Source organism: Chiloscyllium plagiosum, unplaced genomic scaffold (genome assembly GCF_037043375.1).
Source record: "Chiloscyllium plagiosum isolate Xiang-an unplaced genomic scaffold, Cpla_swu_hap1 HiC_scaffold_3, whole genome shotgun sequence".
NCBI classification, from domain to species: Eukaryota; Metazoa; Chordata; class Chondrichthyes; order Orectolobiformes; family Hemiscylliidae; genus Chiloscyllium; species Chiloscyllium plagiosum.
In genome coordinates this window covers 11,917,293-12,205,650 of record NW_028270141.1, presented here as the reverse complement: position 1 = coordinate 12,205,650, position 288,358 = coordinate 11,917,293, and the positions used below count along the sequence as shown (strand labels likewise).

General features: G+C 41.9%; 5 protein-coding genes across 12 annotated transcripts in view; 3 read left to right on the top strand and 2 right to left on the bottom strand.

The window, feature by feature from the left end:
* The window catches only part of gen1 (GEN1 structure-specific endonuclease), an 86,214-nt gene extending 26,103 nt beyond the window's left edge, over window positions 1-60,111 (top strand). For 2 of the 7 annotated variants that reach the window (XM_043677278.2, XM_087977547.1), the window contains exons 3-15: window positions 1-107; window positions 4,482-4,658; window positions 7,848-7,958; window positions 11,150-11,223; window positions 11,763-11,854; window positions 13,547-13,697; window positions 15,000-15,036; window positions 16,887-16,967; window positions 17,961-18,056; window positions 18,608-18,738; window positions 19,173-19,234; window positions 24,065-24,214; window positions 31,257-32,742. The exon at window positions 1-107 is cut by the window's left edge and continues 86 nt beyond it. In XM_043677278.2, coding sequence (XP_043533213.2) covers window positions 1-107; window positions 4,482-4,658; window positions 7,848-7,958; window positions 11,150-11,223; window positions 11,763-11,854; window positions 13,547-13,697; window positions 15,000-15,036; window positions 16,887-16,967; window positions 17,961-18,056; window positions 18,608-18,738; window positions 19,173-19,234; window positions 24,065-24,214; window positions 31,257-32,569 — 2,582 coding nt within the window. In that variant the 3' untranslated portion in view covers window positions 32,570-32,742. Of the gene's footprint in view, window positions 108-4,481; window positions 4,659-7,847; window positions 7,959-11,149; window positions 11,224-11,762; window positions 11,855-13,546; window positions 13,698-14,999; window positions 15,037-16,886; window positions 16,968-17,960; window positions 18,057-18,607; window positions 18,739-19,172; window positions 19,235-24,064; window positions 24,215-31,256; window positions 32,743-35,916; window positions 41,300-60,025 lie in introns of those variants that run through there. The other 5 variants (XR_015752397.1, XM_087977561.1, XM_043677287.2 and 2 more) reach the window with 5 other exon arrangements.
* A 32,415-nt stretch (window positions 60,112-92,526) lies between these two features.
* On the top strand, window positions 92,527-125,841 carry LOC122540913 (adhesion G protein-coupled receptor F5-like). The gene is made up of 11 exons (XM_043677206.2): window positions 92,527-92,618; window positions 95,186-95,269; window positions 97,340-97,391; window positions 106,332-106,421; window positions 107,722-107,894; window positions 111,832-112,005; window positions 113,545-114,906; window positions 116,820-116,861; window positions 116,943-116,999; window positions 121,233-121,299; window positions 123,472-125,841. Exons 2-10 carry the CDS (start codon window positions 95,201-95,203, stop codon window positions 121,266-121,268), a joined length of 2,055 nt encoding a protein of 684 aa, XP_043533141.2. The 5' UTR covers window positions 92,527-92,618; window positions 95,186-95,200; the 3' UTR covers window positions 121,269-121,299; window positions 123,472-125,841.
* Window positions 125,842-133,729: 7,888 nt separating this feature from the next.
* LOC122540902 (adhesion G protein-coupled receptor F3-like) lies at window positions 133,730-219,824 on the top strand. 2 transcript variants are annotated; one of them, XM_087977520.1, is made up of 19 exons: window positions 133,748-133,851; window positions 136,164-136,291; window positions 147,263-147,379; window positions 149,668-149,701; window positions 150,887-151,048; window positions 159,864-160,037; window positions 167,621-167,706; window positions 170,104-170,162; window positions 175,352-175,494; window positions 178,526-178,741; window positions 180,261-180,467; window positions 183,038-183,196; window positions 187,130-187,335; window positions 189,070-189,249; window positions 200,310-201,680; window positions 201,762-201,803; window positions 201,901-201,936; window positions 208,562-208,625; window positions 215,181-219,824. In XM_087977520.1, the coding sequence occupies exons 2-18, from the start codon at window positions 136,283-136,285 to the stop codon at window positions 208,622-208,624; spliced, it is 3,264 nt and encodes a 1,087-aa protein (XP_087833646.1). In that variant the 5' UTR covers window positions 133,748-133,851; window positions 136,164-136,282; the 3' UTR covers window position 208,625; window positions 215,181-219,824. The 2 variants fall into 2 exon arrangements, with proteins under 2 accessions (XP_043533128.2, XP_087833646.1); XM_043677193.2 differs by lacking the exon at window positions 136,164-136,291 and having other exon boundaries at window positions 133,730-133,851.
* Window positions 219,825-221,912: 2,088 nt separating this feature from the next.
* On the bottom strand, window positions 221,913-260,159 carry mep1a.2 (meprin A, alpha (PABA peptide hydrolase), tandem duplicate 2). Its single transcript, XM_043677176.2, has 14 exons — window positions 260,026-260,159; window positions 259,921-259,945; window positions 259,755-259,808; window positions 259,530-259,570; window positions 259,356-259,431; window positions 256,231-256,348; window positions 251,499-251,674; window positions 249,696-249,917; window positions 249,440-249,586; window positions 239,772-239,987; window positions 236,306-236,767; window positions 233,113-233,286; window positions 223,755-223,941; window positions 221,913-222,406 (listed from the first exon to the last, which is right to left on the bottom strand). Exons 1-14 carry the CDS (start codon window positions 260,089-260,091, stop codon window positions 222,217-222,219), a joined length of 2,154 nt encoding a protein of 717 aa, XP_043533111.2. The 5' UTR covers window positions 260,092-260,159; the 3' UTR covers window positions 221,913-222,216.
* A 7,402-nt stretch (window positions 260,160-267,561) lies between these two features.
* ankrd66 (ankyrin repeat domain 66) lies at window positions 267,562-272,801 on the bottom strand. Its single transcript, XM_043677162.2, has 3 exons — window positions 272,654-272,801; window positions 269,918-270,146; window positions 267,562-269,453 (listed from the first exon to the last, which is right to left on the bottom strand). Exons 1-3 carry the CDS (start codon window positions 272,790-272,792, stop codon window positions 269,192-269,194), a joined length of 630 nt encoding a protein of 209 aa, XP_043533097.1. The 5' UTR covers window positions 272,793-272,801; the 3' UTR covers window positions 267,562-269,191.
* Between the last annotated feature and the right edge of the window lie 15,557 nt (window positions 272,802-288,358).

Below are 288,358 nucleotides of genomic sequence, written 5' to 3'. Positions count from 1 at the left end.
TTGATACAATGAATAAACGGAATGAGGCAAGGCGTGGTTTGGCCAGAAAGCAAGGAAGCTTTACTGTTCGAACAAAAAGATCCCATTTTAAATCTGTCCTTAAAGAGGTTTGTACTCTTTGAGCATTTATTTTAAAACGTAACATAAGCTCCTAGGCAAATATTTGTTACAACTTATTTATGATTGTAGAAGTTTACAATCAACATGAGACATTCAAATTCAAGGTTGAGCTTTGTTTTCAGAATGCTACAATATTTGATGCATTTCATATTTAAAGAATTTGCTTCACTGATCCTTCAAGTTGACGTGGATAAAACAAGATAATTTCTGAGCTGAAAATGTCTTGCTGGAACAGCGCAGCAGGTCAGGCAGCATCCAGGAAACAGGAGAATCGACGTTTCGGGCATAAGCCCTTCTTCAGGAATGAAGAAGGGCTTATGCCCGAAACGTCGATTCTCCTGTTCCCTGGATGCTGCCTGACCTGCTGCGCTGTTCCAGCAACACATTTTCAGCTCTGATCTACAGCATCTGTAGACCTCACTTTCTCCTCAAAGATAATTTCTGAGCATTAGGAAGACTGTTAGAGTTCTAAAATCATATCTTGCCATTTACATACACCTCTGAAGCAAAGTATGCCACTTTGATGCAGGCATGTGCAGTTAGTGACCACTTAGAGTATACATATATAGTCCCTAATAATTAGTTTGTGAGAAAAATTCTAAATTACCTAGTGATAGCCCTCCTACACTAGAACATACTGCAAATAATTCAAAATTTTGTGTTTTAAATGCAGGGATATGTGCTGTGATCAAGGCTGAATCTCCAATAAGATTGGGAGGGCATTTGAGGCATTGTATAAAGTTAAGTGAGCCAAAATTCAATTCAGGAGCTTTGGTATTCAATGGAATGAAAAAACCCAGATAAAATAATTGGTCATGATGGTAAAATAATACCTCTCAAATGAGACTGTTATGGGACACTAAATGCTGTCATTCTGAGTGTGACAGCATGTTTGTTTTCCTTCGCACTTTTGCCACTTTGTAAGTTCTTTGAACATTGGTATCTATAAACATGATGACAGCATTCAAAGTTTGCATAACAGAAAGTTGAATATGCATGACTTTGGCCTTAGCTTCTGTGTATCGTTAAGACATTTAGTGGTAGCTGCTTGTGCTGCATTTGAAGCTGAAACATTAGCCATCAGGTGCTCTATTATGTTTGGGTTCAAATTGTTTTCCTCCAGTTGGCCACTATTTCCATGTTCAAAAGTATGACCTCCAAATCCTGTACAAAATGCTATGCCATTTTCATGCTGGCTCCTTCATGCTCCAAAATATGGATTACAGGCTTTCTGGCAAACTTCAATGCACAAAGCTTTTTGGTGTGTACCCCCATCAGCCATTTTCTGCAGCTTGACCAATTAAAATCCTCTTCTGAGCCTTCTGCAGCAGGGCTTATGTGTGCCTGTGCCCTTGCCCTCCAACAATCTGGCGCCTTCAACAATTTTGTCCCTTGCCCTGGCATTTTGCCGATCAGGTGATTCGGAGCGTCACTCCGAAAGCTAGTGTGCTTCCAATTAAACCTGTTGGACTATAACCTGGTGTTGTGTGATTTTTAACTTTGTACACCCCAGTCCAACACCGGCATCTCCGAATCATAGAGGCATATAGGTTACGTTGCGTTAGGTGAGATCAGCGTTAGCAAGATTAGTATTATTTGAAGCTAGAAAGTCCATTCAGCAGTCTAATAACGGCCAGGAAAAAGAAGTTCCTGAATCTGCTGGTGCATGTGTTCAAGCTTCTGTATCTGTAAAATTTGTACGGTGTCTTTGTCTGAACTGGTGGCCTGTGAATGTATGATGCTGTTTCTTTCCTCATCATGTTCATTTTGGTGTTCCTCCGTTTTCTGACTGATTTGTTTGAAATAAGATAAAATGTGTCAAAAGTCTTATGTGTGAGGTTCTCCATATAAGTAAATTTGATTCATTTGCCTAGTTAATTCCTCGTAATTACATCTCCCAGTCATAAATCTTGACTCAGCATCAGCCACACCATACTACACCACACCAACATGTTAAATTGGTACCTTTCAAGAAACAACTTAATATGCTAAGTTTAATCATTCTTGAATGTTATTAAGTTTATAAAAGTCTTCATTCAAGGAAATTTTCTGTTTTATTAGCACTGTAAACCAGCTATCCATTGAGGAACATCAACCCTCCTGGCACTTGCACTTCTAAATGTTTAGGGTATAGCTATGAATAGTAGCAAAATTCTTAGACAAGCAACACATAACTTGTTGGATAACCTCTTTAGCATTTTTGTCTGGCTCGGCTGTCTTTTTGATTTTCTTGAGTTTGTTAGGTTAAGTGACGCTGTGATTTTATTTATAGTAATAGAGTCATACAGCACAAAAACAGTCCATGTTGACCAAGTTTCCCAAGCTAAACTAGTCCAATTTGCCCGTGTTTGGCCAATATCCCGCTGAGCCTTTTCTATTCAAGCTGAAAATGTGTTGCTGGAAAAGCGCAGCAGGTCAGGCAGCTTCCAGGGAACAGGAGAATCGACGTTTCGGGCAGAAGCCCTTCTTCAGGAATGGGGAGAATCGACGTTTCGGGCATAAGCCCTTCTTCAGGAATGGATAGCTTTTCCAGCAACACATTTTCAGCTCTGATCTCCAGCATCTGCAGACCTCACTTTCTCCTCAAAGATTTCAACCTACTGCGAATCCTCTTACAAGGATGCCTTCTTTGAAGAAGCTCTCTTCCTCCCTCTACAAAGATTTCAGTGAGTCCCTCTCTCACTGCACTCCCCAGGTCATCTCCTCTGCACAGAAGCTCTTCAGCCACATTCTCAAACAGATTCGCTACCACAGCCATATCTCCTTCCTCAGTTCCCTGGATGCTGCCTGACCTGCTGCGCTTTTCCAGCAACACATTTTCAGCTCTGATCTCCAGCATCTGCAGACCTCACTTTCTCCTTTTCTATTCATGCGCCTATTTGAATATCGTTGCAGAATTCAAATTTGAAAAATAGAGCTTTTTATAAAACATAGTTTTGTTTGTTTTGATAAGCTCATTCAAAATTATTTCTAAATCACCTCATGTTACCACATAAACAAAGAATCATGCTTCAAAACCCTACATAAACTTGAGTCATTCAAACTCTGCTGCTGGTGATCTAATTTGGATCAAATCTCATTCATTCATCATCTTGTTTTCACTGACCTACACTGGTTTCCAGTTAAACGATACCTCAATTTTAAAATTCTCACCCTTGCTTTAAATTCCCTTCATTTCTTCCCTATATCTGCCAACTCCTCCAGCCGCACAATCTTGAACCTCTCTGCGTTTTGAAGATCCATTTTTAATCACGCCTCCATTTGCAGTTGTATGTTCAGCTGCCTGAACTCTAAATTATAATTTCTTCCCAAAATTTCTCTGATTCTATACCGCGATTTAGTTCTTTAACATACTCCTTAATTCCTACCTCTTTGATCAAGCCATGCTGTCAGTGGTAAGTAGGAATATGGATTTGAGGTTACAAACAGATCAGCCATAATCTTATTAAATAGTGGAGCAGGCTAGAAGGGCTGACTGACCTAATTCAGCTCCTTTTTCATACATTATAAGGTTTAGTGATCTTCCCTAATCTCATTTTATGTAATCAGTGTCAAATTTTATAAGGTCCCTCTCAAGAGTATTTAGAGTACTTGGTAACATATTAGCATGGATAGAGGATTGGTTAGCTAATGGGAAGGAGTAAATAGGTCTTTTTGGTTTGCCAGGCTGTAACTAGAGGAGTTTTACAAGGTTCCTTGCTGGGCCTTCAACTATGTGCAATCCATGTCAGTGACTTGGATGAAGGGACTGACTGTATGGTACCTATGTTTGCTAATGACACCAAGATAGGTAGGAAAATAAGTTGTCAATAGGAGTAAGAAGTCTCAAAGAGATACAGGGGCAGGCTAGGTGAGTGGGCATAAATTTGTCAGATGGAATACAATGTGGGAAGATGTGAACTTAGCCACTTTGGCAGGAAGAACAATGGAGTGGGCTTGTATTGCAACGATAGTGAACTTGATTCCAAATCAGATGGTTGCATGCTCAGATCATACCTGGTTCATAGACTTTCACTGGAGTACTCAAGTTCCTGAGTTCTGTTTAAGTATTTGCTTGCTTCGCAGGGCCTCCGAGGATATAAGACATAAACTAGAAAATGAGATTGATGTTGTCAGATCCTTGATGATCAGCGTGGACATTGTGCATCGAATTGCCTCTTTTTTACTGTATTTATGTCTGAGTTTAAGGGAAAAGCAATATGTTAGTTAAATAAAAAGAGATTTCACAACTTGTTGGCACATATCCAAATCAATAAATAACAGAAGTTAGTATATATGTTCCTAATCCTTAGATCTTGACAAATAGAAATGTTGACTAAAAAATCTTCTGTAATTATGAATTGTGTTGTTTTTATTTTCAGTGTTGTGAACTGCTGGATTGTTTAGGCATCCCATGGGTTTGTGCAGCTGGAGAGGCTGAAGCCATGTGTGCCTACCTAAATGAAAATGGATATGTTGATGGTTGTATCACCAATGATGGTGATGCTTTCTTGTATGGAGCTCAAACTGTATACAGAAACTTTACAATGAACACAAAGGTACCTCAATATGTGATAATGTTAGCGATATCATCTATACCTATTACCTAAATTTCAATCAGTTGAGGATTATGTTCCCCTCATTGTTTATTTTCTGTCACTGTCCCATTTTGTTAATTAACTCAAAACAAAATAGCAGCAATTCAGAACTGACTGAAAACAAATTATAAATCAAATGTAAAGAAAACAGCTCAAATGACCAATGTGTGACTGCTAAAGAAAGTTTTGTAAATTATCAATTATGAATAGCTACAAAGACAAGTCTACCACTAAAAGATGCTATGGACAATCTGCTGGGAAATGGAATATCTCTTGATGTACGGTACAATCTTTTATCATTTCCCTTCATTTTCCTTCATTCACCTTAGCTGTATATTATTGAGTCATAACTCATATGCTATCTCTACACTATGAAATTTTATTTTCTGCAATAGCCTTTGATATGGCACCTTTTCAAATACCTTGTGAAATTCTAAGTACAGTACATCCACCAGTTCCCTTTCATTTATTGCAAGTGATACTTCTTGAAGGAATTTCAACAGATCGGTCAAACATGAATTCCCATTCTCAAAACCATGTTGCCTGATTACCACTAACTTATTGAAGTGCCCCATTATAATTTTTTTTAATAATACTTTCAATCATTTCCCTATGACAGATGTTAAGCTAACTTGTCTGTAGTTTCATGTTTGATGAGTCCCTACCCTTTTGGATTTGTTATCTTCAATTTTAATGGGTTTATCTCTGGGTCTGGCAGTTTTGGAAAATTGAAACCGATGCATTGCCAAACTCACTAGCTACTTGTAAAACTGCATACCATCAGGACCTAAGAACTTTCCAATCAAAGGCTCTGACAATTTACTCAGAACTACTTCTCTGGTGATTGTGATTTTCTTGAGTTCCTTCCTCCCTTCATTTCCTGGACAATCCTGAGATGTATGCTTGTATCCTATATAGTGAAGGCAGATGCAAAGGACCTGTTAAATTCATTTGTCATTTCCTTATTTTCCATTGTTAAGTCTCCAGACTAATTTTCGATAGGACACACATTCACTTTACATTTTATTTACTTTAATTATTTTTATGAATGTGTGTTATCTGCTTTTATATTTCTGGTTGGCTTTCTTTCATACCCTATTTTTCCCTTAATGTTTTGTTCATTCTTTGGTGTTTTTTAAAAATTCTGTCCAACCTTCTGACCTGCCTCCCCTCTTTGCACAGTTATATGTTTTCTTTGCTTGAATCTTTAACATTTCTAGGCTATCCTTTGGAATTTTTCTTTTATTCATTGGAAAGTACCTATTCTGTATATTCTGAAATAGACTGTCAGCCTCTGAATCTCCATTGATTGATCCTTTAACTTAATTTACCAAATAGCTTTAGCCAGCTCTGCTTTCATGCCCTCATAGTTGTCCTATTTAAATTTTGGAAAAGCAGTTTCAGAACCATTCCTGTCATTTGCAAGCTGAATGTAAAATTCAGTATATTGTAACCATTGTCACCGAGAGGCACTTTCACTGAGGTCATTAATCCTATATCATTGCACAGTACCAGCTCTGGTAAAGGCTGCTTTCTGATCAGCTTCAGAACATGCTGTTCTAAGAAACTATCCCAAAAACATTTTATGAACTCCTCGTCTAGACTACCTTTTCCCATCTGACTCTTCCAGCCAGTAGGTTAAAACCTTGCTTGGTCAATGCCATTCCTTTCTGATAAGCTACCCTTATTTCTTCCTTTCTACCCTACATTAATATATGGTCATTGCTCTGGGGTTAGTACAGCACACCCACAAGCGACGTTATGATTTCTAATTCCTACCAAATTGTTTCCACATCTTGATTTTCTGAGCTTAGTCATCCTGCTCTATTGTGTTAATACTGTCATTAACTGACAGATCCAGCACTGCACCTTTCCCTAATTTCCTGTCATTTCTGCATGTCCTATATCTTTCAAGCTTCAGGTCCTAGTCCATGCCATCCTGCAGTTATGTCTCTGTAATATCTATCAGATCATAATATTCATTTCTATTTGCAGTCTCAATTTATCTGTTTTGCTTCAAATGCTATATGCATTCAGATGTAGAGCTTTTAGTTTTAACCCTTTACTCTTTTTTGTGAATTTTAACCATATTGATTTGTTGACTTAAATTCATTAATTCCTTTTCTTCGACCTTGACTCTTTTTTTTTATTTACCACATCTTCCAAAACTTGATCCTTTGCCCTCATCATTCAGTTTAAAATCCTTTCTACTTCCCTGATTATGTGGTTCACAAGAACACTAGCCCCAGCGCAGTTCAGGTGGAGACTATGTAGATCCTACCTTCCCCAGTCTTGGTGCCAGTGCTCCACAAACCAGAGCCCAAATATCCCACTCCAGTCTTTGAGCCACACAATGACCTCACTGGTCTGATTTTCCCTTTATAAATTTGCATGTTGCTCAGGCAATAATGCCAAAGCTTTTGACCTATGAGACTCTGCTTAATTTAGCACCTCATCCCTCACACAGGAGTTATGCAGAATCTCCTTCTTTATTCTACCAATGTCATTAGTACCTACATGTATCAGAACTACTGGATCCTCCATATCTCACTCCCAAGACCCACTTCAGCCCTGAGCAGATGTCACAAACCTTGACACTGGACAGGCAACTCAGCCATCTGACCTCTCACTTTCATCTGGTTATCTTAGAAGAAATATAATGTAGACAGTTTATTAAAACTAGGATCCACATTGGACTGGAAAATAGTATGCATTCAAAACGCTTTAGCATTTCTTTTTTTGATGCCCGGCAGTATATCATCTGTAAGTCCAACATATGATCTGTATATTCTTGTTTACTATGATCTGCCTGTATTGCTCGTGAACAAAACGTTTCACTGTATTGAGGTACACACGACTACAATTAATTAAATCAAATCATATTAAACAAATAATTTCTCTCAATGTATTTTATATCCAATAGCTTGGGTAAGTGCTGGATTTTTCTACTGCTAACAATTCTTTATGTGTGAATAGTTTATTGACCTGGGGAATTGTTAGATGCCATAGAGGATCTAAGCTTCCATCTGGTGCATGGAACATGCTAAACATTAATATAATATTGAGTGACCAGATCTTTCATTTTCATAACTGGCTTCTTGACTCATCAGAGTAAAATACTAATTATTTTATGTTCTTTTTCTTTGATAGGATCCCCACGTGGACTGCTATAAAATGACAATAATTTACTCCAAATTAGGTCTTGATCGAGATGCATTGATTGGCTTCGCAATTTTACTTGGCTGTGATTACTTGCCAAAGGTATGAATCAGTTCAAAATTGCAGGTGTTGTACCAGTAAAAATAGAAAGCTATGCTGCAGTTAAATGTTTTAACATAGTTCCTATTAATTGAAATTACATGAAATTTAAAAGAAACCTGCAATTTAGATTGAATGCATTGTCATTAATGAATTTGTTTGACAAATAAGAAACACAGAAATTGGAGAGCAAATGTGTGTTTGGGGCGGGGGAGGAAGCATTGGAGGTGAATTGGTTGTCTGCATTGGTACTGAACTTTTCATAATTTTCAGTAAGTTATTTTGATAACTAAGGGATGCAGTTCATAATTAAGCATATTAAGGAAAGTAAAAAAAAAATATTTTTAATAAAAGAATTATATAGTTCATAGATTTGCAAAATAGATTATCAGTAGAACATATGGTATATAAAGACCATTAAAGGTTTTGCAATAAAACCAAACTAACTCCTTGTCAGTGAGGAGGATATATTCATAATGATTCTTGTGTCGAGGACAGAGGAAAAGGAAATTAGAACTTGAGAACAGGAGTAGACCATTTGGCCCTTCAAACCAGCTCTGCCAAGCCTGATCTGTTTGCGATCTCAATTCTGCTTTCCTTTCTAACCATATATCCTTGACTCCATTATTGATCAAAAAACTATCTAACTCCCCCTCGAATAAATGTAATGGCCCAGCACCCATTGCTTTTCAGGGAATGGAAATCTGCACACTAATGACCCTTTGATAGAAAAAAATTCTCATTTCAGGTTTATAAAGGGAGACCTCTTGCTCTAAAACTGTGCCCCTGCCTCTAACCTGCCCCACAACAGCAGACATACTCCCTGCATCCACCCTGTCAAATCTCTTCGGAATTGTGTGTTTCAGTAATCAGTATTTGAAACTGCTAAAGTCTCAGCTCAGTTGTATGAATAATCAAGGAAGAAGCTATCAAACTCCCAGGGCTGAAGTTAAAAGAAACAGTTAAGTCAACACTATAGATGTGATGGAGAAGGGAATTCTGGTGTTTGAGTATTGTAAAGTTATGATGCTAAGAGAGAAGGGATTGTATTTTTGCTGTATTTTCAAAATCTTACAACATGTATTACATGTAAATGGCATGGTTATTGCTTTTTATTTGCATTTCTTTTGCATAGGAAAATTCTATTTCACAATTGTAACCAAATCTGCAGCATTGTATGCTTGTGATTCTGTGAAAGATCACTTTGTTAAATAAAAACAAGTTATGATCTGTCAAGCCAGATTTCAGTCTGAGATCTGATGTGTCCGATAGTAACATCAATTGGAATCATTACATGTTGAATATGTCCCCGCAATATATTGGCATCTTTTGATTATCACTGCCATTTATGGTAGACTTCTGGAGTGCATCAACCTGCTTTAGGTGAAACACATTTCACAGAATGCTACAGAGAATTATTTTTTAATTAAACCAATTGTGACTTGCATATCTATTCCACTTGAGTTCTAGCAGCTTTGCTAATTAGAAATTATGTTGTTTTGAATTCTAATGCAGCAAGTAAGTATTCTACTTTATTATGAAAGCTTTCACAATGTTTCTAAAGATTTTAAAGTTTCCAGATAAAACCCTAGATTTAAAATCGTTACCCAGTAGCGAAGTAATTAGTCTGTTACACAATCTGACTTTATTGATTCGTGTCATAGAGTTGTACAGCACAGAAACAGAGCCTTTGGTCCAACTTGTCAATGCCAACCACGTATCTTAAATTAATCTAGTCCTATTTGCCAGAATTTGGCCCAAATCCCTCCAAACCCTTCCAATCCAAATGTCTTTTAAATGCTGCAATTGTATCAGCCTCCACTGCTACTTCTAGCAGCTCATTCTGTACACCCAACACTCTCGGCATGAAGAAGTTGCCTGTGAGGCCCCTTTTAAATCTTTTCCCTCTCATCTTAGACCTATTGCCTCTAGTTTTGAACTCCTCTACCTGGGAAAAAGATCTTGTCTGTTCACCCCATCCAGGCCCTTCATGATTTTACAAACCTCTATAAGGTCACCCCTCAGCCTTTGTCGCTCCAGGGAAAATAGTCCCAGCTTATTCAGCCTCTTCATCTCAAAACCTCCAACACAGCAAAAATACAATCCCTTCTGTCTTAACACCGTAACTTTACAATACTCAAGCATCAGAGAGAGTTTCCCTTGTCTGCACCCTTTCAAGTTTAACAACATTTTTCTTATAGCAGGGAGACTAGAATTCAGTGCAGTATTCCAAAAATATCCTAACCAATGCCCTGCATATCTGCAACATGACATCCTATATCATCTCCTATACTCAATGCATTGACCAATAAAGGCAAGCAGGCTAAACACCTTCTTTACTACCCCGTCTACCTGCGACTCCACCTTCAAGGAACTAAGAACCTGCACCCCAAGATCTCTTTGCCTTACCAAAAAAAAATCTCGTACTTACCTAAATTAAGTTCCATCTACCACTCTTTGGCCCATGGACCTATCTGGTCATGGACCTATCTGTATTCTGAGGTAACCTTCTTCACTGTCTACTGCACCACCAATTTTGGTGTCATCTGCAAACTTACCAACTATTCCTCCTATGTCCACATCCAAATCATTTATAATAATGACAAAAATCAGTGGACCAAGCACCAATGCTTGCATAGTACCATTGGTCACAGGCCAACAGTCCGATAAACAAGCCTTTACCATCCCCTTCAAGCTCCTATCTTCAAGCCAATTTTGTATACAACTGGCTAGCTCTCCCGGATTCTATAGGATCCAACCTTGCTAATCAGTTGTATGATAGATTATACAACCTTGTCAAACACCTTGCTAAAGTACATATATACCATATCCGCCACTCTGCCTTCATCACTCTTTTTTGTCACTTCTTCAAAAAAACTCAATCAAGTTAGTGAGACAAGATTTCTCACGCAGAAGGCCATGTTGACTATTCCTTGTTTTCCATATACGTGTAAATCCTGTCCGTCAGAATCCCTTCCAACAGCTTACCCGCCACAGGCGATCAAGCTTACCAGTCTAGATTCCTGGCTTTTCTTTGCATCCTTTCTTAAATAATAACACTACATTAGCCAGCTCCCTTGTTTATATATTTCTCCAGACATCCAATTATATTGTAGTTTCTTCCTAACTACTTCATTGGATTGAGATTTTTGAATACCTATTTTCTTTTTGTTTATATGTTGGTTTTGTTCCAGGGAGTTCCAGGGGTTGGGAAGGAACAGGCATTAAGATTGATTGAAACAATGAATGGACAGAGCCTTCTACAGAGGTAAAAATGAATTCTGAGACTGCCATCAGGTTAAAAAATCTCGTTTCCCAGACTAATCTTTAACTTAGTTTACGCATTCTGCTGGAACAACATTAACATTTCAGTAATAAAGCTATTCAAACATCAACAAGTCTTTATTTACCTAAAATTGCAAACATAAATGGCTGAACTGCAGTTTTATTTCTATGCTCAACCTGCCATCACTTTTCTTTCTTCTGTCTCTTGTCTATGTTGTCCACTTATTCCACTTAAATTAATCTTTCATCTACTTTTTATAATCTATGTTGTTCTTATTATAAAATCATCTTTCACTTTCTTCCTTCTCTGTGATCCCACTACCTATTTTCTGAAAGTACATGGTGTATTTTTTTTCATTCTTTTCCAACCTGACACACAGTTTTCCAGCCAAATTTTAAAAGTTGATATCGGCATATTAGAAAAGACTAAATATTTTGTATTACCAATTTCAATTGATTCAACTAATTTCAGTAAAAAAAAGTCAGAATGTGAAAGAAAATGCCTGTTATTAATCTTTCTAGGTTTAAACTCTGGAAACACGAGTTTGAGGGTTTTACTACTCATGATCCAGCTGTGGAAAAGAAAGCACACTGTTCCGTGTGCCGACACCCAGGTAGCCAACATTTGATTTCATATGCTCTTCAAACCCGCTTGATAGGATTCCTTTGAAGTCCACGTTTGCAATCTCGCAAAACTCATTTATCAACTTTTTTGCAGTGAAGTCCATAAACTTTCCAGGCTCTCTTTATTTACAAATATAAAAACAAATCTTTTAAGGTCTGTGTTTCTAATGATCTGATTAAAGGGGGAAATCTATCATAAGATAAGGGAGAAACATTTAGTAGTGTGAATCTTGCCTAATCCTGAAAAAAAATTAAAGGTTTTTATCTTACACTCATCAGGCTGTTTAGAAGAATACAACTTGAAAGGGGGAGCAACGTTTTTATATTATATTAGAAAGTGCTGGATAGTGGGTACATTGCAATGGAGAATGCATCATTTGGATGATAACTGACTGGTAACTGCCCAGCGTTGTTTAAATTTGAACTAAGCAGGTTGACTCTGGTCAAGTCATTGCCCTGAACAAAAACCCAAGAGAATTGCTGTCACCTGTTTTGTTCAGTTAAAGCAGGTGTACTCTTTCAGTCTGCAAAGAGCAGGAACCTGTATTTTAATATATTTTGCTTCCAGTGCAAGTGCAATGCACTGTGAACTGATTGACAATCTTAAATTGGTTGTCAATGTAATTCTTCTCAACTCAGGATTATTTATCAAATTTCCAAACACACAATCACATCTAATAATGGACACTGATTTTTATCTCTAAACACTGAGAAATAACTGCCTTAAAGCTGGATTTCCTTCCCCTTTTAAGGGAGGAAGTACCATCTTAAAGAGCTGCTCGCCAATCAGATGGCTGAAAGCTCTATTCACCACAGTGCCAACCTGGAATTACAGGTAGTCCCACAAAGCCCAGGTAAGTGTAGAGTCAGGGGTCTCGGCAATGGAGATGAGAGTAGGTACAAGAGGCCATGAGTTGGTTACGTGTAGAAGTGATTACGTGGAGAAGTGACCTTGAAGTTTTGACTTCAATGGGCGCAGGGAATTTCAGAAGAGGTCATTCATCCTTTTTCAACATAAATCTACGTAGCTAAGTCTATTAGAATTCCCATATGAGCCTTCCCTGAGGACACTGGCTACTCCATGCTTCTTGCAAAATACTGACCTGGGCAGGGTGATTCCCTTAAAAGACCTCAAAAGACCCAACAGCAGACAGGTATACTGACACTTCCCCAGACTGTGCCTCCCCAACCCCTATAAAATTTCATTCTGGCCAGGGGCAATGTGAAAGCCACTTGCTGGACTTTACATGGTCTCTATGTTCAATTCCACTGGAGGAGTGTAAAGTCTAGCCATTAGTTATGCTATTATGGACTGTAACCCAGTAGATTTATCATTTGTTTAGTTTTAGCTCTGTACTTTGGAAAAAAGACTCATATTTCTAAAGCATCTTTAATGTCAGGAAACATTCCAACATTCTTTGCTAGGGCTTATCCACATAACTTTGGGCACTGTGATGGAAAGGAAGTGGTGAGGTGACAAAAAGCTTGATGAAAGAGGTGTGAACTGGTGGACCCTTAAAGAAAAGGCCAAGGTAGTGAATGTGAAAGGTCAGTGGGGAGATTCCAGATTGTCGAAGTAACTGCATAGTGAAAAAGTGTAAATGATAGCTTGGTTGTGCTGTGGATTAATCAGTTTTATTACTAAAAACGAGTAACACTTTTTCCTATTATGATTCATATAGGATTAACCAGGGAGCATGTAAACAAGGGCTGTCAGTTGTGTGCAACTGTTCAGTGCTGTTCACCACATGGGGATGGATACCTATGCCCATGTGATTGGCACAAGTCAGAACAGAAGAGAAGATCCAACGTGGTGGAGAACAACATAAAAAAGTAAGCACCTTTATGCTGTATCAAGATGTCACAGCTTGAGACATTTCTGGAAGTTGTGCCAGTGACAATTGTACAAGTAAAAATTGTAAATTGCTATTTCTCATATGTAAGGTATATTTTCATAAATATGCAAAATTAGATACTGCACACGCCATAAAAATTGGAACTTCATACTCAATAGTCTACCAATCTCTTGTCTTGAATGTACTGAACAACTTAGCATCCACATTATCTGGAGTACAGAAAATTCTAAAGAGTCAGAATCTTTTGAGTGAACAGATTTTGCCCCAACTCAGTTCTAAAATGATGACCCCCTCATTTTATATAGAAAAGTGTTTATTGAGAGTTAGTGCAAATATTTACTCCAAAATATTCTTTGAAAGTTTTATTTACGTAGGAATTAGATATTGCTTTTTCTATTCAATTTTTCAATCCATGGGTTCTTCCATGGAGATGTGTATAACTTGAATTTTAATTGGAACTTGCAATGAACTAATCCTTTGTGGAAATGGCTGTTGGTTCATGTTGACATTTATGTGATCAGGCCTGTTGCAGTTTTCAGTCTTTTTTCTTCTGGACCTGTTGCAAATCTCTATTGAAATGTAGCAAACATTTATTGGCAATGAAAATAATACAATCTGTAGATAGTTGATACTAACGTAAAGATGATAGAATTACCTTGGCCAAATATTTCCAATCAGTAAAAATACGTTTTAATGGAAAGACGCAGGGATAAATCTTGTGGTTCAGTGTTTTTTTTAATTTTCACCACCTTAATAGGAAGGGCAAGAAACAAAACTGAGAAAACAATTAGCATGGAATAGGTCTTTGCCATTTTAAAAGTTTCCCTTTTAAATCAAGTTGCTGCTGAGAGTGTATGACTGAGTTTTGTTCTTTATGTTATCTTCTCTCAATTGATAGCAACCTCATGCCCAGATCTAAAGGTTGTAGCCCACTGTATCTAGATGAGCACATCATCTGGGTTAATATTTAAATAAAATTCTCACAGAATTTATATTGATGACAGTGCTTTTTTTTGATTGATAAAACCTGCCCAGGTATAAAAGAGACTGTGGTACAACTTGAAGAAATAGGGATTTCTTCTGGTTGCTATAGCTATCCTTCCTTAATGAATTTCAAAAGCAGATTACATGATCATTTACTTGCTGTTTGTGGGATCATGCTGTTCAGAGATTGGTTGCCATGCTTGTTTATATTTGGTATTTGCTAACAGTGTCAAACTTGTACAAATGCAAGCTTTCTTGCAAAAATTTGAATTCCTTTCTTCTGAATTTCTTTCAGAAAAGCAAGAGCTTGTGAGCATTTCCCATTTGAAGAGGTAAAATTGGAAATATATTTTTTCAAATGTTAACTCCTTATGAAACAGATCTATGTCAACTCTTATTGAACTGTTCAGGAGAGTTTAAATTAACCTGGATGAAGGTAAGTTCTAAAATATAATCTCAGAAAGAAGAAATAAGATATAGAAATAATTGGACGACGGATAACATTAGCGTAAGAAATTACAGTGGTTTGGCAACAATCTAACGTTTGAAAGGAAATGAGGATAGCAGATGCTGGAGATCAGAGTCGAGAGTGTGCCGCTGGAAAAGCACAGCCGGCCAGGCAGCATCCGAGAAGCAGGAGAATCTACGTTTCAGGCATAAGCCCTTCATCAGGTGAATTTGAGGTCAGGGTGAAAGGTGTTAGTGAAGTTGATGAACTATTCAACCCTCATGGGAGCACCTTCTCCCCCTACCTTCATCCACCTACCGCATTCTCAGCTACCTTCCTCCCAGCCCCACACCCCTCCCATTTATCTTTCAGCCCCCCCTCCCCCCCAGCCCACAAGGTTATTCCTGATGAAGGGCTTTTGCCCGATACATTGATTCTCCTGCTCCTCGGATGCTGCCTGGCCTGCTGTGCTTTTCCAGTGCCACACTCTCAATGACAATCATTCTCTGTGGCAAAGCCTCTACCAATCAGAGCCCACTGATCAACACTTCAGCACTCTTCTCTCATACAGTATAAGTATTGTCTTTGCTTTACATTGGTAATTCTTGCAAATTATCAAGATAAGTACAAGACCAAAAGCATTGGCAAAATGTGTCTTCTCTCCGTAATACCCAAGAGTATTAAATGGTTTTCTGTGAAGTTGTAGCAAAGGAAAATAAAGTAAGATCTGAATTAATTTTTCCTATATATGTTTAAATACTTAAGAGAATGGGAAATAATCCTGCCTTGCTGCAGGCGCCAATAGACTCCAGGGAGTATGATGCTGTGTATGCAAATGGAGACCTAGCTCAATGCAAGGTAAAATTCTGTACTAAATAGCTAGAATGCATAGAGTATGAAAGCAAGTACTTTATGCTGAATCTTTAGAAAACACGTATTCAACACTGGGCAAATTCTCCAAATTTTCAGTAGATGAGAGCCTTGTACCTGTATTGGAACAGCTCAGCTAGTGGAGCCAGAGCATTTCTGTCTACCCATCAATGTGGAAAATTGTTCAAATATGTCCTGTATCCAGGATAAATTAACCCAGTTAGTTAGAGAGAATGTAAAAAAAGATTTACAAATAGGCTTTCAGAGATTAAGGAGAAAGTGAGGTCTGCAGACGCTGGAGATCAAAGCTGAAACTTTATTGCTGGAACAGCACAGCAGGTCAGGCAGCATCTAGGGAACAGAAGATTCGACGTTTCGGGCACATGCCCTTCCTGATGCTGCCTGACCTGCTGTGCTGTTCCAGCAATAAAGTTTCAGCTTTCAGAGATTAAGGACTTAGTTAAGTGGATGGATTGGAGAAACAGTGATTTGATAAAGAAGAAATTCGGTAAAAATGCTTCAAATAATAAGGGGACTGCAATAGCAGGTGAAAACCATTCCCAGTTCGGAAGGCTTATGAACTAGAGGAGATGGATTGTAAGGTGATTATTAAGGAACAAAATGTGACATGAAGAAAAACATTTTTACACAATGAGCAGTTGTGATCTGGAATGGATTGCCTGAGGGTATAAGGGAATTTGTTAACTATCTGAACAGAAAACATTGGAGGATTACAGAGAAAATGCGAGGGAATTGAACTGAATGAGTTACACTTTCAAAAGGCTAGTACAGACACAAAGGACAAGATGGCCTCCTCCTGTCAAATAACCATTTTATGATGCCATTCTGTTTTTTGTGCTTCAGGTGATCAGAGAGTTTCTTATCAGTAAGGACCAATTAATTCAACATATTCAATGGAAACGTCCAAAATTGCTTTTACTTCAGGTAGGTAATACTTTGCATTTTTTTAACGTAGAACTCCTTTAATGCCTAAGATACACGATCCAGTTCTGGTCTTACTCTCCCTACACAACAGAACCAGCATGTGATTTGGTCAACTATTTTTCTTGAGTATCATTCACAGAGAAGGAACTGGTCTTCCTACATGCAAGGGTCTGTCCTCAGTAATTTATCTGCAGAACAAAACCTCTTCATAATTTCCCTGGTTGACTACACCACTCTTCCCTAATGATCAATGTCCCTGACCTCACCAAGATCCTAATAGTTTACAGGGTAAACTAAATGACTTATACAGATGCCAGCACCCCACTCAGATGTCAGACAACGACAGCACATATTAACGAATCCCCTCTCATTTGGTATTGTTGCTAGATAATATTCTTTCATTTCAAGACAGTTTTTGCAAAGAAAGTAACTTTTCACTATTCTTACCTTCTCAGACCCAGACTGTGAGTTCCTTTGTCCACAGTCGTAGTTGATAACTTGTTTTTAACCCTTTTCCAGTTAAGTATTTGATTGTTATTTCCTTTCTCTATTCAATCACCCCTTTTGTCAGTCTCTGCAATTAAGTATATGAATTCATAAGTTTACTACAAAATACTAATATATGCCAATTACTGAGACTAAGAAATGCTTGGACTAAATCTAAATCAAAGAAAAGGCGTTTAAGACATATAAGAAATGTTTTAATCTTTGACTAATAATCTGATTGAAGAACATCAGAATCAAATGGTTTATGAATCACACATAATGCTGAGCATTTGAGATTTGAGACAAGGTAGATCTCAAGTTTGAACACGAGGATTTTACTGATTTTAGCTGGGAATTGGTATTGCAGTACAATTGAACAATGCATTCTTGAACTACTCAGCAAAAGTACCAATCAAGTTTCCATCTCTTGATCAATATCCACCAGGCATTCACCAAATGTTTGCTGTTGCAGTAGATTTTCTTTGATTACTCTTCTCTTGTTTCTAGTACAAAGGATCACTTCCAGAAGCAAGCTCTCTTTTCTCAAGATTGAAACATGACTTTATACTAAATGTTATCTATCAAACAATGCTTGACTGGACGGTAACTTTTTATATTACTGAACAATTTGCTGAAAATATGCTAAATCCTTATTATCTGGAGGGATGGAAGCACAGACCTCCTATAGATAACACAAAAATGCAAATAACACGATAGCGGAAAACCCTTAACTACCGCAAAGTTCTGCACAATCCATTAGGACCAGTCAATTAGAAAAATTGTGGAGTCCATATGTAATGCAAGCAAACTTGCGTTCTCTAACAGACAAATAACATTGAGACTATGTAGCTCAGGCTATAATCCATGAATCAGAATGATCAACAGTTAAAAGTAAGCAAGAGGAAACACCAAATGTTCCAATATTACAGTGAAAGTACATTTTAAAAAGTCAAACTGTGACAAGTCAGAAAACATTGGCACAGCAGACAAAATAGAGTGCACTGGCATTAGTTTGGCTGATAGAATTAAATGGTTAATGTGTACGCTTGCAGGACAGAGAAAATATGGGTTTCCTACATGGATCATCTGGCAGTATCTGGGCAAAAATAGCTGATCATGCCACATTAACAGAAGGTTTTGTTTCAAAAATCTAGAATTTTGCCCTGGATAAAATGGAGTGGCCAAGACACTACACATGTGAGAAAGTGCTGATGTTACTCTCACACCATGATATGATGGAAAGAAAATTGGGAAGAAGGGGCCCATGTCATTTGCAACCAATAAGGTACTAAGTTTTCAATTAACCATTATTTTTTCTTCATTTGTGTGTTGAAGAATGTTGAACAATCTACTCTGGTTATGTGCTAGATTTAACTGAAGGTTACTTACGTGCTTTGCATCATACTTAATTACATTAAAGTGTCCTGACAGAGTGAGTTAATGCTTGATTAATAGAAGTGGCTGGACAAACATGCACTTGCATTGTGGTTTTTTGGAGTGTGGGAGGTGAGATCCACTGCATATGTATTCCCATTCTTGCACAAAAGCCATGTAAATCGAGAATGGAATGCGGAAAATATCTAAATTACCTGCCTGTTAAAGTGTTTCTCACTTATAATAATTTACATATGAATACATTATACACATGGTTTTCTTACATTGCAATCTTTAAGAGGTTTTGTGGAATTTCAAACTTTTTTTTTCCTCTTTCTTTTTAAGTATTGTCAAAACAAGAATTCGGAATGGAATTCCCTGTTTGGAAATACTATGGCAAAAGCCAGGTAATTTGTTTTAAAATTATAAGTTTTGAATGAGATGTGAAATAGTATGACCTGCTCTTATAATCACACTTTTAGCTCGTGTCAAAGAAGACCATATGCCATATAAGATAACCACAGAAGAATCCACATGGCCATGAGTATTGATTAGATTTATTGGCAAGATTGTATATTAGCTCTGTGTTTCACAATATCTTATTTGACATCACTAGTCTAGTTCTAAAAAAAAAATTTTAAATCAACGTGTTCAGACACATCTCTGGGACAGGTGGGACTTGACCTTCAAAGCCAGAGGTAGGGCATAACCACTACATGTATATCACAAGAGCCACTTCACGCCCAAATGTATATTCCTATCTGAGGAGCAATCTCTTTAGGTCTTTCCTTTAAGATAGGTCCAGTAAGCATTTTCAAAGACATTCCAAACTTTCCCAAATTAAGATTTTCCTCTGAAATGTGAAGTAACGGAACTTGTATTTCTTACAAGATAGGAAAGTCAGGTCCTCAGTGGCAATGTCACTTAGCTAGTAATAAAGTAGCCCAGGCTAATGCTCTGGGGCATAGTTCAAGTCCTACAGAAATAAATTTGGGGCTAATTTAGTCCGTAATGACACCATTGTTCATGGTCGGAAAGCCCCACTAATACATACCTAAGTGCCCTCTGAATTGGCCTAGTTCTAGACTTAGGTCTACCAAGCACCTACAAAGTCTAAAAAGAAAGACAGTGACCCACGCACCAAAGTCAACTACAACATACTGAGTCTTGTCAATTCTGTAAAAGTCCTCCTTACTAACATTTGAGAACTTGTGCCAAAACTGGGAGACCTGACCTACAGACTAATAAAGCAACAGCCAGGCTGTCATACTTCTACAATCATGCCTTACAATGTTATTAAAAACCACTATTACTGTCCCAGGGTATGTCCTGTACCAGAGGTGGCAGCACAGTGGTATAGAATCGGAGAGTTTCCCTGTGAGTCTTCAACGTTGATTCTGGACTCCATGAATTCTCATGCCATCAGCTTAAATATGGGTGGAGGATTTCAATGACTATCACCAAGGGCAGCACAGTAGCACCCAGACTGAGCTACGCAAGTCCTAAAGGAGAAATGCTCCTAAACTGGGTCCGGATTTAGAGAGAACCAAACCCTAATTGACCTGGTCTTTGCCGGTGTATCTGTCGTAGTGCATCTATCCATGGCAGTATGGATATGAGTGACCACCATGTAGTCCTTCTAGAGACCAAGTTTTATCTTTATCTTTACCCCATTTGTTCAAAATCTACATCAATGATTTGGACATAGGGCCAATTGTAATGTTTCCAAGTTTGCAGATGATAGAAAACTTGGTGCGAGGGTGAGTTGTGAAGAGGATACAAAGAGGCTTGAAGAGGATTTAGGCAGATTGAGTCAGTTGGCAAGAGCATGGCAGATGGAATATATTGGGGTAAGCACAAAATTATCCACTTTGGTAGGAGATGCATTTTATTTCTTAAATGCTGAGAGATTGTAAAGTGTTGATGTCCAAAGAGACCTGGGTGTCCTTATTCTTAAATCACTGAAAGCCAGCATGGAGGTTCAGCAAACTGTTTGGAAAGCAAACTGTACTTTAACCTTTATCATAAATGGATTTGAGCACAAGAGCAAAGAAGACTTGGTTCATTTATATAGAATACTGGTTAAGTGGCACCTGGAGTATAATGTACAGTTTTGGTCATTTTGTCTGAGGAAGCAAATACTTGCTACTGAAGGTGCACCCAGACTAATTCCAGAGAAAATGGGAATATCTTATGAGGAGTGATTGAGGAGAATGGGCCTAGAGTTTAGAAAAATTAGAGGCAATCTCATTGAAACTTCTTAAATTCTTACAGATTTGCAAAGAGTAAATGCAGTAAGGACGTTTCTCCAGGTTGTGGAGTTTGAAACCAGGGACACAGTATTAGAATAAAATATCAACCAACCAGGACTGAGATAGGGAGGAACTTCTTCATAAAGTCAATGGTGAATCTATGGAATCCTCTATCGCAGAGGTTTATGGAAGCTCGCTCAGAAAGTAAATTCAAGATCCAGATTGACAGATTTCTAGTTACTAATGACATAAAGGGATATAGTGACAATGAGACATGATCCAGAATGGCAAAGCAGGCTTAAGAGGATGAAGGGCCAACTCCTCCCACTATGTTCTGGTTTTCATATTGTTGTTTCCCTTTATGGTGTGTGGCTTTACCACTAAATGGGATAGATTTCAAACAGCAACTCATAACTAGGCATCCATGAGATTCTGTTACCTAATAGTAGCAGCTGAATTGCACTGAACAACAATTTTTAACCTCATGACTTGATAGAGCCCCGCTCCGCCATTGTCATCAAGTCAAGAAATCAATTCTGGCTATTGCAGAATGTATGTGGGCTTACCATGAGCAGCATTGGGTACAGCTCAAAATGTAGTGCCAACAAGCCACAAGCAGGACCAGCATGCCAAACAGCAGAAATAACACACAATTAAGATAACTAAGTAATCCCACAACTAAAGGATCAGACTTAGGATCTGCAATTCTGTCAAATCTGGCTGCGAATGGTAGTAGACAATTAAACAACTAATAGGAGGGGGATGATCCACATATATCGTCATTCTTAATTATGATGAAGTCCAACACATTTGACCAAAAAATAAGATTGAAACATTTGCAACAATATTCAGTTAGAAATGCCAAGTGGATGATCCATTCCAACTTCCTGTGAGGCCCTCAGCATCACAGACACCAGTCTTCTGCCAATTCAGTTCACTGTGATATCAAGAAACAGCAGAAGACATTGAATACTGCGTAGACTATGAGCCTGGACAATATTCTGGTAACTGAAGCAGCAGAGAAGAGATTCCACTCGGAGTTCCCTCAGAATTGCAGAACTGCACTTCTGACCATTCTTCTGTGGTGAACTTAGTTGGCTGGACGATTAGTTTGAGATGCAGGGAGTTTGTTTTTATTCATTCATGGGATGAGGGCATCACTGGTTAGGCCAGTACTTATTGTCCATCTCTAAATGCCCAGAGGGCAGTTAAAAGTCCACAACATTGATCTGGGTCTAGAATCATGTAGGACAGACCAGGTAAGGATGGCCGCTTCCTTTCCTAAAGGATATTAGTGAAACAGATGGGTTTTTCCAACAATCAACAATGGATTCATGGTCATGACTGGATTCTCAATTCCAGAATTTTACTGAATTCAAATCCAATATATATGACGGGATTTGATCCCAAGTCCCCAGAATATTACCTGTGTCTCTGGATTAACAGTTCAGCAATAATACCACTGGCCATTGCCTCCCCATGTGGTAACGCCAAGTGTGTGGATTCAGTTCCTGCAGCAGCTGAGGTTACCATGAAGGTCCTTCCTCCTCGATCTCTCCTTCTGTCTAGTCATAGTGATCCTAATATTAAACCACCATCAGCTTTCTCTCTTTATAACGAGAGCAGTCCTATGGTTCTTGAGGACTTTGGTGACTCCTACTTGTTTGGGAAGGAAATCCACACCCTTTCTCACAGCAGTCAGTTGTCGGGTTCTGAAATTATAAAGGTTCTGACAATCTCTTTGACAGCTGCTGTCAACCAGAACAACATAAGGTCAATGTTGGGAGGGGGATATGGAGGAGTAGGATGCCCGATGAGAAGGGAGTAGTTTGCCAGTGTGCCGCATTAGTAGGATTTCACCTGGTCTGGGGGGTAGGATGACAGATGGATAGGTACATAGGGTGTCAGGTGGGAGGAAGTTAGTGTGCAAGCTGGCAAGATAAGTGATGCAGTGTCTAAGGTAGGTTGCAGTGGTGGGAGAATTTGGGTGGGTCAGGTACAGTGGGTTAGGAGGGAGGTTTGGGTCTGCTTCAAGGTCTGTGGTTTGAGAACGTATGAGGTACGTGTGGGTTCTGTTAAACAGTTACTAAGGAGTTAGACTCTCTATTTAAGATTCTCACTTTTCTTGAGTCTACTTAATTATTGGTGCCCTCCAAAATCTTTGATTTAACTAGAGAGCTTCAGTGGTTTCCAGGTGGAGAGGAATTGCCCAGCAAAAGATTTAATTTCTCAGGTATTTCCTGTAAATTGGAATTCAGCAGAGTCCTCATGCACAACTCCCATTAACGCTGGCATAACCACTGTCTGAATAACAGTATACTTTTACTTGAGAAGCAAATTAGAAATGCCCGAATCTCATCAGTTACAAGTATATTTGGTAAGAAATTCTCAGCAAACCTATTGGCTACAAATACCGTTGTAAGTGTGATTCCCTCAAGATGCCATTGCAGCCCCATCCACTAGCATAGATGGCACCTGAACTGCAGGCCAAATAGTCAGACTGAATAAAAGCAACCAGTCAATTGTGAATAGTCCAGTAATGACATTCTTCCACTAATCTCGAACATGCTGGGCAGCTCAGCTTCAGGATATGTTTATAAATTATATATTACTCTTTCTCACCAATCATTTACTAATTTTACTTAGCGATTCACATTTCACAATTTTGCTTCACGAGTGTAGGTTCTTCTCATCGACTTTTACCAATTTCATAGTCAAGTTTTCATCTTGGCAGTAATGTGACAGCAAATCCCTTCCTTGATTCTACTGAAACCAATAGAACAAAATATCAGTCCTTTTAAAGGATGCTCAGATTGTGCAGGCAATAAACGTGAAAATCTGTCTTATAATAAACATCATATTTTCTGCTACAGTCAATTTTCGCATCTGAGTGAATGTTTCGTAGCTATTTTGTATTTGCAATAGATTGTGTGAACTGAGTAACTAATAGTGTAGATTTAAAAAAATAATTTATTTCATTCCTAGAGCATTATGTTATCTCAAGTGATCAATCTGAAGATTCTCACAAAACTGTGACCACCATAGAAGATCAAGTTTCCTTTCAGGCAGCATACCCAGATATGACTGCTTTATTTTACAGGCAGAAAACTGAAAAGAAGAGGCAAATGCAACCAAGTAAGTTCTAAAATTGAAAAGAGGCCTTTGTTTGGTTTGTTGCCGAATGAATATTTGAGTTTCTAATTAAAAATGAACATTCCAATCAACACATGACAGGTTGAACATAACCAGGTTTATTGAGCTTCAGGGGAAAAAATACATGGCTTTCAAGTATGCTAGAACATAGAAGAATACAGCGCAGTACAGGCCCTTCGGCCCTCGATGTTGCGCCGATCCAAGTCCACCTAACCTACACTAGCCCACTATCCTCCATATGCCTATCCAATGCCCGCTTAAATGCCCATAATGAGGGAGAGTCCACCACTGCTACTGGCAGGGCATTCCATGAACTCACGACTCGCTGAGTAAAGAACCTACCCCTAACATCTGTCCTATACCTACCCCCCCTTAATTTAAAGCTATGCCCCCTTGTAATAGCTGACTCCATACGAGGAAAAAGATTCTCACTGTCGACCCTATCTAAACCCCTAATCATCTTATACACCTCTATCAAGTCATCCCTAAACCTTCTTTTCTCCAATGAAAACAACCCCAAGTGCCTCAGCCTTTCCTCATACGATCTTTCTACCATACCAGGCAACATCCTGGTAAACCTCCTCTGCACCCGTTCCAGTGCCTCCACATCCTTCCTATAGTATGGCGACCAAGACTGCACACAATACTCCAGATGCGGCCGCACCAGAGTCTTATACAACTGCAACATGACCTCAGTACTCCGGAACTCAATTCCTCTACCAATAAAAGCCAGTACGCCATATGCCTTCTTCACCACACTATTTACCTGGGTGGCAACTTTCAAAGATTTGTGTACATGGACCCCAAGATCCCTCTGCTCATCCACACTACCAAGTATCCGACCGTTAGCCCAGTACCCCATCTTTTTATTACTCTTACCAAAGTGAATCACCTCACACTTAGCTACATTGAACTCCATTTGCCACCTTTCTGCCCAATTCTGCAGCTTATCTATATCCCGCTGTAACCTGCCACATCCTTCCTCACTGTCTACAACTCCTCCGACTTTCGTATCATCCGCAAACTTGCTCACCCAACTTTCTAACCCCTCCTCCAGGTCATTTATAAAAATGACAAACAGCAATGGTCCCAAAACAGATCCTTGCAGAACACCGCTAGTGACGGCACTCCAAGATGAACCTTTGCCATCTACTACTACCCTCTGTCTTCTTCCAGCCAGCCAACTCCTAATCCAAACCTCCAACTCACCCTCAATGCCATACCTCTGTATTTTTTGCAGTAGTCTACCATGGGGAACCTTATCAAACGCCTTACTAAAATCCATATACACCACATCTACTGCTTTCCCCTCGTCCACCTCCTTAGTCACCTTCTCAAAGAATTCAATAAGGTTTGTGAGGCACGACCTGCCCTTCACAAAACCATGCTGACTATCCTTGATCACATTATTCCTATCCAGATGTTCATAAATCCTATCCCTTACAATTCTCTCTAAGATTTTGCCCACAACAGAAATGAGACTCACCGGCCTATAGTTACTAGGGTTATCCCTACTCCCCTTCTTGAACAAGGGAACCACATTTGCTAGCCTCCAATCTTCTGGCACTACTCCTGTAGACAACGAGGACATAAAAATTAAGGCCAATGGCTCTGCAGTCTCCTCCCTTGCTTCCCAGAGAAATCTCCTCCCTTGCTTCCCAGAGAACTGTTAGGATATATTTTTTGGAGTAAATCTATTAATGTATTACTTGAAAAATTGAGTCGCGTCATTTGTGTCCTTACGTCAGTTGGATGGGGCTAGTGTTGAACTGCTAAAAAGCTATATAACTGTGTACATAGCAGAACAGGGACGTTTAGCCTTATATGTAATTGGTTATGGCTCATACTAATAATGAATTGGGGCATTCTTAATTTGTTCATGTATTCTGCATTCTCTTGAAGCTTCTGTAAAGATGAATAAATTCAAAAGCAGTTTTGATCTCAGGCCATGCCCCAGACCCAAGATTTGGCATAGTTAATGGCTATAATTTGTTTGACAGGTTAATAAATCAGGCTGGGTATAGTGAAACAAAAGCCTGCACGGAATTAAAGTAATACGTGGAGAACCGGGCAAAGTTCTCCTTAGTAGATTAATGAATAAATGGGAGTATTCCTGTAGACTTCTGACAGAATAAATAACTGAGAAACTTTCTAATGACACAAGGGTCAGTAATATAAGAGATGGAAATGTGTTGCTGGAGAAGCGCAGCAGGTCAGGCAGCATCTAGGGAACAGGAGAATCGACGTTTCGGGCATTAGCCCTTCTTCAGGAATGCCCGAAACGTCGATTCTCCTGTTCCCTAGATGCTGCCTGACCTGCTGCGCTTCTCCAGCAACACATTTCCATCTCTGATCTCCAGCATCTGCAGACCTCATTTTCTCTTCAGTAATATAAGAGCACAGTTTAATGTAGTAAAAATAAAATGCTGGAAATACTCAAAAGCTCTGACATTAACTGTCAAAAAGAGAAAATAGAGTTAAGATGTCAGATTAAGATTTACAGCTTTAACAGAAACAAAGTAGAATAACAAACATAAATGTAGGTTTCCATTAATTTTAAGCAAGAAAGGATTTATAGTATTGATGTTTTTCCACCATCACCGTCCTGCTCCATGCTGTAATTGCCCTCTCCAGTCACCATCCTGCTCCATGCTCTAATCCACCCTCCAGTCTCCGTCCTGCTCAATGCTTTAATCCCCTCTCCAGTCACTGTCCTGCTCCATGCTCTAATCCCCTCTCCAGTCACCGTCCTGCTCCATGCTGTAATTCCCCTCTCCAGTCACCGCCCTGCTCCATGTTCTAATCCCCTCGATAGTCACCGTCCTGCTCCATGCTCTAATCCCCTCTCCAGTCTCCGTCCTGCTCCATGCTGTAATACCCCTCTCCAGTCTCCGTCCTGCTCCATTCCCTAATCCCCTCTCCAGTCACCACCCTGCTCCATGCACTAATTCCTGCTTCAGGCTCGAATTCCCTCTCCAGTCACCGTCCTGCTCAATGCTGTAATTCCTGATCCAATCGCAATCTTGCTCCATGCTCTAATCCCCTCTCCAGTCACCGTCCTGCTCGATGCTGTAATTCCACTCACCAGTCATCGTCCTGCTCGATGCTCTAATCCTGTCTCCAGTCACCGTCCTGCTCCATGCTGTAATTCCCCTCTCCAGTCACCATCCTGCTCCATACTCTAATCCCCTCTCTAGTCACTGTCCTGACCATGCTCTAATCCCCTCTCCAGTCACCGTCCTGCTCCATGCTGTAATCCCCCTCTCCAGTCATCGTCCTGCTCCATGCTTTAATCCCCTCTCCAGTCACTGTCCTGGTCCATGCTGTAAATCCTCTCTCCAGTCACTGCCCTGCTCCATGCTCTAATCCCCTCTGCAGTCACCGCCCTTCTCCATGCTCTAATCCCCTCTACAGTCACCGCTCTTCTCCATGCTCTAATCCCCTCTCCAGTCTCCACCTGCTCCATGGTCTAATCCCCTCTCCAGTCTCCGTCCTGCTCCATGCTCTAATCCCCTCTCCAGTCTCCGTCCTGCTCCATGCTCTAATCCCCTCTCCAGTCACTGTCCTGCTCCATACTCTAATCCCCTCTACAGTCACCGCCCTTCTCCATGCTCTAATCCCCTCTCCAGTCTCCGTCCTGCTCCATTCTCTAATCCCCTCTCCAGTCACTGTCCTGCTCCATACTCTAATACCCTCTACAGTCACTGTCCTTCTCCATGCTCTAATCCCCTCTACAGTCTCCATCCTGCTCCATGCTGTATTACCCCTTCTCAGTCACCGCCCTGCTCCATGCTATAATTCCCCTCTCCAGTCAGCGTCCTGCTCCATGCTCTAATTCCCCTCTCTAGTCACCACCCTGCTCCATGCTCTAATTCCTGTTTCAGGCTCGAATTCCCTCTCCAGTCACCGTCCTGCTCCATGCTCTAATTCCTGATCCAGTCACCATCTTGCACCATGCTGTAATTCCCTCTCCAGTCACTGTCCTGCTCCATGCTGTAATTCCCTCTCCAGTCACCGTCCTGCTCCATGCTGTAATTCCCTTCTCCAGTCACAGTCCTGCTCCATGCTGTAGTTCCCTCTCCAGTCACCGTCCTGCTCCATGCTGTAATCCCCTCTCCAGTCACCGTCCTGCTCCATGCTCTAATCCCCTCTCCAGTCACCGTCCTGCTCCATGCTCTAATCCCCTCTCCAGTCACCGTCCTGCTCCATGCTCTAATCCCCTCTCCAGTCTCCATCCTGCTCCATGCTGTATTACCCCTCTCCAGTCTCCGTCCTGCTCCATGCTATAATTCCCCTGTCTAGTCACCACCCTGCTTCATGCTCTAATTCCTGTTTCAGGCTCGAATTCCCTCTCCAGTCACCGTCCTGCTCCATGCTGTAATTCCCTCTCCAGTCACCGTCCTGCTCCATGCTGTAATTCCCTTCTCCAGTCACAGTCCTGCTCCATGCTGTAGTTCCCTCTCCAGTCACCGTCCTGCTCCATGCTGTAATTCTCCTCTCTAGTCACCGTCCTGCTCCATACTCTAATTCCTGTTTCATGCTCGAATCCCCTCTCCAGTCACCGTCCTGCTCAATGCTTTAATTGCTCTCTCCCGTCACCGTCCTGCTCCATGCTGTAATTCCCCTCTCCAGTCACTGTCCTGCTCGATGCTTTAATCCCCTCTCCAGTCACAGTCCTGCTCCATGCTGTAATTCCCTCTCCCGTTACTGTCCTGCTCCATGCTCTAATTCCTGCTTCATGCTCGAATTCCCTCTCCAGTCACCGTCCTGCTCGATGCTGTAATCCCTGATCCAGTCACCATCTTGCTCCATGCTGTAATTCCCCTCGCCAGTCACTGACCTGCTCCATGCTGTAATTCCCTCTCCAGTCACTGTCCTGCTCCATGCTGTAATTCCCTCTCCAGTCACCGTCCTGCTCCATGCTGTAATTCCCTTCTCCAGTCACAGTCCTGCTCCATGCTGTAATTCCCCTCTCCAGTCAGCGTCCTGCTCCATGCTATAATTCCCCTGTCTAGTCACCACCCTGCTCCATGCTCTAATTCCTGTTTCAGGCTCAAATTCCCTCTCCAGTCACCGTCCTGCTCCATGCTCTAATTCCTGATCCAGTCACCATCTTGCACCATGCTGTAATTCCCCTCGCCAGTCACTGACCTGCTCCATGCTGTAATTCCCTTCTCCAGTCACAGCCCTGCTCCATGCTGTAGTTCCCTCTCCAGTCACCGCCCTGCTCCATGCTGTAGTTCCCTCTCCAGTCACCGTCCTGCTCCATGCTGTAATCCCCTCTCCAGTCACCGTCCTGCTCCATGCTCTAATCCCCTCTCCAGTCACCGTCCTGCTCCATGCTCTAATCCCCTCTCCAGTCTCCATCCTGCTCCATGCTGTATTACCCCTCTCCAGTCTCCGTCCTGCTCCATGCTATAATTCCCCTGTCTAGTCATCACCCTGCTCCATGCTCTAATTCCTGTTTCAGGCTCGAATTCCCTCTCCAGTCACCGTCCTGCTCCATGCTCTAATTCCTGATCCAGTCACCATCTTGCACCATGCTGTAATTCCCCTCGCCAGTCACTGACCTGCTCCATGCTGTAATTCCCTCTCCAGTCACTGTCCTGCTCCATGCTGTAATTCCCTCTCCAGTCACCGTCCTGCTCCATGCTGTAATTCCCTTCTCCAGTCACAGTCCTGCTCCATGCTGTAGTTCCCTCTCCAGTCACCGTCCTGCTCCATGCTGTAGTTCCCTCTCCAGTCACCGTCCTGCTCCATGCTGTAATTCTCCTCTCTAGTCACCACCCTGCTCCATACTCTAATTCCTGTTTCATGCTCGAATCCCCTCTCCAGTCACCGTCCTGCTCCATGCTTTAATCCCCTCTCCAGTCACCGTCCTGCTCGATGCTTTAATCCCCTCTCAAGTCACCATCCTGCTCAATGCTGTAATTCCCCTCTCCAGCCACTGTCCTGGTCCATGCTCTAATTTCCCTCTCCAGTCACCGTCCTGCTCCATGCTCTAATTCCCCTCTCCAGTCACCGTCCTGCTCGATGCTTTAATCCCCTCTCCAGTCACAGTCCTGCTCCATGCTCTAATTCCCCTCTGCAGTCACCGTCCTGCTCCATGCTCTAATTCCCCTCTCCAGTCACCGTCCTGCTCCATGCTCTAATCCCCTCTCCAGTCACCGTCCTGCTCGATGCTTTAATCCCCTCTCCAGTCACCATCCTGCTCCATGCTCTAATTCCCCTCTCCAGTCACCGTCCTGCTCCATGCTCTAATCCCCTCTCCAGTCACTGTCCTGCTCGATGCTTTAATCCCCTCTCCAGTCACCATCCTGCTCCATGCTCTAATTCCCCTCTCCAGTCACCATCCTGCTCCATACTGTAATTCCCCTCTCCAGTCACCGCCCTGCTCCATGCTGTAATTCCCCTCTCCAGTCACCATCTTGCTCCCAGCTCTAATCCCTGATCCAGTCACTGTCCTGCTCGATGTTCTAATCCTTGATCCAGTCGTCGTCCTGCTCAATGTTCTAATTCCGTCTCCAGTTACCATCCTGCTCAGTGTTCTGAGCTAAGGAGGAATTTCTTCTCTCAGAATGTTGTGTTTCTTTGGAACCTATTGGCACAGAGAGCTAAGGGGTCAGAGTCCTTGTGTACATGTGAAGCTGAGATAGGTAGATTCTTGATCAGAAGGGGAATCAAGGGTTATGGGGGAAAGGCAGGAATATGGATGGGAGAAATGTCAGATCAGCTGACATTCAGATAATTCTATTGAATGGCAAATCAGACTCAAAGGGCCAAATGGCCTACTCCTGTATCTATTCCTATGGCCTTACATCCTTCTGGATAATTGTGCTAGTTTTTTTCCACCATCCATCGATATATTTGCTATTTAAACTAAATGCTCAATATTTAATGTCGGAAGTGAAACAAAAATTGAGGATAGTGAACTATATCTGTTTGATGTAGTTATGATTGTACGAAACTTATTTAAAATAGCAGCTAAGTAAGTCTTTTAACTGGATTACTTGTGTTTTTTCAGGTAAAAGCAAGGGAAAAGAGAAGGCAGCTCCTTTGCCTGATGAAATCACAGTTTTATTGGCTGAGATGAATTTACAACTTTCCCATAATTGTGGAATTGCAACAGGAAGTGAACCTGCTCAAAGAAGTGCAACTCAAGAGATGAATCCCTCCCACACCCATCAACATAATCCTTCCATTGACTTTTCTACTGAAGGATTTCAGGAATGCCAAGAATTTCATGAAAAATCTAATGAAATTGCACAACCTGCAGTTAAAGATGCTGCAGCAATAGTAAAATCTGACTGTGAGTCTTTACCGCTTACAGAATTAGAAAATGAGCATGGTGCCTGTGCCCTATCCCCCTCAGCATCTATGATAGTTGCAGAGTTGCATTTGAGTGGGATTGATTGGACTCAGTCATTCAGTACACTACAATCAGAGCACACTCCAATTACTCCAGCAGAAACTTCTGAGCAAGTTTACCCAGTCATTAATGAGAAGTTTAATGTTTCTATGGACTCTACCAGTAAACTAACAGAAGACAAGACACTGAAAAAAAATGCTGCGGTGTTAAAGCAGGATCCAGTTCAAAAGAATGTGGCAGAATTATCTAACAAGGATGCATCTATGCTGCCTGATCTTTATCACTTATCTTTAATGGATCGAATTCTATTGAAAAACTCTCATCAGTTTTTATCTCTGCATCAACCAGATCCTAATTCCGGTGGAACCCCGCATTGTTCCTCTAATTACAAAAATGATGCACCTTCTCAAGGAAAACTTAAAAATAAGTCAACATTTTCCAATAAAGAAATGTTCACCAGTTGTGACATATCAGAAACTCAGTGCATTCAGCAAGAGAAAAAAGAAATGTACATTTCTGACCCAACTACAATTCAACATGTGAGGCCATTAATTGAGGGAGAAAATCAAGATTTAACACGTTCAAGGGAGAAGGTTTTTGGAACTCGTGATCCAGCTATGTATTCATACCAAGCTTCAAAAATGGACAATAGCTCATTAAGACTGAAGAAAAACAAAGCTACCAAACCGCACAGAATGAAACATGTGAATGGAGATGTTTCAACATTTCAAAAGAAAAGTGTTTGTCTCAAAGTGTCGTCATCCAGCGAAGACAGTGATATTGAGAATTCAAGAGTAATACAAAAACGTGGCTTCAAATTCAAAGCTATAGATAATATTGTGATGTCAGCATCCATTTCAAATCAGAGTCAAGCTGTGCAAAATCACAATCAGCACAATGATCCTGAAGATTCCATTATAGTAATAAGTGACAGCTCCCTTCCACTGTCAGAAAGGTTGGATCTTTGACTCCACGGTATTTGAATAGTTACTCAAATGTATGCTTCCAAAATCAGATTCTCTAGAATTTTATAGTTGCTTTTGAATTAGGTATTTTAGATGTATCATCAAAAGAAATTCCTTCACCATGTACATTCTTCCCTCAATATTTTTCAATAAAATTGCTAATTAAATGCTGTAAATTGCCCATTGTTTAAAATAAACCCAAATGTAAATTGAAAAGAATTAGCAAGTTTTGAGAAGATTTGTAGCTCAGGTTGAGAGTTTGGATGTAGGTTTGCTCACTGAACTGCAAGGTTCATTTCCAGACATTTCGTTACCTTACTAGGTAACAACTTCAGTGTGCCTCAGGCGAAGCAATGCTGAAAAATCCTGCTTTCTATTTATATGTTTGGATTTCTTTGGGTTGGCGATGTTATTTCCTGTGGTGAAGTCACTTCCTGTTCCTTTTCTCAGGGGTAGTAAATGGGGTTTAACTCGATGTGTTTGTTGATAGAGTTCTGGTTGGAATGCCATGCTTCTAGGAATTCTCATGCATGTCTTTGTTTGGCTTGTCCTTGGATGGATGTGTTCTCCCAGTCGAAGTGGTGTCCTTCCTCATCTGTATGCTCGGATACTAGTGGTGGGGGGGGGTCATGTCTTTTTGTGGCTAGTTGGTGTTCATGTATCCTGGTGGCTAGTTTTCTGCCTGTTTGTCCAATGTAGTGTTTGTTACAGTCTTTGCACGGTAATTTGCAAATGACCTTAGTTTTGCTCATTGTCTATATAGGGTCTTTCAAGTTCATTAGCTGCTGTTTTATTGTGTTGCTGAGTTTGTGGGTTACCATGATGCTAAGGGGTCTGAGTAGTCTGGCAGTCATTTCTGAGATGTCTTTGATGTAGGGGAGAGTGGCTAGGGTTTCTGGATGGGTTTTGCCTGCTTGTTTGGGTTTGTTGCTGAGAACCCGGCGGACTGTATTCATTGGGTACCCATTCTTTTTGAATACACGGTATAGGTGATTTTTCTCTGCACTGTAGTGTGTGTTGGCTCGTTGAAATAATGCATCAGAACCAACTAGCCACAAAAATACATGATCCCCCCCCCCCCCCCCCCCCCCCCCCCCCCTCACTAGTATCCTCACATACAGATGAGGAAGGGCAACACTTTGACTGGGAGAACACATCCACCCTAGGACAAGCCAAACAAAGACACGCTGTTTTAAAAAATTCTCAAGGTCAGGTTCGTAGGAGAGTAGTCTGACACAGAACAAACGACCAAGAGGCGAGTCTGCTAGAATATGAGCATTTTATTCCCCGCAGCGTCGCCACAACCAGGTCTCATACTTACAATGGGTCTGGCTTATACTCACTCTACATGTTACCGGAACTGGGAGCCGTCAGTTCTCGTAGAGCGGTTGCCAACAACCCACGCTCGGCGGTTAAACGTAACCCCGGAGCAGACTCACCGAACTGGAGACTTTTCCAGCTGATATACTCTTTTCCAGATATAAACATTCATGTGAACAGCAGAGCAAGGCTAAAAAACACATTCCATTCTGGTTACATACAGATAAGAAGATTCACACGGGGAGGTGTGTAATAAGATTCACACGGGACTAAGCAACACCTCCATTCCGGTTAGATTCACACATGTATTGGGACATAATTTTTAACCGTTTCACCACATTCCACTGCTTGGCCCAATACATGTGTTACATTATGATTCACACATGTATTGGGACATAATTTTACACCACATTCCACTGCTTGGCCCAATACATGTGTTACATTATGCTTAATTCAGTTCAATTCGTTTCAGTTAATTTCAGTTCAGTCAATTCAGTGTAGTTCAATTCAGCTCAGTTCAGGTCTGTTCAGTTCAATTCAATTGTGTTCAATTCAGTTCCGTCCATTTCAATTCAATTTAGCTCAGTTCCATTTTGTTCCGTTCAATTTGATTCACTCCAGTTCCACTCAGTTCAGTTCAGTTCAATCCCATTCAATTCTGTTAACTCCGCTTCAGCTTTTTGGACATGCCCACATCCTCCGCTGTACCCCAGGCAAGGGGTTCTTCGGCAGGACTGGGATCCTCTCAAGGGTGGACAGCAGCGACCCTGGGGTTCCTCCGGTCGCCCCCCACCATTTCTCAAACAAACTGCCACGTCATGCCACGGTCCATGCCATCCCGGGACGGTCGGGACCTCCACAGTTTGTTCTTCTGGTTTCTTAGTCTTTTTCCAAAACATTGTTCTGTATCAAAATCTCTCCTCAATTGCGATTGACCCTGCTCGCAGCGCCAAAATGTTTTAAAAAATTCTCAAGGTCAGGTTCGTAGGAGAGTAGTCTGACACAGAACAAACGACCAAGAGGCGAGTCTGCTAGAATATGAGCATTTTATTCCCCGCAGCGTCGCCACAACCAGGTCTCATACTTACAACGGGTCTGGCTTATACTCACTCTACATGTTACCGGAACTGGGAGCCGTCAGTTCTCGTAGAGCGGTTGCCAACAACCCACGCTCGGCGGTTAAACGTAACCCCGGAGCAGACTCACCGAACTGGAGACTTTTCCAGCTGATATACTCTTTTCCAGATATAAACATTCATGTGAACAGCAGAGCAAGGCTAAAAAACACATTCCATTCTGGTTACATACAGATAAGAAGATTCACACGGGGAGGTGTGTAATAAGATTCACACGGGACTAAGCAACACCTCCATTCCGGTTAGATTCACACATGTATTGGGACATAATTTTTAACCGTTTCACCACACACGCATGAGAATTCCTAGAAGCATGGCGTTCCAACTGGAACTCTATCAACAAACACATCGAGTTAGATCCCATCTACCACCCCCTGAGAAAAGGCACAGGAAGTGACTTCACCACAGGAAATAACATCGCCAACCGAAAGAAATCCAAACATGTAAATAGAAAGCAGGAATTTTCAGCATTGCTTCGCCTGAGGCCCACTGAAGATGTTTCGCAGTAGGTTGAAATCTTCGAGGAGAAAGTGAGGTCTGCAGATGCTGGAGATCAAAGTTGAAACTTTATTGCTGGAACAGCACAGCAGGCACTGAAGATGTTACCTAGTAAGGTAACGAAATGTCTGGAAATGAATTTGCAGCTCAGTGAGCAAACCTACATCCATTGAAAATAATGATTGCAAGGTTAAAATCATTTCTGTGCCTTGTCTTATTCCACTGTGACATTGTTGACCCATATGTTGATTATTTATTTAAAAATGTGAAAATATGGTTAAACGTATTTCAAAATAGTGGTTTATTTTAGCTACTTCAATCAAATTTTCTACATTTAACAATATTTCTATTCTGTTCTATCCTTTCTTTTCATCACTGATGATGCATCTACCCTAGTAAGGAGAATACATCTCAGTTCTGTACTTAATGCTGCTGCAATGATGAGTGGGTAAGCAACTTGGTATGATTTATCAGCTGATTGTATTTTTTTTGTCCTCCTCAGCACCTCACACTGAGGAAGTGCCTGCCCTCTTATCTGCATTATCTCCATGATCCCACACAAAGCATCAAGTTATCTTTTTCTATCCCTGAAGCATTTTTGTTGTGTTAAGAAATAGGGATGTCCCATCAAGTCCATTCTAAAATTTGGTCATGGCTAATGTTTCTCAACCCCATTCTCCTGCCTTCTCCTGTAACCTTTGATCCCCTTACTAATCAAGAACCTATCTATTTCTGTCTTAAAGACACTCTGGTTTGACCTCCACAGCTTTCTGCAGCAATGAGTTCTACAAATTCACCTCCTTCCCACTGAAGAAATTCCACCTCACCTCAGTTCTGAAAGAGCTGACGCTTCTTTCTGAGTGTGTGCCTTGGGTCTGCGTCCCTTAAGTGTAAGTTTTTAGAAACATCATCTCCATGTTCACTCTGTCTGGGCCTCACAGTATTCTTTAGATTTCATTGAAAGCCCCGCCCCACCTAAACTCCCAAATACAGGATCGATGCTGGGTTTGTTTGTCATTTATATAAATGACTTGGATGAGCATTTAGGAGGCATGGTTCATAAGTTTATAGATAACAGCAAAATTTGTGGTATAGTCAATGGTGAAGAAGGTTACCTAAGATTACATAGAGATCTTGATCAATTGGGCCAGTGGGCTAAGGAATGGCAGGTGGAGTTTAGTTTGGATAAATGCAAGGTATTGCATTTTGATAAAACATTAACTAAGGGCAGGATGTTTACAATTATTGGTAGAGCATTGGGTAATACCATCAAACAAAAAGACCTAAAGGTTCAGATACATAGTTCTTTGAAAGTTGCATCAAAAGTAGACATGGTGGTTAAGGCATTGAGGACGCTTGCCTGTGTTGCTCAGACCATTGAATGCAGACATTGGGATGTCATATTCAGGTTGCACAGGACGTTGAGACCCCTTTGGAGTACTGTGTACAGTTATGGTCACCCTGACATTGGGATAACATTATCAAATTAGACAGGGTTCAGAAAAGATTTACCAGGATGTTGCCAGGACTGGAGGGTTTGAGTTAATAGGAGAGGTTGGGACTTCTTTTACTGGAACATAGGAGTTTGAGGGTTGACCTTATAGAGATTTATAAAATCATGAAGAGCATAGATAAGATGAATAGCAATGGTCTTTTCCTGGTGGAGTTCAAAACCAGGGGGATATATTTAAGGTAAGAGCAGGAAGATTTAAAAGGGACATCAATGCAACCTTTTTCACAGAAAAGGTTGTTCATATGTGGAATGAACTGCCAGAGGAAGTGGTAGATGCAGGTGAAGTTACAATGTTTAAAAGGACATTTGGATAGATATACACACAGGAAAGGTTTAGAGGGATATGAGCCAAACTCAGGCAAATGGGATTAGTTTACTTTGGGAAACTTGGTCGGCATGGACAAGTTGGGCTGAGGGTCTGTTTCCATGCTGTTTGACTATATAGACCCAGAATCCTCAATCATTCCTCATATGACCAGCCTTTCATGCCCAGGATCATTTATGTGAACCTCAACTGCACACCAAACAAGGCCAGCACATCCTTCCTTAGATAATAGGCCCAAACCTCCTCTCAATATGCCAAATGTACTCTGACCAGAGCCTTATACAACTTTAGTAGTACATTTCTACTTTTGTATGCTAGCTGTCTTGAAATGGATGCGAACATTGCATTTGCCTTTCTAACTGTCAACTGAGCCTGCATGTTAACATAATACACTAGCTACAGGTATAATGCCTGTTCCAAGTTTTAACATCTCTCATCAATGTATGTGTCACCTCTATATAGCAATCTCACAACTGGTGGTATAGAGATGGGTGGGGACATAACCAGCCTGAAGCAGCTCACCAAGCTATGACAGATGGAACTATAGAGCTGAGTAGCACTGTTCAATTAGTTTATAGACCATTAATATTGATGCCATCTGGTGTATAGCTGGTGAGATTTAATAATTGACACCTAATATTACCCATTACCTTTGTGCTTATCTAAAATTAAATCTTTATTCGCAAACTGAATCAATTCTAAAATATTAAAATGTACTTAAAAGTATGAAAGTATCTTAACACTAATCTTAAAACATTAAAAACTCTAAAAGGCTAAACAACTAATAAAATATTAAAATTTTAAAATATCCAATTTGAAAGTAATATCCTAAGAACATCATAAATGTTCTGCTGCATAGATGAAATCTTGTTGCTAAAACTCTGTAGCATTTCTAAAGTGAGATTGAGTGTCTTGATATTTCTTGGGCAAAGGGTGAGTTTTTTGAATCCCTAACTGAATCATATTTTTTGTTTGACTCAGTCCATTTTCCTCTAGCACCCATGACAAATGTGAAAAAAGAAAGCCCCTTTCTGTTTGTTAAATTGATCCTTTCTTCGTTAAGATATTTTTCAGTTTTTTCGGTTGAGTCTTTCCCTTTCGAATTGTCTTCTTTTCAAGACGGATCGTTACATCAACAACAACAGTTCTAGAACCTCCTTAAATATTAAATCAAGTTTCCACAATTTTCCTTCTCTATCTCTGAACTGCATTCTATATAAGTAATCCAAACATATTTGCCTATATATAAGTGTAGTTTTGCCATAATCATCATACTTCGCTTGATTCTAGTGTTCTTAACAAAGGGACATAAATCAGAAATATGGGATAGCATGTCAGGTGGGGCTTTACATTGGTGGCAATCTTTATTTAAAAGGCATCAAAGTTGTCTTAGTAAGATTGAAGTTACATCGCAGTAATAGACTGTTAATTAGCTTAGCCTATTTGATGTTATAAGATGCCTTGATCCACAAATTTAGATATTTTATCATTTTTGAAATATCTAATGCCAAGCCCTGACTTTGGAGATTGATCCATTTCAATAGTTCCAATTTCCTCCAGGTCTTTTAACTAATATTCCCTATACCTGTTAGTCCCAGCTCCTTCTCATTGCCAGTTCTGCCACTAAATTGGATCTTTTGATCATCAAAGTCTTAATCTCCAGAATAATCTTCAATCTGGATCAGTGTGCCGATATTCTCAATATTGTTCTTTTTGCAAGAGTGAAAGGAAGCTCAGATGAACTTCATCTGCAGAAGATTCAAGAGTTTTACATTTCTAATTACAGCCACCGGCATCTGTTCCTCTAATTTAGGGATCTCTTTTCTAGCAAATAAAATACCGTCAATTGTATAATGCAACAGATGTAAAATTTCCTTAATAAAACCTTGTTTAATACAGCCCAATTTCTGTAAGATGTTCTGCAACTCTTCAGTTAAAACCAGATGATAATAAAGCCTTGGTTTATAAAAGTTTTAAAAATCTCAACCTTTTGCATCGGGTGTAAAGCAAGTGCATCAAGGTTCTTCGCTCAGATCTTAAGTTTACGTTCCCATTCTGCCCCTGCAACACCTGCCCACACTTGTGGTCATCTATCACAGTAGTAGTATCTGTATATAGATCTGTAATTAACTGGATAAATTCATTTGAGATGGACACCCTTTGTTACACTTTAAAAAACAGATTGTGCCCAATTGAATCAAATACTTTGGCCAAATTGATAAAGACAACTGAGAGATCCTTCTTTTTCCTCTTTGTTTCCTTATTATAATATTATATAGAATAGCAATGTTCTTACATCCAGAAGATGCTGCAAGGAACTCCTTTTGTCTGAAATTCAGCTCAACTGCCTCACTAAGACATTTGACTAAAATCTTTGTAAATAAGTAAAGCTGAATCGGTCCAATAGTAATGATCCTCAAATCTTTTAAGCTCTCCTTATCTTCAGTTTTTGGAATTGAAACCATTCTACTATTTTTTAAAACATCTGAGACAACATCTAACTTTAACCATAACAAAAATGTTTTGAGAAATGTGTAGCATCTAAGATATCATTTAATATCAAACCATCTGGACCCGAAGCAGTCTTCGGGTCAATCCCTTCTATTGCACTATCAATTTCTTCATTCTCTATGGAATCCATGACGTTGTCTACGTCCTTCTGTCCAACATATAGTTTACACTCACTAATATTCACCTTATTAGGCTGTGAAAATTTGTCACAAAATCTTCCTTGGGTAAAGGGCACTGCTGCCCCCATAACTTTGCGAGCTAGCTGCTTGCTATTTTATATGAAAACTGTGCCATTCTAAATCAGGCCTATCTTGCTATATATCTCTTTCTCGCCCTGTTGTTAGCATTGCATTTCTTATCATCTTTACTTCCGGTATGCCTGTTTTGTTATGTTGTCTTTTTATCACCTTTTTTCGTTGTATCATTTCTTTTAACTAATTGATGCGTTATACTGTTGATGAGTCCCCAGTCCCTGCTTCCTTGTCTCAGGATCCCTCTTGCTAGTGATTAACTCCTCAGCTTGCTGAAGAAGCTCATCTGTATCCTGGTGTTTGGGGACATAGGATTTAGAATTACCACTACTAGTAGGGATCTCAACATGATGTTGAACTTGCTCTATTATTTCCTCCTCGCTAACATTTCTGAGAGATATGACAGACACTGTTCACAATATATACCTTCAGGTATATATTTGATTTTCAATGCTCTTAAACACCTCTCAAAATTATTGTTTGATCCATTCAAACTCATTTATGTTTGACCAGGGTCCCTCCTTAGATTTCTGAAACATCTGTAGACTTCTGGCACAAGGTCATTTGCACCTATGATAGCATTTTTCATCTCATTATACTCCCAGGTACCTTCTCTGATTGTGATGCAAGTACCTCACTGGCTCTACTTACCAACTTTGTTTGCATCAATAATACACACATGGTCACCGATCTCTTCATTTGTTTAGCCACTTTCAAATGAAATGAAAAAAGGTGTCTACATCCTTCTCGTATTTAGGCAGTGCTTGGACATACTTAAATAGATCACCACCAGGCCTCTGGCTACAATGGGTTTGCTCATCATCCCTATCACTAAGCCTACCTACTGCCTTCAAGTTTTAAGTCTATGCTCTTATATTGCTACCTGGTCTTGTCAAGATTTGACTTTTATCAGAAACTTGTTTAGATGTTTCACCACTAAGGACACTAGCTATCATTTTATAAATTCAGGAACAATCTTTATACTTTAATTCTAACTCGTATAATAGTCTAGTTTCTTCCTCAGATCATTTCTTGGCCTTCCTTCCTGGCTTTTTATTGTGCAATAAGCAATCTACATGGTATTGATTTCTAATATTGGCATGTCTATGCATCTTGTTTGGCCAAGACCTATTTTTGTTGTAAATGACAATTCACAATAAGAACATCTAAAGGCTCCTACTATCTTAGTGGCAAGGTCTTTATTACACTTGACATAGTGGCAAGCTATTGCATGATATTCGCCACTCTGACCGCATTTCAAGCATCTGGTATGGATCCTTTTTATACCGTGACATTTACTTAAATTGGTGCAAAAAGCACCTATTGTAGGGAGGAGAGACTGACATTTAGTGCAAACCATCTGTCTATTAGATATTGTGTTATAATCTCTTCAACAGCATTCCTATCCTGAATTGGTAAAATAACTAAAATGGGTATATCATCTATTACCCCACTCTTTCTTTGTCCTCTGATATTATCCATTAAAACTGTCTTGCCCAATTTATTAAAACCACTGTTGTAGAAGGTTTGAGATTTAATGTTAATATTATCCAAAAGATGAGGGTGAATTCTTCCGTAGGGTTATAATCCTCCTCTGCCCCAAACACTGATCCACTATTGAGATTAATATATTGGGTATAGTGTGGCTGCTATATTTTACACAAGTCACCACAACTAGTGATCTTGCGGGATGGTTTTTTTTGTCTGGTATGTGGCCCTACCAGACTTGGGGGCATCTATTAAACTTCCATACTCTAGATTTTTGAGTGGTGACGCCACTAATGTGTAGTATCTTGATTGGCGCAGATTGACAGCTGTCTCATATGTTTTCTGTGCTTGATTAGCCAGCAATCGACAGATCTATCGCTGTTACTAGCGAGAACCACCAATCACTACAAAAGATAATAGTATGTGAAAACTCCACTGATTACTGGCTGCCAACCTCAAAAAAGACCTCTTTATCACATGCTCTGTCTTCTGCCAGCCAGCCAATCCTCTATCCATGTCAGTATCTTACTCCCAACATCCCAGATTCTTGTCTTATTTAGAAGTCTCCTGTGCAGCACCTTGTCAAAGGCCTTTGAAAAGTCCAAGTAGATCATGTCCATTGGATCTCCTTTCATTACCTCCTCAAAGAATTCTAACAGATTTTTCAGACATGATTTCCCCTTGATGAAGTGCTGACTCAGCCCTATTTTACCATGCATTCCCAAGTACTCCACAGTCTCATCATAAATGATATATTCTAAAAACCCATTAATCTTCACCACATAGTATGTTCTTTTTGTTTACTTTTCTGCTGATCGTAACCTCTCATTAGCCATTGTTGCCTCATCCTCCCTTTAATATGTTTCTTCTTCTTTGATTTGAATTTCTGCAGTGCCTCCTGAATTGCCCCCAGAAACTCCTGTCATTCCTGTGTCATTATTAGGGGCGGCACGGTGTCTCAGTGGTTAGCACTGCTGCCTCACAGTGCCAGGGATCCAGGTTCGATTCCAGCCATGGGCGACTGTGTGGAGTTTGCACACTCTCCCCGTGTTTGCGTGGGTTTCCTCTGGGTGCTTCGGTTTCCTCCCACACTCCAAAGATGTGCAGGTTAGGTGAATTGGCCATGCTAAATTTCCCATAGTGTTAAGTTTATTAGTCAGAGGATAATGGGTCTGGGTGGTTACTCAAGTACGTGAGGAAAGTGTGAAGTCAGAGTGTCAGTAGGGGATAGAGTGACAAATAAGTAGAGTGCCAGGACTCAATGTTTCAAAGGGCCCAGGTAATTTAGTGGAGAATTCAGGGTAGCTGAAGATGGTGGTGGCAGCAGCGGTAGGGTGTCAACTCCAGTGGTGAAGGAATGTCCTGGAGGGTGGAAAGTATCAGCTGCTGGGCAAAGCGAGGTGGGGATTGTGTCCCAGGCATGGGGAGTGCAGGAATGTTGGATCTTGGGAGGTGTTAGATTCTGGGAAGAGGGAAAATAAGAGACCTTGGAGTTGTTTCGTAAGTATTTGGTCAGTTTAGTAGTTATTCAGAATCACGAAATGAGTACGGAATGGAAGAAGACCTTTCAGCCCATGATGCATGTGCCGATTCTATTCCCCAGTGCCAGTCTCCTGCATTTTTTCCTACAATCCCTGCATACCATTATTACCAGATAGTCATCTGGTGCCCTCTGGAATGCCTTAATTAAACTTTCCTCCACCACATTTCCCAAAATTTCGATTCTCCTGCTCCATGGATGCTGCCTGGCCTGCTGTGTTTTTCCAGCATCACATTTTTCAACCTCTGGTCTCCAGCATCTGCAGTCCTCACTTTCTCCTAGTTGATCTTAACCTACTGCGAATCCTCTTGGCAAGGATGCCTACCTTGAAGAAGCTCTCCTCCCTCTACAAGGATCTTAGTGAGTCCCTCTCTCACTGCACCCCAAGGTCATCTCCTCTACCCTGAAGCTCTTCAGCCACGTCCTGAAACAGACTCGCTACCACAGCCACATCTCCTTCCTCAGCACTTGCCTACGGAACCCGACTGACCCCACATAGACTCCGGACTACATTCAAACCAACACAATTTGGATCCAACCAGGACAAGCGGTACCTGCAACAAATCCGAAACCTCCAGCAACAGACCTCCCTCTGGATCCACCACTCCACACTTGCAGCCATGCGCCACTACCGACACTCCCTGCAGTCAGCCCTGCCCCAGCTCAGGTCAACTCTCCCAGACCTGCAAAGGACCTTTGCTGTCCTTCATCCTCAGAAGAATTCATACACTGAACAAACATTTTTTCCTAGCCATATCGAACATCAAAGAAAGTAAGTACAAAACACTTTCATGTTCTCACCCCCACAGTCCGGATTCCTCGACCGTTCCTGAACCTTCTCACGACCTCCGGAACTACTCGGGCACGATTGCCCACGTGGCCGCTGCAGCCACCATCGCCACAGCGAACGGTGACGTCACTTCCAACGCCACCACCGCACGGACAACAGCCACCATCGACCATGCAGTCTCCGCGATCGCCACCCAGACAACCGCCTCCACGATCGCCAGGAAGGCCATCGCCGACAGATACGCGGCCGCCACGGGATCCACGACTACTGGGACCAGTGCCGTTTCTGCCCGGCGAACCACCCGGAGCTGCCGTCGCCGCAGCCACTTCCGCCCCCCAGTGACGTCACTCACCTGCTCAAGGACCACACCACATGCCACGCCACTCCCACCTCGATCTCCACCCCCACGTTGGTCTCCGCCCCCCATGTTGATCTTCGTCCCACGACAATCTCTGACCCCATGACCAACTCCGCCCCCATGACTAACTCCACCCTCATGCCTAACTCTACTCCCACTCCCAACTCCAGCCCCACACCAGGTCCAGCTCCCAGCCCTGCCATATTTGCACCAGACATCCCCCTCTCTGAGGATGAACAATCAGTCCTCAGCAGAGGCCTCACCTTCATCCCCCTACGCTCCCGGATCAATGAGTCCGACACACAGCTAGACATCATATCCGTCGCAAATTCACCTGCACCTCCACTCGCATCATTTACTGTATCTGTTGCACCTGATGTGGTCTCCTCTACATTGGGGAGACAGGCCGCCTACTTGCGGAACATTTCAGGGAACACCTCTGGGACACCTGCACCAACCGTCCCGTGGCTGCACACTTTAACTCCCCCTCCCACTCCGCCAAGGACATGCAGGTCCTTGGCCTCCTCCATCGCCAGACCCTGACCACACGACGCCTGGAGGAAGAGCGCCTCATCTTCCACCTAGGAACCCTCCAACCACACGAGATGAATGTAGATTTCTCCAGCTTCCTCATTTCCCCTCCCCCCCCACCTTATCTCAGTCCCAACCCCGGATTCAGCACCGCCCTCTTGACCTGCAATCGTCTTCCCAACCTATCCGCCCCCATCCCCTCTCCGGCCTGTCACCCTCACCCTCACCTCCTTCCCCCAAATCCCCTCCCCCCCCACCTTTTATCTCAGCCCACCTGGCACACCAGCCTCATTCCTGAAGAAGGGCTTATGCCCGAAACGTCGATTCTCCTGCTCCTCAGATGCTGCCCAGCCTGCTGTGTTTTTCCAGCATCACATTTTTCAACTCCACCACATTTTCTGGCAGTGTATTCTATAACCTAACTACTTGCTATGTGAAATTTCTTTTATCACATCACTCTTGTTTTGTTTACATCACTTTAAATTTATGCCCTCTCATTCTTTTTTCTTTTATGAGCTGGTACAGCTTCTCCCTATCAAATCTGACCAGACTGCTTATGATTTTGAAAACCTATCTTAAATCTTCTCTCAGCTACCTTCTCCCCAAAGAGAACAGTCCCAATTTCTTCACTCTATCCTTGAAACAAATGTTTCTCATTGGAATCATTCTTAAAGATTGGTCCTCCAATCCCCAATGTATTCTTAACAACTTTTTAGACAAGTTCAACATCGCTTCCTTGTTCTTGTGCTCCTATTAATAAAGCCAAGAGCACTGTGTGTTTTATGAACTGCTTTCTCCACCTGACCTGCCACCTTCAATGATCTTTTATGCACAGGTTTCTCTGCTCCTGCACCCTTTTTGGAATTGCACCCCAAGTTTTATATTTTTGTTAAAAGTTCTTTTTGACCAAAGTGCATCACTTCACACTTCATCTGCCCACTTCAGCAATTTGTCAATGTTCTTTCAGAGCTCCACGCTGTTCTCTTCTCAGTTTACGTTTCTTCCCAATTTAGTATAATCTGCAAATTTTGTAATTGTCTGCACACCATGCTCCAGATCAATAATATATATCAGGAAAATCAAGGATCTCCTTACTGGCCCCAGGGACCACTACTACAAACCTTCTTCCAATCCAAAATATTCCCATTGACAACCATTTTGTTTTGTATCACTCAGCCAACTTTGTATTCATGTTCCTGATGTCCTTTTATACCTTGACCTACAATTTTCCTCACAATTCTGTTATGTGGCATTGTAAAAAATGCCTTTTGGGAATCCGTGTTATACTGCATCAATGGTGTCACCCCACAGCCCTTTCCGTGCCATTTCAAAAAACTCCAGTACGTTACTCAAATATGATTTCAATTTAAGACTAACTCTTCCTAATCAACACACTTTTTTTTCCATGTAACTACTAATTCTAACCCAAATAATTGTTTCCAGAAGTTTCCCCAGCACCAAAGTTCAAGTGACTCGAAGTTCATCCACTTCACCAACACCTTCCACCCCGACCTCAAATTCACCTGGACAGTCTCAGATTCCTCCCTCCCCTTCCTCGACCTTTCTATTTCTATCTCAGGCGACCGAATCAACACGGACATCTACTACAAACCGACCGACTCCCACAGCTACCTGGACTACACCTCCTCCCATCCTGCCCCCTGTAAAAACGCCATCCCATTCTCCCAATTCCTTCGACTCCGCCGCATCTGCTCCCAGGAGGACCAGTTCCAAAAACGCACAACCCAGATGGCCTCCTTCTTCAAGGACCGCAATTTCCCCCCCGACGTGGTCGACGATGCCCTCCACCGCATCTCTTCCACTTCCCGCTCCTCCGCCCTTGAACCCCGCCCCTCCAACCGCCACCAGGACAGAACCCCACTGGTACTCACCTACCACCCCACCAATCTCCATGTACAGCGCATCATCCGCCGTCATTTCCGCTACCTCCAAACGGACCCCACCACCAAGGATATATTTCCCTCCCCTCCCCTATCAGCATTCCGTAAAGACCACTCCCTCCGTGACTCCCTCGTCAGATCCACACCCCCCACCAACCCAACCTCCACTCCCGGCACCTTCCCCTGCAACCGCAGGAGGTGCAAGACTTGCGCCCACACCTCCCCCCTCACCTCCCTCCAAGGCCCCAAAGGAAACTTCCATATCCGCCACAGATTCACCTGCACCTCTACACATATCATCTATTGCATCCTCTGCACCCGATGTGGCCTCCTCTATATTGGGGAGACAGGCCGGCCACTTGCGGAGCGTTTCAGAGAACACCTCTGGGACACCCGGACCAACCAACCCAACCACCCTGTAGCTCAACATTTCAATTCCCCCTCCCACTCCACCAAGGATATGCAGGTCTTTGGACTCCTCCATCGTCAGACCACAACAAAACGACGGTTGGAGGAAGAACACCTCATCTTCCGGCTAGGAACCCTCCAACCACAAGGGATGAACTCGGATTTCACCAGTTTCCTCATTTCCCCTCCCCCCACCCTGTCTCAGTCAAATCCATCAAATTCAGCACCGCCTTCCTAACCTGAGATCTTCTTCCCGACCTCTCCGCCCCCACCCCAGTCTGACCTATCACCCTCACCTTGACCTCTTTCCACCTATCACATTTCCGACGCCCCTCCCCCAAGTCCCTCCTCCCTACCTTTTATCTTAGCCTGCTGGACAAACTTTCCTCATTCCTGAAGAAGGGCTTATGCCCGAAACGTCGATTCTCCTGTTCCCTGGATGCTGCCTGACCTGCTGCGCTTTTCCAGCAACACATTTCCAGCACTGGTTCGTAATAGTTGGGATTATCCTTACAATCTTTCTTGAAGAAGGCCATAATGTTTACAATTCTTCAGAGTTTTTGGCAACTTCTGTGAATCCAGGGAAAACTGAAAGATTATGGTCACTGACCCTGCAACTCCTATACTCACTTCCTTCAAAATTCTTGGATGCATCTCTTCCATTCGCAGCACCTTGTTGACTTTATGTGCCAACAATCTATCCAAGATTTCTTCCTTATAAATTGTGCACCTTTCTAGTGACAGAGTTCCTTCTTGTGTCACCATGACCTTGTCAGCATCCTCCTTTTTATAAAGACAGATGCAAAGTATTCATTTAGCATCTAAGCCATGCCCCCTATCTCCATATATAAATCCCCTTTTTGGTCTCTGATTGGTTCCATTCCTCCTTGAACAGCTTTCTTACTGTTTATATTCCTATACAAGAATTTCTCATTTCCTTTTATGTTAGCTATTAGTCTTTTCTCGGAGGCCCTCTTTGCTTCCAATTTGTTTTTTCACCTCAAGTGTCCCTCCCCCCGCAAAAGAAAATCTTTGGTGTTCCTATTAATTCTCAGTTGTATTTTCTGCCTTACATCTGTCATAAGCACACTTTCCCACTGGAGAGAATATTTCTGACTGTATCTGAACCATCTGCTCTTTGAAAGTGGCCCATTGTTCAGTTAGTACTTTACCAACTTCTTATTCCAATCAATCCTGTGCAGCTCCATTCTTGACCCATTAAAGTCACATGTCTACCAATGGTTTTTCCTGACTCTGGATTGTTGCATGTCATTCTCTTTTACCATCCTGAATCTTATAATACAATAGTCACTGACTCCTAAATATCCCCTCACTCACACTTCATCCACTTAGCCCATGTCATTTCTATCAAGAATGGTCATCATGAAGGCCCTGCCTTCTCAACCTCAACTGAGGTATGGTGACCATCAGGTTAAGCTCTCCACCAGTTGTCTCCAATGAGAGAGTAGCCCTATCTCAGATATAAATGGAGACTTTTGGACAGTTCCAGACATAGACCAAATACCCATCAGAATATTCGATTTCCCCAGGCAATTCCCTCAGAGTCCACATGTGAGACACCCATACACACTGCAGCAAAAATCACTTGGTCATCTGAAAATCCAGACCACTTTTTCCAACACATCCCCATTTGCTAAGTGCTGCAACAGAATGTCAGTCTGGCTGCTTGTGTTCGAGTCTCTGGACTGGGCCTTGACTTTGGCAAGAGTACTATCAACTGAACAACAACCTGACACTAAGCAGATTGCTATGTCAATGTGAAATTCAACATGGCCATGTTTTGTGAATAATTATTTTCACACTTATACTGTGCTGCTAAACATTTGCCTGCTGCCAGTCTCAGAGTTGTGGAAGAATAAATTAAAATAATGAGGGGTTTGAAGCTTGCAGCTTTGCTGCTTTAAAGTCTCAAGTGTGTTGAACCATATGCTTACCTGGTAAACCTTCAAAGTGAATTAAACACTTACATTTACAGTGTGTGGAAGCCTGCATGTCCTTGAGTAACTGAAAAAAATTCAGAAAATGGAGGCAAAATTATGGGATGTTAACTAAAGAAATCATTTTAACTTCTTAAGCCGATTCCACTGCCTAGTTTCTTTTCAGGCAGCCTTTTTGCTCTCACTAATAAGAGCAACATTTAGTTCAATCAGGACCTGTACATTGTTCAGATTTTCATATTTGTCTGCTGTAAATGTTTTCTTTTGGCTGACAGTAGGTGATAGTATGCTTTCTATGAATTGCTCTGATGGTTGCTTGCAGTAAAGTTCAAAGTTAACATAGTTATCATTGATCTTTTTAAAAAATTGTTCACTGGATTAAAATGTTGATCATCTTGATTTCTTGATCATCTCTAATTGCATTTGAGAAAGTGGTAGCGAGCCTTTAACCTGTTAGAGGTAGGTGCATACACAATGTTCGGGTCTAGATTAGAGTGGTGCTGGAAAAGCACAGCAGGTCAGGCAGCATCCAAGGAGCAGGAAAATAGATGTTTCGGGCAAAAGCCCTTCATCAGGAATAGACAATGTTGTTAGAATGGAATTTGACAATTTTGATGCAGTGGTAGTGAAGAAATTGCAATATGTTTCCAGGTCAGAGGGGTATGGGGCTTGGATGGGCATTTACAGATGATGATGTTCAAATGTCAGTGCTGCAGAAGTAGCATATTTGGAAGGTGCTGTCAGAGGGCCCCTGCAGAGTTGCTGCAGTATGTCTTTAAAATGATGCTCTGTCCTGCTGCTGTGCATTAATTGTAGAGGGAGTGAATGTTTCAGGTAGTGACTGTTTCAGGTAGTGGACAAGGTAATTATCAAGCAAGCAATTTTAATGTTGTTAGAATTATATTAATCCAGACAGAGGGAGAAAACTCCATTGCACTCCTGATGTGTCCCTTTCAGATGGTAGACTGATTTTGAGAAGTCAGAAGCCAAAGAATTCCACGCCCCTATCCAACTTCTGTAGCCACGATATTTGTGTGGCTGGTCAATGGTAACCCCCCAGAGGACCTTGAGAGCATGGCGAAGAAGGGTAGACAGGAGTATCTAGCTTCCAAGAGCTAGTGTCTCAAATGAGGTAACATGGATGTTCAGGTTAATAGATCTACTTTGCTGGTGTTGCAAATGGGAAAAATTAGGTCTGGGTAAAATATCATCAGCAATAGATAGGCAGAAGCAAATCTAATTAGGATTGTGTGGTAATTATTGGCCCGTCACAGCAAATTTGGTTGTGATAATTTTTTTAAATGAATGGATAAATTTATTTTCTTTTTTTAAGCTAATTAATGTCTGGGCAGCACAGTGGCTCAGTGGTTTGCACTACTGCCTCACAGTAGTGAGGAAGTGAGGATTGCAGATGCTGGTGCTCAGAGTCAAGAGTGTGTTGCTGGCAAAGCATGACAGGTCAGGCAGCATCCGAGGAGCAAGAGAATTGATGTTTCAGGCATAAGCCCTTCATCTGGAATGAGGCTTGAGGATCAGGGCTAAGAGATAAATGGGAGGGGGTGCGGTTTGGGGGAAGGTAGCTAGGAAAGCGATAGGTGGATGAAGGTGAGAGTGAAGGCAATAGGTCAGAGGGGGGAGTGATGGACAGGTCCAGAGGGCAGTGCCGTGTTGGAGGCTTGGGACTGTGATAATGTCGGGGGAGAGGGGAAATGAGGAAGCTGTTGAAATCCACATTTATCCGTGTGGTTGCATAGTCCCAAGGTGGAATATGAGGCGTTCTTCCTCCAGGTGTCTGGTGGTAATGGTTTGGTGGTGGAGGAGGCCCAGGATCTGCATGTCCATGACGGAGTGGGAGGGGGAGTTGAAGTGTTCAGCCACAGGGCGGTGGGGTTGGTGGGTGCAGGTGTCCCAGAGATGTTCAATCAAATGATCGCAAGAAGGCATCCAGAAAGGGATCAATCATTGCTGAAATTTGTGTAAACAAAAATCACAAAATAAAATTAGCAAGCAATGATAATTATTACCAATAATTTACCCTGACACTTTACATTTTTTATGCAAAAATGCCTATAATCATGAAATTGGGTGAAAATCTCAATAAGGCTCCCATGAAAACTATATAATGAAAGTGAACTGAATTATTTGCTTCCTGCCCTGTTACCATATGGTGCATTTACTATATAGCCATTTCAGTAATGGGTACCTTCTAGTTTTCTTGATGAATGTATTAACCATGCCTCTATCCTGCACATTTCAGGCAAATTCAAATTATCTAGTACTTTAATAGTTGAGGTGTACTTTGTTTATTTATTTACTTATGGTATCTGAGAAATATATTAATAAAATTGTCTTTATTATTGAAAACTATTTGAAAGATTGAACATTTGTGATTTGAAAAAACCTACATTTGAGGAGATGAAGCACGATTGTTGACCCCACATGATCTTATTGCAGGAAAATATAAGTGCAAGACGGTCTCTCTTTGTAGACCTTCACTGAAATTTATTCTTATGAACAACAATAAATTGGTGTTTCAGAATTTAGTTCTGCTGCGTTAATTGATTTAACTGTTTAACTGGATTCTGGACATATGTTTGAGATTTGACAAAGGAGACCGATCACTTCACCATTAATACTTAAAACATTTCACAAATGTCCTATAATTAATGGAGTGTTGTCAGTTAAAGTTGTTTCTGAAGTTCATTTGCTGTTAAGCTGCAGGAGTCTCTTTGAACTCCTCTTCTCAGCTGTAAATTCACAAAGTCTCACCTCCTTGCTCTCACTTCACATTTCTCCATCTAGCAACTTCAAAACAGTATTGGCCCCTTAGCATGTATTGGCATAGGAAATGATCAGGAAATTTATTGCTGATCGTTTCCTGCTCACATGCTCTGGTATTGCCACAGCTTCAGTTATTTGGTCCTTTGCTTATGGTTCAGGGATAAATGACAGCTTTTCATATTGTGTTTGGTAATTTTTAAAAGTACTCGTAGGGTATGTGATTTATTTTGTGAAAGCCAAGAATGTTGTAGTCATAGAGCTGTACAGCATGGAAACAGATCCTTTGGTCCAACTTGTCCATGCTGACTAGATATCCTAAACTGATCTAGTCCCATTTGCCAGCATTTGACCCATATCCCTCTAAATCCTGGGTATATTCATGTACCTATCCAGATGTTTTGGACTCCTCCCACCCCACGGCAAAGACCTTGGCTATTCACACAATTTATAGAACATAGAACAATACAACACAGGACAGGCCCTACAGCCCTCAATGTTGTACCAACCTTTTATCCTACTCTAAGATCAAACTGACCTACATTTTACTATCGTCCATGTGCCTATTCAAGAGTCGTTCCACTACCAGTGCTGACAGTGCATTCCACACACCACCACTCTCTGTGTAAAGGATCTACCTCTGACATCTCCCCTAAACCTTCCTCCAATCACCTTAAATTTATGCCCCCTCATAATAGTCTTTTCTGCCCTGGGGAAAAGTCTCTGGCTATCCACTCTATCTATGTCTCTCATCATCTTATACACCTCTGTCAAATCACCTCTCATCCTTCTTCTCTCCAATGAGAAAATCCCAAGCTCCTTCAAGCTTTCTTCATAAAACATACCTTCCAGTCCAGGCAGCATGATTTTATAAACCTCTATAAAGTCACCCCTCAGCCTCTGATGCTCCAGGGAAAATAACCCCAGCTTCTTCAGCATCTCCCTATAGGTCAACCTTGGCAACATCCTTATAAATCTTTCAGAACCCTTTCAAGTTTCACAACATCCTTCCTATAGCAGCCGTTCTTAAAATTCTGCTGCACAGCCAGTATGTTAATGTACTGGTAAACGTTTGTGCAATAGATTTTCTATCTCTTGTCCAATGCCTTGTGCAATGGGGATATTAATGTTTAATTGGGCACAATAAACAATGTAGCATAAAATTACATCTCACAATAAGCCCTTACAATGGAATAGCCATGGAGCTGAACTTAAGTCTTTTTGGAGATGAAGTTTGACAGAGCTGCCTTCCCCGTTCAAGGGGAATGTAGAGATCTCAAGAAGTCAGGTGTAAAACAGGGTAAAATAATTGCATCAAATGTGAAATAGACTACACGTTTTCTCCAACCAACTTTAGCCAGGGCTATTTACTATGCAGTGAAACATTTATTAGAATCTTTCTCCCCTGTCCAAAAATGCACATACAGCAAATAGTTCAGGAGGATAACTTGACACAAACTTTGTTACTAACTTGGATTCCATTCATACAGGATTGGCAGTGCCTCCTTGGTTTGTCACCCACTGGCTCCTAAAATGGAGTAAATTTCTTCTTATATGATATTTTTGGCGCATCCCATTCAGATGTTCACAATTATATTCATTGTGTGGTCAGTTGAGGCTTTTTATAGAAATTACACTAATTCAGAATGTCATAGAATCCCTTAGACATGATGATGAGAGTTTATTGAACATTGAACGTAATAAGTGCTTGTAGTGTGTCCTTACCACACCATTGTATCTGGAAAATCTATAGCAACAGAAGCAAAGCCTAGCAGTGAGGAATACAGTAACATGATGGTACAGTCACAGCTATCTGTGATCAATCCTCCGGATGGACATGTCTTTTGTCAAAGATTGAGTGCCATTTATCAGTGAGGATGTGTACTTTTTTAATGAAAATGCAAAATGATTTGCAGCAGAAATGTGAGATAAAGCCTGACAGTTTACTTCACATCAATATAAAATTAAAAATATTACCTTGCGCTAAGTATGCTTTACTTGTCTTATGATCAAGTTGTGTTGTTTCAAAAGTATTTGCATATTTGTTTTTATTTACGTTATAATACAAAATGGAAAGTAGAACTAAAAAGAAATGCGGTCATCTGAATTTTATGTTGAATTAGCCATTAATTTCCATTTACTTATGAATTGATATATGTGTCATTCCCAGAATCACAGATTTCTCCACACATTTTGAAAGAAAAGTTAGCAGCTCACCCACCCATAGCTGGAAAGAAACTTCAAAGAGTTTGTTTTTCACAAGGTTCATTCCTCTTAACCTATATATGTTTTCAAAAATGTCAAAGTGAAGATACTCTTTCATGAATGACTGAAATTTTCTTTACTTATTCATAAGAATGTTACTAGCAATTTATTGCCTATCTCTTATTGTTCTTGCAAAGGTGGTGGTGTGCCAACTTCATGAATCACTTAAGTCCATGTAGATGGACTCAGAGTGCACTTAGGAAGGGAATTGCAGGATTTTAATTACATGAGAATGAAAGTCGAGCAGTATATTTCCAAGTCAGGGTGTGGTGTGTTTTGGAGGGAAACTTGGAGATGGTGGTGTTTTCAGGTGGTGGAAATTACGATTTCAAAGATGATGAAGTCTTGGTAAATTGTTGTCATGCAGCCTATAGATGATATACGTTGCAGTCATGATACATCATTGGTGGAGAGATTGAATATTTAAAGTGGTGGATAGGGTGTCAATCAAGTTGGCTGCTCACCTTAAGTGTTTCTGGAGCTGACCTTACTTGACCAAATATTCCATCAGACCTTTCATCTATGCCATGTTGGTGGTAGAAAAACTTTGGATGGTCTAGAAATAAGTCAAAAAGTGTGGCGCTGGAAAAGCACAGCAGGTCAGGCAGCATCCGAGGAGCAGGAGAATCGACAATTTAGGCATAGGCCCTTCATCAGGAGTGTGGAGAGGGGTTGGGGGTGTGCGAAGGGGGCTGAGAGATAAATAGGATTCTCCTGCTCCTCAGATGCTGCCTGACCTGCTGTGCTTTTCCAGCACCACACTTTCCAACTCTGATCTCCAACATCTGCAGTCCTCACTTTCTCCTGGTCTAGAAATGAGTTAATCGTTGCAGAATTCCCAAAATCTGACCTACTTGTTTAGCTACAGTATTTACATGTCTGATCCAGTCAAGTTTCTGATCAGTGTAAGCCCACAAAATGGTCTGGGGGATTCAGCGATGGTAATTCCATCAACTGTCAAAGGGAAGTGGTTAGATTCTGGTTTCACATGGTCATTCATTAGCACTTTTGAGCTGAGAGTGTTACTTGTCACAAATCACTCTGAAAGGATTTGCTGCAAACACTTATGAACTGCTTCAGTTATGAATGGAACTGACAAATGTGCAATCTTCAGTTAACATCTTTACTTCTAAGGTACTGAAGGAGGGAAGATAATTTTTGAAAAATTTGAATATTATTGGGAAAGGACACCGAGAACTCCTCCAGCAATGTCCTGGCACTGAGAGTATTGACCTCCAATGATGAATCCACACTTTGTTTTGTGCTGACTATAGCTCTAACCATGAGAGATGTTTGGCCCTGATTCACATTAACTTCAACTTTGATGCCATACTCGATCTAAAGTTGTTTCTGGATGTAGCTACTCTCATGTCAGCTCTACACTTTTTTTGTCCATGCTTGAAACAACATTATAATGAAGTTGAGAGTTGAGTGAGTCTGGTTAAACTACACCAACCATTAGTGATCTGGTCATTGTTGAGTAATCAGGACTATTGAGTTTTCACTTTGTCCATTCCTATCTGCATTTTTACTGAAAGCTTCAGATCTGAGACCATCACTTTTCTTTATCCTTTTTGAGTTTTTTAAACTCCTCCTAGACCCCATTCTTCTGTTTTGTCACCCCCACCCTACCCCCTCCTTACTGCGCCCCTGTCAGGTACAGTGGCCTCCCAACCAACATTGGCTTGACAGCTGTTCAGTTAAGGCACTAGCTGATTATAAACAGCAGCTTCATTTGCTCCATTCTGCTTTCATGGTGCCTTTCCTAGCCAGTATGCGCCATGGGAACTGATCCTTCTAGATCCTTGCCCATTCAATTTATCCCTCCTGCTGCTGGTCATGTAGGGTCTGGATGGGATGCGCTTCAGATGGTCTCTGCCAAATGGCCTCTTTCTGTACTGTAGAGATTCCCATGATCATTGCATTTGTACATGGACATGTATACCTCTTATCCTTGGAATGAGTAGATGAATTTTAAGCAACCCAGGTGCAAAGACTTTTGTACTTAAAAGGAAAGTCTAGTTTATTTTACACTGTTGGTTTGGAAGTAACTGAGGGATCTAAGCCACACACATGCATGCGTGTGCACACACATGCTCACACACACACACAAACACACACGCGTGCGAGCTTACACATACTCCCGCATATACGCATGCACATATACAAGCATATGTTCTTGCATGAACGCATGTGCAAATACCCAATACACACTCACACATGCACATGCACTCACACACATACTTGTGTGCACCTCCACCCAGATATACATGCATACGCACTCACACATGCCTGCATACCCACTTGCAAAAAGGTCAAAATAAAAACAATACTCATAAAAGTCAATCCAGTTCAGTCTTTATTGTTTGAAGCTGGTGTTTAATGAGTCAAGATGTTGCATTTTGCTGGAGAATTGCAGCATTTCCTCAGTAGCCATGATGTCTACCACAGTCGAATTTCCAGAGGCTCTTTTCATAAACAAACTTAGTATTTGGAACAGGAAAAAGCTGAGAGAGGGTTCTGGATTCTTCAGTTCTGCAGGCTAGACACTTTGAGTTGTTGAAGTGCTTACAGCTGACCAGTGCTTTTCCTCTCTTGTATTAATATGATTGTTGACTAGTATTGGGAAGGTTTATTAGCAGTTGCAAGGTTAACTAATAACTAAGGAAATACACCTGCTTTTCATGTTCTGGAAAATCATTTCGGCTGGATGTGTTTTGGAACTTAGCAGCAGCTAGCGTCACTGTGAGACATCCACATGGACAGCAGATTTAAGGATATGCTCCAAGATGGTAGCAAAGTAGGTTGCTTTAGCCAGAGCTCATCCACTCTGCCTGTTCTTCTTCCCTTTCACTATGTTTCTCCCCCTTTGTGTTTTTGTTTTCTTCTATCCTGGCCTCTGATAACTCTTGGCCTCCGATGACCCCCGACCTCAACTCCAGACCTGGCGTAGCAGCATCCTATAGCAGCCACCTGGTGTGACATGGCATCCACTCAGCCCGGCGTTGGGTCTCACTGCCTGGCATGGCAGTCTCATGGACCAGTGTGGCAGTTCTCGGCCTGGTATGTGGTCTCTTGGCCTGGCGTGGCAGTTTCTCGGTCCATTATATGGTCTCTTGGCCCGGCGTGGTGGTCTCTTGGCACACTATGTGATCTTTTGACCCGGTGTTGGGTGTCTCGGACCGGCGTGGTGGTCTCTCAGCCCAGTATGTAGTCTCTCGGCCCATTGTTGGGTCTCTTGGACCGGCATGGTAGTCTCTCTGCTGGGTATGTGTTCTCTTGACCAGGCGTGGTGGCACTCAGCCCGATCTTGTGGTCTCTCGGCCTGGCATGGTGGTCACTCGGCCTGACATAGCGTCAGCGTGGTCTCCCAGTCTTCAGGCGATACCAGAACAATCTCCCAGCCTCATGATCCTCAAGGTGCAGCCCAGTGGGGATTGGAGTTTAGGTGTCATTGTTGTCTGGGTCGGAAGACCACTGTTCTAAACTTTTAATTCTGCAATACTGAATAATTTATTCTCTAAGATCTTGTAACTGAAGAAGCAGTACCTTTGTATCTAAGATGGGGCAGTATGTGGCAATGTATAAAACTTTGACAGTAATCATTTGAGTATATGTGACAATAAAGCTAATAAAGTTCATTCATTGTCATCTCACAACTTAAGAGTATTCAGGCAAAGAGGGAATGGTTGAGCAGTCAAAAGAGAACAGGTAGATAGTGCTGGAGTCCCTGGAGTGTGTCCTACTCTCCAACAAGTATTCTAATGTGAAAACTGGTGAAAGTGATAGTTCGTTGAAGCAGCCCATGGCACTATAGATGCCTAGACTACACAGAGGGGGCTATAAGGAAGACTGGAAGAGCAACAGTGATTGATGATTTGATGGGAGAATGGATAGGTATTTTTATAATCCTACACTTGAATACAGGCTAGTGTGTTCCCTCCCTCATGCCACGGTCAAGGATGACACTGATGCAGAATGACCACAGAGGGGAGAGTGAACCATTGTAATGATCTACATTGGTATGAATAGGACAGATAGAAAGAGGGATGTGGCTCTGTATTCAGAATTTATGGAGCGAGATAGACTTTTAGCCAGCAAAACCTCAAAAGTAATAATCACTGGTTCATCTCTCAACTCCACATGCACAAGTTTTGAAAAAGGAGTAGAAGACTGATGGGTAAGTGGCTGGAGAGATGGTGCAGGAGGACTATTTTGATTCTTGAGCTCAGCTTTGCGGGAGTTCAGACTGGTAAAAGCCAGAGGGTTTGCACTTCCACAGAGTAGTCTAAGTACTTTGCTTGTTTTGCTAGTACAATTGAGAAGGTTTAAACTAATTTAGCCTGGGTCTAGAAGCCAGGAGACATTATCAGAGAAGAAAAGCATGCAGAGAATACTGAGGGTAATAGGCATAACCAGAATAAGGAATTGTCTTAGGTGGAGTTGGAGTTAGGTGCAATTATATTGCTCTTTGTAGTGATGTAGGTAAAGTAAACCAAAATCAAGAAAACAACATTTTGACATAAATTGGTAGCAAATAATATGGTTGTAGTTCAGTCAGCATTGACAATTTTCTATTCCTTGAGGTAAAATTTTAAAGTGGTTCAGGGAAGGGAGAAGGAGTACAAGAATCACATTGCAATAGAAGAGTATAAGGATTTAAGTAGAAATATGGTATGCACTTCATCACATTTCTGAAAATACGTGACAGAATCTGCAAATAATGGACAGGAAGTTGAGAATTAGATCATAGCCAAAATGGAGTCGGCTATTCCAACACATTTACTGAAGGTGATTTTTAACTGTCCGGATTTGGGAAATTATAATGCAAAAGGAGATTTGTGAAGGAATAAGAAAATATTTAATAGGTAGATGATGAGGAAAGACAGGACAAAAGTAAATATTGCATGAAATTGAGAGAGTAGGAAAACATGTTTGCACAAGATAAATAAAGTATAGACATTAAAGCCACTTAGAAAATAACGAGACAGACACATAGGGAACAGTAATAGAGTGGTAGATGCCGTGTAAATATATTACTATTGTATTCATGGATAATTCTGGCTATGAAATTGTACTTAGGGCTAGCTGGGTAGGCATAAAACCACCTCTCAAGTCCTTAAGTTTTTTTTTTAAAGTTAATTGTGTGAAAAATAAATACATTAAAGTTATGGGATACAAATTTAAAACTAGGCAGATCTCATGGAGAAGCCACTATTAAACTGTTGTATGATTGCCTTTTACACTAAAACTCCAAATCTTTAGGTCAGAACCAAATACTCTGTGTTTTCAGATGTAAGTTGTGGTGGTTTCAGACTGCAGTTGGACAATAAGACACTAAATTGAAAAGCATGTTTACATGTTAATTTTCTTATGTTCTTTCTTAGTTGTCACAAGCAAACAAACTGCTGAAGAATATTTGCATCACAACACAATATTAAAGCACACCTCCCACTCTTTTGTTTGCTCTGAATAAAGTTTTTGGAGAAATATTCCAAAAGAATCCCCTGTTGAAATGTTTTACTTCTACAAAGCAGTTGAAACATAACAACGATGTCTGAATTATTCAGTTGATTGTCTTTTATTACAGATTTGCAAAAAGTTATTCTCTGTATTCCTTGTCTGATAAATGTTATTATTCATATGTATTTTACCACTGCTTTGTGATTCTCTCTTACAAATTATTCCTGGATATTGAGGCACTTTACTGAGAGGTGACAATGGATGAAGTGTGCAAAGCAAAGTGCTTGAAGTTGTTTTGCATTTTAAAACTCAACACTTGCTCTCTTTCTTTGAACTTGCCTCCTCAGCTGTGAATCTGCAAGCTGTCACTTCTCCACTCACTATATATAAAAAAGTCTTTAGGTAATGTTCTGCCCTCTCCACAGGCTCTCACTATCAGCTCAGATCCACTTAGTCCACGATGGACAATCTTCTGAAAACTCTGCTCAAAATGGATGATAATTTTGAACTGATTAATGTGGAAATGGATTCAGACATCAGCTGGAGAGTTGAAGTAGATGAACTGGAGACACGTCGAGTTCCATCACCTCACGGTTTCTCGCCAGCATCGCCTTTTGAATCATTCTATCCCCCTGTCCTCTCGAAGGGGACAAGCAGTCCACTGGGAAACAATCACTTTTTGCAATCCTTTCCACAAGCCTGTACCAATGAAGAGAATTGTACATCAGCCCGGAGGTCTCAGGGACTGTCGAAAAAGATGTCAGGAAAACGCAGGATGAAAGCGAGCGAGAGGGAGAAGCTGCGAATGCGGAGGCTCGCTGGTGCTCTTCATACTCTGAGGAGTTTTCTACCACCTGTCTACAGCCAGCGAGGTCAGACTCTCACCAAAATCCAAACTCTGCATTGTGCTATCCGGTATATTTCTGAACTTTCCACTATATTGGCACAAGGAAGATATAATGACTCTGTGCATAGTATTTAGAATTACTTTGTTTATGAGACATCACTTAAAGGTGACAGGACTAGAATTAATGTTTTCTATAAATTTCAGTGGTTTAGGAATTAGTGTAATACTGGCTCCTTGTTTTTACTATTTAATATTGGTGTAACTCAATTGTTGCTGCAGTATGTATTTCTTTGTGTGTGTGTGTGTATATATATATATATATAATTTTATAATTGTATTACCAAAGATATTGAAGGAAAAGTATCTTCAAAAACTTAAAATTGTTGAATTAAAATTTATCTACTATAGTTATGATTATTTTAGCATTAATTTTGAATTATGTGAAAAATAAAGGCTGGAACAATGAACTCAAAACAGCTGACATGTCTTCTGTATTCATTTCAAGATTTGGTTTTCTTTTCAGATGATGTCCCTTCTTACTATCTATGAACAGCTGTTCTTAGGAATTCCCATTAACCATGTTAAAATCACTTTATAGGTTTCTGTTAGTTAATGCAGAATGTTTTGAGACTCCCATGTGACTGACAAGGTCATGGAATGGAATTATTGAATTAGTGGAAAATAATATTGTTTTTAATGCTGTTTTAAATTCACATTAATATTAATGGGTGAAGTATCATGTGCAATTTTCTGCACTGACTTTCTGATAAGTCTCCGCAGTCTGTGGCACAGTTCATCCAGGGCACTTCCTCTCTTTCTATTCTAAGCATGGTCTCAGCATTAAGATTCACTTCACACAATAACACAAGAATTGTTCATTTATGCCTTTTTTCTGGCAGTCTTTTTTCTCAAAATTCATCTGGAGCAGCAACTTGATGCAGCAGTTATGAAAGACCGTTCATTGCCCGTGTAAAATCACCCAGCAATCAATGTAGTAATGGGGGAACAAAGGGGAAGAGGAGCAAAAAGTTAATGAAAATTTTTTTCAACAACTGTTATTTTGCAGCTGGACAATACAAGAACATAAGAACTAGGAGCAGGAATAGGCAATTCATTCACTCAAGCCTGCCCTGCTATTTAAGGCGATCATGGCTGATCTCATCTCAACCTCAAATCCCTTGATCTGAATGGGTCAACTCCACTTTCCTGCCCACACCCCAGAACTCTTTAATCTGTTATTAGACAAATTTTTAATTATCTCCTCCCTAAATGTTGCCAGGGTCATTTCAGAGAACAGTTAAGAACCATATTATTGTGGTCTAGAGTCACATGTAAGTTAGACCAAGTGAAAATAGCAGATTTACTTCCCTAAAGGGCATGAGTGAACCAGATTTTTTTTTAAATGACAATTAACAATGGTTGCATGGTCACCATTATGCTAGGTTTAGTTCCAGATTATTTTTCTTTCAAAAAAATCTTAATTTCACCATCTGCTGTGGTGGGATTTGAACCACGTCCCTAGGAGGTTGCTATTACCACTATGTCATCACGTCTTCCTCAGCAACTTGATGGGAAAACATAATTTGAAATGTCATTTGTGTTCTTTGGTCATTTGGGGCTATGTTGAATGTGTGGTGTTCTGTGAGGCCACAATTGTTGAATTATCAACCTCATACTGGTCATGAAGAATTCTTTATTTCTTATGTGTCAATTGTTTTTCATGAAAGACACTTTTATTTTATAACTTACATATTTTCCATATATATTACAGTATATCATTTCCCGAATGGAAAATTGTGTCCAAAATTAATACTGTTGAAATTGGGTTAATCAATAAAAATAAGAACTTCTAACAAGAGTGTCTTACCCTTCAACTGTGAATAACCTGTTATCTGAGCCACTGGATGAACGGACTCAAACAGCTACAGCATCTCCAACACCATCACGCTGAGCACGGGGAGCCCCCCCAAGGGCTGTGTGTTCAGTCCACTGCTGTTCATCCTGCTGATGCAAGACTGTGCAGCGATACACAGTTCAAATCAAATCATTAAGTTCGTTGATGACACAACTATAGTGGGTCTCATTATCAGGAACAACAAGTCGGCATACAAAGAGGAGGTGCAGCGGCTAATGAACTGCTGCGGAGCCAACAACCTGTCTCTTGAACGTGGACAAAACGAAAGAGATGGTTGTTGACTTCAGGAGGGCACAGAGCAGCCACTCTCTGCTGGATGTCAATGACTCCCCCATGGAGATGGTGAAGAGCACCAAATTTCTTGACGTCCACCTGGTGGAGAATCTCAGCTGGCCGATCAACACTAGTTCCATAGCCAAGAAAGTTCAACAGCATCGCTACTTTCTGCACAGGTTGAGGAAAGCCCCATCCTCACCACATTCTACAGAGGGTTCATTGAGAGTACCCTGAGCTGCTGCATCACTGTCTGGTTCAGGAATTGCACCATCTTGGATTGTGAGACCCTACAACGGATAGTGAGGACAGCTGAGAGGATCATCAGGGTCTCTCTTCCCTCCATTACAGTCATTTACACCACACGCTGCATTCAAAAGGCTAAGAGCATTGTGGAAGACCCCACACATCCCTCATTCAAACTCTTCTCCCTCCTACCATCTGGCAGTAGATCTCACGGCCAGATGGTTTCTTCCCCCCAGGCCATCAGGTTCCTTAACACTGTATGATCAGATTCTATTCCAACTGAAACTCTTTGTATGACTTTGAATTGATGCTCGAATAATGTTTTATTAATAATCATTCTTTTATTACACTGTAATTTGTACACCACTGTGCCTATTGTCTTTATGCATCAGGAATTCATGTGCGGTCTTGTGGGTTTTGCATTTCTTATGCACTTCGTGTCGCCTTGCGTATGATCGTGTAGTTTGTGCTGTCCATGTAGCACCTTGGTCCTGGAGGAATGCTGTCTCATTTTTACTGTATCAGTTGGATTTGGTAGAAATGACAATTAAAGCTACTCTTGACTCTTGTTGCAGAACTCTATCAATGCTATTTGCACCACGCTTCCTCTGACACGAGTGTCCAGTTCCCTCCATAAACAGGTTGCTATGGACAGCCTGATCAAGCTCACAAAGTCCACTGGATGCACACACATACAGAGCTGCACTCCATCACTGCAGCCATTGGTATTCCGCTTCAACAGCAAGACGACAGGTGACGAGGGACCTTGAGCTAACTCTACCAAATTCTACCAAATCCAACTGATACAGTAAAAATGAGACAATGTTCCTCCAGGACCAAGGTGTTACATGTTCCTACTACTCTCTGAGTAAATAATACTTTTTAGCCCTGTTGATCATTCATCAGCCAGGCTTATTTAGTGGAGCAAAGAACAGTAGGCCTCTGCTGGAATTTCTCCTTCTCAGCCATCCCTCCCAATGCAGTCCCAGGGTAGAGGAAGCCCACCCTACAGTCAACCCAATTGGCCTTGGAGTTTTGGTCGGGCAACTCCATGGATGTTTGTGGTTAGAGGGCCCAGACATGGCGAGTACTTCCTACTCAGGAGTAGGTGTCTCCTCAATGGCTTGGACTCTCCAAAGGGGTGGAGGTGGTTTACCAGGCCACCTCTGGAGTGAAGAGAGAGGAGATTTCTGGGAGAGGGACCCGTAATGGAGGGGAGTACTAGAACCGCCCGATCTCCTTGTGAGGAGCGGCCACCCAGAACACATTGCCTGCAACAGTAGTATTGCCCAAATTTCAGGGCATTTAAATGGTCATCGGATAAATATATGGATGAAAATGGAATAGTGTAGGATAGATGGGCTTCACATTGATTCTACAGCTTGGCACAACATCGAGGGCAGAAGGGTCTGTACTGTGCTTTAATGTTTTATGTTCTATTGCTGAATTGACTAGCTCAGTTATCAGGTTAATCTATTTGCCATATTTGACACTGTTCCAATGTCCCATTGTCAGATATGACCCAAACACACCACTTTCTCTTTTCCTTACAGAGAGACAGGTACATAGCTGTCTGAGGTTACAGCCTACAGACAGATATCAGATATTAAAAATCCTTCATGAGTAGTAGCAGCAGAACTCATCATTAGAGTGCACTTCATGACCACAGAACAGGCCCTTCGGCCCTCGATGTTGCGCTGACCTGTGAACTATTCTCAGCTCATCCCCCTACACTATTCCAAAATCATCCACATGCTTATCTAAGGACTGTTTAAATCTCCCTAATGTGGCTGAGTTGACTACATTAGCAGTTAGGGCACTCCACATCCTTACCACTCTCTGAGTAAAGAACCTGCCTCTGACATCTGTCTTAAATCTATCACCCCTAATTTGTAGTTATGCCCCCTCGTACACGCTGATGTCATCATCCTAGGAAAAAGACTCTCACTGTCTACCCTATCTAATCCTCTGATCATCTTGTATGTCTCTGTCAAATCCCCTCTTAGTCTTCTTCTTGTCAATGAGAACAGATTCAAGTCTCTGAGCCTTTCCTCATAAAACCTTCACTCCAGATCCTGGTAAATCTCCTCTGCACCTTTTCCAATGCTTCCACATCCTTCCCGAAATTTGGGGACCAGAACTGTACACAATATTCTAAGTGTGGCCGCAACAGCGTTTTGTATAATTGCAGCATGATATTGGCTCCAGAACTCGATCCCTCTACGAATGAAACCTAACACACCGTATGCCTTCTTAATAGCACTATTCACCTGGGTGGCAACTTTCAGGGATCTATGTAGATGGACTCCAAGATCCCTCTGCACATCCACACTACCAAGAATCTTTCCATTGACCCAATATTCTGCCTTCCTGTTATTCTTCCCAAAGTGCATCACCTCACATTTAGCTGCATTGAACTCCATTTGCCACTTCTTAGCCCAATTCTGCAGTTTATCCAAGTCCCCCTGCAACCTGTAACATCCTTCCACACTGTCCACTACTCCACCGACTTTATTGTCGTCTGCAAATTTACTAATCCATCCACCTATGCCTGCATCTAAGTCACTTATAAAAATAACAAACAGCAGTGGTCCCAAAACAGATCCCTGTGGCACACCACTAGTAACCAGACTCCAGGCTGAATATTTTCCATCAACCACACTCGCTGCCTTCTTTCAGAAAGCCAGTTTCTAATCCAAACTGCTCAATCACCCTCAATTCCATGCCTCTGTATTTTCTCCAACAGCCTACCATGCGGAACCTTATCAAAGGCTTTACTGAAGTCCAGGTATATCACGTCAACTACCCGACCCTCATCCACATGCTTGGTCACCTTCTCAAAAAACTCAATGAGGTTTGTGAGACACGACCTGCCCTTGACGAAACCATGTTGACTATCTGAAATATATGGATGATAACAAAATAGTGTATGTTAGATGGGCTTCAGATTAGTTTCACAGGACAGTGCAACATCGAGGACTGAAGGGCCTGTACTGCGCTGTAATAGTCTATGTTTTATGGATTATCTTTGGTGCCACAAGCTAGTGAGGTTAGGAACAGGATGATGCAGTAGATGAATAAGTGGCTGAAGAGCTGTTGCAGGGGAAAAGGACATTGGCATTTTTGGATCATTGGAATCTCTTCTGGGGTAGAAATGACATGTACAAGGAGGGCAGATTGCACCTGAATTGGAAGGGGTCTAATATACCGGTGGGGAGATTTGCTAGAGCTGCTTAGGAGGATTTAAACTAGTAAGGTGGGGGGTGGGAATGGGGAGGTGGTGAGACCCAGGGAGAGAGAGCAGTCTAAGACTAATTGAGTCTAAGACTAGTTGAGAAAAGGAGTAAGTCAAACAGTCAAGGGATGCAGCAACAAAGCAGAGAACGAGGTGAGGGTGATAAATTAAACTGCATTTATTGCAATGCAAGAGGCCTAACAGGGATGGCCGATGAACTCAGGTCATGGTTAGGAACATGGGACTGGGATATCATAACAATTACAGAAACATGGCTCAGGGATTGACAGGACTGGAAGCTTAATGTTTCAAGGTGCAATAAAAATGACAGAAAGGGGAGTAGGAGAGGAGGGGGAGTGGTGTTTTTGATTAAGAATGGCATTACAGCTATAATTTGGAGATGCCGGTGTTGGACTGGGGTGTACAAAGTTAAAAATCACGCAACACCAGGTTATAGTCCAACAGCTTTTGGAGCATCGTTCCTTCATCAGGTGGTAGTGGAGGGCTCAATCCTAATACACAGAATTTATAGCAAAAATTTACAGTGCGATGTAACTGAAATTATACATTGAAAAATTGATTGTCTGTTAAGCCTTTCATCTGTTAGAATACCATGACAGTTTCACATCTTTCATGGGTAAATCACAAAACCTTTTTTAAAAAAGTTGCATTCTCAGGTTAGCTGTTAACAATGGTGATAGCTAGACAACATATTGCTGAATGACTAGAGAAATTGAGGTTTTGGTCAAGAAAAAGAAGGAAGCATATGTCAGGTATAGACTGCAGAGATCAAGTGAATTTCTAAAAGAGTATAAAGGCAGTAGGAGTATACTTAGGAGGGAAATCAGGAGGGCAAAAAGGGGACATGAGATAACTTTGGCAAATAGGATTCAGGAGCATCCAAAGGGATTTTATAAATATATTAAGGACAAAGGGTAACTTGGAAGACAATAGGGTCCCTTAAAGATCATCAAGACTGCCTATGTGTAGAGCTGCAGGAGATGGGTGAGATACTAAACAATTATTTTGTATCAATGTTTACTGTGGAGAAAGACATGGAAGAACATGGGGAAATAAATAGGGACATCTTGAAAAATGTCCATGTTACAGAGGAGAAGGTGCTAGATGTCTTAAAATCCATAAAGGTAGATAAATCCCAGGACCTAATCTGAGATATTTGTATTGTCAATAGCCACAGGTGAGGTGCCAGAAGACTGGAGGTTGGCTAATGTGGTGCTTATATTTAAGGAAGGTGGTAAGAACAAGCAAGGGAACTATAGACCAGTGAGCCTGACATTGGTGGTGAGCAAGTTGTTGGAGGGAATCCTGAGGGACAGGATTTACATGTATTTGCAAAGGCATGAATTATTTGGAATAGTCAACATGGCTTTGTACATGGGAATTCATGTCTCACAAACTTGATTGAGTTTTTTGAAGAAGTAAAGTAGAGGACTGATGAGGGCAGAGCTGTTCATGTGATCTATCTGGATTTCAGTAAGGCGTTTGACAAGTTTCCCCATGGTAGACTGGTTAGCAAGGTTAGATCACATGGAATAGTGGGAGAACTAGCAATTTGGATACGGAACTGGCTCAAAGGTAGAGGGTGGTGGTGGAGGGTTGCTTTTCAGACTGAAGCCGTTTGACCAGTGGTGTGCCAAAAATATCTATGCTGGGTCCCCTTATTTTGTCATTTATATAAATGATTTGGATGTGAGATAACCTTAGAAGATATGGTTAATAGGTTTGCAGATGACACCAAAATTGGAGGTGTAGTGGACAGCAAAGAAGATTACTTCAGAGTACAACGGGATCTTGATCAGATGGGTCAATGGGCTGAGGAGTGGCAGATGGAGTTTAATTTAGATAAATGTGAGGTGCTGCATTTTGAAAAGGCAAGTCAGAACAGGACTTATAACTTATTGTTAAGGTCCTGGGGAATGTTGCTGAATAAAGAAACCTTGGAGTACAGGTTCATAGTTCCTTGAAAGTGGAGTCACAGGGAGATCAGATAATGAAAAAGGTATTTTGTATGCTTGCCTTTATTGGTCAGTGCATTGAGTATAGGATTTGGGAAGGTCATGTTGCAGCTATACATGACAATGGTTAGGCCACATTTGGAATATTGTGTGCAATTCTGGTCTCCCTCCTATTGGAATGATGTTGTGAAACTTGAAAGTGCTCAGAAAAGATTTACAAGACTGTTGCCAGGATTGAAGGATTTGAGCTATAGGGAGAGGCTGAATTGGCTGCGGCTGTTTTCTCTGGAGCGTCGGAAGCTGAAGGGTGGCCTATATAGGTTAATAAAATCATGAGGGACATGAATAGAGTAAATAGACAAGGTTTTTTCCCCAGGAAGGGGGTGTCCAAAGCTAGAGGGCGTAGGTTTTAGGTGAGAGGGGAAGGATATAGAAGGGACCTAAGGGGCAACATTTTCATGCAGAGGGTAGTGTGTATATGGAATGAGCTGCCATGCTAACCATAATCCCAAAATAAACTAGTTCCACCTGCCTGCGCTTGGCCTATGTCCCTCCAAACATTTCTTATTCATGGACTTATCCAAATGTCTTTTAAATGTTGGAACTATACCCACATCCTGTTCATTCCAAACATGACCCACTCTGTGTAAAAGGATTTTCCCTCAAGTCTTTTTTAAATCTTTCTCCTCTCATTTGAAAAACATGCCCCTTATTTTGAACTCCCCTACCCAAGGGAAAAGACACCACCATTCACCTTATCTATAATCCTCATTAATCTATAAATCTGGATATTTAACAGTTGTGTAAAGACAATGGAAAAGCATATTGTTTGAGCTATAAAATAGGCTTTCAATATGTTAACAGTTATTCCAAACAATAACAAAGAACCAATTTAATCTATGCTTTTTCACTAATATTTAATTAATTCTCCTTAATTAATTGGGCCCTCTATCTTTTACAGACGATCATGTTAATAACTGATGATTGAAAATTTGGTTGAGCAATACATTGCTTGAAAACCTGCCATGAACCTTAGCAAAGCAAGACACCTTTGTTCCAAAAAGAACTGCTGATGAAATAAGTCAGAATGGATTTCTGAAATTTTATCCTTAGTTTTTTGAATAGCCTTCTTCAAAATCCTTTTGTTTGTTTAACATAATGGAGACATGTTGGTATGAGTTTGGAATAAAACGCTGATCACAATTTGGCATTAAATCTGCATAAATTGAAAGATTGCCTCTGAAATTTCACTAGATTAATTAGTAGGTGAAGTGAAAAAAATCACACTGGTCTGGTAGGATACTTTCTTTAATGTTGGGTTGGATGAATTGCTCAGGCATGAGTGAACTCTGCTGTGAACACATGCAGTGCCTATTGAGGAATAAATTTATCTTCCTTTACACAATGCACAAGTTGGAAAATGACAATATTTTCCAGTAATAAAATCAGTAATAAAATGTTTATATTTTAATTTTTTTTTAAATGAAAAACGTCTAAATACTAACTCCAATGAGTTTATTTTTACAAGAAAATATATAGCTTGAGTGAGCATATTGTTTAGAAATCCAAGGCAGCATTTATCATAGAAATGAAAATTGGTGAAGGAGTAGGCCATTCGGCACCTCTCGCCTGCTTTCCATTCATCACGGTTGATTATCCAACCCACCTTCCCCTTATCCTTCATCCTTTAGCCCCAAGGCTACATCCAGCTCCTTCATGGAATCATACAATATTTGGCATCAACTGCTTTCTGTGGGAGTGAATTCCACTGGCTTAACACTCTCTGGATGCAGAAATTCCTCCTCAGCTTAGTCCTAAATGGTTTACCCCATATCCTTAGGCTATGATCCCTGGTTCTCCACTCCTCCACCATCTGGAATATCCTTTCTGTACCTATCCTATCTCGTGCTATTAGAATTTTATAAGTTTTTATGACATCTCCCCTCATTCTTCTGAACTCCAGCAAATATAATCCGAACTGATTCAACCTCTCCTCATAGTCGGTTCTGCCATCCAAGACTGGCAAACCTTCGCTGCACCCCCTCCATAGCCAGGACATCCTTCCTCAGATAAGGAGACCAAAACTGCCCTCAGCATTCCAGGTGTGACCTTGCCAAGGCCCTCTATAATTGTAGCAAGACATCCCTGCTCCTGTACTCGAATTTTCTTGCTATGTAGACTAACAAACCATTTACCATCTTGACCACCTGCTGCACCTGCCTGCTTGCTTTAAATAATTGGTGGACAAATTGCGCTCTCTGAATTTGTAGACATTCAGATGATTATCGGCCTTCTTGTTTTTGCTACCAATATCCTCACATTTATCTAAGTTATACGGTATCTGCCATGAACTTGCCCATTCACTTGGCTTGTCCAAATCACATGGAAGTATCTTTGCATTCTCCTCACAATCTTAATCAGTTGGATTATGTTTTTAGTCATGGTGTGTGCATGCCATACAATTCTAAGCACCCCCACTGTGCTTCCAGGCTATCCCCCTGGATTGATCTGTGCTTTGTTGATGGAATTAATACATTGAGCTAAAGGATATACCTGTGCCTGCCTTCCCAAACCTGTCAGAACTTTCACCACATGGGGGTGAGAACTAATGATCCTGTGCACTTTGCCTAATGAATTCAAGAGTAAAGTCTAATGCAGCAGGGGAGTGTAAAAATAACTAAAGAGAGAAAAGAGAAAGAGAGAGAAAACAAAATTAATATTTTGTGCATTTAAACCCTGCTAGGTGGTGTTTTGAATATGAACTTGCTTAAAATTCTGATTGAATCTTTGTTTTCCTGAAATGACTGTATGTAGAGAATATCAACTGCTTCCCTAACCTCCAGTTTAAATATACGATTGAAGAATTGAAAATAACACAACAAAGGTAATCCAGGTCTCAGTCCCTTGCTCGCTACAGCATTAATGTTTGGGAAAACGGATGGCACTATTCATTTGCTTCCAATGTCATAGAGATGTACAGCACAGAAACAGACCCTTTGGCCCAACTCGTCCATGCCAACCAGATATCCTAACCTAATCTAGTCTCATTTGCCAGAACTTAGCCCATATCCCTCTCAACCCTTCCTATTCGTATACCCATCCAGATGCCTTTTAAATGTTGCAATTGTACCAGTCTCCATCATAAATACATTATATTTCTGCTGAGACATTTATAAACATTAAAGATTTTTTTTTAAATTGAATAAGGAAAACATATGTAGATCATATTTAGGAAACACAACATCAGTAAAATTACAATATTTTGGAAATACAGTTATAGGAGTTAGTAAAATATGAGCTTACTTACTTGAATCACTATTTTCATGATATAACTAGTTAAACCCTCAGACATATAATCTGTATTGAAACAACTATAGAGTCAGTTTCCCTAGAGAAGGCTTTCCCATTTAATTTCAGATAGTATGATGATATTTGCCAAGCACCATTTAAAATCTTCTTGTGTTACTGGTTTAAAGGTGTACATGAGCTCTTTATCTTCTGACCTTGAACAACTGAAAATTATTTGTCCTGGAGAAGTAGGAGATACATGCTTTCTGAGAGCAGTTGCAGATCCAGTTCTGGGCCGAAAGGAGTCCCCGATCATCGATCGCATCATAGCCAATTTGCGCTGATGCAACGTGTATTATATCAATGCTGAGAACAAGATTGATCAATTGCTTCTCCGTTCCTTGACAGCAACTAAATAAAACCCAGGGATGTTTTCTTCTGTGCAGTTCTGGCTTTCTTCTGTCTGATTGGCAGGACAGACAGATGTCGTACATCTATAAACTTTAGGGACACATCATAGTTGTTAAAATATTTCGGAGTGAGCAGCACAGCAAAATGCTGACTGGGAGTGCCACCGCCCTGTATTCCTGAATTTTGAAATGAAGAATTTCTACATTGATTTGCCCTTCTTATATTGTTGACTTATTGGAACTGATGGCTGGTAAACCTGCAATTAGTTAATGTACCTATTCAGATTCAATTGCAGAGATCAGTCAGAGACCTGCATCTCACCTAGGCCACAGTTGTATGTTGGTGAATATATTCTTATCAGAGAGAAAAATAAAGCCATCTTTAGTATTTTATTTGTGTCGCTCTGGCTCTGAGAGATGCATCATTTGCCTGTTCTGGGCATTCTAGGTAATCAGAGAAGCACAAAGTCATAGTCATAGAGATGTACAACATGGAAACAGACCCTTCGGTCCAACCCGTCCATGCCGACCAGATATCCCAACCCAATCTAGTCCAACCTGCCAGCACCCGGCCCATATCCCTCTAAATCCTTCCTATTCATATACCCATCCAAATGCCTCTTAAATGTTGCAATTGTACCAGCCTCCACCACATCCTCTGGCAGCTCATTCCATACACATACCACCCTCTGCATGAAAAAGTTGCTCCTGAGGTCTCTTTTATATCTTTCCCCTCTCACCCTAAATCTATGCCCTCTAGTTCTGGACTCCCCTACCCCAGAGAAAAGACTTTGTCTATTTATCCTATTCATGCCCCTCATAATTTTGTAAACCTCTATAAGGTCATCCCTCAGCCTCCGACACTCCAGAGAAAACAGCCCCAGCCTGTTCATCCTCTCCCTGTAGCACAGATCCACCAACCCTGGCAATATCCTTGTAAATCTTTTCTGAACCCTTTCAAGTTTCACAACATCTTTCCGATAGGAAGGAGACCACAATTGCATGCAATATTCCAACAGTGGCTTAACCAATGTCCTGTACAGCCACAACATGACCTCCCAGCTCCTATACTCAATACTCTGACCAATAAAGGAAAGCATACCAAACACCGTCTTCACTATCCTATCTACCTGCGACTCCACTTTCAAGGAGCTATGAACCTGCACTCTAAGGTCGCTTTGTTCAGCAACACTCCCTAGGACCCCACCATTAAGTGTATAAGTCCTGCTAAGATTTACTTTCCCAAAATGCAGCACCTCACATTTATCTGAATTAAACACCATCTGCCACTCCTCAGCCCATTGGCCCATCTGGTCCAGATCCTGTTGTAATCTGAGGAAACCCTCTTCGCTGTCCACTACACCTCCAATTTTGGTGTTATCTGCAAACTTACTAACTGTACCTCTTATGCTCGCATCCAAATCATTTATGTAAATGACAAAAAGTAGAGGGCCCAGCACCGATCCTTGTGGCACTCCACTGGTCACAGGCCTCTAGTCTGAAAAACAACCCTCCACCACCACCCTCTGTCTTCTACCTTTGAGCCAGTTCTGTATCCAAATGGCTAGTTCTCCCTGTATTCCATGAGATCTAACCTTGCTAATCAGTCTCCCATGGGGAACCTTGTCGAACGCCTTACTGAAGTCCATATGGATGACATCTACTGCTCTGCCCTCATCAACCTTCTTTGTTACTTCTTCAAAAAACTCAATCAAGTTTGTGAGACATGATTTCCCACGCACAAAGCCATGTTGACTATCTGAAATCAGTCCTTGCCTTTCCAAATACATGTACATCCTGTCCCTCAGGATTCCCTCCAACAACTCGCCCACTACCAACGTCAGGCTCACCTGTCTATAGTTCCCTGGCTTGTCTTTACCGCCCTTCTTAAACAGTGGCACCACGTTTGCCAACCTCCAGTCTTCCAGCACCTCACCTGTGACTATCGATGATACAAATATCTCAGCAAAAGGCCCAGCAATCCTTTCTCTAGCTTCCCACAGAGTTCTCGGGTACACCTGATAAGGTCCTGGGGATTTATCCAACTTTAACTGTTTCAAGACATCCAGCACTTCTTCCTCTGTAACTGGACATTTTGCAAGATGTCACCATCTATTTCCCAATGGTCTATATCTTCCATATCCTTTTCCACAGTAAATACTGACGCAAAATAATCATTTAGTATCTCCCCCATTTTCTGAGGCTCCACACAAAGGCTGCCTTGCTGATCTTTGAGGGGCCCTATTCTCTCCCTAGTTACCCTTTTGTCCTTAATGTATTTGTAAAAACCCTTTGGATTCTCCTTAATTCTATTTGCCAAAGCTATCTCATGTCCCCATTTTGCCCTCCTGATTTCCCTCTTAAGTATACTCCTGACAAAAATCATAATACATATAGTGAAACCTAAAAGGTGTTGTATCAGCAGTTTGTACTAGCTTAATTGGTGTCAGGTAGTAAAGCCACAGCTTCCCAGAATCATAGAGTGAAACCCAGCATCTGTTTCTGCACCAACAATCTTTAATTAAGGGTGTCTGGCAGCTCAGCTTGAGATGGTGTCAAATGAATATCTCAAAAGGCTTTTGTCTCACTAATGACTTTCTTCATCATTTGAAGTAAATGAAGACTGCACAAGTGTTAATCCCAAGTATAATTTGACACAACATTTCAACCTTGCTGACTTTTTAATACTTTGGCCAATATTGTAAAAGAAACCCAAAAGGCTATTTTTTTATGATAATGCAATGCATTGATGAGACCAGAAGTAAATAATTACATCTTGTTGCGTTCGTTATTAGGGACTGTGTGGTCTACTGATAGAAATAACTATTAAGCATCTCTCAATCAGTTTTTGGCTAAGTTCAGGTCAGCAAAGTTTCCAGGACAATGCAAGCTGCAAGAGTAAACCAAGATCCAAAGAAATTTCAGTACTTTGAAAGCAATTCACTTTTGTATTAATATTAGCATTCGAAAATATACAGTCACAGGTTGTTTATAAGATTCTGGAAACCAGCACAATGAACAGGATGTTATTTCAATATGAGTGAATAATCATGTTATTAGGCATACTGATGCAAACATAACAATTCCTTTGTTTCTTGTGTTAGGTAGATTCTGGATCATATGTAAAGTAGCTCCAAGAATTGCATTTACATTTTGCAGTATGATGGTTTCATTTCTGCTAATACTTCTATTAATACCAATATATGGGCATGTAATTGTTTCCTATTCTGGAATTCAGGGTCAGCATTTCATTTCTTTGTTGTCCTCTATTCTCCTCTCTTAATCTCATCCAACCTCAGTCCTCTTTACCTTTCCCAACTGCAGCATCAAGCCTTCCACAAACCCTCTTTTTATTTGTCACTCATTCAGAACTGACTTTCTTTCCCACTGTTTTCTTAGGGTTGAGTCTTTCTTATGAAAGTATGTTGTCACCCTCTGGTTCACCTAAGGTATTTATCACTGTGGGGTGGAAGGCGAGAACCGGGGTGTTCTGTCCTTGTTGCGGTTGGAGGTGTAGGGTTTGGTGGCGGAGGTGCAGGAAGTGGATGAGATGCGCTGGAGGGCATCATCACCCACGTGGGAAGGGAAATTGTGGTCTTTAAAGAAGGAGGCCATCTGGTGTGTTCTGTGTTGGAACTGGTCCTCCTGGGAGCAGGTGCGGTGGAGGCGGAGGAATTGGGAATAAAGGGATAGCCTTTTTACAGGAGGCAGCCCCATCATGCTCCGTCATTTTCGCCACTTACAAACGGACCCCACCACCAGACATATAGTTCCCTCCGCACCTCAATCTGCTTTCCATAAAGACCGTTCCCTCCGTGACTCCCTTGTCAGGTCCACGCCCCCGCCCCCCTCACCACATCAACCCACCCTCCCCTGCCAGCACCTTCCCCAGCCACCGCAGGAATTACAAAACCTGCGCCCACACCTCCCCCCTCACCTCCATCCAAGGCCCCAAAGGAGCCTTCCACATCTGCCAAAGTTTCACCTGCACTTCCACACATGTCATTTACTGTATCCGTTGCTCCCGATGTGGCCTCCTCGACACTGGGGAGACAGGACGCCAACTTACAGAGCATTTCAGAGAACATCTCCAGGACACCTGCACCAACCAACACCACCGCCCCATGGCCGAACACATCAACTCCCCCTCCCACTCCACCAAGGACATGCAGGTTCTGGGCCTCCTCCATCACCACTCCTTTACCACTCGAAGCCTGGAGGAAGAATGCCTCATCTTCTGCCTTGGGACCCTCCAACCCCAGGACATCAACGTGGATTTCACTAGTTTCATCATTTCCTATACCCCTACCTTATCCCAATTACAACCTTACAGCTCAGTACCACCCTCATGACCTGTCCTACCTGTCCATCTTCCTTCCCACCTATTCACTTCACACTCCTCTCTGACCTATCACCTTTATCCCCACCTCCATCCATTTTTTGCACTCTCAGCTACCTTCCACCCAGCCCTTCCCCCTCCCATTTATCTCTCCACCCACAAGGCTCCCTGCCTCATTCCTGATGAAGGGCTTTTGCCGGAAACGTTGATTTTCCTCCTTCTCGGATGCCGCCTGACCTGTTGTGCTTTCCCAGCACCACACCCTTGAGTCTTACAAATACCAATCAGGACAGAAGCCACAAGTGAAGAAATAAGCACTTATGCAAAATATTCAGTTCAATTTTGTAACTTAAAAGATGTCATATTACTTACACACTTGAATGAATATGAATACTTAATGTTGAGTTCAGTAAGGACAGAGAATGAACATCAAGAAAAATAATGAGTGAGCAACAGACAAAAATGAATTAATGAGATGGTGTAAGTCAAAGAGAGCAGCAAGCATTAATGAGAAGGGAGAGTTAGTGAGTGCAACATGAATCAGTGACTGCATTAACAGTTTGTGAGAGCAGACGGTGTGCGTGAGAGGAGAGGAGTTCATGAGTGCGGAGAGAGTTAGTGAGTCCATAGAGATTTACATAGAGTCAGAGAAGCTTAGTGAAAGAAGAGTGTTAGTGACAGCAGAGAGCATTAATGAGTGCAGAGAAAGTGAGGGAGTGCATAGAGAGTTTGTGAGAACAGAGAGCATTATTGAGTATATAGATGGTTAATGAGGGCAGGGAGTTAGAACATAGAAAGCTAAATAGAGTAGGAAGAGTTAGATAGAGTGTAGAGAGTTAGTGAAAGAAGTGCATGTTAGTGAGATCAGAGAGAGTTACAGAGAAGATGGAGGCTCAGTGAGTGTAGAGAAAATTAGTGAGAGCATAGGGAGTTATTGAGAATAGAGAGAGTTAATCAGAGCAGACAATTAGAGAGGGCAGGGAGAATTAGTGAGAACAGTATTAGTGACAGCAGAGTTAATGAGTGCAAACAGAGATAGTGGGAACAGAGAGAAATTGTGAAAGCAGAAGGTATTAGTGAGCATGTGGACAGTTCATGGGTAGAGGGAATTCATGAAATCAGAAGGTCAGTGAAAGTAGAAAGCCACAAGTGTTAGTAAGTGTGCAGGTAATGAATACAGAAATATGTTAATACAAGTGTAGAGAGTTAGTCAGCACATAGAGAGATAATAAGTGCGTAGAGAGTTAGTCAGTGTCATGACATATATGTGTAAATATTATTTATTTTAGCATTTGGATTTTGAACTAGTGGCATGTAGATTTGGTTTTTATGTATGAAGGGGATTAACTTGTTAGTCATTCTGGAACGGTGATTTTTTTTGGTTGACAAAATAGCTCTTGACATGATAACGGGACTTTGTTTGCATTGTGAGATATTTTTTAACAATCAAAGAGAATATGCATTGAAAAACTTTAACTTATTTTCATTTTAGCAGAACCAGGAATTGATATCCTTTTGCTTAGGGGTAAAAAAAACATACCCCACAAACTGGAAACCTTTGGTTTTAGTTCAATTCACGGAAGACCAAGTAGAGATTAAATGCATGAACTGTTTTCTGAAAGAAATTACTTCGTGGGCAGTTAGGAAACAGGTTAGGTCAGTGCAAGGATTTTAGTTTGAAATGTTCAGACCAGAAATGTTTAACGAGAGCACTGAATGAGTTATTTAAAACTAAGACAATTTAAGTTCAGTTGCTGACTAATCAAGGCTATCAAACTCTCAACACCGATAACCAGAAATTGAAAGATAATGAAGTCAAACTTGTAGACGTGAAAGAGAAGAGAACCTTTGTTGATATTTGTGTACCACAAAGTGATGGAGTTAGGATAGAGGGGATTTTATTTTTACCATGCACTTTGGGATGATTTGTTTAATTTTACCTTCATTCCTTTTGGGTAATAGAATTCTGTTTTATTATTAAAACCAAATCTGCAGCATCGTGGCTTGTGTTTCAGTGAAAGACTACCACGCTAAATGGAAAAGAAAGTATATGGTCCATCAAGCCAAATTTCAGTCTGCGATCTAACTTGTCCATTAATAACATCAGCTGGGATCCTAACAGCAGAGTTAATTAGTGCATAGAGACTTACTGAGGGTTAATGGGAGCAGACTGAATGGGTGCAGGTGATGTTAGTAAGGGTTAAGAGAGCAGAAAGCGTTTGTAAGGGAGAATGAGTTAGTGAGTGCGAGAAGGATTAGTAAGTGTAAAAATATTAGATTACATTTAGATTAAATTTAGATGTATAGTCACATGCATATAAAAATGCAGTGAAAACTGTCTTTTCGCATGTTATATACAAAGTGTCAGCCCGCTCTAGCACCATCTTGAACACTGGATATAATGCAAGATTTTACTGCAATAAAGTTCATCTTTCACATTCCTTCTTGTTCCTGCTCTGTTGCTCCTCCAGTCACTGCTTGGCACTGACTGGGGTCTCCGACGGTTCTGGGGTCTTGGTTGCCGGCCTCTGCCACTTCTACAATCACAACCCTCACATCAGATTTGGAGCCACGGGCCTGGGGACGCGCAGGTTCCATCCATCCTGCTCCCCGTCCGACTTTCCTCCTGATGTTGTCACCGGAGGTGTCACCGCTGTCATCAGGGTCCCCACCATCCCTTTTTGCTCACGCTTCTGCCCCTTCAGACACCTGGCCGGGCCCAGCCGCAGACCTGGAGCCTCAGCTCAGCCTGCCAGCCTGGCTGGACTTGCTTACCTGGAGGGCCCAGACTGGGGTGAAGTTGTGTCCGGCTCATCCTGACATTGTTGCTTCCACCACCGCAGGCCTCCTCCTTTACCCACCACTCTCCAGGTGGAATTACTGGGATTTTCGTGTGTGTCCTCACAATGGGGATGTTCAGCCATGACATCCAATGCAAGAGACAAGACAGACCAAAGCACGGAGTCGTGGCTAAGTGGCTAAGGGGATGGATTGGAAATCCTGTGGCGTTACCCCAGCATTGGCTTGAATCCTGTTTATTATGATCCTCACCTTACTGAAGCAAGCGCCCTGCATTTTATCGTGGTCTTTTTGAGGAAATGTGCAACATTCAAATACATAGGGGAACAGGGAAATCTGAACAAGGAGCTGATGAAAGTGAAACAGTAGGGCTAGAGAGAGTTAAGGAGAGCAGAGGGTAACTTAGAGCAGCAAGTGTTAGTGAGTACAAGGCAAGTTAATGTGTGTTGAGAAACTTACTGAGTGCATGGAGATTTACCGAGTACAGAGGGAGGGTTAATGAAAGCAGCAAGTGTTAGCGGGAAGAAAAAAATAGTGAGAGCAGGGAATGTTAATAAGAGTGGAAAACATTAGTGATCCCACAACACCAGGTTATAGTCCAACAGGTTTAAATCTGTTGGACTATAACCTGGTGTTTTGTGATTTTTAACTTTGTCCACCCCATCCAACACTGGGCACCTCCACATCAACATTAGTGATAGCAGAGACTTCGTGAGGGCAGAGTTTTTGTGAGCAGAGAGTTGATGAGAGGGTAGATGGCTATTGAACGCATAGAGGATTAGTGGGGACAGAGAATTACTGAGAGCAGAGAGATTTAGTGAGTTCCGGAGCAGAGAGAAGGTGAGTGAAATAACAAAAAAAGTAATGAGTTCAGAGTGAGTTAATGACAGCATAGAGACAGCACATTCAAAGATTGAGGAAACATTTCTCTTGGCAAATCAAGAGACAGGGTGCACCTATTCAAAATAGTTGCTCCTCAACAGATTTGGAGCCAATGTCCTTGCAAGGAGATTGTTGGTGTGGGTTCAAATGGAATTGGCAGCTAGAGATGTGCAGCAGCATGTACAAGTCGGAGGGGAGAATAAGGAACTTAAAGAAGTTCGGGTCATAGAGTCATAAAGTCATAGAGATGTACAACATGGAAACAGACCCTTCGGTCCAACCCGTCCATGCCGACCAGATATCCCAACCCAATCTAGTCCCACCTGCCAGCACCCGACCCATATCCCTCCAAACCCTTCCTATTCATATACCCATCCAATTGCCTCTTAAATGTTGAAATAGTACCAGCCTCCACCACATCCTCTGGCAGCTCATTCCATACTTGTACCACCCTCTGCGTGAAAACGTTGCCCTGTAGGTCTCTTTTATATCTTTCCCCTCTCACTCTATACCTATGCCCTATAGTTCTGGACTCCCCGACCCCAGAGAAAAGACTTTGTCTATTTATCCTATCTATGCCCCTCATAATTTTGTAAAGCTCTGTGAGGTCACCCCTCAGCCTCCGATGCTTCAGGGAAAACAGCCCCAGCCTGTTCAGCCTCTCCCTGTAGCTCAGATCCTCCAACCCTGGCAACATCCTTCTAAATCTTTTCTGAACACTTTCAAGTTTCACAACATCTTTCCAATAGGAAGGAGACCAGAATTACACGCAATATTCCAACAGTGGCCTAACTAATGTCCGGTACAGCTGCAACATGACCTCCCAACTCCTGTACTCAATACTCTGACCAATAAAGGAAAGCATACCAAACAACTTCTTCACATCCTATCTCCTGTGACTCCACTTTCAAGGCGCTATGAACCTGCACTCCAAGGTCTCTTTGTTCAGCAACACTCCCTAGGATCTTACCATTAAGTGTATAAGTCCTGCTCTGATTTGCTTTCCTAAAATGCAGCACCTCGCATTTATCTGAATTAAACTTCATGTGCCACTTCTCAGCCCATTGGCCCATCTGGTCCAGATCCTGTTGTAATTTGAGGTAACCCTCTTTGCTGTCCACTACACCTCCAATTTTGGTGTTATCTGCAAACTTACTAACTGTACCTCTTATGCTCGCATCCAAATAATTTATGTAAATGACAAAACGTAGAGGGCCCAGCACCGATCCTTGTGGCACTCCACTGGTCACAGGCCTCCAGTCTGAAAAACAACCCTCCACCACCACCCTCTGTCTTCTACCTTTGAGCCAGTTCTGTATCCAAATGGCTAGTTCTCCCGTATTCCATGAGATCTAACCTTGCTAATCAATCTCCCATGGGGAACCTTGTCGAACGCCTTACTGAAGTCCATATGGATGACATCTACTGCTCTGCCCTCATCAATCCTCTTTGTTACTTCTTCAAAAAACTCAATCAAGTTTGTGAGACATGATTTCCCACGCACAAAGCCATGTTGACTATCTGAAATCAGTCCTTGCCTTTCCAAATACATGTACATCGTGTCCCTCAGGATTCCCTCCAACAACTCGCCCACCACCAACGTCAGGCTCACCTGTCTATAGTTCCCTGGCTTGTCTTTACCGCCCTTCTTAAACAGTGGCACCACATTTGCCAACCTCCAGTCTTCCGGCACCTCACCTGTGACTATCGATGATACAAATATCTCAGCAAGAGGCCCAGCAATCACTTCTCTAGCTTCCTACGGAGTTCTCGGGTACACCTGATCAGGTCCTGGGGATTCATCCACCTTTATGCGTTTCAAGACATCTAGCACTTCCTCCTCTGTAATCTGGACATTTTGCAAGATGTCACCATCTATTTCATTATCGTCTATATCTTCCATATCCTTTTCCACAGTAAATACTAATGCAAAACATTCATTTAGTATCTCCCCCATTTTCTGCGGCTCCACACACAGGCCACCTTGCTGATCTTTGAGGGGCCCTATTCTCTCCCTAGTTACCCTTTTGTCCTAAATATATTTGTAAAAACCTTTTGGATTCTCCTTAATTCTCTTTGCCAAAGCTATCCCATGTCCCCGTTTTGCCCTCCTGATTTCCGTCTTAAGTATACTCCTACTTTGTTTATACTCTTCTTAGGATTCACTTGATCTATCATGTCTATACCTGACATATGCTTCCTTCTTTTTCTTAACCAAACCCTCAATTTCTTTAGTCATCCAGTATTCCCTATACCTACCAGCCTTACCTTTCACCATGACAGGAATATACTTTCTCTGGATTCTTGTTATCTCATTTCTGAAGGCTTCCCATTTTCCAGCTGTCCCTTTACCTACGAACATCTGCCTCCAATCAGCTTTCGAAAGTTCTTGCCTAATACCATCAAAATTGGCCTTTCTCCAATTTAGAACTTCAACTTTTAGATCTGGTCTATCCTTTTCCATCACTGTTTTAAAACGAATAGAATTATGGTCGCTGGCCCCAAAGTGCTCCCCCACTGACACCTCAGTCACCTGCCCTGCCTTATTTCTCAAGAGTAGGTCAAGTTTTGCACCTTCTCTAGTAGGTACACATACTGAATCAGAAAATTGTCTTGTGCACACTTAAGAAATTCCTCTCCATCTAAACCTTTAACACTATGGCAGTCCCAGTCGATGTTTGGAAAGTTAAAATCCCCTACCATAACTACCCTATTATTCTTACAGATCGCTGAGATTTCCTTACAAGTTTGTTCCTCAATTTCCCTCTGACTATTGGGGGGTCTCTCATACAATCCCAATAAGGTGATCATCCCTTTCTTATTTCTCAGTTCCACCCAAATAACTTCCCTGGATGTATTTCCGGCAATATCCTCCCTCAGCACAGCTGTAATGCTATTCCTTAGCAAAAATGCCACTCCCCCTCCTCTCTTGCCTCCCTTTCTATCCTTCCTGTAGCATTTGTATCCTGGAACATTAAGCTGCCAGTCCTGCCCATCCCTGAGCCATGTTTCCGTAATTGCTATGATAGTGGGCGGCACGGTGGCACAGTGGTTAGCACTGCTACCTCACAGCGCCAGTGACCTGGGTTCAATTCCAGCTTCAGGCGGCTGACTGTGTGGAGTTTGCACATTCTCCCCGTGTCTGCGTGGGTTTTTTCTGGGTACTCCGGTTTCCTCCCACTGTCCAAAAATGTGCAGGTTAGGTGAATTGGCCTTGCTAAATTGCCCCTAGTGTTAGGTGCAGGGGTAAATGTAAGGGAATGGGTCAGGGTGGGTGTGCTTCGGCAGGTCGGTGTGGAGTTATTGGGCCGAAGGGCCTGTTTCCACACTGTAAGTAATCTAATCTAATCCCAGTTCCATGGTCCTAACCACGCCCTGAGTTCATCTGCCTTCCCTGTTAGGCCCCTTGCATTGAAATAAATGCAGTTTAATTCATTAGTCCTACCTTGTCCCTGCCTGCCCTGATTGTTTGACTCACTTCTCTTCTCAGTCGATAGGGATAGTATCCCTTGTAAAATAGGGTACTGACTTAAGTGATGTACCAAAGATGTAATGGTGACAGGAGAAAAAATCTTTTACACAGCCGGTCATGACCGTATTGAATGCACCATCAAGAATGTGGTGAACAGAAATAATGTACAATGTATGAGATCAGAACAGGAGATTAACACTAGATACTGATACACATTTAAAATGCTGGTGGGTGCAGGCACAATGGGACGTAACAATTCTGCAGTAACTGCCCCAAGGTACTTTAACAGAGCACAATAAAACGGGCACCAAGCCACAAAAACAGCTATTAGGTCAGATGATCAAAAGCATCAATGAGGCAGGTTTTAAAGGGGGGGGGGTCAGCGAAAGAAGTAAATATATTTAGAAATTCAGAGCTTAGGGAGTTGAAGGCTTAGTCACTAATACAGAATTGATTAAAACTGGTCATGCCTCAAAGGCCAGAATTAAATGAGCACATATCTCAAAGTATTGTGAGTTCTTGAGTTTACTGCACATAAAATAGGGGAGATTAGCTATCAGTGCATTGAAATAGTTAACTCGAGGTAACTAATGGATAAAACCAGGGTATCAGCAGATGATCCGAGATGGACTTGGACTATGTGTTTGCAACCTTGGTGTGATATTTGATTTCAAGTTGATCTTTTGAACATTAATATGCACCATCACTAAGACACAGTCTTTTACTGTGCTCTCAAGCAGGGTGACTGGACTTTAAACTTTAACTCTCTTTACGCCCACAGATGTTGCCAAACCGGGCTTTCTGCAACAATATCGGTTTTTATTCAAATTTCCAGCATCTGCAGTTCTTTGTGTTGGATTGTACAAGAGAAGGAAGTTGTACAATATTACATAGGAGCACATTAAGAAGGGCTGCAAGTTACACAAAGACAAGATTAGAATGCATGTTGTAAAGGTGAAGAGTGAATAGGACTGGTGAGCTGTAAGCACAAATTTCAGATGGGAATATGATGTCATTGCAATAATGGAAATGTGGTGTGTAATTGCCTGACTCTTATGATTCCTTATTGCTTCTTGGATTTGTTTTATCACTTGCCTACTTAAACTTCTGTAGTCAATTTGTTTCGTAATTGTACGTACTACCAGATCCTTGTCATAGGATCCTTAAAATGCAGAAAGTAGCCATGAGGGCCATTGAGTCTGCACTGACACTCGGAAGAGCGTTCTACCCAGACCTCCACAGCCCTGCATTTCCCACGGCTAATCCACCAAGTCTATACATCCCAAGACACAATGGGCGATTTAGCCTGGCCAATCTACTTAACTTGCCCATCCTTGGACTGTGGGAGAAAACCAGAGCACCCACAGGAAACCCACACAAGCACAGGGAGAACATGCAAACTCCACACTGAGCGTTATCCGAGGGTGGAATTGAACCCAGGCCCCTGGTCCAGTGAGGCAGCAATGTTAACCACTGAGCCACTATGCCACCCTAAGTACCACTTTTCACTCAAATTTAATTTGTATCTTTTTTGTCATTCAAGAAGCTCTGGATTTGTTATTGTAACTTTTCCTTTTAAGCAAATATACTTTGACTATACTTGAACGATCTCCTCTTTGAAGGTAACCTATTCTTCGATTATTGTTTTCTAGCCAATCTTTGTTTCCAGTCAATTCGACCTATCTGGATGCTAACATTTTGCAAATCATGTAAGAAGACAGCCTGATCGCTCTGCTCTGCCACAAACCTGACTGCCCCGGACGACCCATCGTCTCAGCCTGCTCCTGCCCCACCGAACTCATCTCCTCCTACCTCGACACGGTCCTGTCCCCATTAGTCCAAGAACTCCCCACCTACGTCCGTGACACCACCCACGCCCTCCACCTCCTCCAGGATTTCCGCTTCCCCGGTCCCCAAAGCCTCATCTTCACCATGGACATCCAGTCCCTGTACACCTCCATCCCCCATCACGAAGGACTCAAAGCACTCCGCTTCTTCCTTTCCCGCCGTACCACCCAGTACCCTTCCACCGACACCCTCCTTCGACTGACTGAACTGGTCCTCACCCTGAACAACTTTTCTTTCCAATCCTCCCACTTTCTCCAAACAAAAGGAGTAGCCATGGGCACCCGCATGGGCCCCAGCTATGCCTGCCTCTTCGTAGGGTATGTGGAACAATCCATCTTCCGCAACTACACTGGCCCCACCCCCCATCTTTTCCTCCGCTACATTGATGACTGTATCGGCGCTACCTCGTGCTCCCACGAGGAGGTTGAACAGTTCATCCACTACACTAACACCTTCCACCCCGACCTCAAATTCACCTGGACAGTCTCGGACTCCTCCCTCCCCTTCCTAGACCTTTCTGTTTCTATCTCAGACGACCGAATCAACACGGACATCTACTACAAACCGACCGACTCCCACAGCTACCTGGACTACACCTCCTCCCACCCCGCCCCCTGTAAAAACGCCATCTCATTCTCCCAATTCCTTCGTCTCCGCCGCATCTGCTCCCAGGAGGACCAGTTCAAAATACGCACAACACAGACGGCCTCCTTCTTCAAGGACCGCAATTTCCCCCCCGACGTGATCGACGATGCCCTCCACCGCATCTCCTCCACTTCCCGCTCCTCCGCCCTTGAGCCCCGCCCCTCCAACCGCCACCAGGACAGAACCCCACTGGTCCTCACCTACCACCCCACCAATCTCCATGTACAGCGCATCATCCGCCGTCACTTCCGCCACCTCCAAACGGACCCCACCACCAAGGATATATTTCCCTCCCCTCCTCTATCAGCTTTCCGTAGAGACCACTCCCTCCGCGACTCCCTTGTCAGATCCATACCCCCCACCAACCCAACCTCCACTCCCGGCACCTTCCCTTGCAACCGCAGGAGGTGCAACACTTGGGCCCACACCTCCCCCTCACTTCTCTCCAAGGCCCCAAAGGAAACTTCCATATCCGCCACAGATTCACCTGCACCTCCACCCACATTATCTACTGCATCTGCTGCAGCCGGTGTGGCCTCCTCTATATTGGGGAGACAGGCCGCCTACTTGCGGAGCGATTCAGAGAGCACCTCTGGGCCACCCGGACGAACCAACCCAATCACCCTGTAGCACAGCATTTCAACTCCCCCTCCCACTCCACCGAGGATATGCAGGTCATTGGACTCATCCACCGCCAAACCACAACAACGCGACGGTCGGAGGAGGAGCGTCTTATCTTCCGACTGGGAACCCTCCAACCACAGGGGATGAACTTGGACTTCACCAGTTTCTTCATCCCCCCTCCCCCCATCTTGTCTCAGCCGAATCCCTCCAGCCCGGCACCGCCTTCCTGACCTGCAGTCTTCTTCTTGACCTCTCCGCCTCCACCCTACTCCGACCTATCACCCTCACCTTGACCTCTTTCCACCTATCACATTTCCAACGCCCCTCCTCCAAGTCCCTCCTCCCTACCTTTTATCTTCTCCTGCTGAACACTCTCTGCTCATTCCTGAAGAAGGGCATGTGCCCGAAACGTCGAATCTTCTGTTCCCTAGATGCTGCCTGACCTGCTGTGCTGTTCCAGCAATAAAGTTTCAGCTTTGATCTCCAGCGTCTGCAGACCTCACTTTCTCCTCTGCCAATGTTAATCAATCTCTTTCCATTCCAATGATCATCTATTTTTCTATTTTTCCCACCAAAGTAGACAATCTATATTTTCAAATTTTATACTCTACCACTGAGAGATGCTTAATTTGCCTGTTCACAGCAGTTCTAGGTAATCACAGAATCTGTGCATAATTAAGGAATAATAACAAAAATCACAATACATATGGTGAAACCTCAGCTGTGCTGTATCATCAGTTTGAACTGGTTTAATTGGTGTGAGGCAGTAAAACCACAGAGTCCCAGGATAATAGAATGAAACAGCGATGACTGTCTTTGTATCTACCATCATTAATTAGAGGTGTCTGGCAGCTCAGTTTGAACTGATGTGAAGTGAATATTTCAGAAGGCTTGTTTCTCACTGGAGACTTTCATCTTTCCTTGTACTAAATACTGGAGGACTGGTGAAGTGTTAATCAGGATTGATTGATCAGTACACATTAATAGAGCCAGCTTACAGATGGGCAACTGTGAAAATAACACTATGTTATCTCCTGTAAATTGCTTTTACTTACTCCAATGGTTGGAAGAAATTTGTAAGCTAAATTTTACTGGTCATTACACTGCACGGTAAGAGACACTGCGATGGTGGGAATGAAAGACATAATTAGATGTTGTGCCCTTGGTACATGATGCCCATTAAATTAAATAATTATTCAGCATCTCCTGAACCGATCAGCCTTGATTCAGATTAGACTGGGTTTATTAGCTTTGTTTCAGCTAGGCGTGCTTCAGGAAATTTGCAGGCAGCAAGGATGATAACAGATCCAAATAGACCTGAGTAACAAGGGGCCATTTAATGTTAATAATCAAAATGAAATCGATGCTTAGGTTGCTGATAAAGTTTTGGCACCTATAGATATGTCATGTTGTTTTCTTTATTATTAATGAATATTATAATGGAACTAACAGCTCTACGTTCATTGAACTACATTAGCTGCTCAAATAATTCCTCAATTTTAAAATTCTTATCCATGTTTTTAAATCCCTCTATGGTCTTGCATGTCCCAATCGCCTCCAGCCATGCAACACTCTGAGAGTGTTGTGCTTCATCTAATTCTGGTGTCTTGAACATTTCTGATTTTAATTACTTCACCTTTGGAGTGGAGGTCCCTGTTTTGTACTGAGGTGGGCAAGGTCAGAAGTTGCCTGATGAAGGAGCATCGCTCTGAAAGCTTGTGATTTCAAATAAACCTGTTGGACTATAACATAGTGTCATGTGACTTCTGACCTTGCCTACCTTTGGAGGCCATGCCTGCAGCTACCTATGGCCCAAATTCTGGAAGTCTCCCCTTATAATTGTTGCTGTTATATTACTGCTGCATACAGGATAAATTATTTGCTTTTTGTATTAACTAACTTTGCGAACTGATGCAAAGTGATGCAAATGTGGCACTGTTATGATCATTGCATTTGCATTTCACAGCATAAAAGATTTTATTTCTGATATCTGTTATCTTCCACACCACCTGCCCAGCCATAATTTGCTTCTACTCCTCGTTTGCCACTCATTTTGAACTGACTGCTTTCCTGCTGTTTTCTTAGAAATGTCTCTCTCCAGTAAATCTATCATTTCTCTCTCTGTCTGTCTTTTGGGATTTTCAAATACGTCTGTTTGACACATGCCACTCTTTCCTTCCACGATCCTGAGGCAGTTGTTGTTTGTTTACCTCCAATCACAAAATACCCCTTTGTTGATTCCTCCTTCAAAAGGCTTTTCTCATCCATTTCTCCAGTCTTTGTATTAACTGTTTATTGTGTGACACTCTCCCAGGCCACCTTCCTCACTAAAATGTTCTCCCTCCTCTTCCTCCTTTGTTATAGAGTCATAGCGATGTACAGCACAGAAACAGGCCCTTTGGTCCAACTTGTTCATGCTGACCAGTTATCCCAAATTAATCTAGTCCCATTTGCCAGCACTTGGCTCATATCCCTCTAAAGCCTTCCTAGTCAAATACCCATCCAGATGCCTTTTAAATGTTGCAATTGTACCAGCCTCCACCACTTCCCCTAGCAGCTCATTCCATACATGCACCACCTTCTGTGTGAAAAAGTTGCCCCTTAGGTCCCTTTTAAATCTTTCCCCTCTCATCTTAAATCCATGCCTTCTAGTTCTGGACTCCCCCATCCCAGGGAAAAAGACCTTATTTATTTATCCTATCCATGCCCCGCATGATTTTATAAACCTCTATAAGGTCATCCCTCAGCCTCTGATGCCCCAAGAAAAACAGCTCCAGCCCAGCTTCTTTTGTTCTAAGCTACTCCTAATTCAATGAAGATTTCACCTGAGGTTAAAACCCTCGGGATTCCTCTCCTCAGACCGCTCTGCTCTTCTATCCTTAGCAAATCTTAGACATTGTGACAATTCACCCATCCCTTTAGCTATCTCATTTCTCCTGGCCCTCCACGTCCTGGCCCTCAATCAGTGACCAAACGATCTTTGTGATCGCTTCCTTAACTGCATTATTATCTATAACTTGCTACTTCCCCTAACCCTAACACCAGCATTATTAATTCCACAACTAATCCACACTCCAGAACGAAGAGCCCTGAATGGTATATTCTTGTAAGTCAGGTTGTGAAAGGTAGAAGTGGAATCAATCGTTTTATATTTTTCTAATCAACCAATTCAGAGCTGTTACCTCTGGAGCCGATGGGACTTGAACCTGGGCCTCCCAATTCAGGGGCAAGGACACTACCACTGTGCCACAAGATAGTCCTTTATGTACAAACATGCATTTCCTGGCCCCAACAACCACAATTTTGGTCTGTTCATATTTGTAAGAGCACAAGTGAATCCCAAGTTAATATCCAACATCAGGATACAGTTACATACAATTGATGTTAAGTTAACACCAGTTGCTCACCTAGCTGTGTTGTTAGAGGACGGATCTCTTAATCTCGGGATGATGGATTTGAGCTCCAAATTGGGGCCATCCTTTTAAGAGCTCTTGTGGTGCAGTTTGAATGCCTTTACTTTTGAGTTTAAGTCCCATTTGCCCCAGATTGTGTTATCACATTTCCTAATAGCCTGATCAAAATAACAAGTAACACCAGTTGTCTCTTCATTGCCTGCTATTGAAGTACCTATGAATGTCTGTTGGCAATGGCCATGCCTTCATGACTGTGTGATCGTGCAGGATGCAGCAGACCACAGCAAACTCTGCTGAATAGTGAAGGACTCGTTGCAGGCTGCAGAACCATTACTCCAGGACATTGGGAGTTTGAGCCATGATGTTTCTTATAGCTGCAAGGTTCATATTCTGGGCAAGTTGTCATTACCTAGTTCGGAGAGGGAACAGTACATAAATCAAGTGCATAGAGCGTATCCCTTATCTCCAAACAACAAACTCTCTTGTTGGTTGTAGTAGCCCGAAGAGAGTGTGAATATTTGAGGGCTTCAGGCTGAAGGTATTGTGGCAGTGACTAAGATAACAGTCATTCATTGACATGTTTCTGTGGGCCCGGTTGCACACTAACTATGTGGTTCTGCTAAATCTCATTAAATACTGAGTCCACAGAATCAAGTGCATATAGTCAATGGTTCCATTAACCATTGGGAGTGCTGAACACTGGCAGGGCCATCTGCTCATGGTCCCCTCGGCTAAAGTTGATAACAAGAATTCTTTCCTTGTGCCATACAGAGCTTTTGTCATCACTTTAATGCACTCACGAATAGCACACTGAGAAATATTCGTTGCGTTGACTGACCACTTTCTATCCTGGAGGATTTGCTTGCGTTAAGGGCAATGATGAGATTGGCAACTAGTAGAATTGCCATTCTTGCCCTGATAGCAGCTAAAGGATCTGTTGAAGGAAGTGACATATTTAAATGACTACTTTATTGGTGAACAGTAGACAGCTTACACAGATCAAAGTGGAGATAGGATCTTATCTTCAGAATGTAGGGTCAGACCTTGCCTTTAACTCCCACCCTTGCTGTACAGCATTGTCTCTCTACAAACCTGAGCTTCACATCTCTGTTATGGTGCAGGCCAAGATGCACTATAAGTAAAGCCTCCATGACTTCAGGAATTAGATTCTGGAAGGATTTTCTCTTGGTTGGGATGTCTGGGGTCACAGTCTCAGAATAAGGGATTGAGGGTACTGAGATGAGGAGAAACATCTTCACGCAAATAATTGTGAATCTTTGGTACCTTCTGTTCCAGAGGTTATTAGATTTTTTGGATCTTGTATATAAGACCATAAGATATAGGATAGGAATGAGCTATTTGACTCATCAAATCTGCTTTTCTGTTCGATCTTGGCTGATAAGTGTAACAACACAATTTTCCTGCTTCCTCCCTGTAACCTTTGATTCCCCTACTTATCGCGAACCTATCTATCTCTGTCTTAAAAACAGTCAATGACTTAGCCTTCTGCAGCAATGAGTTCTACAGATTCACCACCCTCTGGTTGAAGAAATTCCTTCTCATCTCAGTTCTAAAAGGACACCTCCTCACTCTGAGGCTGTTCCATCAGAGGTAAAAACAATGACTGCAGATACTGGAAACCAGATTCTGGATTAGTGGTGCTGGAAGAGCACAGCAGTTCAGGCAGCATCCAAGGAGCTTCGAAGCTCCTTGGATGCTGCCTGAACTGCTGTGCTCCTCCAGCACCACTAATCCAGAAGCTGTTCCATCAGATCCTAGTCTCTTCTTCTAGTAGAAACATCTTCTCCACATCCACATTGTCCAGGCCTCTTAGTATTCTGTAAGTTTCAGTCAGATTCCCCTCATCCTTCTAAAGTCCACTGAGTACAGACCCAGAGTCCTCAACTGCTCCCCATATGACAAGCACTTCATCCCTGGGATCATTCTTGTAAACCTCCTCTGGTCTCCCTTCAACACCAGCACATCCTTCCTTAGATGTAGGATGCAAAACTAATCACAACATTCCAAATGTGATCTCACCAGAGTCTTAAACAGCTTCATCATTCCAGAGATACTATACTATCATTGCATTTGCCTTCCTAACTGCCAACTGAACTTGTATGCTAACTTCAAAAGACCCTGAACTCAGATTCCCTTTGTGCTTCAGATTTCTGAAGCTTTACTCCATTTTTTAAAAATAGTCTACATCTCTATTCTTCCAACCAAAGTGCATTTTCTCACATTTTCCCATCTGCTACTTCTTTGCCCCATTTCCTAACCTGTCCAGGTCCTTCTGCAGCCTCTCCACTTTCTCTTCCTCCACCCATCTTTGTGACATTTTCAAACTTAGCAACAATACCCTTGGTTCCTTCATTCATATTATTAATGTATAACAGTTATAGTTCTGCTCCCAAATCAAACCCCTGTAGAACTACTTTATTCACCTGATGCCATCTTCAAAAAGGACCTTTTACCTAATTTCTGCCCACTAATTAATAAGTTAATATAGAAGCATGATGCAATGTTGAAATTCCCCAATAGTGGAACATATATTTGCAAAGGTTGATACAAAATGCAAATGTATTTCATACCTTTGCGTGAGATAACATTTTATTTGTTTGAGGTTATTCTGGTAGTTAAGTACATTGTGCATTGGCTTATATAATTAGATTATTAGTTTGTTGCCATATTTCATCACCTATAGGCATTGCTTATGCCTGGCAATCACACTAGATTGAGAATCACAAAACTACTGGCTTGTTGTCTCTACAGTCTAACAAAAAGATCAGAAGTACCCGAGGAAGCTGTGAGTATAAGTTATTCTATTGGCTTTGTTTTATGGTGTGTTCATTTTTTCTGAGTAGTTAATAAATGCAACACGAATGAGTCTCTTAATCCAAACAACCAGTGTTATTAAAATGTGATTGAATAAAATTGATTGCTATATTATTTTAAAAATTAAAATTCCCTTGAATCAAACTCACAGGTTTTGCAAAGCAACATTTCCAGCATTGCAAATGACATACTTCTTTTTTATGATGCTAACTTCAATAATTGATTTGTTCTCTATGGTCAGTTAAATTATTCAAACATTCATTTCTGATGTATAATCAATATTTGTTAAAAAAAATCAGTTTTTAAATAGGATTTATTCAGTCACAGGGAACTTTACTGGGTCAACTTTGTCTCTTCATATTATAGTTCTAACTAACAGTTATTGCTTAAACAATATAAGAAAAAACAGATGAACCAACATTTGGATTGATACATGAATGAAAAAGGTTTAGAGAGATATGAGCCCAGAATAGGCAAATCAGATTAGTTTAGTTTGGGAAACTTGGGTTGGCATGGACAAGTTAGACCGAAGGGTTTGTGACTCTATAATTTGATGGTCATTTGTCTTATTTAATATTATTGGATCTTGATGCATTCAAATGTTACAGTTGGCCCAGGGTGAAGATCCCTAATTCATTACACTTCCAGCTGGGATGCCCCTAAATAGTTATGCTCCTGTGTGAGTGGGAATGAACTGCCCTCTTTTCTTACATAACGTCTCCATCTTGTTTAGTTGCAACAAGGTCAATTAATAAAAACAATCACTTCCCCTGTGGATACCTTTACCTGCCCAAATATTTGGTGCAGCGGTGGTGTCCCTACCCATTGACCATGGAGGTCTGGTTTAAGTCCCACCGGCTCTCGAGGTGTGTAATAGCATCTCTAAACTGGATGATTAGAGAAAAATAGGTATAACTTTGTTTTAAAAGGTGTCAATGTAACCAGGCTTTCTCAAATTAAAGAAAGACTGAATTTATTAGCTAGTAAAATTCAAGAATAGATAATATAATGTCACTTACACATTAGAAATGAGATGCGAATCTAAAAAGTAAAAATAGAATGAGAACATAGGAATCAGACTTTGGCTTGTCCAAGACAAATGAATTGTGAAACATTGTGGCTAATAAAGTGGATGATTCCAATTGCACTGACTTTGGAAGTTAAGTAGTTGTTTGGAGCTGAAAATGTGTTGCTGGAAAAGCGCAGCAGGTCAGGCAGCATCCAGGGAACAGGAGAATCGACGTTTCGGGCATAAGCCCTTCTTCAAGAAGGCCTGAAGAAGGGCTTATGCCCGAAACGTTGATTCTCCTGTTCCCTGGATGCTGCCTGACCTGCTGCGCTTTTCCAGCAACACATTTTCAGCTCTGATCTCCAGCATCTGCAGACCTCACTTTCTCCTCAGTTGTTTGGAGCTTTTTGGTTTTGCAGTTAGCTGAAAGGAGTTTATTGTAGTTTCCTTCAACAGCAACTTTGCTTATGACTTGTTTTCAGCAACGAGAGAGTGAGTGAGAGAAACATTGGGCAAAATCTTATGAAGGTACAAACAACATGGGTTATGGCAAGATGTGTGACAGAATCGGACAAAACAAGTCCGGCAAGATCCGTCTCAGTGACAGAAGGCCATCGTGCCATCTATACCTTTCACAAGTGGTGTGGTGAGTTTCTCACCAGGCAGTGACGAGTTGTCAATTCAGGGGGATTATTACTTGGTAAACAAATTGTTGATGGGGCAATTGACCTCATTAACGTATCTTACAAGTGTACTGAACAAGCTAGACATTGAGAATTCTCGATATGGAAATCAAAGCAGCTACCTGACGAAGTCAGCTCACTGCTTTTTCTGAATAACCTCATGTAAGACATTGTGCACCAACATCTCAGGGCACACTCCAAGGGCACCGGTTACATGTACCCCATTTTCATGGATATTGCATCCATTATGTACCAGCTTCTAACAATCATTCTGGCAAACCTGCAATCCATGTGTAGGATACATCTACTCTTTAATGCTGGAGCTGTGCCATTGTCATTACAGTTGGATCTCTAGGCTCAACTCTTGCTGTCGTGGTGCTCACTCACTCTGAGCATACCTGGGTGCTCACAAAACCCTGTGATTAATAGGCACTATCTACATCCCCAATCATTGACATCTGACATTTATCAATCCCTCCCACTACACACCTCTCTGATCCACTGCAGAGTCTGTTGGAGATGCTATCTGGCGCTGAGCAAGACAGAGGTTATTTGCAGCTGGTATTGAGCTTTATCACAAGGTACCTGCTCCCACCTCCATGTTGAGAATTTTTGATGTCTATTTGTTCAGCGTGTTTGCTAAGTTCAGAAGCTGAATATTAATGAGGTGGTTAATTAATATTGATAACAAATTTTGATCCTCTTTAATTGGCAGCTCGCTGTTGTGTGGTAAGAAACTTGTCTTGACGAAATCTGCAGTCCTCACTTTCTCCTCCTTGAGGAAATTGCTAACCTACATTTTCATTATTCAGGTTAACATTTGAGTTCATAAAGCATTTCTTCCAGGAAAATCTCAAAACCATGGAGGCGATGCTTCTTGTAATTGTGGCAGTCTCTCTTCTGATACCACCTTTGAAGTCTCAGTCATTCGTGAGTAAATGGTCTTTCTATTTAAAATTAATCGGGTCCAATGCAAGTGTGGCACTCGCGATCCTTGCTGATTTTCCACAGAGCAATGTTACATATTTCTGGTAGGCTACCCAGATCTATGGAAGGAGATATCTATAATACGACAAAGATGTGGTTACAGTGCAATTTAGCTGATAGCTATCAAAGCTGGCTCTCAAAATTATTTTCTCAAAAATTTCCAAAATACCATTTGATTGAATGACATAGAGGATGCGTAGGGCAGCTATCACAACATGTTGAGATTTAGTCAGTGCACGTCTATAAATGAAATTACGAACAAAACCTCATTCTCCTTTATGTCATTACCTGCAAGGGTGAACATTTTATCATAGAATCCCAACTGTGTGGAAACAGGCCATTCTCCAAAGAGCATCCCACCCAGACTCACCACACCCCCTCACCACCCACCCCCCAACCTATCCCTGCTTCTCCCATGGCTAATCCAGCTAACCTACAAATCACTGGACACTATGGGTAACTTAGCATGGCCCATCCACCTAACCTGCACGTCTATGGGCTGTAGGAAGAAACTGGAACACCTGAGAGGAAACCCAAGCGGACACAAGGAGAATGTTGCTTGGGTTTAGTGGTCTGCCAGAAAGAATGGGGAGCAAATCAGCTGAATACAGAAGGGAATAAAGTGCCAAATAATGAAACATCACAGGCAAAGCAAGCAAATGTAATATAGTATTCTCTATGAGGTTGGCAGACAAAAGAATATGTAGAGTTTGATGGAAACATTAAACCAAAATGGTATAAAATCTGACAGATGGTATGAAGGCACTAATTGCATTATGATTGAATCCATGAAAGAATCCCACATAAAGGATACCAGGGAAATAATGGTAACATCGCTGGACTAACCCTCCAGAACTCTAAGCTATTGTTCTAAGCCTATGGGTTTGAATCCCACCAGGCAGATGGTGACATATATATTCAATAAAATCTGGAATAAAGAACTGACTTAATGGTGACCTGTAATTTCTGTTGATTGTCATAAAAACCCAACTGGTTTAGGGAAGGAAACCTGCTATCATTACCTGGTCTGGCATACCTGCAACTCCAGACCCACAGTATTGTGATTGACTCTTTGCTGCCCTCTGGGCAATTAAGGAGGAGCAATAAATGTTGCAATACCCACATCCCAGGATTTTTTAAAAACAGGTTGATTAATTAATATGGTTGTATTGATGTTTCTATTGATGACAGGAAACAATGGAGAGAATTAGTAGAACTGCAGTTTCTGGGGAACCCTACTTCCACTGGTATAATGATGAACTAAATACAGTATAGTGGGCGGCACAGTGGCACAGTGGTTAGCACTGCTGCCTCACAGCACCAGAGACCCGGGTTCAATTCCCGACTCAGGTGACTGACTGTGTAGAGTTTGCACATTCTCCCTGTGTCTGCGTGGGTTTCCTCCGGGTGCTCCGGTTTCCTCCCACAATCCAAAGATGTGCAGGTCAGGTGAATTGGCCATGCTAAATTGCCCGTAGTGTTAGGTAAAGGGCTAAATGTAGGGGTATGGGTGGTTTACGCTTCGGCGGGTCGGTGTAGACTTGTTGGACCGAAGGGCCTGTTTCCACACTGTAAGTAATCTAGTAATCTAGTATACTGCATATACATTTCAATATGAGCTGTGAAAATTTCTGGTATTGAATATGATTCATTATCCAAGTAAATTGCATTTGAACATAATGTGTGCTACATGGTATATGTTGGTACGTATGTTGTACATAACTTTTCATCTGCTTGAGGATCTCTTTCAGATCTTTTAAACGGCCGTTAACTGGTTCGTCAGTAGTTTCACTGACCATCTTAAAATAATTTATTTGATTAGATTGCTTGAAATTGGATGGCTTTTCTGATTGGCCATTCTGAATATTGTTGGATACCTATCCAAATTAATCATGAAGAATTATTGTTGTCTTACCTTCTGTTTTCTGCCACATGAAATCTATAGAAAAATGTCAAGTATTCGAAAACCAAATCCTTCATTCTTATGTTGTTGGTCATTTGTACCGTTTGTAGGGTGACTTTTGCCTAAAGGATAAAAATTCTGTACCGACAGCTGCAAACACTGGTAAGAAGTAAAATTCATCCATTTATATTGTCCAGTGATTAAAGTACTATTGTAAAACCTAAAATAATTTCCTATTATCTTAGCATCAGCATATTCAATACCTTGCAAATAACAGAGGTTAGACACTTAAAATATGGTACCATTGGTACCAAACTCCTGCTCAAGTTTGAATTTTACTCTATTTTGAACAATAGCATGAGGTAGTATAATCAGTTACAACAACAACACTAAATTTATGTAGTAGACATCTGGCTGTTTGGGCAGCTCAGTCAGTTCAGGCTATTCCTGTTTGGTTATGGTCAAGGGTCATAGAAACACAGACACACAGAAACTAGGAGTAAGAGCAGATATATTGCTCTCTGGTTTGCCATTCAATATGGTCATGACTGATCCTCTATACCAACGCGTTCTCCCATGCCCATTGATGCCTTTATTATCTAAACATGTATCAATCTCTTTCTTGAATATGTTCAATGTCTTGGCTTTCTGTTACAGACTATTCCATAGGTTGACAAACCTGTGAGTGAAAAGATGTTCCCTTTTCTCAGTCCTAATTTTCCTATCCTGTACCCTGACAGAGTGACTCCTGGTTCTAGACTCCTTGAGTAGGGGAACACTCTCCCTGCATCTGCTCTCTCCAGTTAAAATTTTATATGTTTCAATCAGATCAACTTTTATTCTTCTCAACTCTAGTGAAGACAGGACCAATTGAACCAATCTCTTTTCATTGTCCAGTCCTGCCAAACTCCGGTAGCAGCTTAGTGAATCTGCGCTGCATTCTCTCAATGACAAATAGACATAGACATAGATATAGACATAGAAAAGTACAGCACAGAACAGGCCCTTTGGCCCACGATGTTGTGCCGAGACTTGATCCTAATGTAAAATATAGTAACAACCTACACGCCACTCAAGTCACTGCTATCCAGGTGCATGTCCAGAAGTCACTTAAATGTCTCCAATGACTCTACTTCCACTACCACCGCTGGTAAAGCATTCCATGCATTTACAAATCTCTGTGTAAAAAAACCTATCTCTGACATCTTCTTTATACCTTCCTCCTAATATCTTCAAATTATGACTTCTCGTACCAGTCAATCCTGCCCTGGGGAAAAGTCTCAGGCTATTGACTCTATTTCTCTCATTATTTTGTGCACCTCTATCAGGTCTCCTCTCTACCTCCTTCCCTCCAGAGAAAAAGTCCGAGCCTATTCAACCTTTCTTTATAAGGCAAGCCCTCCAGTCCAGGCAGAATCCTGGCAAACCTTCTTTGCACTCTCTCCAAAGCCTCTGTATCTTTCCTATAGTAGGGCAACCAGAACTGGACACAATATTCCAAGTGTGGTCTCACACCAGGGACTTATAGAGCTGCAGCAAAACCTCACGGCTCTTAAATTCTATCCCCCTGTTAATGAAAGCCAAAACACCATATGCTTTCTTAACAACCCTATCCACTTGGGTGGCAACTTTGAGGGATCTATGTACTTGCACACCCAGATCCCTCTGTTCCTCCACACTGCCAAGAATCCTGTCTTTAATCCTATATTCAGCATTCGAGTTCGACTTCCAAAATGCATCACTTTGCATTTATCCAGGTTGAATTCCATCTGCCATTTCTCAGCCCAGCTCTGCATCCTGTCTATGTTGCGCTGCAGTCTGCAGTAGCCCTCTAAACTATCAACGACACCTCCAACCTTTGTGTCATCTGCAAATTTACTAACCCACCCCTCAACCTCCTCATCCAAGTCATTTATAAAAACTACAAAGAGCAGAGGCCCAAGTACAGAGCCCTGCGGAACCCCACTCAACACTGACCTCCAGACAGAATACTTTCCATCTACAACCATTCTCTGCCTTCTGTCAGTCAGCCAATTCTGAATCCAGATAGCCAAATCTCCCTGTATCCCATACGTCCTGACTTTATGAATGAGCCTACCATGGGGAACCCTATCAAATGCCTTGCTGAAATCCATACACCACATCCACTGCTCGACCATCGTCGACCTGGCTTGACACCTCCTCAAGGAACTCAATAAGATTTGTGAGGCATGACCTGCCCCTCACAAAGCCATGCTGACTGCCTTTAAACACACTATGCTTTGCCAAATAGTCATAAATCCTATCCCTCAGAATTCTTTCCAAAACTTTGCTGACCACAGGCGTAAGACTGACTGGTCTGTAATTGCCAGCGATTTCCCTATTCCCCTTCTTGAAAAGAGGAACAACATTCGCCTCCTTCCAATCCTCCAGTACGACTCCCGTGGAGAGTGAGGAGGCAAATATCATCGCTCGTGGCTTAGCAACCTCCTTTCTCACTTCCCAGAGCAACCTATTATAAATCTGGTCTGGCCCTGGTGACTTATCAATCTTAATGTTTTCCAAAATTTCTAGCACATCAACCTCATCAATCTTGATCTGGTCAAGACTGTATTCCAGCTCCTCTAAGTTATCATTTATAACAAGTTCCCTTTCCTTGGTGAAAACCAAAACAAAAAACTCATTTAGGGCTTCCCCTATCTGCTCAGACTCCACGCACAAGTTCCCTATGCTATCCCTGATTGGCCCTACCTTCTCCCTGATCATTCTCTTATTCCTCACGTATGAGTAAAATGCCATTGGGTTCTCCCTAATCCTTCTTGCCAAGCCTTTCTCGTGCCCCTTCCTGGCTCTCCTCAGTCCATTTCTGAGCTCCTTTCTAGTAAGCCTGTAATCCTCTCAAGTTGTGCTGGATCCTTGTTTCCTCCACCTTACATAAGCTGCCTTCTTCCTTTTGACAAGAGTTCCTCTGTTCTCATCATCCAAGGTTCCTTAATCTTACCCCTTCTTACCCGCCTCAGAGGAACAAATTTGTGCATCACTCACAACTGCTCCTTAAATGGTCTCCACATGTCTGCTGTGCCCTTTCTGTGGAACAATTGCTTCCAGTCTATACTTCCCAACTCCTGTCTGATAGCGTCATAATTTCCTTTTGCCCAATTGAATATCTTCCTTCGGTAATTGCTCCTTTCACTTTCCAAGGCTATGCTAAATGTGAGGCAGTTGTGATGTCTGTCACCAAAGTGCTGTCCCACCGCGAGATCTGACACCTGTCCTGGCTCATTGCCGAGCACTAAATCCAAGATGGCCTCTCCCCTCGTCAGTCTGTCTACATACTGAGTAAGGAAACCCTCCAGAACACACCTGACAAAAACGGCTCCATCCAAACCATCTACATTTAGGAGGTTCCAGTCGATATTGGGAAAGTTGAAATCACCCATAACAACAACTTTGCTACTTTGGCATTTTTCCAGAATCTGCCCACCTATGAGTTCTTCAATCTCTCTACTGCTATTAGGTGGTCTGTAGAAAACCCCCAATGGGGTGGCTGTTCCCTCGCTGTTCCTAACTTCCGCCCATACTGACTCAGTAGACAAACCTTCCCCAACAACCTTCGTTTCTGTAGCTGTGACACACTCTCTGATTAGCAATGCTACACCCCCACCTCTTTTTCCACCCTCCCTGTTATTTTCAAATGTTCTAAACCCTGGAACATCAAGCAACCATTGCTGCCCCTGTGAAACCCACGTCTCCATTATGGCCACAACATCGTAGTCCCAAGTACTGATCCATTCTCTAAGTTCGTCACTCTTATTTCGGACACTCTTTGCATTAAAGCAGACACACTTTAACCAATCCCTTTGTTCCATCGCTTGAGAAACATTTCTTTTAGATTCAATATATCCTGTCACTGTCACGTCTGCAACTGACCCCCTCTCAGACATGTGGCTCTGATTCCCACCCCACCCTGCCAAATTAGTTTCAACCCTCCTGAATCACACGAGCAAATCTCCCACTCAGGACATTTCTACCCCTCCAGTTCATATATCCTCTCTTAGATCAGGAGACCAATCTGCACACAATATCCCAGGCGTGAATTAGATCAAACAATGCCAGCCCACCTCCTTTCTCTATTTGTCTGTCCTTCCTAAATATTGAATACGTTTGAATGTTCAGTTTCCATCCTTGGTCACCCTCGAGTCATATGTCTGTAATTGCAATTGTGCCATAAGTATGTCTATCTATTTGCACTGTTAATTTATCTGCCTTATTTGAAAGCCCTGCATACTAAGACACAATACCTTTACACTTAACATTTTAACATTCTTAGTTATCTTTATTTTCTACTTTAGCCCTTTATCTCTACATTGCACTGTTGCTTTTTACTTTTCTGAGTTTCATTTCTCTCCTTGTTTCCACCTTCTCTGTCTCCCTGTTAAAGTTCTCATCCCCCTGCCATTCCAGTTTAAACCCTCCTTGATAGCACCAGATTCAAATCTCTAATCCCAAAGAAATTGGCCTTAGTCCTGCCCAGCTGCAGCCTATTTTGTTCAGACTGGTCCCACCATATCCAGAACTGGTCTTAATATCCCCTCAATCAGAATCCCAACCCATAGACCATTCATTCAGCTACATGTATTCATCTGATATATCCTGTTATTCGTAGGCTTGCTGACATGTAGCACTGGTAGTACTGCTGAGATTATTACTTTTAAGATCCAACTTACTAACTTAAGCCCTAACTCACTATACATTCAGCTTTGAGGACCCTATCCTTCTTTATCTGTGTTATTGATACAATATATACAATTAGTAGTCCCATTTCAAATAGCCTCTTCAAGATATCCTTGACCCTGGCACTAGATAGATAAAATGCCATCTGGAAATCTATTTTGTGGCTGCAGACATGTCAGTCTGTTCACTTTATTATTGATTCCCCAATCACTAGCACACTGCCAATCTTCTTCGTTTTTATGCACTGGAGACTTCTGTGGTGCAATGAACCTGACGATCATCCATCCCCTTTCTGTCTGTTCAAGTTTTACCTGCAGAGTGAGCACCTCACTGAACGTGCTGTCCTTGATAATGTTAGCTCTTCAGATACCCTATAGTGAGCCTATGTACAGCTCCAATCCTGCAATGGTGTTAGCCAGTAGTTGCATCTGGATACATTTCTGGCACACATGGTTGCCAGGGACACTGGATATGTCTGTAACTTCCCACATTGTGCAGAAGAAGCATGTCACAGGTCTGAGCTGTGCTGCCATGAATTCCCTTTAGAGTAAACATCTTAGTTATTCCCTTTAAAGAATATTAATTACTCTAGGGATGCTTTTCCACTCCAAACACTCCCATTCCAGTCCAAAGTTCCTACCTTGATTTGTTAAACTACTGGACTGCAGCAATTTAATTCATTGGAAAAGTGGAAGTATTTAACCTGACCCTACTCTGGATGCTGCTGGACCTATTTACCAACATACTCTACCAGCAATGTCATCACTCTCCACTCATGCAAGCATGACAAGCTGACTGTCTGCAGTAAGCAGCAAGGTGAGACAGAAGTATTGTGAGCCTTTAAAGTACTGCTGAGGGGGGGGGAAAGTACAAGTAGACACAGCAGGGATACTGTGAGTGTTCCGGAAGGTGTGAATGAGTGAACACTGAGAGAGTGATTCCTAAGATATGGCCTGTTCCAATCTGTGAGCTGGACACCTGCTCCTCATTACAAAGTGCTCTTGCTAGCTACATTCCAATGATGGGTACCAGTCCACTCCAGAATGCAGCATTGGAGTACAGCACTGTAAGTGGTTTGGAAGTGTACTTTGTGATGCGGAAAGGCTGGTACATGTCAGATGGCACTATCTATGTGGCTGCTACCTATAATGCGTGCCGTGAGACGCTGGTGTCAAGTGTCTAAGACAGAGGTCTGGAGGAGCAAGCAGTGAGGTGGAGACTTTGGGTATCTGTTTGGCCTTTCATGCCAAGAATTCACAGCATCTAGTTTCTAACTGATGTGTGAGAGATGGCACACTGCACATTAATGAGGTAAGATTAAGTAATAATTTATAGGCCACTCGCCACTCACTGGTCAGAGTCCCATCTTAATACCAAGGGCTTAGCAAGAGAATGCAATGTTTTGGCCTTGATGTTAAGAAGGGCCTCACTGGACGTCTCACCTGATTTTTATAAATTTCTCTCCATAGCCCATGTCATTCACAGAATGGGAAGATTCCAAGCACAAAATCTGTGCAGTCATAATTCTAAACTAAATGGACAGTGTACAAATGTTTGTGATTTATGGGAAGAAGGTTGGGCAAAGCTTCTTTTCCTAAAACTTCAAATTTGTATTCCAGATAATGGTACTTCCAGTTATCTGTTTCAATTGACATGTTTTGTCAAACTAGCAATGTACTAACTATTGCAGTTTACACAATGTAATGTTGGATATTAACCAAAGGTAGAGGGATTTTTGTAGTCAAGCTGAAAGAGTTCCAAAAATGGCATTACCCAGAGTTAGAGTCACAGATGTGCAGCGCAGAAACAGACCCTTCAATCCAACTCGTCCATGCTGACCAGATACCCTAACCCAATCTAGTCCCACTTGCCAGCACTTGACCCATTATCCCTCTTAATCCTTCCTATTCATGTATCCATCCAGATGCCTTTTAAATGTTGTAATTATATCATCCTCCACCACTTCCTCTGGCAGCTCATTCCATACATGCTGCACCATCTGCATGAAAAGGTTGCCCTTAGGTCCTTTATATATCTTTCCCCTCTCACCCCAAACCTATGCCCACTAGTTCTGGACCCGCCCACCCCAGGGAAAAGACCTTGTTCATTTATCCTATCCATAATCCTCATAATTTTGTAAACCTCAATAAGGTCACCCCTCAGCCTCCGACGATCCAGGAAAAACAGCCCCACCCTGTTCAACCTCTCCCTACAGCCCAAATCCTCCAATCCTAACAACATCCTTGTAAATCTTTCCTGATCCTTTTCAAGTTTCACAGCATCTTTCAAATAAGAAGGAGACCAGAACGGCACACAATATTCCAAAAGTGGCCTAACCAATGTCCTGTAGAGCTGCAACATGACCTCCCAACTCCTATACTCAGTGCTCTGATCAATAAGGAAAGCATACTAAATGACTTCTTCACTATCCTATCGACCTGTGACTCTACTTCAAGGAACTATAAACCTGCACTCCAAGGTCTCTTTGTTCAGCAACACTCTCCAGGACCTTCCCATGAAGTGTATAAGTCCTGTCCTGATTTGATTTCCACAAATGTAGCACCTCGCATTGATTTAAATTAAACTCCATCTGCCACTCCTTGGCCCATTGGCCCATCTGATCAAGATCCTGTTGTACTCTGAGGTAACCTTCTTCACTGTAAGAAACAAAACTCACATATTAATAAATTTCAGTTCGAGTCAAATTCTGAAGCAGCGGATTTTATTGATACGTACTTGCAAGAACGGGTGCCTAACGAGTAAGCATCTAACGAGGGTTACATTCTGATTTATGCTGTTCAGCTGCGTCTCTCAGTCCTCCCCTTTCACCCCATTGGTTACTTTTATTGTAGCGCGTGGCCTATCACAAGCTCTAGCTTCACTCCACCTTTGTCTAGCTTCTCTCCGCCTCTGTTTACTTCTCCCATTACTCTAAGCCTGTCACCCCTTCCTCTTGTTTATCTCATTCCTTATATATGACTATCCTGGCCTAGTTTGCTGTCTTCGTGCGATCATCGTGCCAAACTAAATTCCATCCATTGGCCACATCCCTCCTGCGACTGGCACACTATTCTCCTGTTACTGGTACATTCCGCTACACGGTCACTCTGCCCTATTAGTCATAGATAATTCTATCTGTTTTCACTTCTTCTGTTTCCCTATGCCTGGTATATCCTGCTGCACGGTCGCTCTGCCCTATTAGTCATAGATAATTCTACCTGTTTTCGCTTCTCACTGTTTAGAATTGGCATGCGCAGTCTAATTTTATAATGTAAGCTTTTGCAGAAGCAACACCTGTTCCATTATTCTGCACAATTTTAACCCTATACCTTACATTCACTGTCCACTACACCTCCAATTTTAGTGTCATCTGCAAACTTACTAACTCTACCTCCTATGTTCACATCCAAATCATTTATTTAAATAACAAAAAGCAGTGGACCCAGTGCCAATGCTTGTGGCACATCTCTGGTCACAGGCCTCCTATCTGAAAAGCATAATAGAGTAATGGAGTAATGGACAGCATGGAAACAGACCCTTCAGTCCAACCCGTCCATGCCGACCAGATATCCCAACCCAATCTAGTCCCACCTGCCAGCACCTGGCCAATATCCCTCCAAACCCTTCCTATTCATATACCCATCCAAATGCCTTTTAAATGTTGGAGGACATTAATGAAGCAGCTGAAGATGGTTCGGTGTAGCTCAGGAGGAGCTCCTGCAGTGCTGTCCTGATGGGCTGAATTAATTAGTCTCCAACATACACAACTGTTTTCCTTTTGCTATGTATGACTGAAAACAGCTAAAATGTCCTGCTGATTCCCATTGATCTAAGTTGCTATGGGTTCTTGATGCCAAATGTTATCTTTATGTGAAGGGCATTAACTTGCAGTAATGGAATTCAGCACTTTTGTCCATATATGATGAAGTCGATAATGATTTCAAGAGCTAAGTGATCCTGGTGAAACCTAAACGGAGCATCAAGGAGCAGTTTATTGATGAGTAATTGTCTCTTGGCAACACTATCAATAATATCTTAATTGGCAGATGATTGAGAGTGCACTCATGGGACTATGATTTGTCAGGTTGGACTTGCTTTCTTTTATGTAGGAAGGAAATAGCTGGGCAAGTTTCCACATTGTCAGGTAGATATCAGTGCATTTACTGAGACTGCTGACATGGCTGTTTTGGGGGCAGGGTCTTCAGCACTGATGATGCCAAGTATCCAGCGTTTTCAGCTCTTTTCAATATTATGTGATGTGAATTGAATTGGCTGAGGACTGCTATTTGTGACGCCAGGATTTGTAAACAAACTAGTGATCAGTTTTCTTTATGAAATAATCTGGAATTCTTAACTTGTTTTCATTCACTGAAATAATTTAACCTGTAGAAATGAAATGCACCTTGAAATTGAAGAAAAATGAGAATTTACCCAAATCGTTGGTACGATGTTATTATCGGAGCAACACTACATCGAATGGTAGGTTATATTTACTACACTGAAGAGCAAGCAAGACTCAGTATAATTTACTCAGAAACCACATTCCTCTTTCCTAATATTAACACCTATCATTAGCACTTAATTTGCAGCTCTAACTCTCTTGTACTACCATGAGCATTCCTTGCATCTTTTGCTCAGAGAACTCCCACCATCTGTTAACCTCACTCCTCCTGTACTTTGTTAAGTCATTATTTCCAGGCCCCTTCTGTTCAAGACTATGAGATATGGGTTTGAAAATGTGAACTCTGTTACTTACTGGACAGATGCTGCCAGATCTGTTGAGTTTATTCAGCACTTCCTGTTTTGTAAAATTCAGATCACCAGCATCTGCAATATTTTGCTTTAATTTAAGTGATTCGCTGCAACTTCTCTTCCAGGTATGCTCACTTTGAATACATTCTGCTGTTCTCTCCAACAGGATATCCATTTGAATCTTTAACCTTGTTTGCCTTCATTGTCTTCTGTTTCCCTCCATTTGTTTGAGAAAGAGGCTTTCTGATGAAGCTTGAAGCTAAAATCATTGCAGCCCAGACAGAAATAGGCCCTTAAGTGGTTATTAATTGATCACTTAAAGGGTGTGATTGGAGGCACGTTGCTGGAGCATGGACCTTTCCACCCAAACTTAATTTGGATAAAGGTGCGAAGGTAGGCAAGTTTCGTCTGCCATCGTTCTGCCGAATTACGTTCACTCCTGCCTCCCATTCCACCACCTCAGGGCCAAGATTCAGCCAAATATCCCATACCCTATTTATAAACACGCAGGAACCAGATCCCTTGAATAAGCGCCAGAGACCCGGGTTCAATTCCCGCCTCAGGCGACTGACTGTGTGGAGTTTGTACATTCTCCCCGTGTCTGCGTGGGTTTCCTCCGGGTGCTCCGGTTTCCTCCCACAGTCCAAAGATGTGCAGGTTAGGTGAATTGGCCATGCTAAATTGTCCGTAGTGTTAGGTAAGGGGTAAATGTAGGCGAATGGGTGGGTTGCGCTTCGGCGGGTCGGTGTGGACTTGTTGGGCCGAAGGGCCTGTTTCCACACTGTAAAGTAATCTAATCTAATCTAAAAAAAAGCTGGCTTGTCTTGAGAGTCAAATTCTATTTGATTAATGTTGCACTTTTGAAAGAAGTTAAATAAATAATATGTACAAATAGAAGAGGAGCAGAATAAATTGGCAAATTGACCTGTATGTAACATAGTTTAATAAAAGCACATTCACATCTCACACATTTGCAAGTTTTTGGTATTCTGATAATTACTGTGTAAATGCTGTTTTCTTTCCTCAGATTGTCACATTCTGTGTTATGACCCTGTTTATGGACTAGCCAAGTCAGGGCAGGCGGCAATAAAAGAATGCCCTAAGAATGAGACTGGATGTATGAGAAAAAAATGTGAGAATGGAAAGTACTTATCAGAAGAAAACTTTTGTGTATTGGCTGAGATAAAAAACATGCTGGAGGTACTGTATATTGTAATCAATTCAGTCACATATATAGAAATTTCTGGGAAAGCTCAACAGATCTGGCAGCATCTGTAGAGAGAAATCCGTTCTGAGGAAGGGACACTGGACCTGACATGTTAACTCTGCTTTCTGTCCACAGATGCTGCCAGACCTGCTGAGCTTTTCCAGTGATTTCTGTTTTTGTTTCTGATTTCCAGCATTCGCAGTCCTTTTGATTTTTATTTTGTAACCAGTTCAGTTCTTTCATAGGCAAGCAATATTTCAGAAAATGCTTTGATTTAACTGCCTGTCTGGATGTTTGAAAATTTTTCCATGGCATAACAAAGCTCAACACTCCTGTTCTGACTTTCTATTTAGGAATTAAAATGGCTTGTAGATTTTCCCAGTCTGCTTGCGTACCTTTGCTATAAAGGTTCTTCAAAGACCTGATTAGATCAAAACTGGGTTATTGTGCTCAGTTCTAGGAATGACAACTTAAGAAGTCAATGAGTCCTGGAGAGGGTGCACTTAACATTCAGAGAACACCGGTGCTCATCCAGATAACTTAACTAGGAGAGGTTATCGAAATAATGGATGGATTATCTGGAATTTAAAATGCTAAAAATTGTTTGAAGTGTTCAAGATATTAAGCAGAGCTTACATGGTAGATGGAAGAAACCAGTTCATTGTCTGGGGACTCTCAGACTAAGGTGCAGAGTTTGGAAAATCCCAGCCAGACTTTTCAGGAGTGAAATCAAGAAACATTTCAACACATATAGGGTAGTAGGTGTTTAATACACCCTTTCACAAACAAACGTTGATGGCAGATCTGTTGTTAATTTGAAAGATCTTTGTTAACCAAATGCACAAGAGTCAATGTGAGTGAATGGAATTAAGTCATTGATCATGATTTCATTGAATAGCAGAACAGGCTTGAAGGGTAAAATAGCCTACGCCTGCTCTATATGGCAAAGACTGCAATTTAACCCTGGTAGGTTTGGGGTGACTGGATGCAGGCTGAGCTGAGCTGTACTATATGATTCTACAATTCTAAGGCAACTGTTCTGACATGGCCCATGTTGAGTTTTCTCCCAACATCTTCTGCTCATTAATTAAGAAGAGAGAAAGAAGGTTTACTGGACTCCTTGAAACATTAACTCTATTTTCTCTCCACAGATGCTGCCAGACTTGCTGAGTTTTCCAGCACAATCTGTTTTTGGTTTAGGTCTACATGTGCATTAGACTGATCAGCAGTTGCTGCCACATAATGATGGCTCAGTGGTTAGCACTGTTGCCTCACAGCGCCAGGAACTCAGGTTCAATTCCAGCCTTGGGCGACTGTGTGGAGCTTGCACATTCTCCCCGCAACTGCGTGGGTTTCCTCCCACAGTCCAAAGATGTGCAGGTCAGGTGAGTTGGCCATGCTAAATTGCCCATAGTGTTAGGTGCATTTGTCAGAGGGAAATGGGTCTGTGTGGGTTACTCTTCAGAGGGTCAGTGTGGATTTGTTGGGCTGAAAGACCTGCTTCCACACTGTAGGGAATCTAATCTATTAACCAATAAAATGTTCCACAGTGAAAAATAGTTCAATCCCAACTCATTCATCCTGGAGGCAGGTTTCAGTTAGGTTCTTTTGTGATCAATGATTCATGGCTCGATCAGAACCTCTAGCAGGTCTTTCCTGGCCACCAATGTCCTGATCCTCATCACCTGTTGTTCCCACTAGGACATTCTCCTTTTACTTCCAGCTGCACAACATGCCAGAATAGTGCAGCATTCTCTCCCTTGGTTATAAGGTGACCAGTGCAGCCCAGGCATCAAAATCTCATCCTGGTGCTTCTGATCTGTTCCACTATGAACCTTGTAGTAGCATAGACAATGTTACAACACTGTAAGTGTTACATATCGGTGTCATGAGCCTGAGAATATGCTGGAAGAAGATTCAAATGTGGGTTTCAAAAGGGAACTGGATGAGCACACGAGGAGTAAAGAATTGCAGAGTTATGAATAAAGAGCAAGGGAGTGGCAGTAACTAGATTACTCCTCTAGTGAGTGAGCAAGGGGAGAGTCAGTAGAACGACCCCATTCAGTGCTGTAATAACTGAATGAGTCGAATCTTACAGGGTCTGAATAGCCTGGGCCATGATGGTTTTTTTTGACCATAATCAGGCAAGAACTGCAGTGAGACCGACCTCAGGGCAGCACGGTGGCTCACAGCACCAGGGTCCCAGGTTCGATTCCAGCCTTGGGTGACTGTCTGTGTGGAGTTTGCACATTCTCCCCGTATGTGCGTGGGTTTTTCTCTGGGTGCTCCGGTTTTCTCCCACAGTCCAAAGATGTGCAGGTGAGGTGAATTGGCCGTGCTAAATTGCCCATAGTGTTAAGTGCAGTTAGTCAGAGGGGAATGGGTCTGGGTGGGTTACTCTTTGGAGGGTCAGTGTGGACTGATTGGGCTGAAGGGTCCGTTTCCACACTGTAGGGAATCTAATCATTAGGATTAACTGGCCACATCATTTATGCATTTGCTGAGAGTTTCTTGCTCGGTAGTGGCAAGCTGCTAATTAATGGGAATTAGAGCTTGTTGAATGCCTTATCAATGCAGTATCCCTGCCTTCCCTTGCTAGTTAACAGAGTCAGACAAGCAGTCTTCCTTGCTATTCAGCAGTCCTCTGTCAAATGGGTGGATACCGGACTGGATGACAGGTTGCAATGTCAATCTCATAAGGACACCAGGTTCCAGCAGTTTACATACCTAGCACACTGTATTTGCAGCAAACAGGCAGCTATGTCTCAAAGTCAAAGGGGAGTAGTCATTACTGAAGACCATGGAGGCACCTCTCAGTGTGAGGGTTGGGCCCAGAACAGTAAGTTAAGGGCAGCCTCCCAAACCCCAGCCTAGCGATTTGGCCAGACTTAGGCTTCCAGATAAGGGGTGATCACTGTCCTGGGCGTGGTTCATGTTCTGTCCTGTAGATCCATATTGGTCAGTCTGGGAGTGCAAGTGTAATGAAGTCAGGGAGGTGTACAGTCGTCGGTTAGGGGATGCTGTTTCCTTGGCAAGACAATGCCTCTACTTTGCACCATTCCTGCAAGCAGCACCTGGTCCCTGTTAGAGAATATTCATGACCATGTTCCACTTCACCAACATGCTCCGAATCCAATCTGCAAAACAGCAACTCGACCCAACTCACACTAAGCCAAAACAAGGGTGCAAGGTTTGGCCTTTAGTTTCTGCTACAGGGACAATGGAGGTACAACAGCCAGGTCAGTCTAATTTATTGCATCAGTTGTATGACACTTTGATCTTTCACTTTTAAATTCTGTGTCCTATGTATCCTGCCCACCAGCTACCCAACAAAGAAGTAACGTTCTGAAAGCTTGTACTTCCAAATAAACCTGTTGGACTATAACCTGGTGGTTAAAAAACCAATGTAGAAGATTACGTGGTACGAGTGTTGTCTATAATGACATTGTGTGAATTACAATCAGGAAGAACTGTGGGAGTTTTCTCTTGTTTCTCATTCTTTTCCCTGATTTTTCCACAGTTCTTCTAATGAAGTTAGAGATAAAAGTAAAGTTGTCAGTCTCAGAGGATTATAAGGGTGCTCTCTCATTAGAGAGAGATGACTGGTGGTGGTTTAACCTGAGGGTCACTACACCTCAGGTGGTGGGGGGGTGAGGTTGAGAAGGCAGGGCCATCGTGTTGACCTCAGCTGGTGGGAAACAAACCTGTTGATCAGCCATCCAGTCAAATGAACTATCCAACCCTCTTGAGTTGTGAAGTGAAGTTATGGTGTGTGTTTGGAAAACCTCTCTCTGGAAATTTGCTCTCCCAACATTTTTAATATTTCTAAGAGATTAAGTCAGCATAACATATAAAAATCTCTCCTTTCTAATGTGTGCCATAGTGTAGAGTTGGCTTTCCATCTAAATCTTTAACATTACCATTTTCTAGTCCACCAAGAACAAAACTGAATTAGCAAAGAACCTTCCTGGCCTGGTGCAGCAATTGGCCAACACCTCAACAAATCAAGTTATCACAGAACCTGGAAACCTCATAGCCACCGTTGACATCCTCACTGCTTTTTCGTCTTTAACAAATGTTTCTGTTAACCAGTCCATAATGCAGGTAAGAATTATGCATAATGTAAAGCAAAAGTCAAAATTAACAAATGGCAATTATTGTCAAAACTCATTGAAAAGAGCAACATTCATCATACTGTGAAGAATTGTTGATTTGGCTATTTCACAAACATGGCCACCAGTTTCTGGTAACCTTTCCTGAAAGTAAGAAACAAAGCAGAGTACTAATTCACTGGGGCCTCTCATTGTCCACCCATCCAAGTTGGGGAAGACCAGGATTGCACTTCAACTTTGAAGCAGCTATATGTTTGGCTAGGTTTCCTGTCAGCAGTGTGTTTCCTATAGCTGCATTTTAAAATTTAGTTTTATTTACTCATGGACGAAGGCCAGCATTTATTGCCCATCCCCATTTACCCAGAGGGCAGTCAAGAGTGAACAATGTTGTGAGACTGAAGGCCAGGCAAAGATGCCCTAAAGGGCATAAGTGAACCAGATGAGCTTTTTTTCTCCTGACACTGGTTTATTGATTATCACTTGACTCCCAATTTCAGATTTTTACGAATTCAACTGCCATGTGCCAGTATTGAACCCATGTCCCAGAACATTACCTGGGTACCTGGATTATTAGTTCAGCAATAATACTACAAGGTCACCACTGAATGACAAACAATATATTGTTCCTGGCTAGAAAGACTTGCAGCAGCTAAAAATTCCAGAATCAACTTCCAATACGTGCCACATGCGTTCAGAAAATGCAAGGTAACAAAGGAAAATGCTGAACAGCCAGCTTTGTACTCGTCATCTGCTTTCCTGGATATACTTGGGTTGTTTTATGTAGAACAGAGAAGGTGGAGAGGTAATTAAATTGAGGTGTATGAGATAATGAGAGGCCTAGATAAAGTGGACAGCGAAGAACTGTTTTTCCTGGCAGACAGGTCAATTATCAGGCAGCACAAATCTAAAGTGATTGGTAGAATCACTTTCATTAAGAAACAGCCTTTTCATCAAAAAGCTAGTGGTTGGCTGGAAATCACTGCCCAGTTTGGTGATTGAGACAGAAACCAGTCAGAAGGAACCTTGATCTTAGTTGAAGTACAGTATCTTGTAAGGCTACAAGCCAAGAACTGGAAGTGGGAATAGAATGGGTGGCTAGTTTATTCAATGGGCACTGAGATGAATGGTCTTATTCTGTGTCATAACTTTTCTATGGTCTTGTGGGAAGATCTGAATAGAAAGACAGGCAAGTATAAGATTGATATTTTCTCTGGGCTAGGCCAAGTTAGGGGGCTTTCAAAATCGGCAGGTGAGAACAGATTCCAGGACACCTGCCCCATTCCTTTTTTCCGAAATTTTGTCCATTGGGAGATCTGATTTACAGCATTCACAGCACTTTCAGTTTTCAACCATGGATTATTGGGAGGAAGTGAGTGGAGTTAAAGAAGAATTTGTTTATCATGCACTGACACAAATGCAGTGCATGGGAGACTGGATAGATCTCCCATTGTAAGATCTGACTTTCTCAAGTACATTTATTTTGTTCCAAACAAAATGAGTTATCTAATAAAGTTCTATCTTGTGCTTCCAGAATTTCCTTGTCACAGTAAATACGATTATTGATCAATCTGCCCTGTCATCTTGGAAAACAGTGGCACAACACAACGTCAGCTCCCAGCTATTGATGTCTATAGAACAATTTACCACCCTATTTTCTTCAACTGAAGAAACTTTCAACATCACAAAACCTAATATTCAGTTGATGGGAGTGAAGATTAACTCAAATTCTCATAAGGATTATAAAATTTATTTCAGTGATTTTAAATATAAAAACAGATCATCAAGCAATAGTGTGAACATTGATGAAAAAGAACTGTCAAAGCTTCCAAACGGTTCCCTTGTCATCGGCGTTGCATATGCAACATTGACTGATATCCTTGACATACCAAACAGCATAGAAATATTGAATAGCCTTGCTGTGACAATAATAGCAGAAAGTTCTTCAATTAATATCGAAATAAATTCCTCATTACTGAACAGTACACTTCAGCGAGACAGTGCTAAATGTGTGTTTTGGGACTTTGCTCAGAATGATGGGGGAGGATGGAGTTCATCGGGATGCAGACCTGAAACAAATGGAGACAACATTATTTGCAAGTGTGACCACCTGACCTCTTTTTCTTCACTGATGTCACCTTTTGCACGTAAAGAAGACAAAATTTTGGAAATTATAAGCCAGATTACAACTGGACTATCTGTGGGGTGTTTGATAATTTGTCTTATTATAGAGACAGTTGTATGGAAGCATGTGACCAAAACTAAGACCTCACAAGCCCGACATATAATGATGCTGAATATTATTCTATCCCTACTTACAGTTTATGTGTTCTTCATGATGGCTCAATACCTGAAAGGAAATACAACAATCTGCATAGTGACTATTTTCTTAATGAAATTTTTTCATCTTTCTTTGTTTTTCTGGATGTTTACTCTGGCACTTCTGCTTCTTTATCACTTGATTTTTCTTTTCAAAGATTTCAGCAAAACAGCAATTCTGATCATGTCATTTGCTCTGGGCTACCTGTGTCCATTAATAATTTCCATCAGCACTTTTGCAGTTGGCTTTTCCCAAAATCATTACATACAAAAAGGGAAATGCTGGCTCAACGCAGAAGAGACCTACCTTCATTTCCTTTATATTGTCCCAATATTGAGCATCATTGCAATGAACATCTTCATTACATTTCTTACCATATTTAAGATTCTGCGACCAACTGTCGGGGAGAAACCAATCAACAGTACAAAGGACTCTAATATAGTCAAGCAAATTTGTAGAAGTGTTGTTATTCTCAGCTCAGTCTTGGGTCTCACTTGGGCACTTGGATTTGGATTCCTGGATAAACATTCCTCTAACATATTAGATTATGCATTTAATATCCTGAGTGGACTCCAGGTATGTACCATATAATGCCCATAACTCTTTGCTAGATAGTTTTATGCAGCTTATATGTGCAACATGTAGGAGTTATTCATATAAAATAAACTGAGCATGTTGAAAGGTACAATATATTATGGGGCAAGAGCTCAACACAGGCTGATCAACAGGTCAATAGAGGAAGCAAAAGTGCCAGAGTTTTTTAGATCACTGACATAGTCTAACTTACATTTCTCCAAGCGGCATGGGAGCACCTACTTTAGGTATTAACGAATAAGACAAAAACTCTCACCTCCATCTTAAATGTAAGACACTTATTGATGGCGCCCATTAATTTGCTTGTCAAGAAATTAGTGGAGGCTGGGTCATTATATTTATTCCAGGCTGAGCTGGATAAACTTTTGACAGTAAAGGAATTAAGGGTAAGGGTAAGGGGACAGGCAGAAAAGTGATCAGATCAGCCATGACCTAATTGAAAGTCGACTGGTCTACCTGTGCTCCTAAGTCCTGTGTAAGGAGAAGTTTCTTTCACCATGTCAATGCTGCATTCAGTGCACTTGCACTGAAAAAAATCAGCATTGATCCTAACTCTGCAGCAAAACACTTCCCTTCAATGATAGGTTGGGGTTCACTTTAAGGCAAAGTACCATGAAGTAAGCGACTTCATCACAGCATTCTGCAAGGAAGTCCTATAGCAGCCAAACACTCAGTTCAGAGCAGCATTCTCAGTGGTATTCCTATTAATGTTACTGTTGGGATTTTTTTAGCTCAGTTGGTTTCAGACTAGAACCCTGTGACCAATGGTGTGCCACAAGAATTGGTGCTGAATCCACTGCTTTTTGTCAATTATATAAATGATTTGGAAGTGAATGTGAGAGGTATAGTTAATAAGTTTGCAGGTGACACCAAAATTGGTGGTGTAGTAGATAGCAAAGAAGGTTACCTCAGAGTACAACAGGATCTTGATCAGATGAGCTGATGAACCAAGGAGTGGCAGATGGAGGTTAACTTAGATAAATGTAAGGTGCTACATTTTGAAAAGGCAAATCTTAGCAGGACTTATACACTTAATGGTAAGGTCCTAGGTAGTTTTGCTGAACAAAGAGACCTTGGAGTGCAGGTTCATAGCTCCTTGAAAGTGGAGTCCCACGTAGACAGGATAGTGAAGAAAGCATTTGGTATGCTGCCTTTATTGGTCAGTGCATTGAGTACAGGGGTTGGGAGGTCATGTTATGGCTGTTATAGTTAGGCCACTTTTGGAATTCATTTCTGGTCTCCATGCTATAGGAAAGATGTTGTGAAACTTGAAAAGATACAGAAAAGATTTATGAAGATGTTGCCAGGGTTGGAGAGTTTGAGCTCTAGGGAGAGGCTGAATAGGCTGGGATTGATTTCCCTGGAGCATTAGAGGCTGAGGGGTGACCTTATACAAGTTTATAATATCATGAGGGACATGAATAGGGTGAATAGTCAAGGTCTTTTCACCAGGGTAGGAGAGTCCAAAAATGGAGGGCATAGATTTAAGGTGAGAGGAGAAAGATTTAAAAGGAGCTAAGGGCCAACCTTTTTCACACAAAGAGTGATGCGTGTATGGAATGAGCTGCCAGAGAAAGTGGTGGAGGTTGGTACAATTATATTATTTAAAAGGCATCTGGAATGGTACATGAATAGGAAGGATTTAGAGGGATATGGGCCAAATGCTGGTAAATGAGACTAGATTAATTTAAGATATCTGGTCAGCTACTATCTATAGGATGAATGGTTAACAAAGTCCCAACCATGCCCTCTTTGGTACAGCTGGTCAGAAAACCTTGTGATATTGTACGATTTATATCAGAATAGAGCAGACAAATAAGCCATTTATCAACGCTAGTGTTTTGTGTCAGAAGTTAAATGTTTGTTTATCAACTTTTCTCTACTTTTGTTTTCAGGGGTTGTGTATTTTGATTTTTGGTATACTCATGGACAGTAAGGTAAGTTGCAATCACCACCTTTTCCAAATTCATCTGTTCTTCACCCCACTTAAATTTTTCTTTCTCTGATTACTACATTAGGTACAAGAAGCCTTAAGGCAGAAGGTTGTACCATCATCAAATTCTTCCCAAAAGACGGTATGTTCATGTTCAGTTTCTGTCACTTTATCATTCTTCCCATTCTACCATCGGTGACATATCTGTTAGGTAGAAGACACCCGCTCCTCCTAAATTCCATGAAACCTTGTACGTACAGAACACACACCCACTGACAAGTTGAACCTGGGGGCAAAGACAGTGCAGATACAGTTTAGTGTAATTAAGTGTGAGGTTATACACTTCGGTGTGAAAAACATAAAGACTGAGTATTATTGTTGTGTTCTGAAGAAACGTTACCGAAGCCAAAATGGTATCTCTGCTTCTTCTCCACAGATGTTACCAGACTTGCTGAGTTTTTTCCAGCAATTTCTGTTTTTGTTTCTGAGTATTACTTCAATGGTCATATGTTAGGAAATGTGGATGTGCGACGGGATGTGGGTATCCTTGTCCACCAGTCAATCAAAGTAGACAGGCAGGTGCAGCATCATTTAATATGTTGGCCTTCATTGCAAAAGGATTTGATATTAGAAGTACGGGTGACATACTGCAGTTAGGTAGGGCCTTGGTGAGGACAAACCTGGAGTATTTTGTGCAGTTTTGGTCATGCTACCTAAAGCGGGATGTATTTCTCATAGAGGGAGTGCAGCAAAGGGTCACTAGGCTGATATCAAGGATGGCAGGACTGTCATATGAGGAGACATTTGTTCAACTATGGCTGTATTTACCCGAGTTTAGAAGAATGAGAGGAGATCTGATCGAAATATATAAAATTTTGACAGGGCTGGACAGACTAGATACAGGGAATCTAGAACCAGAAGTCATGTCTCAGGATATGAATTGGACAGTTAGGACTGAGATAAGGAAACTTTTCTTCACTCAGATGATGGTCAATCTGTGGAATTCGCAACCACAGATAGCTGTGGAAGCCAGGTAGCTGAAAATATTCAAGAAAGAGATTGATACATATTTAGATATCAAATAAAGCAAAGGATGTTGAAACAAAACAGGAATATGGTTTGGGATAAAGGGAAAGCTCGTATCATATTCGAGAGTGTGGTGCTGGAAAAGCACAGCAGGTCAGTCAGCATCCGAGGAGCTGGAGAATCGACATTTTGGACGTAATTTCGGGAATTTCCTGATGAAGGGCCTATGCCCAAAACGTCAATTCTCCTGCTCCTCAGATGCTGCCTAACCTGCTGTGCTTTTCCAGCACTACACTCTTGACTCTGATCTCCAGCATCTGCAGTCCTCACTTTCTGCTAGTATCATACTGAATGTTGTAGCAGGCTGAAAGATCAAATGGCCCACTTCTACTCCCACTTTATATTTCGATGTTCAGATAACCATGGCCATTGGAAAGATTTGATCAATCATCAGAATTTTCAGTTTAGTGTTGTAAATTAGAGTTGGCATACTCACCTCTCTGTCCTTTCTCACTTTGTATTAGCTGTTGATCTGCTTTATGCTGGGGAAATATAATAGTAACTCTCCTTCAAAACCTTGTGTCATGGTCCCGTTAATTAGTCTAAGGGCTTTCTGCGGCTTTAGTTGGAGTCAGGAGGAATAGTCCCCAGTGAAGTATTGCAATGCTAAAGTAGATAGCAACAGCAGTTAGAGGGCCACACAGAAACACTCAGATATTGGGGAGTAGTATCAGAGCAGTTTGTTCCAAACATTGGTCACACTTTGCTGAGAATGGAGATCTAAGATGGGTTTTCATGTGCAAGGAAATGGAAACCCAGGTAAGATAGAGAATCAACATCTGCAGAAGTTAACCGCCCCCCCCCCCCCCAATAGGTACAATGTACTTGCTAACTGTTAGAATAAGGATAGAAATTGTTATCAGGATCTCTGTTTGTTCTGCTTTGTTTATGTCAGCATCACAGACTAACACCCAAATTTAACTAAGTATTTTTTATTAAGAACCCAGCCAGATAGTGACCAGATAGTCAGCTTTTGGTAGCCCGACCAGCTGAGTTTCTCCAGCAATTTCTGCTTTGTTTCAGGTCGTTAACATTCACAATTATTTGCTTTATTTAATCGTTTTTTGTGATGTTGATTCAGAGATAGATGTTGGCTCAGGCGTCAGGAATGAGTCGTCTGCTCTTCTTAGAAATGGTGCCTTAGAATCTTTTACATGCAACTAACAAGGCCGAGAAGGATACAGTATAATGTTTTGTCTAGGAGATAGCATCTCCAACAGTGCAGTGCTCCTAAAGTACTACAGTACAGTCCTATGATAGGACTCAAGCCATGGTATAGAATTTGAACTTGGATCATTTGATTCACTAACAAGAGTGCTAGCTTTCAAATAACCAGAACACAAATTGTGGCACTTTGGAGCTGGAGTTTGTCAAAAACAAGATGGTGGAGATGGGGATATAGAATGAAGAGGGAAACTTCATCCGGTAGACTCAGCGTCATAGAGGTATGCAGCATGGAAACAGGCCTTTTGGCCCAACCCATCCATGCTGACCAGGTTTCCTAAACTGAACTAGTTCCAGTTGCCTGTTTTTAGCCCATATCCCTTTCCTATTTATGTGTCTGTCTAAATGTCTTGTAAATGTTGCAATTATACCTGCCCCTACCATTTCCTCTGGCAGCTCATTCTATATACGCACCACCCTCTGTGTGAAAAAGTTATAGTTGTATGCAATTCAATAACCAGGGTGAGGGAGCTGATAGAGTGTATATATATAGGTAAGATTAAGAGTCCCACATGATACATTGGTGTAGTGAGGCACATCTCAAGCTGGCATGAGAGGCTATTTGAGAGGAAGGAAGAAAAGTCAATTGTTCTGATCCATATTGGTATCAAGAATATTCTGAAGAATAGGAAAGAGCTCTTTTTCAAGAAGAAGCCCAGTTAGGAGCCCATGTTTATCTTGATAAATTGACTGAGGGGGCAGTACTTTTATAAAAAAGTCCTTTTTCATAGTTTGCAAACAAAGGTTTACATGTAATTGAAATGTTTCATTGATTCAGGAGTTCCTTATTTCATAAGAAAAGGTTAAAATCCAGCTGGATATATGTTATAAATATTTACAATCTCAATTTTTTTCGATAGCAAGTCTTGTTGTGATTATCTATTCTGGCCATCTCTTTAATTAATGAGTTCCTGTAACTATTGGTTCATTTTCCATGTGTATTTTGTCTCTATCGCAACTCATTTCCTCATCTTACATACATTCTGAGCCCTCAAATTCTGCAGTAGTTTGTCTGGTTTTGAGAAATGACTAGAGAAAACTGTGAAGAATCAGTGTTTTCCTGAGTTACAGCAGATTCATTCTGGAAAGCCCAGGGACCCAGAAGCAATTCAGAGTCTCCAGATCCTTTAGCTCCAATTGCATACATGGCTTATTCATTGCAACCAGTTCATGGAGTTACTTTAATCAATTGGTGGGATATGCTGTGACACACCTCCAGGATATGTGGGACCTAAATACAGACCTCTGGCTCAGAGGAAGGGACAGTACCACAAGATCTCAATCATCTCATTGGGGCATTTCTGTTAGTATGTACACGTTGTTCCTATGCTTGTGTCAGATAGTTTCATTCACTATATCCTCCCAGCTAATACCCTGATTTGCTTCCCCATTTACCACCTTTAGTTTCCATTACCTCTTATGGAAAAAAAGGCTCTTATTCAAGAAAGCCTCTTATTCAACTGTATCTTTCAAGTTCAGGATCAGAAGCTGAGGGGTGACCTTATAGCAGTTTGTAAAATCATGGGAGCGTGGATAGGGTGAGGGAGTTCAAAACAAAAAGGCATAGGTTTAAGGTGAAAAGGGAAAGATTTAAAAAGGACCTGAGGTGTAACGTTTTCCACGCAGAGTATGTGTGTATGGAATGAGCTGCCAGAGGAAGTGGTGGAGGCTGGTACAATTACAACATTTAAAATACATCTGGACGGGTATGTGAATAAGATGGGTTGAGAGGAATATGGGCCAAATGTTAGCAACTGGGACTAGACCAGATTGGGATGTCTGGTTGGCATGGACGAGTTGGACTGAAGGATCCATTTCTGAGCTATATGACTCTATGACTCAATATCCATCACACTTTGCAGTTAATGCAGTACTTTGAAATGTAATCACTCTTGTATAACTATTATATTAGACAGAGCATGATTCATATTCAGCAAACCCTGTATAATAAGATGCTCTCTTAAAATATTCACTATGACTTATTCTGGTATTTTTGGAGCACAGTGGAAAGAAAGATCAAACAAATGGCTTCATTTGATAAGAGTCAATTTTATTTCTTTTTTAGAAACTAGTTACCAGTACAACTTCAAATACTTATTGAACATCTGGTGATGAGGCGTTTTTCAAAGAAGGTTAGTATAATTAAATAACCATCTCAAGTCCCTAGATGGGGTAATGTTGAGATAAAGATTATTAGTGGAGATCCATTGTGATTTTCAGGTAAAATATAATGCAGATGACAAATGATTTTCCCATAAATAAGTGAAGGGCCTATTTGAAATCTTTAAAAAGCGACCAATTGACATTGTCATGGCTTCTAACACTTTTCTTGTGTCCATCAGCAAGGCCAGGGATATTTCCTCAACTCATCTACAAATCATGGACAATAGAGATAGTCTTTACAGTGTGACTTAAAGAAAATGCAGCATTTAATGTGCTGCAAAGGTCCAGGAGAATCTTATTTTACTCATATTCTAATTATGGGGCTTGGCTACCTAGAAATTTTAAAGTGTTTGTAAGAACTACTCAACCTTCTAACATCTTTAGAAACTCCTGCCAATTTGATATTTTTATGTTTATATACTGCATATTGTGCAAGAGAAAATCTACGAAGCATTAGCATTTTGAATGAAAATGAATTACTATAAATGAAATATGAATATAAGAAACAAAATATGAAATATGATAAGAACTGACTCAATGTGAGCATCCATTGTTCAAAAATCACGTTCATTTGGGAAAGTCTGAGAAATAAATATATTGGGGTATTGCAAATCACCTGAGTTCAGTTTGGACCATCACACAGCATGTTTAAAACTTTATCCAATATTCCTGTATAGTCTTTCCAATGATCCAGCAGTCTCTCAATGTTTTCTCCCAGAGTTTCCATACTTCCTATTGTTGCAGTTTTGTCTTGGTTTTCATGTTGTCTAACATGGCAAAAAGGCAAATACAAACAACTGGGCCATACACTTCAAGTGACATTGAGTGAAATGGCCATCTGCTGTCCCCTACCTCACAGTATTGAGACTCAATAGTTATCTGAACCAAATTCCAAACAGCTCAGTTCATTGGGATACTGGTAGAGGCCTGGAGGTAGCTGGTTCAGCTGGAAGTTGGGAATCAGGGAAGGGGAGGTGAAGAGCTTTTAACAGAGTTAAAAAGGACCAAGTTCGAGGTGGCATCAACCTAGATCACTTTTATAGAATCTGTTTCTTCCATCTACATAAGATATAAAAGCTGTTATTGCGATATGACGAATGAAACATCACTGCTAATAACAGAACAATCTATTGCCATAAAATTGCAATCCAGCCCTTGCTACAGCATTTGAGTAGGACAATGACTTGCTAAAGCTTGTTCCATGCAAGTACTTCAGGCACATTGTGTTCTCTATGGCAGTCACACTGGATCTATTGGCAGTGCATCTTTGTAGCCTTTTGATGCATGAGGTGATTGTTTATGTCACAGCAGTGAACTCTGAGTTAAACATCACCTGAAGTGGTCCAGGATATCCACTTTTGCATGACAATCACTGTCACATTTGTAGCTGGTGAAGTCAATATGCTGACAAAGTGCAAAATCCACTGGCTTCTGTTTCTTGTGACCACCTCCTTGACTCACTGGGCTTTCTGTTTCTCCTAGCCACTTCCAGTACCCCTCCAAAAAGGCAGCCTCTAGACTTCATGGCCATTGGCAACTGTCTCCCAGTTAAGGTCTGCCAACCTCCTATCTCTGGTACAGGTGTCCTTGTGATGGAAATTTGGACTTCCAACAGGTTGTGACCCAGTTCACAGAAGACTTTTGGGTGTATAGCCATTACGGCCTGGTGGCTCAGTGGTTAGCACTGTGGCCTCAGCGCCAGGGACCCAGATTCAATTTCAGCCTCAGACAGACTTTCTCCTCATGTCTGCGTAGGTTTGTTGGCACAGCATCGAGGGCTGAAGGGCCTGTACTGCATTGTAATGTTCTATCCATTTGATGAGCAGAACTAATGAGATGATTCAGGCTCTAGCCTGCAATTTGGGCCCATTCCACTATCCTTTCTAAAGCAAATAAGAAAGAATTCTGATCGGGAAAGAGTAGACCATATAGACCACCTAGCACTCTTAACCTTTCAATAAGACAATGGCTGAACATTTACATCAACTCTACTTTCCAACTGTCACCCCAATTTTCTAGATTAAAAATTTGCCCTGACATTGAGCAATGCAGGGCAATGTCATACATCCGACTATGCACAGTGATACCTGACTCTTAATGGTTTGCTACTTCTTAATTTATATCCTGTTTTGTCCTTTCAGGATCCTGGAATATTATCCGGCAATTATATGAAAGGAAGCCAGGTACTTCATGGGGCATTCGACTTGTACATGAGAGATTGGCATTTTTTCATTTATAATTGTGTATGTGAATCAATTATAATCTTGGTGCACTGAGATTCCAACTTTTGTGCAATCATTAATAATTATGGGAATCATTAATGCAGTGCAAATCATGCAAAAGGCAAAAATATTCACAACATATTGAAGACAGCAGCATAGATTGCAAACACGCAATCAATAGACTTCACTGCCTCCAACATTTTCAAAGTATGTTGGATAATTGTTTTATTTCACTAGTTCAGGAGATAGTGAGGACTGCAGATGCTAGAGAAGTCAAAGTCGCTAAAGCATGTGCTGGAAAAGGCACAGCAGGTCAGATAGCACCTGAGGAGCAAGAGTCGATATTTTAGGCATAACCCTTCATCTGCACCTGAAACGTCAACTCTCTTGCTCCTCAGATGCTGCCTGACCGCTGTGCTTTTTCCAGCACCACGCTTTATTGAATCTTTTTTCAATAGGGATACATTGATACCATTATTTAATTGTTTATGTGAATACTTTGCCTCAAATTGCTCATTAACATCATGCAAATGTCTAATGTTGCACTTTCTTTAAATTAATGTTTGAATGTGGGAGTGCATGGGGGAAAGTTATCTTCCAGAGACACTTGCACAGTCTAATGTACCACTTAGTTGTAGCAAATCAAATATCCATATGAACTGCAAAATTTTGAGAAGGTAGCTCATCATCACCATCTGAAGATCAATTAGAAACCAGAGATAAACGTTGGCCCAGCCACATCCTGTGAAGGAATTAAATCCAAAAATACATTGATCAGCGTCACTCGTGATAGCAGAGACATCAGGTTAGACAGATTAGAACATAGTCTAACATCCAAAGAACAGCACTTTCCACACCTCCCACCCACCCCCCACCTCCCTGCTTCCCCACCCAGCTACCCCCTCCCACAACCCGCCAATCCCGCTCACTAAAACGTCACTCTGCTAAAGCCAGAATTGTTCGGTCAGCATCAGCAGCTGAAATTGTATTTCCGATCGCATCGAAGAATCTGGGTTCATGCCCAAACAATTCTCTGTGCCTCGGTCAACCCCATCCCAACAGCATGCTAATTCCTTACCAGAGGCAAAATAACAAATAACAACTAAGGATCAGTAAAGGAAATAAAAAATCTGTTGAGCCAGTGTCAAATTCAAAAACAATAACACTTGAATAGCTGTTGTATTGAATCACTAAACTAATGTACATCATGGTACACATTATAAAGGTGACTACAATTTAAAAAAAACACTCCAATGGTTGTAAACTGTGCTGACATGATGGTGTGAACAGTAATATCTTGTTTTATCAGTTGATCAGTGCAGTGACTATTTATTGGGTTTCTATTTTTGAGATGTGGAGGTGCCAGTGTTAAATTCGTAAGTCACATAACACCAGTTTATAATCTGACAGGTTTACTTGAAATCACAATCATCTGGAACATTATTCCCTTGTCATGTGAGCACTCCATAAGCTTGTGTTTTCAAGTAAACCAGTCAGACTTTAACCTGGTCTTGTCAGAATTCTGATTTCTATTGTTAAAATGCTAGGATTTTACAAATGAATATTGTTGCTTGTGATTAGCAACACTCTTGTCCCAAGACCATTTTAACCAATGGAATTATTTTAGATATGTAGTTTCTTATGTCTTTTAGCAGGTTAGTACCAATGGTTTTGTTAGATATATTTCATGGAAGTCAGTCTTTTCACAGTAACTTCAACAATTAATAAGTAACGCAATAGTGATATCAGAATGAATATATTAACTCAGACTGTGAGGTGATTTCTTTCTTATTAAGCAATTTTTCACACTATTTGAAAGTAACACTGAGAATTAATTAACTTGATCCATAGCATGAATCTGAAGCAAATTATGCTGATTTGAGTTAAGTATTGTATGTACACTTGCAAGATAGGAGTGAAAAGTTTAGTCATTCCCTCATTATGAATACTGCATTATGTTCGCTGATATATCATTTGATTTAATATTCATTTTTACTTTGAATATTGTGACACATTGGTATGCTGTTGCAAGGAAACAAACATTTAGCCAGATAAACGGGAACTACATTTGGTTAAATGTACTGATGTTGAAAATTTGTGTCTTTTTGCATTAGAGAGTATGCTGTGTATTTTATTACTCTGATCAGTAAGTTTATATTTCTGTATCATTGTATTCAAATGTATTTGTGATTATTGTATCCTATTGGTGGATGGTTGTAATCTTTAAAAAGTTTTAAATTAATCAAGTGTCAATTCTAAAAAAAGTATTAAATGGATGGCAAAACAGTGTATCTAGAATTCTTTTATAGAAATATATTTATGAATAACCCTATTCAACAAACCTAATTCATGAATTGTCTGATCTCGAGTCCATCATCTCTGCGCACAGTGAACATATTTTCATCTCCTGGAGTCAGGTTGAACAGGGTTTGAGTAAAACAAATCTACCTTTTAATGCAACACTTGAAGTTATCAAAACATTCAACTCTTATCTGAAGACTCCTCAACTGGTTTTTCCCAAACATGCAAACGGTCATGCCTCACTGGGACAGCACGCTGGACATCAACCACAGGAAATCAGAGTGTCGTTAGATGAAGGGCTTTTGCCCAAAACATCAATTCTCCTGTTCCTTGGATACTGCCTGATCTGCTATTGCATTTCCAGCACCACACTTTCGACTCTAATCTCCAGCATCTGCAGTCCTCACTTTTGCCATAGGGAAACAGAGTCATCACATTAGTTAAGGGCTTTAACAAAGTATGCAAAATTCCCCAATTGACATATCTTTTAAATTCAGCTTAATATCAAACATGGATCAGGGTTCTGTACTCAGCCAGAACTACTGTTAATTATGTACCACAGATAAATAATTATAAATTGCTGACATTTCTTCCATCAGTTAAAATTTTAACCATCTTATAAACCCCACGACAAACACTTGCAGATAGACACAAAAAGATGGTGTTGTGGGTGAAGGAAAAGAAAACTGAGAAAGCAATTCAATGGCCCCTGCCCACATGGTTCACTGAGATAATCCTTTTGCTTGTTATTCTTGAATCTTTTTCATTTCTTCACAAGAAGCACAGGCAACTGGTATATTAGTTGCAAAGTTACTTAGTTATTGATTATAGCAACTTGTGTAGGAAAATAAACAGTGTTTTTAAGGCTTTAGGTATTTTTCACTACAAAGGGAAAGACAACATTTCTGTTTCAGGAGATCTGATGGCATCAGGCCATATCGTTCACACTCACAAGCTGTTTGACTATCCAGGAACCAATCGCATTGTTGTTGGCAAGCAAATTATCTTTGTCATCCAAAGGTCACAATCCATGAACCAATCACCACCAATTGCTGACTCAATGTCACTTTGTGTGCACCCACAGGTGTTTGCCTTACTGCTTGAACAAAGTAGCAACATAAACACTGTTTACGATGAGTTTGGTATATCCTTTTATAAAATGCAGCAATCCCTTCTACCAATCTTGGTTTTAAAACAGTACGTTTTCAATTTCTGAACACAATCAAAAATACAGAAAACTGAAAAAAAATTGGCTTTACTATATGTTTTCAGAAGCCTTCCAAAATTTAACTGACTTTACCTGCTATATATACAGGGGACAGGGAAACAAATTTCCCCTGAGGTTATCAATGGTGACCCTTATGTGAGAGGATGTACATTTAGCGTCTTAACCTAAAACTAACCCAAATGTTTTCCTGATTATGGTTAGATTGAACGGCATATTTTCCAGTGGGTAATTCAGAATTGTATCCTGTAGAATTGTATATTTGTGCCAAACCTACAACTGCCACAGACTTCTTTAGGAATAAAAACCAGGCCGAGAGATTGTTTTTTCTTTGTTGCTCAAAGCAAATAGCTTGTCAACCAAAAGGGTGAACACAGATAGTTTATGGCACAGAGAGTCACCACTTGGCCCAACATGTGGAACCTGACTTGGTACTGAATGACATGGTCAGACTTCTGACTTAGTCCACCCCAGTCCAAAACCAGTATCTCCACTTCCTCAATGACCTGGGTTTTAGCGAGAAAATAGGGTAAATTGCATGACGTTGTCAGTGAGGTCTTCCTCAAAATTGAGAGAAAAATGCCCCTATTACTAACCAAGTGTTGAATGGTGAGACAGAATTCTTGCTAGTGCTAATTCCTCTACTATTTGCATGTATTAACATCTCTTTATCTGTTAATATCACTTCATTGATATGTAGTTTCTCATTGTCCCACTCAAAGGGTAAATATTGGCCTCTGACATGCACCAGCCTCATCACACCTTCTAGGTCATTGCTGTACATTGGAGCACAGCCTCACCTTCCAATGCAATGTTGCTGCAAGGACACTCTGAGCACAGGGACAGACACCCGCTTTATCGATTCAACCCAGCTGCATCACAGGGATCCTCCTTTACTCATGGGCCACCTAGCATTGACTAACACATTGAAAATAACAATAGCAAACTTGCAAAGTGCTACTTACCAACAGCGAGGAGTAGTGCCAAAATTGGGAGAATTTTCCGACAGACTACTCAAACAGCAGCCTGACATAGTCATAGTGTAGGAAATCACAACTTACAGACAATGTTCCAGATTGCCCCGTCACCATCCCTAGGTATGCCCTGTCCCACCAGCAGGACAGTCCCAGGACAGATGATAAAACAGCTAGGAAGGAGTTACTATGGAAGTACTCAACATTGACTCAAGACACCATGAAGTCTCATTGCTTGGGTTAAATATGGAAAGGAAATATGTAGACTTCAATGTTCTTCACCAAAAGTGGCTCAGCAGCATCTCTTTAACTAAGCTGCTTGGGTCTTAAAATACATAGCTGCTAGACAGATGCAACTGTCCTTGACAGTATCAGTAATAGTGACCATCGCACAGTCTGTGTGGAGGTGAAATCTTGTCTTCACTTGGAGAATACTCTCCATTTGTGGGATAGCTGTATCACCATGTTAATTCAGATGGAATTTGACTGGATCTAGCAATTCAAGGCTAGGCATGCATGAGGTGCAGTGATCCATCCGAAGCAGTTGAATTGTACTCTTAACGCAATTAGAAATGTTATGATAAATAAGGCAAAGAGCTGTGGATTCTGGAGGTCAGAAACAAAAACAGAACTTGCTAGCACTCAGCAGGTCTGGCAGCATATGTAGGAAGTAAGTAGAGTTAATATTTTGAGTCTGATGACTCTTCATCAGAGCTGAAAAATGTGTTGCTGGAAAACACAGCAGGTCAGGTAGCATCCAAGGAGCAGGAGAATCAACGCTTCGGGCATAAGTTCTTCTTATGCCCGAAACGTCAATTCTCCTGCTCCTTGGATGCTGCCTGACCTGCTTTTCCAGCAACACATTTTTCAGCTCTGATCTCCAGCATCTGCAGTCCTCACTTTCTCCTAGTTGACTATTCATCAGAGTTGTTCACTCAAAGTGTGAACTCTGCTTTCTTCTTACAGATGCTCCAGACCTGCTGAGCTTCACCAGCAAGTTCTGTTTTTGTTTCTGATACCTAGCGACCAACCCAACCCTGACTCTACCATTATCACCGTGACAGGAGACCAATCTGCGTCAATGAAAAGGACATGCCAGCAGCACCAGGAAGACCCAAAAAATGAGGTGTCAACCTGATGAAGCTGCATAATCAGCGAAGCGAGTCCACAACCAACAGATCAGCTCTAAGCTCTGCAGTTCTGGATGCAGGTTTGCTCACTGGGCTGGAAGGTTCATTTCCAGACATTTGGTCACCCTACTAGGTAACATCTTCAGTGGGCCTCCAAGTGAAGCACTGCTGATGATTTCTGCTTTCTATTTGTATGTTTTGATTTCTTGGGTCAAACAACATGACCCTCTCTCACCAGTATCCTTACATACAGAAAAGGAAAGACACCACTTCGACTAGGACAACATATCCATCCTAGGACAAGCCAAACAGAGACATGCATGAAAAGTCCTAGAAGCATGGCATTCCAACTGGAACTTTATCAACAAACACATCGAGTTAGACCCCCATCTACCACCCCGTGAGAAAAAGAACAGGAAATGACATCACCACAGGAAATGACATCACCAACCCAAAGAAACCCAAACATATAAATAGAAAGCAGGAATAATCAGCAGTGCTTTGCCCGAAGGCCCACAGAAGCTGTTACCTAGTATGGTAATGAAACATCTGGAAATGGATCTTCCAGCTCACTGAGCAAACATACATCCAGAACCTCAACCTGAGCTACAAATCTTCTCAAAACTCTGCAGTCCTGTCACATCCTGTCAATGGTGATCCACAATTAAAACAAGTCACTGGAGTAAGAGTCTCCACAAATAGCCACATCAATTAATGATAGGGAAAACCAGCACATCAGTCCAAAAATCAATCTGCAGCAATTTGCAACAATCTTCAGACAGAGGTGATGATCCATCTCAGTTTGCTCTGATTGTCATCACCATCACAAGTGCCAGGCTTCTGCAATGATGTGGAGGTGCTGCTGCTGGACTCGGGTGGACAAAGTTAAAACTCACACAACACCATGTTATCGTCCAACAGATTTATTTGGAAGCACTAGCTTTCGGAGTGCTGCTTCTTCATCAGGCAGCTCCTCCATTTGCAGAGAGGTGCGAGGGAGGAGTGAAGGGCTTCTGGGAAGTTTTGAAGTGGGTGAGATCTAAACCCGAGATGCTACACTGTAGGGCCTCCCTCCCACCCACCTCCTCTAACCTTACTAAGAGTCTGTGAACAAGGTAAGTTTTTTCAGGTTTTCTTTCTTCTATTCCTTTGTTTAGTTCTGTGTGGGCTTTCAGAGTAGCAAGATATGGATGTTAGGGCAGTTGAATGTTCCTCCTGCAGAATGTGGCAGGTGAGAGACACTTCACATATCTCTGCCGACTACATCTGTGGGAAGTGCACCCAACTCCAGCTCATTGAAAACCAAGTTAGGGAACTGGAGCTGGAGCTGGATGAACTATGGATCATTCGGGAGGCTGAGGGGGAAATTGAGAGGATGTACAGGGAGGTGGTCAGTCCCCAGACACAGGATAAGGACAGCTGGGTTACAATCAGGGGGAGGAAAGGGAACCGACAGTCAGAGCAGGAGTCCCCTGTGGCCATTCCCCTCAGCAATAAGTATACTGTTTTGGATACTGCTGGTGGGGACGGTCTACCAGGGGAAAGCCATAATTGTCAGGTCTCTGGCACTGAGCCTGGCACCGTGGCTCAGAAGGGAAGGTGGGGGGGTTGGATAGAAAAGCACTAGTGGTAGGGGACTCAATATTTAGACTGATTGACAGGAGATTTTGTGGTGAGGAACAGGACTCCCGGAAGGTATGTTGCCTCCCTGGTGCCAGGGTCCGGGATGTAGCCGATCGGGTTTACAAGATTCTGAAGGGGGAGGGTGAGCAGCCAGAAATTGTGGTACATATTGGCACCAATGATATAGCCAGGAAAGGGATTGAGGATCTGAAAGTGACTACAGAGAGTTAGGATGGAAGCTGAAGAGCAGGATGAGTAAAGCAGTGATCTCAGATTTGCTACCGATGCCACAAGATAGTGAGATGAGGAACAGTCAGCGAATACAGCTTAACACGTGACTGCGAGGCTGGTGCAGGAGGGAGGGCTTCAGATACCTAGACCATTGGGATACCTTCTGGGGAAGGTGCGACCTGTACATGAAGGCTGGGTTGCTCCTGAACTGGAGGGGTACAAATGTCCTGGGTGGGAGATTTGCTTGTGCGATTTGGGAGGGTTTGAACTAATTTGGCAGGGGGGGGGGGAATCAGAGCCATATGTCTGAGAGGGGGGTCAGTTGCAGGCAGGACAGTGGCAGGATATATTGCATCTATCAGGAAGGTTTCTCATGCGATGAAACATAGAGATCAGTTAAAGTGTGTCTGCTGTAATACAAGGAGTGTCCAGAATAAGAATGACAAACTTAGAGAATGGATCAGTACTTGGGACTACGATGTTGTGGCCATAATGGAAACGTGGGTTTCACAGGGGCAGGAATGGTTGCTTGATGTTCCAGGGTTTAGAACATTTGAAAATAACAGGGAGGGTGGAAACAGAGGAGGGGGTGTAGCATTGCTAATCAGAGAGCGCATCACAGCTACAGAAACGAAGGTTGTTGAGGAAGGTTTGTCTACTGAGTCAGTATGGGTGGGAGTTAGGAACAGCGAGGAAACAGCCACCCCATTGGGGGTTTTCTACAGACCACCTAATAGCAGTAGAGAGAATGAAGAACTCATAGGTGGGCAGATTCTGGAAAAATGCAAAAGTAGCAGGGTGGTTGTTATGGGTGATTTCAACTTTCCCAATATCGACTGGAACCTCCGAAGTGCAGGTGGTTTGGATGGAGCCGTTTTTGTCAGGTGTGTTCAGGAGGGTTTCCTTACTCAGTATGTAGACGAGGGGAGAGGCCATTTTGGATTTGGTGCTCGGCAACGAGCCAGGACAGGTGTCAGATCTCGGTGGGAGAGCACTTTGGTGAAAGTGATCACAACTGCTTCACATTTAGCATAGCCTTGGAAAGTGAAAGGAGCAGTTACCGAGGGAAGATATTGAATTGGGGAAATGGAAATTATGACGCTATCAGACAGGAGTTGGGAAGTATAGACTGGGAGCAATTGTTCCACAGAAAGGGCACAGCAGACATGTGGAGACCATTTAAGGAGCAGTTGTTGCGAGTGATGCACAAATTTGTTCCTCTGAGGCAGGTAAGAAGGGGTAAGATTAAGGAACCTTGGATGATGAGAACAGAGGAACTTCTTGTCAAAAGGAAGAAGGCAGTTTATGTAAGGTGGAGGAAGCAAGGATCCAGCACAGCTTTAGAGGATTACAGGCTTACTAGAAAGGAGCTCAGAAATGGACTGAGGAGAGCCAGGAGGGGGCACGAGAAAGGCTTGGCAAGAAGGATTAGGGAGAACCCAAAGGCATTTTACTCATACGTGAGGAATAAGAGAATGATCAGGGAGAAGATGGGGCCAATCAGGGATAGCGTAGGGAACTTGTGCGTGGAGTCTGAGCAGATAGGGGAAGCCCTAAATGAGTTTTTTGCTTCAGTTTTCACCAAGGAAAGGGAGCTTGTTGTAAATGAAAACTTTGAGGAGCTGGGATACAGTCTTGACCAGATCAAGATTGATGAAGTTGATGTGCTAGAAATTTTGGAAAACATTAAGATTGATCAGCTTCCTAAAGGGTCCTGTTGAGATTATTCACCTCAGCGCATTAACTAGCAGAGTCCCTGCAAGGCTTTGAACGAGTGTACAGCATTTCAATTCACCCAAAGACAGTGATATTATAATCTCCTCTATAATGGAAGAGAGGAATTGGAGTCTACAACTTAAACCATGTTCTACAGTGTGAAGACCAACATGAACGTTCACAAAGAATGACTGCAAAAGTACTTCACCTCTTCCTCAGTAAATATATGTCCTTCATTCCCCATTGACCATGAATGTGTGCTAATGATAAGGTGAGTCAACACATTTAATTCTGCAAGTTAGTCTCAACAAATAAAAATGAATACACAGAAGTTAAACCAATATTTACAAATGAAACATACTACATGTGGATCATGGTGTGCCATGATGGTGTGAAGCTGATCTGTGTAGGACGCCAAGGTCTGTGGATGTAGGTGACCAAGTTGGAGCAGGTTGCAAGCTGGAGTTATCATCAGGTACTGACTCAGACTTTCTTGTCAGGAAGTCTCAGTTTCTCGTTTCTATCCAGCAAGGGCCAGAATGAGAACCAGCACACTAATGAGTTGAGATGAAATAAGAATAGGGGTGATAATGAATAAAATGCCCATTATTTGATAGCTTTCTGCTCTGTAGCAAGACATCTGGAACTTAGTTGGAAAATGTGACTGGTTTCTCCTGGCATTGAGAGAAAACCCACTGGAATTCTCATGTGATGCACTCAGATTTTTCACCATAGCCCACATTACTCAGAGCCTGAAGATTCCAAATATCTTTTTGCCTTTTTGAATTTACAGGATAAATTTGCTTGTGGGAATGGTGGTTAGTAATGATGAACTAAAGGCATTTCCTGTGCAATAGACCGCTGAGTTTAGTTTCAATATGCAAATATTGCAATTCTTCCGTATATTGAGTCGATTTATAAGGGAATATGAGGATGAAGAGCTATATAAAGCTATATAGTCAGTCCATCAAATGTAACTGCTGTAGAGAAGTTGATCAAAACTGCATCCATTGAGTAAATCCAGTGAGAATCACAATTTCTTTACCTGTTTTAACTAAGCACCGAACCATCAGAAATATCTGAAGCTTTCGTGACAAATGTGAGTATAAACCATTAGCCTCTTTAAGAATATGATTATACAATTCCATCAGGGTAATATTTGTCAGAAATTAATGCAAAACAGCAAGATGGTTATCTTATTTACAGTTTGTACAGTTTCAGAAAAAAGTTTAATTGTTTCGCTATTGTACATTTATAAATCCTTAGGTATGTTCTTCAGAAGTTTCAGATTGAGTTTCTCTGAGTTCCCTTAAGTAGCTGTCTGTCATTGAGCATACTGTGCCGTGCATTGACACCTTTAAATGGCGGTAACTTCTGTTTTTAAATGGATCTTCTCAGCCAGCATCTGAGTTATTGGAGTTTTTGAGGTTGCTTGGAATGTCCTTGGCATGTAGAATTAATGAGAATCCCAAGGCAGTTTACACATATATTAATGGCAGGAGGGTAGCTCAGGAAAGGGTGGATCCATTTAAGGACAAAGGAGAGTGTGCGTGGAGTCAGTGAGGTCCTGAATAAGAGCTTTGGTGCAGTCTGCATAAATTTTAGCAAAGCATTTGATCAAGTCCTATATGACAAACTGGTCAAATAAATTAAATTGCATGGACTCCAAGGGAAAGCGGCAAATTGGATCCAAATTGGCTCAACATCAGAAAACAAAGGATGGCGATTGTAATGATTGTAACGCTGTTCTTACTGGGGAAATTCAGGCTCAGTGACGTGTTCCTTTGCAGTTCCTGGTTTATATGCATGGTTTAGAGTTAAAGTGAGGAGGCTTATAGGCCAGGAGCAGATAGGTCAGACTAGTTTAGCTTGCGATTATGTTCAGCATTGACTGGTTGGACCGAAGGGTGTGTTTCCATTCTATATGACTCCATGACTTTATAATATTATGAAAAGCATTGCAAATTATATGAAAATTTGCATACAGTTGTTAGTGAGGGAGAATGTGGGAAGGTAAGAAATGTCTGGTGTGGTAGGAAGAGAATGGTAAACATAATACAATCCAGGGAAGTGTGAGGACATTTGTTTAAGAATGACAAACAAGGAAATAAATGGCAGAATTCTGAGAAGTACACGGGGAAGCTGAAGTGCTTTTCCATAGATCACTAAAAGTAGAGGGGTAACTGGACCAATGGTCAAAAAGGCACATGCAATATATTCCTTTTCTGAAAAGAGATATACTTTGTTAAAACCTTTCCTCTTGCATTAGTCAAGACAATTTGCAAAACCAAAATAAATGGAATACAATCTTTATAATGGTGTGAAATGACAACGGCAATTGTTGAAAAGTGAGCTCTGATTATTAGAGATATTGCCATGGTTAATGTATGAATTAATGCCAACTGACAGCTAACTACCAGCTTTGTTTAAGTTTTAAATTAGGCTGATTAACCAGTTTGGGTCAAGGAACTGCTCTGCGAATTGAACCAGAGAATGGCTGTCATCCAATTTGTTGAGTTTTTTAAAAATGTATTCATTTGTGGGATGTGGGCTTTACTGGCTGGGCCAGCATTCATTACCTGTCCCTAGCTGCCCGTGAGAAGGTGGTGGTGAGCTGCCTTCTTGAACTGGTGCAGTCCACCTGCTGTGGGTTGACTTACATTGCCATAAGGGAGGGAATTCCAGGATTTTGATTCAACAACAGTGAATGAATTGTTGTAAATTATATTTCCAAGTAGGCTGGTGAGTGGCTTGGAGGGGAACTTGAAGGTGGTGATGTTCCCATATAGCTGCTGCCCTTGTCCTTCTAGAATGAAATGGTCATGGGTTTTGGAAAGTGCTTCTATGGATCTTTGGTGAATTTCTGCATTGCATCTTCAAGATAATATACACTACTGCTACTGAGTATCGGTGGTTGAAGGAGTGGATGCTTGCGGATTTAGTGCCTATCAAGTGGGCTGCTTTGTCCTGGATGGTGTCAGGCTTCTTGAGTATTGTTAGAGCTGCACTCATCCAGGCACGTGGAGAGTATTCCATCACACTCCTGCCTTGTGCTTTGTAGATGGTAGGCTTTGGGGAATCAGGAGGTGTGTTACCACTGCAGTATTTCTCACCTCTGACCTGCTCTTGTACCCACTGTGTCCATGTGGTGAGTCCAATTGAGTTTTTGGTCAATGATAAGCTCCAGGATGTTGACAGTGGGCAAATTCAGTGATGGTAACACCATTGAATGTTGAGGGTCATTGGTTAGATTGTGTCTTATTGATGATGGTCGTAGCCTGGCATTTGTGTGGCACAAATGTTACTTGCCACTTGAATATGGATACTGCGTCAGAGACTGAGGAGTCACGACCAGTGCTGAACATTGTTCAATCATCAGCGAACTTTCCCATTTCTGACCTTATGATGCAGGGCAGATCATTGGTGAAGCAGCTGAAGATGGTTGGGCCAAGGACACTGCTTTGAGGAATTCCTGCAGAGATGCCCTGGAGCTGAGATGACTGACCTCCAACAATGGCAACCATTTTCCCATGTATCAGGTATAACCAACGGAGAGTTTGTCTTGGATTCCTATAGATTTCAGGTTTGCCAGGGCTTCTAGATATCACACTCAGACAAATGCAGCCTTAATATAAAGGACTGAAACTTTCATGTCAGCTCTGGAATTCAGCTTATTTGTCCATGTTTGAACCAAGGTTGTAATGAGGTCAGGAGCTGAGTGGCCCTGGTGGAACTCAAACTGGGCATCACTGAGCAGGTTATTGCTGAGCAGGTGCAGCTTGATACCACTGTTGATGACACCTTCCATCACTTTACTAATGATTAAGTATAGGCCAATGGAGCAATTATTGGCCAGGTTGGATTTGTCCTGCTTTTTATGTACAGGACACACTTGGCCAATTTTCCACATTGTTGAGTAGATGCCAGTGTTATCGCTGTACTGGAACAGCTTGGTTAGGAGAGTGACTACTTCTTGAGCACAAGCCTTCAGTACTATTGTCGAGATGTCGTCGGGGCCCTTAGCCTTCACAGTATCCAGTGTCTCCAACATTTCTTGACATTACATGGAGTGAATTGAATTGGCTGAAGACTGGTATCTGTGATGATGGGGACCACCAGAGGAGGTCATACACTCCATGGATGGATGGATGGATCATACACTCAGTACTTCCAGTTGACAATTGACATGAAACTTTAGCCTTTTCTTTTGCACTGATCTGCTGGTGTCTTCCATAATTAATGAAAGGGATATTTGTGGAGCCACTTTGTGGAGTTAAAACAGTTATATGCAGTGTCCATGTATACATGCACTAAACAGGATCTGTATATTAACATATGAAGCTTGCATTACACACAGGTGCACTGCCCTGACTGACAATCCTAAATTGGTTGTCGCCACCCTTTTTTGCACCGGATTATTAAGCAAATGTATCCAATCATGATCAGATCTAACGTTGGACATGAAGGAACATGCTGTTTGATATGATCCAGTAGCGTTTGGAATATATAGCATATAGGTAGGAAGAAAGGTGGGGATTCGAGGCAGAAATTCAGGGAGCTAGGGTGGAAGCTTAGAGCTAGAGCAGACAGAGTTGTTACCTCTGGTTTGTTGTCAGTGCTAAGTGCTAGTGACGCAAGGAACAGGGAGAGAGCAGAGCTGAACATGTGGCCACAAGAATGGCGCAGGAGGGCGGATTTTGGATTCTTGGATAATTAGAGTTCTTTCTGGGGAAGGTGGGACCTCTACAAACAGGATTTTCTATAGACCTCCGAATTGTACCAGGCATGTACAGCAAAGATGGAGCAAGTGTAATAGGGTAATTGTTATGGGGGACTTTAACTTCCCTAATACATACTGGGAATATTATAGTTCAAGTAGTTTAGATGGATCAGTTTTTGTTCAATGTTTGCAGGAGGGTTTTCTAGCACAGTATGTAGACAGGCCAACAAGGAGCGAGGCCATATTGGATTTGGTACTGGCTAATGAATCCAGCCAGGTATTAGGTTTGGAGGTTAGTGCGCACTTTGGCCATAGTGACCACAATTCAGTTATGTTTACAATAACAATGGGCAGGGATAGGTCTATACTGCAGGGAAAGAAGTATAACGGGGGAAAGGGAATTATGATGTGATTAGGCAAGATTTAGGATGCATAGGATGGGGAAGGAAGCTGCAGGGGATGGACACATTTGAAATGTGGAGCTTATTTAAGGAACAGCCACTGTGGGCCCTTGATTAGTATATACCTATCAGGCAGGGAGGTAGTTGTCGAGAGAGGGAGCCATGGTTTACTAAAGAAGTTGAAGCTCTTGTCAAGAGAAAGAAGAAGGCTTATGTGAGGATGAGGTATGAAGGCTCAGTTAGGGGGTTTGAGAGTTACAAGTTAGCCAGGAAAGATTTAAAGAGAGGGCTAAGAATAGCCAGGAGAGGACATGAGAACTTGTCGGTAGATAGGATCAAGAAAAACCCTAAGGCCATCTATAGGTATATCAGGAATAAAAGAATGACTAGAGTAAGATTAGAGCCAATCAAAGATAGTAGTGTAAAGTTGTGTGTGGAATCTGAGGGCATAGGGGAAGCGGTTAATGAATACTTTTAATCAAAGTATTCATTGGGCTTTGATCTTTATGTCATCATTGTTGACAGAAATAGTGCCAGAAGACTGGAAGATTGCAAATGTTCCCTTGTTTAAGAATGGGAGTCAGGACAACCCTGGTAATTACAGGCTAATGAGCCTTATTTTGGTTGTAGGCAAAGTGTTGGAAAAGGTTATAAGAGATAGGATTTATAATAATCTGGAAAGGAATAATTTAATTAGGGATAGTCAACACGGTTTTGTGAAGGGTATGTCGTGCCTCACTAACCTTATTGAGTACTTTGAGAAGGTGACAAAACAGGTGGATGAAGGTAAAGCAGTTGATGTGGTGTATATGGACTTCAGTAAAGCATTTGATAAGTTTCCACACAATAGGCTATTGCACAAAATATGGAGTTTTGGGATTGAAGGTGATTTAATGGTTTGGATCATTAATTGGCTAGCTGGAAGAAGACAGGGGGTAGTGGTTGATGGGAAATTTTCATCCTGGAGCTTAGTTACCAGTGGTGTGCTGCAAGGATCTGTTTTGGTGCCACTGCTGTTTGTCATTTTTATAATTGATCTGAATGTGGGTGTAGAAGGATGGGTTAGTAAATTTGTCGATAGTGCCAAAGGATGTTGTGGGTTACAGGGGGACATAGATAAGATGCAGAGTTGGGCTGAGAAGTGGCAAATTGAATTTAATGAAGAAAAATGTGAGATAGTTCACTTTGGAAGTAGTAACAGGAATGCAGAGTATTGGGCTAATTATATAATTCTTGGTAGTGCCGATGAATAGAGAGATCTTGGTGTCCAGGTGCATAAATCCCTGGAAGTTGCCATGCAGGTTGATAAGGTTGTTAAGAAGACATATGGTGTGTTCGCATTTATTGATAGAGGGATTGAGTTTCGGAGCCACAAGGTCATGCTTCAGCTGTACAAGACACTGGTAGGCCGCACCTGGAGTATTGCGTACAGTTCTGGTCACCGCATTATAGGAAGGATGTGGAAGCTTTGGAAAGGGTTTAGAGGAGATTTATTAGGATGTTGCCTGGTATGGAAGGAAGATCTTACGAGGAAAGGCTGAGGGAACTGAGGCTGTTTTCATTGGAGAGAGGTGACTTAATCGAGATGTATAAGATAATCAGTGAGTTAGTTAGGGTGGTCAATGAGAGCCTTTTCCTCGGATGGTGAAACCTACTACGAGGGGTCATAGCTTTAAATTGATGGGTGATAGATTTAGGACAGATATTGGGGCAGTTTCTTCACTCAGAGAATAGTAGGGGCGTGGAACGGCCTGCCTGCAAATGTAATAGGCTCACCAATGTTAAGGGCATTTAAATGGGCATTGCACATATGTTTCTTTGGCTTGACAGAAGCATCCTGTTAGCAGTAAACACCATAGCAGGAACATGAATCAGCTAGCCTTACCCGTTACTCAAACTCTTGAGCGACTTTATCCTTCCAGGATAATCTGAGGCAGATTACTCTGGGCAATTTTCAGGATCAAATATGATAGTTTTAGGTTTGTACAGGAGTGTGTGATACACAAGGAGAAAACGTCTGATAGTCATTACCCTGCAGGATGGCTTTGATGTGCTGTATTTCAGCATCAAGCTTGCACAGTGAAGAAACCATTCATGCCCTCTGTCCAAGGTTGCTGAAAAAATTTTTTTAACATAGAACAGTACAGCACAGGCATGGGTCCTTCAGCCCGTGATGTTGTGGCAAACATGATGCCAAAGAACACTAATCTTTTCTGCCTGCCTTTGGTCCATATCCCTCCTTGCACATTCATGTGCTTATCCAAAACAGCCCTATTGTATCTGCCTCCACTATTACCCCTTGCAGTGTGTTCCAGACTCCTATCATTCTGTGTAAAAATACTTGCCCCTCACATCTCCTTCAAACTTTCCCCCTCTCATGTTAAATGCATACCCCCTAGTTTTAAACATTTCAACTTTGCAAGAAAATTTCTGACCATCAAGCCTGTCTATACATCTTATAAGTTTATGCTCTTCAATCAAGTCTCCCCTCAGCCTTTGCCACGCCAGAGAAAGCAACCTGAGTTTTTCAAGTTTCTCCTTCTAGCTGCTACCCTCTAATCCAGGCAGTATCTGGGTAAATCTCTTCTGCATCCTCTCCAAAACCATCCTTCCTGTAATATGTGACCAGAATTGAATGCAATACTCTAAGTGTAGCCTAACCAAAGTTTTATAAAGCTGCAACATGACATCCTGACTCTTGCACTCAATTCCCAATCAATACAGGCAAATATGCCATATGCCTTCTTTATGTGTGGACATGTTCAGAGAGCTATGGACTTGAACCTCATCAATGTTGTTCAGGGTCCTGCCACTAACTGTATGTTTTTCCTTAACATTTGATCTCCCAAAATGCAACACCTCACACTTACCTAGATCAAACTTCATATGCCATTTCTCCACCCACATCTGCAATTGATCTATAACCTGCTGTATCCTTTGACAACCTTCTACACTACCCACAAATCCACCAATCTTTGTATCATCTGCAAAATTACTAACCTGCCCATCTACATTTTCATTCAAGTCATTTATACATATCGCAAACAGCAGCGGTCCTAGTAAGATCCCTGCGGAACACCACTAGTCACGGATCTCCAGACTGAAAAACAACCTTCCACACCCATCTTCTACCTTCGATGGGCAAGCCAATTCTGAATCCATGCAGCCAAGTGACTGTGGATTGTGCAGGGATCTGTAGGGGAATACCACAACAGATATTAAATTGTGAAGTTAGGTTTGCAGACAGAAAGTTAATGTGCAAACGTTCTTTCAACTTATGAAAACAGCCTTTCTCTGTTTAAATTCTCAGGGCAATGTCTTTACCAATCAGTTAATTTACCTGGTTTATACAAAGCTTGGTACTTAACTGTCACTCATCATTACCTGTTACATTTTCTCTGTTGCAATTCCTCTACCAATCAAGTTTCACTTGCCAACCATTTTGTATTTCCTCTCATTCACTATAAATGTCGTTTTCCATTTACTTTGGTATTTTCCTGGTGTGTATAAGATGGACAATTTCCATAAAATAGTCCTTTTTCAGCAATACTCAAAATCAGTACTATCAAATGTCGATTTATGATGTCTTATATCAATTATGGCTTAACCTGTACAAGCAGGGAAGTTATCCTAGAATTTTATAAAGCACTGGATAGTCTGTAGCTGGAGGTCAGCATATTATTCTGGTTACCACTTAACAAGAAGCATGTGATTGCATTGGAGAGTGATAACATAGGTTTTGAATGTCGCGTCTTCAGATTGAGGACAGCCTATTCTATGACATTATCATTGTGCTAAATGCAATAGGCCAGGAATAGGTGCACAGATAGGCCAACTACTAGACAGGGAGATAGTGAGGACTGCAGATGCTGGAAGCCAGAGTGGAGATATCTGGAAGTCAGATAAAACGTGGAGCTGGAAAGGCACAGCAGGTGAGGCAGCATCGGAGGAGCAGGAAAGTCAACGTTTTGGGTCAGAGCCCTTCATCAGGGGACTGGGGACAGGGAAGGGAACTGAGAAATAAATAGAGGGTGGTGGTGGAGCTGAGGGAAATGTAGGTGGGATGGTGATAGGTGGATTCAGGTGAGGAGTTACTGACTGGGTCTGCAGCAGGTGGTGAGGGAGAGGCAAAAACGTAATTGACCTCAGCTTCAATCTGTAACAGTTATATTTCCCCATAATAGTATCAGGAAGAGTGACCTCTGGCACAGTCGTTGAAGAGATGTAATCCTGTCTTCATATTGAGGGTACCTTCCATTGTGTGGCATGGTATGACAGTATCGCTGTACTAATTGGGATAGATTTCAAACAGATCTGGCCATTCAAGCCTGCGCATCCTTGCCATGCAGTAAATCAAGAGCAGCAGCCAGAGTGTACTTTAGATTAGTAACTTCATGGCTCAGTGAATTTGCCACTCTAACATTATCAAACCAAGCAATCAACTCTGGCTCAATGAAGAATACAGAAGGGCATGCCATGAGCAGCCACATGCACATCAAAAAATGCAGTGTCAACTGGAGACGCTGAAGAGGACCATCAGTCTGCCAAACAGCGCAAGCAGCAAGTGAAACAGATAAGGAATTCCACAACAACAGATCAGATTTAAGCTCTGCAGCCCTGCCACATCTAGTCATGAATGGTGGGGGATAATTAAACAATCCACTGGAGGAAGAGTCTTGACAACTATATCTTGGCCTCCTCCAGAGATTCACAGCATCATAAATGCCAGTCTTCAATCAATTCAATTCACTCTGAGTGATATCAAGAAACAGCTGGATAATGGAAGGACTATGGGCCCAGATGGCATTCTAATAATAGTCCTGAAGACTTGTGCTCCAGAGCTTGCTGCACCCCTAACCAAGCTGTTCTAGTACAGCTAAAACACAGATATCTATCCAACAATGTGGGAAATTGCCCAGGTATGTCCCAACCACCAAAAAACAGGAAAAATCCAACCTGGCCAATTGCCATCCCACCATCCCTTGCTTGATCATAAGTAAAAAGTGATGGAAAATATCATCTACAGTGCTATCAGCATTTGCTGAGCAACAACCTTTGGTGGTACAGTAGTAGTGTCCCTACCTTTGGGTCAAGAGGCCTGGGCTCAATTCCCACCTGCTCCAGTGGTATGAAATAACATCTCTGAATGGGTTGGTTTGAAAATATCCTGAAGAAGGGCTCATGCCCGAAACGTCGATTCTCCTGTTCCCTGGATGCTGCCTGACCTGCTGTGCTTTTCCAGCAACACATTTCCAGCTCTGATCTCCAGCATCTGCAGACCTCACTTTCTCCTTGAAAATATCATAACCTGTTCACTGATGCTGAATGTAGGTTCTGTCAGGGCCAGCCAGTTTCTGACCTCACTATAGACTTAGTCTAAGCATGGACAAAAGAGCTAAACCCCAGAGGTGAGGATAGAATGAATGCCCTTGCCAGCATGGCCACATTTGACTATGTGTTTTATCAAGGAACCATAGCAAAACTAGGATCGATGGTAATTAGGAGGAAAATTTTCTGGTGACTGCAGTAATACTTTGACCAAAGGAAGATGGTTGTGGCTGTTGGAGATCTATCATTTCAGCTCCAGGATATCTCTGTAGGAGTTCCTCAGGGTGGTGTTTTAGGCCCAACCATCTTTAGTTGCTTCATCTTTAGCTCCTTCCATCATAAGATCAAAAATGGGGATGATTAAACAATGTTCAATGCCTCACAACTCACAATTCACAACTCCTCACATGATAACACGTCTAGCATGCATGCCCTATGCAACAAGACCTGGACAAAATCCAGGTTTGGGCTGAGAAGTGACAAGTAATATTTTTGCCACAAAAATTCCAGGCAATACAAAAAGATTTGTAGGGAAATGGGCCAGCAGGAGGCAGGTGGGGCTAGTTTAGTTTGGGATTATGTTCGGCATGGAGGTTGGACAGAAGGGTCAGTGCGATATGACACTATGACTATGAATGTATCTCCATGTTCTATGGCATTACCATCACTGAATCCTGCACTAACATCCTAGAGGTCATTATTAACTAAAGTTAAAGTGGATAAATATTCCGGCTACAATAGAAGATCAGAGGCTAGAATACTTGCATCGAGTAATTATTGTCCATCATCTACAAAGCACAAGTCAGGAGGTGATAGAATACTTATTTGCCTGGATGGGTGCAGCTCCAACACTCAAAAACCTTGACAATATCTAGGAAAGCAGGCCATTTGTTGGAACTCCATTTAACATTTTCAACATCACTCCCTTCACTAATGATGCACAGTAACAGCAGTGCGTACTATCTACTTTGTGCACTGCAGAAATTTACCAAATTTCCTTTGACAGCACTTTGCAACCAAAACCATCTGGAAAGACAAGGGCAAAAGGTACATGGGTACACCCCTCCCTGCACGTGCCCCTCCAAGCCATTCACCATCCTGTCCAGGAAATATATCACTGTTCCTTCGTTGCTATTGGATCAAAATTCTGGAACTCTCTCCCTAGAAGCATTATGGTTGCATCTACATCAGTTGGACTTCAGTAGTTCAGGGAAGGCAACTCACCACCACCATCTCAAAGCCAATTTGGGATGGATAATTCATGCTGACCAACTAGCGATAATACCCACCTCTCCTGAATGAATAAAGGAGGTAATTGTCCTCACACTAACATTTTGCTTTGTTTTCCTGTGTACTATACGTTGAATATTCAAAAACATTCAAATTCTCCCATATCTTTTCCTGTTGCGAACTGGAATTATTATGCAAAATAGTAATTATATTTTGGGGATTATTGTCGATCGGAAGCAAGACTTTATCAGTTACATTAGCATGAAAGCTCTAAAAGCAGTACAGAAGTTGTATAGTGTGTGATGAATAGCTCACTTACTGTCTCGGTTTAAGTGAGAATTAAGTCTAGTGGAAAACCTGTCAGTCATATAGATGGGTGAAGCTGCAAGAGCAATTAAGACCATTGATGTGATCTGGAGGAGCTGATGTTGGACTGGGATGTACAAAGTTAAAAATCACACAACACCAGGTTATTGTCCAACAGATTTATTTGGAAGTACTAGCTTTCGGAGCGCTACTCCTTCATCAGGTGATGAACCACCTGATGAAGGAGCAGTGCTTTGAAAGATAATGCTTCCAAATAAATATGTTGGACTATAACCTGGAGAGCATTGGCAATATTCAGTATGGAGAAGATGGCAGCAATGCTGCATTATAGTGTGGATGGCCCCTGTATGATTCCCTTCAGCATGGGCACAGGTAGCATCTCCTGCCCCATATTCTAAGAAGAAAATGTTTTTTATTTATTCACAGAATTAGGGCATCTCTGGCTAGGCCAGCATTTATTGCCGATCCCTAATTGCCCACAGGGCAGTTAAGTTTCAACTACATTATTGTATCTAGAATAACATGTAGATGGGGAGTTGATGGCCAAGTGGTATTATCACAAGACTGTTAATCCAGAGACATAGATAACATTCTCGGGATCCAGTTTCAAACCCTGCCATGGCAGATGATGGGATTTGAATTCAATAAATATCAAATGGTGACCATGAATCCATTGCTGATTGTTGGGAAAACCCCATCTGGTTCAATAATATCCTTCAGGGAAGGAAACTGCCATCCTTATCTGGTCTGGCCTACATGTGACTCTGGACCCCACAACAATGCGGTCGACTCTTAACTGCCCTCTGGGCAATTAGGGATGGGCAAGAAATGCTGGCCTAGCCAGCGACACACTTGTCCCATGAGTGAATAAAAACAATGTAGATCAAACAAGGTCAGGATGGCCATTTCCTTTCCTAAAGGGCATTAGTGAACCAGATGGGTTTTTCTGACAATGAACAATGGATTAATGGTCATCAGTAGACTCTTAATTCTAGATTTGTAGTGAATTTAAATTCCACTATCTGCCAACATGGGATTGAAACCAGACCAGAATATTACCTGGGTCCCTGGATTAACAGTCCAGTGATAATACCACTTGGCCATTGCCTCCCACTATACCATAGTGTAGATGTATGGTAGAAATGCCATCACCTCCAAGTCAAACAATATTGGGCATAGTTTGTCATCGTCGGGCAATATTCTTGAACCCTCACCCAACACCATCTGGGAGCAGCGCCTGCAGAAGGATTTCAGTTGTTCCATTTCAGGATAACTAAGAAGTTAATGTTGCCAGCATTGAAAAAAAGTACAATCAAAATATAAATAAAAGAAATACAAAGGAAATTAATAAGGACAGGAATCAGATGCTTCACCTGCTTATCATTATTGACTTGCCCACCCATCTATTAGTAAGGGCAATCTAGATTGCCACATCTTTGTCAACTTCTACAAAGACGTGTGTAGTTCATGAGGACAAACAAGGCTTCTACCTTTGCCTCTTTCAGTTTTAACAGAGGAATGACCTGCAATGTGTCGTGTACATGTTAATGTAACCAGTGCCTAAACAATCAGCATTGTCAGAGATTTTATCACTTTCTGCTGAGTAACAACAGGAGCACATATTACAGCCATTGACAGCACCTCACTCTCATCTCTAATTCTCACCTCCTGCACACAGCACGTCCACAGGATGTTCACATCATCCATGAAGGGGTACATTGCCTGTTTTCGGTATGGTTAATGACGCAGGCATGTTCCAGTGCTATCCTCAAGGCTGGCAACCAGAATGATGCACATGGCAATCCTTCCTTATGCTTATTTCATACAGGAGCAAGTCAGCAGCAATGCCATAGAAGGCAGATTTCATTAATCACTCCTGCACTTGCTCACAAATCCCATTTCCTGTCTCTCTGTCGGTTGCCATTCATGTGGTTTTTGTACTGTTTTTGTTTTCTGCCCTAAACAAATGTGGAAAAATTTGAAAAGCTTGACTCGACTTACTGTTATATGATAGCATCATGTTAAAGGGCAGATGGCATTCTTTCCAGTCTCCTTTGATATGCCCTGGAATATTTATTGTTATCCTTTCAGAGCTGATCCAGTCAGAAGCTTATTGTACCTAATAAATAAGAACTGAATCCAGGAGATCTGCTTATGTCAACCCTTCCTCATACGTGCAGCACACTGCTAAACTTCGCAGCACACTGGTCCTGCCTGAACATTACATTTGTCACCAGTAAGATTACTCCTGCTCCAATTGCTTCATTTCAGGTGCTGTGTACCTCCTAGGTATAATCCCACCAACTGACACACTCTCTAGTCCACTTCTGTCCAACTGCCCATTGCTTCCTTCACTCAGATGATGTGGGGTACTTACTAGTGAAAAATAAGATAATAGTCGTCTTGTCACCCAATCTTTACAGCGCCATTCCCCAACACACAGCTAAATCCAATTTATTAATTCAGCTTTAGATTATTGTTTTTAACGTTTCTCTTTATTTCAGGCAAACAACAAAACCATGGCAAGGATGTTCATTGTGATAGCGGCTTACTGCCTTTTGATGCCCCTTTCCCAGTCAAATTTTGAGGAAAACCAGTATTGCCCAGCACAAGGGTCAAGTGTAAGACATCAGTCTTTTTAATATATGTCTTCCGAGTGTTAATATGGTTCTGAATCCCGTGATGTTATGGTCTGTACATTATTACCATAAGTCAAACATGGTGTGATGAGAACTGCGATAACAGGAGAGAAATGGGCTAGAGATCTGGGACCAATCCTCTGCCTTCATTCACTCAAGGTTACCAGGATTGAGGAGATGAATCGAGCCCATATTCTGATGAACGTGAACTGTTTATGTATAAAAATGCATAGATACTTAATTTAATCACATCTCTCCACACCATTAAAGACAGCTTTTCTTTTTTAACATGAAGCTCCCTTTCCCCAAAGACTCATCAATATCAGTGGAAGAAAAATAGTAAAATAATTATCCGAGTTTTCTGATGGCCAGACAGGCTTTTCTACAGCATAGACTGGAGTTGTGCATTGAGACCCTGTGGAATCCCTGATGTAACAGGCTCCAAGGGAATTCTCCAGGAAATTGCAGATTCTGATGGCTGATTGCTCTGCACATTGAACCTTCTGGAAAAATCCTTTCAAATTGGAGACACTGGAGGGTTCCACTACAGTTAAGTAAATAGTTATTTAGGAAAATTAAATTCATGGTCTAACTTCGAGACACCTATTAAAGTGACCCCTCCCCACTCCCAACTTACCACAGAGACTCCTAACAATAGCTTCCCCAAACTTCCTACACCTCCCCCTTACCCTGACCCTTACCCAGAACATCTCATTCCAAAGGACCCATTGCTTCATACAATCTGAAAATTGACCCTCTGCATAGATGAATGCTTCGTGTTTAGTCCATGGCACACCTCCTTAGCTCCTCACCCCAATTTCTGACAAACCCCTCTTACCACAGGGCCGGGTGTGAAAACCTCACACCACCCATTCCCTGTCCCCCACAGGACCGGATATCTACCCTGTTCCCCAACATTTCACTCCCTTCAAAAGCCAGCAATTCCAAATGTTACTGGCACTGGAGGGTTTGAGTTATATGGAGCGGCTGGATAGGCTGAGGCTTTTTTCATTGGAGTCTAGGAGATTGAGAGGTGACCTTATAGAGATTTATAAAATCATGAGGGATATAGATAAGGTGAACAGCAAATGTCTTTTCCCCAGGGGAAGGGAGTTCAGAACTAGTGGGCATATTTTTAAGATGACAGGAGAAATATTTAAAAGGGACGGGTAACTTTTTCACACAGTTCATGTGTGGAATGAACTGCCAGAGGAAGTGGTGGATGCAGGTACAGTTACAGCATTTAAAAGATATTTGGATAGGTACAAGAATAGGAAAGGGATATGGTCCAAAAGCAGGCAAAAGGGACTGGTTTAGTTTGGGAAACTTGTTTGGCATGGATGAGTTGGACCAAAGGATCTGTTTCCATGTTGTATGACTCTAAGAGTCTACAGCTCCCTCCCCTGCCACTGGATCCAACACCCTAACTTCCTCAACTGCAGGACCAACACCATCTTCCTCCCCTGGACCTAACAACCCCTTTTCCCCACTAAGGACATGCCATACCCTCTTCCTCTCTATCTACCCCTGCTCTTAGACTTGACAAACCATGCCCCCCTATAGCCAGTATCATAACATCCCCTCTTACTCCCATTCCAGCCTAGCTTAACTTCTCCATCACTTACCTGGACCCCCTCCTAGCTTGCACCCTTACACCATAACAGCTAGCATCCTACTAACTTGACACCCTACATGCCTGGCACCCTAACACCATACCCACCTAGCAACCTAACCATGTGGCCCTCTTACCCACATGGCAGGCTACTAGTTGGCATCCTGAGTCCATACTTACCTTACATCCTTACTCTTTCACAGAACATTTAAGTCATAGAATATAGCAACTGCTGACAAAAAAAGGGGGTGTAATGTGTCTGCTCTGACCCGCCCACACAATGTTAGATTTAGGGTGCGCTCCTTATTACTGAAGGAGCGAAGATCAGAATTTGCCAGAATTGTGGAGCTCTGTCTTCTCGGAAAAAGTGGGAGCACAGTGCCAATCGGCTGCTGTTCGTTGGAAAATCCATCCGATATTATTTTAATTTATCAGCACAAGTAATTCAGCACAAGTTCCTTTATATCAGTGCCCTCCTTTATCCTTTGCTTTCCTTAAAAACATTTGGTAAATAACTACTTCCTCCAGGTGCCACTGAGTTTCAAGAAACATAAAGATCGGATATCAATTGCTTCAGATGCTTTGTTTTACAGGGTGGAGCCACAGCGCAGATATAATAGAATAACCAATTCTAAGTGAAGATTTGTTTATCTTGCAGCCCTCCATTTATTCGCCCATGAGTGCAACAAATGGTAAGAAATAAAATACAGTACCAATGTAATGATGCCTAGTGACCAAGGACATTTTTTTAGTTGATTTCCATTGCCAGCTAATAATCTGCAAGTAGTATAGTATTGGATGATGCAAAAGGATTTGGTTCAATAATTGTAGTAAAAATTATAAACAAGTATATTTTTCTTCCTGTTTGCATATTTTATGTTTCATTTAAATAAATGATAAAATAAATACATCAAGACATTTTAAAATTAGCAATTGCAATAAGAATGAATTTGAATTTCCAGACAGTTGTGACATGGTCAAAGATGACGAATGGTAATGCCTCACAAACAGCAATGAGGTAAAAGACAAGTTGGATCGATGTTGCCTTATAAAGAGTCTACTACAGAAATTGCTATTGGATCTCTTACTTGTACTACAGATGGACCCTTAATTGACGATCACATCCAACGAGTGAAGCTTGATAGTGTCTACATCAAATTGTAACTGACTTCAAAAGAAAAGAAAATCAGTTGGGGAATGAAATGTGCTAGGAGAAAGTGAGGACTGCAGATGCTGGAGATCAAAGCTGAAAATGTGTTGCTGGAAAAGCGCAGCAAGTCAGGCAGCATCCAAGGAGCAGGAGAATCAACGTTTTGGGCATGAGCCCTTCTTCAGGAATGAGGAGTGTGTGCCAAGCAGGCTAAGATAAAAGGTAGGGAGCAGGGACTTGGGAGAGGGGCATTGCAAATGCGATAGGTGGAAGGAGGTTAAGGTGAGGGTGATAGGCCGGAGTGGGGGTGGGGGTGGAGAGGTCAGGAAGAAGATTGCAGGTTAGGAAGGTGGTGCTGAATTCGAGGGTTGGGACTGAGACAAGGTGGGGGGAGGGGAAATGAGGAAATTGGACCCCTCTACCCCCACCCCCACCCCCACTCCAGCCTATCACCCTCACCTTAACCTCCTTCCACCTATTGCATTTCCAATGCCCCTCCCCCAAGTCCCTCCTCCCTACCTTTTATCTTGGCCTACTTGGCACACTCTCCTCATTCCTGAAGAAGGGCTCGTGCTCGAAACGTCGATTCTCCTGCTCCTTAAATGAAATGTACTGCCAATTCATAATGGGCAGTTTTGTGTTACTTCAAAAGAGGAACTTTGTATCCATTTTCTGTGCATAATGTTCACACTGAGTATCTCATTCCTTGTTTCCTTTCATATTTTAGATAATCAACATGTAGAGGGAACTTTTTATGCAGATTTGAATTTGGAAAAGACTCTCTTTAAGACTGTTACTGCATTTTTGGAAAGAATAGTTCTCCCTACTTTTGTTGTTGTCCCCGGAACAAACACTACGATCACTATAAGTAATCTTAACGTTGTAAAGGGTAAGTTATATTGATTGCTGCTAATACCTTAATGTTGTTAACTGTGTACTTTTGGAGACGAACTTAACTTCAATTAGGCAGACAGTTAAAACTATCCTGATTATTCACCCACTTTGGAGATTACAACCCGTGGTTGTAATTTATAATAATAGCTGCTCATTTGAACATGTGGCAAGGACAACTGGTGAGATCATTTTTCATAACTGCATGTTGCCTAAATGAGATTAGTGGGCGGCATGGTTGCACAGTGGTTAGCACTGCTGCCTCACAGCGCCAGAGACCCAGGTTCAATTCCCACCTCAGATGACTGTCTGTGTGGAGTTAGTACATTCTCCCCGTGTCTGCATGGGTTGCCTCTGGGTGCTCCAGTTTCCTCCCACAGTCCAAAAAAGTGTGCAGGTTAGGTGAATTGGCCATACTAAATTGCCTGTAGTGTTAGGTGAAGGGGTAAATGTAGGGGAATGGGTCTGGATGGGTTGCGCTTCGGTGGGTTGGCGTGCACTTGTTGGGCCGAAGGGCCTGTTTCCACACTGTATGTAATCTTATCTAATCTAATACAGTTGTGACTCCTAATTAAAAACTGATTGTTTACCAGTGTGATGAAAGGTGTAATTTATATATACTTTTTTAAAAATTTGAACTTAAAACTAGTGGCATATGGGAGTTAGTTTTGTGGATAATATTAAAAATGTTAGAGTCCTTACTTGATTAGTGGCCTAATACCATATACATCTGAGACCAGATGATTGCAAACCTCTGAGGTGTTAGTAGAAATGCCAGCCCCCTACCCAACCTCCATAACCCCATACATGCCATGGCTAATCCACCTAGCCTACACATCCCTGGATACTACAGGGCAATTTGGCATGGCCAATCCATCTCACCTGCACATCTTTGGACTGTGGAAGGAAACCAGAACACGTAGAGGAAAATCACACAGCTGGGCCTCACAGAATATGAGTTCCTTGATTGGGGACTATTAATATGGCTGACAGATAACAAAGGGAATGTCAGTGATACTGTCTCTCTGACAATTGACTCTGAAGAGGCACTAAAGTCAAGAACTGTTCATGTAGAAATAAAGGGTGACTTGGTGATAGAATATTGGCTTCTGTGAAGTTATTTCACCTTACTTATCACTGATCATTTCCTTGTATACTTGCAGTTAAGCAAGTACATGTGGCAGCTGTGGAATATGTATCTGATGTCTGAAGTTCAGGACATTCTTTTGTTTACTTTCTAATCAACTTTCAGAGACTTTGTTACAGGAGCAGGAGAGACTGAGCCAGGGAACTTTTAGTCCAATAGCTTGAACATTACCACTGCATCATTACAGTTCCCCAGGGCATGCTTTTAAACATCTTTGTCTTGTCAGCCAAGAACATATAATAAGACAACGAGTCAATTAATACATAATGAAATGCTAATTTTTAATCTCCTAATTAACCTAGTTACTGGCCTAATGGCTGATTAATTGTTTCAGAGAGACTTGTGGCTTACTCACCACTGACATTATTCTGGTTGTTGAACACCATTAGAAGGTTACTGCTCAGGTTAATTGATCATTACCACCTCAAATCAGTAGAGTCCTCAAAAACATGAAGTTGAACAAACCTGAAAATTTTCAAAATATGCAAAGAATATAGATTAGACTTCTTCCCTCCCTGGTGACCTGTGAGCACTGATTTATGGACTGCCAGTCTTTGTGAGGGTCGCATTGCTTTTCAGCGTACAAGGCCTCAAATGTTCAGTTACAGAATGTCAGCCTTTGTGCCCTGAATTTTTGTTTTAAGCATTGAAGGAAAGACAAGCTGTTGGCCATATTCAAGTGTTCTGAACAGTCAAGAGAGTGAATCTGTCGCTGTGTGACACTGGGACAGATTAACATCATGTGCAAATATAACAACACAGTCAGTCAAAGCGTTGATCTGAGTCTAGTGCAGGGGGTTGGCTGTGGTGCAGATAGGCTGGAGTTCTGGGTTCTTGATGTCAGTGGGTTGGCCCATGATCAATCCTGGAGCTTCAGAGCACCGTTCGATTGACTACACATAGGTAGGTGGGGAGGGTGGATAGTTGTGTGGGGTAACAGTTCCAGGGATTGGTTGTGGTACAAGTTCAGTCCTGAAGGTTTGGGCAATTGGTCAAGAACTTTATCAGTGGGCAGTTCATTAGTTATTGGCAGAGTCGGGGATAGCAGGTAGAGGTAAAGAGGCCATGCACTGCTGAAGTGTCCTGACAGGGAACTTCTAGGCGGGGTGGGGGGGGGGTATTCTGTGTGTAGCTCCTCCTCCCACTGGCATTGCTCTGTTGCCCTGAGAGGAAGATGTGCCTGGAGTGAGGCTAAGGTCCCAAGTACCAATCTCACTTTGCCATTGATACTAAGAATCTATGGCTATAGCAATGCAAACGCTGTCTCAATGGGAGACAGGTAGACACATGCATGTCGAAACCAGTGCATTGGTGGAGTTCTCCACCCTTCAAAACAGTTTCTTGACTGTATCTGATGTACCTGCCTGCTATTGGTTTGCTTATCTGTGGATTTTAACAAAGTAATTGAAGGGTGGTTAATAGGATCATCTTCTGTCTAGGCTGTCCAGCTCTTTGGCAGTTCTCTGAGTGTCAGTACACACTTAGTGTGGTGTTGGTGTGCCCGCGGTGGGGGTGTAGGAAGTGCAGAAGGCAGGAATGGTTAGTGGTTTGGGATTGTGAGGTGAATGAGAGCCATTGAGTTGACATGATGCATCCAATACAAAGTCCACGAGCTTTGGTGAGGAGCATCTCCAGGGCAGAGTTCGAGTGTGAGGTAGCCCTTTGATGTGAGGCTGCAGAGAGAGAAGATAATAGCAGTTGTCCTTGCAGAGCTAAAGCATTGAGCTTATTCCAGCACTGACGAGTATCTCAGAGCACAGCACTGACCCAGGCTGCTATCTGGGTCTAGGCTGGCTTGGTCTAGTGGTGTGGAGACCCGTCAATGATCTGCAGGACTGCCTTCTCTTCACCATCTTATCCTCCAGTCCATGAACGCCAGACAATCTGGCAATGGCAAGTACTTCCACCTCTCCTACTGTGCAATTCCATAAGTGATCTCTTGCAGAATTAATGAGATGGAAAGCAGTTCAATGAGATAGGCAAACTGAGAGCCATTAATGACACGCGACAAGACACTTTAGATGTAAATAGAACATGTCACTTCTAATTTAGACATTACTAAGAGAACACCTTATTCTATATAAACACACTGCTGAAAATGATAGTTTCAATGTTTTTAAAAATTAATTATTGCATAAGTTGCTTCTAACTGTACAGTATATTCAATCACTGGTGTGCTCTATTAATACAATAGGAATGACAAGACCTTTCACATGTTATTGCACAAATGTTTGCTTGCTCTAGCTCAGGTCATTTTAGTAACAATTTCAGAACATTCTGTCCTGAGAAAGGTTCACTGGATCCGAAACGTTAATTCTACTTTCTCTCCACAGATGCTGCCAGACCTGCTGAGTATTTTTCCAGCAATTTCTGTTTTTGTTTCTGATTTCCAGCATCTGCAATTCTTTGGGGGTTTTTTTGTTCAGTTTATTTCAGGTTGTACCGAATGAAGGTAAATTCCAATTCCTTCATAATTAAATCAAATTCGTGAGAAAGCAGGAGTATGTGTTGGGGGAGTTAGCATAGAGATTTGCAGTAAGGGAGTGAGTTTAAACTGAACTGGACAACATTTATCATGAGGTGGCGATGTGGCAGATTGGGTAAATATCTTGTTTTTCGGCCTTTTATGAACTTGGCATCAGATTCAGCTCATGGCAAAAAAGAAAACACTCTCAGCTCTTGCAGCTGTAAATGTTTCACATAAAATATAAGGGAACTGTTTCTTTCTTGGAAACTGCATCAAAGCCTCCTGCAATTCAGTGAGACTAAATTGTCATGTTTATGTTACCTCTGTTTTTGCAAGGTTTGTAGCTCAGGTTGAGGTTTAGGGTGTAGGTTTGCTCGCTGAGCTGTAGGTTTGATATCCAGACGTTTCATTACCTGGCTAGGTAACATCATCAGTGGCGACCTCCAAGTGAAGAAAGCAGGAGACAACAGCTTCACTTCACTTGGAGGTCACCACTGATGAGGTTACCTAGCCAGGTAATGAAACGTCTGGATATCAAATCTACAGCTCAGCGAGCAAAGCTACACCCTAAACCTCTATGTGTATATTTAATTCGCAACTAAATATATTTGGTTAAATTCCTATCTGTCCATTTTTAACTATGAACAAATGAGAAAGTGTCATATTTATTTCAAAAAACAGACAGAATAAAACACCATGGCAACACAGTATAGGAGGTAACTTTGACCTGATGTCTGATCTGGGAGTCAACAAATGCAGACATTAGATCTCAAATGTTAATAAAGGTTCCAATCCCAGTTCAAGCATCTTTCACCATGATGGAAACCAGAAATTAAATCCCAAACATACATAAATTTAAAAGGGGCCAAGTTAGTCATGGATATCTTGTACTTTTTCCTATCCACTAATTCACTAGCAGGTTCCCCGCATAATTTGGAAAATCGGACAGCAAGCGATATCTGGCAGAGAGAATTATTTCATTGTAGAAAATTATATATATTTTTAAAATTCATTCATGGCATAAGGGTGTCACTGGCTAGGCCAGCATTTATTGCTTACCCCAGGGGGCTTTCAAGAGTCAATCATGTTGTTTGTTACCCACAGAAGCTGGACGAGTGTCCCTGGTTTGTAATACTTGCAGGGGGGGGGGGGGGGGGGGGGGGGGGGGTGTACCTTGAAAGTAAGCCCCTGGGTGAGAGACGATAAACAGGTTCCCCATCTTTAATCACCCACCTTTTTGGTTGATTTCAACATGATTAACTCAAGAGTGGTTCCCTTCTTTTGTGAAAATGTTTCCCCTAGACTCAAATGAACCTATATTCGAATTTAACCAGGTTTTCTTGAGTTAACAAAGAGTTTATTAATTAGTATACATGAAAAGAATTAGTAGCACATACACATACACAGATTAGAAATAAGAGGTGTTTCAAAAAGATTAAACATTAAAACAAAACAAGTAATCTGAATAGTGTATGAATTATTATTAAGATTAGATTAGATTACTTACAGTGTGGAAACAGGCCCTTCGGCCCAACAAGTCCACACCGCCCCGCCGAAGCGCAACCCCACCCATACCCCTACATTTACCCCTTACCTAACACTACGTGCAATTTAGCATGGCCAATTCACCTGACCTGCACATCTTTGGACTGTGGGAGGAAACCGGAGCAAACCCACGCAGACACGGGGAGAACGTGCAAACTCCACACAGTCAGTCGCCTGAGGCGGGAATTGAACCCAGGTCTCTGGCGCTGTGAGGCAGCAGTGCTAACCACTGTGCCACCTTGCCGGCCAGGAGCAGATAGTTGAATGTTATGGTCATTGCAATGGAATTTTTTGGTAGAATTGACAATGGTGGTTGAATAATTGATTCAGGATGAGACAGGGTCATTTTGTTGTCCCATTTCTCTTAAGTCTGGCAAAGCAAGCTGACTTCTAGCACTCAGAGTGAGAGGTGGTCTTTACCTGCAGCATAGATGACTAGGGGATAGGTCTTTGTCAGTGGCCTACACAGCACATTAATGCTTGAACCCAAGCTAGTATAGACAAAAACATTCAATCCCACTAACATACCCCAGTAGAATTAAAGCTGGCTTTAAAACCTCTGTCGTCATGTATTCTTCAGAAAGGAAAGCACAAAATATGTCTGCTATTTGGGATGTAATTCACGCAGGAGTAGGTAGGAGCTTGCTGTTGAGGAAGGGTTGTCAGCCCCTTATCTTTGTAATCTCAAGAGTTCACACTCCAATGTCTTTAAAGTTCCTTTACACCTTTACGTATTTCATCCCATCAGTCCCAGACAGTATCTCTGACAGCCATTGAATTTACCAAATATCCCAGGGTATCAATGCTTCAGGTAGGATAGAGCTGGAGGTAAAAGGGGTGAAGGAGTTGCATTACTGGTCAGAGGGGATATCACAGCTGTGCTAAAGGAGGGTACTATGGAGGACTCAAGTAGTGAGCAGATATGGGCAGAGCTCAGAAATAGAAAGGGTGTGCTAACAGTGTTGGGGCCTCCCAACAGGGAGCTTGAGATAAAATGTAAACAGATTATGGAAAGATGTAGGAGGAATAGGATGGTTGTGATAGGAGATTTTAATTTCCCCAGCATTAACTGGGATTCACTAAGTGTTAGAAGACTGGACGAAACAGAATTTATAAGGAGCATCCGGGAAGGTTTTCTAGAGCAGTATGTAAATAGTCCAACTCAGGAAGGAGCATACTGGACCTGGTGTTGGGGAATAAGCCCGGCCAGGTGGTTGACGTTTCAGTAGGGGATTACTTTGGGAATAATGATCACAATTCCGTAAGTTTTAGAATACTCTTGGAAAAAGACGAGCGTGGTCCTGAAGTAAGAGTGCTAAATTGGGGGAAGGGCAACAATCCAAACTTCAGCAAGAACAAAGGAATGTGGATTGGGGGCAGCTGTTTGAAGATAAATCCACATTTGATATGTGGTAGGCTCTTAAAAAGAGGTTGATTAGAGTTCAGGAGAGGTATGTTCCTGTGAAAATGAGGGATAGAAATGGTAAGATTAGTGAACCATGGATGACAGGTGAAATTGTGACACTCACTAAGAGGAAAAAGGAAGCTTACATAGGGTCTAGGCAACATAAGACAGACAAAACTTTGGAAGAATATCGGGAATATAGGACCAATCTGAAATGAGAAATTAAGAGGGCTAGAAGCGGTCATAAAATATCCCCAGGGTTAAGGAAAATCCCAAATCCTTTTATTCACATATAAGCGGCAAGAGGGTAACTAGTGAAAGGGTCGGCCCACACAAGGACAAAGGAGGAAAGTTATACATGGAGTCAGAGGAAATGGGTGAGATTCTTAATGTGCATTTTGCATCAGTATTCACTGAGGAGAGGCACATGGTGGATTTTGAGATTAGGGATAGATGTTTGATTAGTCTAGGTCAATTCAGCAGAAGGAGGGAGAAAGTGTTGAGTATTGTAAATAGCAATAAGGTGGACCCAGGTCCGGATGGGATCTATCCCAGGTTACTGAGGGAAGTGAGAGAGGAAATAGCTGGGGGGGGGGGGGGGGGGGGTCCCTGAGGACTGGAAAATTGCTAATGTTGTCCCCTTGATTAAGAAGGGTAGCAGGGATATTCCAGGTAATTATAGAATTGTGATCTGATGTCAGTGGTAGGGAAGCTGCTGGAGAAGATACTGAGGGATAGGATCTATTCCCATTTGGAAAAAAATGGGCCTATCAGTCATAGGCAACATGGTTTTGTGCTGGGAAGGTCGTGTCTTGCCAACTTAATAGAATTCTTTGAGGAAGTGGCAACGTTGATTGATGAGGGAAGGGCTGTAGATATCATATACATGGACTTCAGTAAGGCATTTGATTACGTTCCCCATGGTAGGCTGGTGGACAATGTGAAGTTGCATGGGGTTCGGAGTGTACTAGCTATATAAAAAAAGGACCGGTTGGGCAATAAGAAGCAGAGAGTAATAGTGGAAGGGAGTTTCTCAAAATGGAGAACTGTGACCAGTGGTTTTCCACAGGGGTCTGTGCTGGGACCACTGTTGTTTGTGATATACATAAATCTAGAGGAAGGTATTGATGGTCTAATTAGCAAGTTTGCAGATGACACTAAGGTTGGTGGAGTAGCAGATAGTGAAAGGGACTGCCAGAGAATACAATAGAATATACATCAATTGGAGAGTTGGACAGAGAAATGACAGATGGAGTTCATTCCGGGTAAATGAGAGATGATGCATTTTGTAAGATCCCATTTAAAAGCAAACTATATGGTAAATGGAAAAGCCCTGGGGAAGACTGATATATAGAGTGATCTGGGTGTTCAGGTCCAATGTACCCTGAAGGTGGCAATGCAGGTCTATAAAGTGGGCAAGAAGGCATTACAACATGCTTTTTTTCATCAGACAGGGTATTGAGTACAAGAGTTGGCAGGTTATGTTACAGTTGTATAAGACTTTGGTTCGGCCACATTTGGAATACTGCGTACAGTTCTGGTTACCACCTACCAAAAGGATATGGATGCTTTGGAGAGGGTGCAGAGGAGTTCACCAGGTATGGAGAGTACTAGATAAGAAGAGAGGTTGAGTAGATTAGGATTGTTTTCATTAGAAAGAACAGAGGTTGAGGGGGGGAGGTCTACAAAATCATGAGATATAGACAGGGTGATAGCAAGAAGCTTTTCCCAGAGTGCGGGACTCAATTTACTAGGGGCACAAGTTCAAGGTGAGAGGGGAAAGTTTTAAGGGAGATATGCATGGAAAATTCTTCACACAGAGGGGGTTGGGTGCCTGGAATGCGTTGCCAGCGGAGGTAGTAGAGGCAGGCACGATAGTACTATTGAAGATGTATCTAGAAAGATACATGAAGGGCAGGGAGCAGAGGGATACAGATCCTTAGAAAACAGGTGGCATGTTTAGATAGAGGATCTGGATCGGCGCAGGCTAGGAGGGCCAAAACCCTGTTCCTGTGCTGTAATTTCCTTTGTTCGTTGTTCTTATATCTGCAGTTAGCTCATCTCTGTAGCACTCCTCTCTAATTCCATGTCTGGAATCAAGGGTTAAAAATATCTCTAGAATCATAGGGTTTTGACTAGTCATCTTAACATTTTTGATCGAATTTCATACTGCCATAATAATTTTTTTTTCAAAACGTTTCAAGATGTGCCACAATTTTAGTAACTGGCTGTTTATTGTATTTGTTTAGAATGTAATTATTTTGACAACAATGCAACATGCATCTGCTTTGATGAAGACAGGCAGGAAAAAATGACATACAGTGCACAATCGTCAGAAACATCCTGTGAGTCTAACTGTAGTCATCATTATATGAATGGAATTGGATCCTGTCCAGAAAATATCAAAACTCTAACTAAGAAAGGTAATTCACTCATTTCTTTGAGCAGCAAAGAAAAACATTTGAAATGAAAAATATGTTTATTTTAAATCTAGGTATTCCTTCACTATGAAATTCAGCAAGTCTCAAAATTGGTTTTGTTTTCTCAATAAAAGTTAAATGATGTACTAGTTTATAATTTCCATACACTTGATAAAGATAATTCAACAGTGGAAAAAATAAAGTAGTCGTAGAGTCATAGAGATGTACAGCACAGAAAGAGACCCTTCGGTCCAACTCGTCCATGCTGACCAGATATCCTAACCTAATCTAGTCTCATTTGCCAGCACTTTGCCAATATCCCTCTAAATCCTTCCTATTCATATACCCCTCCAGATGCCTTTTTAATGCTGCAATTGTACCAGCCTCCATCACTTCCTCTGCCTGCTCATTCCATACAGGCATCACCCGCTGAATGAAAAAGTTGCCCCTTAGATTCCTTTTAAATTTTTCCCCTCTCACTCTTAAAACCTAAGCCCTCTAGTTCTGGACTCCCCCCTTCCAGGAAAAATACCTTGTCTACTTATCCTATCCATGCCCCTCATAATTTTGTAAACCTCTACAAGGTCACCCCTCAGCCTCCGACGCTCCAGGGAAAACAGCCCTAGCCTATTCAGCCTCTCCCTGTAACTCAGATCCTCCAACCCTGGCCAACACCCTTGTAAATCTTTTCTGAACCCTTTCAAGTTTCACAACATCCGTCTGATAGACAAATAACTTGACAAAGGTATCTTTGCTAGATTGTTGTATTGTCGTGAGCATTTTTACAAGTAGAAAATGTGGCTATTTGTATTTAAAATTCCTCATTCTGAAGCCCAACTGAGCTGAAAGTCCATGTTATAGTTTTGTAACATCTATTTAACATACTTTTAAAAACTGCGTTGTTTTAATTTATTGGTGGGATGTGGGAATCACTGGTTAAGCCAACATTTATTGCCTGAACTTAATTACCCAGAGGCCAGTTAGCAGACAACCACATTGCTGTGGGCCTGAAGTTACATGTAGGTTTTCTTCCCTAATTGACATTAGTGAACCAGATAGGCTTTTCTGAAAATTTGCAATGGACTCACAGTCATCATTCGACTCTTAATTCCAGGTTTTTATTGAATTCAAATTCCACCATCTGCCAGCACTTTGTCAATATCCCTCTAAACCCTTCCTATTCATATACCCATCCAGATGTCTTTTAAATCCATCACTTCCTCTGGCAGCTCATTTTATACATGTACCACCCACTGCATGAAAAATGTTTCTCCTTAGATCCCTTTTAAATTTTTCCTCTCTCACCCTAAAAACCTAAGCCCACTAGTTCTGGACTCCACCATTCAAACTTGGGTCCCCAGAACATTACCTGGGTCTCTAGATTAACAGTCCAGTGATAATACCAATAGGCTGTCCCCTCGCTGGAAATTGAATATTGCATTTGCTTAAAATGCAAACACAAGCAGTAGATCAATATGCAGTTAATCGCTCATCTGAAAGACAACACTTCTTACAATGTTGCCCTGAAGTATACTGACATGGGAACAACGTGGTCAATGCTGTTTGTGCCAAAGCTCTCAGAGCTGACCTGCCAGCTGCCACTGGCTTTTTACTTCCCCACGTTTGTGTGCTGCCCACATCCTATTTCACATCATCGCCTGCTACTCTTATACTCGCTGATTACATTGGTTTGCTGTCTGTCAACACTTCCAAACTATACATCCTTGCATTCAAAGCCTGACATTGCCTCGCACCTCCCTCACTGTGACCTCCTCCAGCTCAGAGCCCTCAGATTCTGCTCCAAATCTGGCTTCAATTGTGCTTTAAACTCTTCAGATCCCTACTTAAACCTCCATTTCCTCTTCCAATCTTCTGCTCAAAATCTATTCCTTGGTCAAACCCTTGTACTGCAAACCTAATAACTTCTTACTTGGCTTTCTGTCAAATGTTAGCTGATCATGCTTCCGTACCTTGTAGCATTTAAAGCAGCTTTACAAATGCACATAGTTGTTTTTTGTTTTTGGAGTGGGTCTTGAACTCTTGTTAGCTTTAATAACACAGCTTTTATTGAGTAAGCCATTCCAAAAAACAGTGCAAGGAAGTGCCCCTCCTCAATCCTTGGCATTTTTGTGATCTATTTGAGTTTGCTGCCATCCCATCTGCATAGCGGGGGTTTGCCAGTTGTATGGAACCCAAACCCAATTTGTATGGGCCAGTGCATCCTAGGTGTGAAGTCCATATGGGTTGCTGCTATCCCAGCATACCTCTCTCCATAGATTGTCTCTGTCTTCCCCAGGTGCATCAATGTCTATCTAATCACCAGCAGGCTCTTAGTCTGAATACCTCACTTCATAGTCAGCAACCTTGCAGATTACTGACTTCCAGTTCCTAATAAAACCCCTTCCGACTGCATGATTCCTATGTGATGATCAATTACTCAGAGATCGATATCAAGCCCATCTTTTATTAATATATTAATTTTGGGGAGGCAATCGTCTAATGGTATTATTGCTAACTTAGGTAATATTCTAGGAACCTGGATTCGAAACCTGCTGTGACAGATGATGGAGTTTAAATTCAGTTTTAAATATCTGGAATTAAGAGTCTAATGATACAATTGCTGACTGTCAGGGAAGAAACCCATGCGGTTCACTAATGTCCTTCAGGGAAGGAAACTACCATCCTTACCTGGTCTGGCCTACATGTGACTCCTGATGCATAACAATGTGATTGACTCTTAACTGCCCCCTGAGATTGGCAATAAATGCGGGCCTAGCCAGTGACGCCTTCGTCCTGTGAATGAAACCCTGGAGGTGGAAGATGGAGAACATAGAACATTACAGCACAGTACAGGCCCTTCGGCCCTTGATGTTGCACTGACCTGTCATACCAATCTGAAGCCCATCTAGCCTACACTATTCCATGTACGTCCATATGCTTGTCCAATGATGACTTAAATGTACTTTAAGTTGGCAAATCTACTACTATTGCATAAACTGATGAGAGAGGTCCAGCTCCAAGCAGCAGCGAGCTACGTTATTTATGGAACAGTATTCGTACTTTCTGATCCTGACAAAAATAATTTGCAATTTTCAAGTGTTGGGCTGTTTCAGATCTGTCAGCCATTGTGCTAACTGGTGAGTCATGGCACACAGAAAAGCTAAAAGAGCCATGCCATTTATTTCAGACACTGCCTCACCCATCAAACTGTAGGACAGGCTCAAAATAGCATTGACTGACCACTGGCGTTAAGGCTCCAACACCCTGCTGCCTCGTCAATGAGGGTTATACCCAGGGGAAATGGGTCACTCAAATTTTGCCTTCTCAAAACATTAAAATTGAAGCCTTGATGCTGTTTATTCATTTGTCTGTGCTTCGAGCTCACTTTGAACCTGAGTTATATTTTATAAAAAGCTTTGCAGTATCAGCAATCAATAACAATTGTAAGTATCCAGGAAAAAACATTGTTCAATAACATATTTGCAGATATAGTGCAGATTGCTTCACAATATGTCAGTATGCAAAATATGTTATCCAAAACATTGATCGTGTTTGGCCAGAGAGTAGGCGTTTTTGGTAAACAAAGAATAATATCTAAATATATCATGAACAAACAAGATTAGTATTTTTTTTAAAAACAAGATTTGTATTTTATCAAACCTTCACACAATGAGCTGTTTTGCTGACATTTAAATTAATCAAGGCAACTCCCATGTTGATTTTATTTGAGGCTATATTATTCAGACTAGAGTGAAGTTTGTGGTATGTTATATGCTTCCATGCAAATATTTCTGAAGTAGAGAGAATGCAAAATATATTTAAAACAATTTACTTTTGGATCAACCTCCTGAATATTGTGGCTACAAGACCAGGTTAGAGACTGGAAATTCTGCAGTGACTAAGTGACCTCCTAGTCCAAAGGTCTTTTCTACCATCTTTAAGGGATATGTTGGGAGTATTGTGGAATAAATGGTGAACTTTTCAGGGAATACTCATCAGCAAGTAGTGCTTGAGAGAGCCCATACTGCTATTTAATATAATCATGACTCATCCTCTATGTCAATACCATCCTCCCGCTCTCTTCCTATAACTCATGACATCTTTTGCCTCTAGACATCTATCTGTTTCTTTCATAAACTTGTTCAGGGGTTCAGCCATCGCAGCCTTGTGTGGTAAAGAATTTTGCAGGCTCATCGTCCTGTCAGTGAAAGCTTCTCCTTACTTCAACAGCTTTTCGCCTATCCTGAGAACATGACTCCTTATTCTAAATTGCTCCCTGTACCCCCTCCCTCCTCCACCACCACCCGCCCCAGTCATAAGAAATGTCATCCCTGCAGCCATTCTGTCCAACCCTGTCAAAATGTGATATATTTTAATGAGACCCAACTCAATCTTCTAAATACCAGTGAATACAGCCCACTGGACCTAATCTCGCCTCATATTACAAACTTACAGCTTCCTGAAAGTAGTCTGCTGAATCTTCACTGCATTCTCTCTCTCTATGGAAGGTACAGTTCTTCTTGGGTAAGGAGACCAAAACTGTACACAATATTCCAGCTGTGATCTCATCAAGGCCCTGTACAGTTAGCAGTAAAACTCCCCTTCAAACCCTCTTCCAATCACGGCCATTATATTTTTTGCTTGCTTAGTATAGGTAAGGTGAATTCCTAGGGTAGGAGAGTTCAAAAACAAGAGGACATATTTTTAAAGGGAGAGGAGAAAGATTTAAAAGGGACCAAAGGGGCAACTTTTCTCACAATGGGTGGTTCGTATGTGGAATGAACTGCTAGAGGAAGTGGTAGATGCAGGTGCAGTTGCAACATTTAAAAGATGCGAGGACAGATCCATGAATGGGAAAGGTTTAGAGGGACATGGACCAAATGCAGGCAAGTGGGGCAAGTTTAGTTTGAGAAACTCAGCATGGACAAGTTGGACTAAAGGGCTTGCTTCCTTGCTTTATGAGTCTATGGTTCTAAATCCTTCCTACACCTGTATGCTAAATTTCAATGACTAGTGTACAAAGACCACCAGGCCCCTTTACACATTAACTTTTCCCAATCTATCGCCACTCAATCAATACTCTGTCATTCTGATTTTCCAACTCAAGTGGACAACTGTGGTTATGCACATGATCCTGCATCTGCTATGCACTTGCCCGTTCCCCCAATGTATCTAAATCCCACAAACCCCTGAAAAGCTTCAAATGCTTAATGGTAATACTTAGAAAAAAATAGTAATAAGTACTGGGATTATTTGGACCATATTTTCATAGAATTCTCCTTCAGTGCTATCAAACTCTGTGGGAATGAATTTCTGTTGGAATTTTCTGGCTTGAGCCCCGTACCATAAGAACATGGGAACAGAAATAAACCCTTCAGCAATTCAAGCCTAGTTCACCAATAATTAAATGCTAGTGGCTTCACATTTCAACTCCTATAATCTGCCTTGGTTTCATAACCAAGTATTCTGACTGAACATTATCATAAATCTTCCCAACAACATTGCTTTTGGACCTATGTCAAATGAACTGCAACTGTTTAAGAAAGCAGTTTACCACTGCCTTCTCAAGGGAAGATGTGGAGGTGTTGGACTGGGGTGGGCAAGGTCAGAAGTCACACATCACCAGGTTATAGCTCAACAGGTTGATTTGAAATCACAAGCTTTCAGAGCAGCACTCCAAAAGCTTGTGATTTCAAATAAACCTGTTCGACTATAATCTGGTCACTTGTGACTTGACTCTCAAGGGAGTTAGGGATAAGCAACGTGCACTGGACATTTTTAGATTCCATGAAATAGTAAAACAAGGCCTCAATATTGGACATTTCAAAACTGCAGGTTTTCCATAAGATCCCTACAGCGTGGAAGCAGTCCATTCAGTCCATCATGTCCACACCCATCCTCCAAAAAGCATTCCACCCAGACTCACCTCCCTTACCCTATCCCTGTAACCTTGCATTTCCCATGGCCAATTCACCTAACCTGCACATCATTGAACTGTAGAGAGGAATTCTGGATTAGTGGTGCTGGAAAAGCACAGCAGTTCAGGCAGCATCCGAGGAGCAGTAAAATCGATGTTTCGGGCAAAAGCCCTATTCCTGATGAAGGGCTTTTGCCCGAAACGTCGATTTTACTGCTCCTTGGATGCTGCCTGAACTGCTGTGCTTTTCCAGCACCACTAATCCAGAATCTGTTTTCCAGCATCTGCAGTCATTGTTTTTACCTGTAGAGAGGAAGCCAGAGCACCCAGAGGAAACCCATGAAGGACGTGTAACTCCACATAGTTGCCGGAGGGTGTAATCAAATACCAATCCCTTTCATTGTGAGGCAGCAGTGCTCACAACTGGGCCACCATGCTGCTGCATCTTAGCGAGGGAGTTCTAGATTTCCACCATACTTTGTCTGAAAAAGTGCTTCTGGTCATCACTCCTAAATGGCTTTTCTCTAATTTGAAGGTTATGACCCCTTGTCCCAAAATCAACCCCACTTCAAAACCCCAGGAAATATAGTTATTTTCTATCAAATCTATTAATGGCATGAGATACACCAATTAGAGCACACCTTAATTGTCAATACTCAAGGCAATAGTCCTATCATTGAGAATCTAAAGATGATCATGAATCCACTGTCGATTGTCAGAAAAACCCATCTGGTTCACTAATATCCTTTAGAGGGAATGAAACTGCCATCCTTACCTGGTCTGCCCTACATATGACTCCAGACCCATAGTAATGTAGCTGACACTTAACTGCACTCTGGGTAATTAGAGGTGGGCAATAAATGCTGTCTAACCAGCGACTCCCTTGTCCCGTGAATGATTTTTTAAGAAAACACTATGGCAAAAAAGCAAAGGATACCCCATTTAAAATAAAAACATTTGCCAATATCATGGCCAATGAGCAGAACTGTGGTGGAGGTTCACTCCCCACTCCTCCCCCTTCTCTCAATGGTTCTACTCTTCCATTTACAGAAGCATGACTGAAATGTTTTAAAAGAATTTCAATTACTTAGCCTTTCCCTAATTTTGGATTCTCTGATAGGAGAGTCAAAAGCAAACTCTGTTCAAACACATTTCACTACATTTTCTTTTTAGGGATACATAAATTCACGAGTGTGGACATTACAGGGACGGCTAGCACATTTTGACCATCCCTAATTGTTTAAGTGGTGAAGGTGGTAATGAGTTACTTGCTGGGTCATTTCAGACAGCAATTAAGTATCAATCATACTGCTGTAGATCAGGGATCACTCATAGACCAGACTAAGTAAGGGCATTGGATTTCTATCCCTAAAGGATATTTGTGAACCCGATAGGTTTTTACAACAATTCTTTACTTGCATGGTCACCATTACCAATACTTGATTTTTTTCCAGATTGGTCTAATGGTTTGAAACTCCCAGTTGTTCTGGATGGAGTTGGCCCCAGATAAATATTGCAAGCATATAATTATGAACCAAGTAATTTTGTTGTTACTCAGATTGTGGAATGGGGTCAAGAATTTGAGACATGCAAATTCTGCCTAAATTCTGTTTGACAACAAAAATAGTCATTTTAAAAAACTGATATTTCTTTCATTGTTTCTTTGCAGTCAAAGCAACAGGTTCATTTAAACTCAATGCAAGTTCTGATGAAGTAATGAATTCTAATGAACATAAGACAAATCTGACCAGAATGGTATGTATATCACAATATAAGATAATTCTGAGAAAAAAAAAAATCAACAATTCTTATGGATATTGTTGACAAGATACTGTCAACTGCCTAAAAGGTTCATAAGGAAAATATAGCTTTATAAGGTTAAAAATCACACAACACCAAGTTATAGTCCAACAGGTTTAATTGGAAGCACTAGCTTTCGGAGCGCTGCTCTTTCAACAGGTGATGAAAGCTCCAGAAGCTAGTGCTTCCAATTAAACCTGTTGGACTATACCTGGTGTTGTGTGATTTTTAAACTTTGTACACCCCAGTCCAACACCGGCATCTCCAAATCATAGGTTTGTAAGATTAATCTTGATATTTCTACTATTTTAACAGATGGCTCAAATTTCTGACTGAATGAATAGATTAGAGTTGGTTGGTGTGTAAAGCAAAAATATTGATAAATGAAAGATTATATATGCTGAATTGTTATTTAGTTCCACAGTCAGACTGAATCAAGTAAATCAGAAATGTCCTAAATATGCATTATGTCCAGTGTTAGGATATTAATAATGGAAGATTTCTTTATCTTTCAATTGTTATTTCAAATATTTAAGTTGATTAATTCTGATAAATGTTACAATCTTTGTGATACCTATCATTAGTTTAAAGGTTCATCCAAAATTCATAACTTCATAAGTGCTTGATGATGAAGGCCTTCCCTAAATATAGTAAAGAACGGTCATGGGAATAATGTTATATTCTGAGCAAACAGCTTCAAAAATGAGAATGTATATCAAAAATTTGCTTTACTCGGCTCTTATGAAAATTAAAGACCCCATGTTTTCACTACAACTTTTGCTGCATCCAATTTCCAATTCTTTGATTTGTTTTCAGCCTGAAACTAGAACTGCTATTATAGAATCCCTAGAGTGTGGAAACAGGCCCTTCAGCCCAACATGTCCACACCAACCCTCCAAAGAGTAACCCATTAGACCCATTCCCCTACTAATCTACATTTATCCCTGACTAATGCACCTAATCTCACATCCCTGAACATTATGGGCAATTTAGCATGGTGAATTCACCTAATCTGCATATCTTTGGATTGTGGGAGGAAACCCATGTAGACACAGAGAGAATGTGCAAACTCCACACAGACAGCCACCTGAGGCAGGAGTCAAACCCAGGTCCCTGGCACTGTGAGGCAGCAGTGCTAACCACTGAGCCGCTGTGCCATCCCATGCTGTTAGTTGCACTCTCAATGACTGACAACATTATTCTGCCACATGTTGTTTCTATTATTTTTCCTTTATTGAGAATAGGAATCCCCTACCACCTTATCACACCCTCCCCACATTACCCCCCAACCTAAACTGCCTAAACCTCCCTCCTTACCTGCTTGATCCGTCATGACTCCAATGCTGCTACCCCCTACCTTACCAAAAGACCTTGGATGTTCCTGTGTCCTGGTGCTCCATCACTCTGATTCTAGAAAAGTCTTGTCATCCCAGCAGTGACATCACTGTGATTACAGAGTTTCGAGCAATCAGGTCAGCTCAAAGGTGTGAGTCAAGTCATCTGACCAAGTGAAAGTTAGAAGTCCTTCCACCAGCCAATCAAAGGTCACCAATTAGTGGCCTCAATACACCCTGATCAGTGGAGATGTATTTCTCTCAATGATGTAAAACCTATCACATTTCCACCCCCTTCAGTTGTGAAGAAGTCATGTTTGACTCAAAATAATAACTCTGAGCTGGATATTATGTGCCCACCACTAGGTATTTTCCTGTGCAAGGGTGTAATGTAATATAAGAGGTATAAACACACTTTTTTCCCAACCATCAACCCTAAAATACACCCAAACATTGGCAGCCCACCCACCATATGTGAATAAATAAATAATGGGTTGGTTGAGCTTGTTTAAAGCTCAATATGATTGGCGAGGGCACTATGATTGGGATTCACTATTTTGTTTGAGGTGTGGACAATGGTGGGTCCAAGGCATGCAGGTGCTATGATCAGAGGTTACACCTTCCTCAATGGACAATACTTGCAAGAAGATAGTAGTCCCACTTCCCTCCTATTCATGCATTACTTAAAACACACCCCTCTCCCCAAATTGTTCAGCCCCTTTTGTTGATACAGACTGTTCTGCAATAACACATGCTCTCCAGCCCAGATTGGCTTTAATTGGTTGAAGAATTTAGATAGTTATTTGTAGAATATGACCTTGCTTTACCCATATTGGCTATAATGTGATTCAGACCCCATTATTTTACGTAGCGCGGTTATTGCACAGTTTTTTTAAAATGCAAGATTGCACGAGAATGTAACTATTGCGTTATATCCAAACTAACTGTAGTATGAGGGAATAGAAAGATTTGAATTGCACTCCTGTAAGTAACTTTGATGTATTATCATTGTTTGCAGCTTGCCAGTTCTTACAGTAACTTGCCAGGGTTCCGCTGTGTTGATGGACTTCAGATTGGGTAAATTTTTAACCAATTGAATTAAGATTAATGGTTACAACAGATGCATTAGTTCCAATGTGATTTATTTTTGACAGTTGTTTCTCGATTTTTTTTAGCTTTTATTTCTTTGGCAATTGTTTCCTCAGATAAAGCACATTCAGAACATATTCAATTGTTTACAGCTGGCTTACTATTGGTTAATATTTGAATATCTTGTATTAATCTTGCATTCCTAGTTCTCAGATTTTTCTCCATCTGAGCCCCACTCTCTGGCTTATGTTGCCTGTTTATATTTTTATAGTTGTAACCATTGGCCTGATAATAAATGAATAGGAGGGATTTTGAATTCCAGAAATGGGTTTGGATCAGAGGAATTGTAGGAAGATAAAACAAATAAATCTCAACTCTGCACCACCCTGCTTGAATCTGTCCCCTTTTAGTTTTTATGGTAGCAAGATGCAATTAGATGAGCTACTTGCTATTAGGAGGCAAATCAATTTACACATACTTTAGTGAGGAAACCCAGCAGCTGAAGAAGGTAGACAAGGACTGTGAATTGGAAAAGCGAAGTGCATTTTTAACATTTCTGGTTGGGTCAATAGGAGCAGCACTGTGCTCCTCCAATAGACCACAGCTAACTGGTCCCCTGCCCAATGATCACAACTTCCTCACTAACTTCTTCCCAACTTCCACCTGTCAGATTTGCTTCTAAAGATTACAGATTATTTGAGCAAGTTAAGGAGTTGCAAACAGTTTATTGAAAAATGACCAATCATAGATATTCGACGACCACATTCCACAGCATCTTTAAGATCATACCCATGTAGGTCACAGCAACAGGATTATTGTGTAAAGATCAAGAGTCGTCCATTTAAAACAGAAATGAAGCATCAATGTTGAATCATGTGAATGGATTTCAAACAACCCCAGGCTACATTTCAAAGAGTTACAAATCAAATCATAGCCAGTGTGGTTTATTTAGAATGAGGCTGAAGTTTACCCGAAATCAGATGTCGCTTTTGCTGAGAGATTCTTTTCCCAAGGACCAGGTGAATGCAATATCTCACTCGGGACACCCCATCGCCTTTCTCCCTCTTGCAGCTGCACTAGCAGCCACTTCCATCTCAGTCCTCTTCTTTTTCTCCTTCCAGGAGAAAACAGCCCAAAACAGAGCAGAGAGAGCCAAGGTGGGTGGTGAGGCACCTGACCTTTGGCTCAAGACTTCTTATAAAGACAGGATCTTTGCTTGATGGGTTGGTGAGGACCGGGACTGGTCCTGACAAAATGTTGAAACCTCCATCTCCCCCCGTCATCAATTGTTGTCCATTGCTGTGCTACTCTCTCATTTCCTCCCACAGTACATGTATTCTTAACCTGCTCAAACATCTACCCCTTGTTCGTGATGCATTCCTACTTTCCTCTCCTGTAAGCATGGTGTCATCAGCTAAGAGGCTGGTCCTGCCTCCCCCATCACCTCTGAGGAAAAAGCAATAGCTCCCCTGAGAGGAATGCTGTCTCCTATACTCTCTACCAACTGAAGATAATGGCCCCTCGTGGGTACTTTAGCCTGGATTGTGTCAGGAGCACATGCTGTCGAATGAATCTCTGCCACATCTCCACAACTGACCAAGGAAGAAACATTGGCACTCGGAGAACTTCAGGAGACCAGGCACCTGCTCAGCCCCTGCTAGGAGAGAACCCATCGTGTCAGCAATGAAGCACTTTATCCAAATACACAAGCTGACACAAGACCAGCAGGAAGATTTGTCTAAGGCACTGGGCAAGCTGAAATAAAGGCTGCAGAACTGCACCAGCACCAGTGGGATCATGCTGCCTCAGTCATGAAAGTATCTGGTTCTAGCAACTCAGCATCTGCTAGACATGTGCACACAGCAGTCCTCAGGTTGTTCAACACCAATCATAAAATGGGAACAGGATCAGTCACCTTGACCTTACTGTAGTTTCCCCTTCTTCTCAAGGAGGCAGGGCAGTGGCAGTGTAGGCAAATAGATTATTCGATGGGAAAATGCGAATTTATTAACATTGGAAAGGGGAGCAAAAGATCAGAGTATTATTTAAATGGAGAAGAACCGCAGAGAAATGCAACATAAAGGGACTTTGATTTGATTTATTGTCACGTGTACCTAAGTACAGTGAAAAGCTTTGTTTGCGAACAGTATAGGCAGATCATATTAAGCGAGGACGTGCAGGTCATAGGGTGAAAAAAACTTGGACAGAGTGAGGCATACAGGTTACACCTCACAGGATATGCGTGAACAAGATCAACATTAACAAGATTAACATTATTTGAAGTTAGAATTCCATTCATCAGTCTAATAACGGCCGGGAAGAAGCTGTTCTTGAACCTGTTAGTGCGAGTATTCAAGCTTCTGCATCTTCTACCTGATGGTACAGGTTGTAGGAGATCATTACCAGGGTGGGATGGACTTTGATGATGTTAGCAACCTTTCCAAAGCAATGAGGTGTAACTGGAGTCAATGGACGGAAGGGTGGCTTCTGTGATGGTCTGGGTTGTGCACACAACCTTCTGTTGTTTCTTATGGTCCTGGGCAGAGCAGTTCCCTCACCAGGTCATTATGCTCTCGGACAGTATGCTTTCAATGGTGCATCTGTAAAAGTTAGTGAGGGTCCTTATGGACATGCTGAGTTTTCTATGCTGCCTGAGAAAGAAGAGGTGTTGTTGTGCCTTCTTGACCATCGCATTCAAGTGGGGAGATCCAGGACAGTTTGTTGGTGATTGTCACTCCTAGGAATTTTACAGTCTCAATCCCCTCAACGTCAGGTCCATTGATGCAGGTGGGAGCGTGTTTTCCTCCCTTCTATAGTTTTGCCAACATTGAGACAGAGGTTGTTCTCATTGCACTACGACACCAAGCCCTCTATCTCCTTTCTGTATTCTGACTCGCCCTTTTTGCTATTCATTCTACCACAGTGGTGTCATTGGCAAACTTGTCTTTCTTCACAGATTGCGGTCTGTGGGTAGGAAGCTGAGGATTGCAGAGGACAAAGCCAAGACCTAGGAATGGAGTTTTGAGATCAGTCTGGAGGGAATAATGGTGTTGACTACAGCTCCGCATTCAATGAGCAGGAGTCTGACATCGGTGTCCTCGTTGTCTAGATGTTCCAAGGATGAGTGCGGAGCTAGGGAAATGCCATCTGCTGTGGACCTGTTTCATTGATATGCAGATTGTAGGTGGTCGAGGCAGGCTATGAGACTGGGCCATGACCAGCCTCTCGAAGCACTTCATGATTATAGAGGTCAGAGCCACTGGGTGGTAGTCATTAAGGCACAGTGCATATACTTAAGTATTGGGATGATGGTGGTCTTCTAGAAGCAGGTGGGAACTTCAGCTTGTAGGAGGGAGAGTTTGAAGATGTCAGTGAATACCTCCACTAGCTAGTCCCCACAGGATATGAGTGCTCAGCCGGGGACACCATCCAGGCCAGTCGCTTTCCTTGGGTTGACTCTCAGGAAGACCAATCTAGGGGGTAGTTGTGTACAAGACACAGAATGTTAGCAGCAGGTAATCAGGAAAGCTAATGGAATATTGGCCTTTATTTCAAGGGGGCTGGAGTATAAGAGTAGGGGAAAGTCTTACTGCAACTGTACAAGGTGCTGGTGAGACCACATCTGGCATACTGTGAGTGGTTTTGTTCTGCTTATTTAAGGAAAGATACCATTTCATTGAAAGTTCACTAGGAGGATCCTGGTATGGAGGGATGGTCTTATGACCAAAGGTTAAACAGTTTGGGACCCTATTCCTTGGAGTTTAGAAGAATGAGAGGTGATCTCATAGGATTCTTAAGGGATTAGACAGGGTAAATGCTGAGAGGATGTTTCCCCTCATGAGGGAATCTAGGACCAGGGAGAATAGTATCAGAATTAAAGGCCATCAATTTCAGACTGAGATAAGGAGGAATTTATTCGCTCAGAGGGTTGTGAATCCTTGTGCATATTTAAGGCAGGGTGGCATGTGGCTCAGTGGTTAGCACTGCGGCCTCACAGTGCCAGGGACCCAGGTTCGATTCCAACCTTGGGTGACTGTCTGCATGGAGTTTGCATGTTCTCTCCGTGTATGTGTGGGTTTCCTCCGGGTGCTCCGGTTTCCTCCCACAGTCCAAAGATGTGCAGGTCAAGTGAATTGGCCATGCTAAATTGCTCATAGTGTTAGGTGCATTAGTCAGAGGGAAATGGGTCTGGGTGGGTTACTCTTCAGAGGGTCGGTGTAGACTTGTGGGGCTGAAGGGCCTGTTTCCACACTGTAGAGAATGTAAAAAAAAATATAGATTTTTGACTGGCCGCAGAATCAAGGATTACATGGAAAAGGCAGGAAACTGAATGTGAGGAATGTTAGATCGACTACAATCCTATCGAATGGTAGGACAGGTTTGAGAGGCCAAACTGTCTATTCCAGTTTCTATTTTTTATGCTCTATTGTTGTTTGAAATAATTCACTATCACCAAATCCACATTTGCTAATAGGTGTAAAGGGTAGAATAAAGGAGAGATGTGTATGAAAGCAAAACATGAAAACAAGATACAGCTAGACATTTGGCAAATCAAAAATCAAATAGTATGTCAGTATTCATGATGTGAAGTTATTGAACTCAATTCAGATCAATTATACAATTATGTGCTGAGTGCTAACCACTTAATCACCTGAATATTGAATGGAGGAGGTGATTGGGATTGGATGGGGCTGTGGAAACAACAAAGGCATTTATCTATTCTACCTTTAAAAATAAAATCTGGCATCAAAACAGAAGGCAACCACAGTTTTATAACCCTGAATTCTATTGTGAGGTAAGTTAAGTGCTGGGCGAGTATCAGATGCAGGTTCTGGACATCTAAGCTTGAGTGTTGGTGAGGGAGGTTTCATGGTACCCCTAGCAGAAATTATGTCCTTAGCTTTTGGTATTTCTGGTTCTGCTTCACCCACTCTGAATGAATAGAGCATCATTGGCAGATACCTCAGCCAGTAGATAAACTGCCTTAGAGTCTTATCTGAGCAAAACAACTCAATATCCATATACTGACATAATGTCCACCTCAGACACCCAGGCACTACAGCTTGTTAGTGTTAAAGCAGCTCTTCCCAATTTCTCAAGAGCTAAAATGCTCTTCATTGTTCTTTATTCTTATACATGTTCATACAAAAATCTTCTTTAAATTTTATATTGACTAGAAATGGGAGCACAGTTGAATACGATCTTATAATTAATGGAGATATAAAGTCAAACATCCTTTGGCGTCATGTCCAAGATGCAGCTAATCTGATCAATTATAGTTTCAAAGTGGATTTACAATCCTTTAAAATGAAATTATCAGGTAAGAACTCGATGTTGTAAGTATTGAAAAGACTACGACAATGTTAATAATTAATATTTGCAAGTTCTTGGCAGATGCTGTCTTAACTGCTTTTTCCAGACAGTCCATCAATTGATAACTTATCAACAGTTTCACCAACCATTGTTTAAACACAAAATAAAACTTTTACTGCCACTTCGAAGTTGCAGACATTAAATTTAATTCCCTTCCCTATTTTTTTTAAGCACTAAGTGTGTGTCTATAACTCTAAGGTAGCATTGCTGGTGAAGATGCACATTTCTACAGGCCATCTTGGTGAGGGTGTTAGCACATGCACAGGGAGTGTCCCATGGAAATGAAAGGAGTAACAATGATTTTACATCAGCACTGTTTTTTAGAATTCACCATCTTCTCTTAGCCTTACATAACTGAACGCAGCAATGGGTAATAACCCCTCATCCTCACAAAAGAACACTAACAAAATGGACCATCAATTAGACACATTAGGTGTTTATTGATATCTGGTGAATTTAACTGCACATTGTGGAAGTTATTGCTGGTTCTTTAAAGTTGCTTAAGCCCACAGGGAGCCTGGAGGACTTGGTCCTTACTTCAAGTACCTTACTGTCAGCCATGCTTGCAATAACCCTTACACCACAGGCTACAGCATGACAAGGGAGAATGTGCAATAGGACAGGACAGGCTTTTGGAAGAGGAAGAAGAAGGGGAAACCTTTCACTAGAGACTATATCTGTCCTGGAAACAATTCTCGTACCTGAATCCCAGAGTGAAGCAATCAGATGTTTCTACTTCCCTAAAGTTGATCTCACTGAAATCTGTGTAGATACACATGCAGCTACAATGCAGGGAAAAGGCTATATTGACAGTGTCCGTGAATGTTAATACAGCAGGCTCCTTTTAGGATGCAGCAGGGGAAACTGACAACACCTCAAAACTTCCCATTCTCTGCTGCAAAATGAACCTCACTGATTGTCCCTATCACTAAAACTGAACACATTTTCTACACTTTTGCCAGGAAGAAGGAGAAGGAGCGAGCACATAGCTTCATTACAGTTGCAGACTTGCTGTTGTGCAGAATGCCATTCACAGGATATTACCATTTTATGGGCTTCACATTCAACTTTAAGACCTACTATAGAATTCCACTCCCTCTGTGTTTGGCGTGACCATGTCATGCAACTGAATGTCTTAGATTAGATTAGATTACAGTGTGGAAACAGGCCGTTCGGCCCAACAAGCCCACACTGACCCGCCGAAGCGCAACCCACCCATACACCTACATTTACCCCTTACCTAACACTACGGGCAATTTAGCGTGGCCAATTCACCTGACCTGCACATTTTTGGACTGTGGGAGGAAACCGGAGCACCCGGAGGAAACCCACGCAGACACGGGGAGAACGTGCAAACTCCAAACAGTCAGTCGCCTGAGGCGGGAATTGAAACCGGGTCTCAGGCGCTGTGAGGCAGCAGTGCTAACCACTGTGCCACCGTGCCGCCCTTTGCCACCGTGCCGCCCTTAGTCGTAGAGTCATAGAGATGTACCTTTGGTCCAACTCGGCCATGCTGACTGGATATCCTAAATTTATCTTGTCCCATTTGCCAGCATTTGGCCCATATCCTTCTAAGCCCTTCCTATTCATATACCCATACAGATGCTTTTTAAATGTTCCAATTGTACCCACTTCCATCACTTTCTCTGACAGCTCATTCCATACACACACCACCCTCTGCATGAAAAAGTTGCCCCTTAGGTCCCTTTTGCATCTTTCCTCTCTCACCCTAAACCTATGCCCTCTAGTTTTGGTCTCCCCTACCCTGGGAGATAAAACTTGTCTATTCACCCTATCCACGTTCCTCTTTATTTCCAACTTCTATAAGGTCAGCTCTCAGCCTTGCTTCAGTATTTCAAAGGACAGTTTTGTTTCCTTTGTTCATTCAGGGAATGAAGGTGTTGATGGTGAGGCAGCATTTATTTTCCATCCCTATTTTCCCAGAGAGCACTTAAGTGCCAACCACATTGCTGTAGGCCAGACCAGGTAAGGATGGCAGTTTCATTGCCGAAAAGGACACGAATGAAACAGATGGATTTTTCCTGACAATTAATTCACGGTTTTCATTAAATTCCTAATTTCAGACATTTTTTAATTTTCAAATTCTACTATCTGCTGTGGCAGGACTTGAACTTGGGTCCCCCTAACATTAATAGGCTCTGCATTAATAGGCCAGCGATAATACCACTAGACCATTACCTCCCCATTAAGAATCAGTCTTGCTACAATTGGTCTGAAGTACAGGGGAGATTGATTAAAGAGGCCAAATTTCTTTCCTTGAACAATATTAGTGAACTAGATGGTGTTTTTATGACAATATTTACAAGGACATTGCCAGGGTTGGAGGAATTGAGATTTAGGGAGAGGCTGACTAGCCTGGGCTTCTTTTCTATGGAGCATCAGAGGCTGAGGGGTGACCTTAACGGTTTATAAAATCATGAGGGGCATGGATAGAGTAAATAGTCGAGATCTATTTCCCAGGGTAGGGGAGTCCAAAACAAGAGGGCATAGGTTTAAGGTGAGTAGGGAGAGATTTAAAAGAGACCTAAGGGGCACCTTTTTTATGCAGAGGGTGGCGCATTGCAATGAATGAGCTGCCAGAGGGAGTGGTGGAGGTGGTACAATTACAGCATTTAAAAGGCATCTAGATGGGTGTATGAATCTGAAGAGCTTGGAAGGACACAGGTCAAGAGCTGACAAATGGGACTAGATTAATTTAGGATATCTGGTCCGCATGGACGAGTTGGACTGGGGGCTCTGTTCATGCTGTATATCTCTCTGACTCTGAGTCTATGGATCACTGGTCACCATTACTGAGTATCCAGGATTACAAATCCAATAGCATAAGAATTATCCTACAGTTCCTGTTAAATGCCTCCTCAATTACAATTGTGATGCTGAGTAATAATAAGTTTTAAAATTTGTTTTAAGATGTGCTGTTAAAATATTAATTGTATTAACTGGCAATTTTCTTTTAGGACTGGTGATGATTACAGTTTATCCTGAAACCATTTATTATCAGAAACCTCTAAGGATAAATTGTACAATTAATGACAAGGTAGAGTCTGTGAACTGGTTCATCAAAGGACCTAAAGATAAGGAAAAAGCAATTATTTCTTCACGTCATTATAACTTTGTGAATGATCCTATATCTACATCCAATCTTGCAATAAGTGCAACTTCAATGTGGAAAGGTAAGGCCATTTACAGTAAAATTATAGCAAAGCGCAAGTTGTTGATTTATAAATAACTGATGGTTCCAAAATCTAATAGCATACACTTTTGACATTATTCCACATTCTTTGGCTTTTAGGCTTTGGATATGAGTGCTAATTTATTTTTGGATTATTTTCTATTATTTTCACTCATTTCTTTTGAATCTTAGCATAAGAAATCCAGTATGAAATCTTCTATTATTGAATCTAAGTTTGGCAGCAAACATGAAAGGAAATGTCACTTCCAGTTGGGTGGTATCTATGTTCTGCAATTGCAGAGATCTCAGCTAACTACATACGTACACACATCTAGCTTGGCAAACATGTGCTGGAAGTGCAGGAAACTCCTCCCCTCGCCATTACTTTCTGGAGCTAAGTGTCCTGACACCTTATTTAAGGGACACAGTCAGCTATTCACTCAATAAAAGCCAGAAGCATTAGTTCAGCCAAGCTTCACACCCTCTTCCCACACCACAAGAGGCCACAGTCACAGCAGGAAATAGAACTTGTGTATAAGCAGTGTCTTGCTATGGGTTTTTCTTCTAATTATCTGGGAGTGGAGGGAGGACTTATTTCCCAGAGACAGCAATAGGAAAGGCTGTGATCAGGCCAAGGTGATATAGATAGAGGTAGCAGCGGAATCAGCACCAGCTAGGCTCAATACAAGAACGTAGCTCCAGACTGAGAAAGAATGAACAATGAGCTGTGCTGTACAATGACAAAACCCACTGTCTAGTCATTGCAAAGTGACAATCACAGGGCGTTTCAGGCTGAGTAACAGTGTGAGCGCAGTGAGATATCAGGTAGGACAACTGTGTGCAAGACTCAGCAGCAGATGGACAATGTGGATTGAACATGTGAGAACTATTTCATGCTGTCATTATTCTACCAGTTGCAGAGCAGCGTGCTTGCAAATCAATTATTGGAAGGAGCTCAGGAGCTGGTGTGGATATTCCTGCTCCCAAACCTCACATATGCCCAATCAGATGTTCTTCTGTTTTTCTGCAGGGCAGGAACACTCACAATTGGGAGGGGTGGTTCCAAATTGGTGGAGGCCAGGGTGATGCCAATTATTCACACCTTAATCCCTTTCAAAGCAAACTGGCAGGGGAGGAGGTTTAAGATTTTCGGAAGAAGTCAGTGAGAATTCCTCTAGTCTGCCAATGTCATTATTTAGATAAGGGAGTGTGTATAGCCATCGAGTGATTCTTTCTCGGCTCCACCCCAGCTTCTAGCAGACAACCTAATTAGGTGATAAGACAATGTCCAGCCAACTCCACCTCCAGATCCTCCTCAATCATCAACTCCAGCTCTGCCACCATTGCCATCTTTAGGAATGGACCCTCAGGGGATGCAGGGACATTTCCCCTCACCTGAAAAGTGGCAGCTCTCAGGCTAAACTATCACTGGTCATCTCTGTCTAATGAAAGATCAGCCCCTGTTACTCATTCCATCATTTTACTGAATGTGTGTGTCTGTTTCACATTGCATTATGTAGGTAGATACTACTGTTATTTTAATTTTGCAAATGGTTCAATGATCCATGAAGCTACTGGAGATTCAAACATTGTTCTTCTCCCTGAGGAGATTACAACTATTCCATCACAATATTCAATTGCAAGAAATAAGACTATCCCTGTCAAATGTTGCATCAAGGATGATGGAGAAAATTATACTGTCACATTGGAAGCAAGAGGAAGCTCAGGTATAACTACGCAATTTTATATTTTTATTCACGTTTCCTTTAGGTCAAAGTATGAAGAATTATATGAATACTGTGAACTTCTGAAATACACTGATTTCTCATCTTAAATTAAAATGTTAAAATCCTTTTTTTGTGATCATGAAATATTACATCTAAGCTATGAAAATTTTCATCAAGTCATGGTTTATAGTCACTCATTCCAAATAACTGCTGTGTTTGACAAATATATACCTTCAAAATGGGAATTGAATGATTGCCTGTGTGAAGTTTATTGTCACTTGCCTTTATTTATCCCATTTACTTTATTTGAATAAATCCATTGATTCCAAAATCTTCTAGACCCATTTTAAAGTTAGGTCAAAACTTATTTATGTTTGCGATTCCAGAGTGGCTGCCAGTCTGTTTCAAACATGGCCAATGGGTGTTCATATTTCAGCAGACTGGAGATCTTGGAAGTGAGCAGGCCAGGGAAAGCACCCAGAATAAAGGATAATTCACATCAGGTTTTGAATATCTTCAAGATATTAGCAGGAAAAGGCAAGGGAGATAACGATTATGTTTTTCCATGGTTGGGGATTCCAGAACTAGGCAACATAACCTGATAATTAGGAGAGATGTCAGGAAGCACTTCTATATACAAAGGGTAAAAGATGCTTGGAACTCTCTCCTCACACACACAGTACTAGATACTGAATCAGTTCTTAATTTTAAATCTGAGACATAACGTTTTGTTAAGCAAAGGTATTAAGGGATATGGACCAAAGACAGGTACATGGAGTTAGGCTACAGATCAGCCATTGTCTCATTGAATGGTCAAACAGACTTGACAGGCTGAATGACCTACTCCTGTTCTTATGTTCCAGTGCCATGATACTTTAATGGGGCTGTGTCCATCCAGGCATACTGTTATTAGCTGATCTAATGGTAATACTGAACGAGCTACATTCAAGAGTGAAACCTGGCTTGGATAATCATAAGTTTTGTTTTTGCAGTTTGTTTTACCATGGTGATTTGTCAATGAGCATACTCTCATGAGATTGTCAATTATTCTTTCAAGAAAATTACATGACTTTATTAAAAAGAAGAAAAGCAATGCAAAGATATATGAGGAACTTTTGAAAGATTTTTCACATAAACAGCAAAAGTATTAGCTCAACACTTTTTTCTCGATTTACTTGTACATGAGATGTGGGTGCTGTTGACTAGGCCAGCATTTATTGTCCATCTCTCATTGCCAAAAGGACAATTAAGAGTCAAACACACTACTGTGGGTCTGAAGTCACTTGTAAGGCCAGCACTTTCCTTCCCTAAAGGGCTTAGTGAATCAGGTGTACTTTTTTTCCCTCAGTAATGGTATCATGGTCATCATTAGACTCTTAATGGATGATCTTTGTTGAATTAAAATTCCACTACCAGCCACAGTAGGATTCAAATCAGGATCTGGATTAATAGTCTAGTGATAACACCACAAAGCCATCGCCTCCCCTTGCTCTGGATGAAGTTGAAATAATTGTCTAAATAGCCTTCAGTCCTGTTCCTGTGAATAATGTGCATCTGTGTGGGCAGGCAGGAATGTACAACCCTATTCATCTGAATGTAATAGCTGCAGATGAAGGTAGATCTTTGCCTTGAGTTGTAGCTTGTAAGTTAAAACTGGCAATCCAAACATCTTGCTGAATATCCTTACATTTGTGATCATTTCAAGAATGAGAATGACAGCTTGAAACTGACAGGGTCTTAGCACTTTGAATCAATATTGTACAACTATCTTGATTGCTGGTGTATCACTAGTGTGAATAATTCATTTTATCTTCTTACTTTTTAGGTGTTTCAGCAGCAGTTCTACTTATTATCAATTTTGTCATGAATCACAAGGTCAGGGGTTCAATTTCCACTCCCAGAGTTTTAATTGCAAACTTTTCAGTGAATACTTGAGTGCAGTTTTGAAAGGGTGCTACACTGTCTGAGGTCACTTTTCCTCTTGAGATTTCATATTAATAACTATGCCTTCTAAGGTTGATATGAAAGATGCCATGCTATTATTTCAAAGAAGAATAAATTAATTACCCCTGGTTCTAAGTCAATATTTATCCCTCAATTAACATCATAGAAAAACACAGTCTGTGATCGTTACCCAAAAATACTGCATGTGGGATTCATAGAATCCCTACAGTGTGGAAATAGGCCATTTGGCCCATCAAGTCCACACTGACCCTCCAAAGCATAACCCATTCCCCTACCCTATATTTATCCCTGACTAATACACCTAACCTACACATCCACGAACACAATGGGCAATTCAGCATGACCAATTCACCTAACATGCACATTATTTGGACTGTGAGAGGAAACCCACGCAGTCTGGAATTGAACCTGGGTCCCTAGTGCTGTGAGGCAGCAGTCCTGACCACTGAGTCACCATGCCCTCACCTTTTACAGTGAAAATTAAGAATCCAACCTAGGACTGTGACTATAACTTCAAAGATATGTTACTGGCTGTGAAATGTTTTTGGATATCCTTACATTATGAAATGCTTCATATAAATGAGGATCTATTATTTTAATTTCAGATGGAGTTTCATATGAAGTTGTACAAACTGTCAATGACACCAAGTGTTGGAAATATATGATAAATTACAAATTTGCCAACAGTACTGTGTACAGATGTACATTCACAAATATGGTAAATCAAAGTACATCTGCAAATATAACTATTTCTGTCCTAAAAGGTAAGTAAAACATTTGTCTCCAGATTCAATAAAATGTTCCTGAAATAATGAAGAGCAAAGAAATCAGTCTTGTTCATTTATTTGCTGGGCTATACGTTACCATCAGAGATAGTCTGGTGTAGTCCCCTGTCTTTCCTGATACATTAATGCTTTATTTCTGATTGAGCCCTTTGGTTTATTTCCCTCCTGGGAGTTGCCCACTTTGACATCCAAGACAGCAAAGATGCTCAGTCCTTCCCAGAAGGAAAAATAATGGTAAAACACCATAAATACTTGTGATTGAGACACACACTTAGCTAACTGGTCCTTTTCAAGTATATAAGACTATTCAGACCAGAAATGAAAACAGCATTTGCTGTGGAAACTCAGATGGTCAGGCAGTATCTGTTGAGAGAAAGCAGAGTTAATGTTTTGGGTCCGGTGACCTTTTTTGGAACATCAGTCAGACCAGTACATCTCCATTTACCAGTTTAAATGTATTTTGCTTGTCTCCTGAATCTTTTAAATTCATAGCCAAGAGAGCTTAGTGTTGGAAAGCTTGTATTAAGGAAAAAGCAATAAGATGTGGAAATGGCAGGGCTGGTCCAGAGTAATATTGTACACCTTAATATAGAACTCCAGTTCAGACCAGTTTCATATTTCCACATTTTTATGAGTTTTTACTGGGTTCCCTCTCTGGGGTGTGGGATCTCATGCCCCTCTTAAGCTCTATCTTATTACTTTGTGGCAAAGAGCATCTGCTAAGTAATCCCAGATGCTATGAACCTGAAGAAGCTCTACCTTTCCAGTTCAACTAGCAGAATTGAAGAATGTGCTTGCTTCATATTGAAATGACTGCACAGAGACTGGTATCCTATCAGCAAGTCACACTTTATTTACACTTGCACAGTACATGGGCTTTGACCAGCTTGCTCAGAACCAGTCTCTAGAATGAAGAGACTTTCTGAATCTCGTGTTTATGTTTTTTTTAGGTGTGAGACAAAGTGAAAGACAACAGGTGTATAAATCTTTATTCATTTTCCACCACGAGGGAAGAAAGGAAACACCAGGGTGACCAGTGACAAGTGGTGCCCTTCTCAACAATGGGCAATGCTACATGATCAGGAATGTGAAGGGGATTAAATCAAATAGAGTTGGAGGGAGAAATAATACACTCCACTCCCTGCGGTGCCCACCTCTCACTGAACAAGGGTGTTGGTGGACACCGTGTGCTCCTTCTCCAGAGACACCCGGGTTCGAATGTAACTACAGAAGAGGGGCAGACAGTTGGCCCTAACAACCCCCTCACAGCCTGCTGCCTGGACCTGTTTATGCTCAGTTTGGCCAGGTCCCTGTTTATTTATTTTTTTAAATTATTTTTATAAACAGAATCCCTGACACTCCTGTTTATTTTTTTATCCCCACACTACCGCCTAACTGCGGTAGTGCTTATTTTTCCCCAGCACCCATGCTGTGTGTGTGTGCAGGTGTGAGATACAGTGAAAGACACAAGGTGCACAAATTTTATTTGGTTTCCACCACCAGGAAGAAAGGAAACACCCAAGTGGCCAGTGACAAGCAGTGCCCTTCACATCGAAGGGCAGTGCTAGGCCTCTGTTTATATCTGTCAGCCAAGTATCCCTGATTGTCCAAGGTTAACAACCCCAATCAAGGATCTCATAGTCAATGAGATCCACCTGACCATTGTTCCAATCACTACAAAGCTCCTTATTAGCGAAGTGTTATATTCAGGAGGAGGGGAGGAGTAATGGAGAAAAATCACTTTAGGGACTAAGGAAGAGACAGCAGCTCAAATTCTCACGGATCAGTAATCTGCTGGGGACTGCAATGGTTATAACCTGTTGAAATTTCTAATATTGAATCACGGTTTCAACTTAACTGAAGTTAAATGACTTCCCATCTGAACGAAGTCATGCTTGGGCACCTATCTGAGGACACTACCAAAGATGGAAATAGCTAAAATATCAATGCAAGTGGCTCAACTCTCATTTGTTTCAGAAATTAAATCAATATGTAGTCAGTTGGGTTAGGTGGATATAAAAGGTCCCGGAGCACTATGAGAAAAAGAGCATAGTGTTCTGGTCAACATTATTCCCGATATAAAAAAGTTTATGGGTTTTTTGTCACTTGTGACACTTTGCTGTACATAAATTGATCACTGCATTTATCTACATGACAGCAGTAATTCTTTTGTTGGGAACTTGTTAGGATCATATTGCAATGTCTGTTTACATTGCAGCATCAACTATTCTTCGACACTATTCTACTGGAGCAAAATGTGTAGTGATGCCTTTAGGTGTTGAACATTCCTATATAATGCCAAGTTCATTCCTTAATATAAAGTAAATAATCTATTGTTGCTTTACATTTCAGTTAAGAGCGACAAAATTTTGCTCTTCAACTGAATAAAATATGTATAAATGTTAATTTTGGTACACATATTAAATATGCTTGAATTCTTTCTTTACGATGCATAATAAGTAATTAGAATATTAATGGTGCATTATCCAACACACTGCTGCTCAAATGTATGATAACATTTGGTAGGAGGATGTTGAACTGGCCATTCTGATCAAAGTGTTGCCAAAAGGACTACACCTCCTCCCATCCTGCCCCCTGTAAAAACACCATCCCATTCTCCCAATTCCTTCGACTCCACTGCATCTGCTCCCAGGAGGACCAGTTCCAAAAACGCACAACCCAGATGGCCTCCTTCTTCAAGGACCGCAATTTCCCCCCCGACGTGGTCGACGATGCCCTCCACCGCATCTCTTCCACTTCCCGCTCCTCCGCCCTTGAGCCCCGCCCCTCCAACCGCCACCAGGACAGAACCCCCACTGGTCCTCACCTACCACCCCACCAATCTCCATGTACAGCGCATCATCCGCCGTCATTTCCGCCACCTCCAAACGGACCTCACCACCAGGGATATATTTCCCTCCCCTCCCCTATCAGCATTCCGTAAAGACCACTCCCTCCGTGACTCCCTCATCAGATCCACACCCCCCACCAACCCAACCTCCACTCCCGGCACCTTCCCCTGCAACCGCAGGAGGTGCAAGACCTGCACCCACACCTCCCCCCTCACCTCCCTCCAAGGCCCCAAAGGAAACTTCCATATCCGCCACAGATTCACCTGCACCTCCACACACATCATCTATTGCATCCTCTGCACCCGATGTGGCCTCCTCTATATTGGGGAGACAGGCCGGCTACTTGCGGAGCGTTTCAGAGAACACCTCTGGGACACCCGGACCAAGCAACCCAACCACCCTGTAGCTCAACATTTCAATTCCCCCTCCCACTCCACCAAGGATATGCAGGTCTTTGGACTCCTCCATCGTCAGACCACAACAAAACGACGGTTGGAGGAAGAACGCCTCATCTTCCGCCAGGAACCCTCCAACCACAAGGGATGAACTCGGATTTCACCAGTTTCCTCATTTCCCCTCCCCCCACCCTGTCTCAGTCAAATCCATCGAATTCAGCACCGCCTTCCTAACCTGCAATCTTCCCGACCTCTCCGCCCCCACCCCAGTCTGACCTTTCACCCTCACCTTGACCTCTTTCCACCTATCACATTTCCGACGCCCCTCCCCCCCAAGTCCCTCCTCCCTACCTTTTATCTTAGCCTGCTGGACAAACTTTCCTCATTCCTGAAGAAGGGCTTATGCCCGAAATGTCGATTCTCCTGTTTCCCTGGATGCTGCCTGACCTGCTGCGCTTTTCCAGCAACACATTTCCAGCTCTGATCTCCAGCATCTGCAGACCTCACTTTCTTCCCAAAAGGATCACCATGGCCAAAGTTCAGTTACAGAATAACATGGATGAAGTACAATTTGCTTATAGAGAAGAAAAAAAATGATGTAAATGTATTTAGAACAAAATTGATTGCCCCTTGTGATCTGTTTTCTGTTTCAAACTTCTGTTCAGAGAGTGAAGCATCATGCAAGAATGAAAGCAGTGAAGATTACAGGTGGCAAACTACCACAGCTGGCCAATATGCAGAAAGCAATGACACCTGTGCAGAAGGAAGAGTTGGAAAAATAATACGATTTTGCAAAGAGGACGGCCAATGGGACAAAGTGTTTATCAACTGTACAGACAAAGCACTAATCAAATTATTGAATTTGGCCCAGGTAATCTTCAATGTGAAATTTACTTTCCTAACTATGAGGCAATTAGCTGACGCAGCTCTCGGTCTCATTTAAAACTCAGTCTTGTTTGTGGGGCCAAATTCTGTATTTCACATTTATTTTGGGGTATATTTCAACTGAAGTAAGCTAAAATATGTAGAAATTTCAAGTTAGAACAGCTTGAGTTTCTTTTTGCTTTGGTTTAAGAAACATTGCACAGGAAGGCAGCCAGGGCATTGCTTCCTTGTCCCTGAAACTCCAAGACAGCCAGTTGAATTAATTTGGACAGTGAACATGCAAAATTGCACCCAGTTGTGAACCTTCATGAAGGTTCTTAAAATTAAGTCAATCTTTTAGACATATTTCAAAAACTTTTAGATTTTGCTTCATATGCCAAGAAACTGATGCCTTTGCACCAATGTAACTAACAATTGATTCTTTACAGTTTTTCATTTTTCTAAAATAAGGTTACTTGCAAATGGCAGCGTGTGAAAGGTTTCTCTCACATTATCCTTGCTTTGCTTCCACGTCATCTCCAGATCATTTTTCAGGCTGAGGGGTTTCCTCAGAGTTTCACGATCCCTTTCAAGTTTAGCTTGAGGGGGGTTATCCATTTAAGATAGAGATGGGAAGGAAACTCTGCAGAATTCCTTACCGCACAGGGCTCTAAGTAAGTATATCCAAAGCTGACGGTGACAGATTTTTAAGTGTTATGGGTATAAAGCAGGAAGGCGGAGTTGAGAGTTTTCAAATCGGCCATTATCTGAATGGGCAGACTCAATGGACCAAATGGCCTACTTCTGTTCTCTCATCTTCTGATCATATGTTGGGTAGAACCTGGACAGAGCCTCTGCACTGGGTGGCCCTTTGGTTGCACCCATATCAGGCTTGAAGGACCTGTAGCCCACCTGAAGCATTGGCAACAGCCTCCAGAAAGTTGATCTTTTTCATCGCCAACCACCACCCCTCCCTGCCTGCTGTTAGCTCCCAACCAGGAGCTAACTTGGGAATCCCAGTTGACCTTCTAAACTCACCATTAATAAGATCTTTAAAGAGTATCATTGCCTGCTCATCTCAGGGCCAACATCAGGAATGAGTTCAGCAGGCTGGTCTACTAGTCAAGTTTATAAGGTTTGGATTCTACATGGCTCCATTCCTGCTACAGACTGAAAGACAGATCCTGATGTGTATCAAAAAGTGTGTCATTGGAAAAGCACAGCCGGTCAGGCAGCATCTGAGGAGCGGGACAGTCGACGTTTTGAGCATGAGCTCTTCATCAGGAAGCGCTCCTGGTGAAGACTTCATGCTCGTAATGTTGACTCTCCTGCCCCTCAGATGTTGCCTGACCGGCTGTGCTTTTCCAGCGCCACACTTTTCGACTCCGATCTCCAGCATCTGCAATGCTCACTTTCTCCTAGAACCTGATGTGTGTAACACCACAAGATAATAATGGTATCCCAATACGTGTTACTAAAGAACAATTTTCACAAAAATGGATGCAGCTGTGAAAAGGAAAACAGTCATTTAATAAAATTGGAAATTGACTTACTCAGTCGCTGCAAATCCATAATGTAATTGCCAGCAAGGCAGAAACATTCCTATTGTTCTAAAGCTCACCTCAGGAAACACCGTAAGAGACCCTAATAGCAAAAGTCAAAAATTTGGGGCTGAATGTATTTTACCCCAAAGAGTAGTGCAGAATTTATTTTACTTTATTTGGTTTGCGTTGTCTTACAGGAACTGAGCAATGGACGCGATTCAACGTGCCATAAGCTGCCAGAAATATTGCAAAATGTAACTGACTTGATTGACCATCAGAAGAATCTTGCCGATACTTTAGCTGTAATTAAAATTCTGGATACACTTACCTTAGCCACTGAGAGGTCAAATTCTACATTTAATGATAGTGTTATGGCTGTAAGTAACTTTCCTTAGTTTGTAAGAAGATCAAAGCAATTAAAACCATTTTTCATTTTATACATAGGTAAACTGTCTAGAAGGACATGTTCTAAGCTAAAGTGCCTATTTAAGAAAGTAGTTGCATCAATATTTTTGTTCAGTGATGAATTATTGTATTTTATTGTATTTTATCATGTAATGAATTCTAGAGGTGAGGTGCAAGTGTTAAAGTTATCATTATGAAAGCTACAAGTGACTTACTGCTGGCAGTCACCTTGAGGGGAAACTTCAAGTTTTTAGGGAGGCATGGTGGCTCAGTGGTTAGCATTGCTACCTCACAGCACCAGGGACCTGTGTTCAATTCCAGCCTCAGGTGACTGTGCAGAGTTTACACGTTCTCCCTGTGTGTGTATGGGTTTCCTCCCACAGTCCAAAGATGTGCAGGTTAGAGTGGATGGGTCATGCTAAATTGCCCATAGTGTCCAAGGATACGTGGGCTTGGTGGGTTAGCCATGGGAAATGCAAGGTCACAGGGATGGGGTGAGTCAGGGTGGAATGATCTTCGGAAGGGCGGTGTGGACTCAATGGGCCGAATCGCCAGCTTCCACTCTGTATGGAGTCGATGATATCAGACTGACAGTCATAGAGATATACAGCACAGAAACAGAGCCTTCGGTCCATTTGTCCGTGCTGACCAGATATCCCAACCCAATCTAGTCCCACCTGCCAGCACCTGGCCCATATCCCTCCAAACCTGTCCTAATCATATATCCATCCAGATGTCTTTTCAATTTTGCAATTGTACCAGCCTCCACCACTTCCTCTGCCAGCTCATTCTATATACGTACCACCCTCTGTGTGAAAAAGTTGTCTCTTAAGTCTCTTTAATATGTCTCTGATGTCTCTGATCGTGTTTTCCGGGTCCTGGAGGGGGAGGGGGAGCAGCCCGAAGTCATGGTCCATATTGGCACCAACGACATAGGTAGGAGGAGTGCCGAGGATGTTAGACAGGCTTTCAGGGAGCTAGGTTGGAAGCTCAGAGTTAGAACGAACAGAGTTGTTGTCTCTGGTTTGTTACCCGTGCCACGTGATAGAGATTCGAGGAATAGGGAAAGAGAACACTTAAATGCGTGGCTACAGGGATGGTGCAGGAGGGAGGGATTCCGGTTTTTGGATAACTGGGGTTCTTTCTGGGGACGGTGGGACCTCTATAAACAGGATGGTCTACACCTGAACCTGAGGGGCACCAGTATCCTTGGGGGGAGGTTTGCTAGTGCTCTTGGCGGGGATTTAAACTAACTCTGCAGGGGCATGGGAACCCAGATTGTAGCTTCAGGGTGCAGGGCCTGGAGTGTAGGGAGGTTAGGAACATGGCATCAATTTCAAAGGAGGGTGCCTGTAAACAGGAAAGTGGCTTGAAGTGTGTATACTTCAATGCAAGAAGTATACAAAATAAGGTAGGTGAACTTGCAGCGTGGGTTGGTACCTGGGACTTCGATGTTGTGGCTATTACGGAGACATGGCTAGAACAGGGACAGGATTGGCTGTTGCAGGTTCCAGGATTTAAATGTTTTAGTAGGGTCAGAGGTGGGGGTAAAAGAGGGGGAGGTGTGGCATTGCTTGTCAAAGATAGTATTACAGTGGTGGAAAGGATGATGGATGAGGACTTGCCATCTGAGGTAGTTTGGGCTGAGGTTAGGAATAGGAAAGGTGAGGTCACCCTGTTAGGAGTCTTTTACAGGCCTCCTAATAGTCCTAGAATCATTGAAGAAAGGATAGGGAAGCTGATTCAGGAGATGAGTGACAGTAATAGGGTGGTTGTTATGGGGGACTTTAACTTTCCTGATATTGATTGGGAAAGCTATAGCTCAAGTTCGTTAGATGGGTCAGTGTTTGTTCAATGTGTGCAGGAGAGTTTCCTGACACAATATGTAGACAGGCCAACAAGAGGTGAGGCCATACTGGATTTGGTTCTGGGTAACGAACCAGGCCAGGTGTTAGAATTAGAGGTAGGTGAGCACTTTGGGGATAGTGACCATAATTCGGTGATTTTTACTCTCGTGATGGAGAGGGATAAGTGTGTACTACAGGGCAAGAGTTATAGCTGGGGTCAGGGAAATTATGATGCGGTGAGGCATGACTTAGGAAGTGTGGCTTGGAAAAGTAGACTCCAAGGCAAGAGTGTAAATGATATGTGGAGCTTGTTCAAGGAGCAACTATTGAGTGTCCTTGATAATTATGTACCTGTCAGGCAGGGAGGAAAGGGTCGTGCGAGGGAGCCGTGGTTTAATAAGGAATTGGAATCCCTTGTTAAATGGAAGAGGGCGGCCTATCTCAAGATGAGACGTGAAGGTTCAATTGGGGCGATTGAGAGTTATAGGGTAGCCAGGAAGGACCTGAAGAGAGAGCTAAGAGCAGCAAGGAGGGGACATGAAAGGTCCTTAGTCGGTAGGATTAGGGAAAACCCTAAGGCTTTCTATAGGTATGTTAGGAATAAAAGATTGACTAGGGTAGGAATAGGTCCAGTCAAGGATAGTAGTGGGAAGTTGCGTGTGGAGGCGGAAGAGATTGGGGAGACACTGAATGAATACTTTTCTTCAGTATTTACTCAGGAACAGGGCATTGTCGTCGATGTGAATACTGAGTCACAAATAAGTAGAATGGATGGCTTTGAGGTATGTAGAGAAGAGGTGTTGGAAATCCTGGAAAAGGTGAAAATAGATAAGTCCCCTGGGCCTGATGGCATTTATCCTAGGATTCTCTGGGAAGCAAGGGAGGAGATTGCAGAGCCATTGGCCTTGATTTTTATGTCCTCTTTGTCTACAGGAGTAGTGCCAGAAGACTGGAGGATAGCAAATGTGGTTCCCTTGTTCAAAAAGGGGAGTAGGGATAACCCTAGTAACTATAGGCCGGTGAGTCTCACTTCTGTTGTGGGCAAAGTCTTAGAGAGAATTGTAAGGGATAGGATTTATGCACATCTGGATAGGAATAATGTGATCAAGGATAGTCAAGCATGGTTTTGTGAAGGGCAGGTCGTGCCTCACAAACCTTATTGAATTCTTTGAAAAGGTGACGAAGGAGGTTGATGAGGGGAAAGCGGTAGATGTGGTATATATGGATTTTAGTAAGGCATTTGATAAGGTTCCCCATGGTAGGCTACTGCAGAAAATACGGAGATATTGCATTGAGGGTGAGTTGGAGGTTTGGATTAGGAATTGGCTGGATGGAAGAAGACAGAGGGTAGTAGTTGATGGCAAAGTTTCTTCATGGAGTGCCGTCACTAGCGGTGTTCCGCAAGGATCTGTTTTGGGACCATTGCTGTTTGTCATTTTTATAAATGACCTGAAGAGGGGTTAGAAGGTTGGGTGAGCAAGTTTGCGGATGATACGAAAGTCGGAGGAGTTGTTGACAGTGAGGAAGGATGTGGCAGGTTACAGCAGGATATAGAGAAGCTGCAGAGCTGGGCAGAAAGGTGGCAAATGGAATTCAATGTAGCTAAGTGTGAGGTGATTCACTTTGGGAAGAATAACAAAAAGATGGGGTACTGGGCTAATGGTCGGATACTTGGTAGTGTGGATGAGCAGAGGGATCTTGGTGTCCATGTACACAGATCTCTGAAAGTTGCCACCCAGGTAAATAGTGTGGTGAGGAAGGCATATGGCGTACTGGCTTTTATTGGTAGAGGAATTGAGTTCCGGAGTCCTGAGGTCATGATGCAGTTGTATAAGACTCTGGTGCGGCCGCATCTGGAATATTGTGTGCAGTTTTGGTCGCCATACTATAGGAAGGATGTGGAGGCACTGGAACGGGTGCAGAGGAGGTTTACCAGGATGTTGCCTGGTATGGAAGGAAGATCGTATGAGGAAAGACTGAGACACTTGGGGCTGTTTTCATTAGAGAAAAGAAGGTTTAGGGGTGACTTGATTGAGGTGTACAAGATGATTAGGGGGTTAGATAGGGTTGACAGTGTGAACCTTTTCCCATGTATGGAGTCGGGTATTACAAGGGGGCATAGCTTTAAATTAAGGGGGGGTAGATATAGGACTGAAGTTAGGGGTAGGTTCTTCACTCAGCGAGTCGTAAGTTCATGGAATGCCCTGCCAGTAGCAGTGGTGGACTCTCCCTCTTTATGGGCATTTAAGCGGGCATTGGATAGGTATATGGAGGATAGTGGGTTAGTATAGGTTAGGTGGGCTTGGATCGGCGCAACATCGAGGGCCAAAGGGCCTGTACTGCGCTGTATTCTTCTATGTTCTATGTTCTATGTTCTAATATCTTTCCCCTCTCACCCTAAACCTATGTCCTCTAGTTCTGGACTCCCCCACCCCAGGGAAAAAATTTTGTCTATTTATCCTATCCATGCCGATCATGATTTCATAAACCTCTATAAGGTCACCCCTCAGCCTCTGACACTCCAGGGAAAACAGCCCGAGCCTATTCAACCTCTCCCTTTAGCTCAAATCCTCCAACCCTGGCAACATCTTTGTAAATCTTTTCTGAACCCTTTCAAGTTTCACAACAGGCATCAAAACCACATTTGACCAAGTGCGGTAACAAAGAGATGAATCAAAACTGAATTCTTCACACACTTAAGATTATGTCGCAGATGTCATTCACTCTTGGAAATCCATCTGATATAGGTTATCATGTTGTGACCTTCATGAGTATGGGCTGGTTGGGTACAATTAGCACCTTTTTTGTTGCAAACTGCCAAAGGGTTTGTTGTTTGATACGATTCACAAATCATTGAGATGTACAGCCACGTACTTAGGCAACACCCTAATGGTGCTGAACACCAATGGCATTGCGACTAACTAGTTACAGAGTGAAACAGTGATCTTCACCTGCTGCTCAAACCTAGCTTCCAGAGGTAACCTTAGCTATACTAGGTATATTGATCTTTTAAAAACTCATTGATCATCTTAAAAACCTTGTACATTGGAATTGAGCGAAAAACAGTTCAAAATGAACTACAATTTTAAAATGACCACCAAAAATTGAAATAACTCCACAGAGGCTAGTATCCTATCACCAAGTCACCCTGTATTTACGTGTGGAAAGTCTTTGACACTGATCCAGCTTCCTCGGAGCCCGCTCTCAGACTGTAAGAAAGTCTGACGTGCCCCTTTTTAATCTGTCAACTCCCTGATTGGACCAGATTTTGATTTGATTTATTTGACTTATTACTGTCACATGTATCTAGGTACAGTAAAACGTTTTGTTTTGTGTGCAGTACAGGCAGATCATACAACACAAAGTGCATATGGGTAGTAGAACAGAGCGAGAAATAGATGTAGCACCTGTAGAGGAGGTACGCAGACAGCAAAATCAATACTAAATTTAAAATTTGAGAAGTTCATTCAGAATTCTAATACCTGCAAGGAAGAAGCTGTTCTTGAATCTATTCGTTGTGTATATATAAATTTTTAGATCTTCTGACCGATGGAGGAGCGTGGAAGAGAGTGTAACTAGGGTGGGAGGGGCCTTTGATTATGTTGGTTGCTTTCCTGAGGGAAGTATAGATGGAGTCAATGGATGGGAGGCTGGTTTGCGTGATGGACTTGGCTGTGTTCACAACTCTCTGCAGTTTCTTTTCAAATTAACAGCCCCAATCAAGGAACTCATCTTCTATGAAGTCCACCTGGCTGACCTCATTACAATCATTAAATCACTCCCTCTCTGAGTCTGAGGGCACTGACCAGTCCTTTTTCTTGTAGCACCTCCTGGGCTCTTTAGCACTAGGTCAGATTCCTCTGATTCTGCCTCTGATATGGGCGGCATGTAAAGCACAGGCATTCGCTTCTTGCACCTTGGGCAACTCGGGAGAAATTCACTCTCTTCTTCTGGCAGCAGAGGTGTCGATGCGGTGAGATCCACTGTGCCCATCTTAGATTTAGAGAGTTCTTCAACGTTTGACAGAGAGGGAGAACCCATAGACTCCGACTGTTCCAAGGAGCGGGGCATATTTTGTTGCCGCACCATTTGCGACTTTACGGCTTTCTTTTGGTCCAGGTGCTTATTCAGGACCGTCGCTCCTACCCGAACTTTATACATGACTGGTCCTGACCTTGTTCCTGATGAAGGGCTCCTGCCCAAAATGTTGATTTTCCTGCACCTCAGATGCTGCCTTACCTGCTGTGCTTTTCCAGCATGACTCTAATCTCCAGCATTTACAGTGCTCACTTTCACCTGACCTCGCACCAACCAAGCCTTTTACCTATGTGGGGCCATTTCTGTGGATCCTACACCAAACTTCATCCTCTCTGTTTCTCTCACTTGGCGGAGTCTGCCATTGGGCACTGGCGTTCCTGATACTTTTCACACCCCACCACCAGGTCCAGGAAGATCGGATTTAACTCGATGCAGAGTTTGCTCCCCATTAGCAACTCTGCTGGAGCTATCCTTGTCTGTTGCATAATCAAATAGGAACCAGGACAGTTTGGTATCTCGTGAGGCTGTCAGCTGTTCCTTTAAGCCTGCCTTCAAAGTTTGACCTACCCTCTCTCCCAGACCATTGGATGATGGATGGTGTGGAGCTGAATGCCAAGTGACTTTAGGAAATATTAAAACTCCCTGCTGGTAAATGGTAACCTGTTATCTGAGACCAACACTTCCAGGAGCCCATGTATTAGAAAAGATGAAAACAGTATTTCCATCATTGTTTCTATGTTTGATGAATGAACATTATGCATGTCCAGCCACTTTGAGGAGGCATCTAAATGACTGAGAAGATTGAGTCCATGAAATGACCTGCTTAATCAATGTGGAACCAAACCCAGGGCACTCTGTGCACTGCCCCACCAATCCAAATAGGTCTCTATCCAGTCCTGGTCACAGGAGATAACTTCTGGCCAACATCTTCATTTTGGAGACCCCTGGATGATGGTGGTGGAGTTCAGCCAGTGTCTGTCCATGACCTTTGCCCGGGACAATCACTCTTGCTCCCCATAATATGCCCGAAACGTCGATTCTCCTGTTCCCTGGATGCTGCCTGACCTGTTGCGCTTTTCCAGCAACACATTTCCAGCTCCCCATAATAATAAACTGTCCTCTACTGTGACCTGGTCTCTCCAGGTCCAAAAGGCTTCAAAAAGTTGAACAGACCTTTGGTTTCCCCCATCACCACCAGCTATTTCAATTTTCCCAGGACCGGATCTTACTGCGTCCAAAGTCTGATATCGTCAGCTGTGACTGGAAGTGAGTCCAGAAAATTTAAAACCCTTATGGACTCTTCCCTGTGCCCAGGAACATGCCCTTCGGCCCTCCAAGCCTGATCCAATCCAAATCTACTGTTTAAACCTGTTGCCCAATTCCTAAGCATCTGTATCCCTCTGCTCCCCACCAACTTATTCGTCCAGACGCATCTTAAATGAATCTACCGTGCCTGCCTCTACCACCTCTCCTGTCAATGTGTTCCAAACACCCACCACTCTCTGTGTGAAGTATTTGCTGCGTGTTTATATTTATGCTCTCCATTAGCCAAAGTCCTGGTTGCATACTCTATTGGGTGCATTCCTCTCCATTGGGCCACCCATGAGCTAATACTTACCCTGATGCTGTATGGGGAGGCATTGCATGTCAATACCAATTCTCACTTGGGACCAACACCTTCGAGGATGATAGCTGTTTCTTCACTCCCTCGAAAGCTATGGCTTGGCTACATGACCATTCCTGAAGAAGGGCTTATGCCCGAAACGTCGATTCTCCTGTTCCCTGGATGCTGCCTGACCTGCTGCATTGTTCCAGCAACACATTTTCAGTACATGACCATTCCCAAGGCTGACCCTTTTTTTAGGATTTGATGGAAAGATGCCAGGATGGAAGCAAGGTTGTGTACGAACTTTCCATAATAACTCACTAGCCCTTTGAAAGACCTCAGCTCTGGTATAGAAGTGAGAATCGGTGCATCTTCAATCACCCTCAATTTATCTTTCAACGGGTTTAACAGGTTTTATCAACACTCTAACCCAAGTAGGTCACTTGAGGTACCTGGAACACACATCTCTCCCTTCTCAGGTGTACGCCCGCCGGGAAGAAATGTCAAAGGACTGTGTACGAGTTCTCTAAGTTCTCCTTATTGGTCTTCCCTGTTATTACAGGTCATCTAGATAAATGGCAATGTTCTTCACTGTCCGCTGGAAAAATTGCACAGGCTGACGTTATCCCAAATGGCAGTCTCGTATATTGACACAAACCCTTCTGGGTATTAATTGTAGCATATTTCTGCGAATCCTCACCTAACTGCAATTAAAGTACGCATGGCACAAGTCCACCTTTGTGAAAGACAGACGCTCGCCAGTTTTGCGTATAAATGCTCTAAGCAAGGGATTTGGTATTTATCCAGCTGCAAAAAACGGTTTTCCATCTGTTTAAAATCTCCACGAAGGCGAACCAACCTGTTGGGCTTCACAATTGGATGACCAGTACTGCCCATTCCGCAAACTGAACAGGTCTGATGATTCCCTCGCTTTCCAGCCTTCTGATTTCTGCCTCTACCTTTGCCTGTAAAGCAAATGGCACTGGGCGGTTCTAGCAGAATCATGGATTTAAGGTGGCTCTTGTTCCTTTGATAGTCTTTCCTGAAAGACTTCCAGGTATTTCATTAGACTTTACTCAGGCAGCCAGTTTTTAATCGGAGCCAATTCAGGGAAATCTCTCTCAACCAATTTCGCCCCATAAAGCTTGGGTCCTGAGCCTTTTACTACAATCAGCTGGTAACTGAACCAGCTGCTTCTCAGAAGAGACCGGAACCAAAGTTGTACCTTAATCTTAACCTTAAGGTTCCCTAGTATATCTTCTCAGTCTAACTGAGGTCTTACACGGTCTTAAGGTTTGGAATCCAGATTGAATTTTGTTAAAGACTGGTTCTGCAATCATTAAAATGACCACACCAGTATTGAGCTTCTTTCAAACCATGTGCCCGTGTAGCCAGATGTTTATTTTGATTGGAAGTGATTTGGATATTGCTAAGCAATTTAACTGTTCCAAACCAGGTGGAGATGGACTTCCCAGGGTGTGCACTCCCTGGATACCGGACTGTGAGTTCTCTTACTCGATTTAAGTCTAGTAGGACTCCTTTGTTGTCTTGAGTCCGCATAGTGGCAGCAACTACGGTGGCTTGCTGGCCTGGATCCTGAAGAAGCTTTTAATTTTGTGGCCAAGGTTTGGCTTTGATTTGGGGTTTTGCTGTGGGCTAACCTCTGTTCACGATATGACCTGAGAGAGGTCAAGCAATTGCCTTCATTCAAGTGGCATTCCCCAAACACGGTTGGACTGGTGAGGGTGTCCATTTCCACGGGAATACCCTGTAAATCATATCCTCCACTTACCGCATTTCCCACTGGTAAATCCAGTTGTCGTGCCTGTTTGAAGCTTCAGCTATTACACTCATCCCAAATAATTTCTCAGAAATATAGACTGGAACCAGTATTTCAATGGAGGTTTTTGCAGATACTTGGAAAGAAGCTGAAGTATCCATTGTGTGTGTCTCTCTCTCTCTCCCTCTCTAAAATGTGTCATCACCCAGTCCACATAGAAACACGTATAGAAAAAAGTCATGGAGAAATTGAGAATTTTAATAACTACAATGTTCACGCTGACACCGCATTCAAGAAACCAACTAATCGACATCAGCCTCAGGTTGAAATATTACATCTTAAGGAGGATGAAAGGATTCTAAACAAACTGTACATTATCCTACTTTGTATGGGAGACTATTCCTTGTCTGTGACTGCATTAATAACATTGCTCTTTCTTTAGATTAGATTAGATTACATTACATTACATTACAGTGTGGAAACAGGCCCTTTGGCCCAACAAGTCCACACCGACCCGCCGAAGCGCAACCCACCCATACCCCTACATTTACCCCTTACCTAACACTACAGGCAATTTAACATGGCCAATTCACCTTACCTGCACACCTTTGGACTGTGGGAGGAAACCGGAGCACCCGGAGGAAACCCACACAGACACGGGGAGAACGTGCAAACTCCACACAGTCGCCTGAGGCGGGAATTGAACCTGGGTCTCTGGCGCTGTGAGGCAGCAGTGCTAACCACTGTGCCACCGTGCCGCCCACAAATAAATTAATTGAATAAAATCATGTTAGTTGTCTTATTATTACTTACAAGACAATTAACTGGATTTTTTTAAAAGTTGGAGAAAAATATAATTGTTGGAAAAGAATTTACACTTTTGTTGTGAAGGAAGTTGTTTGAACATAGGAGAGAAATTTACTCCTTACCTGGACACAACAAGCTCTAGAGAAAGAGAAAAAAGTGAGTGGAAACAATTGGACCACTTTGCAAAAACATTACAAGTCAGAATAGGCCAAATGCCCCTTTTCAGTTAGTGTTTCAGGTCCAGTGACCCTTCTTCATAACTTCAGTATCTTTTCAAAGTGAACATAGTTCTTCAGTTCTGAAAAAGGGTTGCTGTACCCAAAACATTAACTCTGCTTTCTCTCTACAGATGCTGCTAGACGTGCTGAGTTTCTCCAGCAATTTCTGTGTTTGTTTCTGATTTCTAACATCCGCCGTTATTTTTGACCTTTTCTTTCTGAGCTCTATCATTCTTTGATAGACCATATCATAGAATTATCTGAATATGGAACTAATTGACAATACTATTTGATTCAAAGAGGATGAGTAAAATTGTAATTGGGGTTGCTCCCATGGTGCTTTAGGAGGACTGTCGTGAAGCAAGGGTTGAATCTTGCTCCTGACAATCCATTGGAGGAACTTTACCCTGCATGTGGCCTTAGGTGCCCACTGTGGAAATGTGATGTGTTGACACAAGTTTAAAAAAGCAAAGATTTCAATCTTTGGCACTGAGAGTCCTACTTTTTTTTAAAAACTTAACATATTTAATGAAAATTGGAATAGTCATACCAGTGATAATCAATCTTGAAGTGGTTTAGATGCAGCCAGCATTAACTGGGATTGACTTTTCATTTGAAACATTGCATTTTTGGTGAAGTAGTGAAGATTTTGTTCTCATTCCCAAGATTTGCCATTCTAATTTGTTAGAGAATATTCCTTGCATAATATTGTTGTGTCACATTTATTTCCTTACAGGATTTCCTCTCAATAGCAAGCAATGCAACACAGGATGAGCAGCAGAACAGAGGAAACAACAACATCTATTCAAGCACATTGATGAGATCGGTTGAAAAATTCACTGAAGCATTTCAATCTCATGAGGAAAACTATGTACTGGATGTTCCAAACATTAAGCTTAAGGGGCAAATGTTTAACACTGTTCCCTCAAAAGGTTATCATGAGAGCTTTTCTGAAAATTATACATCTACAGTAGAGATAGAAAGCAAAAGTTTGAAAGAAAGGGTGAATAATAACTCTTTCAAAATATCAAGCATCCTTTATTTGAACATAGATGAAAGTTTATCTTCAAACTCAGATGATCAGTTTATAAATAGCCTAGTCCAATCAACTACATTGAAAGTTAACAATATAACAGACAGAAAGAACTCCAAAATTACTGTCAAGATGTTTTTCTCTCCAAAATTAGAAAAAGGCAATCTGAAAACTGCAAACTGTGTTTTTTGGGATTATGAGCTCTTTCATGGGAAAGGCGGCTGGTCGAATGAAGGTTGCGAAACGCATGTTACTGAGAAAGGAACAAACTGTACCTGCACACACTTAACATCGTTTGCTGTACTCATGGCTGAAAAGGAAAGATTTATTCCATACCTTGACGAAATCACGTATGCAGGATTGTCTTTTTCCATTGCATCCTTGATATGCTTTATCACTGTTGAAGTTGTTGTGTGGAACACAGTTGTCAAAAGCAATGTCACTCGCTTTCGTCACACTACCCTCATCAATACTGCTATTGCTTTGTTATTTGCCCAATCGTTCTTTCTGGTTGGTTCAATTCAATTTGTTAAAGACAATGAAACGTTGTGTACAATTGCTACAATTTTCAGTCATTTTTTTTTCCTTTCTGTTTTCTTTTGGACATTGGCTCAAAGTCTAACACTTCTGTATCGGCTTATCTTTGTTTTCCATCAGATGAGCAAGTTAGCCTTTATGTCGATTTCTTTTATTCTCGGCTATGTTTGCCCCTTGATAATAGTGATTGCCTCAACGACAAACTTCATCAGCAAAGGCAAATATAAGAGTGAGAGTCATTGTTGGCTAAATGTCAGTCCATTTAGAAACATCACTGCCTTTCACACATTCATCATACCAGCTGGATGCATTATTGGAATCAATATGTTTATCCTGACAGCAGTCATTGTGAAAATAATGAGGCCATCTGTATCAGAAGGAAAAAACAGAGAGGATAAAAGGACAATTAAGAAAATCATTAAAGCTGTCCTTATTCTGAGTCCAACTTTTGGATTGACTTGGGTCATTGGATTTCTCCTAACTGAGGATGCTCATGAGTTTTTCTATTATGCATTTGTCATTTTAAATTCACTTCAGGTAAAGTACATTTATGGCACAGTATTGTTGTTTTTAAAAATGATAATGGGATGTAATGATATTTAATCATTTCTTTTCCAGGGTTTATTTATTTTACTAACTTCCAGTTTCACAGAGACAAAGGTGAAAACATTTTGAGTTTTGTTTTGTTAATTTAAGCACTTTTGCTTCTTGTATATACAACTAATCTTAAACATTTATTTCTTTTCATTAATTGTAGGTCCGGGTAGCCTTCACAAAGTACTTTAAGTCAATGGTACGTTTTACATTTAAATCTGAAATCACATTATAAGCAGTAAGATACATTAGTTAAATTATTGCTTTGATTTAAAAGAAGGGTGACATTTCTATCAAAATAATGCCATGGAAAATTCTCACATATAGTTTAGAGAAATTATTTAGATTGAAAGGTCTTTGGAAATTAGGGGTGAGCAAAGACAACTTATAGACCATGAATAGGGAAAGCATTTAGTATTAGCTGTTCTCTCCAAAGGAACTGGAATTGACATTTCCTGGAGAGGTACAGATGGAGATCTCACAATCTATGGCCGTAATCCAAATATATTTAATGAATATATTCAGGCATATTATGACGTACCTCCAGGTCAGGTAGGGGCTGAGCCCTGAACTTCTAGGACAGAGGCAGGACCACTGCCACATGATTCATTTTGACAGCAAACAGTTATGCATAACCCCTTTGTGAAGCAGAAAGAGCACAGAAAAGCATTCCTAGTCGACTGCATGTCTCAAAATATCAAAGAAGCTTGGAGAAAGCAAATGAAGAAGCCTAGTTACTGGTAACTTTTTACAAGTTGGTTTGGTAGGTGAAGATTCGACAAGCGCCATCTTTTGAGGCTTGCCCCAAACCTAAATGTAACCTTTAAGGAAGGAGAAAGGTGTGCATTGCCATAGCACCTAGCAAAAGCTCAGGAGATTCCAAATCATTTTGCAGCCAATTAGCTACTTATGAAGTGTTTCCAGGTTCTAATGCAGGAAACAGTTTGGGCACAACCAGATTTCACAATTAAGTACCAGGTAATGGCCAATTAGCTGGTTTGGAGTGATATTGATTAAGGAATAAATACTGATTAGAAAACCAAGAGACCTCCTTTTATCTCTAAGGGATTTTTGAGCAGATAGGACTTTTGGTGTCAAAGGTCAAATATTGTGTATATGCCCCGTTGCTAGTAGAATGTCAGTGGCAGTGGGCTGTGACCTTTAACGGGCTCTTAACTGGCCTCAATTGGCCTAGGGTGGGTAGACTAACCTTCTCCACCCTGGAGGCAGTTAGGAATATCCATTCCAAATCTTTCTCAACACATTAAATTCCCCTCTGCTCTGACCACTCTCTGGGTAAGGGGTGAAGATGGTGTTAAATCCACCCTATATGCAGTTCAACCAACAAATTTAGACTGTGATTTGGCGCATCAATATTCCAGCTGTATACGGGATGTTGGATATTTAATAGTACAGGATTTCCTTAGTACTGCACAGCAAGAACAAATCTGTCAGGGTACTGACAAGAATAAGCAAATTGTCTCACTACAGAAAGAGAGACGATGTCAGTCTTGTGTATTACTGATGGCAGAGAAAGTTAATAGTTGACTTGGTCCATTGTACTTAACCATGGTGTAACATTTATGGGTTCTGAAGGAGAGCCATATCAGAAACATTAACTCAGTTTCTCTCTCCACATATGTTGCCAGACTTGCTGAGTTCCTCCAGCATTTTCTGTGTTTGTTTCAGATTTTCATCATTCTGCAGTATTTTGCTTTCATTTGAGAGCAACAATCCTGAACACGTTCACTATTAAATATCCAACATTCCAGCTGGAATATTGATGCACCAAATCACCGTCTAAATTTGTTGGTTGAACCGCATATAGGGTGGATTTAACACCATCTTCACCCCTTACTCAGAGTGGTCAGAGCAGAGGGGAATTTAATGTGTTGAGAAAGATTTGGAATGGACATTCCTGACTGCCTCCAATTAAGCCCAGGGTGGAGAAGGTTAGTCTACCCACCCTAGGCCAATTGAGGCCAGTTAAGAGCCAGTTAAAGGTCACAGCCCACTGCCACTGACATTCTACTAGCAACAGGGCATACACACCACAGGGCTTACTTTATTGAGCCCATTACCTGTGTGTTTCTGCAGCTCCTCTCTCCCATTTCCATGCAATACCAGCAGTAACCACCGGTGGGAGTTAAATACTCCAGACCATAATGATTTGGAGATGCCAGTGTTGGACTGGGGTGTACAAAGTTAAAAGTCACACAAAACCAGGTTATAGTCCAACAGGTTTAATTGGAAACACACTAGCTTTCGGAGCGACGGTCCTTCATCAGGTGATAGTGGAGGACACAATTGTAAGGCACAGAATTTATAGCAAGAATTTACAGTGTGATGTAACTGAAATTATACATTGAAAAATACCTTGATTGTCTGTTGATCTTTTCATCTGTTCAAATACCATGATAGTTTCACTTCTTTCATGTGTAAATCAAAAAACTTTTTTCTAAAAGTTGCATTTTCAGGTTAGCTGTAACAATTGGTGTTAGCTAGACAATTTGTTGAAGGTGTTAGTCCCCTGTGTTCTCTGCCATGATGTTAGATTGATTCTAATCTAAAAAGGGAGATAACAGAGTTTTACATGAATTCATGCAGTTTTTGAGCAAAGTACAATGTAGCTCTGCAAGTACAAATTCACCCCACAAAATATATGTGTGCATGTGGGTCATTGTGTCTGTCTGTGTGTCTGTCTGGGTTGGGGGTTGTGAGTGTGAGAAAGAGTGTATATGTGTGTGTAGTGAGTGTATGAGTGTCTTAAGTCTGTGAGGGGGTGCGTGTCAGAGTGTGTGTCCGTGTCTGGGGTGGGGGTTGTGAGTGTCTGTGAGAGAGAGTAAATGTGTGTGTGCATGAATGTAGAGTGGTCTAAGTCTCTGAGAGGATGCCTGTGTGAGTGTGGGTGTATGTGTGTCTGTAAGGGTGTGTGTGAGTGTCTGTGTGCATGTCTGTGTATATGTTGTCTATCTTATACGTTGCAGGCAAGGATGCCCTGAGGCATGGTACATTGGGGAAACCGAGCAAAGGCTACGACAACGGATGAATGGGCACCGCACAACAATTAACAGACAGGAGGGTTCCCTCCCAGTTGGGGATCACTTCGGCGGTCCAGGGCATTTGACCTCGGACTATTGGGTGACCATCCTCCAAGGTGGACTTCGGGACATGCAGCAGCGAAAAGTGGTGGAGCAGAGTCTGATAGCTAAGTTCGGTACCCATAGGGAGGGCCTCAACCGGGACCTTGGGTTCATGTCACCATTGCACTATACACACACACAGACACTCCTACACACACACACACACAGGCACTCCTATAAACACATATACACATGGACACACATATACACAGACATGCACACAGACACTCACACACACCCTTACAGACACACATACTCACACAGGCATCCTCTCAGAGACTTAGACCACTCTTCACTCATGCACACACACATACACTCTCTCTTACAGACACTCACAACCCCCCACCCCAGACACACACACACACTCCCACACTCTCACATGCACCCCCTCACAGACTTAAAACACTCTACACTCACTACACACACATATACATTATCTCTCACACTCACAACCCCCAACCCAGACAGACACAAAGACCCACATGCACACATGTATTTTGTGGGGTGAATTTGTACTTAGAGTTACATTGTACTTTGCTCAAAAACAGCATGAATTCATGAAAAACTCTGATTCTAATCTAAAAAGGGAGATAACAATCTAAACATCATGGCATAGACAGAGAACACAGGGGACTAACACCTTCAACATATTGTCTAGCTAACACCAATTGTTACAGCTAACCTGAGAATGCAACTTTTAGAAAAATGTTTTGTGATTTACACATGAAAGAAGTGAAACATTCATGTATTTGAACAGATGAAAGACTCAACAGACAATCAAGGTATTTTTCAATGTATAATTTCAGTTACATAACACTGTAAATTCTTGCTATAAACTCTGTGCCTTACGATTGTGTCCTCCACTATCACCTGAAGAAGGAGCGGCGCTCCGAAAGCTAGTGTGCTTCCAATTAAACCTGTTGGACTATAACCAGACCATAATGTTTTAGCAAGGAAAGGATTGCAGGGTAGTGATACTGAATGCAAAACTTGGGCCTTGTAGCACTAATGTTTTGGTGCTAGCAGGGGCAAAAGTTTGTATAGTTGTCTCTGCCAGGGCTATCAATTGAGGCATTCAGATAACCCCTGCCAAGGCACTGAGCAGCCAAATCATGGCTTGAAGCTGCAACAGGGAACAGCATAAATAGGATTGGCAGCGCAAAAAGGAGAAGGAAAGAGACATAACATATTGCTTTTCTTTTTCTGCTCTGGATGTAGATAAAGATATTCTATGAATGAGATTACCAACACCACAACTCCAATTCCCATTTACTGACAAAACAGCAGCTACACACGGATTATCAATTGTGCCACTGAGCAGCACCGTGTCAGTCCTGTTCCAATGGTGAAATAAAAGCCAATATAAAACAAGTATTCTAATCCATGTACATGAAAGAAGTCCTGCGATATCACAATCAAATTCTTGTGCATTGTTTTGGGTCCTTTTGTCTTTCCTGGTGACCAACACAGTGCTACTGCAGTGGTTATGGAAAGGTGATGGAAAGCTGTTGAATTTTAGTGAAGGAAACGACTGATGGCTTTGGCGATGACTTTGAGCCACTCTAGGCCGGATACAGACAGCACCACTTTGGAATGTTTGAAAGCAATCTTTCTGACTGATAAACAACAGGAGGGCTACTGAAGTTGTGGTGAGGGGCAGGGGGTGGATGAACACTGTTATCCTGAGAAAGGGGAGCAGTTTTGCATTTGATGGAACCACATTCCACAGGATTGTAATCCTGGAAATCTGTTACAGCATAAGATTAGTAAAAAATATAGCAGACATCTTGGAACACCTCCAGATCCATGACAGCAACAGTGTGAGACTGCATGACAATAAGCTGACCCAGCGTACCTTCAGTTTAAACTTCTGTTGCAACAGTCAGACTTCTGGGAAGGCTATCTGTGTTGCAACAGAGGCTCAGAACATCATTGGATACTGCATCATAGGACATAGAACAGTACGGCATAGGAACAATCCCTTTGGCTCATCATTTCTACACTGACTATGATGCAATTCTAAACTAATCCCATCTGTCTCCAAGCGGTCCATATCCTCCATTCCCTGCCTGTTCACGTGACTGTCTAAATGCCTCTTCTACCTTGCTATCATATCTGCTACTACCACCTCCATTGCCAACGTGCTCCAATCATCTATCCACGCCTCTCATCACTTTGTATACTTCTATCAGGTCACCCCTCAGCCTCCAATATTCCAGTCAAAATATCCTAAGATTGTCCAGTCTCTCCTTATAGCTAATGCACTCAGATCCAGGCAACAGCCTGGTAAACCTCTTTTGCAAAGCCTCCACATGCTTCCTATGATGAGGTGACCAGAACCGCACACAATACTGTAAATGTGGGCCTAACTAAAGTCTATACAGCTGCAGCATACCTCTCCAGCATATATCCCAGAATCAAGTCCTGGTTGCCATTTTCAAAACTCCATGAAGTCTCCCTGAGTACATGAAAATCTACCCCTTGTGTCACAGAAGAAGATATTATAACAGACACTTCATGGAAATCAGTCAAGGACTGGAACTCCCTAAAATTAATGTCAACAACAAAGAGGAATAGAAAATAAAATATTGTTAAATTGGAAAATTCCTTGAACCTGATATTTTCCAACCCAGGGTTTTAACAGGAGTAGGTGAGGAAGTTACAGACGCCTTCATCGTAACTTGCCAAAGCTCTGTCAATTCAGGGATTCAGATTGGGTAATTTCAAATGTAGATCCAATATTTCAAATAAAAATATAAAAAGAGTAGGTCATGCGAAAGATCTAACTGAAAGCATTTGAGGAATTCTAGACCTGGTTAGGAAACTGAGTGGGCAGTGGAAGATAAAGTATGGATAATACGAATTGAAAAAGGTAACTGGTAATTTATTACTTTCATGCAAGGGAAAAATCGGATATATAGTCTGAGTTACTATTTGATGGCCTCCCAAGATGACGCAAGAAGATATAATATGTGCCTTGCAACAGATCTTAGTGGGCTGTTGCTATGTTACATTCCACAGTCTCAGAACAATAAACACAAACACTTTAAGTTATCTCTCACCTTTCTCCAATGGAGAACTTACTTTGTGCGGGTTCAGTGGAGTGCTGTCCATTGGCTTCAAAGGAGCTCAAAACCAGAGAATTCTGCTATTGTGTCAATACTGAGGCGCTGCTTCCATATGCTGCTTGCATTCCCCAATTCCAGCCCTGCAAATATGAATTTTGCACCAGCTGCATAACTATTCCTCTGACACTGCAGTGTTCCCTCAGTTCTGGTCCTCTGTCAGTGGAGTGCACAGTGAGAGAAATGTGCAGACCTTCGAAGCTCTTTTAAGTGCTGTCTTGATGGTATTTTGAGAATTTGTGAATGGGAATCTTGGTGTCATTTGTGATATTTTCCATCAAACCGCATAAGGTAGTATTAATTTAAGGCTGGTCAATTGAGCCAGCAGCAGGATCCATTCAGTCAGAAGGTGTTATGCATCCCTCGCAGTGTTCACATGACAGCATTTAGTGAGATGTCCCTGATCTTTATTTAATGGTTCAAGACAGAGCATTATTCTGCAGCAGAATGGATCAAGTTCGCCAGGTGTTTTTGTCTAAAACAGGACATGTCTATGTTCTTTAAAACAATTAAAGAGATATCGCAAGTAATACTATATGACTTTAATTTTTTTCAGACCTTTCAAAGTACATCTGAGAATGTCTCCTCAAAAACAATATCTCATTCGATTAAAAACTAAGGTTAGTAAAATTCGTGGCAATCTCACAGAAGTTAACAAAACTCAAGAACAGCAAAAGAGGAAACTATTTGGCCTATCAGGTCAGTTCCTCAGGTAGAGGTGGATACTACAAATGCTGGAGATTAGCATCAAGATTAGAGTAGCACTGGAAAAGCACAGCAGGTCAGGCAGCATCCGAGGAGCAGGAAAATCGGTGTTTCGGGCAAAAGCCCTTCATCAGGAATTCCTGCTGAAGGGCTTTTGCCCAAAACATCGATTTTCCTGCTCCTTGGATGCTGCCTGACGTGCTGTGCTTTTCCAGGACCACTCTAATCTTGACTCAGTACCTCAAGACTGGCCCACGTATAATCTATTGTATTATGGATACCACCTCAACCATTTAGAGCAAGTTATGTTTTGATTAGCCCTGTTCATACAATCGCGGTGGTGGATTTTCCAGAATCACCAACATTAAGACTGCATGGACAAGAATGTGCGAGGCAATTGGATGAAAATCTATTTTGTCAGACCCCATTAGAATTGCACAGCAATCATTCTTTCAGAAGGCATAAAGTTCTCTAATGTATCCAATTACTGACAAGCATAGTTATCACGTAAAATATTGTTAAATTACATTTGATTAGACTTGATTTATTACTGTTATATCAACTGAAATGCAGTGAAGAGTATTGTTTTGTGTGCTATCCAGACAAATCCCACCTTATGTAAATACGTTGGTGTAATAGAACAGAATGCAGAGTAGAGTGTTATAGCTACAGATAAGTTACAGAGAAAGATCAACTCTAATACATGAGAAGTCCATTCATAAGTTTGATAACAGCAGGAAAGAAGTCGTTCTTGAAACTGTTGGTATGTGTTTTCAAACGTTTGTATCTTCTACCCAATGGATGAGAGTTGTAGAGAGTGTAATTGGGGTGGGAGGGATCTTTGATGATGTTTGCTGCTTTCCTGAGGCAATGGGGAGGATAGATGGAGCCAGTGAAAGGAAGGCTGGTTTGCGTTCACAACTCTGTGATATTGTTGTGGTCTTGGGCAGAGGAAATGCTATGATTTCCCAATCTCAAATTGTTGTTGGAGTGTGAGCCCAGAAGAATGTAATAGTTTGAAGAATTGTAATAAGATTTTAGTGAAATTTAGTGAGACGTAACCACTGACATTTTCATTTTTTTAAATCTTACAGTTTTTTCAGTTCAATTTAATTTTTTGTTCAATACTAGGAACTACTTAAAGATGTTTACTTGGTACTTTAACCATTGGTACATTTCAATCAGAAATGAGGAATGTATTAGTTAAGAGAGAGGTGTGATTAGTTATTTTCAGATTGGCAGGTTTCAGTTGATAGTGAGACAACTTATGTGATGTGTCAAAGAGAGTTTTGCTGTCTTTGTGAGAGTTTGGAACTGTTGGAAGTTTGGGATCACAGGGCCTGCAATTTATCTTGAGAGTGTGGTGCTGGAAAGGCTTAGCAGATCAGCAGCATCCGAGGAGCAGGAGAATCGACGTTTTGGTCAAAAGCCCTTCATCCGGAATGTGATAATGAAAGGCTGTGAAATCAGTTATGAGGTATTAATCCTGTAATGATAGAGTAAGGTTTTGTCAACTGGTAGGCTTAAGCTTATGCCAACAAGTAGTAAGTACTGATCTTTTAACACAACATTTTTGTTTCCAAATATTTGCCCGAAAAGTCGATTCTCCTCCTCCTCGGATGCTGCCTGACCTGCTGTGCTTTTCCAGCGCCACACTTTTGACTCTAATCTCCAGCATCTGCAGTCCTCATTGTCACCCTGCAATTTATCTGATGAGTGAGGACCTTGGAGAGTCATGGTGAGAAGGAGATTATGAGGCAGGATTTAGGATAAAGGGACCCATTTGACAATTTTATGACAAGAGGACCTCCTAATCAGCTGCATTTGAGCCTGCATTCCAAGTAAAAATGGCACCAAGCCAAGTCAGAAGGCTGGTAGCCACAGCAATGCCACCTGGAGATGAATTGATGCTGATGAATTCCAGAGACATCAGATGTGCTGGTAGCTGAAGAAAAGTATTTTAAAAATTCACAGGGCTCACTTTCAGAGGAGAAAAGTTCTCCAATGAGAGATCACTTTCCTAATAGCTGGTGCCTCTCCAGATACAGGAAGTCTGTGACAGCAATATAAATTGACTCCTAACAGGGTCTTTATCTGTTTAAAACAGCTGCCTACCTCCTTGAGTTAGGCATCCTGTCCATTTCCAGTACCAGCAATGGTAAAATACACCAATGCAAGCAGCACTTTAAGAAGCCAGTCCAAGCTGGTACCTCATTTCTTTTCCAGCCCCTGTGCCTCCCAGCCTGTTTTCTGCAGGTTGAGAAAGTTCAGTCCTCTCCCCCAAGAACTGACCATCGAAATTGAAGTGCCACATGAACATTGTGCAGAGAGAGAAAATGCGACTGACCACCCGCATAGCTAACGGAGGTTCCCAGAGTTGTTGCAATTATTGATTCACAAATTGGCCTGAATCTTGGCTCCCAGGCTGTGAGGGTTTTTCAGGCAAGTTCCCTGCTTTCTAAACCTCTCGTGCAGAGGCTGGCTGGAGCAAGGGCCCTGCCTCAGTTCATCAACATTTTGTCAAAGTGAGGGGGGAGGGGTAAAAAACAACAGAGGAAAATTCAGCCATCCTGCCCTCAGCCCTCATGGTCCCTCATCCCTCCCAAAGTGTCCATGCCCCATCCATACCAATTTGGCATCCCTATATCCCTTATTTCCTTCATGCCACTTCATGACCCCAACTAACCCCATGGCCCTTCAAGCCGTCCATGCTTACCTCTGCTCATGATCCTTCAAACCCTCAATACTAAGTTATTATCTATTATTCATGCCAGCCTATGTCCATGAACCCATCTCCTACGGCTCTTGATTACTCCTAGGCCACTGTGTTTTCCATGCATGGCAACCCATGCTCCTAACTTGTCATCTTTGCCCCATACCTCCCATTTAAACTCCACAGTATCCAACATTGACAGACCTCAGCACCCATGCTGAGATTAAATAAAGTTCTTAAGTGCCTATCAATAATGGAATATTAAATAAACACTCATTGATTTAAAAAATTGACCACATCTAACTGCCTTTAATTCCTTATAAAAAGAAGCAATAAAATCCCTTCTCTCATGTCAGAAAATGAACCTGTCAATCAAATTGTGAAGTAATAACAGGCGTCCAACTGTGATAATGAAAGGCTGTGAAATCAGTTATGAAGTATTAATCCTGTAATAATACACTAAGCTTTTGTCAACTGGTAGGCTTTAAGCTTATGCCAACAAATAGTAAGTACTGATCTTTTAACACAACATTTTTATTTCCAAATATTAAATTACAGGAATTTTAAATGCACTGAGAAACTGACAACTCCTTTGAAAGTTATGCAAACTATTTTTATAATTCCTTTTGACCTGAGTGAGCTTGACAGTTCCAATAATTTTATGCGTTTCTTACACATAATCATGTTTATTTTTAACAAAACCAAAAGGCACAATATACCTCTCTTAAAGGACACTTGGCCTCCCGTTAACATGCCCAAGACCATGACTAAAAGAGTACCCAATCTCTCGAAAGAGCTCAGACAATTTTAGATTTTCTCCTCCCATACACCAGATCTAAAATAGATGCTCAATTCAATTTTTAGACATCCAACTTGTGAAAAATCACATCAGCTTTGCCATTTCATTTTAACATGTGCAGTTATCTCTGTGAACTATTGAAATTGTGTGAATATGAGAACACACCTACACTGTTTCCACTCCTGTGAAAATAGTAGATGCTTTGTTCAGGAGCAGTAAAGAAAATGAAATGGCTACGTTGACCTGAATTACTTAATTGGAAGTAGGTTTAAGATTTTAAAGGAAACATTTTAAAGAGTTAGGGACTAAAAGTAAAACTAAATCTCAAGAATGGTAACTTTTGAACAGTTTATTATGTCACCTGCTGGGGCCGCCCATGAAAGAGAGATTTAGGACAGCCCTTTTCCGTGCAATAGAAAGGTGAGAAGGTCCTCTCAATCACTGTCAGAGGAATATGGAAGGTTGTAGTACAATGAAGGAAAATAAACTGAGGAAACAATGCTGTTGCAGTCCCTGTAAGAACTTATCCTGAGTTTTGGTTGATGACCTATCTCCAGAAATAAAGAGGGGGGAGTTAAGGAAGGAAAAGGAAGAGTGAGAGATAGATCGTGCTAAAGAACTAGGTATCATTAACATTTTAGAGTAAAGTCCATGAAATGTCAAATTCAGAATGTAGGTAGGAAAGAGTCCCCTAATTGATACATTGATTGTCATAAGTCCACCCAGAAAGAAAAGTGAAGAAGGGAAGTTCAATAAAACATAACTTAGTTGATGGGGTTCTTGGCCTTGTCCATGCTATTTCCCATACTTCTGCTCTTGCCCCTTCCCTTCCTTTTTATATTAATTGATGGTCTCCCCTTGTCCCCACCCTCAACGCTATCAGCTTCTGTATTTGCAGATCACCCTCCTTCATTTCTGCCTCCTCCACCATGATGCCTTCGACAATCACATCTTCCTCTCCCTCACCTTTCATAATTCTAAAGGGATTGTTCCCTCTGTGATACTCTGGTTTGATCCCCAGTGATTCAATGATTCCTTCCCTTCTCACATCTCCCTTCCACCCAAGGGCAAGAGATTGCATCTGTCCTCTAATATCCTCCCTCCTCACCGTTCAAGACCTCAACTTTCCATCCGTGGAACAAGAATTCAATTGTAATTCCAGTGTAATATATTATAGGTTGACTTTGATGTTGTGGGGTTGGAGGGTGCCAAGACAAAAGGTGAGACGTTCTTCCTCCAGTCGTCGATGGCAACATCAACTTCACTAGCTTTCAAATCTCCCCTCCCCCCACCTCATCCCAGACCCAATTCTCCAATTCGGCACCACCCTCTTGACTTGTCCAACTTGTCCATCTTCCATCCCCCCCCTATCTGGTCCACCCTCCCCACTGACCTATCACAATTGCCCCCACCTACATCCAGCTACCTTCCCCCAACCCCACGCCCACCCTCCTAATTATCTATTAGCCCCCTTCTCCACCCCCACATTCCTGATGAATGGCTTATGCCCGGAGCATCAACTCTTCTGCTCCTTGGATGCTGCCTAACCTGCTGTGCTTTTCCATCGCCACACTTTTCAACTCTTGATTCCCCAGCATCTGCGGTCCTCACTCTCTCCGCGTCAGATGATTGCATTGTGGCATTCCTCCATTCAGTCCACAAGCTCGACCCTGCAGTTCCAGAACCTGTCATTTTAATTCTCGACCTGATTCCCACTCTGAACTTTCTGTCCATGGCCTCCTGCAGTGTTTTATTGAAACTGAATACAAGTCCAAAAAACACCTCAACTTTAAACTAGGAATTCTGCATTAAATTCAACAAATTTAGATCGTGGTCTCTGTCCAAGTTTTGTTTCAATTTATTTGGTTCGGTTTTCTATCTTATTTCCTTTTCTTTGTTTTAGGCCCATATCTATTCAGGATCCAGTCATTCACACTTCCTCCAAATCCATTTGTTGCTTATTTACTTGGCCATTACTGTTCCCTTTAGCCTTGGAAATAAATTGTCACTTAAACCCTCCTGCCCTCCACAGTATAATAGACATTTTTCTTTGTTCTTTGTTCCATCTCCCATCCCATCCACCGCACCACTGACCCAACTCACTTGCTCAAAACATGCATTTCTCACTTTTCCAAGTTTTGCTGAAATGGCCAAACTCAAAAATTAACTTTACCTCTCCACAAATGGGCAGCATGGTGGCACAGTGGTTAGCACATTTGCCACGAGTCTGCCTGAGTCTCTCCGGGTGCTTCGGTTTCCCCCCACAGTCCAAAGATGTGCAGGTTACTGGATTGGCCATGCTAAATTTATAAGTAATGTCTAGGGATGTGCAGACTAGGTGGATTAGCGATGGGAAATACAGGGTTACAGGGATAGGGTAGGTCTGGGTGGGATTCTCTTCGGATGGTCAGTTAGACTTGATGGGCCAAATAGCCTGTTTCCACGCTGCAAGGATGCTATGAAATATCACCAGAACTGCTGAGAATTTTCAACAACTTGTGTTTTATTTCAGATTTTTAGCATTCTTAGAGTCTTGCTTTAGTGCCATCACTTAGGTATTTATGAATTCAGTGATCTGGGATTTGTAAGCCTCTGTATGTTTTGCTAAATAAATTAATAGACAGGAATTTGTGCTTGAATTTAATATTCCAAATTCTGCTGCAATTTCTAATTAGTGACAATAAATAAAAAGTTTCAATTTGGCAACACTTTTATAAGATTTCCAAATGATCATTTTGTAGTCGTAACCAAATATCAACAACAAATGTTAGACACCCATAAATAATTGTGCAGAAGAGATCATTCTAACTGCATAATACCGTAGGATGTGTGTTTAAAACTTGTGGTCTATGCATTTATTCTGAGGTTATAATCTTTTTTGACAAGAGTTATGAGTTACATTATCAAAAAAATATTGCAAGACCTGCATTGTTAAAATTAAATCGCTTTCTCCCATAGGTTACACAGGATGGAAAATCAGAAGTTCTACTTGGCAATATGCTTGGCAGTTCCTTTGATAATTTGCAAGTTACAGTTCTTGGCAAATAGTATCTATAGATTACTGCTTTCCCAGCATTTTAGAGTATCAGACAGAAAATAAGAAACCAATTGAAATATCTTATCATTACTTAAGTTTTGTTTTATTAAATATTAGCTCTAATCTGAAAATCTCAACTTCATGTACTAGATTTAGAAGTGTATTTTACATAAGGTAAATTTATGTTATTATTTTATATGATACTATTCAAATGTTAGAACTCATTGAGAATGAAGAGTGCACACAAATGTCTCCAGTAGTAGTAAATCGAAGTTCAAATATGAACAGCAGAAAAGGTACAGACATCTGTTTAAGTGAAAGCTTTAATTTTAATTACTGATCTGATTTGTTATTATTCAATAACTGATTCTGATTTACTAGCTGACAAGGGCTATTATGATTTAGATTTCTTACAGTGTGGAAACAGGCCCTTCGGCCCAACAAGTCCACACCGACCCGCCGAAGCGCAACCCACCCAGATCCGCTCCCCTACATTTACCCCTTCACCTAACACTAGGGGCAATTTAGCATGGCCAATTCACCTAACCTGCACATTTTTGGACTTTGGGAGGAAACCCACGCAGACATGGGGAGAACGTGCAAACTCCATACAGTCTGGAATTGAACCCGAGTCTCTGGCGTTGTGAGGCAGTAGTGCTAACCACTGTGCCACCATGCCGCCCATTCCAAAATAAAAAAGTAAAACTTCTACAAAGTAATTGACTTTGACTATTTCAAAATTATGAGGATTACTATGTTCCCAAGCAAACTCAACACAGTTATAACTGTTTACATCAGAAGAATTGTATTATGCAATGCACAAAATAAAGCTTTAATATGTCCAATACTTAACTCAGTTCGTCATGTTTGAAGTAAATGATGAAATGCATTGCATTATAATTTGTGATGTTGGACCAAATAAAGATTTAAAGATTCCATACAAATCCACAAGTAGCTTCCATGAAAACCATCTATTTTGATTTCTATTTAGCATCAAAGCTGAGTTTTAAATGAAGATCATATACACATCTTTTAATATTATTAACCCAATGAAGAGAAACTAAATAAAAATAGGAATTCTTTCACACCTCGGCAAATTCTCAAATTCACCAAACGTTCCATTAAAAATTCCACTTCCACATCTGAGCCCTACAGAACGTCAGTTACAGATCAGCCAACCTGAAATTGTTCATTTTCCAGAGAATAAAGGAAAGCACCTATTTTAGTATAAACTATCTGGCATTAAGACACATTCTAATAAGCAATATTACTTCAATCTGTCTTATTAGTAGCAGAGGGCAAGATAAATGACTTGCAAATCAATAGCACAGAATGAGAAAACATCATTGCTGAAGCAGAATCGTATCAAGATTTGTGGTAATGTTTTAATTATGTGGAATTTACATTGTTTATCAGTGATGTAAAATTATTTTGAAAAAATTATTTTAACAAACTGGATGTGAAAACAATTTTTCTTACTGTTTCATACTCCTTACAAATCAATTAATTGTCATTTACTTTAAAAAAACAAAAACATTTGAATATCATTAATTTACCGTAGATATTTCTTATAGATGCAAATGTGTGTATAATATTCAGATGATGGAACAGAAATAATTGTGCTTGCAGAATTTAACATTCTAAAGAATCAATTAAGTGATGGAGATTTAATAACTTGCTACATTATCTTCTTTTTTTGTTAGACACAGCAGAAAATAGTTTCCAAATATATTAAATAAACAAAATTACAAAAAAAAAGTTTTTGTAATAATTTGTGAAGGCTGTCAATTTCAGTTCCAGTTTTATCTGAAAGAATGAGATTCCAGAAATATGACTTCTGGAGGACTAAGGTTCTGTGCTGACATTACGGCTGATGGTTAATACTGGGCTCAAGAGGCTAGAAAGAGTGTATGCAGCCCATCAAGAGTTTGATGCAACATACCTTTGACATTCTCAGGCAGTAATTCCAATTAACCAACTCAGAGAGCATTGTGCACTTTAGCTAAATCATGGCCTGGAAGAATATAGCTGTTGTCTAGGTCTGCTGCAGTCCTAGCCTGTAAATGCTTCCATTGATGATGCAAGCATTTGGGAAAGGCAGAAGATGACAAGGTTGAGTGTGATGGAGCTAGTAGAATAATATTCAGCTTTCTAACATGATGAACAGATGTTGACAAAGTCACTCTGGAAGTCAGAGTGGTTATCTGGCAACATGCACAGCATTTATGAATCACAGATTGGCGGTATAGGGGCACCAGCAATTAGCCTTGGAAGGCTACGCAAGGACATATTGTCCACAGGGAGAGGCATAGTTCATAGATTTAACCTGGGCCGAATGCCAGCACTTGCTCTCCTAGTGGTTGCTCACTTCACACCAACCTGCATGCTTGTACCATCCATTCCTTACCCGATTTGGGATCATCTGTCAGGGATCCGCAAATATTGCAGTCGTGTCTAGGGACTGCTCATCAAGGTCAGTCAGAGGTCTGGGATGGATATAGATCAGGGGCTGAGTCTGCAGTAAGGGGGACCCTGTGATGGCAGTGGGAGGATCATGCCAAAAAAGGATGAGGGAGTTATGACTGTGTGGGGAAAACAGACATCTGGAGAGTTGAACAGTGATGTCCTCCACAGGGGGAACCAAAGAGGAGCGGGACGGCCATCATTGAGGTGGAAAGCCAGGGCTCGTGGGCAGGGAGGACAGTGGAGGCAATGTTCAATATGGTGCGTCTCCATATGAGTAGGTTTGGTAGAAATGGGCTGTCGAGGTACAGTGAGTGTAAAATGGCACATGGAGATTCTGGGGCAAGGGAATGGCGAAGGATTTATGGGTCGGTACCCAGCAACCAAATGGAGTTACATTCCTTGCTATTACTCACCATTCTCTAAATGTGAAATGCAACTGGAAAATGTCTGGGATAACACCCAGTCAGTATTACATTGAAGAGCAAAAACTGGACGCTAGGACATTGAAGAGGCAAATCCATGACCCAGGTATTTGCAAACACAACTACTTTGAATTTGCGATCATTTCATCATCCATTTGCAGTGCCTGTGGAATGAAGGAGATCAGGATTCAAATGCTGGTCAAAGGTGACTTGCATTATTCCACTGGTTGTCTGAAACTGAACATTGGCATCTCAGTGACATTGTAGTGATTAGCGATTAATTTACAAGTGACCAATGCTGGTCAAAGGAGACCCATTATTCGTGCAAATTGCAAGTGTGATATAAGAGGCACACACTGAATGTAAAGTTGAATGATTGATTGATGTAGGTCTGAGTTGAGGAGAGGGTCAGGGCACAATAAGCGCACCATTTTGATGCAATGTGATTATCACACAGCTGACATGGCACCTTCACCAAGTTGCTGCATATGCTGAAGCTGGATCTAAATGAACGATGGATAGAGACAACTTTTGGTTGCAGTGGTAGTGTTCGAACACCTGAGTCCCAGCTGCTCCAGAGGTGTGTACCGAACTGGTTGATTAACAATATTATTGCCCTTGCTATCAGGGCGCAGCATGTCTCACAATATGGAGACTTGTGTGCATCCCTCATCTCTAGGGTCTGCCACCAGTGACTGTTCACAGAACCAAGAAACTCTTTTACTTCTTAAGCTTCCAACAGAGGCTATTTCCACCAAGAAACCTGTGCCCTTCTGCTGTTGGGACATTGATGGCTGTAGTTGTCTTCCTGAGAAAATGAAGACAGATGGACCAGGATGAATAGAAGGCCAGGAGCAGCAGCAGATCACCGGCCTCTCAGATGAGGGGTACCCAGCTCAGGAAGGCATTACAGTCATAGGTCACCTCCCTGCCAGGATATGTCTTCGGCCCTGATTCCCCCTCCTGGAATTTGTGCCTGTGCATGAAACATTGATAACTCCTCTCTCATTCCCCCGGCTTACGGCTGCTGCCTGGGGCTGCTATGGAGGGAGTATGCCCTGCTGCAGTCTTCATTTTCAGCCTGACTTTGTTTCTAGTAAAGGATCTTGTCTGTATCCACCAAGATGCCAAACATTTTATCATCGAAATGGTTTGGCTGCTTTCAACGTCTGGCTCTCCCCACTTGGAAGTACACTGTTGTCTTGTTGCAGGAAATACACCAGGATAGTCTTCACCAATGTAAAGGTAGAGAGGGAGGGGTGAGGGAAAATAGTGTAACATCCCAGATACATCATTAGCTTACTGAAGACTAAATTTCGAGAACTTGCCTCATTTGTTTTGGTATTCAGCACAGGAAGTCTGGATGCATCCAGACTTACCTTAACAGGGCCCAGAATATCGGCTTTTTTTTTAAAAAAAGCCTTCTTAGCCAATTTTTAACACATTATCCCAGGTGAACCCAACAACAGCCAGAAATAGAGAACTTATAGAAGTTTATAAAATCATGAAGGGCATGGATAGGCTGAATAGCCAAGGTCCTTTCTCCCCAGGGTAGGGGAGTCCAAAACTAGAGGGCATAGGTTTAAGGTGAGCGGGGAAAGATTTAAAAGAGAACTAAGGGGCAACTTTGGGACATTGATGGCTGTAGTTGTCTTCCTGAGAAAATGAAGACAGATGGACCAGGATGAATAGAAGGCCAGGAGCAGCAGGTGGTGCTTGTATGGAATGAGTTGCCAGAGGAAGTGGTGGAGGCTAGTAAAATTGCAACATTTAAAAGGTATATGAATAGGAAGGGTTCAGAGGGATATGGACCAAGTGCTGGCAAATGGGATAAGATTTATTTAGGATACCTGGTCAGCATGGACGAGTTGTACTGGACTGTCTGTTTCCATGCTGTACATCTCTTTGACTATGACTCTATGAGATCTCACTAACGTGGATAACATAATACTATCTGGAACGAAGCACCAACTGACTAATATTGGATTGAAATAAACATGTTTTAATTCTGTTCAAGCAAATTTTTATTGCAGCATCTTTTGAAGTACAGAGTAATTTGGGATCAAGTGTTTAAACATTCAATAATTCTGCAGAGCTCTCTACAATAAAAAGCATTGTGTACTGTACGTACTTGCAGACAGGATGAAGATCTCGGTCGCTGTTTTCATGGCTGTAGATCTGGTCAGTGCAGCTGGTCTCACAATGGATAACTTTGCAATGGCCCAACTCTGTCCATCTGTTACAGAGCCCTCAGCACATCACATGCACCTTTCTTTCTCTAACTCCCATTTTGCTGCTGATCTCTCATCCGATCTCTATTTGTTCATTTGCTCTCACTGGACATTATCAGCAGCATGTGGAATAGTCATTGCATGTTAAAAGTAAATATCCCATCGCAAATGATTTTTCACTTGTCAATTAACATTGCAACAGCTTCAGGGATTAGAATTTGGTATAACTTTCTGCAACCATCTTACATTTTTAATAACCCTGAATCCCTTTGACTGACAAAATTTTATCTTATCCCTTGCTAAAACTCTCTGAAATATGTTGCACCCTTGCCTGCATTCAGTTCTAACTGCATTTCAGGTAAAAGATTGACTCAGCAATGTCTTTTCCCTGTCGTGGTTTTTAAATCATAAACGTGACTCGTAGGGGGAGAAAATTGGAAAATCATTTGGAATGAGAATTCTAAGGGCTGATCCTTACTGATCCACAGCTGGATCCTGAGGGTGGGGAGGAGATGGACTGGGGAATGGAGAGGTTGAGCTGGGCTGGTAACAGCTGCAATCCTCTCGCAGAGCCGGGAGTAGCACTAGTTACTATTTATTGTAAACACGAAAAAAAACCTTTTCCTGTGTCTTATTGTGTTACACCGCTGCTGATAGGGAAAGTAAAGGGCACATGCTCCTCCTGGTGTTTGACTAATATAAATACACTATGGACCAAAATACTGACATGAAGTCATCAGTGGCCAGACCAGATAAAATCCAACTATCTAGTACAAAATCAGATATCTGGCCACCTTCATATCTATCCAAAAGTTACTTCATGACCACCAATTTAGTGTCCATTATTCAGACATAATCTCTCCACCATGTGCAATCAGTTTTTAGTGATTAGTTTTTAAAACTTCATTCATGGGATGAGGGAATCGCCAGCTAGGCCAGTATTTATTGCCTATCCGTAATTGTCCAGAGGGTAATTAAGAGTCAACCACATTGCTGTGGGTCTGGAGTCACATGTAGGCCAGACCAGATAAGATGGCAGTTTCCTTCCCTCAAAAGGACATTAGTGAACCAGACGGTCTTTCCAACAATTGGTAATGGTTTCACAATCGTCATTAGACTCCTAATTCCAGATATTTATTGAATTCAAATTTCACCATCTGCCATGGGAGGATTCAAACCTGGCTCCCCCGAATATTATCGAGGCCTCTGAATTAATAGTCTAGCGACAATACAACCAGGCCATTGCCTCTCCATTGGTTTGAATTCTCTGTATAACAGGGGAACCAGCTAGGATTCAATTTATCCAAACATTTCATCCTTTTCAACAATTCAACCATACTTCCTCAGCCTTCTCTTTTCAAGAGATTAACAAAAAAAAGAGCCAAGGAAGTCAAATTTTCTTCAGACTGGGAATTTTGATAACAGCGAAGCAGGCGGGGATCCTACATTGTGACAGAATGGGAGTCTGAGAGTCAGAGAGCAGAAAATGCGGAGCAGGAACCCAAGAGCAATCAAATGGCTTAAGATACAGAAATGGTATGGAAACTGGAGTTTTAATTAAAAAGGCACAAATATTCAAGTACGTGCTGCAAAGAATACAGTAGTTATTTGCACAAGAGATCGATGGAGACTAGCTCTGTCTGGAAAAATAGCAGGTTCAGCCTGGTCATTCTGTATATGGATATATATGGTAATCATTTCCAGTGGAAAAGGTAGTCATGTTGGATGTGATTAAGCATAAACACAATTCAATCTTTACGGAATCATTGTAGACATGCAAATCTATGTTTCTGAAGGCAGCTCATACACAATATAAAAACGTCCCAGAGTTTTGTGACTTATGAGTCAAACAGACTTCCGATCGGATGTTTCCCATTAATGCGTGTTTTTGCAATCATGCTAATTACAGCAACGGCCAGAGCTATCACACCAGCAGTGCCTCCAATCATTATCCCAAAGAGAGAACCATGAATTTGCATTCTTTCACAGCGCTCACCAAAATATAAGCGTGTTTGAGTCGAGCCACACCTGAAATAAAATAGTAAGAAATATTACTCTCCTTTATCAAAGCTCAAACCATTTTGAGCTGTATCAAGTAAGTCTGAGAACATGGATTCAGATCATACCCAGCACAATGAAGTTCAGTGCTCATAGAGTGATAGGATGATTTAAAACAAAAGGAGGTCACTTTTGTGACATATTATCTCTCCATTTAGTAGCAGAATTTCATCCTGTGGCCTCACTCCGAACAAGCATTTTTTTGAGGTGGTGATAATTTTTTTTTGTTTGCATTGGGTTTTCCTGGTCTGAATCCCATTTGAAGTTGACAATGAAGGTGGAAAGCATTTTAAGACAAACCTCTCCTTTGTGCTCGGTCTGGAAGTGAATACCTGAGCACAGGTCCAAAGATAACTGGGGTTGGGGAAGTCACATGCCTCGGGGGGAATTTAATGCTCTCCCCTGAGGTGGGCTCAGTGGCAAGGGGCATTTCATCAGGGAGGAGGATAGCAGTTAGAAACTCTGCTGCCTTCTTGCCTTTTCCCCAATTACACCAGAGTGGGAAGGTTCTTGTCTGGACTTCATGCCCCAATGCCAACATGGGTCTGTAGTTGATGTTTAATGTTGATGCAGCTCATGCCCACTTAAGCACCTTATTGTGGTATGAACCTGACAGCAGGCAAAGATCTCCCCAAGCTGGAAGTCTGGAAAGTGCATGGCATTGGTGCTTGTGAGCTTGCGGATGTGGTGGAGGTGGAAGAGGTGACCCTCATTTAAAGGTGCTCATTGGCTAACCACGAGACTTGTCATCGCCCACCAAGAGCAAGCCTACTGCCATTGCTGCAGATCCATCCCCCATTACCCCCAATGTGCCATCTCTTGGGCCTCCATTAGGTGCAATGCCAGCTCCTTCTGGAATTCACCACTACTCAGAGCCTTGATCCTAGGGAAGGTTCTCCGCTGACCAATTACATGCTTGAGGAGCCCCCCCAAAAGAAAGGGCAACTCAACGACTCTTCAGCTGGCAGAAAGTTCCCGTCACTTCCATTAAATACCTTCTCATGGAATTGCCCACGTTTATGCCATGTGCAATCTCACAGACAATTATTTAATGTGAATAAAACATGAAAATCTGCACCATCTGAAGCTATTGCCAATTCGAAAACCTGTACAAGTGCCAGGTAGTACTGGATCATGAATCAGACAAGTTTAAATCCGGACATCTACCTTTAAAATTAGCTTCAAAACAGTGAGGTTTTGAATGGCAAATGACAAAGTATTTTATAACATCATAAATGTAACTCAATAACTGGAGTGAGATAGCAGCCAATTCCCTTCCTCAGAATGTCTTCACCCGAGATCAGGAACCTTCACCTACCTGCAACTTGCTTTCCCTTTTGTCATAATGCACACTCCACCATTTAGACAATATTCAGGGTGACACAAATCTTGCAGGGGGTTCTGAGGCTCTTGGACATATTCAGCATAATCCACTGCCCGCCGATGCCTTTCAGGGGAACTTGGAGGATGAATTGGAACTTCGGAATTAATGAGTGAAGTCAGATCTTTAAAAAGAAAGCACTGAAGTTCAGTAAGTGGAACACACAGTTGATAATCGTTCTCTTTTTATATTGTACTCTACTCTCCTGAGTTGTTCTCAACTTTTATTCAACAGACACCATCCACTATCCTATTGCACCCTCCAGTGGTGTAAATCTTCAGAAAGGAGCCTGAATAGTGAAAGTCAAAAAGTTGTGTGCCAATAATGTGCATTATTTTATCCTGTTATTTTATCCATTAACATCCTGGAAGTTAAGAATATTATTAAATTGGAAAGGGTGCAGAAAGAGTTTACTACAATGTTGCTGGGACTAGAGGGTTTGAGTTATAAGGAGACACTGGATAGACTGGGACTTTTTTCACCAGATCATAAGAGATCGAGGGGTAACCTTAGAGGTTTATAAAGTCATGAGAGTATAGATATCGTGGATAACAAAGATCTTTTTCCTCGAGTAGAGGAGTTCAAAACTAGTGGGCATAATTTTAAGGTGAGAGGAGTAAGATTTAAAAGGGACCTGAGGTGCAACCTTTTATCACACAGGTGGCACGTCTGTAGAAGAACTGCCAGGGGTAGATGCAGGTACAGATACAACATTTAAAAGATATTTGGATAGCTACATGAATTGGAAAGCTTTTGAGGAATATGGGCCAAATGCAGGCAAATGGGACTAGTTTAGCTTGGGAAGCGTGGTTGGCATGGATGAGTGGGACCGAAGGGTCTGTTTCTCTGTTGTAGGACTCTATCTCTGATTCTGTATAAATGTCGTACTGCAAAAGCAGTTCAAAACTGTTAACTCTGCGATGAGTAACTCAGCTTATTGAACTCACCTGTGGACTAAACAGGAATGTGGTGGTGGCAGGGGACAATATAGTGCGAGTGACTGACATTGATTTCTGCAGTATAGAGCAAGTCTAGACAGCTGTGTTATCTGCCCAGCACTACAGATTGGAATTTCTGCTCTGGGCTGGAAAAGGACTTGGAATGAGAGGGGTAGATCCAGTGGTTGTGATCCATGTCAATACCAACAAACTACCGAGGAGTTTTGTTTAGGCACCATGAGAAGTTTGGTGCTAAGTTGTAAAGCAGAACCTCAAAGGTTAATAATATCTGGATTATTACCTTAGTCACATACAAATTGGCAAAGGGTAAGTAAAATTAGAGAAATTAATGCACCTTCTGGTGTAAGAGAAGTGCATTTCATTTTGAGGGACACTGGTACGAGAGAATATGGACTGTGTGTACCCAAACTGTGCTGAGACCGTTGTTCTAGCAAGCCAGATATCAATGAAGCGAAGAGGGATTTAAACTAAACAATGTAGATGGAAGGATCTTGGGAAAGTGCAACAAATCAGGTGCAACTCTACCAAGGGATGGAGTTGAGGCAGCAGAACAAAATAGTAATGTGGGGGATGAAAGTCAGAGAATGGCAGGAGGGGTCAGAGAGAAAAGAACCTAAGGACACCCCAAAGGTCAAGACAAAAGGCTCTGTATCTGAACGTGTGGCATCCACAACACGGTGAATTAATTGATAGCACACACCGAAGTAAATAATTATGATCTGACATATATTACAGACACAGGTTGGCAACGATTGTGTCTTGGATATTGAGGGGTATCTGACATGCAAAAAAAAAATGAAGCAGTAAAGATTGAGGGATAGCACTGGTAATCAAAGATGGCATTGGTATAAAATGAAGATCTCAATTCAGGAGATCAGGATGTCGAATTAGTTTTGATGAAGGTAAGAAATACTAGAGAAGAAGTCAGTAGTGAAAATGATTCCTGAAGAAGGGCATGTGCCCGAAACGTCGAATCTTCTGTTCCCTAGATGCTGCCTGACCTGCTGTGCTGTTCCAGCAATAAAGTTTCAGCTTTGATCTCCAGCGTCTGCAGACCTCACTTTCTCCTCAGTGAAAATGATAGCAATAGTAACCACAACACAGGAAAAAATCTACAAGAAGAAATATTGTGTACTTTGAATAATGGGAAGGCAATGATCAGGCGCTATCTTAATCTACAGATAAACTGGAAAATCAGAATGACAATAGAAGCCTGGATGAAGGATTCACAGAATGATGTTGAGATAGTTTCGTGGAACAGCACTTTCTGGAACCATCCAGAAGGCAAATTAAACTAGGCTTGATATTGTCTAGTGAGATAGAATTAAGTAGTGACTTCAGAGTAATTGGACACTTAGACAGCAGTAACCACAAATGACTAAAATTTACATGCAGTTTGAAATTGAGGAGTTTGGTCTAAGGCTAATATTTTAAACTTAAATAAGGGCAACCATGCAGTCATGAAAGTTCAGGCTAAATTAAATGAACAATGATGCTAAGCTAGAAATTAAATCATTAGAGAAGCAAAGATAAACATTTTAGCAGATATTTCAGGATCAGAATCAGTATATTCCTTCAGTTAAGGAAACTTACAATGGGAAGATCCACTTTTTAACTAAAGGAGTTAAGGGAAGATTCAAGTTTAAGCAAAAAGCATGTAATAGTGTAAAGAAGCATGCAGGGCAGAAGATTATAAAATGTAAAGAACAACAGAGAATGACTAAAGTGTGAATCAGGAGAAGTAAATTAGAACTTCAGAGAAAGCTTGCTAGAAATGTAAAAACAAATGCCAAAAGATTTTACAGATATTTTAAATTGGAAACCTTAATTAAATTGAGCATTGATCAAATAGAATGTGAGAATGAGGAGTTAATAGCAGATGACAAGAAAAACATGGATAAAAGGAATAAATATTTTACTACTGCCTTCACTAACAAGAGTTTTAAAAAATCCAGCAATAGCTACACATCAGAAGTGGAAAGAAGAGAAGAATTTGATGAAATAATAATGAGTAGGGGAGCAGTACTGAGCAAACATACAGAGCTGCAGACCGACAACACCCAGGTCATCCTAATCTCTTATAAGAAATGGCTAATAAGATGGAAAATGTATTGATATTAATTTTCCAAAATCCTTTAAATTCTGGAAAGGGTCCGTCATACTGGAACACAACAATAATAACCTCATTATTCTAAAACTAAAGTAGGCAGGCAACAGGAAACTATAGGTCAGTTATCTTTACATCTGTCATGGGGAAAATGTTAGAATTAATTAAGGAGCTTAAAGTGGGCACTTGGAATGTTCAAAGTAACGGGCAAGAGTCATCATGGATTTGTGAAAGGAATATATTATTTAAACTACTAAATGGATTTTCTTTCAAGGAGTAACATGCACTATGGATGAAGGGGGTACATGGTAATGTTCTGTACTTGGATTTTCTGAAGGAATTTCACAAGGTGCCACATAAAAGATTATTGCACAAAGTAGAAGCACATGGTAGAGCAGGTAACTTACTGGCCTGGATACAAGAATGAGCAGCTGTAGGAAACAGAGTATGCATGAAGAGTCCTTTTTCTGATGGCAGGAGTATGATCCCACAGATGCTGTGCTGGGGGCCTTAGATTTTCACTATATAATATATTCTGGTTTCCCTGCTCTCGGAAAGATGTTGCAAAACTTGAAAGGGTTCAGAAAAGATTTATAAGGATGGTGCTAGGGTTGGAGGGTTTGAGCTATAGGGAGAGGTTAAAGAGAGTAGGTCTAATTTCTCAGGAATGTTGAAGGCTAATGGGTGACCTTATTGTGGTTTATAAAATCATGGGGGGCATGGATAGGATAAATAAGACATTTTCCCAGGTTGGGAGAGTCCAGAACTAGAGGGCATAGGCTTAGGGTGAGAGGGGAAAAATTTAAAAGGGACCTAAGGGACATTGTTTTCAGGCAGAGGGTGGTGTGTGTATGGAATGAGCTGCCAGAGGAAGTGGTGGAGGCTGATACAATTACAACATTTAAAAGGCATCTGGATGGATATATGAATGTGAAGGGTTTAGAGGGATATGGGCTAAGTGCTGGCACATGGGACTAGATTTGGTTAGGATATTTGTTTGGCATGGCATGTTTGACTGAAGGGTCTGTTTCCGTTCTCTTCATCTCTATAAATGTAGCAAAGTGAGAAATTGTTCACGTTGACAGGAAGAATGAAAAAGCAGAATGTTAAGGGAACAAATGTAGAATTCGAGGAAAGATCTAGGTGTTGCAATGTCTAAGTTTTATGACAATGTCAGTTTACAGATATAGGTTCACTCTCACCACCACTGACGTTCAGTAGCAGCAGTGTGAACTATATACAAGATGCACTGCAGAAATTCATCAAAGATCCTTAGACAGCACCTTCCTAACCCATGACCACTTCCAACTAGAAGGACAAGAGCTACAGATGTATGAGAACACCATCAACTGCACATTCCCTTCCAAGCCACTCAACATCTGACTTGGAAATATATCGCCATTCTGTCAGTGTCACTGGGTTAAAATCTTTTAGCTTTGCTCATTACATTCTCTGTCACCCTCTCTCCCCTTCCTCCATCCCAGTGGAGCTGTTCTTTCTGGTTTGGCACGACCCTTTCTCTCTCACTACTCTAAAGCTTCCCGGCAACTCTCCCTCCACACCCCCACCCCCAATATAGCACAAATGCTGTCCCCTCCACACTTCAACTCTGACGAAGAGTCATCCAGACTCAAAACATTAGCTTGCTATCTCTCCATGAATGTTACCTGACCCACTGAGATCTCCAGCATTTATTGTTTTCAATGTTTCATCTTGTGGGTGACCCTAGAACTAGGGAGCACCATTTAAAAAATGAGAGATTGCACTTTTTGAACAGAGATGAAGAGAGCGTTGCAACAGAAGTTGCAAGACTGAAATTTGGCCTCTCAGGGTAGTAGAGGTGGGATTATTGAATACTTTTGAGGCCCTGCCCCTGCTCCCAATTTGAATGTTTGTACGCACTTACTGAACTCCTTGTGACTCTGCATTTAGGCCATTGGACTAGATCCTTAGCGGTTATTTGGACACTACGTGTTCCCATAGCCTTTGACCACATCCCGTGAAGACCTCCTTTCTCCCATGAATATATAAGGCTATTCTTCCTTCCACATTCTGCACTATTCTCTGCAATGCAGCATCTGAAACATGTGGAGCCTCTTCTGTCCCATCTCACAGTTTCTGAGAATAGATTCACTTCCTATATAATTCTCAGCTCTTCCTCTAACCTCTATATGCTCTGTGTTAAGAGCTACACAAGAAGTTTAACTGGTGAGCAAGAAATTACAGCTCTGTAACCCCAGTTATGTGCGCAACTAATGAACTATCTGATGATTGCTGGTTGAACACAGAAATCATTAAATACACAAAGTGCAAAGTTGCCATGCTGTGCCAACTTTTAACAGTTATTCAATTTAAACCCTACAATTCCTCTCTTATCTCCCAGATTTCCTCCCTATCTCTCCTGAAAATGCTGACTTTTTGGTGGAATGTATCTCCATGGGCAATGATTCAGTGCCCTCACTGATGGCTGTTATACATTTTAGAATTCCATAGTTAAAGATTATGTGGACTTTGTGAGTAATCAAGTTAATAAATTAACAGATTGGACATTTTATAGTTACTCTGTAGTTAACCAATTCTTTTTTGCGCAACATAGATTTTATCCTCAGCAAAACATCTCTAAGCCAATACTTATCAGTGAGAAGACAGTATGGAGTAAATTACTTTAAAGAGAATTTAAGAAGCTTCTACATCAAAGCAAGGAACAATACTAAGAATCATACAACCTCAGAATGTTACTGTACAGAAGGAGGCTATTCGACCCATCATGTCTGTACTGGCTTCCAAAATAGTTACCCAGCCAGTCCCATTCGCCAGCCCTGTCTCCACAGCCCTCGAACTTCATCACTTTCAAATGTATATCCAGCTCACTTTTGAATCCTCCTATGGAATCTGTCTCCACCACTCTCCAAGGCACTGCATTGCAAATCCTAACAACTCTCTGAGCAAAGAAGCTTCTCATCTCTTGCTGACAACCTTGGAATTGTGATCCCTAGTTACTGACATACTAACTAGAGAAAACAAAATATCCTTCCTTAACCTGTCAAAATTGTTCATTATTTTGAATACCTCAAGATCACCTTTTAATCTTCTCTGCTCCAATGATTAGTATCCATAGATTATAGTCATAGTCATAGAGCCATACAGCATGGAAACAGACCCTTTGATCCAACCAGTCCACACCGACCATGTTTCCGAACTAAACTAGTCCCACCTGCCTGCATATGGCCCATAGCCCTCCAAACCTTTCCTATTCGTGAATTTATTCAAATGTCTTTTAAACACTGTAACTGGACCTGCACCAACCACTTTCTCTGGCAGTTCATTCCATACACATATCACTCTGTGTAGAAAAAAGTTGCCCCTCATGTCCTTTTTTAAATCTTTCTCCCCTCACCTTAAAAATATGCCCCCGGTTTTAAACTCCCCCACCCTAGGGAAAAGATCTTTGTCATTCACCTTATCTACACCCCTTAGGATTTTATAAACCTTAACTTCCTATGCTCGAGTGAAAGAAGTTCCAGCCTATCCAACCCTCCATTCCTGGAAACATCCTGGTAAATCCTTTCTGAACTTTCTCCAGTTTAATAATATCTTTCCTATAACAGGGTACACGGTTCTCCAGAAGAGGCCTCACCAACATCCTGTACAACCTCAACATGGCGTCCCAACCCCTATACTCAATGAAGGCAAGCATGCTAAATGTCTTCTTAACCATCCTATATACATGTGACGCAAATTTCAAAGAATTATGTACCTGATCCCCCTAGGTCTCTCTGTTTAAGTCCTGCCCTTGTTTGTTTTACCAAAATGCAAAACCTCACATTTATGCAAATCAAGCTGTCTCTCTTCCAACCTAGTTTATGGCACCAGGTGCTCCCGATGTGGCCTTCTTAAATCAGGGAGACCAGACGTAAACTCAGGGCACGTTTTGCTGAGCATCTCAGCCGGGCCCATGGGAGCCATCCTGACCTCCCAGTCACCGCCCATTTTAATTCCGCTTCCCACTCCCTTTCTGACATGACCATCCTCAGCCTCCTCCATTGCCACAGCGAACCAGACCACAAATTGGAGAAACAACACCTCATCTTCCTCTTGGGCAGCCTTCAGCCCAGAGGACTCAAGATCACCTCTTAATCTTCTCTGCGCCAATGATTAGCATCCATAGAATATAGTCATAGTCATGGAGTCATACAGAATGCAGTTCTCCAATTTCGAATAACCTCCCTTCCTATACCCCGACCCCTTTTCCAGCACCTCCCTCTCCCTTCCATTCCTCTGACTCACCTTTCCTTCCAGCTACCAACCGGGTAGCTTCCCATCAACTAACCAGGTCCTATCCTCTACCTGTGCTCACCTATCCCTACCTCATCACCTCGCCCCTCTCCCCAACCTATACTCTTTATCTGCACGTCCCCATACCCTCACCCACAGTCCTGAAGAAGGGTTACACCCGAAACGCTGACCTCCACCTCCTGATGCTGCCTGCCTTGCTGCATCTTTCCAGCCTCCTGCTGGTAAAAAAAAATGAGCAGACGCAATGATGTGCAAATTATTTTTTATCAACAGATGCCGATCGGCAGGAGAGAGAAAAGGAAAATAGACTTGTGAATACTCAGTCTTCCCTCTCTTAGACTCAGGGACCAGTGCTGGTGAAAAAGCAACTTGGAAAATTACCATTCACCAAGAGATCAAGGTTATTTTCAAACTTCACTACACCTGGGGAAATAGTGCAACAACTGGGACTCAAGAACTCAAAAATAAATGTTAACCCACAGCTGCCTTTATCGTCCTGTCTGTAGACACCTTTTCAGCTCCCTTCTTTTTAAAACGTTATTATCTGTATTTCTGTATGTGCTTCATGTGATATTTTATTAGCTTTGCCAGCTAATAAATTCTATTCTCTTCCGCTCAAAAGAAAATTCTTAGAATTTGCTCTTTCTTTTTGTGATTTGGTTAACTAAGTTTAATTGAAGTGAAATAGCTATGTAACAAAAAAAAGTGATAAATGTTACTGATGATCAACTCAGGAAGGATGGTTAAGAAATGGTAAGCCAATCGAACTGACAATGCTAGACTCTAAACAGAGTAGTATCAGATTACAAGATGATCAGAGGATTAAATAAGGTGGACAATGAGAGCCTTTTTCCTTGAATGGTAATGGCTAGCACAAGGGGACATAGCTTTAAATTGAGGGGTGATAGATGTAGGACAGATTTCAGTTGTAGATTCTTTACTCAGAGAGTAATAGGGGCATGGAATGCCTTGCCTGCAACAGTAGTAGACTCGTCAACTTTAAGGGCATTTAAATAGTCATTGGATAAACATATGGATGAAAATAGATGGGCTTCAGGTCGGTTTCACTAATCAGTGCCAAATTGAGGGCCGAAGGACCTGTGCTGCGCTGTAATGTTCTATGTTCCATCTACAGTATAACAATCCCTTAAAGCAATTCATAAATGTTTGATTCAACAGCACATTAAATCACAATATGTGGAACAAATTGAAGTGTCTGTGGTGTTCTCTTCCTAATATTACACAAATCACCCTTTGCTTAAAAGCATTTATTATTTTCTTTCATATATGTCGATATTTCAAGAGCTTTATATCAAAACAGCTGTCACTGTTAATACTGAAGAAAATACAAGCAGAAGTATAAAACATGCTGGAATATTGTGTACAGCTGTGGGCACCACAGTGTCGGAAAGATGTGAATGAATTGGAAAGTGTGCTGAATTACAAGAATGGTTACAGAGTTAAGAAACTTCAGTTATGAAGACAGATTGAAGAGTTTGGGACTGTTCTCTTTGGATTGAAGAAGGCTAAGAGGAGATTTGATAGTGATTTTTTAAATCAAGTGATGACTGGATAGAGAAAATAGGGAGAAGCTGTTCCCATTTATGGAAGGAACCAAAACAAGAGGGTGTAGATTTAAAGTCATGTGTGAAAAAAGCAAGGGTGAAATGAGGAAAGAGCTTTGTCACGCAGCAAGCAGCTAAGGAGTGGAATGTGCTGTCTGGAAATGTTATGGAGGCAGGTTCAATGGAGGGAATTCAAGGGTCATGCAAGGGTATGGGGGGAAAATAGGATATTGGCACTAGATAATGATACTCAAATGAAGATGGGCTAAATGGCTGTAACAATACTGTGATCTTGTTATCTTTCTCTTGAACAGATCATGAAATCTGGAGAAAGATTCATAAGCAAAAGAAAATAAAAGTTTCTTTACCGTTAAACTCAACAAAAATAATGAGGTCGTCATTTTTTAAGAAGTTTCGACGCTGAAGCTGCTTGTGTGATATGAAAGCTGACCAACCCCAGGTAATGCTCCGGTAGCAATCACAAATAGAATCATAGGTTCCAGTGAGCGTAGGCCTGTCCCAGAAGAAGGTGTCATTTCTGTCTGTAATTAAAGTCATACAGATGCAAATTATTTCCAAACTACTTTAAATATCATAAATGACTGCAAGGCCCTGAGTATAGAAGTCTAATATGAAAATAGCAAATGTCAGATAATCCATGGTGTGATAGTTTTTAACTTGAGGTATTCACTGGATTTTCTGCAATTCAAACAAGTCAAAAATAATAGGGCAACACAGTGGCTCAGTGGTTAGCACTGCTGCCTCACAGCACTAGGGTCCCAGGTTTGATTCCAGCCTTGGGCGACTGTCTGTGTGGAGTTTGCACATTCTCCCCATGTCTGTGTGGGTTTCCTCCCACAATCCAAAGATGTGCAGGTCAGGTGAATTGACCATGCTAAATTGCCCATAGTGTTAGGTGCATTAGTCAGAGGGGAGTGGGTTACACTTCAGAGGGTTGGTGTGAACTGGTTGAGCTAAAGGGCCTGTTTCTACACTGTAGAGAATCTAATCTAAAAGTAAAGCATTAGATTGAGAAATAACTGGAATCTTACACTATTATTGCTTAAACAATGACAAAGAACACATAGTGACAGGCAGATTCACATATGATTTTGGTGATCTTTTCTTCACAACCCATCAAAAACTGTGGATGTAATTAGTAACATTTTTCTTGTAATGAAAAGGGTAGCAGAGAATATCATGCAGATAACATTTTATTCAATTCAGCATCATCCACAGGGTGCAACAACATATTATTAAAATGTCACTAAAAGTATATTATTACCTCATCAACAAAATAATCAGTTTTCCTCAGCAAATTACATAAGGTTTGTTGATCAATGTGAAACACGTGTTATTTTTCTACATCAAATAGCTAATAAACATTTGGAAGATTTCTCTGGGACCATATGTTCATAAGAATTTTGGGGGACAGGAAAAGATCATTAAATCCATGGGTCAGCTGATCAACATGGGACCAACCATCAGATATTTCTGATAATCAAATGGCCAACAATTGAATGATATTCAAGTTCACACTGCTTTTGAAGAGTCATTGAGCACAGACATATATAGCACAGAAACAGTCTAACTCATCCATGCTGACCACATATCCTAAATTAATCTAGTCACGTTTGCCAGCATTTGGCCCACATCTCTCTAAACCCTTCCCATTCATGTACCCATCCAGATTCCTTTCAAGTATTGCAATTGTACCAGCCTCCACCAGCTTCCTCTGGCAGCTCATTCCAAACAAGCACCACCCTCTACAAGAAAAGTCCTGGATGAAAAGTTGCAGTTGGCTCAGCAGGTATTTCTGAACATTTGTGACTGGTGCACAGCCTTTCACCAAGGCACTGCAACCTTGAAACATCAAGCCTTAAAAGGTCTGATATTCCAATGCTGACTGTTGTTAAACAATATGCAAAAGCAAGCATTTTCTTGCTTCATGAATTATGTGATGAGCCTGACCTCATGCAAGGGACTAGTTTAACTGTTAACATTCCCCAACAACCTGTCAGTATCCTGTGGGTGTCATCTGGTCCACATGAGAGTGTGTTTTAGCAAGTGAAGTCATGGTTCAAATGACACCAATAAGAGCTTAAGCTTCTTTCACAGTCATGTAATTCCTCTTACAGAGGAATGCTCCAATAATGCCATTCTAGACACTGACATATGCGTAAAATTCTCCAAAGAATTAAATGATAACCATTAGCACAATCAGGAATGCTAGAAGCAGAAAAATGGTGTGGTGCTATGCCTCCTCACCATATTTTTGTGATTTTGCTGAAGCCATTTTAATGCTGTTCTGACCTGTAAGTCCAATGAAAGAAGTTCAACCACAGAGTTCCGCAAAAGATGAGAACTTACCAGGGATGCAAAGACACATTCAAAAGTTTTAGAGAGGAAAGGGAGCTTGGAAATGCAGCAACATTTTGAAAGTGGAGAGTAATCAAAAGTGTTCCGTAGAGGAGGTGGATGATAATATTAGATTTGAACAAGGGAAGTACAACACCTGAAGAGAGTGTAAGAGCAATTTATAGAAGTTGCTGGAATCTGTACTGAAAACAAAAAATGTTGGAAATTACAGTGGCTCAAGCAGCATCCAGTGGAGAGAGAGCAAGCTAACATTTCGACTCGAGATGACTTCATCAGAGCTGACGCAAAGTGTGGTGGGGGCAGCATTTATGTTATGGGGGGGTGGAATACGGAGGGAGAAAGGGTATGATAATACAGATTAAGTGATTGGAATGTGAGAATGGCAGAGCAATGTCGAGTCTAACTGCCAAACTGGAAAGAAAAGACAGTCCCGCTGGAGATGGGGGAGCGGAGAGAGGCCTGAAGAAGGGCTCATGCCCAGAACGTCGATTCTCCTGCTCCTTGGATGCTGCCTGATCTGCTGCGCTTTTCCAGCAACACATTTTCAGCTCTGATCTCCAGCATCTGCAGTCCTCACTTTCTCCCTGAGCGGAGAGAGGACATGGTGAGAGAGAATGCAACAAGTAAAGCTAAAAAAAGGGAAGAAATGGGAGTAAGTTCACCATCTGAAGGCGTTGAACTCAATATTGAAGAGAGTGACTTGATAAGTACCACATCATTTAACAGGCTGTCCAGGAATGGAGGTTAGATGATCAACAGCTTGCTTTTAATTGGTTTGTGGGATCAGGAGGTCGTTGCATGGATAGATGAGTTCCAAGTGGGCATTAGGAGACTGGGGAAGTAAACTAGAGAAGGATCCAAGCTCAGGACCATAGCAAGAAGCTATGTGGCTTTCTGTGATTCTCCCTTCTCAAAACAAAACTGTTTAATGTTTCACAATCGGTTTAACGCATTTAACACAAAATATATTGGATCGTTGGGGCTTATGCCCGAAATGTCGACTCTCCTGCTCCTCGGATGTTGCCTGACCTGCGGTGCTTTTTCATCTCTACACATTTCGAACTCTAGAAATGGATCACGTTAATTGAGAAGAAAAGCTTATTCAGCCCAAGAAGCCTAATGTCCGAACCTTGCAGCATTGTACTGGAGTTTCTTTGGAGATACGTAATTGCATTTTCTCACCTGTTATTACTTGGCTTCCGTTTGTGGTGAAGCTTCTACTGGATGACATTCTAAGTTTTACATCAGGATCTTGGTCCATGACTGTGACCATGGCTTGCCTGTTCCCAGCTGGCCACTCGAGGATGCCATCATTTTCACCACTGCACAGTTGGAAAAACAACCCCATGTAGTTTTCATAACGTGAGTGAGGATGTAAAATGAGGCCATAGCCGTAACCCTCTGTGTTGTAAAACCGTGGGCTTTTTAAAGTATCATTAACTCCCGTGTTTTGAAGAATGGCAGAGAAGTTCTTTATGTGCCAGACAGCTTGAGGGCAACGGGTCTCAGTAAGAGTGATGTCATCCAGGAAAATACCACCTGCAGAATTGGTGGTATCACCAATTATACCTTGAAAGAGATATCGGAACTTGACCTTTGCATGAAGAGTCACATGGGCAATGTTCCAGGCATGGCTGCCATCAGCTAAAGAAAAGCAAACAGTGTGGTTTAGTGAAAAAAGTTTAGATATTTGCCATAAATACAACATATTTCTCTTTACACCCTGATAGTCCGAATTACAGATTAGAAGTTTAGTAATACTGATTCCATGGACTTCTAAGCGATTTGTAGTTTTGCGTGAGGAAAATATTCATAGAAGACATTATATGTATGCATTTGAATATGGTAAATAAATTTGTAATTTGAAGGCTCTCCGACTCTTGAACATAGAGTCATACAGCATGGAAACAGACCCTCAAGTCCAAATAATCCACACCGATCGTATTTCCAAACTAAACTAGTCCTACTTGCCTGCATTTAGACCATATCCGTCCAAACATTTCCTATTCATGTACTTATCCAAATGTCTTTTAAATGTTGTAACTGTACCCAAATTCACCATTTCCTCAAGCAGTTCATTCCACACACAAGCCACTCTTTGTGTAAAAATGTTGCCCCTCATGTCCATTTTAAAACTTTCTCCTCTCACTTAAAAATATGCCCCATAGTTGTAAACTCGTCCAGCCTACAGAAAAGACCTTACTATTCACCTTAACTATGAACAACAAAATATAAAAGTAGTGGATGAGATCTGGGAGAAAACGCCTGGCGAGTCTTAGCTCCTATAGAGTCAAAGAGATGTACAGGACAGAAACAGACACTTTGGTGCAACTCATCCATGCCCACCAGATATCCTAACTAAATCTAGTCGCATTTCCCAGCACTTGGCCCATATCCCACTAAATCCTTCCTATTCATCCACTCATCTAGATCCCTTTCAAATGTTGTAATTGTACCAGTCTCCACCACTTCCTCTGGCAGCTTATTCCATGCATGCACCACCCTCTGTGTGAAAACGTTGCCCCTTAGGTTCCGTCTAAATTTTTCCCATTTCACCTTAAAGATATGCCCTCTAGTTCTGGACTCCCCACCCCAGGGAAAAGACCTTGTCTATTTACCTTATCCATGCCCCTCATGATTTTATAAACCTCTGTCGGGTCACCCCTCAGCCTCCCAACACTCCAGAGAAAGGAGCCCTAGCCTGTTCAGCCTCTCCCTATAGCTCAAATCCTCCAACACTAGCAACATCCCTGCAAATCTTTTCTGAACTCTTTCACGTTTCACAACATCCTTTCAATTGGAGGGAGACCAGAATTGCACACAATATTCCAAAAGTGGCCTTACCAATGTCCTGTGCAGCCGCAACATGACTTCCCAACTCCTTTACTCACTGCTCTGACCAAAAAGCGAAAGCGTAGCAAACGCCTTCTTCGCTATCCTATCTATCTGCAACTCCATTTTCAAAGAATTATGAACCTGCACTCCAAGGTATCTTTGTTCAGCAACATGCCCCAGAATCTTACCATTAATTGTATAAGTCCTGCCCTGATTTGCTTTTCCAAACTGCAGCACCTCATATTTATCTAAATTAAACTCTATCTGCCACTCTTCAGTCCATTGGCCCATCTGATCAAGATCCCATTGTAATCTGAGGTGACCTTAGTCGCCCTCCACTACACCTCCAATTTTGGTGTCACCTGAAAACTTACTAATGATACCTCTTATGTTCACATCCAAATCATTTATATAAATGACACAAAACAGTGGACCCAGCACCGATCCTTATGGCATTCCATTGTCACAGGCCTCCAGTCTGAAAGGCAACTCTTCACCACCACCCTCTGTCTTCTACCTTTGAGCCAGTTCTGTATCTAAATGGTTAGTTCTTCCTGTATTCCATGAGATCTAACCTTGCTAACCAGTCTACCACGAGGAACCTTGTCAATCGTCTTACTGAACTCCTTGAATGTCCACTGCTGTGCCCTCATCAATCCCCTTTGTTACTTCTTCAAACACCTCAATCAAGTTCATGAGATGTGATTTCCCACACATAAAGCCATGATGACTATCCCTAATCAGTCCGTGCCTTTCCAAATACGTGTAAATCTTGTCCCTCAGGATTCCCTTCAACAACTTGCCCATCACCAATGTCAGCTCAGTTATTAGCTTTTATGTTTGCTGACTGTTCAGGGAATGTCATTGGAAAACCAGTGATTGTGTATTTGGATTTTAGCCTTGCATAAATTGCATGCCTGCTTTTAACCTTTTCTTAACCAAACAGTGTGAATTGTATATCTATTTTAACTCGACTGATAAAGTTGGTGGTTAGTTGATACAGATTTGACTCTTATCCTCATTGAGCTGAGCCAATAACTGTTGCTGAGGGTGGTAAACGGGCAACAGAATAAATGAGCAGTCCTGAAATGTTGTCTGGTCCAATGTATTAGCTGGGTGGCTGACCCTATACACAAACTGGCCTGGTTGCAATGTTACAATCAAAGCTGCTGGTGTGCTCCAAAGTGAAACATTGAAATGTAAATGCATTGTGAATGTTCCACAATGAAGTAGGGAGGCTGGCATGTGTTGATTCTGGATTAGTGGTGCTGGAAGAGCACAGCAGTTCAGGCAGCATCCGAGGAGCTTCGAAATTGACGTTTCGGGCAAAAGCCCTTCATCCGGAAGAGCTTTTGCCCGAAACGTCGATTTCGCTGCTCCTTGGATGCTGCCTGAACTGCTGTGCTCTTCCAGCACCACTAATCCAGAATCTGGTTTCCAGCATCTGCAGTCATTGTTTTTACCTGGCATTTGTTGACTCTAGTGTCCATAGCTAGGGGGCGTTTACAGCCACTGCCAATGGAAAGTGTCCTGAGACTGTGGTGTGAGGAGATTTGGTAGAAGTTTGACAAGTTAGAGTGGCTCAATACTCGCTCTGACTTTCAGGTCAGGAATTCATCACATCAAGTTTCTATATAGCGAGTGGTAGAATAGGAATGCGCAGATTAATGAGGTGAGATTAGATAGTAATGAGGGTGATATTGAGTAATAATTCCCAGTCATAGATCTCTCACCACTCACTACTGAGAACTTCCTCTCACTGTCCGGTCCTTTGTTAAAAAAATGAACTCTCAAAATATTCAAAGACTCATACCTTGAAAGGTCTTAATTTTAACTAGTTTTCGAACAGTTCCAGTTCCATCATCTATTTTCATCCATATGACAAGTTTATCCTTCAGACTTCCTGTCATTTTATAGAAGAACTGAAGGCACTGCTCAGTCCTTTTGGGATAAAGGATTCGGGATTCCAGAAGAGCGGTTTGACCAATCTTGCCACTTTGCACGTCAAAGTACATGAAGTATCCAGAATCTAAAACACAAAGGGTTAGTTAGCAACAGAAGAAAACTGAATCATTCTTCAGTAAAATATCTGATTTAGGGCTTTATAGCTAAGAAAACTTAAGTTGTGACAATTGTCATAGATAAGGTTGGGGGGAGGTTAAGTTGGGTTGCAATATCCGGTCAGCATGGATGGGTTGGACTGAAGGTTCTGTTTCTGTGCATCTCTGTGACTCTATGATTCTTCTACGCCAGGCAAAATCACCAAGAAGAAATACCCCAACAGAATTGACACGTTAGCCGACAAAAAAATAATTCCCTGCCTAAAGTCTGAATATTGTGCGAAATATGACTCCAACCTGTGATGATGCTACTCCTTTAACAAGGGAATCTTGTCCTTGATTTTGTTTTCAGGGGGGTCAGAAAAACACAGGTTTCAAGTCAGGGCTTGGATGGGTTTTAGGGCCAGTTTATTTATAGCTAACAGATACTGCCTCTGGAGAAAGGCTTTCAAAAAAAACACTCTTACAATAAAAGGTGAGTGGCCAGTTCTCCCAGCTCAGCTTTTCTCTGGTTTGATTGTTTTCTTGGCAGTGTGGCTAGTCGCTGAAAGCAGTCAGGCAGTTGTGAAGCTGCTGGACCCAAAGAAGCAGGTCCATGCTGATCCTCTCTCTCTCTGACTTCTCTACTGACTTCTCTACTGACTTCTCACCTTCATTCCCCTACGCTCCCGGATTGATGAATTCAACACGCGGCGTGACATCGAACAATTCTTCCGCCGCCTTCGCCTCCGTGCCTACTTCTTTAACCAAGACTCCCGCCCACCCTCTGACGACCCCTTCTCCCGCCTCCAACACACCCCATCCACCTGGACACCCCGTGCTGGCCTCCTACCTGCCCTCGACCTCTGCATAGCCAACTGCCGCCGCGATATTAACCGCCACCTGAACTCCCCCACCCCTCTCACCCACTCCAACCTCTCACCCTCGGAACGCGCAGCCCTCCACTCACTCCGTTGCAACCCCAACCTCACTATCAAACCAGCTGACAAGGGAAGCGCGGTAGTAGTTTGGCGCACCGACCTCTACACCGCTGAGGCCAAACGCCAGCTCGCAGATACCTCCTCCTACTGCCCCCTTGACCATGACCCCACCCCCCCACCACCAAACCATCATCTCCCAGACCGTCCATAACCTCATCACCTCGGGGGATCTCCCATCCACCACCTCCAACCTCATAGTCCCACAACCCCGCACCTCCCGCTTCTACCTCCTGCCCAAAATCCACAAACCTGACTGCCCCGGCCGACCCATTGTCTCCGCCTGCTCCTGCCCCACCGAACTCATCTCCGCGTACCTTGACACCGTCCTGTCCCCCTTAGTCCAAGAACTCCCCACCTACGTTCGGGACACCACCCATGCCCTCCACCTGCTCCATGATTTTCGCTTCCCCGGTCCCCAACGCCTTATTTTCACCATGGACATCCAGTCCCTGTACACCTCCATCCCCCATCACGAAGGACTCAAAGCCCTCTGCTTCTTTCTTTCCCGCCGTACCGACCAGTACCCTTCCACTGACACCCTCCTTCGACTGACTGAACTGGTCCTCACCCTGAACAACTTCTCTTTCCAATCCTCCCACTTCCTCCAAACGAAAGGAGTAGCCATGGGCACCCGCATGGGCCCCAGCTATGCCTGCCTCTTCGTAGGATATGTGGAACAATCCATCTTCCGCAACCACACTGGCCCCACCCCCCACCTTTTCCTCCGCTACATCGATGACTGTATCGACACCGCCTCGTGCTCCCACGAGGAGGTTGAACAGTTCATCCACTTCACCAACACCTTCCACCCCGACCTCAAATTCACCTGGACAGTCTCAGATTCCTCCCTCCCCTTCCTCGACCTTTCTATTTCTATCTCAGGCGACCGAATCAACACGGACATCTACTACAAACCAACCGACTCCCACAGCTACCTGGACTACACCTCCTCCCATCCTGCCCCCTGTAAAAACGCCATCCCATTCTCCCAATTCCTTCGACTCCGCCGCATCTGCTCCCAGGAGGACCAGTTCCAAAAACGCACAACCCAGATGGCCTCCTTCTTCAAGGACTGCAATTTCCCCCCCGACGTGGTCGACGATGCCCTCCACCGCATCTCTTCCACTTCCCGATCCTCCGCCCTTGAACCCCGCCCCTCCAACCGCCACCAGGACAGAACCCCACTGGTCCTCACCTACCACCCCACTAACCTCCATGTACAGCGCATCATCCGCCGTCATTTCCGCCACCTCCAAACGGACCCCACCACCAAGGATATATTTCCCTCCCCTCCCCTATCAGCATTCCGTATAGACCACTCCCTCCGTGACTCCCTCGTCAGATCCACACCCCCCACCAACCCAACCTCCACTCCCGGCACCTTCCCCTGCAACCGCAGGAGGTGCAAGACTTGCGCCCACACCTCCCCCCTCACCTCCAAGGCCCCAAAGGAAACTTCCATATCCGCCACAGATTCACCTGTACCTCCACACATATCATCTATTGCATCCTTTGCACCCGATGTGGCCTCCTCTATATTGGGGAGACAGGCCGCCTACTTGTGGAGCGTTTCAGAGAACACCTCTGGGACACCCGGACCAACCAACCCAACCACCCTGTAGCTCAACATTTCAATTCCACCTCCCACTCCACCAAGGATATGCAGGTCTTTGGACTCCTCCATCGTCAGACCACAGCGAAACGACGGTTGGAGGAAGAACGCCTCATCTTCCGGCTAGGAACCCTCCAACCACAAGGGATGAACTCGGATTTCACCAGTTTCCTCATTTCCCCTCCCCCCAGCCTGTCTCAGTCAAATCCATCAAATTCAGCACCGCCTTCCTAACCTGCAATCTTCTTCCCGACCTCTCCGCCCCCACCCCAGTCTGACCTATCACCCTCACCTTGACCTCTTTCCACCTATCACATTTCCGACGCCCCTCCCCCAAGTCCCTCCTCCCTATCTTTTATCTTAGCCTGCTGGACCAACTTTCCTCATTCCTGAAGAAGGGCTAATGCCCGAAACGTCGATTCTCCTGTTCCCTGGATGCTGCCTGACCTGCTGCGCTTTTCCAGCAACACATTTCCATCTCTGATCTCCAGCATCTGCAGACCTCACTTTCTTTTCTACTGTAAGATGTTGTAAGTTGTGACTTTTAAATAATATGTCAGAGACTTTTTATAAGGGAACCTGTTACCTTGTGTCACTTACCAATGAGTAGAAGCAACAAAGACAATCAATGGAACATCCTTGGCAGGTCTAAAGCCATAGGGATAATCTCAATAACAGATCCTGGGAACAAAAAATACTAAACTATTTTTTTCTTCCGCCCATAACCTATTTTCCCTTTGTCTGTCTCTATGTAAGAGGGAGTTTTTAAGGGGATTAGAGTTTAACTAGTAGCATTATATGCTGACACTTTATAGCTGTTTACTTGTAGCCAGAGTCTAATTACTTGTAATAAATTGTGATTCTTATTCAATACAGAAACCTGATCGATGCTTTCTAGCAATCTGTGTCTGAAAGTCAGGTAAATCTGGGAATTTTGCGCACTGTACCAAACCTTTAACTTTGGAGATGACTTCAGGAATGGTGGGGCTTGATTTCCAGCAAGTTACCCCAGTGAGTTTTAACAAGGCACTTTACAAACAAAGTTTCTTAAAGAAACATATGGCGACCCTGACAGCTCAGGCATCCTAATGCATAAGAGACATGACCAGATAAAATGCTGATATGTTAACACAATGTGCAAGTTTCTTGACATGCTTTTGATTTTCATTACTGAGCAAAGCTTTCTTAATCATTAAACTAAGTAATTCCTCTGCTCATTGCACTCCGATAATAGTCCTTAAAAATGTGGCAGCATTTTAATCGACATCATTACTAAAAAAAATTGACAAAGCTTGATACTAGTACCTTGCCATGTGTACTTTGACAACAAGCTAAGTCAACAATATTTACTTCAATCTTTATCTAGCAATCAAGATATCAGATATCATCCAAGAATGAAGTATCTGTTTGTTTTATCAGCTTGAGGCTCCATGACTGAGGTTTCTTTTCTACTTTGGATCATCATAAGATTTAGCAACAGTCAAATCTGACTTTTGTGACAGCTGATAAGGATATCTTGTAAAATAATAACTGTAATCTAAATCCAGTTCTTATATCAGCTCTTGAAATAAAACACTATGATTGTCAACATGTTTATCTTTAAATCCAAAGGTCTTGAGTTCAACTCCACTTCAGGGCTTGAGCATAAAATCTAGTGTCATGTTTCAGTTTTAATACAGAACAAATTTTTATTTCCAATGGTTTTGTCTTTCAGGTGAAACACTGGATACCCTACGAGCTCTTTGATTGACTTACAATATCTCTTGGCACTGTTCAAAAAACTATCAAGAGTTCTCTGAGTGTTGTGACCAATAGTTAGCCCTCAGATAACAAGGACCAATCCAGATAATCAGATCATTTATCACATTGTTTTGCACGCATTGACTGCTGAAATTGTGAGCAAACCAACGGCAACCACCTTTCAAGTGTAATTGACTGTAAAGCACATCAGAATGTGCTGAGAATGCATAAGGTACTCCATAAATTCAAGGTGTTTCCTGCCCTGGCTAGACCTGAATGCTAGAATTCACATCTAACTAAGATTGAGTGGATTATCTGAGTAAGTGGAAAGATTTCCAACTGTCCATTACATATCGTGAAATTAAAACAATTATTTTGCACATGTAAATGACTTCACGATGGTTGATTGTAGATCCTAATGATAACTGGAAACTACAATCCCAGCAAAGCAGAAGCTCTTTGAAGATTGCTGTAATTGATTGGAATGTTATTGCAGTGGTGACTATTCCAATGCAAGACCAGAAATGATCAGGGCGTCAACTCAGAAACAGGATGTCTGGCCACACACAATCATTAAGGTGCCAGAAAATTAGCAATGTACAATTGAGGAACCAGGTCAATTGCAGGAACCAGCAGGAAATTGCTGACCTCACATTTACCTAATAGTGGCCAACACTCTGGGCTCTGTAATAAATCTTAACCAGAAGTCCTCCACTCCCTGCAAGCCAGCAACATTATTCTGCCTGTCAGGGGGGGATTTAGAACCGTTTCCCTCACTTCTATATTTGGCTCTCTTGAGTAGAAAGCCATCATCCTCCACCCTCCCTCAATTACCTTTGCCCTTCCCTCCATCATCCTTGACACTATCACCCTTGACCTTTCCTTGATTACTACATAAGTTTTCATGAAAGTTAGTTCTTCATACTTTTCAGTCACAAATGTCTATTTATGGGAAAATCATTTCTGACATATGAACTGCACAGTAACCTGAACTTGGTCAATTCATTCTTTGTTCTACAATCTAGGTGCATGCATGTGTAACACTGACAAATGTTCTACCTTGTCTCCAGCTCTTTAAAGGTACTTTGTGTCTCTTTAAAAAAAGCTGCCCTGCAGGAGGGATGGGTTCCATAAAGTTATGTTGGGAAACTGAAGACAAAGAGGAATGGAGCACCAGGAACGGGAAAGGCCTGCAAGAATCAATGAGACTACACTGGAAGCATTAGTCAAGATATGAACTGCAGGAGATTATAGGCAAAAGTGAGGCCTGCAGATGCTGGAGATCAGAGTCCAGATTAGAGTGGTGCTGGAAAAGCACAGCAGGTCAGGCAGCAACCGAGAAGCAGAAAAATCAACGTTTTGGGCAAACCTATTCCCTCTAGTTCTGGACTCCCCCACCCCAGGGAAAAGACTTTGTCTATTTATCCTATCCATGTCCCTCATGATTTTATAAACCTCTATAAGGCCACCCCTCAGCCTCCGACGGTCCAGGGAAACAGCCCTAGCCTATTCAACCTCTCCCTATAGCTCAAATCCTCCAACCCAGGCAACATCCTTGTAAATCTTTTCTGAACCCTTTTAAGTTTCGCAACATCTTTCCAATAGGAAGGAGACCAGAATTGTATACAATATTCCAACATCGGCCTAACCGTTGCCCTGTACAGCTGCAACATAAGTTGTATGACAGGAAACAGCCTGATAACCTGTCCTACAATAGCCTGTCTACTTACCAGAGCTCCATGCTGCTGCTGCTTCTCCTCCTCTTTCACAGAGCTTCTCTCCATTGCATCATTTGTCCTATTTCTATATGCTTTCAGAGGACTTGGGCATGGCAGGCAAGACCCAGCATTTTCTGCTTACCCACACTTCCCTGAACTGAGCAATTTACTATTCCATGTCAGCGATGGCTCACAACCAACCACATTGCTGTGGATCTGGAGTTATAGGTAGGCCAGACCAGATAAAGACGGCAGATTTCCTCTCACAGGACATTAGATAGACAGATGGATCTTTACAAGAATCAACTACAATTTTTTGGGCATTATTCACTTTTAATGAATTTTAATAATTTCAAATTTCACCAACTATCATGGTGGGATTTGATATCCTATCACCAGAGTATTGCCATTAATCTCTGAACTACTACATGAATGACCTTGGCACTACATCACCATCTCCATAGTGACTCATGATGATATTGCAGATCAAGGGGTACAGCTCCCACACCTGGGTTACCTACTTTGCTAACACATTGACTGTAAGTACCAGCTCTCAAAAATTAACTCCAAAGCACTCCAGAATACTTTCAAGTATTTTGCAACTGCAGTTGTTATTCAAAATCGCCTTTCCAGCAACAGTAGTTGGGTGTCCAGCTCTTTTAATAATACTCAGCCACTCTTGCAAGTGATTACATGGTTTCTGGTGAGTGATATACAAATTTTTTTGAATGGTCTGTTTGGGTGGGTGACACTAGGAGAGGACCTGTTCAGGTGTTTTTGACTCATGCAGGGGATCCTTCTCAGGCAGTCAGTCACTCAGCTCAAACACAGCATCCTAAACCAAAAGCAGATAGTGGAACAGCACCCAAACACAGGATGATAATCAGTTTCCACAGTAACACCTTATTTGACGTTTTAGGTGCACCCTTGACATGCCTGTCTCATAGTTCTAGGCTTCCTATTAGCTTGGGTGTTAACCAGTGCTTTTCTGCATTTTGACACTTTTAGAAAATGGTTTGACACTTTTACAAAATGCGTTAACACGTTCTTATCCTGAACAAGCTTTGACTTTGTTTCATAAGTAATTTGTCTTCTATGCAGGCATTAGCAACATGCAGTAAACCACTGCTCCAAAGATGCCAGCACTGGAGACCTTCAGATCCCGCTCCACGTCTAAGGAGGAAGCCACTCAATCCTCAGAGGATGTACTGTCAAGGATTTCACTTGCACTCCTCTACCAGTTTAGAGACTTTCACCTCGGTGCCTTCCCAATCTAGATGAGACTCAGGGCCAAATTCTGGTGAGCACATCACTGGTACATTTCTATAGCTGGCCAAGGAACAATCACCTCAGCTCTATGACATTCTGAGGACAGGTGGAGTCCAGATACTTGCTTAAGTCCAGACACAAGATGAACTCATTGTCTCAGATATTATTAACTTTGTGAAAATCCATATATTTGGACAGGAGCAGCAGACAGGTGTGTAAGGCAGCTGGATCAAAGGATGGAGGAGTCCACCAATGATTACGATCAATGTGATCATAAGCCACCAGTGAGCTACAGCTACTGGGCAGACCTTCATGTCAGGAATTTGCACTGTATAGTTTCAAGAGAGGAGAATTTGAAGTGAGGTGAGTTGGGTTAATAACAAGATGCAAATATATGGAAATACATCATTGCCACCAGGCATAGGAACAGAAATCATGGGCCCCAGTGTTTCTACTTGCCCAGGGCCCAGGTCCTCATCTACCCCAAACCAAGAACAGAGGCTCTATCCATAGCCTGATCAGAGTGGCTCCAACCCCAACCAGAGAACAACAGGTTTGCTAGAGACCTAGGTCTCAATTAGTGTGCCCTGATGTAAACCCCATCATAGCTCTTGCCACCATTTAATAGTAGGATTCCAAAGTCACCGCTAAAACTGAAGGGGAAAGTTGGGAAATGATTGCTTAATGTCAAAATTCCCAGTTTTTCATTCTCATTTTATGTTACTACCCCCAACTTTCACACACCACACCAGGAAGAGAAAAGTTCTGCCCTTGGAGTTGCCATTTTGAATTATATTCACAAAATGGAAAACAGAAAACGGATAGAATAATTTGCTGCCCCCAAACCATCAATGTCCAACAAATGCAACTATTCAGACTTATCACCAAAACTGGCCAATATATTGATATGATCTTCCTCCTAGTTATTTCTCTTAGGATGGGTATCACTGACCAGGAAGCTCTTGCAACCATGCAATCTAAACGACTTAGACTTCCATGTCACATGGCACTCCATTCAAGGCAGACTTATATTTGATACGTATTATTTATAATGCATGTTATATTGAATATTGAGGAACCAGAACATGGGAGTTTTACATTACAATTAGAGCTAGGCCATTCATAGGTGATGCTTGAAAGTACATCTTTACACAGCGAAAAAAGGATATTAATAACTCTCTACCTCAAATGCTGCCAAGGTCAATTCAAATTAAAATATCAAACTGAGATTGATAGATTTTGTTAGGCTAAATTACTGAGGATTATGGGACAAAGGTAGGTAGTTAGTAGAAAATTGGAGTCAGTCATGATCCAATTGAGTTAAAGAATGTTGAATGTAGATCGAATGGCCTTTTTATCTTCCTGTCTTTCTAAAAATCATACAGGTACCACAATGCTCCTATTGGTGAAAGCACCAAGATTATTATTTAATGTCATTTCCATGTCATTACCCAACACAGGCTCATCTGCTGTTGAAACTTCTGGCTTTGTTACCTCTAAGCTTGACTATTCTAATTCACTCCTGACTGACATCCCATTTTCCACTATCTGCAAATTTGAGACCATCCTAAGCTTTGCTGCTCATGACCGAACTTGCATCAATCTGGTTCATTTATTTCATCTCTGGTTATTAGTTGACCTAGGCACCTGATTAAACAATGGCATCATTTTAAAATTCTCATTCTTGTTTTTGACTTCCTCCATGTCCTCCTCACTCTGCCCTATCTCTAGATCTAGAAAAGATAACACAATTCTTCAAGATGCCTACATTTTTCTAATCCGACCTCTTCCCTAATTTTAAACATATCACCTTAACTGGGTATACCTTCAACTGCAAAGACTCGTGCTTACTAATTACTCCCTAAACCTCTCTGCCCATCCATCGCGCTTTCATTCTTTAAAATAGCCATTGAAATAACTCTTTGCTGTCCGAATTTCTTTTTTATTTAATTTATTGTCAATTTTTGTTTGATAATGTTTCTGTAAAAATCCATGGAATACTTTAAAATAATGAATAGATACAAGCTACAGCTGTTGATATTAATAGTCTATTGATAAGCAGTACTAATAAGTATAAAAAAGGTAGTCAAGTGTACACCCACCTCTGCATTTGCCATTTACAGTATGATCCTCATTCCCAGGATTGCTCTTCATATGAATCCAGTCAACATCTTCATTTTCACCCTGAATCATGCCACAGATATTAATGAACTCAAAGGAACATTGGTCCAACAATGTGAGAGTGGAACCTGAGAAAAAGATACATGAGAAAATAGACTTAATGAACTATTCTTTAAGTGTTGAACTCTCTTTTGAGTCCTATTTCTATTCTAAGTAAACACTGAAAATTGAACTTACTGCAGTTATACATGCGATTGAGCCTTAGCAAATCAATGGCACTGAAGTCCAATCGCTGTCCAATTATTTCATCAAATGCTGGTATTTTTGCTGTGATAGTAGGAAAACTATCGTTTATGTTGAAAGAGAATGGCGCATAATGCATCAAAGATTCATAATCATATGGAGTATTCAGGTCCGTAATATAATTATCGTCATATACCACAAAGTTATGCTCCATACCTGCATAGAAATGAAAATTTCTTTATTAACTTTTAGACTGTATCAAATATTGAGTTATTACATCAATAATTCTGGATTCCCATCTTCTTTCACAACTTGTGGCCATTTCAAGTCCAACAAAGTTGGGAAGAGTTCAACTGAGTTCAAAAGAATCCTATGACTTTAATCAGTGCAAATTCGCTAATTAGATGAACAATGCCAGGTACTCATAAATCTCCCAGACGCCTGTTCAAAATTAAATTCTGCTTGTCATAGAGTCATAAAGTCATAGATATGTACAGCATGGAAACAGACCCTTCAGTCTAACTCATCCATGCCGACCAGATATCCCAAATTAATCTAGTCCCATTTACCAGCATTTGGCCCATATCTCTCTAAACCCTTCCTATACATATATCCATCCAGATGCCTTTTAAATATTGTAATTGTACCAGCCTCCACCACCTCCTCTGATAGCTCATTCCAGACGCACTACCCACTGCCTGAAATTTTTGCCGTTTAGGTCTCTTTTAAATCTTTCCCCTCTCACCTTAAACCTATGCACTCGAGCTCTGGACTCCCCCACCCCAGGGAAAAGGCATTGGCTTTCACCTGATCCATGCCCCTTATGATTTTATCAACTTCTATAAGGTCACCGCTCAGTCTCCAATGCTCCAGGGAAAATAGCCCCAGCCTACTCAGCATCCCCTTTGCTAAAATCCTCCAACCCTGGCAACATCCTTGTAAATCTTTTCTGAATCCCTTCAAATTTCATAATACCTTTCCTCTAGCATGGAGACCAGAATTGAATGTAATCCATGTGTTAAACAGTCTACTTTGAACTCTTTCAAAAGATGAGATGGAAAAATGTTTAAGATAGTAAAATTAAGTTGCATGTTCTTTGTGGATCTATGAAGTGTAATGCCTCCTTTTGTTATACCCACAAAATGTTTTACAGCAATGCAGATATTTATCATACAACAAAATATTATTTTTCAGCAATAATTAATTAAATTATACTTCATTCAATAGGATATACATTTTTCAAGGGATTTCACACTAAGGTTATTAACATAAAAGATGTATTCTCATCAGATCAGTGAGTCTAGATGAATGTAACATAGAAGTAGATCAATACTCTACTGACGGGAGAGCAAAAAAGTCCCTAAAACAACTTCTGACATTCTCTGTTTAACTGTATGGACTCCAGAAGTTGCTGGAAGCTTCAAAGGCATAATGATGTCACTGACAGTTTTAACATCATTACTATAATAAAATCTAGGCTAATATGTTTTCAGTGACATGTGTTTTGCTTTGTGACTGTAGTAAGTAGTTCCATTTCATTTCAGCCCATCATAGAGAAGATTTGTACTTAGTCTGGCAACTGGTTACTGCCAATAACCACTTTGGTCTGTTTGCTTGAATCTCCTTTACAGCAAATTCAGTGCAGAGGTTCCAAACTACCATTTGCTTTATTCTCAAAGGTGAGAATTTTTTAGCACATTGTATTTTTTAAAATGAATGGCTCCATAGCTAAGGTCTTTACTTTCAGATGGTGCTGATGTCCCTATAATTGAAAAGAATGAAAATTTGAAATCCGACCTGGAATAATTTCATCCCACCAAATGTTAACATAGTCATCCCGGTCTGTCCTTGATTGTTCATGGTAGAATCCTAATGCATGTAGGAGTTCGTGCTCAACAATAGCTTTATAGTCACAGCGTTCACCAATGGATACAGTTTGGCCACTGTGCAAGTCACCAACAGAAGACCAGCACCTGTTCAATAAAGATGTTTTTAATAGTTCATACATAAATAAATAAAGAAGGGCTGAGATTTATATGAACCTTTAACCTCAGCTGTGCCGGGACCACAAAGCTCTTGACCTCATTACAGCCTTGGCCCAAGCATGGACAAGAGTTGAACTCCAGAGGTGAAGTAAGAGTGACTGTTCCTGACATCAATGCAGGCACTTGATCAATGGTTTTCACAAAATTTGAGTCAATAGATATCAGGGGAAAACTCCTCTCTGATTGGAACCCTACTTGGCTCAAAGAAAGATGGTTGTGGTGGTTGCAGATCAATGATCACAGTCCCAGTACATCACTACAAGAGTTTCTTAGGGTGGGATCTTAGACCCATCAATCTTTTTTAGTTTCATCAATGACTTTCCCTCCAACATAATGTCAGAAGTAGTGTGTTTGTTGGTGATGGCACAATATTCAGCAACATTTAGAGTCATAGAGATGTACAGCATGGAAACAGACCCTTTGGTCCAATCCGTCCATGTCAACCAGATATCCCAACCCAATTTAGTCCCACCTGCCAGCACCCGGCCCATATCCCTCCAAACCTTTCCTATTCATATACCCATCCAAATCCCCTTTAAATGTTGCAATTGTTTCAGCCTCCACCACCTCCTCTGGCAGCTCATTCCATACACATACCACACTCTGTGTGAAAACGTTGCCACTTAGGTCTCTTTTATATCTTTCCCTTCTCACCCGAAGCCTATGACCACTAGTTCTGAAAACCCCAGCCCCAGGGAAAAGACTTTGTCTATTTATCCTATCTATGCCCCTCATAATTTTGTAAACCTCTATAAGGTCACCCCTCAGCCACCGACGCTCCAGGGAAAACAGCCCCAGCCTGTTCAGTCTCTCCCTATATCTCAAATCCTCCAACTCTGGCAACATCCTTGTAAATCTTTTCTGAACCCTTTCAAGTTTCACAACATCTTTCCGATAGGAAGGAGACCAGAATTGCATGCAATATTCCAACAGTGGCCTAACCAATGTCCTGTACACTGCAAAATGACCTCCCAACTCCTGTACTCAATACTCTGACCAATAAAGGAACGCATACCAAACACCTCCTTCACTATCCTATCTACCTGCCACTCTACTTTCAAGGAGCTATGAACCTGCACTCCAAGGTTTCTTTAATCAGCAACACTTCCTAAGACCTTACCATTAAGTGTATAAAACCTGCTGATATTTGCTTTCCTAAAATGCAGCACCTCGCATTCATCTGAATTAAACTCCATCTGCCCATCCGATCACGATCCTGTTGTAATCTTCTTGGCTGTCCACTACACCTCCAATTTTGGTGTCAACTGCAAACTTACTAACTATACCTCTTATGCTCACATCCAAATCATTTATGTAAATGAGAAAAAGTAGAGGGCCCAGCACCGATCCTTGTGGCACTCCACTGGTCACAGGCCTCCAGTCTGAAAAACAACCCTCCACCATCACCTTCTGTCTTCTACCTTTGAGTCAGTTCTGTATCCAAATGGTTAGTTCTCCCTGTTTTCTGTGAGATCTAACCTTGCTAACCAGTCTCCCATGGGGAACCTTGTCAAATGCCTTACTGAAGTCCATATAGATCACATCTACCGCTCTGCCCTCAGCAATCTTCTTTGTTACTTCTTCAAAACACTCATTCAAGTTTGTGAGACATGATTTCCCACACACAAAGCCATGTTGACTATCCCTAATCAGTCCTTGCCTTTCCAAATACATATACATCCTGTCCCTCAGGATTCCCTCCAACAACTTGCCCACCACTGACATCAGGCTCACTGGTCTATAGTTCCCTGGCTTATCCTTACCACCCTTCTTAAACAGTGGCACCACGTTAGCCAACCTCCAGTCTTCCGGCACCTCACCTGTGACTATCGATGATACAAATATCTCAGCAAGAGGCCCAGCAATCACTTCTCTAGCTTCCTACAGGGTTTTAGGGTACACCGGATCAGGTCCTGGGGATTCATCCTGGGGACATCCAGCACATCCTCCTCTGTAATATGGACATTTTTCAAGGTGTCACCATCTATTTCCCTATATTCTATATCTTCCATATCGTTTTCCACAGTAAATACTGATGCAAATTACTCGTTTAGTATCTCCCCCATTTTCTGCAGGTCCACACAAAGGCCGCCTTGTTGATCTTTGAGGGGCCCTATTCTTTTCCTAGCTACCCTTTTGTCCTTAATGTATTTGTAAAAACCTTTTGGATTCTTCTTAATTTTATTTGCCAAAGCTAACTCATGTCCCCTTTTTTGCCCTCCTGATTTCCCTCTTAAGTATACTCCTACTGCCTTTATACTCTTCTAAGGGTTCACTCAATCTATCCTGTTTATACCTGACATATGCTTCCTTCTTTTTCTTAACCAGCCTTTCCCTTCACCTTAAAGGAATATACCTTCTCTGAATTCTCGTTGTCTCATTTCTGAAGGCTTCCCAATTTTCCAGCCATCCTTTTATCTGCAAACATCTGCCCCAATCAGCTTTCGAAAGTTCTTGCCTCATACCGTCAAAATTGGCCTTTCTCCAAATTAGAACTTCACCTTTTAGATCTGGTCTATCCTTTTCCATCACTATTTTAAATCTAATAGAATTATGGTCGCTGGCCTCAAAGTGCCCCCCCACTGACACCTCAGTCACCTGCCCTGCCTTATTTCCCAAGAGTAGGTCAAGTTTTGCACCTTCTCTACTGGTGCATCCACATACTGAATCAGAAAATTTTCTTGTACACACTTAACAAATTCCTCTCCATCTAAACCCTTAACACTATGGCAGTCCCAGTCTATGTTTGGAAAGTTAAAATCCCCTCTTACAGATAGCTGAGATCTCCTGACAAGTTTGTTTCTCAATTTCCCTCTGACTATTAGGAGGTCTATAATACAATCCCAATAAGGTGATCATCCCTTTCTTATTTCTCAGTTCCACCCAAATAACTTCCCTGGATGTATTTCCAGGAATATCCTCCCTCAGCACAGCTGTAATGCTAGCCCTTATCAAAAACACCACTTTCCCTCTTCCCCTGCCTCCCTTTCTATCCTTCCTGTAGCATTTGTATCCTGGAACATTAAGCTACCAGTCCTGCCCATGCTTGAGCCATGTTTCTGTAATTGCTATGATATCCCAGTCCCATGTTCCTAACCATGCCCTGAGTTCATCTGCCTTCCCAGTTAGGTCTCTTGCATTTAAATAAATGCAGTTTAATTTATTAGTCCTACCTTGTCCCTGCCTGCCCTGACTGTTTGACTCACTTCTGTTCTCAACTGTACCCGCCTCAGATCGATCTCTTTCTTCACTATCTCCCTGGGTACCCACCCCCCGCCCCCTTCTTGTACAGGTCACTTCTACCGCAAAAGAGATTCCAATGATCCAAAAATGTGAATCTTTCTTCCATACACCAGCTTCTCAGCCATGCATTTATCTGCTCTGTCCTCCTACTCCTGCCCTCAGCAGCTCGTAGCACCAGGAGTAACGTTCTGGGATTTATATATGAAAGAACTGAAACCAACATGGTCATTCTAAAAGATGAGAGACTTAACAAACAATCCAGGTCTTTTTCAATATATAATTTCAGTTGCATCACACTGTAAACTTTTGCTATAAATTCGATGTCTTACGATCTTATACTCCACAACCACCTGATGAAGGAGCAGTACTCTGAAAGCTAGTGCTTCCAAATAAACCTGTTGGACTATAACCTGGTGTTGTGTGATTTTTAACTTTAAAATTAAGGATTTAAAATTAAGTGGACTCAAACGTTAATGTGTAATCCTACATGTAATGAATTTTCCTGTACCTATTCCACCAATATGATTCTTTACACTAAATGCAACAAGAAGAAACTCTTTCACACAGGTTTGAAAACGTATCAGTTTAAAGCAAGTCAAACATTTGAAACAAAGCTGGATCTTCCTTAGACTATTTTAACATACCAAAACACTTTAAAAATAAAACAGGGATGGGCACACAACTAAGAATTTTGGGAAGAGTTGGAGAAGGTCACTGAATGGTAAACATAAATATGCAGATTTTGAGGAAGATTTTAGAAGTTGGATGCCATGTAGCAAGGCAGGAGGGTGAAGAAATTATTCCAAAGTGTGAGGTTGTTAGTTGAAAAGCCCTGCATCAAGAGATAATTGAACACTCCATAATCTTGACTCAGTAAAAGTTAAAGGTTCAAAATGAGAAATGGAGTTAGAGGACTTTGTAGATGTAGACTGAAGTAAACTTGTGACTAAGATTGTGGAATTTAAAAGCTGCATGCTATAGTATTGGGAGTGATGGAGGTCAGTGAGAATTGCCTTGATGTTTTATGAGTACAAAATATGATAGCTTTGGTATACCTTTGCATAGTTACTATGGGGAGAAATAATGCTGTTCTCTTGAACAAACACTGAACATGCTCATACAGAATTCCTATTTGCAACAAACTAGCACACAGAGCAATGTGGTTCCAGAACATCAAATTTTGTACAATAACACGATTCCTACTTTGATTTATTAATACAACTGTGTGATTATGTACATACCCATCTAATTTTTGAAAAATTATGTATGTTTCCTCGCCATCATAGGGTTTGAAATCAACACAGGATTTCAAGCGATACTGCTCAAATGAGTTTAAGATTTCACCCTTGGCATTTAGATCTGTAAATCAAAATACTAAAAAAATGAACAATTTGTTTAAATAAATCATAAACTATCTTGATCTTCATTTTCCAACTAATAGACATTAATTATAAAACAGTCATTTCAAAGAGGTAAAAACCTTGCTAAAAATACACAGAAAACCATATCCTGATCAAAAGTTACTCCTGATATTTTTTAGAGTATACATGTGAAATTTTGTGTTACAAGCAGACATAATGTGACGGGCAGTTTATTTTTAAATTATTCAGATCCAAGCTACTGTATACAAAACAACAGAGGGCCAAGTACTCAGTCCGTTGCCCAGGATTAGATAATAGGACAGTCCTAAGTAATCGCCCATTCAACTCTGATGCATCAAAAAACTTTCCACCACTGTGCAAATAATTACTGTACTTAAAAATGTGTAAATAATTTTGTTAATGGATTTTAATTTTTTTCTTTATTAAATTTGAAATAACTTCCCCTTTGGATTGCAATAGCTTGAGATAAACAAATTAAGGTCGACGAGGGGAGAGGCCATTCTAGACTTGGTGCTCGGAAACGAGCCGAGGCAGGTATCAGATCTTGTGGTGGGAGAGTATTTTGGTGATAGTGACCACAACTGCCTCACATTCTACATAGCTATGGAGAAGGAGAGGATTAGGCAAAATGGGAGGATATTTAATTGGGGAAGAGGAAACTATGATGCGATTAGACATGAGTTAGGAAGCATGGATTGGGAGCAATTGTTCCATGGTAAAGGCACTATAGACATGTGGAGACTGTTTAAGGAACAGTTGTTGCAAGTGATGAATAAATATGTCCCTCTGAGACAGGCAAGAAGTGGTAAGATAAAGGAACTTTGGATGACGAGAGCAATGGAACTTCTCGTCAAAAGGAAGAAGGTAGCTTACATAAGGTGGAGGAAGTTAGGGTCAATCTCAGCTCTAGAGGATTACAGGCAGGTGAGGAAGGAGCTCAAAAATGGTCTGAGGAGAGCCAGGAGGGGGCACGAGAAAGGCTTGTCAGACCGGATTAGGGAGAACACAAAGCATTTTACACTTACGTGAAAATTAAGAGAATGGTCAAAGAAAGATTAGGGCCGATCAGGGATAGCATAGGGAATTTGTGTGTGGAGTCTGAGGAGGTAGGGGAAGCCCTAAATGAGTATTTTGTTTCTGTCTTTATGAAAGAAACAAACTTTGTAGTGAATGAAACCTTTGAATAGCAGGTGTGCATGCTGGAATGGATAGAGATAGAGGATTAAGCTCATGTGCTGAAACTTTTGTCAAACATTAAGATTGACAAGTCGCCAGGCCCTGACCAGATTTGTCCTCGGCTGCTTTGGGAAACAAGAAATGTAATTGCTTCGCCACTTGCGAAGAATTTTGCATCCTCGCTCTCCACTGGAGTGTACCTGAGGACTGGAGAGAGGCAAATGTAATTCCTCTCTTCAAGAAAGAAAATAGGGAAATCCCTGGCAATTACAGACCAGTAAGTCTCACGTCTGTTGTCTGCAAGGTGTTAGAAAAGATTCTGAGGGATAGGATTTATGACCATCTGGAAGAGCATGGCTTGATTAAATGCAGTCAACACGGCTTTGTGAGGGGCAGGTCATGCCTCACAAACCTTATCGAGTTCTTTGAGGATGTGACTAGAAAAGTTGATGAGGGTCGAGCTGTGGATGTGGTGTAAATGGACTTCAGCAAGGCATTTGATAAGGTTCCCCATGGTAGGCTCATTCAGAAGGTCAGGAGGAATGGGATACAGGGGAACTAAGCTCTCTGGATACAGAATTGGCTGGCCAACAGAAGACAGAGAGTGGTAGTAGAAGGAAAATATTCTGCCTGGAAGTCTGTGGTGAGTGGTGTTCCACAGGGATCTGTCCTTGGGCCTCTACTGTTTGTAATTTTTATTAATGACTTGGATGAGGGGATTGAAGGATGGGTCAGCAAGTGTGCAGACGACACAAAGGTTGGAGGTGTCGTTGACAGTATACAGGGCTGTTGTAGGCTGCAGCGGGACATTGACAGGATGCAGAGATGGGCTGAGAGGTGGCAGGTGGAGTTCAACCTGGATAAATGCGAGGTGATGCATTTTGGAAGGTCGAATTTGAAAGCTGAGTACAGGATTAAGGATAGGATTCTTGGCAGTGTGGAGGAACAGAGAGATCTTGGTGTGCAGGTACATAGATCCCTTAAAATGGCCACCCAAGTGGACGGGGTTGTTAAGAAAGCATATGGTGTTTTGGCTTTCATTAACAGGGGGATTGAGTTTAAGAACCGTGAGATCTTGTTGCAGCTCTATAAAACTTTGGTTAGACCGCACTTGGAATACTGTGTCCAGTTCTGGTTGCCCTATTATAGGAAAGATGTGGATGCTTTGGAGAGGGTTCAGAGGAGGTTTACCAGGATGCTGCCTGGACTGGAGGGCTTATCTTATGAAGAGAGGTTTACTGAGCTCGGACTTTTTTCATTGGAGAAAAGGAGGAGGAGAGGGGACCTAATTGAGGTATACAAGATAATGAGAGGTATAGATAGAGTTGATAGTCAGAGACTATTTCCCAGGGCAGAAATGACTCACAGGAGGGGTCATAGTTTTAAGCTGGTTGGAAGAAAGTATAGAGGGGATGTCAGAGGCGGGTTCTTTACACAGAGAGTTGTAAGAGCATGGAATGTGTTGCCAGCAGCAGTGGTGGAAGCAAGGTCATTGGGGACATTTAAGAGACTACTGGACATGCATATGGTCACAGAAATGTGAGGGTGCATACATGAGGATCAGTGGTCGGCACAACATCGTGGGCTGAAGTGCCTGTTCTGTGCTGTACTGTTCTATGTTCTATGGTCTATGTTCTAAGTTGATGTGTCGGTAAGAATAATTGGATACTCGCAAGTATTAAATCTCAAGTAAAATAATATTAAGGTAGCAATGTTACTCTTCTTACAATAGATACTCAGACTATGATGTAAATTAATAGTACTTCAATGCCTTCTCATTATCGACAAGTTTACATAGAAAAAGTTACCAAGGTTGTCAGCCAGAATGTACGGAATAGGGAATTTCCATCTCGATGTTGGATCTTTAAGAGCATTCCGTTCCAGCTGTAACAGAGTGAGTAAATCAATAACATATTCAGAATTGGAAGTATACTGTTATAAATTGATACCTTAGAAATCAATGTAATGTGTCTCACACTTACACTCTGTACAATGTCGCCTTGAAACAGAAACCTTGGGGATTCTAAGAACAAGGTAATTAGAAAAGTACACCAAATGCTCTGCCCGCTGATCAAAAACATCACACAAATAAAAACATATAAATTGAATTAAGATGAAGAATTTTAGGTTATATTCTTACTAGATTTGAAAGAATATAGACTAAAAGGTGATAAAGAACAAGCTTTCTGTTTAAATTTTACACCTACCTAAATTTATTTTTGGAATGTCATCTCGAAAATCCCCAGGATCTACATCATAAACTGGTGAAGGAAAGACAAGATTTTAACAAGTTGACTTTCGCAATCTAAGAAGCAGTGAAAATTCTTAAAATATTGAGCAGGAAAATAAAAGGCAAAATATCTCAATATATACCATTCTCAAAAGGAGTATCTCTGATCTGGAAAAAGAAGATTGATATTTGTTGAAATAATGAAACAACAACAAATAACTTTTTAACCTACAAGAACTGTATCTTACCGCTAAAGTATTACAGTGGGTGATCAATAATGTTAAGCAAAGGGAAAACAGCCCAGAGAAGTTCATGATTGAAGTAAAAGATCCAAATATCTTAACAGTGCCGTGTTGTACAGGCACACTAAATTCAGTTTCTCAATTTCATGGACTTTGAACAGCAAATTTATCTTTACAGCATTCTTGTACCATGCAACTAAATTTCTCGTGATGTAAATCTGCATTACTTGCAGTATATTAAGAGGGCAACAGACATCCAATGATCTTCTTATAATAGTAACATAGTCATTCGGAGTTTAACTGTGTTCTTTCAAAAGATCATAGTCTATAGGTTACATAACTTTTTTTTGTAGATTATGAAAATAATACAAATGGCTAATGAATAAGTTACCTGAAAAAGTGAGAAATCCTTATAACAACTTTTCCTCTTTCTTCAACAAGAGTGCAGATGTATGTTTTGACAATTATCCAGCAAGTAATTCAGAGAAGGTAACATTGGAAGGTTTTTTGTTTGTTTGGCACCATTCTTGCCTTTGGGCCAGAAGATGGTGGCCTTGCAATTTTATGTTCACAACTCAGGCTGACCCCTCAGACTGTGGTGCGATGGCTCCAAAAAAGGCCAAACTGGTCCAAAGGTATTTGAATACTGTCCTGGGTGTCCTGGTGGATAGAGTTAACAAACGTTCAGTCCACTTTGTGGTAAAATGCATAAGGAGGCCAGCATACCAGACCAATTCTGCCTAGACAGAGATTGTAGCATGCTTCACTGCTCTGACCTCTATAAAACTGTGCTCTGTTGGTTGTCCTGTAAGTGATCTTTTACACTTCACAAAAATAATGTTACGACACAGGTTAAACTCTCCTGCTTAATTTAAACCAGCAACACAGAAAGGATTTATCCCATGCAGTAATTTGTGAAAATTCGAGAGGCCAAAAACTATTTAAAGTAAAAATTAACAACTTTATTTCTTAAAGTATAACAGTATTAACTAACAACTATTTACAACTCCTTCATTTAACCTATCTTTCACTTCCCCTTCTACAATATTAGCCCAATAAAACCCCCGATTAAGATTTACAAAACAAAACTTCTTATCACAAAACTTTCAATTTTCTCTGTATTCCTGTCTTTTCTTCTTGGGGATTCTGCTTCACAGATCACTGATCGATAAAGGTACCTTTAAGACAGCTATTTTTCTGGGCAGTGTGCAGATGTTGTTGGCTTGGCAGTTCTCCTCCCAACTGTTCAATTTTCCCCAGTCTTATACCCCCAAAGCATCAGATTGTGTCGTTGGCTTTTAAGATTGTCAATATACTCAATTTAAACTTGATTGGAATTTGGTATTTTTGAGGTATAATTTAAACTGATTGGCCAAATTCGAATTTGCTTCTTTTTTCCAGGCAACCAGCTACCCCAGTAACTGGAGCACATGTTACATTGTATCTTATTGAGAACACTTGGTGCTGTCACTGCTAGCTTTTAACTGTATTAAAGGTACAGTACACACACATCTTCATAACAATAAATAGTATCATCTTCTTTCATTTAGTTCTTTGTTACCTCTAACTCATTGGTTTACAACTCCCTCTAATTTGATCACTGCAAATGTATTTCACCAAGGGAAGTGGACTACAAGCCTCAACATTATATACATAACGTATGCTCATGGGCTGAGTACCATGTGATCCTTTCAAGATAATAAACTTGCACTTCCTGTTCACTCATTAGGGATGCCCACGACATCGCCTGCTCATGCATTCTCAAAAACTGTTCCTGCATCCATTTCTATTTTATGCAAGCCATCTCTTTAACTCATTTCTGGAAACACTGGCCCACAATTGGGCCAAGAAGGCCAAGACCAGTGGGAAGATGCAGTAGACATCAGGAATAAATGGTCAAGCTGTCCACAAAAGACTATAGCTGGTTTTGTGATGCTGATGAAACAGCTATAGGCCACTGACCCAATGAGCTATTTAGTACTCTGTTCTTCTTAAATGAGCACTACCACTTTATAGCCTTTCTTCACCTTCACAAACACAGGCATGAGCAGCACACAGAAGATCTCAGGTAGAACCCCACATTATCAGAAGCCCCTCAGAGGACTCTTAGAGACCAGGCACCAACTCAGCCTCAGGTATAAGTCTTGCTGCTGCACCTAGCCATGTGATATGGTCAACCTACAGGAGAACATCAGGCAGATTAAATTGGACACCTTCAGTATTATGGAGTGAAAGATTGAGGGGCCTCTCCCCATTCTCACAACGTTATGTGAAATACTTGAACAAGAAAAGGGCGGCAGCTGGTTCAGAGACCTAGATCCAACAGAATGCTCAGTGGCTGTTGGATACGCACTCTGATCTCCATTCCATTTCTCTAGGCACAGGAGCTTTACAAAGGGTCAGTTAGACTCGAAACATCAACTCTTTTCTCTCCTTACAGATGCTGCCAGACTTGCTGAGATTTTCAAACATTTTCTCTTTTTTGGTCTCTAGGCACATTTGTTCAGCATCAATGACAAAATGAAATGCAGACAAGGTGGGGGATCTCAGCCTCACTGCACCTTTCTCAGGTAGACAGGATGGTGCCAGGAGGCACCCACAATGTGGAGGAAAGGCTAACAAGCACCCCAAAAATATCTTCTCAGAATGGTCCAAATGTGTGTGGTTCCTCTATCTCTTCCCTGCCTGTTTATTTCAATTCATGCATTAGTTCATGTTGAGGGAGGTGAACATGCATCTAGACAGGAGACTCTCAGCAGGCCTGGCCCATTTAGGAGTCCCTTACCTTGTAAATTCTCCACTCTCTTTTCCATCTGAACAATAGAATCATAACTGGCTACTGTGGGTTGTCAGGATATGGCAGTTATAATGCAAGACACAAATCCTTAGTTTATGTAACTTGGTCACTTGAGCTCTGAGTATCATTAACAGATCACAAGGTGGCAATCATTGGGGACAATATAATCCTAATGAATCATTATAAATGCATGTCTTAATTGGATTAGTGGAACAATATTGATTTACAGATTAACAGTGAATTGAAGGCATTTCGCAAGCAGTTTTATTCACTTGAATAATGATAAGTGAACAGTTCTTTAGGTGCAATGATAGTGTCCCTATTTCTGAGCCAAAGACCTGTGTTCAAATCCCATCTGTTCCAGAAATGTGTTCTAACATCTCTGAGCATGTTGATTTAAACAAAAATATGAGTTATGTGGGCCCTTAAATACTCCAGTGCTACATTCCAACCTCTCTGAAAAGAAACAGTATTTACAGCTCCCATTTTTGCAAGCATTTCCTTCCAGTTTCAGATCAATGTGGTAAGGTTCCAAATTTGCACTTGCATGAGTGACTTGCACACTTTGCTTGTGACCCACAATATCCCCCTATTCCTCTTGTCCCCGTTTTCAATGCCAAACATTTGACCCTTAGATTACTTACAGGCCCTTCGGCCCAACAAGTCCACACCGACGCGCAACCCACCCAGACCCATTCCCCTACATTTACCCCTTCACCTAACACGACAGGCAATTTAGCATGGCCAATTCACCTAACCTGCACATCTTTGGGCTGTGGGAGGAAACCGGTGCACCCGGAGGAAACCCACGCAGACACGGGGAGAATGTGCAAACTCCACACAGACAGTTGCCTGAGGTGGGAATTGAACCCAGGTCTCTGGTGCTGTGAGGCAGCAGTGCTAACCACTGTGCCACCGTGCCGCCCTCAAACTCAGCCTCATTTTGTGATAAGTCCCAGTTTTGAGCTGCTTCCAGCCTCAATGACCCCATGGGCCGACCCCAGTAAAGTCCTGGATTATGTGCCATCCACCCTGACTGACTGTGGCCTGGACGCGACTCTGAGGATCGAATTCAACATGTAGTGTTTAGTTCTCATGTTGAGTTTCAGCAGTCTCAAATTTATCAACTGGGAAAAATTAATTAAGAAGCTGAAGTTAATAGGGTCAGTTGTGTAATTAATGAGATACAAAAATGCTAATCAGCTTCTCAGCACCTGAGAACAAGAATTTGCCTTTGGACAAATGAGTCATTTTCACAGGTAAGTTGAATCAAAAATTGGTTCAGTAACAGGAAACAAAGGGCATGTTTCTTGCAAATGGTAAATTGTTTCCAGTCTAACTTAGATTTGCTGTTTATATATAAATGATTTAGACTCAAATGATTGGGAAATCTGCAGAAACACAAAAATTGGCTGGATAGTTGAAAAAAAATGGCTGTTGACTATAAGGAGATATCAATGGTTGGTTGGAAACTAAAGGAAATTCATTTCAGAGAAGTAGTAAGCTATGCATTTGGGGAGGACAAACAAAGCAGAAGAATACACAATAAACATGGGTGGCATTAGAACAAGAAAAGGAAATGAGACAAAATAAGAAATTGCTGGAAAAACTCAGCAGTCAGACAGTATCTGTGGAGAGACACCAGAGTGAACATTTCAGGTCTGGTGACCCTTCTTTGTAACTGTTCTGCTCAGAACAACTCTTCAGCTGTTTTTGGTGCAAAGATGCTGCCTGAGCTGCTGAGTTCTTCCAGCAATTTCTGATTTCCAGTTTCTGCAGTTTTTTGTTTTGTTTTAATCTTGGAGTGCATGTCCACAGGTCGATGAAAGTGACAGGACAGATAGATAATGTCAGAAAGGAGGCAGATAGATGCTTTCCTTCATTGGGAACGATATTGAATACAATAATAGGGATATAATTATGTAACTACATAATTATGATAGGCAACTAAAACATTAGTTAAGCCATAGATGATGTTTTATGAATGGTAGAAAGATTAGGGTGGACACAAGAAAAATCAAACATGTCTGAAATTTACTGCTTGGCTTGTAATTAAGATAGAAGCCGTCAACACATTTGAAAGGAACGTGGATCTACATCTAAAGTGCCACAAGCTGAAAGATTTTAGACCAAGTGAGATTAGAATGGGCAGCTAGTTTGTTCAATTGGTGCAGAAGGGCTGAATGGCTTCTTTCTGTGTTGTAACTTTTGTATGATTCAATGGAGTTGATGTGGTAAATTGGCACTGGGGTATACAATCAGCCATGGTCTAACTGGTTGGAGGAAGAAAGAAAATAGGAAAATAGGGAAAACAGATGTGACTGGGGAAGCTATTGAGTGAAGTCCCAAAAGGCCACTGCTTGAGCCCATTCTATTTCAAATATATATGCATGGCCTGGATATGAAAGTAATGCTATTCTAGATTTGCAGATAACAAAGCAGTGAAGACAAAAAGGGAAAGAGTGATATGCAATTCAGCAAGAGTAAAGGAGCTGAATATAATTCAAGTGGAGAAAGGCTGCAGAACAGAGATTTGGGAGTCCTTGTCCACAAATCTCAAAACTCTAGCATCCAGGTTCAGCAGATAATAGGGAAGATGAATTGAATGCTGGCCTTTATTTCAAAGGGTAATAAGAGCAGGGAGGTTTTGCTAAAACTTTGCAAAGCACTAGTCAGACCACAGCTGGAATGATGTGAGCAGTTTTGGGCCCTTAGCGAATGAAAGATATACTGGCATTGGAGACACTCCAAAGAGGATTCACTTGGCAGACACCAGGTACAGAGGAACTATCCTACGAGGAGAGGTTGAGAATGATAGGCAACTTTATTGAAACATACAGATTTGTTAAGGCACAGGTTAGATATGGATTCTAGGACCAGAGTGCTTAATTCTCAGAATAAATAAAACAAATGAGGATTTTCTTTTCTTTCAGAGGTAGTGAATTAGTGCAATTCTTCGTGGCAGAGAGCTGTTAAGGCTGGGTTATTTCGTACATTAAAGGCAGAGAGAGCGATTTTTAATTAGTAAGCGATTCAAGAGTTCTAGGGAATTGCAGGGAAGTGGACTTGAGAATGAATGGATCAGCCATGATCTCTTAAATGGCACAGCCAACTCCATGGGCTGAATAACCTACTCTACTCCGAGGTCGTAGTATCCCAGTTAGATTTTTATTTAAAGTGTAGGTTAAACATTTGCAAAATCATTATATCTGTAACAATCTTGACTAATTTAAGATTGGCCTCAAGTGATGTATTCATTACATAGTGCCTTAAACTCTGACATTGCACAAATAGTTGGTCTGATATAAGAGTAGGAAACTCTGTTAGTTTTGGATTGATTGATTCAACTTTACACTGGGGCAATAAATGTGTGTGCTGTCTAACAAGTAATGGTACACCTGAACAGACTGATTTATTTTCACCACCACACATTTACATTTCAGGCTGCATGTGTAGGAAGCAAATGTAAACCCATACCACTAAATGTAGATTAACTGATTTGTTATTTCATGGTTTATTGGCTCTTGATAACTACTTTGTCAGCAAATCTAACCACCTTACCATGCTTAGAATAATCAAGACAAAACTGGTAGCATATTCACCAAAAACAGTGACTGCAAACCAACTCAAAAGTTTAAATGCTTTTGAATGGCCTGACAACTATGATCGGGTACTGTACAAAGGAGAGTTCTTTCTCTGTATCTATCAATGAAGAATGTTTACCATATAGGGTCAAGATGACCTACCTATCCAGTAAGAGTAAATAAATAAAGATACTTTCTAATCTCATAGTTTAATTACAATTATGTTTAGAAATGGTTGTTAGTGTTTATAATTAATACCTTTACATAGCAGGCACAACAAATTTAATGGCTCTAATCACAAATAAGTAAACTAAGTGTGACATAATAGGTGGGTTCACAGGCAGGTGGATGGAGCAACAGAGGTCAGGGGAAGTCAGGCCAGGATGCTATTTCAGGTAGTCAGGGTTAGTCGGTTGTGGGAGGGAATAATTGGGGCGTGTGGTATTGGTTAGGGAATTGGTTTGAAAAGTGACTGGTGTTTTCAGTGGAACAGTTTTGTGGTTGAAGCCTGTAGCCTGATGGCAGTCAGAACATCAGAATGATAAGTGGGAGATCAGTGTGAATTTAGGGTTACCAGTTTTGGAGTTACCAGGAGTTATTGGTTTTTTAAAAATAGAATTTCCTGAGAAACTATCCAGAAAAGTCTCAACAGGCCTGTCCCAAATCCCTGACTTGGGCTCAGAGAATTTTGTGGAGGGTCAGAGAGTGCAAGGGACTTTCCCAACATGTTCTAACTTCCTGAGCAATTTGCACACAGGTCACCACATCAGTACTTCCATAGGGCACTGACTTGTATCTCTGGTCCCATAACCAGTCTCCAAGAATCTGCAGACTAGAAAGTTTGAGCTGATATTTTGGAGGATAATCTTTCAACTAATCAACTCCTCTAGCTACCTCTGCAGACAAACTTCAAAACTGATCATAAGCTTAAAATCACAATATACTATGTCAAAATTTTGTATCGCCATGTGAAAATAAACTGGCTTTAATATAATCTATTGTTCATGGATATAGTAAGATCACCAGTAACTTTTCTGCATCTGTTTTAATGAGTTCACCAAATGGTAGGGCTGCGTAAAACTAAAACCAAGTTACAAGAAGAGAAACAAAGTGTAAACAAAATAATTTAACAGAAAATGCAAAACATAAAGATTTGGAAAGTAAGTCAATGGGACATTTATTTCATTGTTTTGTGAATCAACTAATTAGAATAAAATTACAACAAAAATCTTCCCGTTTCTAAAACTGGAAAGTAAATAGTACATAATCAAATGATTTATAAAACCAAATGTCTACATGTTAAATATACAATTTCTGAAATATATTAACCTTCTCAGAGGAAAAGAACCATCAAATAACCACTGATCACAGACAACACTATCAGAACACAGGAAGAGGCATTTTCAGTTGTAACTATAAAATTTAAATTGAGTTTGTAAAAATAATCAAAAATTTCATCAGTAATTCAAACATTTTTCATTATTAATCTTCCAACCATAAAGAGTTTTAAAAACCAACAGAATAGTTGAACAGTCAGTAATGACTCTAAAACAAATAAATTTGAGTTACATTGTATAAGGGATATGATTGCATAACAATATAGAGTACTGGAGTACCAACTGACATTGAAAAGCATATGTGATGTTTCACACTACTAAGTTGTCGATCTAAGTACAGAAATCAGTACCTTTGGGATGTTAATTAAAATATTATGCTATGCAGCAACAGCTTGCATCGTTTCTGACAAGAATCACCACAACTTGCATAAAAGGGATATGAACTTGTGAATTGTAGATAATCTGAGTCAGTGTTAGCAAGGTTGTATTTTGAGAGATTGATGGGGATCTCACCTACCAGTGGGAGAAAAAAAACAGTGGGAATCCCCTCTCAGTTCCATGATGGAAATCCAACAAAATCAATTGTCTTTTAGACAGTTAAGTGGCCACCTTTCCGCCCACCACAATTGAGGTGCTTGATGGTAAATGTCTTGCCCACTGAGAGTTACTGGTCAATCAGAGGACAGGATACTGGTCACTGGTTGGAATTTTGGCAAGAGCAGGGGTTTAAATTTCACTGATGTATTCACACACCAAGGCAATAATTGGTACCACAACCCAAGCAGAGAGCCTAAACACAAGCAATCTCTTAGGAGGGCACTGGCAAACCCAACAATGTTAACACACGAGGATATGGATGCATAGATACATCTGAATAGGGATCCAAAAGATGACGGATGCACTAACTCTGTGGAATTTTTATCAAGTGTTGTGCAGGTTTCAAGAGGAAATTGTTTTCAAACATGAAGCTTGAAATTTCAGTTACATCAATATCAAGTGACTTTGGGCCACATTCTTGGATGTAAATAAATCTACTGAAGTGCATTATTTGACAAAAATCTAGAAAACCTACGCAAGATAGATTTTTTTGAGAGGTGGTAAAAGTAGGTAAATAAGTAGAGAACTTGGAATATCTTTGAAGTGGCAATCAATGAAGTATTGATGTTTCAGTGTTAATGCACTGTAAATTTCCTCAAAAGAACTGATGCAATGTCATTCTTATTCCACAGTTATAGAAAGTTTTGTGCAATGCAACAAACTAAAGGCAGATATACACCACACAATTATGATATTCCTATAACAATACAGGTGCCTTTCTGCAGTGTGCAAAACTACATTGATCAAGTTTAGTTGGCTGCTTGTTCTTATTCACACCAGAAGAAACTATCGGTTTAAATGACCTTGGGTAATGCTGCCGAACTGGTCACTAATTGTACCTGACCTGGAGCTAGATCTTACCTTTCCTTTTTTTTTCTACAAGCCCTATTAATATTTGATAACTTTCCTTTAGGAGTCGCTGTCTTAGGTCTCACTGTACAAGTGCAGCCTTTGTGCTTTTGTTGAATGCCAAATACTTTGTTACACTTATTCTGGGAAGCTGCTCTCATTTCAGCCAGTTGTTCTTCTTTCTGGATTTCCCACTCTTCATCTGTGTCATCTAATACAATACCTGTCGTTTCAGCGACTCTCCTGTAATTGGAGCATTCTTGCTCAGCTCTGCAAATAAACAGAAATTAGTTTATGCGCTATAACACATTTCAGAAATACAAATGCTCTCAGTTTTTCTAATTTTACAATTTATTTCAAAAATTGTTACTCTCAAGTTTAATTATGTTCACCATTTAAGTATTGTTTAAAAATCTTGGCCTCAAAATTTGACTTCCTTGTACTTTTTTTTAAGTCAAATCCCACCCTTGCCATCCCCACCCCAACCCCCACCTGTCTTGCTCCACTCCCAGTTACTACCAGTATAAATTCCAAGGTCCATATTCATACTAAATTTAGCTTATGTCATTAACGTGATTGGGAAATTTGATCACTGGATTCATATAGGTTAATCAAAATGTTTTATAAAATGTTTCCCAATCTTTCATCATTATCTATTTGAGTTCAAGAACGGTGTAATAACCATTATTACAGAAATAACAAACTATCGACAATATTTAAGTGCCACCACTTACACTTCAAGGAATTTAACACAGTCTTTCTGCCCATATATATCTGCAATTCTTTTAGGGGTGTCCCCATAGAGATCTGCTTTGTCAATAGGAGCGTGTAGAGAATGCAGCATTCGAAGGACGGATAATTTTCCAGATTCTGCAGCAAAATGAGCCGCAGTCCATCCAGTCTCAGTTCTTAAGCAAGATCGAGATCCATTTGTGATAAGAAGTTTAACCATGTCTGGTTTTCCTGTCAGTGAAACAAAATAAGGTAGTCACATTAAAGGTTAAACATGATTTACATAAAACTTAGTTAAATTCTTCAATCACATGCACAGCTCTGTTTGAAACTTTACAACTGAAAAAATAGCTCCATTTAATTGAATTGATCTGGGCAATTTAAGTTTTGACTATCCTTTCAGGTTCCTGGCAAAAATCATTCTTTGGAATATCAATAGATTCCTGCATTTTTTTTCCTTATTTAAAACGGCCATCTCTATTAAGTGTTTGCCCTTTTTTGCACAAACTGGGATAACTCTCCATGGGACTTATTCAAAATACTTTTAAATTAATAAGTTGGTAAGAATGACCAAAATGCTGGATTTTTGTGTGACCCTAAAAAATCATTTCAGGTACAGAAACAATTTGGCAAGTACACATGAATCAAAAGCAGAAGTGGAGAAACAAGGAAGGTGGTTAGAAAAAGATAGATCACATCCAACCTCCAAAATAGAAAAATACAGAGATCAAAAAATATGTGTCAAGAGGATAGCTTAGTGGCTAACTTTGTTACTACAATAATGTTATTTACATATTTTCTGATCAACCTGTTCAGAGATGTTATTACACCCCTCTGGAGCAGGTAGGACTTGAATGGGCTTCCTGACCCAGAGGTAAGAACATTACCATCGCACCACATCTCTTAGCCTACAACAAATTTGTAACTTTAGTTGAAGTTGCAAGCAAGACATCTGACCCCTAAAAAAATTAAAGCCACACCATTAACAGCACATACTAATTTTGTTTCAGTTTTATCTTAAACAATAGCCTGGATGTTGGACTTTATTCAAAAGGAGTGAAGACTTCATGTAGGAAAGCCATGCTACAACTTTACAGGGCACTGGCGAAGCCATATACAGAGTATTGTGTTCAATGTAAGGAGGAGTATACTTGCAGAGAGAAGGTTCACTAGGGGGATTCCTGGGCTGAGATTAGAAAAATGAACTTTTGAAACATAAGATTTTGAGGAGGCTTGAAGAATAAATGCAGAAAGGATGTTTCAACCTGTGGGGAAATATAGAATAGTTTAACCATAAAAGTTGAAGATAATGACAATAACTAATCTTAGGAATTCTCTTGGAGAGCAATGGATGTTGGGTCATTGAATATATTCAAGATTGAGTTTGACATCACATCCTCCAACCTTGAAATTAGAAAAATATAGAGATAGAAAAATACGCGTCTAGAGGATCAGCCGAGTGGCTAACTTTGCTAACACAATAATGGTATTTATATATTTTCTTTAACTTACAGGAAATCATGGGGTGGGGGTGACTGACAGGAAAATGGAAGCACTTTCAAGACAATTAAGGCCACAGTTAGATCCAACATAAAATTTATTAAATGGTGGAACAGTCTTGACAGACTGAATGGCCTACCCCTGCTCGTACTTTTTATGTCACCAGATTATAGTCCAACAGGTTTATTTGAAATCACAAGCTTTTGGAGTGCTGCTCCTTCATTAGTTAAAGTGAAGAAAAACACGGAGGCACAGAATTTATAGACAGATTGACCAAAGGACTGTACAAATGGTACGAGTGATGGGTCAACAAACTGACTTTCCAGGTGATCAAAAATGTCAGACAGTGTGAGTAAAGTGTCACCAGCTGAACAGCAAGTGATGTGATGACCGATGATCCAATTAATTGAAACAGAGGTAATTACAAAAAATAAAAAATGGTGCTAGAAACAAACTAAATGGCTGGAATAATATGATAGGTATAAGAGTTGCATGCCGAGGATCTAATCAAAGTAATAAACAACCAAAAACTGTACAAACTAATTAAAGTAGAGAGATCATGACAAGTTACCAAGGTAATCATGTCAAAACAGGACAGGTAAGGAAGATTTTACAAATACAGAACAGTATGTTGGGGTTACATGTAGTGTCACAACTCACAACATTTGTACATTCATTTGATTTCTTTGCCTGTGTGCTTTTCTTCACTTCAGCTGAAAATTTCAAATAAACCTGTTGGACTATAACCTGGTATTTTGTGACTTCTGACACCAACACCAACGCCTCCACATCGTGCCTTTTTTTTAATGATTTTGGGATCTAATGAACTATCAGCATCCACTGTCATTATCCCTAATGTGAAAATGACTACAAATTCAATATATTGGATCTTCACAAATTAGAGAGGAGATCCTTGTACAATGTTAAAACATTAAATTGGAGTATCTCTCTGGACATTAATGTAATATTAAAGGGTTAAACTGCACCGAGTGAACATTCTGGAAGTGGGTGGAGATGCAGGAATGCGGATGACTCCCACCCCATTTAGACAGTCACTTGTTACTACTCCCCCTACTATTATCAAATTAAATTATCGTTCAATTTCTTCCATTCAGAAGTACTTTCACAGCCATCCTCCGAAGCTAGGTGACAAGTGCAGTGTGAGGTGAGGTCGGACCCTGGCAGCGCCGTCCCGTCCCGTCCCGTCCCCTCCCCCCGCCGGGGCTGGGTGCCCTGACCTTGCACCGCCGCCCAGTGCAGCGCCGTCCTCTGGCTCCAGTGAGGGTCCTTGCCGTTGGGGTCGCACGTGCCGCTGCGCAGAATCTCCTCCACCAGCTCCGTGTTACCGGCCGCTGCCGCCGCGTGCAACTCGCTCATCGCCGCGTCTCCCTGGCAACCGGCCTGGTGCGCGCGCGCGGCTCCACGCCCCGTCCGAGCCGGCGCACTGCGCACGCGCAGGGGCTGGAGCTGGAGCCGACTTCGTCTGAGTCCTGTAAGAGAGGTTCAGTGGTTCCAATGGAGTCTGTTTGAAGGCAAGTGCTTCCCCTCAATACCATCCCCTCCCCTTGTTCTGCACAAGTCACTTGGCCCGTTTATTCATATTAACTTTTCGACAGCTGCAAGTTAGCCTCTTGTCTGTAGTTCAATCTGTATGGCCCTCCCTCCACTGGGGAGACACAACACAGACAGGGTTAAAAATCACACAACACCAGGTTATAGTCCAACAGGTTTATTTGGAAGCACTAACTTTCGGAGCGACGCTCCTTCATCAGGTGGTTGTGGAGTATAAGATCATAAGACATAGAATTTATAGCAAAAGCTTACAGTGTGATGTAACTGAAATTATATATTGAAAAAGACCTGGATTGTTTGTTAAGTCTCTCATCTTTTAGAATGACCATGTTGGTTTCAGTTCTTTCATATGTAAATCCCAGAACTTTTTTGAAGTTACATTTTCAAGTGAACTTTAACAATAGGTGCCATGTTGGCCCAGATAATGCATCGAAGGTGTATGGTGCCATGTGTGAGGCTGTCTGTGCCCCAATGTTCAGACTGATTCTAATCTAAAAAAGGGATTTATAGAATCTTACATGGATTCGTACAGTTTTTTGAGCAAACACAAATGTAATCCTGAAATTACAAATTCATCCCACAAATTTATATGTGTGTGTATGGGGGTGGGTGTGAGTGTCTGTGAGAGAATGTGTGTGAGTGTAAAGGGGTATAAGTCTGTGAGAGGGTGCATGAGTGTGTGGGACTCATCACCTGCCAGTTCTGACGTGCCACAGCGAGAAATCGTAATGACCGCCTCAGGAGACAGACACGAGCTGCAACCAACAGGGTACCCTTTGTTGTCCAGTACTTCAGAGGAACTGAAAAGCTATGGCATGTTCTTTGCAGCCTGCAACACATTGTTATGGGGAAAATCATCAATCTCGGAGTCAGAGTTAGGGTTCAGAAACAGTTTATTGTACAAGGAAACACCGGAGCTCCGGGGAGAGAAAGACACTGACAGCATAGTGGTCAGCTGCGATTCTTCTCTCGACCCAGAGCATATGTCAAGATACTTTTATACATCTTGTGATGCGAAAGGTCAGTGATGAGATTATTGCCTTTTTAGCATGATTTATTTATATTAATCATTGCAGAATCGTTGATAGTTTCGATATAGTTCCAGCACAGCCTCTGTTAATTTCAGAGCGGTGTTTTGTTAGTTTCAATGCAGACATTTGTCAGTTTCAATATCTGTGTGGAAGTCCATTGTTGCAGTAGTGGGCACTAATCACTCTTCCTGAGAAGGATGATTACTGAAGGATGATTAGCAATTCGTATTGAGTCTGTATCAAGCTGTTAGCATTTCTATCAAAGGTGGAAATGTGTTGCTGGAAAAGCGCAGCAGACCAGGCAGCATCTAGGGAACAGGAGAATCGACGTTTCGGGCATTAGCCCTTCTTCAGGAATGAGGAAAGTTGGTCCAGCAGGCTAAGATAAAAGATAGGGAGGAGGGACTTGGGGGAGGGGCGTCGGAAATGTGATAGGTGGAAAGAGGTCAAGGTGAGGGTGATAGGTCAGACTGGGGTGGGGGCGGAGAGGTCGGGAAGAAGATTGCAGGTTAGGAAGGCGGTGCTGAATTTGATGGATTTGACTGAGACAGGCTGGGGGGAGGGGAAATGAGGAAACTGGTGAAATCCGAGTTCATCCCTTGTGGTTGGAGGGTTCCTAGCCGGAAGATGAGGCGTTCTTCCTCCGACCGTCGTTTCGCTGTGGTCTGACGATGGAGGAGTCCAAAGACCTGCATATCCTTGGTGGAGTGGGAGGGGGAATTGAAATGTTGAGCTACAGGGTGGTTGGGTTGGTTGGTCCGGGTGTCCCAGAGGTGTTCTCTGAAACGCTCCGCAAGTAGGCGGCCTGTCTCCCCAATATAGAGGAGGCCACATCGGGTGCAAAGGATGCAATAGATGATGCGTGTGGAGGTACTGGTGAATCTGTGGCGGATATGGAAGTTTCCTTTGGGGCCTTGGAGGGAGGTGAGGGGGGAGGTGTGGGCGCAAGTCTTGCACCTCCTGCGGTTGCAGGGGAAGGTGCCGGGAGTGGAGGTTGGGTTGGTGGGAGGTGTGGATCTGACGAGGGAGTCACGGGGGGAGTGGTCTTTACGGAATGCTGATAGGGGAGGGGAGGGAAATATATCCTTGGTGGTGGGGTCCGTTTGGAGGTGGCGGAAATGGCGGCGGATGATGTGCTGTACATGGAGGTTAGTGGGGTGGTAGGTGAGGACCAGTGGGGTTCTGACCTGGTGGCGGTTGGAGGGGCGGGGTTCAAGGGCGGACGATCGGGAAGTGGAAGAGATGCGGTGGAGGGCATCGTCGACCACGTCGGGGGGGAAATTGTGGTCCTTAAAGAAGGAGGCCATCTGGGATGTGCGTTTTTGGAACTGGTCCTCCTGGGAGCAGATGCGGCGGAGTCGAAGGAATTGGGAGAATGGGATGGCGTTTTTACAGGGGGCAGGATGGGAGGAGGTGTAGTCCAGGTAGCTGTGGGAGTCGGTTGGTTTGTAGTAGATGTCCGTGTTGATTTGGTCGCCTGAGATAGAAATAGAAAGGTCGAGGAAGGGGAGGGAGGAATCTGAGACTGTCCAGGTGAATTTGAGGTCGGGGTGGAAGGTGTTGGTGAAGTGGATGAACTGTTCAACCTCCTCGTGGGAGCACGAGGCGGCGCCGATACAGTCATCGATGTAGCGGAGGAAAAGGTGGGGGGTGGGGCCAGTGTAGTTGCGGAAGATGGATTGTTCCACATATCCTACGAAGAGGCAGGCATAGCTGGGGCCCATGCGGGTGCCCATGGCTACTCCTTTCATTTGGAGGAAGTGGGAGGATTGGAAAGAGAAGTTGTTCAGGGTGAGGACCAGTTCAGTCAGTCGAAGGAGGGTGTCTGTGGAAGGGTACTGGTCGGTACGGCGGGAAAGAAAGAAGCGGAGGGCTTTGAGTCCTTCGTGATGGGGGATGATTCTCCTGTTCCCTAGATGCTGCCTGACCTGCTGCGCTTTTCCAGCAACACATTTCCATCTCTGATCTCCAGCATCTGCAGACCTCACTTTCTCCTCAAAGATTTCTATCAAAGGTGTTGGCTGGACCCAGACACTTCGGTGGACAGTGTAGGTTACTCATGTATTCTCTTACCCCACCCGTCTTAAACTAATCAACTGAGTTGTGAGTGCATTGTGTTGGCATTCTGGTGGCCCAAGGCAGTGTCTGTGTTTGCTCTGCTGTCTCTCTCCATATTGTGGTCTGGCAGCTATCTTATGTGTCAAGTGGCCAACTGATGGCTCAGCGGCCGTCTTGTGTGTCCGTGTGCCTATTGTCCCCCTGCCCCGTGCCATCTCCCACTTCACTCCCCCCTTTGTGGTCAAGGAGGTGACTTTGGAGATCTCCTGCAGACCATAGAGGTAGGTCATCTCTAGGCCTTCCTGCTCCTGAGGGGTATCATGGAGTGCCAATTTCATTGGGGGCTATTCCTTGGTAACACTCACTGTAGTACAGTTCTCGTCAGTAGTGCCTTACAGAAGAGCTTTAAACACCCAAGGCCCACACAATACCAGCATGAATGCAATGAGGAGAACTATCCCGTGTGCCAAATAGGGTCTTTAAGATTTACCTATCAACCAATTTAACCAGCTGTCTGTAATTGTGGATCCCTGTCGAAAATTATCTCACTGGTCTCAGATATTCTCAATAGCTTCTGTAATGTTATAAGAGGCATCAATAACGTGGGTGATACAATTGTCACCAATAATTGTACAAACTTCCCCCTTGCTGTGCTAATTAATAATCCACCGTGTAACATGTCTGCAGTGTGTAGAGTCTGAGTTCAGCCAGCTCTGTATTAATTGCCACCAGAGCTTTTGAGGTACTATTGCCTAAAATAGTCAGGCCACATACAAGATAATTTTGGTTTTTAGCGCTGACAACGCCTGCTGCGCACACCCCCCAAAGATAGAGATCCCAGGAATCCATATCCCACTGATGACACCAAAGTGGTGGGGACCTGTCAGTCAGCACAGAACTCCTGACTAATGGAGCAGGTCACTATCCTTCTCTGAACATTCTGTAAGGGTGCAATTGTCCCTACTGCAAACAGGTTTGGGAGGTCTGGGGTGTCTGTCGTGTAAGTCCCCTTAAATAGGAAAACAAATCCCTTCGGTGCTCAGTAACATACATTGTCCTGTCCTTCTGTCTGTCTATCCACCCACGTTGTCCCTGATCCCCTGGCTGGCCCCGTGAGCCTGTGAGTATCGAATGGGATGTCCATGTGGCAGAGCTGACATGGGTGCCATTGGCCATTGCACTGACCACATACGAGTTGTCTGCCCGCGGTCACATTCAAGCATGCTTGCTCATTGCAAGTGCAGGTAAACTGTCCCCTGGTGACTCTACAGCTCTGATAAATGCATTGAGTCTGGACGCAATGAGTCGTTATTGGCAACCAGAACATAAATGCATCCCCATCCCTGTCCTGTGAAACAGAGTGGGTAATTACCGGGTTTTAGATGGATCTTCCCTTCCCTAGGCTGGGGGGCCCAGCCCCATGGGCCGGTGGTTCAATCCAGCTGCACCCATCTACCTGGACCCCCCCACTTGTATTTCCCTATCTGCCGTTTATACACTGCTCCTGAGGTGTCCACCGTATACAGGTTGCAATTGGTCCACACCGGGGAGGCCACAAATAGGGATTCAACTGATCGCGCCAACGAATAGCAGACAGTTCGGTTCCCATGTAAGCTTAGGTGGGCTTTACAGAAGAGGTTATCCTCAAATCCTGACATGCTCCCGACAGACGTGACACCTAAACACAGTGAAATACATACAGATATATACATTTTGCAGTTAAAATAAAGTTGTCAGTCAAAGTCTTTGCTTGTGTCAGGAGGTGCAGTCATGCTTCTATGTGGTTTGTTCTGTTGTGTTTTCAGTACTCCCCCCTGGATGACTGTCTTGTCCGCCATTCCTGTTTGCACCTGGGGAATGGTCAGTGACATTAGTTTGGTCACAGGAATCTTTAAACAGTTTGAGTTGGGTCCAGTGCTTCCATGTGCCTTTTCCTTTAATATTTATGCAGGCCCGGGTATCCCCATTTATTACCACGTCGTATGGTCCATTCTATTTTGGGGCAAAGCCTGGTTTGTCAGGCAATGCTTGCATTAGGATGCAGCTTCCTGCTGCTGGGACCTCAGGAAAGATTTTGAGTTCCCCTGCCTTGTCCTTTTTGTCTTGTTTATCAATTACAGATTTACGCATCCCTTTCAATTGGGCGCTTAATTCTATCACATACTGTCGAATTTTGTCTTTTAGTGGACCCACATCGGTGCCACCTGTGATTATTGTCTCTGGCAATTGCATTGCTCGCCCAGTCATTAATTCATATGGTGTTGGCCCGGTTGCCTGATTTGTGGTGGCTCTTAATTTCATTAGTATGGCTGGCAGCACCCCAGCCCATGTTCTGCCTGAGGTTTGCATAGCCTTAGCTAAAGTATTTTTAAGTGTTCTGTTCATTCTCTCCACCATCCCTGAGTTCTGGGGATGATGGGGAATGTGAAATTTTTGTCTAATGTCGAGTAATTGGCAGACAGTCTTTGTGACTTTACATGTAAAATGTGTCCCTTGGTCGGAGTCGATCTGGAGGGTATCCCCCACCTAGAAATTACCTCCTCTGTTAATATTCTGGCCACAGTGGTTGCAGTGCAGCTTTTGGTTGGGAATGCTTCTACCACAGAGTGAATTGGTCTATGATGACCAGGTAGTACGTTTTCCCACGGGAGGGTGGTAGTGGCCCTGCAAAACCCACCTGAAGGGTCCCCTAGATCTGGGCTGGTGTCCCATCATAACTCTTATGGGTCTCCCTGGGTTATGTTGTGCACAAACCATGCATCTATGGCAGTACTTGGCCACGTCTCGTCTTTTCCCATTCCCTTCCACCACCACTCTCTCTTTCTACCTGTATGGGAGAGCCCGTTCAAGTAGTTCAAGCAATGTGTTCTGTATACATGCTGGTGCTACCACCTTGTCTGTTTGCCTCAGACACCATCCTCCCCTTTGAATACCCCTGCAGTTTCCATTGTGCTCTTTCTTGCTGCGGGATGTCCTCCTGTAGCTGCTGAATTTGGATAGCGTCTTTCGCTAATTCAATACTGGCTATTACAGTCTCGTCAATGGCTTCTTGCTCTAGGGCTTTCTGAGCTGTTCGGTCTGCTACCTGGTTCCTTTGAATTTTAGCCAATTTGGGTTCTCTTTTGCTGGCTCCTTTTGATGGGCTTTTGTTTTTATTACAGCAGCCTCTTTTGGCTGTTCACTGGCTCGCAATAGTGCCTGAATTTTTAATTGGTGTCTGATAGGGGATCCACCCTCTTCTACTCCATGCCACCATGTAGTCATGGACTGCAGCAAAGGCATATTGACTATATATATATATATATTCACGACTTTAATTAGTTGTACTTGTTGTTGCTGTCAGGATTCCCTGTCTCACTAGTCCTTTCACTGTCTCCACAACTGTTTTTTTCTGCTTCAGGTTTTATTGGGTATTGCTGTTGGGGCTTATTCTCCGGTCCGGGAACCCTTATCCGATCTATGTTGCTTAGACCTGTATCTAACTTTGTTTCTGCCCATGCTCCGGGGACGCAGGCACAGATGGCTCCGAATCCCCCCTTTTCTAGGTTCCAGTCCCTACTGGGGACTGTAGCCACTTTAATAGTTTCAAGGTGAGTTGTAAGTTTCCCAATCTCAGTCTTCCAACCGTCCTGTCTGGGCTTAGATCAATTTCCCTTTTGCACAATTGATTAGAACATTATATTCTTTCATGAGATCATTACCTATTATGGTGCCCCCGTTATTTTGGTATACATAGAATTTCATGGGGATATATAGTTTATTTCTACGAGGGTAGTTTCGCTTAGGTAAGCTGGTGTTTTATCCCCTCCTGCCCCAGTTAAGTGAATCATTTTAATTGTGTGGGGTAAGTGTAAGTTTGTGATAGATATGGCCACTCCTGTGTCTACTAGCATTTCACATTTCCTCCCTCCTATTACTGCGGGCACGGTGGCTCAGTGGTTAGCACTGCTGCCTCACAGCACCAGGGTCCCAGGTTTGATTCCACCCTCAAGGAGAAAGTGAGGACTGCAGATGCTGGAGATCAGAGCTGAAAATGTGTTGCTGGAGAAGGGCTTATGCCCGAAACGTCGATTCTCCTGTTCCTTGGATGCTGCCTGACTTGCTGCGCTTTTCCAGCAACACATTTTCAGCTTTGATTCCAGTTTCGGGCAACATTCTCCCCGTGTCTGCGTGGGTTTTCTCCGGGTGCTCCGGTTTCCTCCCACAATCCAAAGATGTGCAGGTTAATTGAATTGGCCATACTAAATTGCCCATAGTGCGAGGTGCTAGTCAGAAGGAAATGGGTCTGTGTGGGTTACTCTTCGGAGGATCAGTGTGGACTGGTTGGGCCAAAGGGCTTGTTTCCGCACTGTAGGAAATCTAATCTAATCTAATCTAAATTCTCCTTCTCCCTTACCCTCACGAATGAGGGCAGCTGGTTGTCAGCTCTGCTAACCTTGGGACTCCTGTGGTTCCAGTGTTCTGGGTGGTATTTGAGGGTGTCTCATGCTTTTCCCAGCTTCTATGTGTCCTGTTCTTTTGCAGCGGCTGCAGTATTTTACATTGTTTCCAGGTCCATCTCCTGCTCGTGGGACCCTATACTCTCTAGCAAAGTGTCGCTGAGGGCCACAGTTGTGGCAGGATTGTTTCATTTTATTCTCACCTCCATTCCGGTCGGCCGCTTTGTCAGGTCTTGCCTTTATTTCAGGAGCTTTTCACTCAACTGGGCCATCATAATCCTGGGACGTTATTACTCCCATTTTCAGGACGGCTTGGTGGACACTAGAGAGCTCATCTTTAAAAGCTTGGATGAATGCCCGGTCCCCTCCCCCAATCTGGGTTTGCTTGCCCTGAGCATTCCTGATAGACCCTAAATAATCATTCCCCATATTCAGAGGCTCCTTCTCCTTTAACTTGTGTAGTGGTCATAATCTTGCTGCAGTTCTTGGGAGCATTTCCTAGCACCATCTGGATTTCTTCTTTAAAGTTGGTGAAGGGGGCTTGCTGAGCATCGATCTCAGCTGTGAGGGCAAGGGCACGTGTCCACCTTCCTCCCCAAAAGTCTCCGGCTGCTGTGGCATCAGGTCCACCAGCTACCTACCTCCACTTGTCCGCTGGGCAAGCTGCGCAGACCAGCTGGTGTAGTTGGTGCCCTACACTATCTACCTCTTCCCAGAACCAGGTGTTTGCGCTCTGGGGCTATAATTTGCTCAAGGAGGCCATAATTTGCTGCCTCTCCTCTGGGGTGAAGGGTTTATAATTTGCTTTGGGTTGTGATTCTGTCCCTCTTCTGGTAACGGACACTAAGTTATATTCTTGCACAGTTCATCCAACAGAGGGAGCAGTTGGTCCCTGTTGGACGGTTTCGTAGGAGGAATGTGTATCAATTTCTCTCTCCTCTTCTATTCTTTCTAATGTGAATTCTATATCCTTTATCCTGCTCTCCAGCACCTTAACTTGTTCCTGGTCCTTTCTCCACCTACTTGTGGTGGCACTCACTTGTTCAATTAGGCTGGCTAATTGATATACTAACGTTACCCCTATCTTTTTAGTTTTATTCCGTTTCTGTTTATCTATCCAAACTCTCTGTTGTGCTAATGTCTGAGATGGGTGCCAACCACTTTTCTTCATTTGCTCTGTCAACCCTTGTCTGTCTGCCTTGTATTTCTCAATAATGGAACCTGCAGTTTCCCCTTTAAAACTTTGAACTGCCATTTAGCAGATTGTGTACCCCTGGATACCACCAACAGTAAAGTGTTCCTAACCAGTGGGGGTGTCTCTACTCCCTGGCCAATAATACTGTCCCAGCACCGTCTGTACAGCCATAGCAGCCTCCTAGCAAGGTGTGCTCTGTACCGGTGGGACTTCTCTACCCTCCCAGCTACCACTACTAGTCGGTACCTACCGGTCGGCTGGGAATGCCGGCTCAATAGGGTGTGCTCTCTACCAGTGGGACTTCTCTACCCTCCCGGCCACCTTTACTGACCGAACTCCTCCCAACAGGCCCAGAAACCTACCTCTAGCCCAGTGTGCTCTCTACCGGTGGGAATCTTTGCCCTCCCGGCCACCGCCACTATTCAAGCTCAGTCATTCTACTATGGACTGACAGGGTATCACGGTTACTCACAGTGTCCACACTTCCCACCTTGGTAACGTGCGCTCCACTGAGGTTTGGCTCTTGGTCAGAGTGATCACGTCCTCTTCCTCACCACATTGGGAATTACAAGTACAAACAGGACCCAACTTTTAACTTGAACTCTAACTGGACTCTCCGTTGTTCGCAATGTTACCTGACTTTGCCACTTGTGCTTCATAGCTTCTCGTGCCCTTGGCACCTCAATTCCCACTTCAAATCCCAATCTTCATGTGGGGGGCTATCCCTCTTAACAACCAGTGACAGGCACTACCTTGTCCTCTGGCTGTTTCAGCATAACCAGCAGGTTCGTACAATAGTTAGTACAATTAAATACTTATTCTCCACAGACATGCACTTAAAATTGTTAATTCAGTACTGTAGCAAATCCGACATTACAATCAGTATACCAGTCTGACTCTTACCGTTTGCAGGTACAAATTGATTCTTATCCCGGCCCCCAATTGTGGCCTTCAACCAGGGCACCAGTAATAAGAGCCTTCCTCGCTGCATCAATTGTTATGGGGAAAATCACCAGTCTCGGAGTCAGAGTCGGGGTTCAGCAACAGAGTTTATCGTACAAGGAAATACAGGAGATCCGGGAAGAGAAAGACACCAACAGCACAGTGGTCAGCTGCGATTTTTCTCCTGACCCAGAGCATGCGTCAAGATACTTTTATACATCTTGTGATACAATAGGTTAGTGATGTGATTATTGTCTTTGTAACATGATTTGTTTATAGTAATCATTGCAGAATTGATGATAGTTTTGATACACTCATTGTCAGTTCCAGCACAGCCTTTGTTAATTTCAGCGCGATTTGTTGTTAGTTTCAACGCAGACATTGTCAGTTTCAATGTCTGTGTGGAAGTCCATTGTTGCAGTAATGGGCGCTATTCGCTCTTCCTGAGAAGGATGATTACTGCAGCCCTGGCTATTAGCACTTTGTATTGAGTCCATATCAAGCTGTTAACATTTCTATCAAAGGTGTTGGCTGGCCCCAGACACTTCGGCGGGCAGTGTAGGTTACTCACGTGTATTCTCTCCCCCACCCACCTTAAACTAATCAACTAGGTTGTGAGTGCATTGTGTTAGCATTCTGGTGGCCCCATGCAGCGTCAATGTTTGCTCTGCTGTCTCTCTCCATATTGTGGTCTGGTGGCCATCTTATGTGTCAAGTGGGCAACTGATGGCTCAGCGGCCATCTAGTGTCACCCTGCACCGTGCCATCTCCTACTTCAACATTATCAATGAGGATGAGCACCTCTCCAATACCTTCCCCACGCCTTCACTTCTTGCCTTTAAACCAACGCCAAACCTCAAACAGATCATTGTTTGCAACAAACTGCCCGGCTTTCAGGACAACACCATACAGTCTTGTCATGGTAGACACTGCAAGACATATCAGAGCATTGACATGGATACCATTACATGTGGGGATGCCTCCCACCATGTACGTGGCAAGTATTCATGCAACTCGGCCAACATTGTCTATCTCATAAGCTGCAGCCAAGGATGCCCTGAGGCATGGTACATTGGCGAGACAGCGTAGAGGCAATGGATGAATGGACACTGCGCAACAATCACCAGACAAGTGTTCTCTGTTTTCTCTCTCTCTCTCTCTCCCTCCCTCCTTTACACACACACACACAGACACACACACTCTCATGCATGCTCATACCACCCTACCCCTCCCCCGAGATTACGTTATTTTGCTCAAGAACTGCATGAATCCATGTAAGGTTCTGTAAATCCTTTTTGTTGAAATAGAATCAGTCAGAACATTGGGGCACAGACAACCTCAGGCCTTCAATGCATTATTTGAGGTGACATGGTACCTATTGCTAAAGTTCACTTGAGAATGTAACTGTAAGAAAGTTCTGGGATTTACATTTGAAAGAACTGAAACCAACATAGTCATTCTAAAAGATGAGAGACTTCACAAACAATCCAGGTCTTTTTCAATATATAATTTCAGTTGCATCACACTGTAAACTTTTGCTATAAATTCTGTGTCTTACGATCTTACACTCCACAACCACCTGATGAAGGAGCAGCGCTCCGAAAGCTAGTGCTTCCAAATAAACCTGTTGGACTATAACCTGGTATTGTGATTTTTGACTTTTTGTGACCCCTTTTAGCCCTTCTCATTCCTTGTTTAAGTTCTTTCTTACTTTCCTTATTTACTTAAAGAGCTTCATCAGTTCCCATCCTCTTTATACCTTATGTATGCTTCCTTTTTTTTCTGACCAACATCATAACATCCCTGATCATCCAAGGTTCATGTAACTTGCCATACCTATCCTTCATTCTCGCAGGAATGTGCTGCTCCTGAACGCTTATCAACTGCAGTTTGAAATACTCCCACATATCTGATGTAGATTTATCCTCAAATAGCTGCCTCCAAACAGCATTCTGCAGTTTCTGCCTAATATTGTTGTAGCTTGCTTTCCCCCAATTTAACACCTTCACCCGAGGACTGCTGTTATCTCTATCCATGAGTATCTTAATGGTATTATGGTCACTACTCCTCACTGAAACTTCATTCACCTGACCAGGCTCATTTCCTAAAACCAGGTCCAGTATAACCCCTTCCCTGGCTGGACTGTTTACATATTCAAGAAACCTTCCAAAATGGTCCTTACAAATTCGGCCCCCTCCAAGCCCCTATCACGTAGTGAGTCCCAGTCAATTTGAGGAAGTTAATATTACCCATCACAACTACCCTGCTGTTTTTACGTCTTTCCAAAATCTGTCCACATACTCTTTCCTCTTTCTCCCATTAGCTGTTGGGAGGCCTGTAGTATACTCCCAGCATTGTGATTTCTTCTTTCCTATTCCTGAGTTCTACTCATATTGCCATGCTGCATGAGTCCTCTGGTGTATCCTGCCTCAGTAAAGCTGTGAGATACTCCTTTACCTGTAATACAACTCCCCCACCCCTTTTACCTCCCTTTCTTTCACAACTGAAATATCTAAATCCTGGGACATTCAACTACCAGTCCTGCTGTCTGTAATCGTAATAGTATCATTGTTCCAAGTACTAACCAAAGCTCTAAGTTCATCTCCCTTGCCTTTTATACTTCTTGCATTGAAACATGCATTTAAGACCATCTCCCCTGTTATAGAGTCAGAGATGTACAGCATGGAAACAGACCCTTCGGTCCAACCCGTCCATGCCAACCAGATATCCCAAATCAATCTAATCCCATCTGCCAGCACCTGGCCCAAATCCCTCCAAACCCTTCCTATTCATATACGCATCTAAATGCCTCTTAAATGTTGCAATTGTACCAGCTTCCACCACTTCGTCTGGCAGCTCATTCCATATCCATTCCACCCTCTGTGTGAAAAGGTTGCCCCGTAGATCTCTCTTATATCTTTCCCCTCTCACCCTAAACCTATGCCCTCTAGTTCTGGACTCCCCGATCCCTGGGAAAACACTTTGCCTATTTACCCTATCCATGCCCCTCATAATTTTGTAAACATCTATGAGGTCACCCCTCAGCTTCCAACACTCCAGGGAAAACAGCAACAGCCTGTTATGGGAGTTCCCCATAGTTCTCCCTGTATTCCGTGAGATCTAACCTTTCTAATCAGTCTCCCATGGGGAACCTTGTCGAACGCCTTACTGAAATCCACATAGATCACATCTACCGCTCTGCCCTCATCAATCCTCTTTGTTACTTCCTCAAAAAATTCAATCAAGTTTGTGAGACATGATTTCCCACGCACAAAGCCATGTTGACTATCCCTAATCAGTCCTTGCCTTTCCAAATACATGTACATCCTGTCCCTCAGGATTCCCTCCAATAACTTGCCCACCACCAACATCAGGCTCACTGGTCTATAGTTCCCTGGCTTGTCCTGACCACCTTTCTTAAACAGTGGCACCAGATTAACCAACCTCCAGTCTTCCGGCACCTCACCTGTGACTATCGATGATACAACTATCTCAGCAAGAGGCCCAGCAATCACTTCTCTAGCTTCCTACAGAGTTCTAGGATACACCGGATCAGGGGTCCTGGGGATTTATTCACCTTTACCTGTTTCAAGACATCCAGCACTTCCTCCTCTGTAATATGGACATTTTGCAAGATGTCACCATCTATTTTCAGTTGTGTTTTCTGCTTGTTCTTGGTAATGTTTGCCTTGGTACCTACCTATCCCTCAATTTCCGCATCTACTACCTTACTCCTCTGGTTCCCTTCCCCTGCCACACAAGTCTAAACCCTTCCCAACCATTCTACCAAGTATCCCCCCAAGGACATCAGTCTTGGTCCTACCGTGGTGTAACCCATCTGGTTTGTACAAGTCCCATCTCCTCCAGAACTGGTTCCAATGCCCCACGAATCTGAAACTTGCCGTTTCAGGTAATGTTCTCAGCTACACATTCATCCTCTATATCCATTTTACGCTGACTAGCTTGTGGCACTGGTAGTAATCCTGAGATAATTACCTTGGAGGTCCTACATTTCAACTTTCTTCCTAGTTCTCTATATTCTGCTTTTCGGATCTCATCCCTTTTTTACCTATATCATTTGAACCAATGTGCACCATGACCACTGACTGTTCACTCTTCACCCCTCCTTTTAGAATGTCCTGCGACCGCTCCAAGACCATAGCATCAGGGAGGCAACATGCCATCCTGGACTCTCGTTTGCGGCCATGAAAATGCCTATCTATTCCCCTTACAATTTAATCCCCTATAACTAGAGCATTTCCATGCCTATCTCTCCTTCTTCTGCAGCAGAGCCAACCATGGTGCCATGAATTTGGCTGTTGCTGTTATCTCTTGAGAGACCATTTCTCTCAGCAGTATCTAAAACAGATACCATGTGATTACCAAAGCCCGTTAGGGAAGGAAATTGTCATCATTACCTGGTCATGTGTACACATGACTCCAAACATACAAAGTCAATAGTGTGGGAGAATCAACATTTCGGGCATAAGCCCTTCCTGATGAAGGGCTTGTGCCTGAAACATCTATTCTCCTGCTCCTCGGATGCTGCCTGACCTGCTGTGCTTTTCCAGCACCCTACTCTCGACTCTGATCTCCAGCATCTGCAGTCCTCACTTTCTCCAAACGTACAAAGGAATGTGGTTGACACTTATTTGGGCAATTAGAGACGCTTAATAAATGTTGGCCCAACCTGTGACACCCACATCTGCTGAAGGAATAAAACAAAAGCTGTAAAATCTTTAAATTGATTTTTGTTAAATCAATTAATGAGCTTGATTGTTTTCTTCTGGACCTAAGTCCATTTCAAAGAATTGAGGTTTGGAAACATTCATCAGATGATTATGGTTGAGTTATGTAAGATAGTAGTCGATACTTAGACTTTGATTTCATCATAACACGATTCCCTAGTATGCTTGACATCATCAATGTATATATTGGGGAATGATTTTTATTATGAGTAAAAAGTGAATCAAAATAAGTTTTTTTAAGTTGAAGAGAATTATTTTATCAATCCACTTACTGGAAAATGTGGGAATTTGTCATGGAATTTAGATATGAAATATGAAAATCGTTTTACTGATCTTTAAACTTTTGACCACCAAGTTACATCATTAAGTTAAAAATCACACAACACCAGTTAATAGTCCAACAGGTTTAATTGAAAGCTAGTGCTTCCACTTAAACCTGTTGGACAATTAACTGGTGTTTTGTGATTTTTAACTTTATACACCCCAGTCCAACACCAGCATCTCCAAATCATTTCTCATTAAACTTTTTGCAGTTTGTTTATAAGTTTTGCTCTTTAACAAACTTAACTGAATTAAAGTGGGTGACATGATCACTTACTGTATCACTGACCCCATCAGTGCGCACACACCTTTGTTTAGAAAACGAAAAGTGACAAAAGCGAGTGACCCTTAAACAATTACAGAGCTTACCACAAACAATGTATAATGCAGTGCTGACCTGCATACAAACCATTGACCTGTATGTAAAAAAGTAGTGTGTACAAATGTATGTGGAAGATAGCACATTGGACCCATGGGAGATTAGCTATTTTTTGTATTTGCTACTGGTAAAGGTCACTCATTCAAATTCCAATTGCATACAGAATTACATTGAATGTAGAACACAGAAACCAGTTCTTCTGTCCAACAGGTCTGTGCACCACATAAAATACATCACATGTGGTAGCAAGTTCCAGAT

Bases quoted from the DNA above. Each gene is read 5' to 3' on its own strand.
- LOC122540913 (XM_043677206.2), top strand. From the start codon at position 95,201: ATGGAGGCGATGCTTCTTGTAATTGTGGCAGTCTCTCTTCTGATACCA. The intron at 107,895-111,831 runs GTACTGTATATT...ACCATTTTCTAG, and splicing joins AGATAAAAAACATGCTGGAG to TCCACCAAGAACAAAACTGA. The intron at 117,000-121,232 runs GTATGTTCATGT...TTTCTTTTTTAG, and splicing joins CAAATTCTTCCCAAAAGACG to AAACTAGTTACCAGTACAAC.
- LOC122540902 (XM_087977520.1), top strand. The intron at 151,049-159,863 runs GTAAGTTATATT...GTATTTGTTTAG, and splicing joins TAATCTTAACGTTGTAAAGG to AATGTAATTATTTTGACAAC. The intron at 201,804-201,900 runs GTGAAAACATTT...CATTAATTGTAG, and splicing joins CCAGTTTCACAGAGACAAAG to GTCCGGGTAGCCTTCACAAA.
- mep1a.2 (XM_043677176.2), bottom strand. From the start codon at position 260,091: ATGAACTTCTCTGGGCTGTTTTCCCTTTGCTTAACATTATTGATCACC. The intron at 251,675-256,230 runs GTATGTACATAA...TTTATTGAACAG, and splicing joins ATTTTTCAAAAATTAGATGG to GTGCTGGTCTTCTGTTGGTG. The intron at 239,988-249,439 runs GTGGGTGTACAC...TTTGTGTTTTAG, and splicing joins TGTAAATGGCAAATGCAGAG to ATTCTGGATACTTCATGTAC.
- ankrd66 (XM_043677162.2), bottom strand. From the start codon at position 272,792: ATGAGCGAGTTGCACGCGGCGGCAGCGGCCGGTAACACGGAGCTGGTG. The intron at 270,147-272,653 runs GTCAGGGCACCC...TTTCACTGACAG, and splicing joins GCACTGGGCGGCGGTGCAAG to GAAAACCAGACATGGTTAAA. The intron at 269,454-269,917 runs GTAAGTGGTGGC...GTTTATTTGCAG, and splicing joins TGTGTTAAATTCCTTGAAGT to AGCTGAGCAAGAATGCTCCA.